This window comes from Camelus ferus, chromosome 4 (genome assembly GCF_009834535.1).
Source record: "Camelus ferus isolate YT-003-E chromosome 4, BCGSAC_Cfer_1.0, whole genome shotgun sequence".
NCBI lineage: Eukaryota > Metazoa > Chordata > Mammalia > Artiodactyla > Camelidae > Camelus > Camelus ferus.
In genome coordinates, this window is record NC_045699.1 from 72,248,570 (window position 1) to 72,458,990 (window position 210,421).

General features: G+C 57.2%; 5 protein-coding genes and 1 long non-coding RNA gene across 10 annotated transcripts; 2 read left to right on the plus strand and 4 right to left on the minus strand.

Moving 5' to 3' along the window:
* Window positions 1-3,226: 3,226 nt before the first annotated feature.
* Window positions 3,227-7,141, plus strand: LOC102510635 (uterocalin). Of its 3 annotated transcripts, XM_006172779.2 has the most exons (7): window positions 3,227-3,514; window positions 3,622-3,755; window positions 4,039-4,112; window positions 4,426-4,536; window positions 6,318-6,419; window positions 6,508-6,549; window positions 7,003-7,141. In XM_006172779.2, exons 1-6 carry the CDS (start codon window positions 3,419-3,421, stop codon window positions 6,531-6,533), a joined length of 543 nt encoding a protein of 180 aa, XP_006172841.1. In that variant the 5' UTR covers window positions 3,227-3,418; the 3' UTR covers window positions 6,534-6,549; window positions 7,003-7,141. The 3 variants fall into 3 exon arrangements, with proteins under 3 accessions (XP_006172841.1, XP_032333258.1, XP_032333259.1); XM_032477367.1 differs by lacking the exons at window positions 6,318-6,419; window positions 6,508-6,549; window positions 7,003-7,141 and having other exon boundaries at window positions 4,426-4,948; XM_032477368.1 differs by lacking the exons at window positions 6,318-6,419; window positions 6,508-6,549; window positions 7,003-7,141 and having other exon boundaries at window positions 3,622-3,717; window positions 4,426-4,948.
* A 5,418-nt stretch (window positions 7,142-12,559) lies between these two features.
* Window positions 12,560-16,788, minus strand: SOHLH1 (spermatogenesis and oogenesis specific basic helix-loop-helix 1). The gene is made up of 8 exons (XM_032477369.1): window positions 16,660-16,788; window positions 16,206-16,340; window positions 15,547-15,694; window positions 14,988-15,091; window positions 14,812-14,894; window positions 14,049-14,235; window positions 13,531-13,601; window positions 12,560-12,917 (listed from the first exon to the last, which is right to left on the minus strand). The coding sequence occupies exons 1-8, from the start codon at window positions 16,722-16,724 to the stop codon at window positions 12,700-12,702; spliced, it is 1,011 nt and encodes a 336-aa protein (XP_032333260.1). The 5' UTR covers window positions 16,725-16,788; the 3' UTR covers window positions 12,560-12,699.
* A 4,465-nt stretch (window positions 16,789-21,253) lies between these two features.
* KCNT1 (potassium sodium-activated channel subfamily T member 1) lies at window positions 21,254-84,081 on the plus strand. Its single transcript, XM_032478751.1, is given in 32 exon segments — window positions 21,254-21,343; window positions 29,837-29,995; window positions 57,633-57,712; window positions 58,211-58,310; window positions 60,877-60,933; window positions 62,284-62,332; window positions 62,417-62,476; window positions 62,630-62,704; window positions 62,772-62,855; window positions 63,496-63,590; window positions 64,761-64,941; window positions 66,519-66,683; window positions 66,931-67,067; window positions 68,000-68,063; window positions 68,142-68,250; window positions 68,505-68,613; window positions 69,401-69,550; window positions 69,840-70,078; window positions 70,376-70,610; window positions 71,829-71,934; window positions 73,308-73,480; window positions 73,848-73,919; window positions 74,037-74,171; window positions 74,396-74,507; window positions 76,070-76,171; window positions 76,569-76,652; window positions 76,750-76,878; window positions 77,170-77,190; window positions 77,980-78,185; window positions 78,187-78,305; window positions 82,803-82,887; window positions 82,981-84,081. Coding segments are annotated over 31 exon segments (3,549 nt in total). The 5' UTR covers window positions 21,254-21,343; window positions 29,837-29,900; the 3' UTR covers window positions 83,102-84,081.
* Window positions 84,082-92,239: 8,158 nt separating this feature from the next.
* CAMSAP1 (calmodulin regulated spectrin associated protein 1) lies at window positions 92,240-145,019 on the minus strand. The gene is given in 19 exon segments (XM_032478752.1): window positions 92,240-94,188; window positions 96,974-97,092; window positions 97,510-97,625; window positions 99,092-99,194; window positions 99,477-99,685; window positions 99,793-99,929; window positions 100,759-101,277; window positions 101,279-103,118; window positions 103,666-103,750; window positions 104,283-104,374; window positions 104,809-104,983; window positions 108,352-108,448; window positions 108,536-108,675; window positions 116,438-116,579; window positions 120,054-120,134; window positions 129,259-129,420; window positions 130,276-130,538; window positions 144,562-144,721; window positions 144,885-145,019. Coding segments are annotated over 18 exon segments (4,743 nt in total). The 5' UTR covers window positions 144,885-145,019; the 3' UTR covers window positions 92,240-93,885.
* Window positions 145,020-165,255: 20,236 nt separating this feature from the next.
* On the minus strand, window positions 165,256-167,610 carry LOC116663302. Its single transcript, XR_004319541.1, has 2 exons — window positions 167,158-167,610; window positions 165,256-166,876 (listed from the first exon to the last, which is right to left on the minus strand). It is a non-coding gene; the product is annotated as an uncharacterized LOC116663302 (long non-coding RNA).
* Window positions 167,611-167,962: 352 nt separating this feature from the next.
* Window positions 167,963-187,721, minus strand: UBAC1 (UBA domain containing 1). Of its 3 annotated transcripts, XM_032478754.1 has the most exons (11): window positions 187,398-187,522; window positions 186,044-186,156; window positions 183,377-183,497; window positions 182,453-182,526; window positions 178,516-178,623; window positions 177,448-177,550; window positions 177,045-177,153; window positions 176,239-176,452; window positions 173,168-173,254; window positions 172,312-172,450; window positions 167,963-168,545 (listed from the first exon to the last, which is right to left on the minus strand). In XM_032478754.1, the coding sequence occupies exons 2-11, from the start codon at window positions 186,110-186,112 to the stop codon at window positions 168,430-168,432; spliced, it is 1,140 nt and encodes a 379-aa protein (XP_032334645.1). In that variant the 5' UTR covers window positions 186,113-186,156; window positions 187,398-187,522; the 3' UTR covers window positions 167,963-168,429. The 3 variants fall into 3 exon arrangements, with proteins under 3 accessions (XP_032334645.1, XP_032334644.1, XP_032334646.1); XM_032478753.1 differs by lacking the exon at window positions 186,044-186,156 and having other exon boundaries at window positions 187,398-187,719; XM_032478755.1 differs by lacking the exons at window positions 182,453-182,526; window positions 183,377-183,497; window positions 186,044-186,156 and having other exon boundaries at window positions 187,398-187,721.
* Between the last annotated feature and the right edge of the window lie 22,700 nt (window positions 187,722-210,421).

Genomic DNA, 210,421 nt, shown 5'->3' on the forward strand with positions numbered 1-210,421 from the left:
CTTCAGACTCTTCCTCCTGTCTCCTCCGGGGCCTCTCCAAGCATCCCACACTCACACTGCTTCCCAGGGACTGTTTAATTCAGACTGAAGGTAAGACAGCACCCCATGACAGGGGGCTGCTGGGGCACCCCCTTCTCTGGGGCACGGGTTTGGGGGCCCTCCCTCCTGCCAGACGGCCAGTGGGGCTCCTGGCCCTCCCGGGGCTCCAGGCCCATGGCCGGGCGGCCGCTCTGTGCCATGCGGACCAGACTACGGTGTGTCAGTACCACAGACCCCCTCCTGCTGCCCACGTCCTCAGAATGGGTGGCCGCCACCCCAACCCTGGTTCCAAGGTGGAGCCAGCATTCAGCTCAATTCAACAAAACGGCCGCGTGCCGCTCAGAGAATCATCCCAGCAAACCCGCATGTACCCACCACCCAGAGGGCCCTGAGGAGCCATCGTGTGAACACCCTACACTCCTTCACCTGGTTTTCTGTGGGTGGCACTAGGCCTGCCTCCAGCTCGGGCTCCGGGGCCCTGGGCGCACACCTCCGCGGGGATGAACCTAGGAGAGCCTCAGGCACATCCAGGGGCCTGGCAGGCCCTGCAGCCAGCTCTCCCACACCTTCGGACCAACTGACATCCCTCCCCAGAGCATTCACTTGTCCCCCCACATCCTCGTCACTGCTGGTGTGGTCGGGCACTTCGCTTGCAGCCGCTGCAGTGACCCCCCCTTGTCAGTTCCTCCTACCTTTCCTAGGTCTTCACCGGGAGCCCCTTCCCAAAGTGGCCCTCTGTCACCCCTCTGGGCATCAGCACGACTGTTCTACCAAGGCTTCAAGCGACATCCTGCTGTGTGTGCGCCCTGTGGTTGCTGTAACAAAGGACCACAGGCTGGGGCTGAAACAGCAGAGTTACGTTGAGGTGTCGGTGGGGCTGCACTCCCTCCAGAGGCCCGAGGGGAGGGGGGACTGTGGCTGCATCCTCCAACCCCCACCGTGTCTTCACGTCATCTTCCCTCAACGTGTCTTGTGTGCAAACTTCCCCTCTTTACAAGGTCACCCTGTGACCTCACAATAACCTGGTTAATTCTGCAAAGACCCTACCTCCAAATAGGGTCCTATTCGGGGGTCCTGGGATTAGGACTTCAGCCTCTCTCTGGGTGGGACACATCCAGCTTAACGCAGCTGGAATTCATCTTTACGTCGGATGTGAGGTGAATGTCAAGGTTCATCTCTGTCCTCGTGGGCAACCAGGTGACCCAGCACCATGTATGAGTAAGACTATCTTTTAGCCCATTTCTCTGCAGAACCATCTTTACCATCAGAAGTGCCCGGATGCAGACGCGACAGTCCGCTTCTTTTCAAGCTTCACACAGATTACATGCTGGCTTCATCACGGAAGCTTATAACAAGGAAAGGATCTGCAGAGCAAATCCTACCAAGCTGACCGTCGGGGTGCCTTGGCTGCTTTTAACTCTCGGCGTTTTCATACACCTTAGAATCAGCTTGCAAAGTTCCAGAGAACACACCCCCTGTTGGAACTTTGACTGGGATCTTATCGATCTTAGGGAGAGAACTGACATCTCTATGGAGCTGAGGCTTCTCATCCATGTACATGTTGTATGAATGCATTTCGTTTGTCTTAATTTCTCAACACTGGCTTGTAGATTTCTGTGCGAAAGCCTTGCACAATTTTTTCTTGGATTTGTTCCTTGTTAACTGGTTTTATTTTTTGCTGAATTGTAAATAAAGTCTCTCTAAATTTCATTCTCTAATTATGCACTGCTCACATAGAGAAACAGTTCCCTTGCGTACAGGTCCCGCAGCCAGCCGCCTTGCGAAACTCACGTATTGATGTGAGTGAGTTGTCTGAGGGTTGTTTAGATTCCCTCCACGCACAGCCTGTCACCAATGACCATCTCAGGCTTGTCACTTCCTTGCAAATCCTCTGCCTTTTCCTTCCTGTCCTCCCCTTGCTGGAAGGGCCAGGGCCCGATCAGCAGCGGTGACAACGGTGCATGAACATTCTAGAAGGGAGTTTCTGAAGCCTCCCCATGAGGTGGTAAGTTTGCTCTCGTAGTTTGTAAACCCCCTTAGTCAGATTAAGAAGCTCCTTTTAATTTCTAGAGCGGTATGAGTGTTTAGCATGAATGCTTGTTGAGTTTTATCAACTGCCTTTCCTGCAGCTGGCACCTCGATCCTAGGATTTTTCCTTCATTCTATTAACGTGATGAAGTCCACGGATTGGTTCACAATCGCTAAACCAACCTCGCGTTTCTGGATGAAACCCCACAGGTTGTAACACAGCATCCTTCTCACAGACGGCTGGATTCACTGTATAACGTTCATCTGCGGGTCTTGAACCGACATTCGTGGGTGTGACCTGCAACTTTTCCTTCCCTGTAGTTTCCTTGTTGGGTTTTAATATCAAGCTGTGGCACTGAGACATCAAAGGAGGGACTGGACCTGGGGACACAGCCATCAGCACGAGGCCACCGCGTTGGTGGGGGGTGGGAGGCGGGAGATGGAAGACCTCACAGGAGCACCTTCAAGGGGTCTTGCAGCCAAGGAACAGGGTGGCGGCCGGCAGGCAGGGAGAGCCCTCCCTTCAAAGATGAGGAGACAAGGCCTGGAGGACTAAGGACACGGCCCACGCGGGGCCCTGGCACCTGCGCTCGGGCTGCTCTGCTCTGTGCCCCGCGGCCCTGGGTGGCTCTGAGCAGCCCACGGGGCTCAGAACTCAGCCAAGCTCCAGTCAGCAGCTGGGGAGGGGCTCCGGAAACCAGAGTTGAGGTGGGGGCACACCTGGCTCCTGCCCGTGGCCTCCCCACTCCTGCCCTGTCTGGCTCGGTCCAGAAGGGCGGTTCCAGGGTAGGCGCCTGGCAGTGAGGCCCAAGCTGTGACATAGAGCCACCACGGTCCCCCAGCCAGGGTGGGTGAGTCCCTGCTGAGGAAGGGCACCCAGCGCTCCAGCTCCCTGAGGCCAACAAGTCCCCGGACTCCACAACCACGCCACGCAAGCGTCCGGGCGGCCTCTGGGAGGGAGCCCCCAGGGCCGCCAGGTCTGCCACGTCACAGGCAGCTCTGCGGGCTTGGTCGGAGGCGGGAACACGAGGCCCCCGGATGCCAGCCCAGGAGGACACACCCGCTGTTCTTGGAAAAGGCATGACTGCAACCTCGCATGAAATGCGAGGCTGGTTTAGCAATTGTTGTTGCAGATAGGCAGGCCGGGGTGGGGGTGGATGAGGGCAAAGTGGCCGTTGTTGGCTGCAGACTCAACAAATAGAGGGCAGTTGAGGTGAATGGGAGGGGACTGGTGACAGCCCCCACGTGGCCAGGAGCCCTCACCCGAAAGGAGACAAAAGGGCCAGCCCCGCGGGCTCTGGACGCTGGTCAGAGGTGCTGCTGGTTACTGCTCAGCCGCTGCTGCCCCACCATGAGCCTCCTGCTGCTGGCCACAGGGCTGACCCTGCTCGGCAGCCCCCAGACCCTGCACCAGGGGCCACAGGACTCCAACTTCAATGAGACTCTGGTAGTCAGCCGCAGGCATCAGGCGAGGGATGGTGGCCATGGGGACGGGATGGGCCAGCCCCTGCTGTGCCCCTGCCTGCGTCCAGCGCCCCCACCTCTGCCTCTCAGGTCAGCGGAGACTGGTTCTCAGCAGCGCTGGCCTCCAACAGACCAAGACTCCTGCAGGAGGGCGCGGACGCACAGCTTTTCATCCACAGCATCCAGGTGACCCCCAGGGCCCTGCAGCTCCACCTGCACAGGAAGTAAGTGTGGGAGGAGGTGCTGGGCCGGCGGGCAGGGCCAAGGTGAGCCCCAGGATCCTGTCCCCTGCCCACCTCACAGCCTTCTTCCCAGGCTCAGAGGTGAGGGGGTCACCAAGGCCAGAGGTGATGTTGTTGGGGGGCCTTGCCACCTGGAGACAGACACAAGGGTCTGAGATCCAGTGTGGCTGAGCCCTGCCCAGTCCCACCAAGGGGCTCCATGGAGAAGGCCAAGCCACATTTTCCAGACACCTGGTTCCAAAGCCACCTGTCACCCCCCTCCCAGGGTAAATGGTACATGTGTCCCAGTCATGACGGTGGCAAATAAAACGAAGAGGAAATTTCAGTACCTGATGGAATGTAAGTATAGACACACTGACATCCGGCCTGGGAGCTCGGGCGGAGCACAGCCTGGAGCGCACTGCCAGGACACCTGCCCCACGGCAGTGTCCCCTGGCTAGACACCGCCCCCCATGGTGCTCTCTGCGGTGGGGGGGGGGGGGGCACGAGCTGGCGGAGGTGTCTGAGAAGGGCGGGAGACCCACACCCCGTCCTGCCCAGCCTGGGGCCTGGCTGGTCCGGAGGAACAAGTCATCACCCCTGTGTAGGGACAGGAAGGGTCCCAGGGTGCAGTTCCAGCCCCCGCCTCCTGCCCCGCCCTCCACGTTCACAGATGGTGGCCAGAAAAGGATCTTCCTGGAGGAAGTGGACCCCAAGAGCTACGTCATATTCTGCACCCACCACAAAGAACACGGGAAGGAAACGGTGGTGGTGACCCTCTTCAGTAAGTGCCGGAGACCCCACCCGCCTGGACACCACCCACACCCACCTGACAGGGCAGGGCAAGCCCCACGCCAGGGACACCCAGCCCGCTGCGGGTCCCCAGGGAAGACCCCGGGCCACAGCCAGCAGGACCCAGGAGGCACCCCGGGCACCTGGAGGCCACTTGGGAGCAGAAGAGCTCTAAACACGAGATAAACACGCAGGATATACGTGCACCGGCAGTCAGCAGCTCAGTAAAGCCCCTGGACTGTCCCCTCTTCCTAAGTGTCAAAAATACACAGCATTAGGGGAAGTTTTGCGGAAGACACGTTTGCACCAACTCCCACATAAAAGCAAAGGTTTCTCCGTCCCTGGCGGTCCTGCTGGCGGCTGCATGTGGCCACGGATTCACAAAGCCGGCGTCTGGGATGCCCCCGGGCCTGCTGCCCTCCCGCCACGAGGGCCTCTGGTCTCCAGCAAACAAGAAAGGCCGTGACCAGGCCGTGTGTGTCACATGTGATGGCTTCCTCTTTCTCATTGGGATTCAGGGTTCTGGGTTTGGGGCTGTGTCTTTTCCCTGTGAAGTGGCAGAGTTAGGACATGGTGGCTTGTTAACTGCATCTGGGAAACGCACAGGCTGGTGAGCTCACATTGGGGCCACAGAGCCTGAGGGATGTGGTTGGCTTTCCCTGGACAGGGGGCTCCCCAGGCTAGAATCCAGTACTGCTGGTGGGGTCAGCTCCCTCTGGGGGCTCCAGGAAGGTCCTTCCTGCCTCTCTTGGCTCCTGGGGCCCAGGGCCCTTGGGCTGTGGCCAAATCACTCTCAGCTCTGCCTCTGTCTGTGTCTCAAATCTCCCTCCCTCTTTTCTCAAAGGGATACTTGTCACTAGACGCAGGGCCCACCCCAAATCCACGATGACCTCCCCATCCCAAGGCCCCTAACTTCATCACGCCTGCAGAGACCTTGTTCCCAAACAAGGTCCATTCCCAGTTAGGGGTCAGGATGTGGGCACGTTTTGGGGGGAACTTGACTCAACCTGCTGCAGGTAGCACTGAAATGACCTTGTTAGAAACATGAGGGTCAGCCCCATGCCGGGTCTCCAAACCTGCAGGGCCGGGGGCATGGTCTGTACTCGCCCACGAGGGGCCAACATCCAGGAACTGCTGGCCACACCCAGGCCTCAAGTTCTGGCCGGACACTGAGTGTGCAGGGACCACTTCCCATGTCACCCCAGCACGTGACCGATGCCTGCGGCGCGGCCATCCAGGCGCTGGCGGCTTGCCTGTGGGGGCGGAGCCGCGCTCGTCGGGGTGGAGAGCTGCCGGCCCGCGGGCAGTCACAGCAGCACGGCTGCCTCTTGGCTTCTGCTCCGTGGTGGGGGTCACAGGACGTCCACGCCCAGTGCATCCTCGTGTGTGTGCCTGTGTGCAGCCTTGGTGCTTCCCAAAACGTTGTGTTGGTTTGTCTGCCTTTAGACAAGACTGCTGAGGGCCCAGACATCCCCAGATGTTCCCAGGGCCCCAGCTCTTTATCCCAAAGTGGAATAAACAAAGGAATAAATGCAGGGGACAGTGATGACCGGGACCCAGAGGAGAGGCCGGACCCCACCCGAATGCTGATGGCTCTGTGGGGCCCTTGCCTCCTCTCTGACCCTACCTGGGGCCACCTGGGTCACGGCAGCTCCTGCCCCCACAACTATGCCTGCTCCCCAAAAATCCAGGGCCGTCTCCCAGCCCCCAGAACCCCACAGTCTGCTGTCCCAAATGACCAAAGAGAACGACAGCCCGACCCTCTGTCCACAGGCCGGACCCCTAAGGTGACTCAGGACACCCTGCTGATCTTTAAGAACTACTGCAAAAGCCACGGCATTCACAAGACCAACATCATCAACGTGACCAAAGCTGGTGGGTGCCCACCCCCGCCCCAGCCTCGGGGGGTAGAAGTGCCCGGCCCAGATCTCCACTCAGCACACCCACGCCCCTCTCTCCACAGATCACTGCCTCCACGCCCGACAGTAGGGGCCGCCGCGCCCAGGTGGGTGACTTCTGACCCTGCGGGGGCTGCAGCAGGGGCTGCTCAGCACTCACAGGAGCCCCTACCCCATGCAGGGCCCTGACGGCTGGGAGATTCAGGATGTGGAGCCAGGACGGGGCCCAAGGCGGGGTTGCCCAGGGAGTCAGTGATGGGCTGATGCTGGCACAGCCTGGGGCAGGGGGCCTTGAGAAAACTCAAAGTGGGTCTGTGGGCAGAGGGCTGTGGAGAGCAGATGAGGGCCAGGGCCCTGCATGCTGCAGCCCGTGGTGAGCCCCTCCCATCTGCTCCTCTGTCCCTTGACAGACATCCCCAGTCCCGAGCCTAGGGGAAGCCCTGGCACAGTGCAGGGAGCTGGACCCCTGGCTCTCCAGGTGGTGCCCCACGCCTCCCGCAGATCGGCCCCATCTGCCCCCATCCCCATCCCCGTCCCACCAAGCCCCCTCTCGCTCACAGGGGTGTCTCCCAGGCACTCTGCCACCTTCCCAGAAGGACCAGAAGATCTTGGTCAACCCGAGGAGCCCTTCAGCCTCCCTGACCCTCTAGGAGCAGCCACCACCCTCCTGGAGGCCTTTCTTGGTGTGTCCAATAAACGACTGCCCCGGACCCAGTGTGCTCTGGGGGCTTCACCTGTTCACGAGCCTGGCTGGTGATGGCACGCTGGCCAGGACCTGCCCACTGGCACCCCAGCCCGGGCCAGGGACACTGGAGGCAGGGGCCCTCCTGATGAGACCGAGCCTGTCAGGGACTTGAGTCCACACCGTCAGGGGTTCACCAAGACACCCTTCAGAGAGAGCGATGATGGGAGATGTGCAGGGAGGGGGCAAGGCTGGGCCCACAGCCAACCTGCAATTTCGGGGCCACAGGCAGTGGTGGTCTCAGGGCCTGTCACACAGTGGTGATGGCAAGGGGGTCTCAGGGCAGAGCCCACCAGCTTCTCCAGCTCAGAGGCCCTTCTGGCCACACACTCGTCTCCCCTAAATGACAGTGGCTGAGGCCCTGGGGGCAGGGACAGTCACTGGGCAGGCAGCAGGGGACGTCTTACCCTCCCTGAGTCACCAGAGCCTGGTGGGTGCCTGCCTGCACCGCTGCTTCAATGCCCAGCCAGGGCGCCCACCATCCTACGCCGGAGCCCAGGAAGCCTGCCTGATCCCCCAGCCAGGATCCCGCCACCGACCCCAGCCTCAGGGAAGGTCCCTGCTCCACAGTCAGCAAGCCCCTTCGCTCCCCCAAGGGCTACACCTTTGGGCCATGCATAAGCTCACTCCTGCCCCAGGCCAGGTGGCTCTCTCTGGTGGCCCAGGATCCCCCAAGGCTATCTCTCAGGCCAGGCTGTGCCATGTGGCTCTAAGGCCTGCATCAGCCCTGGACAGCAGCTGGCGGGGAGGTGGGGGGGAGCTGGCTGCACTGTCCCTCAGTCAGAGGATCACCCACCCCGACGCTGGGACGAGGCCCCTAGCCCCCAGGACCCACCCCCAGACCACAGCCCAGCACCCTGGGTGGCTGAGCCCACCCTCTCTGACTGCTCCCCTCTGTGCTCCCCGGGTGCCCCCACCTCTGCCTCCTCCATCACAAGCCTGTGACCCAACTTGTGTCTGCTTCCCTTCCCCCACACACGCCCTCATCCTCAGGCAGCACCCACCCCCTCCACTCCAAGGACACCCTAGTCCCAACAGTCTGGGCCACGGTCTGACAATACCATTTCCTCACCGGCTCCCGCTTCTCCTCAGCACAAGCCGCCCTCCCCCCTGAATCCCGGGCCCTGACTGCTCCTCTGGGAAAGGCCCAGCACTGCTCGCCCCAGCCCCAGCACATGGGGGCGGGGGCACTTGGGAGAAGGGAAAAGGGACCCCACCCCATCATCAGCGCGAAACCAGCTCAAAAGGAGGTCTCAGGAGTCCTGGGCCCCAGAGACAACTGCACTGGAGGGCACTCCTGCTGAGCCCGAGGTACCCCCCCCCCACCCCTCTTCTGCAAGGAAGCAGAAACAACAGGAGTGACTGAAGCAGGTCACTCAGCACCCTCCCATCCCACCCCTGGGGGGCACTGCCCATCTGCTTCACGGACAGACAGGCAGGGGGCTCCGGAGGACATGGCTTCCTGTGGTAGCCCGGCGGCGGACGGGAGCCTCCTGCCCACTGTCACCAGTGCCCACCACACCCAAGACCCCAACACCCCGGGGCATGTGTCACAGGCAGGGGTACCAGCCAGCCAGCCAGCCCCCCGCCCCCGACCCAGCTGAGCCCCCCCCCCCATCAGGCGTGGGAAAGTCAGGTGAAGTTGGAAAGAGCCCAAGGGTCCATCGGTGCAAAAACCGACACACTGGACACTGAGGGTTCACTCCTCCCCGCCTGCTGGGGTCCCAGGCACCTCACCCCACCATGTGCGCACATGCACACACACGTGCACATGCTCACAGCAGCCAGGCCAAAGGCACCTGGAGAAGAAATCGTGGCCCCGCTTTGGGCGTCCCCAGTGGACGAAGGTGGGGAAGGGGACCCTCCTAGTGCTGCTCTTTGTCCCCTGGGGTCGAGATGCTCTGACGGCAACAGCCTGGTGCGGGCTGGGCCCTGCCGCCAGGGAGCAAGAAGCACCCTGGCCCCCGCCAGCCGGACCCGCCCACCCTCCCACTCAGGCCCAGGAACAGCGCCACAGTCGTGCGGGGGCGGTTTCAGCCTGCATTCTCCAAAAGGCCCTGGAGGGTCAGGCTGTGGCTGTGAAGCTGCTGCCATGCCCCGGGCTGCCCTCCACGACGGCGGGGACCCCGTAGTCCGGACACCTTCTCCTAAGTGCCCCTCTGTGTTGCTTAGAACTCTCTCCACCCCCACCCCCGGGCACCCAGTGAAGGAGCCTCCTGCCCCGGCAGAGGCCGTGTGCCCCGTGGACCTCCTGACCCTTCACTCCTCACTCACAGACTGAGAGGCTGCGTTCTGAGTAAGCAGCACCCCCCCCACCACCACCACCACTTAAAGGAAGCACAGAGAACCGTGCCCCCGGGAGCAGCAGCAGCAGGACACCGCATCCCTGGGGTCACCAGAAGGGCAGCCTGGACAAGGACTTCTAAGGGACAGGCACTTCCCAACCACCTGGGACTGGGCTGCCCAGACACGCTTGGCCACGTGTGACCCCGGGAAGCAGCCTCGGGGTCCAGGGCTCATCCTCCTCTTGCTGAAGGTTCTGCGTCCTGGTGGCCACTGTCCATCACCTGGCCTCTGATGTCCATTCCCAAACCCAAGAACAGGGCACTTTTGGGACAGTCCCCAAGCAGGTCCAGAACAGGCTGGGGGGCAAGAACTCCCCGAGGAACGATGACCTGGGAGGGCCCCACCTGGAGAAACCCAGCACCAGGAAACAAGCCCCCACGGGCCATCCCAGGCAGCTCCACGGCCACTGAGGTCAGCCCAGGGACCAGCCCTGAAGCCCCTGAGCCTGCAGGTCCCTCTTCCTGCCACCCTACACTTGGGCAACAACTTTCCCTTTTAGGTTAGAGCCCAAGAATTTCAAACGAGGTGAGCATAACCAACCTTCACGCTCGTAAGAATAAAACCCAGCTTTTCAGAGGTGTAACATGGCCATTTTCTGCCCTGAGGAGGCAACACAGAGCATCCATCCGTCCAGGTAATCTCCTGGTCTGACTCTCCAGAAGAAAAGGGAATGCCAGCTCCACCCCGTTGACAGAGCGTTGGGGGAAATTTCAGTATCTAGAAGCTTCTCTCCCATCATCCCGGAGAGGCACAGACACCCATATCCAGGGGGCTCGGGGAGGACCCAGCACCCACGTTCCTCAGAACTAGCGCCACCAAGGGCACTCCCTGCGAATAGGGCTGGCTGGGCCCTGGACAAAACCAGACACCAACCTGGCCAGGCTGGGTGCTCCCTCCCCTAGCGCCCAGGCCCCATCCAACGCCAGGGGCTTCAGAGGGCATGGGAGGCCGGCCCCCTCCTCCCCTCCTCCACATGGCTCTGCACCTCCACTGCCCCCACAGTCTGCCGGTCTGGGAGGCCAGGCGGGGAGCGGAGGGGTGAGGGGGGACCTGCAGCGGCGCCTTCTCTGGGCACAGCAGCTCCATGTGCACCGTCCCAGGACCTGCAGGAGGGGACCCAGGACCCTGGGGCAGTGTAGGGCTGAACGCTGCAGTTCCAGGCCGCTCTCCTCCCGCTATCAGACTGAGACTGGTCACCAACCACTGCTCTTGCCCCACGAGCCTGCCTGGGCCTCAGGATCACTCCCAACACCGGCTCCAGGTGCCCCCTCTGTGGGCTCGAGTTGGCACAGACAAGCCCTGCCTGCCACCTGGGGCAGGGTCCTATCCTTCGCCTTCAGTGAGGGGATTCAGGGTCATGGTGGGTCCCACCCACCTGCCCCTTTGGGACCTGGGTCAGGCTTCTGAACAAGCTGAGTCCTGGCTCCCAGGCCTCCCTCCCAGGGTGCAGGGTGAGGCTGTCCAGAGCCCAGACAGGGTCAGTGTGGCCAGAGACACAGGGGCTTTCACAGCTGTGCCCAAGCCCAGAGAAGGGGGGCTGGGCAGAGCTGGTCTGCTCCGAGGTGAGGAGGGGGCTCTGCTCAGCGACTCTGCCCCAGGTCCCCTCCCGCTTGTAGAACCTGACACTCCCAGCAGCAGGGCTGGCGCCTGCCTCAGCCACATCCCACTGGGCTCTGGGCCCTGGGTCAGCGTCAGAGGACAGGGGACAAGCTCACCGTCTCCAGTCCAAGGGGCGCTGGGCACAGAGCAGAGGGGCGCGTGCACGTGGAAGCCGGTGAACCAGAACCTGAAGACCTGCTGAGTCCACACCCACCAAGAGAGGCATCAGCCTGCACACACGCATACACGCATCGGTCCACAGGTGTGCAAATGCAGCACACAGCACACGTGTACACACACAACGTGAACACACATGCACACAGTCTCTGAGGGGACACTCTTGAAAGCAGGCTGCAAGGAGTGCCTGGTCAGATGACAGAGTCAGGCCCAGCACCCTCATGCTCTCAGAGCCTAGAACGTTTCTGGAACATGGGCAGCCAGGTGGTGGAGGCCCTTCCATGGAACAGGCTCCTGGGATAGGGGCTGTGGCCACTGACCGTGGCTCTGCCGGATGAGAGGGCAGGACACCCCCAGACGTGCCCCATGCCCCGGTCAGGGACTTCAGGAAGCCCACGGGGGAACAGGGATGCTGGCCCAGGCGTGGCACCACCCCACAAGCCCACCTGGGCCTCCCCGGGGCCCCTCGTCCGTGGTGAGGGCTGCTCTGCACCACCTGCCCCCACCACACACACACCGGCCACCCTTCACCTTTGTGGGCAGTGACTCAGAGACTAATGGAACCTCCTAGCTACAGGTACGGGGGGTGGGCACAGGGATGGCAGCCTGGGCAGGGGTCTCTACACGCACACTGGGTGGGGCTCTGCCCCGCTGTGGCCCCTGCACCACTCTGGCCTGGGAGGTCACGTGGGGCCCAGTGTCTCGGAAGGGGACAAGGTAGGGTGAGCAGCCCGGTCAGAGACCGGCACCCTCATCACTTGGCTGAAAGGTGGAGAGACTCAGGCAGGGTCACTCCTCACAGGAACCCAGGCCCTCCCCCGCTGCCAGGGCAGGAGCAGCTGGGATTAGGGCTGGGACCACCAGGGTAGACAGAGTCCAGGCGCTCAAGCCTCTGCCCCAGGCCACACAACAGGCCCCGCCTCGAAGGCAGAGGGCTGCCCCTTCCCCCGCACATCCTGGGCTGGAGAGAGGCCTCCCCTGATGGACTCTCCAGGGACCCCCCAGGCCAGCCTCGCAGGCAGGAGAAGTTGGGTCGCACGCCCACCTCTCAGGGAACAGACCCAGAAAACACGGGTCTCAGTCTGTGGACCCCTCCCCACCTCAGCCCCAGGGCCGGGTTATTTAGGGACCCCACAGGACGGGAACATCACAGAAACAAAACCGCAGGCGAGGGCCAGTGCTCTGAATGGAGATGATACCATCTGCACAGTGAATCGCATTAATTACACAAATGCTACACAAGTTTTGCTTCCTCTAGGAAAATCGCTTTTCCTCTTTAACACTCAGCCTTCCCTCCCCGCAGCCACCCCCTCCAGCCCCGCTCGAATTAGAGTGCAGCTGCAGCTGAAGCCCAAAATCAAATGCCCAAGTGTGCGGCCGGCACCAGTGGCCCTCAGCAGGCAAAGAAGTCCGGGAAGATGCTCTCCACCTCGTCCCGCAGGGCCAGGCTGGGGCAGCTCACGTCCGAGCCCCACGGCTCCAGAGGACCATCTGGGGGCTCCTGGGACCCGGGCTCAGGGTCTGCCAGGAAGCCTGGCTCTGCCCTGCCCAGTGGGCTGCTCCTGGTGGGGACCTGAGAAGGGGCACTGCCGCCTCGGCCCTCCAGAGACCCTGGAAGCAGATGGGACACGTCAGCAGAGCAGGCAGGTACCCTGGGAACCCAGGGTGCACAGAGTGGGGTCAAGTGTGCAGAATAGGGCCCACCTCCACCCACCCGTCCCGCCTGACCAGGAAGCCTTCTGCTCATCCGTGAGATGGGAATGGGAGGCAGTGTGACCAGGTGGGTGGGCCCGCTCCTGTCGGCCCTGCTCCAGACCCAGAAGGTCCAGAACCAAGAAGGTGCTTCTCCCAACACCCAGTCCTGCAGGGACGCCCCTCACTGCACATCCAGACGCCTTTGCAGGAACCTCGGGAAAAGCCTGAAGGGACCTTGCAGCTGACACACGACCAGCCCCACACGCCGTGCACTCACACACTCCCACCCAGATACAGCCCCTCTGCACACGCATCCCATCCTTCCCCAGTGGTCCTGAAGACCACCAGCAAAGAAGGAAACGGGAGCTCAGAGACAGACAGAGACTTGGTGTCACACAGCAAACTGGATGCTGTCACATCTCCCCAACAGTCCCAGTGCCTGCCTGGGTCTGCATCAGCACCAACTAAGGCCCCAAATCAGGGGCGGAGGGGGAAGAAGGTGGCCCAGGCTGAGCACTCCCCCGCTTACCCGGCCACCAGTCAGGACTGGCAGTCAGCAGAAAGGATGCCCCGTCTTCTACATCACATCCCGACACAGACCTGGATGGAACAAGAATACCTCGCTCCTGAGTGGTCCCAGGTACCCCGGACCTTGCAGTTGGAGTGAAGAGCACGGGCTCCGAAGGGCAGCTTCAGGTTCCAGGACAGAACGGGGTGCCCCCTCCCTGTGGACCCTGAGTCCGTCCTGCTGCTGGTTCCCCTCCAGCACCCTCCCCTCCCACGCCCCAGCTGGTGTGTGCTCACAAAATGCAAACTCCCTTACTATCAGCCAAAACAGAACACGATTAAAAAGACAACAGTGTTTTCAGAAACACACTAGAAAGCCACGTGGCACAGGCTGGCAGCCTCGGCCTCAGGCAGGCACTGTGGGCTGAAGGACACAAACCCCCCGGCGCGCAGATACAAGACCACAGACGTGGCCGGAAGGAGGCGCGCGCCTGCTTGGGGCATCAGGCACACACGTGCACACACCCCTGGGGCACCCACCTGGCGTCCAGCGTTGGGGCCAGGTGGGTCCCCCGAGCTGAGGGCCCAGCCTGACCCAGGCAGCTCAGAGGCTCTTCGCTCACCAGGGGGGAGGGTGGCTGCCGTGAGTGGGGAGGCCACAGTGGGGACTTTCTTGGGGCCTTGGAGGGACTCGGGCCTCGGGACCCAGGGACCAGGCTGGGAGGCTCTATGAGGGAAGCAAGGTGTGGGTCAGCCTTCCCCACCTGGAGCACAGCCCTCCCATGAAGACTTCGGCCCTCCGCACAGCGCATGGGGCCACATAAAGCTCAGAAACAGAAGATTAACAGGCAACCACGAGAAAGTAAATGTCCAGAGATGAGGCACCTGGGGCCAGGGAGGCTTCCTGGAGGAGGCACCCACTCGGCCTCCGGTCAACCATGTGGGGCTCAGACCTAGGAATCCTCGTGCCATTACCCCCCCCATCTGCTCATAATTCATGACCTCGGGTTCCATCTTCAAACCACCCTGCTGTGAACCCTGCACCCTCACGCCTTGCCTGTGGGTCCCAACCTTCCCCGGAGGCCCAGCTGGGCTGCCAACCCTGTGACAGCAAGACCCCTCCCCTCCTCTGTGGGCATACCAGGGAAGGTGGAAGGCATGGTCTCGCCTCCTGTGACACTCAGGGACGGGCAGTGATGGTCCCGGGGCAGGGGTCCAGCATGAGGGGGACACAGTCGTCATGGGTGTGTCTTATGGGCTGGGCAGGGGTAGCAGGGGAGGACAAGATGGTGCTCACACTTACCAGACAGGACGGGCAGCCTGTCTGGCACCTTGGCCACCCCCTCGTCCACACCCGCAGCCACACAGCTTGGGGGTGTCTGTGGCCTAAATGGTGTGAAGACAAAGAGAGCTCTGAGCAGTCCGTGCCCACCATCCGCCCCCTTCCCGTGGGTCCCTTGGCCCCACAGGGACACTAACATGGTTACACTGGGTGCTCCCCTGCCAGGGTCTGGGGCACCTGCTGGGGTCTGTGTCGCCAGGGCCAGCTGCAAAACATCCTTCTGCCACTTGTGCCGCGTCTCCTGGGAGGAAACAAGGGTGTGAAACGTAAGTAACCTTGGAAAACGCAACAGAGGCATCAACCAGAAAGCCCGCAGGAAAAGCCAGCGATGGTCCGTCCCTGGCTGCCCTGCCTGGGGTCCTGGAGGTCACTATGAGTGTAGACCCTGTCCTCAGGACTCGGAGGAGGGAGGCAGAGGGCCATGCCAGCCCAGGGGGCTCACAGGAACAGGACTGCTACCCCTATCAGCCTTGGCACCATGGGGGAGTGCCAGGAACAGAAGAGGAGGCCACAGCTCATCCTCAAAGCTTCTGCAGGGCTCCTGGACCAGCTGCAACACACTTTTGGAGAGCCGTCTGCCAAAAACGCAGCCTGCCCAAAGGTGCAGGGCAGAGAGCAGAGGTAAGCCAGTGGGTGGGGGCGGGGGTGCCACGGCTCCCCCACAGAGGGCTGACCCGGAGCCAGAGAACAACTCACAGCGTGCTGCTCCCAGCCGGGCACCAAGGTGCCAGCCAGCCGGAGGAACTGCACCGACATCTCCAGGACAGAGGCCATGTCCTCCCGCCGGCCATCGAACCGGGGCAGCAGGGCCCGCAGGCGCTCACAGCTCACCGAGATCCGCTTCCTGCTCCCAGGGAGTAACAACCGTCTATGGGACAGTCTTGGCCAGGAGAAAAGACTGCAGCCGCTGGAACCACCCCTGGGGCCACCCCCAGGGGCTTCTCAGGTGCAAAGACTACAGGCCAAGGCCACTGGTTAGCTCTGCAAATGGTCTGGGCCCTTCAGGGACTATGTCAGGCTATAGACTCACGCGGGCCCTGGACCCCAGTTGCAGGCTATCCAGCAATCTGCCTCGGGCCATAGCCAAGACTAAACCATCAGTGCTTGGGGGTGTGAGTCCCCGCCAGGGTCTGGGGTCTATTGGTCCCATATGTACAGGACTTCAGATCAAAGAAGGGGCCACAGTGGTAGCCCCTGCCCGCGCCCCTCAGATTTTGTTTATGTTCGGGCATACTAAGTGTCTCCTTACCAAAGACCACAAGCCGGTCCCAGCCGCCTGAAACCAGGTTGCGGGCACACTGACCTCCTCTCCCCGCCCCGCCCCCACCACGTGGCCCCCACCACGTGGCCCCCACCTGCGCTCCCTCTCGCTGAGCACGTTCCGCGGGAGGCGGGAGCCTGGACCCTCCACCAGTGCAGGGGCCTTAGCCAGACCCGAACCCTGGTGAGGGTCTTCGCAGCAGACCTGGGTGCCACACGAGGAGGGAGCACTGTTGAGAAGAGATAAGCGAGCCCGCTCCGTGACCCCAGAAAACGCCCCAGGAGCCCAGAGCCGGTGATGGACGGGGCGGGTGCAGTACAGGGCCTGGGCTGCCCAGGAACAGGGCCCGTGCCTTCCTTCTTGCGCCCCTCTCTCCCTCCTTCCCCCTAAGGGCCAGGGGTCGGAGTCCGCCCCAGGTGGGCCAAGCTGGCTGGGGACGCCAACTCGGTCCATTTGAACTGGACAGAAATGCCAGGCCTGGACACTCCGAGCACCCCTGGCAGGAAGCCTTCCAAATGACCCCCTCTGGTGCCCTCCTCAATTCTCACCTGCATACCCCAGAGCCGGGGACTTGGGGAGGCCCAGCGGCGGTCTTAGAACGCCTGGACGCCATGAGCGCGCAGCCGCGGGAAGCTGCCACAAGGCCCCAGCCCCTGACGCATGCCCCGCCCCACGCCACGTGCGCCGTCCTGCCAGCCACGCCCCCTCACGTGTGCGCAGCCCGCCCCCACGTGCTCCCCTCCCAGGCGGCACCTGGCCCGCCCTCACCATGCGCACCCGCACCCATGCAAGCTCCCCGTCCCACCCACGCCCACATGCAGCTCCTATCCTGGAGAAGTTGCCAGAAAGCGGCGCACCCAGGTAGGGGCCCAAGCTAGGCGGTCCTCCCCACCCGGTCCCCCATCAGCCAGGGTGCCACCAAAGCGTCAAGTGTGGTCTCCCCTCAAATACCCACCGTGGGCAAGCAGGAAACCTGTCTCCATCCGAGGAGGGGCTCCGGGCTGCGGGCAGGCGTCCTGGCGTGGGACTTTGGGCGAAAGGCGGCAGGCCAGCACCGAGGGCAGTCCTGTCGTCAGACGGCTTGGCCCCATCTCTCCGGCACTGCTGGGCTCCACAGCCTGAAGGAAGCGTGGAGGAGGGGCCGGCCGGCGCAGGCCATGGCTGCAGGTCAGACTCTGGAAGGACTGGCAGGGGCAGTGACGTGGCGCGCATTGTGTTAAGCCACACAGGAGAGGAGGCAGAAACCCCAGGAGGCTGTGGTCAGGGGTTAAAAGGAGGCTGGGACAGGGGACAGAAGTCACACTGCAGTCGAGGGCGATGCTGTCAGTGAGGGTGAGTCAGGGAGCAAGAAGGCCAGGACCCGTGCGCCAGGCCAGCACTCCCGCCAGAAGAGAAGAGCGGGTTCTGGGGCCCGCGCTCGCCCTCCCGGGCACGCGCCGCCCGCGGTCGCGGTCCTGTATTTGCGAGGGGAGAGAAGTGAAGCGTTGAGGCCAAGAACGGCTGGGGACTGTCAGCCCTATCAGTGCGTCCGGGCGGGGCATTGACGGCAGACGGGAGGAAAGGCCAGGACTTTTGCCCTTAGAGGGTGACAGCGGCCAGGAGATGGAAGTGGCGGAGCAGACCCTACAGAGCACACTGACCTCGGGAGCACAGCGGGAGGGGCCTCAGCCGCAGTCCCACCTGCGCGGCTGCCTGGCTGGAGGAGCAGGTGGGCTGGAAGTCTCACCTGAGCTAGGGTGGGCGTATGAGCCTGTGGCTGGCTGTGGCTGGGCACGGGGACCGCTAGGAGTCCCCTCTGCCCCCTGGAGGCCTTCCCTTCGGTTATTGGGCTGCAGCAGGGTGCGGCCCCTCCTCACTGCCTGTCTGTAGGGTGCCCTATGTGGGGCGAGGGCAGAGCAGGGCGGCAGCGCACAGCAGAGGCGCCGAGCGGGCGGCAGGGGGCAGCCTCCCGGGGTCCAGGCCACCTTTCGCCCTCCAGGCCCAGTGGCGCCTCCCAGGTGTGACGCGCGGACCTACGGTGTCTAGGTGCAGGTCTCCGCAGGAGTGACCATTGCCGGGGAGGGGCGGGGGGCTGTCAGGTGCTGATGGGCTGCTCCTCCCAGGAGCTCAGAGCGGGGCAGGACCAAGCAGCGCAGGCGCCCTCACCGCCTGCGCGCTTTAAACACTTCCGACCCCTCAGAGGCCCCTGTGGGACTGCGCTCCTCCCACCTGGGAGCCCTCCCCCGGTGGGCGGCGATCTTAGGATTTTCAAGCCTTTAAGGAGCTTCTCTCTTGCTTTTTCGGGATTTGGGGGCTCCGAGCGTCGCGATGGAGGCGGTTCCCCAGGGGGAATGCGGGCCGACCTCCGCCCGGTCCCCAGCTCGGTTCCCCGCGCAGCCGGCAGGGGGCGCGCCACACCAGCGCCGGAACGCGACTCAAACGATTTTTTTCGTCTTCTTAATCGGAGAAAAGTGATGTGTTTTAGGGCGAAGTCGGAAAAGAAATCGTTTGTCTCTCCGTACTCGCTTGTCCTTCGGCTTCAGGTTTGACCTACCGCCAACCCAATGCCGCTCCCCGACGGGGCGTGCAGCCGGGGGGACGTCTACCGGGGTACGCGGGTTGGGGCGCGCGGCGGGGGCCACACCAACCGGACCTTCTTGTTCGACGACGGCCGATGCTCCCCCAGGTATAGTCTGCTGCGCCCTGCCGCACGCGGAGGGACCCCGGATGGGTTAGCGCCATCCCCCAGGACGCCCAGCCCCCAGGACCCCTCATCCTCACATCCTTATTTCCCAGCCCCCACCCTCAGGACCCGTGAGCATGGGGAGCGTAGGGAACAGGGATACTTCTCAAGACCAGGGCGCAGTGAGGCGGGCACTTAACTCAACTGACCAGCAGGTGCCCTAGTTGGTGTCCGTTTGCACCCTTAGTAGAAGGTGGCTACAGTGTAGGAATCTGAGTACTTCCCAGGCACTAGGAGACGCAGACCCAACCTATTATAAGGGGGATGGGGGGATTGGGGTTGGGGGGTTGGTTGCATGCCAGAGGGGTCAGGTGCTATGCGAGCCTCCCAGATCCCTCTCTTGCCAAGCCTTGGGGGAGGGCCCATAGGGACGGCAGCACTGTGCCCAGTGGGGCACAGGGGCGAGGGTACCCTGCATAGAAGTGGGTTTTCAAGGGCAGCTCTTCCTAGGAGGAACCCTGTTGGGGTGTGGGGTGCAGGTAGGCTCTTGGATGAAGGGCAGAAGTGCTGTGTCCTCATTGCTTGGTGGCTTTCCATGGGTGGCTTCTTTTTCGGGATCCCTGCTTGTCCACGTGCATGTGTGAGAGGTTCAATGGACAGAGGCTTCCAGGTGCCCTGGGAGCCAACCTTCCCTTGTAGTGTCCCAGGATGCCACAGGGCTCCTGCTTGTCCAGGTGATCAGCACAGAAGGCACGGTGCTGGGAGGAGGGGCAGGAGGGGTGACAGTTCCAATGCAAATTTGCTCCAGGGTCCTGTCCTTGGGGCCCTCTCTGTACCCCACCAGCCCCGGAGGACAGGTGAACATGTCTGCCCCTCACCCTGTGCCAGACTCCAGGTCACCCACGGCCACTGCCCTATGTGACCCCCACCCTGGCTGGGCAGAACCCTGGCTTCTGAGTCCCTCTCGATCAGCTGTTCTAAGGCTGAAGAAAGGGTGGACGCCAGGATTCAAGGCCAGGTGCTACGGCCATTTCCTTTTGGGATGAGGTTTTCTCAGTTGTCAAATGAGGAGTGGAACGAATGGTCTTTAGGGGTTGTTTCTGGGGAGGGACTGAGATCAGGAGGGGAAGCTTCCAGCCACACATCAAGGGTCAAGGTGGTCCCCCTGCAGGGACAGCAGCAGCCTGGCACCTGTGGGTCCTGGGGGCCCAGCTGGGGGTGAGGAGCAGGTGCTGGAGAGCAGCAAAAGTGGGGTCCTTGGGAGGCAGAGTTAACAGTGGGAAGTGGGCGCAGCCTGGACCTCCCCCAGGCCACTCGGAGGGATCAGCAGGTGACATCCTGTCAGGCACAGAGTGAGTGACCCCAAGAGGGCTCTTGTGATTTCTGACATTTGCACAGTCTGGCTGTCCGTCTGCCCATCTCCTTGCTCTGCCAGTGGTCGCTGGTTTTCCAGGTGACCCATCTCTAAGTTCTCCTTGTCCGCTTGCTCCAGACCAAGTGGGAGCTTTGTGACCTCAGGTCTGTGACCCTGGTGGGCTCAGTCCCCTAGACACCTCCATCTCTGTGGAGGACAGCTGCTTCTCCCCCCTGGTCAGAGCTGGCCTCTGTCCCTGCAGGGATTTGCTGTCACACTGCAGACACATCTGGAGTGGCAGCCGGGGCCGAGGGCACGTCTGGGTGGGGCTGGGTGGGGACCCCCTCCCCGGCCAGATCAAGGGAGACTGGGTGAGGGAGAAACCTGGCCGGGCTGGGGTGAGGGCAGCTGAGGTTAAGGCCGGCAACTCAGGGAGTTGGGCTTCAGCTCAGGGAAGGAAGACCATTGGAAGGCGAGTGAGGGTCTGGGTGGGGGGCATTCTGCAGGGCAGGTTCCGCAGCAGGCTTCACAGCAGGGGCGGCCCTGGAGTCCAGAAGCCTGGCTCTGCTCCTTCTCAGGCTTTGGATGGGTTTCTGTCCTATGCTGTGGCTGAGGACAGGCAGTGGGGGTCCTGGGAGAACTCCTGGCTCTCTAGGCTGCAGGAATCTTTGCCCTGGTGCCTGGTCCCCTGTGTGGCCCCCCTGCCTCCCTCTGTGCTATGGGGTCCCAGGCCTCACATGTCCCTGTGGTCGCCAGGCCCTGATCCTTCCCCAGGTATAGACATCTCCACACTGGAGGTGCCAACTGTTCAGGAAGGGAGGGGCTGGGGAGTCCACAGCTGCCCCAGTGCTGGCCCATGCGCACGTCCTGCCCAGAGGCCTTCCTGTCAGAACATCCTGGTTGCCCAAAAGCCCTGCTTCCCAGGGCAGCACGGGACCCTCTGGGTCCTGATGGCAGAGGGCACACATCCAGGGCTGGCCTCCTGCCAGCGTATATTCCCAGCCCGCGGTCCCAGCCAGCCCTCCAGGCCCATATTAGGGAGCGGTGCCTGCAGGGCAACAGGAAGTGGCCTGGGCCCCGTGGGAAAAAGTTCACAGGGCTTGAGGTACAGGCTAGCCTGGCCAGAGGGACGGCTTCCTGGTCTGAGGGGCTGGAGGGAACTCAGGGGTCTGCCTTGGGCTGAGGGTGGCTACAGCAGCAGCTCAGGGGGACAGAGGTGAGTGAGAAGGGGCTGGGGTGAGAGGACCCACTCAGAGCTGTGCTTGTGTCCGAGAGCGGGTCCGTGGGTGTCACCTGTGTGCTCTGCTGCAGCCTGTCTGCTGTCCGTGTGGGTGTCCCGGCCTGTCTGTGTGTCTGGGTCTTGCTTGAGCCCGAGTTAACCTGGGAGCCCCAGGGGTCGTGCTGCATTAGGACGGTTTCTCCTTTCAGAGAGTTTCCTGACTGAATCGTGAGCTCCCCTGAGGTTTTCCTTCAACCCCCAAGGACGTGGAGGTTTGCAGGCTGTGTCCAGCTGCTGCCCGCCCCAGGGAGGCTGTGCTTCTGTGCCCCCCTCCAAAGTAGCCAGGAGTTCTCCAAAAGGGGAAAGTCCACCTGAGCACGTCCAGACCCTCGAGGCGGGTAGGTGTGCACCACGGCCTCAGACACGTAGAGCTGAGTGTGTGTGCGTGTGTACATGTGTGCTTTCCCAGGGAGAGCCGGGCCTACCAGCCAGGCTGTGTGTCTTGTGGTGCCCCCTGAGTCTGGGTGCTGGGGTGGGGAGCCCTGGAGTTCGTGGAGCCACGGGCTGGGTGCTGGCCCAGGGCCAGCCCCTGATGACAAGGGCATGTTTAAAGGAGTCGTGGAAACTTTCCAGGCTGCTTGTGGATGGACCACCCACGTTCACCAAAACTTCCTCCTCCTACGGAATGTGGGAATGGGGGGCCTGGCCTGTGGGCGAGACCCAAACTCGATGCTGCCAAGCTGGAAACGTTTGCAGAGGACGAGGCAGGGCCAGCAGGCCAGCTCTGGGCTGGGATTCCTGGAAAGGCCTTTCCTGCTCTGTGGTTTGGACTTTCCTTGAGGGGCTTGTTCAGGGGTCTCTTGCACAGTGTCTCTGGCAGTGGCCAGCTTGTCCTGCATGGGGCAGAGGCCCGGAGGCCACCCTGCAGTGCCGGCCCTGTGGGCCTGGGGTGCCACCCCGCTCACTGACAGTGATATGACTGGAAGCCCCTCTTCTGCCCATAGGTTGGCTCCACCCATTCCGGCTCTTGCCCGTGGGCCACCCCACCAGCCCCACCATGGGACGGGCCCCACCTGAGGCTTCAGTGATCTTCACAGAGACCCTGGATGCGGGGCCAGAGGCCGCTGCTGGACGCCTCTCGGCAGGGGTCTGACCTTGGGAGGAGCTCAGAGTCTCAAACCAGGGGCAGAGGCCCCGGGTGCCAGCCAAGCATAGAATGCCACAGCAGCTGGCCTCCATAGGAGCCCTTAGAGTGCTGGGGGAGAGGTGAACCTGGAAGTGTGGACAGGGAAGCCAGCCAGGTTGGATTCTCCAGGACACGAGTCTGTAAGGGAGAGAGATCTGCCGGGTATAAGGTGTCATGCGTGGACAGGGTGGCGTCGCCAACTGGGCCTCAACTTCCACATAAGGCCCAGAGCGTCTCTGCAGGCCCTGCCAGCCTTTGGAGCCTGGGGACTGAGCACTAGCACCACCTGAAGCCGTGGGAATGGGGTGGACAGGGCATCTTTCCACCTCCAGGCACACCCCCCACAGCCCCGCCCAGGCCTGTGTGCAGTCCCCCCACCCTTGGCACCTCCCAGCAGCCACCATGCGTCCAGCCAAGGCGTAGGCACCCAGGAGATGAGTTCTGGGCCTGCAGTCTGGATGTGGACCCACCGCCTGGCACTGGGGGACCTGGATATGCTGCGTCTCACTCGTGCACAGCAGACGGGCTCTCCCCGGAGGCTGGCCCAGCCCAGGTGGGCGGCCAGGCAGGGTGGGAACTGCAGTCTTGTGGCTTCTGCCTCCCACTGCATCCTGAGGGGGCTGCCTGCGCTCAGGGAAGGCCAGGGTGGTGGCGGGGCCCCCACGGCCACGCCCAAGGCCCTGTGTCCACGCCGCTTTCAGGCCCCTCCTCCCTGCCCTCTGGGACTGCTTCACGCATGCAGGAAACTGCTGTGAAGTGTCCGTCTTGATGACTCTCCAGCTTGAATTTGGCGCAAGAATATGCTCTGAGCTTTCACTTTGGAACTTGATGCATCTCAGAGGTGGGGGTGAGCGACCATCCATGGTGTTGACTCAAAGCCCCTTCCCCTGGGGAGAGGGTGGACATTCCCCAGAGATGCTCTTCCACCAGCTGCTGGACAGCTTGAACAGCTCCAGCTTTGTAATTGCTGATGCAGAGGCAGCACTTAGCTTTTCCGTCGTGGTCAGCAGAGAAATTCAGCAGTTCTCTGCTTCCCTGGGCACCGAGCCCAGTGCCTGACTGACCCCCACCTTGGCAATGCTGCAGTGTCTGCGAGACTCTCCTGGGTGCTGGGCAGGAGCATGCAAACGTGCACAGCACACACGTGCGTACGTACGGGCACACTGTGTGTACATACATACACGTGTGTACACGTCTATGCACACAGGTCCCTGCACACCCACACACAAGCCCACACATGTGCACACAGCCCCCACCTCCTGTCAGTTGTGGCTCTCCAGTTTCCTTGGAAATTTTGAACCGAGTGTGAGCGATTGAAGAATGTATCTTAGGAGAGGGACCACGTCCTTCAGTTACACTCCAGGCCCCGGGATGATTAGCTTGAGCGTTACAAGCAAGCTGGACTCCTCAAGTAGCCCTCAGGGAGAAGGGACATTTTCCCAGGAAGTCATGAGCCCACCCAGGGTTGGGGCCTAGGACAAGGGCTGGGGCTGAGGCTCCAGCCTGGTGATGCTTGGAGGAGGCAGGTAGCCCCAGGCCCTTGTCACATCCAGTAATGCCCGTCCTGCTTGATATGAGATGCAGCCTTTAACCCCCACGGCCACCCCCGACCTGTCGCTGTGCGGTGGGGACAGCCTGCTCACCTGCTACGAGCTGAGCACCAGAGAGCCCTGTCTGCTGGGGCTCTCTCGGAATGAGGGTGTTTAGTGTTGAACCTAAATGGGACCCTTAGAAAGAGTCGTTCTTTGTTTGTAGAGCTGCTTCTGCTTGAGTCTCTGTCCTGCACCAGCGGACAGTCCAGCGTCTGCGGCGTCATCACCAACCTGGAGTAGGGAGGATCTGTGCCCAGGTCCTCGGCCTAGGTGAGGGTGTCCCGGGCAGAGGCTCAGATCAGAGGGTCCTGCCAGGGACCAGTTCGGTACTTGCTGGGCTGTTTCCCTCCCACTGGGTGGGGGGGAAGCTTACACATGTGTCAGTTAGTTTATTTTCTCTCCTTGAGTCGCCTCTCGTCTGTCCTCTGCCTCCTCTCCTGCTGGTCTGTCTGTTCTGTGTGGCTTGCGGACACTCTTGCGCTGACCTGATAGTAACTTTTGCCACTATTCTTCCCTATCCTTGGTGTGTCTTTAAACAGAAGTGTCTTGTTCCGACATGGAAGCATTTGTAAGTCTGTTCCACTATGCCTTGTGGGTTTGTGTATTAAATAAGAGGCCTTCTTGACCCCAAACGTCTTTCGCCCGCATTCTCTGTGGTCTCCGGCTCCTCCTTGCTTTGGGCTGTGAGGTGGGGTTTGCCTTTAGTGCAGGGAAGGCACACGGCTGGACGGCGCAGCCGCCTAAAGGCCCTGGGCCCCAGCGCTGACCCTGCCGGGTCTCCGTTTCCACATCAGCAAAGTAGGGGGGACCCATCCCCACTGCAGAGGGTGTCGTGAGCATGGCGTGAGCGGCCCTCAGGACGGGCCATTTCCATTCCAGCACCAACACTGTCTTAGTGATGTCCCTTCCAGGGCCTCCTTCTCACGTCCGAAAGTCCCCTGTGTGTGTCCTTCTTACGCCAAACCCTCGAGTCCCCTTGGCTGTGGCTGTGAATTAGCCCTGACAGCCGGCCAGGACCGTCCCTCCTCCCTGGTGTTCTCACACCTGTCCAGGCTGTTCTGGCATGTTTATTCTCCAGTGTGAATTTCAGAAACAGTTTGTCAGGTTCTGAGAAAATGACCCCGTGTGCGTTGATGGGCTCTAATTAACTCTCCCCCTTCATCTGGAGTTGGTGACAGTGGGCGGGGAACAGTGGGCGGTGTCCCCGGATGGTCCTGTAGGTTTGTGGCAGGTGAGTGGGCTCCTGCTCTGGAGTCTGCGCGGCTGCCGGGAGCAGGTCCTTCTGCCCTGGGATGCCGCCGCCTCTGCCGCTGGAGCTCCTGCTCCCGGTTTGTACGAGGCTCTCGTCTGTTCTCATCTGTATTCAGTGGATTCTCCTGGGTTTTCTAGGTAAACGGTCAGGCCGGCTGCAGACATCTGAGCCCCATTTCTTCCTCCTCAGCGTTCTTTGCTGTTAACTCCTCCTTTCGTCCCGCTGGGCACCCAGGACTCCATCACAGCCAGCTGCCTTGTGTTCCCAGCTGGAGCGGGAATGCCTCCAGGGTTTCACCACTGCCTGGGTTTCTGGTAGACTCCTTTTGTGGGTGTTAAGCGAATTAAAAAGTCTCGCTCTACATCTAATTTATTCGTGTATTTGGGGTGTTAAATCTTTTTACTGTGTCTGCTCATAAGATAACATGGATTTGCTCCTTGAATTTCTTAGCATGGTGAAGTATGTTGCAGTTTTTTGGTAAATCCTGTTCGGTGTTGGCAGTTCAGTGTTGTTATGACACACTGCTGGGTTCCATCACTGACGCTTCTTTTAGGATTTTCGCACTTTGTGTCTGAAGGGCCATTGTCTCAGGTGTGCACAGGAGTTGTCTGCCTCTGGTTTTGGTGGTGGGATTAGGCCAGCTTTGGAAAAGGAGCTAAGTAGCTTCCTTTGCTTTCTGAGCTTTGGGACATTTGATGAGGTGGCAGAACTCAACTGCACAACCACCAGGGCCTGATGTCTTTGGCAGGAGAAGTAGATTTTTGACCACTTTACCTTCCTGCGTCCTCCTTGACTCCTCAACCACCAAGGGCGTGGATGTGGGAGGGACAGGAAAGCAGAAGTCTCTGGTTCTTGGAGGGGTTCCCCTCGGGTGCCCTAAGGCGGCACAGCTGGTGGTAAACAGGATGGCTCCCTACAGGTGCACCTGCCTCCCCCACCCCATGGGCCTCTTCCCAGGCTGCGTGCACTGGGGGTCCCCAGCCCTCATCGGAGGGACAGGGAGTCCTGGCTGTGTGCACTGTTCAGAGGATTCCATCCACCACCCTGCAGTCACAATGCTGGGCTCGCAGCTGGTACTTGGCACTGCCACCCTGGCTTCACTTCCCCAGGGCTGGAGGGTCCGGGTGCACGAGCAGGTAACCTCCTGCGTGTGTGCTGGGTGCGGTCATCCTCCCAAGCTGAACACCCCAAGGAGCCCCCAGCTGACCTGGAGAGGGTGTGATGAGGAGCTGGCCAGCCCAGGAACAGGACACTTCAGGTCAGAGCCTTTGTCCACAAGAACTTGGCCGAACTGTGGCTAACCAGCCCCAAATTTAAAACCGTCATGGATTGCACACTCACGAGCCATGTAGTACTTCGAACACTTCAGACACACTCTCTCATTACATCTTTATAGTCACCTCGTAAAGGCAGTGGGTATCAGATGTTTGTTTACAGATGAGGAAACAGGCTCAGAGAGGTGAAGTGACTTCCCTGGGGTGGCCCAGCATGGACTGATGGAGCAAGACTGGGCCACACCTGAGTCTTCAGGACCCTTCGTGGCTCCCTGGGCCTGGCGGGTTTATGCTGACAGGGCCCTGAGAGTCCCCAAGGCCTTGCATGGGAGGGGGCTGCCCTGCCTTGGTTCCAGGGGATGGTGAGTCCCACAGATGAAACTCCATGCCTTGTCCTGAGGGCGAGCGAGGGCCTGGGAGGTGGGTATCTTCCTTATGCCACCAAAGCACTGAGTTCTTGTAGAAATTATCAGGTCTTCAGTGTGACCATCACACAGAAAAGATGGTGTGGTATTAGGGGTCCCCGATTGCCTCCTTGGCCCCCTTGGGCCACACAGGGAGGAAGGAGTGGCAAGGGGAGATGAGAAGTTGAAGACTGCGAGGTGGCCTCCGTGTCCAGGCAGCTGAGCCAGGGCTGTGCTCTTGCCCCACTTGGACTATCTCAGCTCTGTGGGAACGAGACCCCCACTCCGTCCTGCCCCACACCTCTCAGTGACACAAGGCTTCGGACTTGGGGAGACGCCTCAAGCAGACCCTACCGCCATGCTCAGCCATGTCCCTCCTAGAACAGGCAGCTTTCCAGGAGCCCCCGGGGCCCTGGCCCTCGGCCTGCACAACAAACAGTCAGGTTTGTGTAGGCTCTCAGCTCTGCCGGGGAGATGAGGCAGGGTTCCGGGAGGGCTGCGGGGTGTCTGTTCTCCACCCTGTGCTCACTCCAGTGTCTGGTGTCACAGCAGCACTGCGATGGAGGAGGGTCGGCATACCCCGTCACCCTCCCCAGGCCATGTCTTGGGGCAAGGACCCAGCCTCTCACCTCCTGGCACATTTCCTTCCCCCCGGTGTCCCCCCTAAACCAAACAGAGGCCCTACCCTCCGAGCACTTCCATGGGCCCTGCTTTGTCTGGGCCTTGAGGCCAGGAGAGAATACCCAAAGCAGGTCAAAGTGCGGAGGAGGGCAGAGGCAGGCACGTCCAGGGAGCCGGTAGTCTCCTGGGGTTCTGCCATTGAAGGAGGCTTTCAGCAAGAAAGGGGCAAAACCAGGAAGCTGCAGCCCCCAGCCTCCAGCCACGTGGTTCCCTGCCTGCCCACACCTCCCCACAGCCCAGCCAGCTTGTGACTAAGGAAAAACATGCAACCACGCTTATGCAATTAGGAAAATGTTATTTTTCAAATGGTGCCAGATCCTGGGGGTTGACCCCGTGACCTGGGATGACAGCACGCAGGCGTGTTGGGTCCATGCTACCCCTCATGGCTTTACTGAGACGGTCCTTGAGCAACTCCTGATGGCCGTCGGATAGGGTGCTGGCACCTGCCTGCTGCTCGTGCGGGGTTCAGGGAGCCTGGGCCAGGCTCTCGGTGGGGCTTGGGGAATGTGCCTTCCTTTGCCGCTTGAGGACAGAGAGGAGGGATCCATAGTGCCCACCTGAGTGGACCTCATGTTCCAGGTTAGTGGCGATTGCTCCCGGCCTCGATTTTTCAACACAGGCTCTCAGTGTGGTCAGCAGACCCCTGCACAGGCCTGGAGGTGGAGCCGGGCTCCTCTATCACCTGTCCCTTACGGGGACAGGCCTGACCGTGTGAAGAATCCCCCTGCCCCAGCTCACGTGCCCTCCCTGGAGTGACTTAGAAGGGGTCCAGGGGGCCCATTCCCAGGTCTACCACCACAGCTGACGTGTTGCCCCCCAGGGGTCTTGGCTCCTAGAGGAGCCGGGTGAGAGCAATACTCAGCCCCACAGGTAGAGACTGCAGGAAGAGAATTCTTGCCTCCCTACAGGCACCCCACCGTGGGCTGTCTGAGGGGCAGGACTCACCCGGAGGGTCAGATGGATGCCAGAGGACCAGGAGTCCAGGTGCTGGCTGGGGCCGGGAGCCACGGGGTCTGAGCTGAGTCTCCCAGCTGTGCTGACGGCCCAGGCCTGCATTCTGTCCATCTGTGCCGTGGAAGTGAGTCCCCGCTCATTCAGTTGGTTGTGCAGCTGCTTTGCTGGGTCAAGTACCACCATGCTGTGACGGGGCTCCAGGGGCGGCCAGCGAGCTCTGATTTGGAGGGCAGAGAGGTCCTGGTGCTGATGTCCCGAGGGCTCTGAGGGCTGCTGTCCCAGGAGGCTGGGAATCGGGAGCCTTGCTGCATGTGGATAACTGCTGGAAAAACTCACTTTGGCTTAGAGATAGGGGCAGGAAAGGTAGAGGAGTGGCGGAAGACAAACATTTGGGCCCCAAAAGGCTGCAGACCACCAAAGACCCTCTCCGTTTACCTGGTCTGACCCTGTTCCCCTGCTCCACCACTGCCAGGTCTCCTAAACTCAGGTGATTGCATTAGGGGTCTCTGTGGCCCCAGAGTAATGGTGATATTGGCAAAAGGGCAGCTGGGGTCTCAGGGGGATCCTGCCCTCCCCCGCGGGCACCACCTCCCAGGTTCTGATCTGACCTGAGCTGCTTGGCCTCAGGTCAGGCTGGACCTTGGCCTTGGGAGGCTACAGATGAGGGCCTCTTCTTAAGTTCCTGGTCACTCACTTCCCTCTTCCCATGCCCAGCAACCTGAGGTTCTGAGAGGGGGTCTTTGAGGCAGAGGTGGGTGTTCTGGACCCTGAGGAAGGCTGAACAGCCAGTGTTGGCAAAGTCTGTGTTGGGGTAGCTGCATAGCCCTGGTGAGGGTCTTGAGTGGTGTGAGCGCCTACCCCTGGTGTCGGCAGTGGCCAGCCTCCCCGTGCCCTGGAGGCACTTGGGAGTGGGCCTTCTCAGGCCAAGCAGCTGGGCAGGAGCTCGTATGGTGCAGTAGCCTGGGGCTGCGCTGGACTTCTAAGCTGGCCCGGGGCTGTGGGGGTGGTGGGGTGGGGGAGGGGCCGAAGGGAGGGCTGCTCGGGCGGGGACCGGGCCAGGAGGGCGGGGGGTTGCAGGGCGGTCGGGCGGCTCTGCGGCGCGGCGGGCGCGGGCGCGGGCTGAGGGGGCGGTGGCGTGTGCCCGCAGGCAGCCCAGCGCCGGGGACGGCGGCCACGGAGACGGTGCGCTCCTGGACACCGCCAGCCTCAAGATGAGTGACCTGGACTCAGAGGTGCTGCCATTGCCGCCGAGGTACCGCTTCCGGGACCTGCTGCTGGGCGACCAGTCCTTCCAGAACGACGACAGGTAGGGCAAGGGGCGGCGCGCGGAGCTGTCCGTGGTGCTGAAGGCCGCCGCTGCGCCCGCAGCCCACGCCCTTCAACTTTCTCGGCGCATCCGGACAGGAGAAGTTTGAGAGGGTGGGGAGCATTTTCCCGGGAGGGGCCTGGAGGTTGGGACGGGATGCTCTTGTCCTGGGGAGTCACCCCAGTGACCGATTCCCGGGCCGGCTTCCCCAGGTCTGCCCACAGGCCCCCCGCACCGCTCGCAGGTCTGCTGATTTTGGGGACAAGCCAGGGCCGGAAGCGCTCTGTGGCGGAGTCCTGGAGTCTGGCTGAGGGCTGGCGTCCTCCAGACGCTGGCTGTGGTCATTTATTATTAATTCAGTGATGGTGTCCTTCAAGCTTATGCCATGGTCACTTACAGAGAGTGATAGCATCCCCTCACCTCAAATTCTCCTGGCCAGAAAAAAAAAAAAAGGCAGAATAAACTTGAGTCTCTCAGTTTTTCAGTAAAGGACCAGCAAAATGAGCCCTTGGGAATAATTCATATGCTGAGGGGGCTGGCAGGAAGCTGGGAGAATGTTGCTTTTCTTTGCCTTTTCCCCAAATAGCTGTCTCGGTAAACACCCAGCACTTTAGCTCCGTCAGCCTCCGGGGAGGTGCTTTTATGCTTGCAAGTGAAGGCGAGTGCCAAGGACTCACACTGGAGCCTGTGGGCCTTCGGACCCAGTCCTCTTCCCTTGCAGTGTGGTGGGTGACGGGGGCCCTGGTATCTGCAGGTCTCCTTCCCCACCAGTGCTGAACTGGGTTCGTGAATCTGCAGCACCCCCAACGGTGCAATTATTCAAGTTAGTACATAAAGTCCATGAGGTTGAAAATTGCCAGGACCCGGAGGAGCTCTGAGAATAATCTGCCGCTGAGGCTGCAGCTGAGGAAGGAGTCGTGCTCGTGAATAAGGTCAATGTGTAAAGACTGTGTGAGGCTGGTGGAACAAGATGATAAAATCACTCTGCCTGCTGGAAATGGAATATCTTTCCTGCCAGACCTCACAGACATTCGGTTTCATCCTCCAAGTAGAACTGGGAGGGGATATTGAACCCAAGGGCTTCACCCACGTGGAATCAAGGGTGCAAGCCCAGCAGAGGGGCTTATTTCACCCTGTAGTTCTATGTTGTTGGACTGAGTGCTGTGGTAACAGGTAAACCCATGCAGGAACACGTGCCCTGGTGAAAAGCTCATTTAATCCCTGCGTGGGGAGAGGCGGAAAAGGGTAAGTGGTCTCGGCCCAGCATGTGCGGCTGGGATGCAGGGCAGGGCTAGACGCTTCCCTAAGCCAAATGCGAGCTCAGCTTCTTCCTGAGTCGTCACCAGACCCTCAGCACCTGCTCCGTGGGGACTTGGTTAATTCTTGAGAACAGCAGCCCTCGAGGTCCTTCCACTGTTGGACAGGAAAGCGTCCCTCTCCCCGAGTGGGCCTGGGGCCTCCGAATGCTCCAGAAGTGCCAGTGACTACAGCTGATGTAATTGCAGTGGCACATCCCTCGGTGTCAGGCCTTTGCCATCAGCCGTAGGGTGGCATGTGTCTGCCTGGGGGGAACTGTCCTTGTCTCTTGGGAAACAGGAGGCTGGCACTGAATCCTCCACCAGTGTTCTGGGTCCTGTGGTTCGGAGTTTTTTATTGTGGTAAAAGATACAAAACATAAAGTATAAAGTGAGCTTGGGTACATTCAGATCAGATCACCACCACTTAGTTTCAGGCATTCTGTCATCCCAGAAGAAAACCTCATACCCATCAGCAGTCACTTCCCAGTCCCCCTCATCGCCTGGCAACCCCCCAGTCTCCATCCTGCTTGACCTTATTTTGAGGGGAAATGACTTCTGTATGCTGAGCCCAGGGATCTCATGCTTGTGTGCTGATGGTGTTCGGTGGTGAGCTATATGTGTGTGGGTGTGTGTTTGTGTGTGTGTGTGTTTGTGTTTGAGAGAGAGCGAATCCTCCAGAAGAAAGACCCCCGTGGTCCTCAGGCATGGGGACACTGTGCTGGCATCTATAGGACTGGCTGGCCCTGGGGAATTTCAGTGAAAGGGAAGGAAGTTTGGCTACTGCAGCCGCCGCAGGCCGTTTGGGGGAGGGTCCCCCTTCTCACCCCAGAGAGAAGGTGCAGGGCCTGGGTGGAGGTGGCCTGGGTGGAGGTGGCCTGGACGAATCAGCATTGCAAAGGGGGCATCGAAGCTGTGGTTGCCCTCCCTCTGCATCACAGAGGTGGGGGGTGCAGGGAGACCCCCCCACACTGGCACAGGGTGGTCTCAGCACAGTGATGGCCCCCACAGCACCCCTCTCCAGCATGCTCCTGGGTCCCTGCTGCCTGGAATCCTCTCCCAGTCCCACTCACGCCCCAGGGTAGGCTCTGTGGGTCGAGTGGAGGTGCTGCTGCCTGACTGCCAATGGGCTGTGTGTGGGTGGGCAGGGATGTGGGCCTGCTTCCCTCCAGGGAAATAAAGCCACAGCCATGAGTCACCACAGCCTCTGTGGCCTTGAGGGGAAGGAGGCTCGGCTGACGTGGGCAAAGGAGGCAGCCCTGCTGCTGGCCAGCCTCTCCTGAGAGGGAAGGAGGGGAACAGTGGAGGAGGCGGGCAGAGCCAGAGTGGGCATGCCGTCCAGGCAGCTACGGTCCTGGGGGGCTGTCACTGCTGCCTGCCAGCCAGGTCTTGGGGATTCTGGGGAGCAGGACTCCTGGCAGAAGGGCACCTGGACCCTCCAAGGCCTGAGGCTCAGGGCTCCCTGCCCTGTTCTGGGACAGCTCACTGCCCCCTCACCCCAGGAACCAAGGGGCAGCTCTAGGAGACCCCTCCCTGTCCTAGAGTGGACCCTCCAGTGGGTCTGGAAGCTGAGCAGTGGCACCTGGTCCTGGGACGGACTCGGCATCTGAGGGCCTCCTGCACTGCTCAGGGGCTATAGGCCTGGCCAGGCTGTGAGCCCCTACGTCTGGACCTCTCCCTATAGAGGGCCAGTGACCACCGGCCCCCTGAAGGGCGGCCATAAGGAGAGCAGGAAAGGGCTGTGGCAATGGGGCTTTGGTGATTGTCAATGTTTCTCTGCTGCCTAGTCTGGAATGTGGACATGAGGCTTCAGCCCCTCCCTGTGCCCCCGGCTTAGGAAGATGGGGGACAGGGGCACTCTATGCACAGTAGTGGGGGAGGACACAGGGGCTGTCACACCACTGGCTGGTCTTCCACAAGGGGCAGAATCACCAGAAGGCTGGGAGGGTGGATGCAGAGCCACAGGTGAGGAGAAGGGGCCAGCCAGGTGGCCTCCTGGCCTGCATGCCGGGGGAACAGCTGCCTGCCAGGCCAGGACCCGGCCCAGCAGGGACCCTGAGCCTCAGCTGGAGGTGGCGTCAGGGTCTGTGCCCTCCCCGCACTCCCAGGCGTCTGAGTGGAGGATGGGTGGGTGGTGAGGTCCTCTCTGGGGGCTCTGGTGAGGGCATGCCTGGAAGGCGGGGTGGCCAGGCCTCCAGAGGTCAGAAGGCCGCCCAGAAGGGCCCCATTCGGCTGTTTCCCTAAGTGTTTCTGACAACAGAGGATGGAACTTGAATAACACCAAATATTGTTTCACATAACAAGCCGAGAAGTGGGGGGACAGGCCTGCACTGGCAGGAGCGTGGGGGAGCCGTGAGGACAGACCCCTGCCTAGCCCTGCAGGACCTTCCACCATTGGCAGCCATGGTCCCTGGTCCCCTGGACTGGGTGCAGGAAGGAGCAGACAGGGCTTGGGGAGGTGGGATCTCTGCTGGAGGTGTTTCCCGTCCCACCACCCCGCCCCCTTGGCTGAGCAGAAGTGGATGAGGCTGCCCCTAGGGTGGGGGACAAAGCAGGCTACCCCTTGGAGCGAAAGCCCACCAGGCCTATGCGCCGGAAGTCACGGTGGGGGCAGAGATCCCAAGGAAAGGCTCCACCCTTAGTGTCCTCATCTGTAATTGCTAAAACTGAACAATTTCTGAGCTGGACTGACGAGAGCGCTCCCAGCCGGGGCATAACTGGCTGGCGAGGGTCATAAGCATCCCAGGTGCTGAACTGATTTAAATTACCCATGCCTGCACCACTCAGGGCCCTGCCTGGGTCTGTCCTCCACGTCCTGGCCACCCTCCATGTCTGTCCCCCTGCCACTCTCTCCCATCACCGTGCCTGCCCCACCGCAACCTGCCTGCATGCCCCGCTGACTCAGACTGAGCCCCGCCCAGATCAGCCTCCCCCACACCCTCCCTTGGGAGGGAGCTTTGCTCAGTGCTCTGCTTCTCCTGGGCGCCCCTTCCAGCACCCCCACCCCACCCCCGCTCTCTGAAGCTCCCCACTCCAGGACAGTTAGCCAGGTGTCTGGGCCAGAGTTGGCCTCAGGATCCTTGAAGGTACCCAGGCCCATGATGGCCTTAGCAGCTTTGGAGGGGTCGCTGGTGGGCCCATCAGCTGTCCTTTGGGGGTGCTCGGGGGACACTGGGGTAGGCTGGGCTGCCCCTGCACCACCTGCTTCTATCTTGAGGGCCTAGACAGGACCCCACCAGATCCCAGGTTCCCCATGAGAGGTGCAGGTGTTGGGGTGGCCGGGGCTTTGAAACAGGATCCAGTAGGGCTGAGGACCCCTCCCCCTGTGCTTCCCATCATCCCAGATCCATGAGGTCCACTGTGGGTCCCGGGGTCCCTGGGCCTGGATGACCCCTAAGGCCCTTCTCAGCAGGCCGTCTGTGTCAGACCCAGGGGCCTTTCTGGGAGTGCACTCCCGGGAGCAGGTGCCTGGGGTAGTCCAGGGAGTCAGGAGCAGGCCCAGTGGTTAGGACACCAGGTGGACAGGCTGGGCTCCACCCAGGAGGCCAGGGACGTGAGGCCAGGGAGCTCACAGGTGGTGCGCTTGCGACCCGCCCGCCTCCCCCAACAGCAACTGCTAGAGCTAGTTTGGCCTGGTGTCCCAAGAGAACACCTCTGTCCAGAGAGGCATGACCCCAACTCGGGGGCTCCCTGGAGATGGCTGGGCAGAGGGTGGGGACAAGATTCAGAGGGTGAGGACTTGGTTCTCTGCTCACCGGTGCAGGGCCTAGGGCCTTCCCGCAGGCCAGCACTTGCGGGGGTCTCTCAGCTTGGGGGAGTGGTTGAGGGGGCTGTGGGGATGATGTTGACCTCTGAGAATCCTGTGACCTTCTGCCTGTGCAGTCTTCTCCCTTCTGGCGGAAGGCCCCTGGGATGGAGAATTCGGGTGCATGGAGAGGAAGGGGAGGAGGCAGTTCGTGGCCAGACTTGAGGGAAACGGGATGGGGTGAGTCTGAGAACAGGGACACCCACCGCCGAGAGTGGGGGGTGGTGCTGTTTTAGGGGCAGAAGAGGGCAGAGGAGAGGGCAGAGCACTGCTGGAGGGAGGGGAGAGCCACAGGCAGGTGGGGCCAGGGTGAGGACTAGGGGCTGGGGGACCCCACAGTTGCCCTGGACCTGAGCCTCTCGGCCCACCTGAGCCTTGTACGTGCAGATCACAGGGATGGATGGGACATGAGAGGGTGCTGTCACAGTGGAGAGTGGCCGCAGGGAGTCAGGATGGGACCCCACCTGTGCCAGCCAGGCTGAAGCAAGCTGATTCTGGAGCAGGCCGAGGCCCCCGGCGGTCCTCTGGGTTCTTCCTGTGCAGGGCTGAGCTCGGGCCACAGGGTTATGTTTAAACTTCCCGGGTCTTCCTTCCACTCAGCCACAGTCAGGATGGGGCGAGGTGGGATCCTAGCTCCACCCTGGCCAGGAGCCTGTGTCTTTTGCAAACCCGAAGTCCTCAGAGGACACAGGCGGCCATGGAAATGGCTGCGGCCCTGGCTGGTGGGGCCTAGGCAGGTTGGGGGTCTCCTGCCACCGTCAGCTCCATGTAGAGTAGGACTGGACAGTGTGCGGGGAACGTGCCTGGCGGTGGCTGTCATGCCAGGAAGGGACGGCTGGCATCACAGCAGGGCCCCCACCCCAGCATGCTGGCCCTTCTGCACCCACTGGGTTCTCCGGCAGGACTGGGGACACAGGGAGCACAGGGCTACCCAGGAGCTGTCAGGATCCATCCCAGGCTGGGGACAGCCAGGCAGGGCCTGGGACTCTTCCCGGGTCGGCTCAGCAGTGGCCCTGAAGAGATGCCCACGCCCTGACCCCTGGAACCTGTGATGTGGCCTTACACGGCAAAGGCTTCGCAGCGTGAGCAAGCTAAGGGTTTCAAGGTGGGGACAGAGACCATTCTGGCGAGTGTTAGATGCGGCCAGCGGTGTCCTTATAGCAGAGTGATTAAAACAAGTGACTAAAATATTTTGTTAAGTGTCTCTTACTACAATTAAAAAAAAAAAAGGAAGCAGAGGGAGATTTAACACAGAGAAGTCCATGTAAGGATGGAGGACAGGGGTGATGCGGCCACAAGCCAGGGAGGCCAGGGGTCACCAGCAGCTGGAGGAGGCAGGAAGGACCCTCCCCTAGAGCCGTGGGGTGGGGTGGGCATAGCTCTGTGACACCTCGATTTCAGTCCAGAGATAACTGATTTTGGACCTCTGGCCTCCAGAAGTTTAAGTCCCCTAGTCGTGGTCGCTTGTAATGGCTGCCTAGGACACTCACAGCGAGAAATCTCAGTGGTTTGGGGGTTAGTGAACACTAGCGAGAAATCACCTCACTTCTCTCTGGGGCAGGTAAGGACGAGCGGACAAGCACCTGGTGACTCTTGAGGTGGGGGTACCTCTCCCACCCCCAGCCCAGGGGGGCCGGGCCAGTCCCTGGGAAGCACAGACTTCATGTGGCATTTATGGGGCATCTCCTGAGACTCACGTCTGCAATGGGGAGGGGCAGGATAGGAGGAGGCATCTACCCTGAAAACTTGGGAAGCCTAGGGTGATGCCCAGGAGGTGACCAGAGAGCCTGGGGTGAGTGGTGGGGGCTCTTGGGGAGAGGGGCAGCACACACCTGGCTTGGGGAGGATGCTTCCCCCGGGGGCCCCCAGCCTATCCTGGGTTGGTTTGTTCAGTCTGGGAATATTATGTCATGTCTGGTTATTTGGGCTTACAAACTCCTTTTAACCCAGACCGGCGCCTACCCGGTGTGGCCCTCCCGGGTCTCCCACCCTCATCGCCAAGCCCAAGAAGGGGTGTGATGTCACACCAGGATTTCCTTGCTTGGAAGTAGGATCCTTGCAGGTGATTACGTAAACGTAACATCATTAGGGTGGGCCGAATCCTAATCCAACGTGACTGTGTCCTTTTAAAGAGGGGAATTTTGGAGACAAGCCTGGAGCGGGTCCTACCTCAGAGCCTCGGAGGAGCCAGCCCTGCGACACCTTGATCTCAGACTCCTGGCTCCAGAACTGGGGAAGGGCCAGCCTGTTTCTTACCCCGTCGGGGCTGTGGTGCTTGGTCACGTCGGCCCCAGGACCTGCATACCCATGGCAGTTTTGCATTATAGTTAAGGTTACTAGTCAGTTGGTTGAGTTAATCAACAGAGGTTGGACCCAGTCTAGTTGCGGTGAGCAGAGCGTCTTCTCCAGCTCTGGGAGCACAGGGGAATCTGACACACGATGGCTGGCTTTAAAGATGGAGGGGCCAGGGGGAGGCAGCCTGTAGGGGCTGAGCAGCCCACAGCCAGCAAGAAAGGGGGACCTCAGTTGGGCAGCCGCCAGGAGCTGGATCCTGCCAACTGAGCCTGGAAGCAGATTTTCCCCAGGGCTCCAGGCAGAAGCCCAGCCCTGCCAATGCTGATTTCAGCCTTGCGGGGCCTAAGCAAACACCAAGCTAAGCCGTGCCTGGCCTGCTGACCTAGGCACTGCGAGATAATAAACCTGGTGCTTTAAGCTGCAGAATCGGGGGTGATTCATCATACAGCATAAGTAGCTGATACACCCGGCCTCTTGTCCCACAGAAAGTTCCGCATCTGCGTGTCGGGTTTCCTCTTGGTGGATGGTTCAGCTTGTTGGTGTACCTCCAGTATTCCTTGTAACCTGCATGTTGGGTCCATTTCCGGTGAACGGAACTGGAATGTTTCATGCAAGAGAGCATTTTTAAGTGTCATTGTAGTCCCGTGTTGCCCTGCATCTTGGTTGTCCCTCCATTAGAGGTGGCCAGATGGGCCTGTGGTACACCAGTGACAGCCCCACCCTTGCACGGGGTAGTTCCACTCCGCTCCTCGCTGCAAGGTGACCCATCACCATGGGAACATGAGCCCTGTGCATCTGAGGTGGCAGCCCCATGGGACGCCCTCCCTGAGCCCCACGCTCCACGGCGGCTTGGACAAGCCCCTTTCCTGTTATGCTCCTCCCTCCTTGAGCGTTTGCCACGTTCTTCTTTAACTGGTGGTTTTCCTTCATCACTGGGAGCTCATTGTCCGCCCTGAAATATAATTCCTGCTGAAAAGGCAGGAAAACACATTCAGTCCTTTCCCCTTAATTACCGGTTTTCCAAGTGCATTGCAGCTGCCTCGAAGGGTGGCAGCCGAGGGTGTTTTCTCCGGACTCCTCTCTCTGGGTGTCCTGTACTGACGGATGCTGTTACACACATTCACCCTGTGTGATGGCCTGAGTGGTGCCCCCCCGCCCCAGGTGTCCGCGTCCTAACCCCTCAGACCTGCAAGCATCTCAGGTGGCAAGAGAGGCTTTGCAGGTGTGTTGAGCTTAAGGCTCTTGAGATGGGGGTGGTCCTGGGCCATATGGGTGGGCCAGAGCCACGTGAGGAAGGGCCACAAGGAGGAATGCAGACGCCTCCAGGAGTTGGAAGAGGCCGGGAAGCACTTCCCCCAGAGCCCCCAGAAGGCAGCAGCCCTGCCCACATGTAGATTTTAGGACTCGGAACCCCAGAGCTGCAAGAGAGTAAACCCGTTGTCTTAAGCCGCTGTGTCTGTAGTAACTTGTTACGGAGGTAGGAGGTAGGAGGTAGGAGGTACACCGTGTCTCCATCTTCTTCGGCCGGTGGGAGCCCTTCCGGCTGGATTTTGTACTCTTCTTTTTTTTTTTTTTCCGAGTTTTAAAAAATTATGTAAAAATACACATGACATAAAATTCACCACCTTAATCATTTTTGAGTGTACAGTTCAGTGAAATTAGTATATTCTTTTTAAAAATGTTTTATTAAAGTATAGTTGATTGATAATATTATGTTAGTTTCAGGCGTACAACATAGTGATTCAAACTTTTTATAGATTATACTCCATTCAAAGTTATTATAAAATATTGGCTGTATTCCCTGTGCTGTCCAATTACCCTTGCGGCGTATTTATTTTACACATAGTAGTTTGTAGCTCTTAAACCTCTACCCCTATTTTGCCCCTCCCCCTATTTTGCCCCTCCCCATCCCCCTCTCCCACTAGTAACCACTAGTTTGTTCTCTGTATCTGTGAGTCTTTTTCTGTTGTTATATTTATTCATTTTATTTTTAGATTCTGCATATAACTGATAACATACAGAATTTGTCTTTCTCTGACTTAATTCACTAAGTATAATACCTACAGGTCCATCCACATTGTTGCAAAAGATAATACTTCATCCTTTTTATGGCTGAGTGGTATTCCACTGTATGCATTTATTACATCTTTCACCAGTCCTCTGTTGATGGACACTTAGGTTGCTTCTGTAGCTTGTTTGCTGTAAGTGATGCTGCTGTGAACACTGGGGTGCATTGATCTTTTTGAGTTAGTGTTTTCTTTTTCCTGGATACATACCCAGGAGTGGAATTGCTAGGGCACACAGGCATTCAATTTTCAGTTTTTCGAAGACCCTCCATTCTTTCCTTTACAGTGGCTGCACCAGTTCACATTCCCACAGTGTACGAGGGTTCCCTTTTCACCACGTGCTCACCAACATTGGTTATTTGTGGTCTTTTTGATAATAGCCATTCTGACAGGTGTGAAGTGATCTCTCATTGTGGTTTCGATCTGCATTTCTTTGATGATTAGCAATGTTGAACATCTTTCCATGTGCCTGTTGGCCATCTGGATGTCTTCTTTGGAAAAATGTCTGTTCAGACCTTCTACCCACTTCTTAATCCAGTTGTTTGTTTCTTTCATATTGAGTTGTATGAGCTGTTTATATATTTTAGATAGTTTGGATATTAATCCTTTATTGGTCATATCACTTGCAAATCTTTTCTCCCATTCAGTGGGTTGCCTTTCCATTTTGTCAATGGTTTCTTTTGCTGTGCAAAAGCTCTTAAGTTTAACTAGGTCTCATTTGTCTGTTTTTGTTTTTATTTACTTTGCCTTGGGAGATAGATCAAAAATACATTGCTGCGACTTATGCCAAAGAATGTTCTGCCTATGTTTTCTTCTAGGTTTTGTGTTTTTAGGTCTTACATTTAGGGCTTCGATCCATTTTCAGTTTATTTTTGTATATGGTGTTAGAGAATGTTCTAATTTCATTCTTTTACGTGTAGCTGTCCAGTTTTCCCAGCACCACTTATTGAAGAGACTTTCTCTTCTCCATTGTGTATTCTTGTATCCTTTGTTGTGGACTATTTGACCATGTGTGCGTGGGTTTACTTCTGGGCACTCTAATCTGTTCCATTGATCTGTGTGTGTGCGTGTCAGAATTGGTTTGTAGTAAAGTCTGAAGTTAGGGAGCGCGATACCTCCAGCACTGTTCTTCCTTCTCAGGATTGCTTTGGCCAGTCAGGGTCTGTTTTGTTTTCATACAGATTTTAGAATTATTTGTTCTAGTTCTGTGAAAAATGCCATTGGTATTTTGATAGTGATTGCATTGAATCTGTAGACTGCCTTGGGGAGTATGGTCATTTTAGCAATCTTAATTCTTCCAGTCCAAGAACACAGTATATCTTTCTGTCTGTCTGTGTCATCTTCAGTTTCTTTCATCAGTGTCTTATAGTTTTCTAAGTACAAGTCTTTTGTTTTCTTAGTTAAATTTAGTCCTTTTTATTTTATTATTTTGATGTGATGGTAAATGGGATTTTTTAAAACTTCTCTTTCTGGTAGTTCATTTTCAGTTTATAGAAATGTAACAAATTTCTGTATATCAGTTTTGTCTCCTGCAACATTATGGAATTCACTGGTGAGCTCTAGTAGTTTTCTGGTGGCATCTTTAGGATTTTCTGTGTATAGTTTCATGTCATCTGCAAACAATGGACCGTTTCTTCCTTTCCAATTTGGGTTTCTTTTATTTCTTGTCTGATTGCTGTGGCTAGGACTTCCAATACTATGTTGAATAAGAGTGGCGAGAGTGGACATCCTTGTCTTGTTCCTGATCTTAAAGGAAATGATTTCAGCTTTTCACCATTGTGATGTTAGCTGTAGGCTTATATATATAGCCTTTATTATTTTGAAGTATGTTCCCTCTATACCTGCTTTGTTGAGAACTTTCATTATAAATGGATGTTGAATTTTGCCAAGAGCATCTTCTGCAACTATTGAGATGATCGTATGTTTTCCATTTTTCAATTTGCTGATGTGGTGTATCATATTGATTGATTTGTGGATATTGAACCATCCTTGCATCCCTGGGATAAATCCCATTTGTTCATTATGTATGATCTTTTTACTGTTGAGTTTAGTTTGCTATTATTTTGTTGAGGATTTTTGCATCATTGATTGTTCATCAGTGATATTAACCTGTAATTTTCTTTTTTTGTGATATCTTTGTCTGGTTGTGATATCAGGGTGATGCTGGCCTCAGATTGAGTTTGGAAGCATTCCTTCCTCTCCAGTTTTTTAGATTTGTTTGAGGATAGATGTGTACTCTTCTCTCACTGTTTAGTAGAATTCACCTGTGAGGCCATCTGGTGCTAGACTTTTGTTTGTGGGATTTTCTTTTTAATAACTGATTCAATTTCATTACTGGTAATTGGTCTGTTCATATTTTCTATTTCTTCTGGATTCAGTCTTAGAAGATTGTTCATTTCTAGAAATTTGTCTGTTTCTTCTAGGTTGTCATTTTATTTTTCCTTTTATGTCTGTTAATATTTGTTTTATGTATTTAGGTATGCATGCCTATGTTAGGTGCTTATGTATTTACAGTTGTTCTGTCTTCTTGGAGTGGTCCCTTGATCGTTATGTGATGTCATTCTTTGTCTCTTGTGACAGTCTTTGTTTTAAATTTCCACTAAGCATATCCCTGATGTGCAACAATCATCACCATCCATCTCTTCCATCTTCCCAAACTGAAACTCAGTCCCCATTAAATACTCATTCCCCCTCCCCTCCCCCAGCTCCTAAGGCCGGCTTGCTCTACCCCTCACTTGATTTGCTTTTCCTGTCTTATTTATTTAATTAATTTGGGGGGGGGCAATTAGGTTTATTTTACTTATTTATTTATTTAATGGAGGTACTAGGGATCAAACCCAGGGTCTTATGCATGCTAAGCACGTGCTCTACCACTAAGCTACATCCTCTTCCCGCCCCAACCCCGTCTTATTGCCTAAAGAATTCTTTCTTCATCCTTTAAGCCCAGTAGATTAATGGGATCAATATCTGGGCGTGGTGTATCCTGTATCTTATTTTCCTGGAACTCAGTGTGTAGTGATTTCATCATGATATTTCCCAATACTTTCTAAATATGTTTTAAATACTTAACCCAGGGTGGGGCCTCTGCTCAGGGGCATGAGCAGTTCTTTGGGTGAGCATGCCCCACAGCTCTTACCTCCTGGATCCTCTCCTCTGCCTCTGTGCCAGTGGGGCTGTCCCTCTGTCAGTAACTCCATTTTCAGTCATGTCTTTTCTGGTTTGGGTTCACTAGTGACCCCATGTGATTTAGTGTTTGGGCTCTCAGCTTGTTTCCAGAGCTCTGCAGTCTCTGTTTTTTCTCACTCTATTGATATACCAGACTTATGTCATCTTTGAGCTGGTCCCTGTCAAGCTGGTTTAGTGCTTGAAGCCTTTGTGGGGAATTCCTTCTGCTCTGGGTCATGTTTTATTGTCAGCTGGGTTCCTTATCTTATGAAATCCGACCTGTTTCTCCCCCTTTTTCCTTCTATCTCTCACTTCCTTCCTCCCTTCTTCCTTCCTTTTAAAATTTTTATTTATTTATTTTAATTGTGGTAAAATATACATGAAATTTACCACCTTAACCACTTTTAAGTACACAGCTCAGCGGCACTAAACACATTCACTTTGTTGTGCAACCATCACCACATCCGTCTCCAGGACTTTCATCTTCCCAAACTGAAGCTCTGTGCCCAGTAGCCCCCTCCCCTCCCCCAGCCCCACCATCCACTTCCTGTCTCTGTGGATTTGACTCCTCTAGGGCCCTCAGATAAGTGGCTCCTAGGATTTTTCCTTTGTGTCTGATTTATTTCACTGAACACAGTGTCTTCAAGATTCATCCATGCTGTAGCCTATATCGAGATTTCCTTCCTTTTTATGGCTGGGTGATATTCTGCTGTGTCCACTATGGTTGTCTGGTTGTCCTTTGAGACTGTCCAGAGAGGGTCTGGGAAGCCCCCCGCCGCCTGCTCCTCTGTCTCCCCCTCTCAGGTGTTACCACCCCTCTAGCTCACCCCTGACTGAGCCCCCCTTACCCAGTCCTCCGGGGAGCCTGGCTGGTTCCATCTTCAGACACAGCTTGGATGCCGCCTGGTTGTGCCTCTCTCCCACCCCTACCCCTGCTCCCACCCTGCCAGTAGTCCCCATGCACAGGATGACCCCCCAGCCCCCGCAGGGCAGCCGTGCGGCTGGGTGCAAATGCTCGAGCAAGGAAGATTATTCTTTGTCTGTGCCCGCCCCACCCCACCTCGCAGCCATGGGGCCTGAGGCCATCTGAGCCCCATGGGAGTGGGCAGTGCTGGGATGACACCTCAGGGCCCGGGGGCCTGGGCCTGCCCTCCCTGCCCTGCGGGTATCCAGCTGGACACTCCTCACAGTGCCCCAGGGCCAGGGGATGCAGGGCCTTAGGCCACTAGTCCAGACAGGAGGGGTGTCTGTCCTCCCCACACTGGAAAATACCTCTAGACTCTGTATGACTAAAGCAGACCATCGCTTTCCAGGTAAGTCAAACCTTACACAAGTGATGCGGCAGCCCCCAGCCCACTCCCAGCTCTAACTACCACCCAGCGGCCTGTGTCTGTCTTTAGATCCCACCACACAAAAGGCCGGACATGCTGCCCTTGTCCCCTGGCTCTGACCCCTGACCTCAGACACCGCTGGTCCGTGCTGACCGACTGCGGTCTCAAAACCCAGGCCAGGAAAGACAAGACTCTGCACTGCTGGGCCACGCGCTGCGCCCTCCGCGCAGCTGGGCGTGAAGCCCTGTGCTCTTGCAGATGGGGCTTCTGTGAGCATCCCAAGACAGGCTGCCACTTGATGATGCTGCTCCAGGAAATTGCGTGCTGGTCTCTTTGTGGAACCGAGAGTCCCAGGGACCTGCTTTCGCCGCTTGCCGAGCGCACAAGTGAGTGTCCCTGACGGCAGCGGGCCCTCTGTGCATGGACACAGATGCGGAGGCCTAAGGTCGGTCCTGCCAGCTGTTTTACACACATCACAGTGTGTCTCACAGACCACCTGGCCTGAGACCCTTGCAGCCCTCACTTTCTGCAGCCCCTCGGTGTCACCCTACAGGAAGGACGAGGAGTGGCCGACATCGGCTGCCCCTCTCCCCAGGGGCCGGCAGGTGTCTCCTCGAGCTCTGCTGGTGTAAGGCAGACGACGACGGATGTGGTTCGCCATCGAGAGGGACGCACATGTGAGCGTTTGCTGAGACCATCAAATGGCTTTACATGCTTTACCCTGACTCAGCACACCTCCCTCCCACAAACCTCCTGTAAGCGCCAGACGCTGGTGGTCTGCGGGGGTCACAGTGGGGTAGAAGAAGGAGGCAGGCCGGCCGAGATGGAGCCTCCGGTCTGACGTGAGGGTTGGGGCAGCCTGAGTCCCTGCAGCCTGAGACAGCTGTGCCTCTCCAAGCCTCCTGCTCCCAGCTGGGCTCTGGGGCTGCCAGACCCTGAGCCTTGGTTCCCCAGGGCCAATACCAGCCGCTGTGTCCCAGGTGAGTCACCTCAGCACCCCAACCTCCCAAATCTGAAAATGCAAGGAATTAGGCAGAAAAGCCACATAATGTGGCAACAGGGCGCAGAGGCGCAGTGGGCCGGTCCTGGGGTCCTGGCAGGAGGCCTTGCTCAACTCCTTCCTGTCTGGGTCTCCTGGAGAAGCCACTTCCTCCCTCAGCGCCTCGGTTTCCCACTTTGCAAACGGACAGAAATCTGCACTCTCCCTCAGCTGTGTGTAATCAGACAGTCGGCGCTCACCCGCAGCAGGGCCTCCGGGGGAGACAGCTCTCCACGAAGTAGCTGCTTTATCCACGTCTGGGATCTCATGTCCGGCATCGAGCCGAGCCTGGCACGTGGGCACCGGTAAACCAGTACTCCATGGACTGACTCCCGGACCACTCTGGGGGGAAGGAAACAGGAAGAGGGCAGACCCTGAGTTCCTACCAGAGAGGGGGCAGGCAGCGACTTCCCACCTGGCCAGCGGGCTGGACCCACCTAACCTGGGCAGCAGGGGTGGGGGCTGCGAGGTGCCCATGGCTCTGGGCCGGCCATCTGGAGCCCCACCTGGGTCCCCAGGACCACTGCCGGCTGTGACTTGGCACGTGGCCGAGCACCAGTGGCGCTCTCCCCTCTCCAGCTGCCCTGCCTGTGGTGGTGAGCGGCCAAGAGCCACCAGCTGTCACTGCGCTACTATTCCTCCCTTCCCCCGGCGCCGTGACTGTCCTTAAGACTATTACTACGACTTCCCTTGTGAGGCAGCCCCTGGCAGCTGCGGGAGGGCGCTGAGACCCCTTCCCATGTGGGGCGTCCTCTTTGCCCAGGGCCTGCCAGGGCGGGGGAGGGACCAAGCCTGGGCGCCCCCGGGCTGCCCCCACGGCTTCCCAGCCCCCCTCGGCCGTTCCACTGCAGCGGCGGCGCGGGGAGCGCGCGGGGCGGCGCGCGGAGTTGGTAGCGCCCGCTCCGCCCCCGCCCCCGCCGCCGCCGCCGCCGCCGCCGTGCGCTCCCGCAGGATGGCGCGGGCCAAGCTGCCGCGTTCGCCGTCCGAGGGCAAGGCGGGTCCCAGGGGAGCCCCGGCCGGCGCCTCAGCCCCCGAGGAGCCGCATGGGCTGAGCCCGCTGCTGCCGGCCCGTGGGAGGGGCTCCATGGGCAGCGACGTGGGCCAGAGGTAGGGGCGAGGGCGCGGGGTGCCGCCGGGAGGGGCTTTGCATCTCTGCCGCTCGCATCCTGCACGGTCTGCGCTGGGCTGCACTCGGCTGCACCTGCCGCGTTGCCTGCAGCCCCGGGAAGGGAGGGAAGGAAGGGACCCCAACCCAGGCGCCCTACCCACCTTCTGTGTCTCCAGTCTGCCTTAGGGAGCTTGTGGGACCCCTGTTCCCTACTGCTTTTATAGGCTGAGCGCAGTGGGCCTGCAGGTAAGATCAGAAGGGAGAAAGGAAGTGGGGACCTGGGCGCTGTGCCAGGTGGCTTGGTGACCACTGCCTGAGCCCTGTCCCACTGGAGGCTGCACTCATATTGGTTCCAGCAGCCACCTGGAGGGAGGCAGGGCCAGCATTTGTGTCCCTCACTTCAGAGGTGAATTGTGTGAGGCCCAGGGTGGTCCGGGGGCTAGTGGAAGGCTGCACAGCAGATTGGGGCATGGATGCATCAGGGCTTAGGCTCCCTGGGGCTGGTGCCCAGAGCCAGTGACAGCTGGGGTGCAGGAGGCTGGTTCCCTGGCCAGGCAGGGGCAGGGCTGACCCCTCTCCAACCCCTCCTTGACCATGGATGCAGCGCAACACCCCCATTTCATGGATGAGGACACTGAGGCTCAATGTCTGCAGCGCTGATACTTAGCCAGCACCTTCCCTGTGCCAGGAGCCCTTCTAGATGCTGCGGGGGAAACGGAGATGAATCAGACCCACTCTGATGTGGGCACACATCGTGGGCAGGAAACCTGTGCCTGCTAGAGGTGCAGACTTGGCCGGGCAAGGAGAGTGAGGGCTTCCTGGGGCTCTGGCCCTTCAGGGGGAGCACGGAGAGGTGGGCAGGGCCGAAGCCTGGAAGGGGGTGCCATGCCTCTTCAGGGTCGGGGCAAGGAATTGGCAGGGACTCAGCCTGGCAGATGGTAGGACAAGGATGCCTGGGGGGCCTCCTCCTGCCCCTCCCTGCTGCCCACAGGCCATCCAGGCCCCTCCCTGTTCTCACATCCCATTTCCTGCTCCTCGACAGGGCAGTGAGGGGCAGCTGCCTGATGGTCATTCCCATTTGCTGGAGGAGACCGCTAAGGCTGGAGGTTAAGTGTCTCTAACAGGCACTCCTGGTGGGTTCAAGCAGCTCGTGGGCAGCCCCTGGGCAGGGAGAAGGCAAGTGCTGGCTGGGCCCTGGGGACCAGATACCTCTCCTCCCCATTCTCTTCCTGGACGCTATGCGGGCCAGTGAGTCCAGAGCCTCTGGTTACAGCCAGCCTGGCCCTTGCAAAGAATTGGCTCCCTTCTGTCCCTGTTCCTGCAGGGATACAGGGATGGCAGGTCCTGCCCAGGCTGCATCTGAGCCCACAGTGCAGCATGGGAGCTGTGGTGGCAGGGCCACCTCCTCCAGGAAGTCCTCCCCCCCCCCCACACCCACCTGTGCCATCCCCAGTCCTGTGCTGACTCTGCATGGGGCAGCGTCACTCAGTCCCCGTGCAGCACCTGCGGTGCAGGGTCCTAATCAGCCTCCTTCTGCAGAGTAGAGGAAAGGGGGCTGTCTGCAGCTGCACAGCAGGCCTAGCAGCATGGGGGTCTGCAGCCACCTCTTCCCCCTCAAGCATTAGATGTGGAGTTTGCTCTGATGGGAGCAGCAGGGAGCCATGGCAGGTTCCTGAGCAGAGGAGAACTTGCAGGGTTTCAGGGTTTGTTCCTTAAGACTTCAAGTCTGATGGAGATTTCAGCAAGACCAGAGCAGGGAGGTAGGTGCCCCCTGCCTAAGGGAGCCGGCGGCCATAGCTCCTGCAGCTACCCCATTCTACATGCTTGGCCATCTTTGGGAGCCAGCAGGGTCAGGGCTCACAGGGCCATGAGGCCTCAGCCCTCTCCAGGGTGGCCCAGAGCCGCCTGAAGGCCTCATTATTGCTGGGAAGGTAGCGAGGCAGGGGGAGGAATCTCTACTGCCCCCAAGGGACTGAGCCACAGGAAGGTGCTTGCTCCCGACACCCTGCCCAGAGCAACTCACCTCCGCCCAAGCACCACGCCCCCATCTCCTGGATGCTGTGGGCCAGTGTTCATCCCTCCTCCCCCCAGCCCCTGCCTGGGCTCATATCTCAGGGGTCTGCCCCTCCTTCTCTGTCTGCGCCTCCAGCATGGGGTGGGGTGTGAGGGGAGGGGTGGTTAGGCCTGGGGCAGGGGTGATGGGAACCATCACTTAAGAGGTTTTGAGCTAAAGAACCAGTGAAGGAGAGGCTGGCCATGTAATGAACTCTCCTGGTGGATCAGGAGTTTGCGCCCCCAGCAACCCCAGGGCTGAGTGGCCTTGCCGCTCACAGGTGCCACCGCACAGCTCACACCCAACTGGGCCCCAGTGCAGCCTCTGCCTCCTGCCGCCTTCTCCCTGGGGGCTTCCTCAACCACGATCTTTTTCCTGGGTCTGCGCAGAGTGGTAAGCGATGCCCACACTGGGTGGTGGACAGGCCCGCAGGCCTGCTGGCGCAGTCGACACTCCTGCAGGCAGAGCCGTTCCCATGTGTGTTCATCAGGAGCCCTTCCTCCAGTCAGGGCCAGGGAAGGCGAAGCTGCCTACATGGACTGGGGCTCCAGTTTGGGGACCTGCTGGTGGTGGGGGGGGGTGGTTCAGCCCTGGCCTTGGAGCCCCAATAGTTGTGAGCAGGAGGGGCTCCGAGAGCCAGGATGGGGTGGGGGTGCTAAGGCCCAGCACTGTCCCCCAGGGCCGGGAGGGGCGGCAGGCAGGGGCCCACAGGAGAGCAGGGCAGGCCAGTGTGCTGGCTCCTGGGGACTCTTGCAGAGAACATGGGGATAGGGGCATTTCCCGGGCCCCCCAGGCTGGTAGGGATAGAGTCACTGGATGGTGTAGGCAGGAGGCTTCCAGGTAGGTCCCAGCTAGGTGCACTGACCTGGAAGGAAGGAGGTGGAGGGACAGGGCGGGGCTGGAGGGAAGGGCCTGGTTACTCAGCCACTCTGCCCCAAGTGAGGGGCTCACTGGTGTACTGTTGGAGAGCACTTGCAGGGGTAGCCTGGAAGACATGGTGGGGCCCCGGTGACAAGGAGCAGGCTGAAAAAAGATCTAGCAGGTAGAATCCTGGGGTCTGAGAGTTGCAGGGAGTCGTGGCAGGGTGTAGGGCACACTGTGGACAGCTGAGTTTGGGGGACCTAGAAGCATGCCCGGGGTAGAACTCTAGGAGGCAGAGCCCAGGCTGGGGAGTAGGGACCATTGTGTGGGTGTGGGTGGGGCCACAGGGGCAGGGGGAGGAGTGGGAGGCTGAGGGCAGAAAGAGAGGAAGAGGGTCCCGGGGAGGGGGGAGCAGGAGGACCTGGGCAGAGAAGTAGAAGCCAACAGGAGGTGAGGCCTGCAAGCTGGGCCATGGGGCTGTCTGCACTCCCTCCCTCTCCACCTCCACCCCCCAGCCCATAGGTTTAGGAGCGGGGCTCACCAATCCAGGACCCTCACCAGGAACGGACATCCAAGGAGGGACTTGCTCAGAGCTGGTCTGATGGGAGGGCGTGGGTAGGAGAAGGGAGCTCCCAGAGGTGGGATGGAGGGTGGAGTCAGGAGCGGGGCCTGGGGGGGATTGAAATCAGCAAGAGACCCAGGTGGTGGCTGCAGTGGCCCCTAGAGGCAGCTGGTACCCCCAGGGCCCTGACTCGGGGTGGCCCCTCTGAGCCTGGCTGCCCAGCAAGGACCGGCCTGGGGGGTCAGGGCCCACCTCTGCATGCAGGGCCCTGGGGGCTTCTGTGAATTATGGGGGCTGGGAGGTCAGGGGAGCAAAGACTGCGGGAAGCAGCAACTCAGCCAGCCCAGGACCAATCCGGAACTCTGCGTCCGAGTCTGCACACCCGCCCTCGCCCTCCCCGCGTGCTCAGAGCCCACCGTGTACCCACCACGTCTCACCCTCGGGCAGGCTGCAGTGTGGCCCTCCCTCCTGCTATTCTCAGAACCCCTCAGGGCTGTCTGAGTTCACCTGCTGCAGGCAGAGCCCCACCCCTTACCCCGGGCCTAACTCTGCTGGCCTGCTACCCCTGAGCCCGGAAGCCGCCATGCTGGGGCCCCTCTTCCCCCACAGATCCACACCTTCATGCGGCCCCCTCCCCTCCAGGAACCTGGTCTCTCTCTGCTCTCCGTGTCTCCTAGTCTTCTCTCGCCAGCAGCCCCTTACCCACTCTCCTGCTGTGACGGGCTATGGTCCTGCCAGGCTCCTGCCACTCCAGTGCAGCTGTCGCCCCAACTCAGCACTGGGGCAGCGCCCAGGCCAGAGGGAACCTGAACCAGATGAACATGCAGAATCGGCTGGAAGCTCCCAGCAACCCCAGGCTCAGGCCCATTTAAGCCCGGGCTTCCCCTGCTCTCTTCGGCGCCCAGCCCCCACCATGCCCTGCCAGGAGCTCTAGGCTGGGGGCCCTGGCGGGGCAGCCTGCCCACCCAGAGGGCCCTACACAGGCAGGCAGGCAAGTGTCTATGACCCCACCCTGCTGGCCAGCTCCCTCCTCCCCGCCTGTGGCCTTGGGAAGGCGGTGGTCCTCTCTGAACCTTGGTTTCCTCTTCTGGGAAATGGTTGCTTTAAGAATTAAAAAAAGAGGCCCCCTGAAGTCCTCTGCAGAGGAGCTGGCCTTAGATGGGCGCATCACCAGCAAAAAGCAGACCCTCTGCACCTCCCACCCTACCCAGCCCCAACACAGGCCAGTCCTGGGAGCCAGGAAGCTCAGCTCCTAGCAGCCTCTCTCTCCCTCCCAGTCTCCAGTCTCCCATAGGCACAGGCTATGTCCACCTTGGTGTCAGCGGGCTGCGGCCAGTCTGGGAGAGCCCTAGGCCAGGCCACCCAAAGGGCAGCAGATGTGTGTTGCTGACTCAGTAGAGGGGGTGCCCTGGGAATCCCTAAGAAGGGTTAGCTCCCAGCATGGGCCTGTTCTGTTGCCAGGAAGCCGAGGGGCAGGGTGGGGGGCGCCATGGCCTGTGGAGTGCAGGGGAGTCAAGGGGAGGCCAGCAGGCTTGAAGACAAGGAGCCCTGAGCATCATGTCCAGCTGGTGGCCCTGTGTGGGGCCATCCTTCACTGCCATCAGCCTCCTGGGTGTCACGGGGGCTGACAGTGCCACTTCCTGGACACTGGGGTCACCCAGGGCTTGCAGCAGGCTCAGTGTGGAGCAGGAGCTGTGAGGACTCGCCACACCTGCTGCCCTAACCTGTTCACTGGGCTGCAGGTGGGGTCCTGCGTGGTTTCCTGATCTGGCCTGGGCAGAGTTGAGGTGCATGTGCTGGCACTGCCACATGCGCCGCGCTGCTTTCTTGGGCACCAAGGGGCCAGGCCCAGTCAGGGGTGTGTGCGCGTGGGCGCGCCTCTGCTGCCCTTGGACCCTGCCCAGATCCTCTGTGCGCCTGTGCCTACGCCTGGTCTGGGAGTCCAGACCCTCCATCTGTCTGTCCACCCCGCTGTCCACGTTGATGTGTCCACTCCGTTCTGTCCCCAGGCTTCATGTGGAAGATTTCAGTCTGGACTCCTCTCTGTCTCAGTAAGTGCTTTGCTTACAGGTGTCCTCCAGCCCCTTGGCAGACCCTAGGGGAGGGCGTCTCGGCCCGTGCCAGCCCTGGTGGGAGAGTCCACTCTGCCCAGCAGCCCCTGTCCTGCAGCCGGACCTTGGGCGGGGCTGAGGCTTGGGATGGGATGATGTGCGGTTCCCTGGGGAGGAGACAGGGAGGAGGAAAGGAGGGTGTCCAGAGGCGAGTACCCCCTTAGTCCCACAGTGATGGCTACAGCCCTGGAGAGGGAATGGGGACCCCTGCCGTGGTGCCTGTGTGGAAACAGGCCTTTAGGTCCCACTGAGGCCCTGGCTTCTGCCCACCGCAGCCACCAGTGCAGGTCCTGGCCCCTGGGCGGCTGGCTGGGCTGCACCGCTGTGAACCCCACCAGGCTTTACCAGCTTCAGTTAAGATTTACGTCAAGTTGAAAGTGCTTTGAGGCTGGGGGACCTGATCCCCGCTCAGCAGCCATGTCAAGTGCATTCCTGGGAAAGAGCCCCTTGCCCGCTCAGACCCACGGCGTTCAGTGCGGCCTCCGAGGGGGGCTGGGTTATTCCATTAATCAGCATCAGTGGTGGCGACAGCCACGCCCACTCGGTACTTCCCGTGATGCCCTCCACGTTGCCACGTACAACCCGGGACTCGGTGTCATCACCCCCCAGCAGGAGCCTGGGAGCTGGAGGCTGGACCAACTTTGGGCTGCAGTCTCCCAGCCGGTCCCCTGTTGGGTAACGGGTGACTGGGAAGGCACCTCCACGGTCACAGGGCTCTCCAGGCCCCACTGGCTCCCCAGGAGCAGGGCTGAGACTGTGGGAGGAAACAGAAGGTTACAGCCACCCAAGGGGCTGAGGCTGCAGTTCCACTGCCCCAGAGTGGAGTTGTCACTGGTGCAGCAAATGTCCCCAGGCCCTTGGAGGCCCAAGGAGGCTCCCCAGGACCCCTGGCTCAGCCAAGGTGCCAGACCCTCTTGGATGTGTGTGCAGTGGGCCGCAGGTGGGGCTACCCTACTGGGGAGGACCAGCCAGGCCCATCTGTCAGTCTGAGAGGCCACTGTCCACCCTGCCGGCCCCTTGGAGCCCTCCCTTTCCTCAGTGTCCCAGGTACCCACTGCAAGACAACCTGGGAAGTCGGGTGTCCTGTGGCCCAGCCTGAGGCCCCGTCCCCTTCCACCCTGCCTTGGAAGTGGAGCCAGAGCCACCCTGGTGAGAGTCCAGGCGGGGTGAGAGGGATGTCCCCGCCAGAATGTTTTTTGACGCCCATAGGCAAGTCTGCAGGCTCAGGGCTGGCTGTGCTGGGGGGCAAAACAGCCCCTTCCTCCCCCTCCAGCCCAGTGACCTTCCCCAGCGGCCCCCCTGCCAGTCTTCTGTGCCTCCAACCCCAGACCAGCCCCAGGCACCTGCCTCCCTGGCCGGCTCCTTACCCGCCCACCCCAGGACGTGGCGTTGCTTGGGGAGCGGAGCGGGCCACGTGTCTGCCCTTGCCCGGGCCCTGGGCTGGTCACAGGCTCTGCCCATTCTCAGAATAGCTGGCCTCAGGGGTCAGTAGTTGGGCCTGGGCTCTGCTTTTCCTTCTTGCCCACGGCTCCGTGGCCTCCTGTGTGGAGCTCCCAGGCACCTGCTGCAGAGCCACCCGCAAGCAGTGGCAGACAAGGGAAAGAGGCAGCCGGACCTCAGCCCCATGTGAGTGTGTGGCTGTCATGGCTGGGCGGGTGGGCCTGCCTGCGGTCGTGTGCCTGGTGTCTGGCCACCCTCCCGCCAGGGCCGGCCGCCCGGCCCTGCATTTGCAGCTTCCCAGCCCAGGCCATCTGCCAGCACCGCCTGCCAGGAATCCCGGGAAGACCCGCCCCCCGAGCCTGCCAGTCAGCAGGGAACGCTGCGGCCCCCGCCCTCCACCTGCCCTCGCCTGGCAGGTCCCAACCTGATGTGGGGTAGGTGGGGTTCAGGCCACTTGGCTGGAACAAGGGGACCTCCTCAGGTCCACCCCAGTGTGGGCAAGACTCTGGTCACAGGGAGGCAGCAGGCCCGGGCCGCACACCGGGTCTGAGCTCGCTCTAACACAAGCTGTGTGGGGATGGGGCAGAGCTACCTGCTGGGACCTGACCCTGCACCCCCCAAACTCGGGAGGCCCAGGCCCAATGGAGAGCCCAGAGCCCCAGTGCCTCTGACCCCCTGGGTGACTGGTGTGGTCTGCCTTACCATGCATGCAGGGACGGGGCTGGCGGGAGTCCTCTGAGGTGCAGGGCTCAGGGAGATGGCTCTCCAGCCACCTGGCCTGAATCCCTGTCCTCACCAGCCCAAAAGCTGCTCACTCTGAGAAGGACAGGAGGGACCAGGGCTGCAGGACTGTCCCAGGACAGGGTGTGGGTTTGGCTTGTCCAGTCCTTGTGGCTCATGGCCTGACCCCAGGGGGCATCCCAGGGGCCGTCTGAGGCCCAGATTCCCTGAAGCCTCAGGGCCAGGTGACCAGGCCTGCCCAGTACGTGCCGGTGAGTCACCCCTGCTGTAGGCCCTCCCGCACCCCTGGCAGCGGGCAGCAGTGGCCAGCCCTCCCCAGCGGGCATCTTGCCGAAGGAGTAAGTAAAGAAATGTGAATGAACCCCCAGTAGGAGGACCCTCTTTTCTGCCCTTGCCCGAGGCTCTTGAGCTGTGTTTGCAGGCAGCTTGCCACCTGGCTTCAGGACCCGTCACCGTGGGAGCTCTCGCAGCCCACAGTCCCCTGCCCAGCTCCTCCCTGCTCCTCAGAGCATCTTCCTGTGAGCTTGGTCACCAGCTCCACCATGGGGCTTGAGCCACAGCTGGACAGACCACAGTCCTCACCCAAATTCAGGCCTCTGCCCACTGCCCATGGTAGGCGTCAGCCACAGGCCCGCTGCAGGTGCACACGGGGGTTTGGGGTATGGGGCCGTCCTTTTCCGGTGGCGTGAGCGATAGGTGTGGCCACAGTCGGACACACGGAGCAAGGCCAGCCCTGAGCTCCCAGACTGTCTGAGCCCCTGGGTGCCAGGGCCCGCCCCTCACTCACTTCTCCCCTTTGAAAAGCACTGTTTAGCTGGACTGTACAGGGAAGGACCCTGAGACGCCTACAGGACCATTTTAATTTCTCCATGGTCTAAGCACCCCCTGCCAGGCACCCTTGGGACACCCATGGCGGGGGTGGGGGGGTGCTCCTGTCACTGCCTGGTCAGCCAGTCTGTCTGTCCATGACCTCAGGCCGGCTCACTTCCTCCCATGAGCTTGCTGAGCCAGGACCAGCCCATGGAGAGTGTCAGCGGGTGGGCCAGCACCCTCCCCAGCACCACTCTGGGCCGAATTGCACTGCAGCCTTAGCCGTACTGCAGCAGGGTAAAGGAGAAGCTCGGAATTGATTTTTGTGGTGGTGGGAGGAGCAGGCATCTTAGCTCGTGAAAAATAAAAGTGGAGGGGGCTTCCGTGGGTTCCCAGCGCCAGGCTGGACCTCCCGGGGTTGGTCTGCCTCAGGGCATCTCCCCTCACCACTCTTCCTCTCCTCTCATGCGAGAGACTGGGGCACAGGGGTCTGTCCAGGGGGACGTCCACAGCCGCCTGAGGGGGCAGGCTGACGAGTGATGGAGGTTCCACATCTGGGGGCTGGAGAGGGTCTAGGATCTAGAAATGAAGGTGTCCGAGGCATGACCAGTGTCAGGCCCGTGGTCCTGATCCACGAGCCCCGGTGCGACTGTGAGAGGCACGTGGGCCGGGAGCCGGGGCAGGGAGGGCGCCAGCAGGTGTCAGGGTGCAGGAGCTGAGGAGGATGGAGGAGACTCAGCCACCAGCCATATGGGCCGAGCACGGCCTTGCTGGCCCAATGAGGGTGCTGTGGGGCTGCTGGAATGGAGGGGCCCAGAGGTGAGGACCCCTCTTTAAGGGCTTCGCTGTGCAGGGGCAAGAGGGTGGGGGGGCATGTTTGTGAGCTGGTGCTCTGGGCCACGTGGTCCCTCAAGACATGTGGGTGCTGCTGAGGGGCATCTGTCCCTTGATCCGGCCCCAGCCCAGCCGGGCTTGTCTGAGTCCCTCCTCCAGAGAGAAGGGACCCTTGGGAGCTCCCCGACCCCACTCCAGGTGGCACCTACAGAGCTTGGGGCTCCAATGCAACGGGCTGTGCTGGGGTGCTGTGTACAGTGGGGTATGCTGGGGTGCAGTGTACAATGGATTGCTAGGGTACAGTGGGGTGTATTGGGGTGTTCTGGGGTGCAGTGGGGTGTGCTGGGATGCAGTATACAGTGGGGTGCGTTGAAGCACAGTGGAGTACACAAATGTCCTGTAGGACAGTAGGGTGTGCTGGGGTGCAGTGGGGTACACTGACCACTGGCTTTGTGCATCTTCTCCCCTGGGCCTTTCTTGAGCCCTGAGACTAGTGGAGGCCACTGTGGTCAGGCCTGGGCCCCCAGCAAGTGGCAGGTCGGGGAGGTGCTGGGGCTCTGCCCAAGGCCCCTCCCTCAGGCCCAGCCCCAGGGTAGGTCCAGATGGCTGAGGCCAAAACATCAAGTCTGTGTCAGGTACTTTACCTCGAGCAGACTTCGGGGAGTGATGAATATTTTAAACACTTCTTGGGGATGTTGGGGCAGCCAGCCCCTAGCAGAGCAGCACATTTAACTTTCAAGGTGAGAGTGGCATTCACTTCTGCTTTGACAGGAGCCAGAGTCTGGTCAGAGGAGGAGGACGCTCACAGCCCACCCGCCTGGGTGTCAGAGCCCCTTGCCCTGGGAGGAGATGACAGGGAGGTGGGGGTGGGGAGCAGGGACCTGCGAGAGCCAGCACCTCACCTCTGCCTGTGGGCCACTGTCCTGCATCCCCTCTGCTCAACAGCCACCTCCTCCATGCAGCCCTCCAGGATTCCCCTGGGCAGCTGGAGTCTGCCTTCAGGGTGCTCAGCTCCTCTGCCTCCCACTGTCATGACCATTGTATGGAGCTGTGGGTAAGCAGTTGCCTCACCTAGGGGGGTCTCGTCCCACCCTGACAACATCCCTGAGTGTCACGGGCTGCCTCCACCTGACATTTGGGTAAGGTGGGGCACAGGACATGGCATCTGGACCAGGCCTTTCTGGCCAAAAGCCTCACCCCAAATCCCTGGGCTGCTGGTGCCTATGCCTGGTCATGGGGTGAAGCCTGGCCACAGTGATGCCTGTGGGCTGCTCGTGGGATTCCTAAGACTCTCTCGCCGATGAGGGCAGATGCAGCCTGTGATGGAGGCTGTAAGAGGCTTGGGAGACAGCAGGTGCAAACCCAGAGCAAGGGGGCCCCACTTCCACGAGGAAGTGGTGTGAGCCGACCGTTCCTGCCCTGGGAACCTGGCTGCGGGGTCATCCGTGGTCCTGCCTGCTGTCAACACTGGTGTTTTCATTCTGGTGGAACATTAAGCCCTCGCCCACCCATCCAGCATGTGGGTCACAGCAGGCCTGTTGCCTGCAGGCCTCACACTACCCTGGGTGACCAGATAGCTTGTTCTAGCTCCCCTATTCAATGGGGCTCCAGCAATGTCTGTGGGTTCTGGGAGCCTAGACAGGGGCTCCCAGCATCTGAGGATTGGCCAGGTACAGTGAGCTCAAGGGAGGGGAGTGGCTGGAGGGGCCCCACTGCTGGCCGTCTGCCCCAACTGTCCTGCAGCCTGCATGAGCCCCCAGGCATAACCACCAGGGGATGCCAGACAGATCACCTGCCCACCAGCTTCTGGAACATTCTATACAGGTGATATGGCCTTGGAGCCCCAGGCCAGGGGCCACACAGGCCCCATTGAATCCTGGCAGCTGCTGGTGACAGCGAGGCTGGGGGCCCGTGAGTGTGCACCTCTGCAGGGCCCTGGGCGTTGAGACGGTGTCGGCCGGTGGGCAGGTCTGCTGGGGGCCTGGGAATGTCGGACACGGGGCCTCCCATCCGAGGTGGAGGCACTGACCTTGGCTCGGGCAGTGGGGAGGAGCAGCCTGGTGCGGGGGTTTGGGCTTGAGCCCCTGCTGGCCCAGAGCCCACGCCCGTGCTGGCCCCCAGGGTCCAGGTGGAGTTCTACGTCAACGAGAACACCTTCAAGGAGCGGCTCAAGCTGTTCTTCATCAAAAACCAAAGATCCAGTGAGTGGGGCCTGCAGGGGTGGGGGGGGGGGTTTGCAGAGGAGGGGCTGTGTCGGTGGGGGGTGGGGCACAGGGGCGGTGGGAGTGCCCCCATCTCAGCTCCGCACCACCTTCCGTGGTGGGAGCTGGAGGGAGCCTGTGGGGACCCGGCCCCCTCCCAGGCCCCTGCATGTGCCCCCCCCACCCTTCCCAGCAGGAGCTCGGCTACCTGGGATGCGGGATGGGGCCCGGAAGTGGTTCCCGTGGGTCCTAGTCCATTGGTCTGTCGGTTGCTCCCCAAACCCCTCCAGTCTGCCCCGGGGGCCAGAAGCTTGGGGAATCCTCTGCATGCCCACCTTAGGATGTCCTGCATTAGGACGGGGTGGAGCCTTTCAGAGTCTGGCCCAACAGCACCCCCTCAATGCAGAGCACCCCGTCAGTGCTGGCAGGGCCAGTCAGGGTACCCGAGGCCCAGTAGGGAGGGGGAGTGTGGCCTGACCACCGTCCCCGCCCCCACAGGCCTGAGGATCCGACTGTTCAACTTCTCCCTGAAGCTGCTCACCTGCCTGCTCTACATCGTCCGAGTGCTGCTTGACGACCCAGCCCTGGGGATCGGATGGTGGGTGACCACGGCCCAGGGCTGAGCCTTCCTGCCGGGCCTGCCGCTGTTACAGAGGCCCACGGGGTCTGCATGGGGGTCCATGCCCGGGGCCTTGGGGAGTCCTTCCTTCCCCCACGTGACCCCACCTGACATCTGTCCCCAAAAGAGTCCGCGGCCAGCACACTGCCCACAGGATCCCGCTGACCGGAAAGTTGCGCATGAGCAGATGGTGTCAGTGTCTGTGGACAACGGCTGCGTTTGCAGCTGTGCGCGGACCTGGACAGGTCTCTCCTTGGGGGTCTGGGATGCCGCCCCCCTCCCCCCGGCCCTGGTGTGCGGGAGGCTCTCAGCTACTGCTGGGTGGGGGTTGGGGGTGTCGCCAGGCCCCTGGGTGGAGTGGGTGTGAGCCCTGCAGGGTCTCTGCCCCTTTCTTGGAGCTCCACCTGGTTCCACTGTGCCTCCCGGGCCCCTGGTGTCCTCTTCCTCACCTCTCCGTTTACCCGGAACACGGGCCATGTGACTTCCTGGCAAAGCGCTGGGAACAGCTGCCTGGGCCCACGGCCGGAGGCAGGGTGGGGCGCGCGGGCTCCTGCTGCGGTCGAGGTGGCCTGGCCGTTTCCACTCGTGATCCTTGTGGGGAGCCCAGCCTTCCTCCCTGGAAGCTGGGGTCCTTCTCTCTGTGCCTGTGTCTGGCGAGTCTCTGTGACACCTGGCGTGGCCCCTTCTCTTCACCACGTTGGTCCCCGTGGACACTGAGCTGGGTCCACGCCGGGCTGGGCTCCTCTAGAGTTGGGTCTTTGGAGGTTGCCTCTCCCGTCTGCTCCGAGAGCCCTCCCTGGCCTCCCTCGTACCTGGATGTGGGATTCTGGAATGTTCTGGAATGATTGTCTCCCTCCTGTTTCCCTCTTGTTCTTTCTGGCGGCTCTCCTTGGCCTTCTCTCCAGCTCTCTAGTTGAGATTTTCACTTCTGCTCTCGTATTTTCTAATTCCCAAGAACTCTTCATCTCCGAGTGTCCATCCCTGCTGCAGGCAGCACTGTCTTCCATGCCTCTGGGGCTTGTCTGAAACCCTTTTTCTTGCTTATGTGTTCCTCTCTCGCTCCATCTCTGCTCTCCTGGGCTTCTGTTGAGGGGACTTCCTCAGAAGTCCGGCCACCCTGGCACGGCTCACAGTAAGGGTGGGCACTCAGAGGCTGCGAGCCCTGCGGTCAGGGGGTGCGGCCTGGTCACCACCGTCCTCTGGGTGGCCGGGGCCACTTGTCTGCCCAGCTCCTCAGAGTAGATCTTTCCTAGAGGGGAAGGCCTGGTACTGGGCTCCTGTAGATGGAGGAGGAAGGAAGAAGGGTGAAAGTTTGCTGTGCAGGCTTATACTTACCCACCCCCGCCCCCAAGTGCAGCAAGATGGATTCCCCAGGCCAGACTCTAACACTCTCTCCTGAGAACGGACCTCTTGTCTTCATCCCGAGTGCAGGAGGACGGACAGATCCCACCATGGTGGTTTGAGAAGGAAAACTGGGGCTCTAATTGACTCTCATACTGACTTTTGTGGGTGCATCCCAGCTTCTCACACTCCCAGAGGCATCTGGGTCATCTGGCTCCACATCCCCATGGGGACCAGGTCTGCTGTGTTCATTGCACAGATGGGAGAGCGAATGGATGGATGAGGGGGCTGGTAGAGGCATGGGTAGGATGGATGGGTGGGTGGGTGGGTGGATTGGATAGATGATGGATAAATGAATGGATGAGTGGATAAACAGAGGATGGAAGGATGGATAAATCAGTGGATGGATGGAGGGATGGTGGATGGATGGACAGTGCACGGATGGACAGTGGGTGAGTAGATGGATGGATGGGTAGGTGCATAGATAGATGCATGGAGGGTGAGAGGGTGGCCAGCCCCTTCTATGGGCGGTGAGTTTGCAACAACAGCCTCAGTAAGACTGAGGAGGAAGCAAGTCAGTTGAGAAAAACCGGAGGGATCTCCCATCACCATGTGGCTCTGAGAGTGAGGGCCCATTGATCAGCGACACTGGCCTTGGTTATAATCTGGGGCAGAACTAATGTGTCCATCAGACCCTTGCCACCTTCCCAGTGACAGGTATCCAGGTGGCTTAGGGGACTGGTCCTCAGGAGTGACTTGGTCTTGGAGTCACCCCAGTGGGTAGGAGCTCTGCTTTCTCTCCATGCCTCCCTCCCACTGTCCAGCCTTGTGTGCAGCAGCTCTGGCGCTCAGGAGCCCCTGAGTGCTCTGTGGTCCTTCTCTGGCCGTGTCCAGCCCTTCCCGGCAAGCTGCTTCCTCTGGCTGGCCTCTCACACCTCAGAGGGTTGTACCCTCACCAAGCCTGGCCTCCTTCATTAGAGACCCTCCGGGCATGTCTGCAGGGTGGGAGCAGGCTGCCTGGTCCCTCCACCCCATCTCTGCTAGAACACAGATGCCTGAGATGTGTGGGCTGGGCCCTGGGAGGGGAAGAGAGTGCCCCCCACACTCCCTGAGCCTGTGGCAGCTCTGGGAGGGGTCTGGTCCCTTCAGGGCTGGTACTGGGAGGGGGAGGGGCTGCAGTTGGGCCAGCTCTGTCTCTCCACAGCTGGGGCTGCCCCAAGCAGAACTACACCTACAATGAGTCGTCCTCCGAGATCAATTGGTGAGTTCAGTGCCCAGCTCCCACTCAGAGGCCGAGGGTGGGGTGCGGTGGACAGAGGTTGACACTGCCTGGCCCCCAGGTCAGATGCCCAGCCTCAGCCTGTGAGCCTCTTGAGGTCCCTGGGGACATAGCCAACCAGATCCCCCAGGCCCTGGTGGAGCAGTGGGCAGCGCTGGGGCACGGCCCTGCGGAGAACCCTGAGGGCCCAGGAGCAATCTGTGAGTTACAACTAGTGTCACCACAAGCAGGCCTGGCCCAGGCCCCATCACGGATGATGGGTGGGGAGGAGAGAAGCTGGGAGGACCTGCCAGAGTGTCAGTCACTGCGACTCCATGTCATGATACTTTAGCCCAGGAGAGCAAGTGCCCCCTGTCAGGCAGTGGGAAGTGACCCCAGAGACATAGGATGCCTGGTCCAGAGGTTAGGACGTGTCCCAGGGGCTTGGCTACCTCCCTATTAGGGCCTTCTCCCTTCCAGTCTCTCACCGTCTGTCCCCAAAACCCAGAGCAACCCCCTCGGCCTTATTCTTGCACCCACAACCCTCCCCTGGTACCCCCAGCCCAGCCTTGCAGAGCAGACCTGGTTCTTCACAGCAGCAAGACCGAATTTGCAGGAGCCCTGACCCCTGGTTCCAGCTCCTCAGCTGTTCCTACTCCAGCCCGTCGCCCATCTCTGGGGGACACAGAGGGTTGAGGAAGAAGGGACATGCCAGCCCTTCCCGGCACACCAGGCCCTTGGAAGTCCCTCCTTTCTGGGGCTTTGGCTTGGAGTAGGGGTGGGGTGGCAGGTGCTCACAATAGGCCCAACACCCCCCACCAGATAGGGGGCCCTCCCACCCCAGGGGGGGGCCCTCGGGGGTCAGGGCCTTGGACACCTGGGGTCTGGCCTCTGCCTGGGGAAGCAGGCTCAGCGCTGAGCTGGCCTGGCCCCATCCCTCTGTTCTCACCCAACCTTTGTCCGGAGGCTACGTCTGGGCAGGAAGACCCCCTCCCCATGTCGCTCCCCTCACAATAGCTCTGCCAGGTTATGGACAAGGAACTGAGGTCAGGAAACCTGAGAGGGTGGCTGGTCAGCGCCTCCCCTGCTGGGACATGTGTAGGAGCCCATCCCCAGGAGCCCAGGCAAGAAAGGGTGGCACCTGGGCCAGCTGGAGCCTCTGAGCCCGCAGCCCAGCCCCCAGGCAGGCAGTTTAGGCCCTGAGTTCACAGGCACCTCCCTGGAGGCCTCCGGGGAACCTCCGCTCCATCCTGTTCTCGTCCCCTCTGAGGGCAAGGCTGGTGCCCTCTGTCTGGCTGGAGACCCCGGCAGCTGGGGTCTCCCAGTCCGGGGCTCACCTCCCTCTCTCCCCAGGGCCCCCATCCTGTGGGTGGAGAGAAAGATGCCTCTGTGGGCCATTCAGGTGAGTGGGTGGGGTGGGTGCGGCTCTGGGTGGGCCCTGCCTCCCCCAGCCCCGCTCAAAGGCTCCTGACCCACCCCACCCCAGGTCATCGTGGCCATAATCAGCTTTCTGGAGACCATGCTCCTCATTTACCTCAGCTACAAAGTGAGTGCCCCCCAGGCCTGGCCTTGCCCCTGGACCCCCTCCCCCACCCACTTCCCTGACCTCCTGCTTGGTTTGTCTTTCTCCTCAGCCCCCGCCCCACTCCTGTGCCCCCTCCCCACCCCACCTCACCTGAAGGCCCCCTTGGCTCCCCAGGGCAACATCTGGGAGCAGATCTTCCGCGTGTCCTTCATCCTGGAGATGATCAACACACTGCCCTTCATCATCACGGTGGGTGAGCCGCCGGCTGAGCGGGGGGCTGCTGGGCCCCCAGCCCCCTGACCCATCTCCTCTGCAGATATTCTGGGCCCCACTGCGGAATTTGTTCATCCCCGTGTTTCTCAACTGCTGGCTGGCCAAACACGCCCTGGAAAACATGATCGTAAGCCGGGGGCCAGGCAGCTCCGTACAGGGGGGTGGGCACCCCAGGACCCTGGGCAGCAGCTTGGCCCTGGCCCTGGCCTGGCAGAGAGCTGGCCAGCTTCCCACGCTCCTGGTCTCCATTACTGAGATGCCCTCATGTCTCCTTCCCGACCAGCTGGAGCCCCAGCCCTGATGTCCGAGGGGGTCACCATGGGCTGTTCCTGACCCCAGAACCTTGGCTGGGGGAAAGGGCAGGGAGACTTGCAAGTGACAGCCAATGGGGCCATGTGACCCAGGGCTCCACACAAACTCAGGCCACACAACGAGGACCACGTGACCCAGGGCCACAGGCAGGTCCCCGTGCTGAGGTCTGAGCAAGGCCCACGGCAGCAGGCAGCACCGTTTCCTCCCAGGGTGCCACCCCAAGCCTAGGCCCCATTGCTCTCCCTCCCTCCTAACTGTGAAGTGAGGAGACGGTGCTGAGGTCACAGCCTCTGGTCACCCCCCACCCCATGGTGGAAGCCTCTCAGGGTGCTGAGAATGAGAGCTGAGGTCGAGTCCACCTGCTGTACCCAGGGGCCTTCAACCTCCCTCTATTCTCTCTTGTGTATCTGGGCTCCATCCGGGTCCGGGCTCTGCTGCTGACGGCACCCCCGCAGAACGACTTCCACCGCGCCATCCTGCGCACCCAGTCAGCCATGTTCAACCAGGTCCTCATCCTCTTCTGCACCCTGCTGTGCCTGGTCTTCACGGGGTGAGTGTGCTGCCAAGAGGCCCCCGCACGCCCAGAGGTCCCACCGCGTGGCAGGGCTCCCCATTCCCTGGGCAGAGCCAGGCCCTTGTGTCCAGAAGGCCAGGAAGGCCTCCAGGTGGCGGGTGGCAGCCCAGCAGTGACCGAGGACCTCAAGTCAGCTTGGAGCCCATGTTCCCTGGCCAGAGCATCCCACGTCCAGCTCCTCTGGTGCCGAGAAGCCCCAGGTCTGGCTTCCTGGACGGTCCCTCAGGAGGCAGCTTGGAGGAGGGAACTGGCCTCAAACCCTGGCCAGATGGGGACCCTTTACTTAAGGTCCAGCTGAGAATAAGGTCTGGGAGCAGCCTGGGTGAGAGGTGGGGCCCCTGGAGCTGAGAGCCCCACCCCCACCACAGCCCCACCCCTGCTGAGCAAGGCCCACGCCCCAGGCCTGCTTGTGCCCCAGACCAGGATGTGGGCAGGCACTGGGGCCCAGGAGGGAGGGTCATGTGTCTCCTTCCCCCCCCTCCACTCACCCCCAACACACACAGACCTCAACGAGCTGATGGGGTGTCCTTGGGGTAGAAAGCTCCAGGGTGATTCAGCCTGCTCCCTCCCAGCAGACACCGTGTCCATCTGTCATCCCAAGGGGAGGGTCCCACACACCACAGTCCACCGTCAGCACCTTCCAGTCTGGGGACAGGGACATGAGGCCACGGGCATGGGAAGGATTGTCCAGCTCAGCCCCAGCTGGCAGGGGGCTGAGTGTGCCCCATGCCCTGTCTGTCCTCCCAGGCGAGGATGAGGCTCTGAGGTGGGGTGGCACATAGGGGCCCACAGGCTGGGCGGCCATGCCCACCCCCACTGACCACTCCCCCCAGGCCCAGGCTGAACCCACACAGCTCTGTGTCCACACTCCGGGTCAATTTTTTAGGGGCCTCAAAAGAGCCAGGGGGTGGGAAAGGAAGGTCTGGGGGGATCCGAGGTGCTGGGTGTGCTGGCTCTCACTGGTTGGGGTCCGGAAGCACTGGGAGTCCCAGTCGGTGAGCTGGGCTGAGGGCCAGCTGGGGGACCATGTCAGTGATGGGGCAACCCTTGGGCTCTGGGTGACGAGGTACTGCAGGCAGGCAGCACTTTGCCCCAGGAGCTCAGGGTATCTGAGGCCCCACGCAGCCCCTGTCACCCGGCCCCCAGGACCTGTGGCATCCAGCACCTGGAGCGTGCGGGTGACAACCTGTCGCTCCTGACTTCCTTCTACTTCTGCATCGTCACCTTCTCCACCGTGGGCTACGGAGATGTGACGCCCAAGATCTGGCCATCCCAGCTGCTGGTGGTTGTCATGATCTGCGTGGCCCTTGTGGTCCTCCCACTGCAGGTGAGCCCCGCCCAGCAGGAGTCGTCCCTCCTCCAGACAGGGGTGTGAAAGCAGAGGAGGGGTGATGCTCACTGGAGGGTCCACGGGGCCGAGATCCCAAGAGGCAGGGAACAACACTACACGGAGTGGGGGTGCCTGCCAGGGGCCCACTGGGGGTCTGGTAAGTAGTGAGGCCTGAGGCAGTCAGGACTGTGGATGAGGACAGTGTTCTCAGACGTGGAGAGGTGGTCTCCAGGTGCCACAGGCCGGCTCTCCCAGGACCTGTGCGGAGTGTGGAGCTGGAAGAGCTGCCAGTCTTCCGCGGGCTGGGTGTCAGGAGTCCTCAGCTGGCGTAGCTGTCAGGACCACATGTCACCTGTCAGCAAGGCCAGTCTGACAGCTGAGTCACACTGCGGGAAGAGAGACCCCACCTCTGTTTATGTATGAAAGGTGGAGGCCTGGAGAGGGGGCCAGCCAGCTGCAGACACCCCTGACCCTTCAGAGGGCAGGAAAAGGCCTGGGGAGGGATCAGGACAGATTAGGGGAAGCCAGACCCCAAGGTAGACACTCGGGATGTGGAGGGACAGGGGTGAGGGAGGCACCTAACTGTGGCTATAACAGGGGCCAGTCCACCCAGGGGGTCCTCTGCTGCCCCTGAGCTCAGCCCCCCAGCCCCTGCCCCCACCCCAACCTTGCAGCTCAGAGCCCCTAGCCCCAGCCGACACCCCCTGTTCCCTGCTTCCCTCTGGGCCAGAGAACAGCCCCCCAGGAAGGCCTACTTACTAGCACATTGCCCAGGGCAGGTGAGCACTGTGGGGGCAACCGCTGCCATTCATTTTAAACTGTGTTGAATAAATGACCTGAGTGCTTGAGATGGAAACCTGAGAACTTTCATGGGGAGAAACTTCACAGGTCAGACTGCAGCGGGAGGCCCTGGGCGGGTCAGCACCCCGGACAGCTCCCTGGAGCCCTCACACACTCTCACCTCCAGCTGACTTTTATGTATCTGTCAATGTCGTATTTAAAAAGGGCTCCCAACACCCAAAGTTCACGGCCAGGAAGAGTGGGCCAGAGTGGACGGCACCCCAAACAGCAGCCTTGAGTCGGCACACCCTTGGTGTGGGCTCATAACCACAGTGGTGTTCCTTCCACGCTAGGAGTCTGGGTCCCTAATTCTGTGGCCGAGAATTTCCTGACACTTCGAGGTTTCTCCAAAATGTGTCTCAGGTGCTGATGGAGACCCAAAGGTCTCATAGTTATCTGGATGTCCAGACCGCAGACTGGCAGCCACGATGGTCACCTTGGCCTCTAGGGGCTGGGAGCTGGACCAACGTGTCTCTCACTGTCCTACACACTGGCCAGGATGTCCACTCTGCGTCCACCCGTCCCACTGAGTGACCTGTGCTGCAAACACCTAGTCTTCCAAGACATAGTCGGGACGCAGCTTCGTCCTTGCCCCACACCCACCTCCTCCGTCCTGCTCTGCTCTCTGCCCTCCCTGCCCTGCACGTGCTGCCAGCCGTCTGTCTGTCCTGCTCTGTGCTGTCGCAGGTCCTGGAGCCCCAGGCCACCTGGCACTCACCTGCTCTTACCTGCAGTTTGAGGAGCTCGTCTACCTGTGGATGGAGCGGCAGAAATCAGGAGGCAACTACAGCCGCCACCGAGCCCAGACAGAGAAGCACGTGATCCTGTGCGTCAGCTCCCTCAAGATCGACCTGCTCATGGACTTCCTGAACGAGTTCTATGCCCATCCCCGGCTGCAGGTGAGGCCGCACCCACGGCCCCACCCCTCCCCAGGATCTTGGTTCCCCTGGCTGTGTGGTGGAGCCCAGGTGGTCTCCCACACTCTGGGGATGGATTTGTGGGGTCCTGCGTTTCCCTCCTGCGAGATACTCCATCACAGAGAGGGCTGGGGATCTCAAGAAGCAACAGGTGTGAAAACACTAGGAAAGCAGGGTGGGCAGAGGGTGGGGTGAGCTTGCTAGATGGCTGAACCTGCCCTACCTGCAGGACTATTACGTTGTCATCCTGTGTCCCACTGAGATGGACATCCAGGTTCGCAGGGTCCTGCAGATACCCCTGTGGTCCCAGCGGGTCATCTACCTCCAGGGCTCCGCACTCAAGGACCAAGACCTCATGCGGGCCAAGTGAGTGCCAGCTGGGGGTGAGGGTGTGGTCCTGCATCACCTGAGCAATGGCCCTGAGCGTGGGCCGGTGGGGATGGGCCATCAGGCAGGCAGCACCTCCAGCTCCATGCCTGCTGCCCGCCCAGGAGAGCCAGGCCCCCCACTGAGCCCGCAGAGCAACCCAGGCAAAGCTCTCCCACCTGCCCAATGTGCACCAGGTTCTGGGAGAGGCTCAAAGTGGGAGTGAGGGTGGGCTGGTGGGAAGCTAAGGCTGTGGGCGGGTTTTCTCTTAAAGACGAGGTGACAGAGTGACTTGAGGTGAGAAGACTGAGTTGTGAACAGAACTTTTCAGAATGTGATGCAGCACATTCTGAGACACTGCAGGAGCCCCACACCCCCATCATGACTTTATTCCAGAGCCCGATGCAACCTTCCTGCTGAAATGTGGGTTGTATGGGGGCCAAGGGGGTAGGAGACCAGGCAGCCAAGTCCTCCACCTGCCCAATTCCTGAGCCCTGGACCCCACAGTCTCGCACATAAACTGGGGGCAGGAATCAAGTCCCCAGGCAGGGACATGTTGGGGGTGCATGGTGATGGGGTGGGAGGCTCCAGGCCTCCCTGCCCTGGGGTGTGAGTGACAGTTTCTTAGATGCTCTTTCTGTAGCCAGGGGCTCTGGGAGGTGTGAGGGGAGCAGAACTGGTCATCCCAGACCTCAGGCAGCCTGCCCCAAGACGGGACAGGCCAGCAGGCGGGGTCCAGCATCTCTGCTCTGCCACCAAGTGTGTCCTCTGTTCTGTGCCCCGGCCCTATCCCCAGTTAGCCGGGGCCCATCCTCAGCCCATCCAGGGCTGGTGAGAGTGAGATGGGGTCTTGACAAGGTCCACCCCTTCCCCTGATGGCCAAGACAGGAACACAGACAGTCCTGAGGGTGCTCAGACCTGGTGCTTTGCAGGATGGACAACGGGGAGGCCTGCTTTATCCTCAGCAGCCGGAACGAGGTGGATCGCACAGCAGCGGTGAGCAACCCCCACACACCGCCCACCTGCCCACAGGCCGGGGGGCGCCTGCACTAACTGCCGCCCCCCCACCCCCAGGACCACCAGACCATCCTGCGCGCCTGGGCCGTGAAGGACTTTGCCCCCAACTGCCCCCTGTACGTCCAGATCCTCAAGCCCGAGAACAAGTTTCACGTCAAGTTTGCAGGTACATTTGGCCAGGATAGGGAAGAGGGTGCTGGGGTGGAGAGGTGGCAGAGCTCATGCAGGCTGTACACCTGGGGGCCTGGGGGTCAGTGAGGGCAGGAGCCCTGTCTGACAAGCACCGTTATGGGCACCTGGGGGACAGGTGAGTGCCCTGGGTGGGCTGAGCAGAGGAGGGGTTCTGGGAGGGCACCTGGCAAGGGGGCGGCTGCCGTTGGGGCAGGGAGGCCTGCGCAGTGACCTGCCCTCCTCCCGAAGACCACGTGGTGTGTGAGGAGGAATGCAAGTACGCCATGCTGGCACTAAACTGCATCTGCCCGGCCACATCCACCCTCATCACGCTGCTGGTGCACACGTCCCGCGGCCAGTGAGTGCCCCCTCCCTGTGACCACCACCCAGCTGTGCAGTGCCCACAGGGCACCCCAGGGAGACAAGGCAGGGGTGCTAGGGGCACGGGAGGGGTGTGGGGCTGCGGAGATGGGGGAATGCCCCAGAGGGCAACCACGGGAGGACTCAGCTGAGGATGTCGGGCTCATGTGGGAAGCAGTAGGCAGCTCACCAAGGGAGGGGTTGGAGCTGAGGGGCAGCCAGGGGGCTGCTGGGAATTGCAAGCAGCGCGCGCCATGGAGCAGAGGGAAGGGTGGGGGCCGGGGAGAGCCCTGAGTTTTAGGCACAGTGACGGGGGCTAGTGCATCTTGGTTTAAGGGAGAAAGTGCGTTTGGTTCTCAGCACCTGGGCTGCCCTGGGACAGAGGAGGGGCATTATCTTCTTCCTGGGAAGACCAGGTTGGGGCTGGCACCCCCTCCCCAAGACACTGGGCCTCCGCTGGCTCCCTATGGGGCCTGGGTGGCCCCAGGGGAGGGACCAAGCAGGGGAGGAGGACCCACAGGTCACAGAGGCTGGTCTTGACCCTAAAACATTCTGACACCCCCTAAAGTCAGACCATTGTGTTTACAGATTTTGAAAAATGGCCAAGTGACCCATGAGGTCACCCATGTCTAGTCTCAGCCAGATAAGAAGGGGTCAGGGGCCAAGCTGGCTTCCACCCATGCCATCAGAAGCCAAACTAGGGGGGCACCGGCATCCCGGCCAGGCTAGAGAGTGGGGGACAGGGGGCAGCCGTGGAGGTGACCTCCCACCCGCCTCCCACCCAGAGAAGGCCAGGAGTCGCCGGAGCAGTGGCAGCGCATGTACGGTCGCTGCTCAGGCAACGAGGTCTACCACATCCGCATGGGGGACAGCAAGTTCTTCCGCGAGTACCAGGGCAAGAGCTTCACCTACGCTGCCTTCCACGCCCACAAGAAGTACGGTCCCCACCCCGGCCCCCTAGACCTGGACCACGGCAGGGCAGGGCAGGGGAGTGCTGGGCAGGGCTCTGGAGGCTAGAATGGGCGGGCCATGCCCGGTGGGCACGTGGGGACCCGGGGGTTGGACATCACATCCACACCAGCACCAGACCCGCCATGGGGCGTCTCCCCTCCGAGGCTCGGACCTGGGTGGGTCTTGGGTCGAGTGGGAAGGGGTCCCGATGCCCAGGCGGGGTGCCAGGAGGAGTAGCTCTGGGCCCCACCGAGCCCCCGCCCGCCCGCCCAGGTATGGCGTGTGCCTCATTGGCCTGAAGCGGGAGGAGAACAAGAGCATCCTGCTGAACCCGGGGCCGCGGCACATCCTGGCCGCCTCCGACACCTGCTTCTATATCAACATCACCAAGGAGGAGAACTCCGCCTTCATCTTCAAGCAGGAGGAAAAGCAGAAGAAGAAGGGCTTCTCGGGGCCGGGGTTGTACCACGGGCCGCCCCACCTGCCCGTGCGCAGCGTCCTCGCCTCCATGGGTGAGGCGGGGCGGGGCGGGCGGGGCCGGCGGGGCGGGCAGGGCGGGCCAGGGCCCGCCCCCTCCTCCTGGCCTGCGCTGTAGCCGTGGGGAGTCCCGTGTCTGGGCCTGTTTTCGCTTCTGGCCAGAGGGCTATCCCTGCCTTCCTGTGGGGACTGTTGTCGGCATCGGTGTCCAAGTGCCTGTGGGGTGAGACCGCCCTGCATCATGGGAGCCTCTGTCCACCTCCGCTCTGGGAACACCTGCCCGCAGGAGGTCTGGGAGGGGCTGTCAGCCAAGTTCAGCCTCTCTGTTCCAGGGACCGTGGCCATGGACCTCCAAAGCACGGAGTGCCGGCCTGCACAGAGCGGCGGGGGCGGCGGGGGCAGCAAGCTGGCACTCCCCACGGAGAACGGCTCCGGCAGCCGGCGGCCCAGCATCGCGCCTGTCCTGGAGTTGGCCGACAGCTCCGCCCTGCTGCCCTGCGACCTGCTGAGTGACCAGTCCGAGGATGAGATGACGCCGTCGGACGACGAGGGGCTGTCTGTGGTGGAGTGAGTGCCACCTGGGGGATGAGAGCTGGCACCCCGAAAGAGGCAGGGTCACTGGCGAAGGTCCTGGGTCCCCTCCATGCTCTCAATCCCAGCTTCCAAACAGCTTCCCCCAGAGACCTTGTTTGTACAGGGAATCTTCTGAGGACACAACAGGTGGACAGGAAAGTGTCTGTGCCTGCCCTCACCCCTCATCCTCCCTGCCTCGCGCCCTGGGTGGCCACTCCTCAGTGCCGTGGCCTGCTTGGCAGGGGCGGCTATCCTCTGAGCATAGTCTGCAGAGGTCACCTCTAGGGGAGCCCTGGTCGAGGAGCTGGCCAGGCCTGGAGGCCACTGGCCCACCCTGAGCTGTCATCCCAGGGTTTGGGGCCAGGGCTTCCTCTAGATTATGAGATGGGAGAGACCCCACTGTGACCTCAGCAACTCTTAGTCACTTGGCCTCAGCCAGAACAGGCGGCTCCTGACCACAGGGCCATGGCCAGCCACCATCCCATTCCTCCCAGCTGGGCCGTCACTGCAGCTACTCTCTGCTCCTGCCTTTGCCTCTGGGTAGGGGAGACGTGCTTTAAGGGTAGAGCGCCTGCCAGGGATGAGCTCTGAGAGGGAGGGGGCCAGCAGGGCTCTGACACACCTGGGGCAGAGGAAGGGCTAACCTCTGATGCCACGTCCCTGAAGCCAAGTGGAGGCAAAGCAGGAGGCCAGCCCCTCCCCAGGCTGCTTGGGGGTCTCGACCATGGCAGGGTGACCACTCCAGGTGCTGCTGGGGACGGCAGGGGGATCCGCCTGGCTGTGGGAGCCAGTAGAGAAGGGCCAAGGGCCAGCACTGGCCTAGTCACTGGGACGCTGGGGGCACGGGGGGTCGGGGTGAGGGGCCGTCAGAGCCCCTTACAGTTTTGCTGCGGTCTCCAGGCCTGTGTAAGCTCGTGCAGGTGTGCGTGTGCATGTGACTTCCGTGTGCATGTTCTCTGTGTGTGTGTGTTTCGTGGAATCTCCCCCAGACCCCCAGGGAATAGATGGTGGTCCCCGGTACAGCCCTCCTTCCTGCCCCACCCTGGAGTGGCCAAGGCTGACTGTGGGGGTCCTGGGGCTTCCTGGGGGCAGGGAGCAGCAGCAGGGGCCGCTTCACACACGGGAGGTGGAACAGGTCTGTGGGATCTGGCGCCCCCAAGTGGCCACCTGTGCTGAGACTTCTGTCTCCCCACACCCTCCCCTCCCCCCCAGGTACGTGAAGGGCTACCCCCCCAACTCGCCCTACATCGGCAGCTCCCCCACCCTGTGCCACCTTCTGCCTGTGAAGGCCCCCTTCTGCTGCCTGCGACTAGACAAGGTAGGTTGCAGCAAACATCAGGGAAGCTGCAGGGCCACTCTGAGGAGATCCTGGGCCTGATCCCAAGTCCACAACTTGCCCCTTGGCTCCCTGCCTTCCTGGGCAGCTGTTCTGTCATAGGGACATCCTTTCTCACGTTTCCCTCCTGTGTTCGCGTGCATCTCCTGAAGCCAGGGCAGCCCTCCGGTAACCACAGTCCACACACCAAGGCCAGGACACGGTATCAGACCTGCAGCCCACACTCAAGTGCCCTGTTGTCCCAGGAGCCCTCACCACCCTTTGTGGCCGGAGCCAGTCCCAACCCCATGCTGCATCTGGCTGTTGCGACTGCCTCCCTCCATCCTTAATGCTCCTCGTCCCAACCTGGTCCTCAGTGTCTCTGGGCCTCGGCATCTGGGGATCCCAGCCATCAGTTCAGTGGAGTGTCCCCGGAGGGGCACCTGGGCCTGTATGTGTGTTTAGGGCCGGGTCCCTCCTAGGGGCCCTTGTGATGCCGCCTTAGGTCACGTGGTTCAGGTGGCTCCCCTGGGTCCCTCCGCTGGAGAAATGGGTTTTGCCTTTGCAGTCAGGACGTCATTTGGAGGGAGACATTTGGGGGCCAGGTACATAAGCCGCTCTTCACCGAGCTTCCCCCATGCGTTTCAGCTGCATCCGATGTTTTGCTGATTGCATTCCCTTCCATATTTATGTCAGCTTTCCACAGCAAGGATGTGCCTCCCCTTTTCCCAAATGCGTGTTCTTAGCCGTTTACGTACATCAGTGTGGATCTGCTGTTTTATGCAGATGGTTGCTCATTACGGCAGGATCACTGCAGTGCCGTCATTTGCTACAGATCATGCTGGGTTTGATGCGCAGACTTTCCTAGTTTTGCTGGCGGGGCCTTCGGTCGAGCTGGCTTCTGGGTCCTTCCGACACGTCCCCGTTGTCCGTTGAGCACTTGCGTGCTTTTGAGTCCCCGGAGTCCCCGCCCCATCTTGTACTTGCCCAGCCCCAGTCCTGGAACCTACCACTTCTCCAAGAATCCTGACTCCCTTTAGTGGAAACGATGTTTAAAAATGACACCTGGGTCCTGGGTGTGTGCACTGCAGCTGTGCGTCTGGGCCTCTCCATGCAGAGCTGGAAAGTGTGAACACACACGCACCCAGGACAGAACGTGTGTACAGACACGCACACCCGAGACCTCTGTCCATTTCTGCATCTACTGAGACCACGTGCTTGCACAGACACCTCCCTTCCCTCCCGGACGCGAGCTCCCCCGCCGCGGCCCCAGCTCTCTCTGGCGGGCTGGTGGCCTGTGGCCGTGGTGGGCCCGGGTCGCTGAAGACCCCGTCCCTCCCCTGCCCCTCCCTCACTGACTCGACGTCTTCCCCCAGGGCTGCAAGCACAACAGCTACGAAGATGCCAAGGCCTATGGCTTCAAGAACAAGCTGATCATCGTCTCGGCGGAGATGGCGGGCAACGGACTGTACAACTTCATCGTGCCACTCCGGGCCTACTACCGGCCCCGCAGGGAGCTCAACCCCATCGTGCTGCTGCTGGACAACAAGTGAGGCCAGCTGGGCTGGGGGGGCTGGGGGGGAGGCCGGCAGGGCCCGGGGTGCGGGTGGGCCCCTGGCCCTTTCCCACGCTCTCAGGCCCTCAGGGATGCTGCATCGTCCTCCCTCAGAGTCTCCCCGACCCAGCTGGGGCCCCACAACCATGAGCCCCTGGGCACCTACCCAGCACCACTACCCCCAGTCCTGGCAGCCCGGAGCCCAGAGTCCAGCTTTGGCCATCCTGCCCCCTGGGGCCTTGGTTTCCCCTGGGATGAAAAAGATCCTCCCCATTGGCCTCTCATCCAGGTCAGGGCCGGGCTGGACATGGGTGGCGGGAGCGGGTCAGGTGGGTGGCTCCAGGACCGGCTGTCCCCACAGGCCCGACCACCACTTCCTGGAGGCCATCTGCTGCTTCCCCATGGTCTACTACATGGAGGGCTCCGTGGACAAGTAAGGCGCTGGGCCCAGGGCGGTGGGCCACTCCCATTCTCAGAGGGAAGACCCCTGCTCTCCCCTCTGCCTCTGGGCGGTGGCTGGACCAGGCACCCAAAGGGAGTCTCCCTGCAGCCTGGACAGCCTGCTGCAGTGTGGCATCATCTACGCCGACAACCTGGTGGTGGTGGACAAGGAGAGCACCATGAGCGCCGAGGAGGACTACATGGCCGACGCCAAGACCATCGTCAACGTGCAGACCATGTTCCGGTGGGCGCCGCGGGCTCCTGTGCAGGGCAGATGCACCGAGCCCCCCTCTCCCCCACTGTGACCAGGGACCCTCTCTGAGCACCCCCACCAAGTCTGTGACCAAGGGACCCTCCCTGAGCCCCTCCACCAAGTCTGTGACCAGGGACCCTGAGCTCTCCCCATGTCTGTGACCAGGGACCCTCAGCCCCCTCCCCGTCGTGACCAGGGACCCTCCCCCTACCCAGGCTCTTCCCCAGCCTCAGCATCACCACAGAGCTCACCCACCCGTCCAACATGCGCTTCATGCAGTTCCGCGCCAAGGACAGCTACTCTCTGGCTCTTTCCAAACTGGAAAAGGTGAGTGGCCCCCTGCCCGACCTCCCCTGCCCGACCTGTGGAGCTGATGGGGTTCAGAGCCTGTACCAGAGCCTGGAGGGAGTGAATGAAGGGGCTGAGGGGCCCTGGGGGTTGGGGGCCACGGGAGGCCTGGGTGCCTGCCCTCCTCCAGCCAGAGGGCTTCAGAGATGGGGGCTCAGATGTAGCCAAGAGACGGTACGGTCATTGTCCAGGAGCAGCATCATCCCCTAAGGCAGGGTCCAGGCCTGGCCATGTGGGGGGCCGAGGCTGCCTGTCAAGTCAGAAACTTCTAACCCAGGTGACACCACCCTCAAACCTGAACCGTGTCCATTCTATGAACTGCCCAGAAGGGATGTGCCCGTCCCAGCACAGACGAGGGACTGGGAATCAGAGAGGGGAGTAATGTGCCTTAGGTCACACAGCGGAGCAGTGACAGAGCTGGAATCAGTTTTCTGCCCCTGGGGACCCCATGAGGCGCATCAGCCAGGATCAGGTGTGGAGCCCAGGGCAGAAAGACACCTTCAGGGACACCAGCAGTGCTGCCAGAGTGCCCTCAGCTCCCTGCTGACAGTTGCCCAGACGTCTGTCGGTCCCACCATCAGTGCTTGCAGCAAGGGAGCTGCAGGGCAGGAAGCAGCGCCAGCGAGAAGGGCCACGAGCGGGCTCCTGGGTGGCCTGGGCATCTCGCCTTCTTTCTGTCTGAATTGCATTCTGGTCCAGCAGGAAGGGTAGGCCTCTTGGGCTCTGAGCCCACCCCTCCGTGGTAGGCCTGCCTCATGCAGGGGGGGCAGCAGCCCCAAGATGTCCAAGTCCCAACCCCAGAACCTGCACAGAGTATGGGACACAAACAACTCAGTTAAGGATCCTGAGGTGGGAGATGACCCTGGACACCAGGGGGGGCCCACGCCATCACCCAGGCCCTTGTAAGATGGAGGCCAGAGGTCAGAGTCACAGAGGGGACAGTGCTGCACTGCCGGCCGTGAAGATGGAGGAGGGGGCCGCAAGCAGAGGGACATCCACTTCCAGAAACCAGGGAAGGTGGTGAAGAGATTCCCCTCGAGGGCCGCCTGAGGGACTCGGTCTTGATTCCAGGCCTGAAATCCACTTGGACCTGCCACTTCCAGACCGTGAGCGCGAATGTGTGATGTTTTAAGCTGTTGGGTTTTCGGTAACTTGTTCCAGCAGCCGAAGCAGGAATCACACATGGGGGGCCTTCAGAATCTGGGCCGTGGAGCCTCGTGAATGCCGTGTATGCAGGGAGGCAGGAACCACGAGACACACGTCTCTGCCTGCGCACCCCACCTTCCCCGATTTCACTTACAGAACACGAATTCCAGGATCAAATTACTAAGGGTGTTAGGAGTGCCAGAGTGGCAACAGTAGGGCATTAAACCAAGCACAGTCCCCATTTCTTCCCATCAGAGCCCCGAACCCTTACTCCTGACTCTGGCCCCTGAGTGTCTGGGGGGACACGTAGCTGGGCACTTGGCCTGTGGTCAGCTATCTGCTGGTGCTTGCCCCGCGACCATGGGCACCAGCCAGCCTGAGCCCCTGTCCTGCAGAGGGAGCGGGAGAACGGCTCCAACCTGGCCTTCATGTTCCGCCTGCCGTTCGCCGCCGGCCGCGTCTTCAGCATCAGCATGCTGGACACATTACTGTATCAGGTCAGAGGGAGGCAGGCAGGGAGGCGCCCGCGGTGCCGGGCCGGGGCCCAGCCACTCTTGGTCTCTGGCCGATGTCCAGTCCAAGTTCTGAGCGCCCACCCCTGGGCCCCGGGAGCAGCAGGGGCTCACCTCTAAACGTCCCCCGTCCTCTTCCTCCCAGAAGGTGCTGCGCTGGGGTCACCTCCCAGCAGCCTTCGGTTTCTGATCCCTTTTGACCAAGTGAATCACCACGGCCAGGGAAGGCTGCCCAGCTCTGTCTGCTGGGCACGCTGTGCTGGGGGCCCAGCAAGCAGGTGGCATGGGAGGCTGGGGTCATGTCCGGGGAACCAGTGGAGCCCTGGGATTGGGGGGCGGTCTGGGCCCCCATCCCGGCCTCACCAGCCACCCCTCCTTCCAGTCATTTGTGAAAGACTACATGATCCCCATCACCAGGCTGCTGCTGGGCCTGGACACCACGCCGGGCTCCGGCTACCTCTGTGCCGTAAGTGCCCTGGGCCGGCCGGGCGGGCGGCAGGCTGTGCCCGGGGGGAGCCCAGGGGAGGGAGGCCAGCCCAGCCCAGGGCTCCTACGCGTTCCAGATGAAGATCACCGAGGATGACCTGTGGATCCGCACCTATGGCCGCCTCTTCCAGAAGCTGTGCTCCTCCAGCGCCGAGATCCCCATCGGTATCTACAGGACCCAGTGCCACGTCTTCTCCACCTCAGAGGTTTGCAGGGAGGGGGCTCCCACTGGGGCAGCCCCCTCTTTCTAGCTTTGGGGATCTGGGCCTTTGCTGTCAGGTCCTGTCACGGTCAGGTCCACGTGCGGCACCCTTTGGGTGGCTGTAACCCCCAATGGGGCAGGGGAGGCTCCAGAGCACCGAGGGGCCGCAGACTACCAGCTAGAACCACGGAAATCGGCCTGCCCACTGTCCTGAGCCCACGAGGGCTTGGGCAGCATTGGGGGCTGGGGACAGAAGCACCCACAGGTACCCAGGCTGCCCTGGTTTCCTTTGCAGCCCCACAACCTCAGGGCCCAGGTGAGTGGCCCCTTTGGGCCCACGTGGGTTCACTTAACTCACAAGAGTCCTGCCTGAGCCCACACTCACCCCAGGCCTGGGAGGGGGTGAGGGAACAGGTCCCCAGGATGTGCTGGCCGAGGTGCAGCTCAGAGGCCTCCTCACCCCCCACCCCGCCGCGTACAGGTGGGGACAAGGCCCGATGGGAAGACCGGGATCCCCCCATCACGTGCCACCTGCACCTCAGGCCACGGCCCCTATCTTGGCGGGTGCACCTTCCTCCCCACTGTCTGTCCCAACCTCCATGCCCCCAGGCCCCCACATCACCCCCAGAGCCCCACACCCCCACCGAGCCACCCAAGGCCCTGGTGCTTCAGAGCCCACCATGCACCCGCCCCAGCTCTCCCCACCCACCCCCCTGCCAAGATGAAGGCAACTGAGTGGCACAGAGGAGGTGGCCCTCTTGTGGCAAAGTCAGGACATGCATGGCCCAGAGGCTGAGGGAGGTGCCCTCTCTCACCAGCAAATCAGGGACAGACCTGGAACCAGGGCTACTGAGTGGACAGTTTGGGGCTCAGGAGAAAGGCTCTGGCCTGGCACCCCCTCCCCAGCTGGAGAGGAAGGCACTCACGCCCTTGGGCTGGGGACCCTCCGGAGGCTGTGACTGTCCTCCCCACACCCCTTCCGTGGGTCCCGTCCCATGCTCTGTTCAGCACCCCTCCCCGTCCCGCTCCCTCCCCTTCCATCTCTGCCCCGGCCAGTCCTCTGTTTGCATGCCCTCCCCTGGCCCTCACTCCTCCTGCCTGCCAGTCCCAGGTCTCTGTGAGCGTGGAGGACTGCGAGGACACGCGGGAAGTGAAGGGGCCCTGGGGCTCGCGGGTGGGCGGCGGCGGCGGCAGCGCCCACGGCCGGCAGACAGCAGGCGCCGACCCGGCTGAGCATCCGCTCCTGCGGCGCAAGAGCCTGCCGTGGGCACGGAGACTGAGCCGCAAGGGCCCCCGGCACTCGGGGAAGGCAGGCGGCCGAGTGGATCAGCCAGCAGCGGCTCAGCCTGTACCAGCGCTCCGAGCGGCAGGAGCTCTCCGAGCTGGTTAAAAACCGCATGAAGCACCTGGGGCTGCCCACCACTGGCTATGGTAAGGCCGCCCCGCCTGCCGGCCTGGCCCAGCCCACGGGGTGCCCACCCCATGTCTGTCGGAGCTCCGCTGCTGGGGCGGGTGCAGGAGCCCCGAGAGGAAAGGGCTCACCCCCTCTGCTCTGCAGATACTGGGCGCAGAGCTGGCCGAGCCGGCACGCAGCAGCCCCCGAGGAGGCCACCGTGGGGCTCCCCAAAAGCCAAGGGCACAAGCCTTGGTGGGGACTGATGAGCCATTCCTGGCCAGTCCTGCTGGGATCAGGGGTGCAGGGGCCCTGCAACAGGAACAGGAACAGGAGACCCCAGAGACCCAGGCCCCCCTCCCCTTCCCCTCCCAGCAGCCAGAGGTCCGGTGGGGGCAGGTCAGGGGCAGCTGGTCGAATGGCCCAGCACCAAGGCACGCTTCCTGGCTGCCCCTGGGGCATTGCCGCCCTGTTCCTGCTACCCCGGGGCAGGGCCACCCAGGCATTCATAATTGGCAGATTCACCCTGTAGCTCATTTTGGGGAAAAGCTGGTGACCTTGACCATGAACAGACCTGGGGTGCCCTGGCTGGGCCAGAGGAGAGACGTTCACCTCCTCCTTCACTCCAGAGATGCTGCCTCTGTTGATGGGGCCAAGAGGCCACGCTCCCACTGCTGGCCGGCCTTGTCCACGCCCTGGGCTGAGTGGAGGCTCTGGCCTCCTTTGGGTTCCATCTCGGGGACTCTGCCCACCGCCCAGGCCTGGCTCTGTCCCCCAGAGGTGCCCAGCCTCCCCACCTTCTGGGTCAGGGGCCCGTGAGCCCCCTCCCAGTGGGACCAGGCAGCTCAGGCTTCACTCAGAAGCTGCCAAAGGGTCACTCCAGCCAGGCTGTCTGCTGGCTGTGCACACCTGGCCCCGAGGGGGACGGGTGGCCCACGAGAGCCGCCCCAGCCCCTCCCCGCCACACAATTTACCTTTGTCCCCTCTCAGTGACTCTTCCCCAGGTGGGTGCTGTCACCCCTTCTGGGTAGAACACTGACCACTGAGGTTCCAAGTGGGGTTCCCAGTGTTCACTGCCCCAGGTTGCATGCTGGCAGACTGAGACTCCAGCCGGGCTGACCCCTAGGGCAGGGACCCGCCTCCGCAGCCTTCCCCTCAGCTGCTGAGACCCCCCGCCAGCCCCCACCCGAGCTTGGTAGCCGACTTCTGTCAGGGACAGACAGGCCTCTCAGCTGGTGGTCGCTGGTCCCATGTGCAGCTGGCTGCCCCCACCCTGCTGTGCCGGCTGCCACCTCCGCACTGCTTGCTGACCTCTCTCTCTCTGTTTCTGTCTGTCCTTCTTTTTGTGTGTTCCGTAGAGGATGTAGCAAATTTAACAGCCAGTGATGTCATGAATCGGGTAAACCTGGGATATTTGCAAGGTAATTCTGCTCCGGCGGCCGGAGTCTGGCCTAGAGGGCTTGCCAGCGCCATGCTGACAGTCAGCCTGGTGGCCTGCCTGCCCTGGCCAGGGAGGCAGATAGGACAAGGCACGAGAGAGGGTCCCGCAGGCAGGAAGTCACGTGCTCCCAGGCCGCCCCACTGCAGGGACCTTGACCTCCCCTCTGGGCCTGTTGCCAACGGGACGGACCCCAGGGGGCCTGTGGTTTGTGCCGGTGCCCGGACTGTGGAGCTCACCCCAGTACCCCAGTCTCCTTAGCCCGACTGTCGTCTAAGCCCTGACCTGACCACACAGGCAGGCGTCTGCCTGCAGTCAGGCCCTGGGGATGCCCGAGGACCCTAAGCCCACCCAGCTCTCGGAAAGCACCCAGATGGCTCCAGCCCAGGGTGCCCACGCCCCTGCACGGTGGGGTGTGGTGAGGCCTGGGCTGGCGCCTGGGGCCTTGGGGTCTGCTCCACCCTGAGACGTCGAGGGCCCCCCAAGCCAGGTAGACTGCTGACGTCCATGCCCCACCTGGGGCTTCAAGAAGGGTATTCCCTCTTCAGTTAAAGCAGAGTCTGTCTGCACCCCATTTCTCATAGTCTACAGGCTCAGGTGCTGCCTGGACTCCGTTTTTTCCAAGAAGACACCCTGTAGACCCCAGACCTGCCCCAAGACCCCAGCAGAGGTCAGAGCAGAGCCTGGGCCACAGGCCCCATTGCTGGGACCCTTTCCTACCCTGGGCTCCTCATGCCCCAGGGGGAGCTCGGAGCCCACATGCCCAGGTCCCTGGGGTTGGGGTGAGCCCAGAGCTGCCCTGAGTCCAGGGAGGCGTTAGCTCAGGTGGGCCTGTTTCTTGCGATGACCTGGCGACATCTAGGGGCAGGCCCAGGAGTGAGCTCTGTGCTTCACTTCACAGACGGGGGTGCTGCCGGGAGCTGGCCTGCTTGCCCTGCGCTCCTCCTCACCCCGCGCCCCATGACTCCGCTCATGAAGACCCACCAGGCCAGCACGGGTCCGAGCCTGGGGCTTCTATGAATGGATGGCTGTAGCCCCCTTCCGACACCCGGCTGCGCCCCTGCTTCCTGCCATGGCTCCTGGGCAGGGACGGCCTCCCCTATGGGGTCACCAGGACTCACTGGGTGGTGTTTACTGAGCACCCCTGCCACCACCATGTGGACTCCAAGAGGTGCCTGGGCCAGGACCTAAAACCAGAGGGGAGGCTAATAGGTGTCCAGTGGGGCACCATCCATGAGGGCCCCCAGCTGCATGCAGATGAGGGAGGAAACACCACCAGCCCCAACACACAGACACAACCCCTTCCTCACAGCCACCCTGGGGGGCACTACAGTACCTTCAATTCATGGAGGAGGAGAGCAAGGCTGGGGTCGGAGCAGGGGCTCCAGAGGAGTGAAGTGGACGCCAGAGCTGGGCGGGAGCCTGTGTGCAAGTGCCCAGAGCACAGCGGCCATGGTGAAGCCCACCCATCCCAGGGAATCAGGGTCTGTGCCTCATGACTGACCATGCTCAGCCTGGCCCCCCGTTCCCCGCCCCCGGCTCTCAGCCCTGTGCCCTAGAAGCACAAAGCTGGCCTCACTCGGGCCAGCCACAGGCCCATCAGTCCCAGAAACGCCCATGGTCCGTCCACCCCGGGGGAGGAGCAGAGTCTAGGCCAGGTGGGGAGGGCCAGCAAGGCAGGCGTGGCTTCTCGCCCTTGTCCAGCAGAGGGGCCCAGACATGCCCTTTCCTTTTTCACTTGTTCTGACTACGCGTCTGTCACCAAGTGGCTGCCCAGCTAATGGCTGTGCTCAGGGTTGCGGGGTCCCCAGGGGCCTTCAGAAGCCGCCTCCCTCTCCCACCTGCGTCTTGCTGCTACCGGCTCCATGCTGCCCACCCCGGAAATGCTTAGCCTCCAGCAGGAGCCACCCCCTCAGAACACACAGCTGCCATCAAAGGGTCCCAGCCCCGGCCCTGGCCATCAGGCAGGGTGACTCACCTGTGTGGTGGGGGGGCCGAGTAGGCAGGCGTCCCATCCCTGGGTACAGACGTGAAGGCTGGCACAGATGACCATCAGAGTCTCCACGTATCTGTTGGCCCCCCAAGTCCCAGCCCATGCCCCTGCCTGCTCCCCTGGAAGCACACTGTGCTCCACCTGTCCCTGAGGGGACCCCGAATCCACCACCAGATTCGGCTCTGAACTCAGTAGTTCAGAGAAGCAAGACCCAGACAAGCCAACAGCAGCCGCTCCCGCTCCCCGGAGAACTCCGTCCCTCAGTGGCTGTGGCCAGGTGCACTCCCGGTGGGGGGGCGGCGCAGAGGCCACCCAGGGCTGGAGCCCTCTGGAGGGCGGCCCCTTGAGGCCCAGTCCTGGGTCAGGAGGTGCCTTTAGACATCACCAGATGATAAATTAAGGCCACAAGCTTTAATTGAGGGTCACTGCTGAATGGTGGCCAGCGAGACACCTGGGAGGTGATCAGTTTCTCCTGAACCCATTTGCACCCCTGTGGGTCACACCCCGTGAGCCAGATGCCGGGCTATCCCCAGGACAGGCAGCAGCCCGGGCTCCGAGTGCACCCAAGGGCCCCCTCCAGGAGGGTAAGCTGGTAGACACTCTGGGCTGGGCCACAGAACAGGTTTCAGGAAATGGAGGACAAGTCCAGAGTGGAAGGCTGAGGAGGGACGGGGGTGGCCTGTGTGGGGCAGAGACGAGCCTGAGGGCTGGGCCAGGGGTGTGTGCAGGTGATGGGGGTGTGTGGTGGTGCCAGTGTGTGCATACGTGTAGGTGTGGGCGGGTATGGGCAGCTGTGCTGGATGCCTCTGCTCAGGGCCACCACGTCTTGAGGTGCTGGTGACTCAGCTGAGCAAGCTGCCTAGGTAGGGGGTGGGTCAGAACTGGTGCCCCCGCCCCTCATGGCTGACCCAACCTGTGCAGGGTCGGGGTGTGGCAGCTGTCTGCCAGGGAGGGCGGCCCCAGCTGGGTTCAACAGGACCAGGGCTCAGGCAGGATGGCTGGAGAGGCCGGGAGGAAGCTGCCGCCACTGCTCCGAGCCCCACAGAGCGGAGGTGGGCAGGGGCAGAGTGGTGACCACCCGCCGGGGCCCTGTCTCCTCTGCAGATGAGATGAATGACCACCAGAACACCCTCTCCTACGTCCTCATCAACCCCCCGCCTGACACGAGGCTGGAGCCCAACGACATCGTGTAAGTACCTTGTACCCGAGCAAGTGTGGACAGCTGCCTGTCTGCCACCTGTGTGACGGCCCTGCGCACCCACACCTCCTGCCCTCCCCGCAGGTATCTCATCCGCTCCGACCCCCTGGCCCACGTGGCCAGCGGCCCCAAGAGCCGGAAGAGCAGCTGTAGCAACAAGCTGGCCTCCTGCAACCCGGAGACGCGGGATGAGACGCAGCTTTGAGCTGCCTAGAGCCCCTCCGCCACCCTGTCCCCTCCCGACTCTGCAAGCCGCGTGATGCATGAGCCTGCAAGGGCCTGTCACTTGGCCCAGCCAACCGGCCAGAGCTGCCCCGGGACTGGCCCAGGGGGAGCAGACCTCACCTAGGTGGGGGCGAGGCTGCCCCGGGCACCACAAGAAAGCTGGTGGAAGTCTTTTTTAACCTGTTTTTACAGATCCATACAACTCACATGTCTACACAAACGCACCGCAACTCGTGACTGGGTCTGACTGAGGTGACAGGCGGGGAGCCTGGCTGGAGCCTGGCTGGATCCTGGATGCAGGGCGGGCAGGAGCCTGGGCCGAGCCCCAGCCCCACACTGGGCTCACATGGAGCGCACTCCAGACCAGGAGAGCCACGCCCACCTCAACCCGCCCGTGTTCATGGCCACGCACCCGGGCCAGTTCGTGGGCCTGCCCTCGGCTCTAGGCCAGGCTGCAGGTGGTGGGCTGCTCTCCCTGGCCCTGTGGGTCCCAGCTGGTCTCAGCTGTGAGGTCTGACCCGGAGTCAGGCCACACGGGGCTCCAGAACCAGGCACAGGCGAGCAAGGGAGCCCCTTCCAGAAGGAGATGGAAAGCAAGGGGGTCTCCATCTTGGCCAAGCCCCTGGCTGAGGCTGGGCGGGCTCTGGACATATGAGGGGGGAGGTGGGGCTGCCTGAGACCCCCAGAAGGGGCCCACAGACCATGACTCTGTGGAAGAAAATCAGACAATGTCCTTTTTCTGTCTCTACGTGGAACTTGCGCAGCCGCGCCGTCTGACACCCTTTTAACGCCAGACCTGAAGCACAACTCAGCCCCCCGGGGCTGCTGGCCCGTATCTCCCGGGTGGAGGATTTCTCACTGAAGAAGGGGCTCTGGTTGCCACCACGGTTCCTTTGTGACTGTTTGACGGGTTTTGCACGGTCAGTGCTGGAAACTTCTATTAAATGGATGCATTCTGCAGACACGAGGATCCTTGTAAGGCAGACCCCGTGGCCCCCCGCTCCGGCCTGTGTAGGCCCCTCCCAGGCGCCCAATTTCAAGGGTTAGGAACACCTGCTCTGGTCCCCAACCCACCTGGACCCCACAGGGAAGACCCCAACCCCAAGGAAATGCTGGTGGCCTGGGTCCTCCCCAAAAAGTGGGAAGCAAGTCAGGTGATGGGGAGGGGGGTCCCAGTGTCCAGGAGGACTCCCTGGTGAGCTGCCCAGTCCTGGAGCCCGGCTGAGTCCTGGTGAGGGTGACAGAGACCCAGGCTCTGTCCAGCTGTGGCACTTGTGCACAACCCCCGAGGCCCACAGCTGGGCACCTCGCCAGCACAAAGGCACCTGTTTGTTTGGGGTGGGAGCTCTTGCTCAGAGTACCCCAAGAGACTGGCAGGCGAAGGACCCACACAGCCCCCAGGGTGGGACATGACCCAATGCCAGCCTCTTCTCCCTGTGCCCTGGCCACAGGGCCAGCTCTCACCCCACATTGCCCTCCTGGGACCCTCCTGCCCAGAAAGTGTCTACAAGCCCAACAGGGGGCGGTGCTGGGGACAGTGCTGGCTGTGAGCTGTCAGGAAGGTGCTGCTGATCAGGGAAGGGAAACCTGGGGCTCTTAACAGAGTGACAGGCTGTCGACATGGGCTGGGGTGGCCTCTGGGGGCCAGGGCCTGTCCCAGAGGGTGTCAGTGGCTTCCAGGGTTCTGCCAGCAAGTGTCCCCTCCTGGCCAGCCACCCCTCCTGGCACTCACGCTCCAGCTCCCTGAGAGAATGGGGGCAGAGGGGACCCTACCTAGCCACTGGACGGGGGGCTCCATCCTGGCAGGGCTGCAGCCCCTCAAACCCCACACCGGGAAGACAGCATCTGGGAGGCAGCCCTGGAAGCTGCCCGAGTTGAGTTCGGGGTTCAGAGAGCAGGGACTGAGGAGAGGGTTCTGCCCCAGACCAGGACGCAGGCTCACGTCCACTGCTCCCTGAGGACAGAGGGCCCAGCAAAGGCCGGAGACCTGAACCTAGGAACCGTTCCTGCCCAGAACCGGCAAGTAGAGGGACGTGTAAAGTTAGACGACGAGAGGGAGGTGAGAGGAGCTGGAGCCACGTAGAACACTCACTAGAACCACAGGAGTGGGACAGGGAGACGGAGACGAAAGACAGGGTGGGAACACGTGCACCTGTCAGCAGACAGACCCCCGGGGGCGCGGAGGAAGGAGGCCCGGCCTCGGGGAGGGGCCATGGCCCAGCCTGTCCTCCTCCCCTCCCGGCAGATGCATGCTGGCACAGGGTCCCAGCCCTTGATGGCACGAGGCCACAGCAAGGCCTCCATTTGGTCTCCACAGAAGCACGAAGCAGGCGCCCCCACAACACTCAGACCCCGGCCACACCCAGCCATCTCAAAGGTGACTTTTCTTTACGGGGACTCAACCTCGGGTGGACTCCTGCGCGCACTGACTGGTGGACTTCTCAGAAGAGAGCTGCAGAGTCTTCTTTGAAACTGGCAAGCTACAGCTTCTCACAGGCTGGGCGGGGCTGCGTCTGGAGGGCCGGGGCCCAGGGCCCGACAGTAGTGCAGGCTGGCCGCACGCTGCGGTCTACGGTCCAGGACCTCAGCCTGCCCACCCCGCAGCAGCCCCGCCCACCTGGGGCTTGCGGGGCTCAGCTGGGATCTCCGCGGGCAGGGGCTGGCAGAGCACCTCCCAGAACTCCAGGTCTCCAGGGCGGCCAGCTGGCCAGGGCCACCTTCATCCCCAGTGATTACAGCAGGAGCTTGGGGGCACCCAGAGCAGGGCCTCCAGCTGGGACCGTCCCAGATTGGGGGGGGGGGGCCTCCCTGCAGCATGTCCCACCTCACCCTGGTCACAGAGCGTTGCGGTGGGAGTGACCGGCAGGTCCTCTGTGGCCGTGGCACCCTGCGTGGGCACCTGCCTGAGGGCAGCACTCCGCACTGCCTCCCTCACCAAACAGGCAGGCCCAAACCCTCTGCAGCCATTCCGCAGTGGGGGCACCGCCTGGCTCCCACTCCGGCACGTCACTGTAGGCTCAGAGAGGCCCGCTGGACCAGGAGATGTGGGCCAGGCTTGGGGGCGTCTTCCTCTCCCCCGGAAGACACCCTTCCTGCCAGGCCTGCTCTGTCAGGGACGCAGCTGTGGCTGTGAGGGCCCCACAGGCCCATCTGCCCAAGGCCAGGATGGTTTCCCTTCATGGTCCTGGCCTCAGGGCCCTGCTCCGCCCTCCTGCTGGGCACCTGGGCAGTGTAACTGGGAGCCTGGAGGGGCTGGCGACCAGGAGGACGTCCAGGGACACGAGGTTTCCACTGGGGGTGCGACATGAGTGTGTGGACAAGGGGGTGGCAGCTCAGGAGGCCTGCGTCCCGCGTCCCCCTCCGGGGCCCTTATCACAGCACTCTGAGCCCCCTGCCGGGGGTGGCTGCCGGATCCCTGCCACCCCAGGGCCTGTCCCTCTCGGGCACTTGGGCGTGAAGTGCAGCATCACGCTTGTGGACTGAGCTGCACCCTCCTGCCATCCTCAGGAGCGCCTGGGGCTCTGAGGCTGCAGACCACACCTTGGTCCCTGCTCCACCTGGAAGGTGCCCTCTGAGGCCTGAGTTTCATCCTTTAGAAGACTGGTGCAGGGGGCGACGGGCATACGATGTGTTTTTGATAGAAAAAGCATCTTTACCCAGGACTGTTCCACACCAGCCCCCCCCCCCCCCCAGTTCTAGGTGACTTAGGCCCAAGTTAACAACTTGGGGTCACAGTGGACCTCCACTCCGGCCCTGGTCACCTCCAGGGAGGTCACTGGCTCCTACAGATCTCTTCTCTGGCTGGCACCTCCACTACCTCAGAGGGACTCTTTGTCAGGGGGAGGGTCCCCGAAGGTCTACAGGGAACCTGGCCCCCAGGCCGGGGTCCTGGAAGCCGCAAGACCCAGGCCTCCAGGGTCTCTCTGGGGTTGTGTTGTGAGGGCGGCTCACCAGTGCCGCCTTTCTGCTGCCCCAAACCGTCCCAGTGCCTGAGCCACAGCTCCCTCTAGACATCGGGGGCTCAGATTGGCTCTGGGCATCTGCCCTGCCACAGCTCCTCTGGACCAACCTTGGAGCCCTGTGCCTTCAGGCTAGCAGCTCCCAGAGTCCCTGATGGAGGAGGTCATGGGGGGACATCGGTTCCCGCTGTCCTGCTGCACAGGTGGGCTTGGGGGTCTTCCAAGGGAAACCCCTCCCCAACCCCGGGCCTCCCCAAGAGCTGGTGCTGAGCCTGCGTCCTGCGCGAGGGGCTGAGGTGGACGGGGAGCCGCAGGCCGCGTGGAAGCGCATGGCCCTGCTTGCTCCCTGGGGCCTCAGAGCCCATCACCAAGCCCAGGAGACAGGGAAACCACAGTCAATACACTCGGGGCACCCTTCAGGGTGCCATGGGGACAGGGCATGTGACGTGACTGTGGGCCTGGGGCCCAGGGGACGCCCGCGCACGCCACACGCCCTGCGTGTGACGCGGAGTGTGCAGAGGCCGGAGGCAGGGGCCCTCTGCGCGGGCTCTGGGTGGGGGAGGCGGCCTTCGGCCTTCCCTGACGCACTTCTCAACCTTTTACTGCGCTTAATATTCTTAGTGAATGCGTCATTTTTTAAATAAACAAAAATAACATAATGCTCGTCCGGGAAGCAGGGCCTCCTTGTTCAGCTGATCCATTTCCAGTCCCAAGGAAGGAAAGCGGCTCCAAGTAGGAGGCACCACCCAGCGTCCCCTCAAGGGACACCCGCCTGCCCACCCGCCCTCAGGGGCCACACTGAGGGCTGCTAGCCCGTGTGCGAAACCACTGTCGAGTCCTTCCATCTGTGTGGCTGAGGCACTGCCTGACAGGGCTCCTAAGTGTTGTCCGTGCTTATGTGACGGCGTCGGCCTGGCACTCAGGAGGCCAGACCATTCAGACATCCAGCCCGGCTCCCAGACGGCCTGCAGGTCTAACAGACGGCCCTACCCAGCTTCAGGGTGGCCGTCCGCCCCCACCCTGAAGACAAGGAGCCCTTCCTGTGGGACCACACCTGACACCTGACGAGTTAGGACTCGGGTGAGAAGGGCCCCCACCAAGCACATGCGGTGCCCCAGAGCCACCCCAGCCAGCCCACGCCCCCCCACCCCAGTGCCCATGTCTGACATCTGTTCCCACACTGACATCAGCCATCACCCCAGCTGTGCTGGCCGTCTACTTCCACGGCGCCGCTCTCCAGTCCCCACTCAATGCTTAGTGGGTCCCCGGGATTTCTGATGCAAACTTCCATCACCAACGTTTTACAACCAGGTGCAGGAGCAAGGACTAGGTGCCCCCCTGGCCTCAACCCAACAGGAAGTTTAACCAGCTTTTACTGAATGCCAGTCGGTGCCAGCCACACAGTCGGAGGGCCAGGAACAAAGAAAGGAAGACCCCCCCCCCTCCAGCCTGCCCCATGTGCCCCCACCTGGCTGTTCACTCCCTGCCCTCGTCCCCGACCCTCTGCTAGCACCGGGCCCCCCGTGTACCCTACAAACCACAGCGCGGTCATCCTCAGGAAGGCGCCACAATGCCCAAACCCCATCCGCCTTGTCCAGCGGCGCCCCTCCAGTGCGCATCCGGCTTGGGTGAGGAATCGCACCACCCACCAAGCACGGCACCTGCGAGCTGAACGCGAGCCTGATGTGAAGAAACACACGCAAAACACCCCTGGTGCCTGAGAAACAGGGCTGCGACACAGCCCACCGGCCAGCAGTCCGCACGCTCGGCCCTCCCGTCAACCTCCGCACAGCAGCAACGGCCCCGCTGATGCCACCAACACCGGACAGGGTCATCACTACTAAACACAACTCTGGAGCAAAAAACTCCAGGGAGAACTTCGGTGACAGATAACGAAGAACCGCTCATTTAAAAATCAGAATAAACACTCAAAATTTATCAAAACGTATCACTTCTGATCCATTTACTTTTCTCTAGGTGTGTTCTACTTCAATTTTTAGAAAAGAACAAAGATTATAATGAAAACAACAGTATCACCTCACACCAGTCAGAATGGGCATCATTCAAACGTCCACAAATGACAAATGCTGGAGAGGCCGTGGAGAAAAGGGAGCCCTCCCGCACTGCTGGTGGGAATGCAGGCTGGTGCAGCCACTGTGGAAAACAGTACGGAGATTCCTCAAAAGACTAGGAATAGACTTCCCATATGACCCAGGAATCCCGCTTCTGGGCATATATCCAGAAGGAACCCTACTTCAAAAAGACACCTGCACCCCAGTGTTCATAGCCGCACTATTTACAATAGCCAAGACATGGAGACAGCCTAAATGTCCAACAGATGACTGGATAAAGAAGATGTGGTATATTTATACGAATGGAATACTACTCAGCCATAAAACCCTGACAACATAACGCCATTTGCAGCAACATGGATGTTCCTGGAGAAGGTCATTCTAACTGAAGTAAGCCAAAAGGAGAAAGAAAAATACCTTATGAGATCACTTATATGTGGACTCTTAAAACAAACAAACAAACAAAAGAACATAAATACAAAACAAAAACAGACTCATAGACATAGAATACAAACTTGTGGTTGCCAAGAGGGGAGGGTGGGAAGGGACAGACTGGGAGTTCAAAATTTGTAGATACTGACAGGCATATGCAGAGCAGATAAACAAGATTATACTGTATAGCATAGGGAAATACATACAAGATCTTGTGGTAGCTCACAGCAAAAAAAAAAGTGACAATGAATATATGTGTGTTCATGTGTAACTGAAAAATTGTGCTCTACACTGAAATTTGACACAACATTGTGAAATGACTGTAACTCAATAAAAAAAAAGTTTTTAAAAAAATCAAGTTTGCTCTTATAAAAAAAAAAGACAAAAACTTACCACTTGGAATAAAAAGAGCAAAAAAAAAAATGTTTCTTGCAAAAATGGAGACTAGAGAGGTTTTATCAGTTCAACTGAAAAGAACAGCTTTAAATCCCAGTCCTGCACTTCAGCCTGCCTCACGGTGCTGCTAACGCCTTCTGAAGGCTCACAAAACCCCATCCTGGGACCTGACCTGGGTGAGCAAAGAGCACGCTTTGTCTGGGGCCGCCTGAGCCCCCTGTCTCAGTGCCTGGTCCTTAGAGCAGCAGGCCCAGTGCTCGGGATCCTCTGTTTGTCAATTTAACCATCATTCGGAAGAGCATTTCAAACTACCAACAAGGAGAGCACGTGGGCACCCTGATACCACACCTCAGTAACCCCAATGCTGGACGGAGTGCTCGGGCCGGAACTCGTCCCCACCCAGGCTGGCCGTGTGCACAGGCTGAGCCCCAGAGTTTCCAGTTCCAGACAGTCACCCAGAGAAAAAACAGGCCCAGGAAAGTGCCTCCAAGGCCAAGTCTGTCAGCTTCCGACCTTCACGAATAATTAGCCCAGATGTCACTTTTATGGGAAACGTGGTTATCATGCTGTTGCTATTTCTCTGCACCAGAAGCAACTCCAAATTTTCATTGCCAAGAAGGGTTTCCCCCAAAACAAAACTTTCATAAATCACATCTGGGCTGGACTACGTGGATTTCAGACTAGTAATTTTTACCACATTTCTTTGTTCTGTTACTCATTCCCATTGTAAGTGGCTTTTCCTCGCCATTTAGGAACTAATTCTCATCAAAAGACGAGTGCCAGGGGAGGTGGTGGTGGGGCCCTCCCAGGTGAACACAGGAAGGGGGAAGGGACGGGGAGCCTGCATGCTCACCAGGGCAACTCCTGCCCCCTGGGACCTCAACCAGTGTCCACAGCTCCTGCCTCGAGCCTGGTAAGTCACGGCACCGGAGACCACGGGAGGGAGAGCATCCGACAGCTCTGCTCTGACTCCAGGCCTGTGGGGCGCTGCCCAGCAGCAGCCCGGGTAAGGGCTCCAGACCACAGTGAGGTCCTCCCTGAATCCCAGAGATGCCCCCTGGACGGACCTGGCTGTGGCCGTGACGCAGAAGCACAGCCCCGCCCTCTCCACCGCAGACCCCTCCAGAAACGAGGGAAACCACCTATGTGGGAAGCTGTGTAAGGACGCTGGCTCCCACTTCTCCAAAGTCAAACCCCAGTTCACAAAACACGTCAGCATCAATTGTAAAAGGTTATCCAAGCTACTCTTACCAGGGAATTTTATTTCAGGTACTCTCCGCCCCAACACAACTACAGTTTCAAGGAATCAAAGTATAACCCAGAGGCAACTTGGAACGATTACACCTCTCCATTAGCCTGCGTGAAGAGCGTGGCTGGGGCCCGGACGCCACCATCAGAGGCCGCTCTGCAGAGACATGCAAAGTCCAGGCAGAGGACATGAGGGGACAGTGCACCTCCCACACCTACGCTCGCTCGTGCACACGTGTGGGAACAGGACAAACATGTCCGCACGTGCACCTGTGCAGCGACAGGGCTCCCGGAACCCTAAGTCGTTGTCAAGGACACACACGAACCTCATCACAGACTCAGTCATCTGGTTAATGCTTTCTTGACCAAGTTAAATTTTAAATGGGTAGACAAGGTGGCCTGTCCTACGTGACACAGAAATCTAGGAGGTGAGGCAAGAACTCCCTTCTGCCATAAAAACAGGACACAAACCCGCAGGGGCTCTGGAAAACGTGGGACACTTACAGAGAGAGCCATGACCACCAAAGCCATTGAGGACTAAAATCTCCACCCGAGAAGTGACTCCTGGGATGGGAACTGTCTGTGACAAACAGAACCGGCGGCCGTGCCTGCTGGCCTGGTAAAGGGTGAGACCCTCGCACGTGAACGAGCAAGTCCCAGGACACGCCGCACGCTAAGTGCACCAAGAAAGACCCAAGTTTACCCAGGAGCTCGGCAGGAACATGGTTTTCCAGCACCGTGCCGGGAGGGCCGCGCAGTCTATGCGGAATATGGTCAAAGTCCACTGACTTCAACAGCACTGCGCCCTGAAGTGAGAGAGAAGCTGTCACATGTTGCAACTTCATGAAGGGCGGGCTCAGAGAGCCTCACTTCTCCAGAAGAAAAACGTGGCTTCCTGATAAAGAGACACCGGTTAACTCAAACCACCGACGGCTCTCGGCAGCACAGAGCTGGGACACAGACCAACAAAATGAGCCGTGACCGCCTCACACACACGTGGTAATAAAAGCGTATTAGTTAATTACTTTATTACAGTTTAGTGCTTTCTTTAAAATAAATATAACAATATAATATCAAACATACAGTGAGAAATAAAGCACACGTGTGAGCAGCGTGGGAACAGGAGCGTTCACTCAGGACCGGTCCACACTCTGCACTTGGGGGACCGGAAGCCCCGCCTGGATTCACAGTGCGGAGCTGCGGGCCGATGGCAGGCACCCCCCCACACGAGGGGGGAAGCCCGCCACCCCCCAGGCCCTCCTGCACCGCGCCCCTCCTTCCTTGTGTACACAGCTTATCCCCCTCACCTACCTAAAATTTCCGAACAGTTTACTTCACTAACTTTTTCTCTCTACTGATGTTGAGTTTCTTCTGCAGTCTGAGATGGATTCAAGTAACACTCCCAAGAAAACATGTGCAAAACTAACGTTAAGCGGCTCCAGAATCTTCCAGCGGTCGGGTCAAGTCCAGACTCACAGCAGCTGGTCAGTTGCCGGGTGGCGGCAGCCACGCACAGCCAGGAGGGCAGGGGCCCCATCCCAGGGGACATCTGGTCTGGAGAAGCGCTAACGACCGTCAGGGCAACACGGAGGAGCCCGGAGCATCCCACTTTACGTGGAGTTCACAGACGGCTGCAAACAACCACTGTTTCTAAGCAGGTGGCAGAACGAAGTGACCAGTCTCAGGCAGGAGCTGCACACTCCACTCCGGGCACGCTGCTCTTCCGGAAGCAAGGATCAAGACAGGACAAGTGACGACATAATAAAGACACTAAACGAACCATCAGCTCAAGTGCATCACCTTTTAAGAGAAACATGCTCAGAGTGAAAAATATTCTACTTTACCAAAATCTGTCTTTATTAAAGTGAACAAGTCACGAGCGCAATCCGAAACTGGATGAACGAGCCTGTAATCTGCTCAGCCCGCCTGTCGTCCACCGGGCAGATGCCAGCAGAGAGCAGGCCCACGTCCTCACGACTGCGTGTCAGCGAGGCCACCTCCGTCCTTGTAAACGTCGTTTTAGCAGAAGACAGACTTTGCAGATTTCAGTGCTTTTAGTGAACTGGTATTTTCAGTAAACTTTTTCTGAGCAGCAAGGAACAAGAATTTTTTTCAGAAATCTTAGAATTGGATATAAACGTTGGCAGTAGACATAATCAATAAATATGATACAATTTCTCAAATGAAAAAGATTTCCCCAAATCAAATTCCTTTCCTAAAGACATTCGAACACCCTGACCTGAGAGCGAGCCTCAGTCCTATAAACTCACGAGATGACAGCTGGCCAACGAGGGGGTTGGGTCATGTGCAAAGGGGGCGAGGTGACCGGCGAGGAAGCAAAGCAAATCATGTCCCACTGATGCTGCAGGAGAACTTCAAGTAAAAGGAACCTGCTGCCCGCAGCTCCGCACACACCGGCCCTCGTCCGAAGCCTTGTGTGAGGGGGGCCCACGGCGGCCGAGCCGCGGGGGACGCACCACCTCCCCGCTCCCGCTGCACCCGCCAGCCTGCGTGCTGGGAGCCCGGGGAGGGCTTTCTCCTGTTGTCCAGAAGCCTCTTGTAAAAGGTCTGTGATTCTGCACACTTCGTACCCAAAAGGATGAAAATAATAAACACGGGCCCGGCCAGGCATGCCGCAGACCCCCGCCCGCACGGGGTCATTTACGAGGCTGGGTCTTCTTTGGCACCGAGGGCCGCCTGGGCTGCCACAAGTGGTTGTGGATGGTGAGCGCGTCCACGCTGACAGACATGGTTTTGGCCGGGATCAGGTTAAACTGTTTTCGGTCTGAGCTGTATTTATACAGTTTGTCGATCATTTTCTTGGTGATACTCTTTGGCCCCGTGCCAGTTAGTTTGTAGATTTCTTCAGTGTCAGGATAGTAGCAATAAAGTGCCCTGAACTGGCAGCCAGCGTCGCGAAACAGTATGATGTAGTGATTGGCGTCACACTTCTCCAGCTCCTGTATGGAGGGAGTGAAGGAACAGAGACAGGGACTGAGTGTCTCCAGGAGGCACGGCACCACAGTGCTGTGGGCCTGACCGAGAGGCCGGCGGCCAGCTGACCCCCCACTCCTGGGGCAGGCTCACTAGTGCCCACCACAGGTGCCGACTCCGAAATCAGGGGCTATCTCTTGGGTGAAGCATTGTCTTCCCCTGAGAGCTTACTTAAGAGTCTAGGCATCCAAAGGGAAAAATGCTTTTAAAATTATGTGAAAAATCACATGAAAAGACGCTCAGTGTCATTAGCCATCAGAGACATGCAGATCAGGGCAAGAGAGAAGCCTGCTCCACCGCCAGCCTCGGTCAGACAGACAGACAGGAACGAGCGCTGCTGGGAGGCACTGTCGGGGACAGTGGCAGTGCAGCCGCCGTGGAAACCAGAACGGCAGACACAGTCACGTGACGCAGCTGCTCTTCCCTTAGTTACACACGTGAGAGAAACGAACACACGCATCCACATAAAACCTGTACATGAACGTCCACAGCAGCGTTACTCACAAGTCAAAAAGTAGAAGCGACCCACACGTCCATCAGCAGATGGATGGGAACACAAAACGCGGTGTGGACGGACAACAGAATGTTACTCAGCCACAGAAAGGAATGAAGCCCCCACACTGGCTACCACACGGTGAGCCTTGGAAACATCATGCTGAGTGAAGGAAGTGGCCCCAAAAGAGCGCACAGCGTAGGGGCCCCTTCCCAGGAAACGTGCAGGGAGGCAAACACACAGAGAGGGCCAGCAGGTGTGTGGCGGCCGGGGCCAGAGGGGCTGTGCGAAGTGGTCATCGGCACAGGGCTCCTGTTTGGGGCAATGAAGGTTCTGGAATTAGACAGTGGTGACGGTGGGGCTCATCTGTGAACAGGCTGCACTCTAACAGGGTGGCGCTCACGGCGGGTGAGTGACCTGTCGACAACACCAGCACAAGGAGCCTGCAGACCGGGTCCTGACCTCTGAAATGTTTCTGTGTCGACAGTTTCTTAAAAGCAGATCCTCCTCACGCTTGAAAATACCTGCTTTAATTGTCTACCCCAGCAGTTTTCAAAGCATGGCCCTGGGGTTCCTGAAACCCTCTCCCCAGTGTCTGCAGGACGTCCTCTGCCTCTTCAGGCTCCCCTCAGTGTGCAGCAGGTTTCCAGGGGCCACGGGCCAGGCGGCCAGGTAACAGACCGGACGCGGAAGTGGGGAAGAGCCAGCTATCTTTAACAATACCGAGAACTAGAAAGACTTGTAAAAATGTAAAACAACGCCGCTCTTCTATTTATTTTGCTTTCAGAAAACTGTAGTTTTTTCACAAACATATACTGTCCCTTTCAACCTATAACAGGCTTATAATTTTAAATAGATTAAGAAATAAATATACATTTCTTAAATTAAGTGGAAAAAGCAGAATCCAAACCTGCATCTGTAATACAGACTTCTAATTCCATAAAAGTTGTCTGAACGTAAACAGAATGAGATGTGAGGAAGCATCCTGGCCCAGGTCCCGTCACTGACTCCCACGCCCACCCCCACATCTGTACTGGGGTCACGGTCCTCCTCTGCCCACAACTGCAGCTACCCTCTCCCACAATGCAAAGCCAAGTCCCTTTGGCCAACAGAAGGCATGTAGGAGCTGCCCTGTGAGCCCCAACTTCCCAGCTCCATGCTTCAGCCCAAACTGGGGGCTCAGTCCCGCCTCGTGCCCGGACGCCTCCCTCCACGAGGCTCTGCTCCAGCATCACTTTCCTGAAGACCCTCCCTGATCCCACCCTGGGCCCCACCCTGCTCCGTTACTCTTCGAGGTTCCCCCTCACGTGTAACCTACGGCCGCAGCCCAACCGGCCACCACTGCCCCTGGACACGGCCCTGTGGGGACCAAGCCACACCGTCGGTCCTGTGACGTCACCACCAAGCGGACATGGTAGCCGAGCCGGCGTCGCTTCCTGTGTGACTCCTCTTTCAGGGCTATCTCACACCCTGGATCGTAAGCCCCCTGGCGAGGCCTTCAGGCCAGCTCCCTGACCGACCCAGGGGCTAGACCAGCCAAGGACAGTGGAGGGGGCCCTGCTGTCCCCTCAAGACTGAGCCTCAGTTGGGTGATGGGCATGACCCTGACTACCAGTGCCTCCCAGATCTGCCACGCCCCGCAGCCTCCACAACTCACCGATGACGTGACCGAGGCCCAGTGGTGCAGCTGCGCAGTCGTGGGCAGTGTGGCCCGCAGGGGGGCAACGGCCAACATGACAGGACAGACACCACCACCAGCATTCTGCCCCCAAACTTCCGTTCTCCAGGGGTCCCCGCTCAGAGCTGGAATCCCTCCTGGAGCCTCCTCCTCCTCCTCCTCCCCTGGGAGCCCACAACCCCGCCCGTGAACCCCTCCAGTCTCCATCCCTTACATCCACCCCGTTGGGACTCTCCAATCTCAGCACCTTCCGCCTCGTCCACCTGCAGTCACCCGCACTCAGCTACCAAACCATGTCTGCTGTGGAAACCTCACCACCTCCGGTCCCCTACCCGGACCCAGGCGGCTTCCCACTGGGCCCCTCCCTGGACTCCCAGCTCTGTCCCCTCTGGGTCCACTGGTCTAAATTCTGCTCTTCCACAGAGCCCTCCCCACCACGAGGGCCCAGGAATGCTGGTTGGCATGCCCCGAGCCACTCTCACACGTTGACAACCAGGGTGCTGCTCCCTTCCAGAGGGAGCCCTTATTTACAGACACTGCCATTCTGTACAGAGACTTAGAGGTAAAGCTCAGTACTTGCCTCCAACACTGAATTCTTGTGAGGCTCGTTCACTTTCCCCGCCAGACAGCAATGGGACACGGCGTTATGAATAATCGACTTGTTCGACTTGCTGCTGGGCTCCTTAAAGAGCTTGGGACCTGCGAAAGCCAGGCCGAGACTTGCAAACTCGCTACTTAAGGCATAAACACACACACAAAAGAAAACGAACAATTTCGTAGAACCAACCAACAGGTAGGCTGAATTAAGGATGTTTGTAATTTTTTGAAGTAACAGCCACTTCCAATCTATGGGGGAATTTTAAACTACAGATTTAAATAAGAAAAAATTAAACTAAGTAATTACTTAGTCTTTTTCTAACAGTTTCTTTGATATAAAAAAGACAAAACCAAGGAACAATAATTTATAAAAGTCTAAGGTTCCAAAGCACCCGGGGCACCCTACTGAGCTGCAGGGCTGTGCACACACAAAGGCATGGCCCCCCCGGAGGCAGCTGGAGAGCCAGTGTCCACCTGACAACACAGCCGCACCCGCGACCTAGGAAGAGCGAGGGTCACCTGTGTACTCGGCCACCGAGGCGAGGGAGGACGCTGCGGACGCCGTCTCCCAGTCTCTGTCCGTGCTCCTGCTGGGGTTGCGGCTCAGGATGGGCAAGGCTTCCAGGGACTCCACTCTGTGAAGAGAAGGACAGAGGTGGGGTTGGTGATAGCGGACACACCCCTCACCCACAACTGCCATAGCGTGGGGGGTTCCACCCTGAAACGGCCAAGCTGCACCATCAGCACAGAGGGACCAGCCACTGCGGCAGGAGCCCCGAGGTTATGGTGGGGGCAGCGCGGTGGTCTACTCCCCCAGAACACGACGGCGAGGTCTGGGCAAGGTACAACCCAAGCCCTGGGCACTGCGGAGTATAGGAAACACACGGCCGGGAGGAGTGCCTGCCAGGGAAGTTCACCGTCAGGCAGCCCCGTGGAGCAGGACGGCAGTGCTCAGCCGTGCTGGCTCGGGCACCAAGGGGCAAGCGTGGTCCACCTGTGCTGCTGCCCAGCAAGGGGCAGGTCCCCGCGAAGGAGGGAGGGCACAGCGGGCTGTCTGGGCCCCAGTCTCAACGGCTCTCCCATCCCCAGCAGGCCTGAGCTGCGTCCCTGCAGGGCAGTCCCCGCTGAGCGCAACAGATGCTGCCATGCATGGGAGGCAGGCACCGCTGAAGTTCAAATCCAGCCCTGGTAACTGACCACCTGAACAAAGATCCAACCGGAGTTCAGAGTCCCCGGGAGGTGTCCTCCACAGAGCCCAGGCGATGAGAAGCCACCAGACGTGCGAAGGGGCAGGACAATGCGGCCACAGGGTGCACGCACATGACAAAGGACCGGGGTGGGGGCGCCTACCAGAGGCCAACCCCACCCACAGAGGAGGTCACCGAGGCCAGATGGGCAGACGTTCAGTGGTGCTGACGAGGACCCCAGCACCTCCGCCCAAGTGATTCTTTAATCACAGAGGGAGACTTTTCACTGCTGGGGAAAACCACACCTCAAACAGCCCAAGTCAAGGGACAGGCCTGACAGGCTGCCCCGAGAACCAAACACCCTCCTCCCCTTGGCGCCGTCTCCAGGTGTTCCCGCCAAGTGCACAACCCGAACCGGACCCCAGGGAGAGCACACCGAGAGGCAGGTGACAAAATAACCAGCCAGCCTGTGCTCAGCAGGTGTCAGGGCCCAGGACGCTAAGGGCTGCAGACGTGCCCCAGGCGGACAGACAGGGACTCAGCTCGACCTGGGCGCCCCGGTCCCCCCACACAAGGGCACTCCCGGACACCCAGCCACAGCGAAACAAGGACCGAGGGCCCCGTGAGAGTGCCAGGCCCGACGACCAGCTGCGTAAGACAACACCCCCGCTTGTAGGAAGTATTCAAGGACGCAGAGCAGGCTGTCACCAACTCCCTCCTGAACAATCAACACACAAGTGTGTGTGCGGCTGGGAGGGGGCGAAGGGACAGAAGATAGAGCAAACGTGGCGAATCTGGTGAACCCAGGGGAAGGGTGCTCTGTTTTCGAGAAATCACAGCAACTGCCCTGGACGCCTGAAGTCACACCACAGAAGTTAGAGCCATCAGCCCGCACATCCTCCCAGCCCCCTTACCGCTGGGCGGGTGTGCCCCCCGAATGTACACTCTCGGGCTCTGTGGTCGCCGCAGAGGCCAAGGACAGGCTGGAGCCCGACTGGGCCCGGCTCAGGTTATCAGCTGCCAGGGAAGAGAAGAGCTTTCATGAGACACGCATCTGTTCCCCCAACCGCCTGCACAGCCCCTCATGGCCCGGGGGCACGGTAAGAGGCGGACACCCAAGGGAGGGGGTGTCTCTGCTCTGCCTCTGGAGGGGCACCTGCGAGGCCTGCGCTCCACCACCTGAGGACTCCAGCACTCGGCCCACCTCTCCCTCCTGAGAACCAGAGAGCCCGTCCGCCCCCAGACGCTGCAGGGAGCGGGGAGCAGGGAGCTGAGGGCAGGGCCACGGCGCCCCTTACAGGGTGGAGGCGCTCTTGGGTCCCGAGTCACTGTTCGGCTCCTCGCGATGGACGGACTTCGGCCGCGGCTTCTTGGGTCTGGCCTTGGGTTTGCCCAGGCCCTGCTCCTCTAGGATCTGCTGCTGCTTCCGCCGCAGGTACTCCTGCTTGATGAGCTCCCGCCGCGCCTTCTCCTCCTCCTTGCGGATCCGGTCTTCCTCCGCCTTACGCCTGACAGAGGATACGGCCGTCCTGCTCAGAGGCTGGGGGCCAGGGCCGGCGCTCACAGCCCGCCCAGGTGGCAGCAGCTCCCCCGCCCGTCCCGGGGGTGGACCTACCGGGCCTCGTCCCGCTTGAGCTCCACCTCAGCCTCCAGCTGCTGCCTCCGCACGCGCGCCTCCTCAGCCTTGCGCTGCTGCTTCAGGAGGAAGGCCGCCCGCTTCTTGGCGAGCTCGTCATCTGCCTTCTGCTCATCCTGCAAGCAGACGTCACCTACAGCCCAGCCACCTTGCTCCCCAGCAGAGCCACGCCCCGGCAGCCGAGCTGAACACACCCTGAGAAAACACCACGTGGGGCCCAGCACTCACCCTGCTGATGACGAATGAGCATGTCCTCGTGGACAGCAGAACGCAAACCGAAGAGAAACAGGCCACTCAAAAAGCATTCAGTTTGTCATCCTGAACTCAGCCTGAACCTGAACTCACCTGCCTTACAAACCACGTCTAGAGCCCCAGGCAGGAGCCACCACCAGGCTGGTTACTTGTCTGTTCCCCGCGTACGAGCAGATGCCACCCAGCACCCGCGTCTCATGACAGGGCGGCTCACACCGCTCCACAGTGTGTCCCCACCTCACAACTGCCCGGGGAGGGGAGACCCCGTCCAGACAGAAGAGAGCCTCACAGTTCACCGCTCTCTTCTCTCGAAGAAAAAATTACAAGGAACAGACAGGAACAAAACCGTTTCCTAAAGCTTCTGCATCTGCCCAGACCCTGTAACAGGGTTCAGCAAACCTTAGCCCGAAGGCCCAACACCTGTTTTCTGGAGCCTGCGAGCCAGGAATAGTTTTTCATTCTCACACGGTTGGAAAACCATGGGAAGAAAAACTTTCATGTTTCGGGGCCTTGAGGACAGCTCTGCTAGCGCAGCCAGACTCCCGCCACTGGGTGGGGTCCTCGCAGGGACTGGCGGCCAAGGAGTCGCGTGCGCTGGGCCCTCAGCAGAAGAGGCTCAGTTGTCTGTGCTGCCCTCACGAGCATGGCGAAGTGAGGACACCTGCCTGCCGTGTGACACAGACGCCACCTTACCTTGAAGAAGAAGCCGACACCCGGCTTCTGGTCGCCATCGCTACCAAGGTCCACGGCACTCTCTTGGCCCCCCGTCTCCCCGTCCTCGTCAGGGGCCTTCAGGTCGGAGAGGTCCACCTCGATGAGGCTCGCCTTGCTCCGCGGGGGCTCATCCAGGGCCATACTCTCCTTCACCGAGATGCTGAGGGCGCTGAGCCCTGCCTCCTTCACGCCCTCCAGCGCCTCCTTGAAGCCCCCCTGCTCCGATATGATGTTCGCGTCCCTGGGCGACCTCTGGTTGTTCTCATCATGAAGCCTGTAACTGTCCAGGAAGCCCTTCTCGTGGGCATCCCTTCCAGGGTCAGTGATGCCGTCCCAGCTCGGGTCGGAGGGCGTCCGCGGAGGGAAGGGCCGTAGGTGCGGGAGGGTCTCGACACTGGGCGTGGGGGTCTTGCTTCGGGAGGAACCTTGAGGTCGCTCTTTCGGAACCTTCAGCTCAGCTGGCCTCCCCGAGCGGGAATTCCGACCCTGGCCGAGCCGCAGGGGGTTTGCGGTGACCGGCTGTTCCCGTCGGAGACAGCGGCTCAATGAAGTGGATGGGCGCCTTGACCTTCGGGTCCTGGGAGCCGTTTTTTGGGCCGGGGGCGGGTGCGGTGGGGGGCTCCATGAGCAGCTGCTCCTGCTGCTGGGAGATGCGGAGGATGGCCTGCTGGAGCGCGCTGATGGTCTCGCTGAGCTTCTCGATGGAGAGCTCACACTCGCCCGTGCCCACCCCATCACCGGCGCCGCCCTCCAGGAGGGCCGCAGACAGCGCTGTGCTCCTCTCCAGCTCATGCAGGACGGCGGGGTCCTTCGGGCTGTGCTGCTGGATGAGAGCCTCCGTGCCCAGGTCCTGTGGCTCCAGGAGGCCCACCCTCCCCTCCTCGACGAGGAGGTCCTCCGTCCTGGACCCACCGCTGGCGAAATCGTCCCCGTTGTGCTGTGAATACTCTCCAGCCAAAGCTTCTGCTTTGAGTGGCTGCGGAGCCACATCGGGCCTGCCCTTCTTGACCACGTGCAGGAAGGCCGCCTTCCCCAGCGTCAGGCGCTGCCGCGCGGACAGCGCCTCCATCTTCCTCTTCTGCGCCTCGATGGCCCTGCGCTTCTCCTCCAGCTGCATGTGCAGCTGCACCAGCTCGGAGGCCAGGAGGCTGGCGTGGTCCCTGCTCTGCCTGCTCGGGCTCTGCTCCCGCCTCTGTTTCCACGTCGTCAGGGGAGCCGGGCAGCTCTCCGAGGCATCGGGCGTGGTCTTCTGGGAGCTGCTCGTGCTCGACTTGGTTTCACAGCTGTTGAGCCTCTGCAGCTTCCTCTCGGCGAAGCTGGTCATCTTCACGCTCCCACTGGCCATGGAGACGCTGCTGACCTGGGAGACGGTGCTCAAGCACGGGCTGGAGCGGCCGCTGGCATCGTCCTTGTCTTCGTGCTCCTTCACCTTCATGTCCTCCTGCAGCTTCGCTGACTCCTCCTCGCCGCCGTGCAGAGCTGTCCCCAGGGGGTGGTCCTCGCCAGCGAAGTCCTGCTCGGCCTCATCCAGGTCAGCCAGGTCGGAGTCCGAGTCCTGCCTTGGGACGCGCCAGGGCTCTGGGCCGTGGGCACCAGGGCTCCGTGTGCAGCCCCCATAGAACCTGCCCTCCGAGTCCTCATCAGCTCTGGCTACGTGAAGAAAGAAGCCATCGGCAGACTGTCCCTGAGATGTTGGATCGAAACTGCTGCTGGACAGGGGCCCACTGCGGGCCTCCCCCGCCACCTGCGGCCCTGCCTCAGTGGGTGCGGGGTCGAAGCCCACAGGAAGTTCTGAACAGGAGACTGGGGTGAAAGTCCTGTTCAAGTCACGGCTGACGTGACAGCCAGGCGCCTTCTTCCGCACCAGAGGCTGGTGGCCCTCGCCGGGCCTGCGGGACGAGAAGCCCCTCGGCCGCCCCTCCCCGCACTCATCCTCCTTGGTGATCGCCTGCTTCTCCTTGGCCGGCCTGAGCACGGCCGGCATCAACGGCTCCAGGAAGAAACTGTCAGGCTTGCTCTCTAAGGGGTCCGCCTGCTGCTGGGGAGACCTGGCACTTGCCATCAGGCCTGGGTCACCACTCTGGTGGGTGACATCCGTCCTAATGATGGCTACGAGTTCCTCATCCTCGTCCTCGATGTCTACATTGTTCAACAGGCCCTTCCCATCAGCCTTGGTGCCTGCGGGGTGTGGCTGGTTCTGCGGGGTCAGATGAACAATATTGGATGCCAAGCTGTCCTTGCTGATGGAGCGCGCCAGGCTGACGCTGTCGCCAGAGCCAGGGTCCATGTCGCAGCTTGCTGCATGATGGACAGCGAAGGGCGCCGGCTGAGACACAGGCCTGCAATGCGGGGGAAAGAAGCCCACGGGTTACGAGTCATGAGAAGAGGATCCGCATCTCAAACACAGGAGACTGACAAACCCTCCCCCAGGGAGAAAACTGGAGTCCTCTCCATTCTGGGACTGGCAGACACCCTGGCCCAGGGCCCCTTAAACTCGCCGAGGGGCCCCCAAAGCTTTTATTTGTTCATCCACATTAATCAGTATTTATCATACTAGAAATTAAAGCTGGAACATTTTCAAAAGGACTAAAAATTACAGTAAGAAATCTGTTACACGAACAATGACCATATTTTCTAAAATAGGGAAGTTTAATAGAGTGCAAAGCATGGCCTCATTTGACACCTGTGCAGACCTCCCAGACATCCGACGGGATTCCCAGGTCTGGCTCTGACTCAATCTGCTGTGACACCACACCGCCCCGTGCCCTTGGAATTGGAAAAGCAGGTTACGGAAGTAAGTCTGACCTCTGAAGGTCTCAGTGGGCCCCAGGGCTTGCACTAAAGGGCGCTGCATGGAGATACTTATTAGAAAGGCAGGTAGTTCACCTGTGTTTTTTTTCCATCCACGCTACCGCTGCACCTCGGGGCTGACCATCGACTCGGGTTAAAGAATTAGATCGGTGTCGCTGATCTGTAGTGCGGAGGAAACGGTAAGTGCGTTCAGCATTAAGTAACCTGTTTTACAATGCTTGAAGTGCTTTCAGTATAATAGCCATTTCTCAAGGAAATGCATCATAACTCAGCACACCGAAACTGCTCAGGGAAAGCAGATAATCACAAAGACACAATTTTCAACAGTTTCAGTAACAAGTAGTGCGTAATTCAACAGCAATCAGCCCAGGTCATAATCAGAACGTCAGTTATAGGTCAATATCAATTAAATGATGTCACCATCAATTAAAACAATCAGTGAAGAGCAACGCGTTTAAGTTCTTCCTCAGGCACTACAGTAACTTTCTGTATACATCGTATAACTTACTAGATTTTCATAATATTTTCACAACAAAGACCATAATTTCTAAGGCACAGCAATAAAAATTACAATGCATTCTGCCACGGTCTTCTTAACTAGAAATGCGACGTCACGATGAGAGCATCTTTCTGAGAACTATCACTTTCACGAGCGACACTGAGAGGGACGAGGAACAGGGGAGGCTTCTCACCGGGGGGGTCCTCTCCCTGCACCGTCTTTTGCTGTTTCTGTCTCAGGGGCAACAAAGGATGCGATGGGCTAAAGGCAGAAGCCCCTTTCCCCCTAAACGGAAGAAGGATGGCAGAGAAAATCACTACTTCATCAATCTTTAAGATCAAAGACAAATGCATAAGAAGCTACAGAGAACACCATGAATTCACCCCCAAAGAAGGAACCAAAATTATAATTCTCCCCAAAAAATGAATCAAAAAGGTACCAAGAACATCAAACCTGGGATAAATATCCAAACTGCAGCCAGGAGACATAGTGACTTCTGGCTGGAGCCTGTAATACAAGTCTCAACTTTTAACAACTATGCAATTAATTAATTAAGGTTATCCTCCTTGCCTCCGGGCAGCTGGGGCCAGAGAGAGGCCTCTGGCTACCTACTCGGTACTTCTCCTATTGCCCCATGAGAAAAGGCAACTCCAATCAGAGCTGTAAACCAGCGAGAGAAGGGGCAGGACGGCGACTTAACCCTGAGCAGACAGGCTTACAGGTGCTCGGGCTCCTCGAGGTGCAGGTGGTGCCTGTGGCCCTCGGCCTGCAGCTGGGCGGAGGGCTGGAGGTCGGCCGGGCTCGCCACAGCAGGGCTGCCCAGGAAGCTGCGTTTGGTGGCGTTGGAGATGGGGACAGGAGGCCGGCTGCTTTTCTGGTGTGACACTGCTTTAGCTGCAGAAACAATAGTTTTATAGAAATAGTTGCATTATTATTTACAGTTACTTGAAACACTAGCAAGAAATCCTTTTTTTTTTTTAATCCCAGTTTTTGTAAGCACTAAAAATAACGCAACTTTTACTTGAAACCAAAGTTCTCCTCCCCAAAGCTGGTTTCAACTTCAACAAGTGTATTCTGTATTGAATATTACAAATGTGATACCAGAATCAAAAGCCACAACACAGCCTAGAACAGCAGGAACTGGAACTGGACATGCAAGTCTGACAACGAGCAAGCTGCCTCGTCCTGGGCCCCGCCCCGGGGAGCCGCCCTGCAGCTCCAGGAGACCCACAGGAACAGCAGCAACAAGCCACAGCAGGGTGAGGGCCGAGGACAGAGTAGCTCTTCTGCAGCTGGGCCAAGTCAGGGATCTGGGCCTTGAAAATCTCAAATTCCCAGATCTCCTGCAACTCTGTGAGCCTGCAGAAGGTGCCCTCCCCAGGCCCCTGTGGGACTTGCCCTGCCTCCCGTCCCGGCCACCAGCCTCCAAGCACAGGCTGGACCCGACAGGGTGTGTAGCCAGCAGCCGGGGCAGGCCTGGGTCAGGGAGAGCGTGCTGACATGGGAAGACTCCTGGACCCACGGTTCAGCAGGGACCCCGGCACGCACAGCACACAGACTAACAGCACAGCCCTCACTATGCGAGGGCCACCACGGCTACCTTCAGACAGCTGATCCACTACAGAGGGATGAGGAGCCCGGGGCAGACACCCCAGCTCAGAGGCGTGAGGGGCTGCCCCCAGTGACTGCCTGAGCCGGCAGAATCCACATGGATGAGATCACCCAGAAGCAGGAGGGGCAGCCAAGGGGACTGGTAACAGCGGGTGGGGATGGGAAGGGCACACAGCCTCCCCAGGGGCCAACAGCCAGCAGCTGGCTGGTCCCACGAGAAGAAACCAAGGATGGGTGACTGGACGCTGAGGAAAGCCCCTATCAGGGCCTGAGCCTGGAACCACCTACCCATGAAAAGCTTCCCAGGAGCCAGACCCACCCGCTAAGGCTGGAGCGCACGGCACTGACCCGAGCCCCTCCCCACAGGACAGACGCCACTTCCTCAGGTGCCCTGTGCTGGGGGTCAGGGACACCCAGCACGTCCCAGACAGGGGACACAGAGCAGGACAGAGCTTCTCCTTGGGCCCAGGCTGTGCAGTCCAGTGGGCCCCATGCTCTGCAGGCATCGGGGCAGGTGAGAGCCACAGGGGCTCCGGCAGGTCCCAGTGGGAGAAGCAGAGGGTAGGATCCTGGGGTTCTGGGGCAGGGCCACACCACCTGCCACAAAGAACCACACACATTAAAGATACAAGGCCTGGCATGCACTGGGCATGGCTGAGACCACATGCCTTGCTCACAAGACACCCAGGGACCAGGCACTGGCACTCAGAACTGTCCCTCGGGAGCACAGTTCTGTCAGACACCCCCAGTCTCCAGGGTGAGCTCACCGTCAGCAATTCGCCCCAAGATTGATGTGACACATTGGGATTGAGCCTGTGCAGGACCAGGCCCACCAGCCATGTTCCATCCACCCCTACAACACCAGCACCCCCTCGGCTCCAACTGCAGCCACACGGGGACCCCTGACGGTCGCTGACAGAAAAAGGAAAGCCTGAGTCTGGTAAACAGATGGGTGGATTGAAAACGTGAACAGACGCCACTGGCCGCTCTTCAGCCAGCCTGTCATCAGCCAGCACCAGGCAGGCACCACGGGCACACGCAGGAAGTGGCCAGAGGCAGGGATGGACCTGTGCCCGGGAGGCCACGGGCACGGACTCCCACTGACCAGCTCCACGGGGCCAACGCTGAGCCCCGAGCATGGCACCAGTGCGGGGGGGGGGGGGACAGTCTCACTGGGAGGGCTGGCAGTCCCTTCTGGGAAGACAGGTGCACCATGTGCTCATCCACAGGACCCAGCCCACCTCTAGCCAGCAACAGAGAGCAGGACCTGGCTACACAGGCCCCAAAGAGCGCGCGTCAGACAGGAGGTGGGTGGGGACCACGGCCCTGCCGGAGCCCAGAGCGAGCGCCCCTACAGCTGCTGCTGGGGGTGCGACCCTTGCTCCCAAGGCCGGGCTTTAGGGAGAGAGAGGAGAGGTCGCCTCAAGCCACAGCTGGCACCATGGCACTGGCGGCACTGGCGGCACTGGCAGCCCCACGCACGCCCGCCCTTCTCCCCAGCGGCTCCTCCAGGCCCCTGCCCCCTGGTCTCCCGGAGGCCAGCATGGCCGCTGAGCCACGGCACATCCTCATGTCGGGGCCCCACACCAGCTGTCCTCGCTCGAGTGAATGAGCACCGGGCAGGGAGCTGCGGCTCCTGGGCAAGCGGGCTGAGGTCCGGGGTCCTGAGAGGCACGCGGGGGATGCAGCCCCGCCGACACCACGGGAGGACAGCGCGAGCAGCAGGCACCAGGCCGGGGCCAGCGGAAGGGGCCCCTGGGGGAGGGGGACGCCGAGGTTCCGGAGCTGAAGAGGCATGAGGTGGGCAGGGCAGGCCTCCGCCACGGCCCCGAGCACATGCCGGCACGGCGGGGGTGGGGCTGTCGTCACTTGTTTTAGCTCCTGATGGGGCTAAGCACCTTCTCTTAACCTTCCTGGGCAGCTGGAGCCCTGCCTCCACAAAGCACCTGTTCAAGTCTTCTGCTCAGCCTCCTATGGGCGGGCCTTCTCCTCACTGGCCAGGCTGAGCTCTTCCACGCCCTGGACACTTGTGGAATACTGACAGTACATAAACAGTATCTCCTACCCCAGTAGCTACTTGATTTCTTTCTTTTTTTACTCTTTACATCATCTTTTAATGAAAAAAGGTCTTAATTTTAATGTGGTTAATTATCAATCCTTTCTTGCATGGCTACTTTTTTTTAATCTTTTCCAAAAAATTCCAAGGACATGAAGACATCCTCCCACATCATCTTAAAGTTTTACAGATTCCCAAGGCTGGCAGGTTATTTCACTCTGGTAAAAAAAAAAAAAAAAAAAAAAAAAGCATTTTCTGCCTTGTTTTAGGGCAGAAAGTCAGATCTGTGGAGGATGAGGACGGGTGTCACAGACTAGAGGCCCTCCTACCCACGGAGGTTCACCAGCGTCACCTGGAGCCTTCTCTCCAATGACCGCTGCTCAGCCTGGACCCTGACACTGCAGGACAAGGTCGCAGCCTGCAGAGCCCGGGGAGCAGCTCGGCCCCGTCAGCTCTCCGCCCCCCAGAAGAGACGACCACATTCAGACACCACTGCTGTACAGAACACGGGAAGCAGCCAAGGACACCCTCTATGCACTCTGCCCACACTCTTTCCGGGGACACGGCTGTAACCTACAGGAAGTGGCTCACTCACCGTCTTTCAGCTCTTGGACATCCCTGGGCTGAACAAAGTCTGGTTTGACGTTCTCAAACCACCAGAAGAGCTCGGCAATGAAAACCATGACGTTTGGCTGAAAGGAACACAAAGACCCAAGGACACCGTAAGTAGCTCATTCACACGTGGCTTTAAAAACGTATCTTTAATAACTCATTATTACCTTCAGCACTAAGGGGGCATACAGCATATCTTCTAGCGTGAGATAAAAGCATCTGTTAAGATACTCATTTGAGAATTCTCTCAGAAGCCGAATATTATACAGACTGTCAGCCATCGATGTTACCTCCTTCAAGCAAATATCTAACAGATAAAAAGAAAACTACATTATAAAGATATTCTGCTTCATATGTTTGTGTGCACATATATGTGCAAATATATAATTTTAAACTGAAAAACATTTTAAACGAAGGAAGTGGTGATAGTTTAAAAAAAAGGTATTAACGTTAAGAAATCTAAACATTACAACCAGCATTATAAGGCATGCTAAATACAGAAACAAAACACTCAAGAAAAAGATAGTAGAAATCTTCAGGACCTGAATTTAATTGTTAACATCTAAAAAGCCTACAGAGGGGGGAGGGTATAGCTCAGTGATCGAACACATGCTCAGCATGCATGAGGTCCTGGGTTCAATCCCCAGTACCTCCATTAAAAACTAAATAAATAAACAAACCTCATTACCCCACCCCAAATAGATAAACAAAAATAAATTATAAAAAGCATCCAGAAATCACTGAAAACGTTGACACTTCCAGCATGGACAGCAACAATCAACTTTCAGTTTACACAAAGGCCTTGCTGCACAAAGCTAGCTCACGTTTAACCAAGCTTCGCTCTCCAGTCCTCCGCATGGGGTTATCTCCACGCTGCGGAGAGCGGGGCATGAAACAGGACGCGTCAGACTTCCCCAGAGAAGAGTGCAGGAAAACCATGCATCACGAGGGGCGGGGGCTCTGTGCAGCACGTCTCCGCTGCGGGCCATGCGCCCCGTAGCAGGACAAGTGTCCACCCAGCTGCCCTGCAGGACGCCAGGCCCTCCACCAGTACCCTCAGCACAGGAGTCCCACAAGTCTGAGCGCTCCGTGGGGGAGGCGGGCAGCCCCCAGACAAGACCCACGACAAGACCCAATACAGCTCAGGACTGAATGAGGAGGAGCCACACTGACAACACACGTTAACCTTGCCTGTAAATCAATAAATAGGATTTGAGAAACGTAAGTTATTTCAAAACAGCTTTACTGCTAAGAAGAAATCATTTTCAAGGATTTAGAAAGCTCGTGCATAGATGAGATTCACGGCACCCAGGACTCAAGCGTGAACTCCGCCCTACGCGGTGTCCTAGCACTGCGGATTCCCGAGAGAAACCCGTTAGAAGCTGAGTAACTGCCCGTGTTTATACTGCTAAGACACGTTTCTTTTTAAAAATTCTGATTATGAAATACTACAAACAGAAAGATCAGACTCCCATGTACCCCCTACCCAGATGAAACACGTCAACATCAGACCTTCTCTGATTCAGACCTTGTTCCCTTTTGGTAACAAAGCATCACAGTGCTGAAGCCCCCGCCCTCGGAGACAACGGCCCTCCCGGAGCCACGTGACCCTGACCCCTGCAGGTGTCTTTACCACATGAGGTCGGTGCCCGTAAATCACGTAAACACTGCGCTGCTGACTTGGCTGTTAAAAATCTACATTCACAACCACAAACGACGCCTGTCATTGTGATGCCTGCCATTCTCCCCAAACTCAGTATTATGATTTCCAAGAGCTTCACGCAGCTGGGGGTAGATTTCAGCCAGTCATTCTAGCAGCTACATAGGATTCCACAATTTTCACTCTCATGGAAAAAAGTGTCACAAAATCCAAACTTGTGTGCGCTCTGCACCTGCACGCCCCAAAGGGGCCAAGCGAGCTCCCACTCTGGCCACGTCCCGTCCGTGGCTGCTGGACGGTGGGAGCGGCCGCCACGTGTCCCTCCCGTCCCCCGTGCTCCGACCTCCTCTCCTGGGAAAAGCCTGCTCTGTTTTGCCTCCAGCTTGCTCATCTTTTTCTCCCTGATTTGTAGGAATTCTTTGTGCACTATGGTTACAAGCAGTGGAGTGACCATCCTTTGTCAATTTATATTTGTTACTGGTATTTTTTCACAGATACAGTTTATCACTTAATTTTGTTTATGACGTTCCTCTGTCATCATACTGCATTTTAATATGATTATAAACATGGGACTCTTTCCTATTATTTGTGCTTCTTTTTGTAATTTAAATACTCTACCCCAACATCAATGTTATAAAAGTATGTCCCACCTCTTCTCCACGTTCTTAGACACTGCTCTGCAGGGTTAGGCCTCTTGCCCAAGGACGGTGCTCACCTCATAGGGGGTAAGATCTCACTGCGTTTCCCCCCGCAGTCTGCACTGGCCAGTCCCCCTCCCCCTATGAGCTGCGCCCCCACAGGCACTGGGTCCCACAGAACAGCACTGGTCAGGCTCCTCCCTGCAGCTCCCTGGGGCCCCACGACCACTCCTGGACCCAAACACACCGGTTTAGCAGATGTGACACTGAACAGAACTTGGTCTTCACAGAGAAAGGACCCCATGCTCTTGTTCCTCAAAATCAACCTGCCTGAAATCTGGGACAACCAAAGAACAGAACAATGAACGTAATGAATTACAACTGGTTGAACTAAATGAAGAGCCCACGAGGCCACCCTCGTATGATCACCACGTGGCTAAGGGGGGCAGAAAAGGAGCGGCCCTCGCACGGAGCCCGGCTCACGAGCCAGCAAGCAGGGCTGGGAGCCCCAGCGCGGCGACGAGGCCGGGCGGCCAGTGTCCGTGTGGTCGCAGAGCCTCCCCCAGACTGCTGACCAATCCACCATAAAGCCAGAAACGTGATCTCAGAGCGGGCAAGGCCAGCGTGTGCCACCTGACCAAGGGTCACAGCTGTGTCACCTACACTGGGCGCAGCGACAGCGCATCCAGGCACTCCTGCCTCCAGCACAGGCCCCGTGCGTAGTCAGGAGGGACACCGGACCAGGACACACCAGGGCGGTCAACACATTAAACGGCCTGCACTCCTGGAAGACCAAGGAGGCTGGGATGTGGCTCCAGGTCCAGGAAAGCAGACATGGCCGCTAAGCGTGGCAGGGATGCTGGACCAGAACCCGAGGGGGAGTGACGGCTGCGACAGGCAGAACCCAAACGGGCTGTCAGCCGCAGATGCACCGGCCTCCCCGATGTGAGTGTGAGGGTGCCTGCCTTATCATCACTCCCCATCACCCCAGAGAGAGGCACAGATGTGGCCAGATGTAACCGCTGGGCGGCCTGGGGAGCAGTGTGCTGGACGTCCTGGGCCTTCTTGGTAAATGTAAACTTACACCAAAATAAAGGGCTCCAAACATCCTCTGTCCCTTTGGCCTTCAGTCTCCCACGAGAATTTTTACATTCTGTGTCAATCTCTGTAAGAAGGAAATTAATTATTTCTTGGACTGGTGATAAACACATGAATAACTGGGGAGATCACAACGTGCACACTGACTCTCGGGGTCTAAGGACCAAAGCCTTCCTCCCCGGCTACAGGAGAGCGTGCCACTTTCCCGCAGGCTTGTCTCTTTGTGGATTTATTCCCTGAATCACAGGCAGGTCCTCTGTGGGTCACCACACTCACGGGAGCTGGCACCCATGTAGGGCAGGTGGACAGCGCAGCCCCTAGACCCCAGGGCTGCGGCTACGGCGCCCCCTCCTGTCCTCCTGCCCACAACAGTCTGGGGTCAAGAGCCCCCGTGGGGTCAGATCACGTCACCAGGAGGCCGAGAGCATTCATCACAAGTGGGCAGTGGTCCCTAGGACAACTCTGTGCCCCTCCTAGGTGGCCTGGCCATACAGAACACATCCAGCTGCCCCATTCTTTTTTCTAGGGCTTCACGCAGGATTTTCGATCCAGGTTAGGAAGGAAAGAGCCCTTCCCCTCAACTCTGCTCCAGGTATCGGAATGAGCCTGACGAAGGTGACCACACAGAGCAGGGGCACCCGCCTCCCTCTTCTCTGGAACAGTCTTGTGACACAGGGGTAGTCAATTCTTGGAAAGCCAGTGGGACACCCGTCCACATGGACGTATTTCTGACAACTGAGCCCTCTTATTTGTAGTTTTGGTCTATTGGTTCAACAGGAAATCGTCCATTTCATCTAACATTTCAAACACACCTGGCGGACAGACACTCTCAGCATCTCCCTCGTTACCCACTTCAAGTTCACTGCATCTGCGTTCGTGCCCTCTAACTACTCTGCTCTTTACTTTGCTCTCCTTAACCAGTCTTTCCAAAGGATTATCCATTTTATTAATCCTTTATAAGAACAAGCTTTTAGTTTCATACATTCCCTAAAACTTCAACATTTTCTATTGTTATTAAGTTTACCTAAAATTTTTAAATTAACTTTTATTTTAACAAAGTCTTTAAAAAGCCAGGGGAAAAAAAAAGCTTAAGAGAAGCAGCAATCTTTGCCCATCCCTCACCTCCGTAAGAGCCACTGGCCCACCCCCAGCCAGCCCACACGCCCACCCCCGGGGTCTCACGCTGCCACGGCTACGGAGCCGCCTCTGAGCTGAGCTACAGTGCCTCTGCTTACACTTCTTACACGCTTTCTTTTTTCCCGACCTAACCCTCCCCTCAGTTTTCCACGTCCCTGTTACTCTGAACGCCCCTCCCTAGGCCTGTGTCTCATCAGGGGGTGTCTCTGTAGCACACCCACACCCCTGACACTGATGCCGAGCTTGGAGAGGCTGCAGCATGCACTTCCTGGTCAGTATCTCTAGATGCTCCGGTATTGATCAGGCACACCGGGGACAAGATCGCTGGGGCCAAGATCGCAGGGGGCAAGATCGCCGGGGACAAGATCACTGAGGGACAAGATCGCTGGGGGCAGACGAGCGGGACAAGTCGCGTGGGACACGCAGGGAAAGTCGGTCAAGCCTACGATCGCGGGGACAAGATCGCAGGGGACAAACGACTCGCCGGCCAGCCCGTACAAGGTCACTGAGGGACAAGCTCGCTGCGGGGACAAGATCACGGGACAAGGGACAGATCGTGGGGCAGATCGCAGGGACAAGACGCGGTACAAGGTCACTGAGGGACAAGATCGCGGGGGACAAGATCACTGAAGGACAAGATCGCGGGGGACAAGATCACTGAGGGACAAGATCGCTGGGGGCAAGACTGCCGGGTACAAGGTCACTGAGGGGCAAGATCGCTGGGGGCAAGATCGCAGGGGACAAGACTGCCGGGTACAAGGTCACTGAGGGACAAGATCGCGGGGGACAAGATCACTGAAGGACAAGATCGCGGGGGACAAGATCACTGAGGGACAAGATCGCTGGGGGCAAGACTGCCGGGTACAAGGTCACTGAGGGACAAGATCGCGGGGGACAAGATCACTGAGGGACAAGATCGCTGGGGGCAAGATCGCTGGGGGCAAGATCGCAGGGGACAAGACTGCCGGGTACAAGGTCACTGAGGGACAAGATCGCAGGGGACAAGATCACCGGGGACAAGATCGTTGGGGACAAGATCGCAGGGGGCAAGATCACAGAGGGGCAAGATCGCGTGGGACAAGTTCGCGCGGGACGAGATCACTGGGGACAAGATCGCGCAGGACAAGATCGCGGGGGACAAGACTGCCAGCGGCAAGATTGCTGAGGGACCAGATCACTGAGGGACAAGACTGCTGGGGGTCCGGACTGGAGCCTGTCTGCTCAGGTCCAGAGAGCACCCCCGTCTCCCTGGACTTGGGCTCTCGAAGACTTTTAAAGGACCCCCGCCCAGTGGCCACCGTCTCCTGCCAGCCCAGCACGTCCATTCTGGCACCTTCCCGGGTTGTGTGGGTGGGCGCCGGCTCGCCCCTCGGTTTGGCCCCCTCTCCTCTGCTCTTGATCAGGCGGCTGCTCAGAGTCCAGACATCTTATCTCCTCCAGGATGGAACCTGGATTCAGCCTGTCTCCTCCTGGAGCTGGAGTGATGTCTGCCCAGATAGGCAACCCCTCTTTGTTTCCTTTTCCTTCCTTCACTTCCTTTGGGTTTATTTCCATGTTCCTTTCTAATGCGCTGACATCAGCCTGATTCATTAATTTTTAAATTCCTTGGTGTCCAGAATATGCACTGAGGCTACAAGTTTCCCTTTACCCACCACTCTGAGATGCGTCCCGTGAGTTCTGGCCTGCATGTCATTCATTGATTTATTCAGCAGATACCCACTAAACACCAACTTGTCCCAGACACTATTTAGATGGTTGGGATGAATCAGTGAACAGAACAGGCAAAAAGGCCTGCCCTACAAAGCTCCCACTAGAAAATTCCACCATGATTTCTACTTTAACCCATGAAATATTTTAGTATCTTCTTTGGTTTCCAAGCACTGAAGAGTTTAGAGGTTTGGAAAAAGAGGCTGCATCTTTTTGTTGATCCTCACTTTACTGTGCTGTGGGGAACCTGTCAGCTCTGTGTGATCTATCAGGGTTTCTTTTGTGGCCTGAATCGGGTCCATTTTGGTAAAGGCCTCCATGCTTACACAACTTCACAGGGCACATTCCCCACAAGCTGGGGCCCTGGGGCTGTCTGTTGCCCGTGTGTTCAGTCTCCTCTGGCCTCACTCTGCTCGCACCTGCCCCATCAGCCCGGTTCTGCAAGTCAAGTGAGAGTGTGGCTCTGCTCGTGTCACCTGTAATTCCGGCAATTTTAAAACCCACTTGGATGTTCTGCTTTGTGAGGCAATGAGCTTCAGCAACTGTCCTGTGGGTTTTCACATCATCGTTAACAATGACTCTGACCCCCAGGATTTCTTTCTGTCTCCAGACCCCTCAGCAGACAGGGTGGAAGCAGTCTACACAGCCAGAGCCAGAACCGAGAACCGCTGGCGTCAGTGAGCCGCGAGGCCGACTGGAGAAAACACCCAGGGTGTGGAGGGGGAAGGCGGACGGGACGGCCCGCGCACAGGCGCGCCGCTCCAAGTGCCCCCTGCGTCCTCGTCACTTCAAATGTCCCCCGTTCACACTCCAGTGTCCCTCCCCGCGTCTTGGCCGAGCCAGCCGCGTGGGGCTCTGTGCTCCCCTCCGCGCGTCCCGGGCCCCCGCTCCGCCTCACTCCTGCCCAGACCCACGAGTCTCACAGTCCCAGGCTCGACTACATACCAACTCGCCGCCCGCTTCAACCCCCTTCCCACCTCCTCCCACCCCCCGAAATGCCTCCGCGCCGCCCCTCCCCAGGCCTCCAGGTCTCCCCACAGCCAGGCCACTGGAGCACAAAGGCCCAACAGGCCCGGGAAACCAGGTGACAGTCCAGCAGTTTTCACTCAAAATAGAGACCCCTCTTGGAGCCTGAGACCTGCCCCCACCCCGGTTCTTTCAAGTTCAGCAGTGTGTCTCAGGAAAAACTCTGTCTAAAGAAACTATAAAACCCAGCACTTCCGCACTTGGATTAGGAGCAGGACAACGTCAGCTCAGCGAGTCTAACAGACACTCCCCATGTGGCCAGCAGTCGGGCCCTCTGTCTGCCTCGCGCCTCCCTCCTCAGACAGAAGGGCGCTCAGCAGAACCTACACCCGACTCCTGGCCCCTGGCCCCGGCCCCCGGCAGGTGCCCGTCTGCCGCTCACGGCATCCTCGTGCTCTCCCCACCACCCAGTGTGAGCGCCCGGAGACGCACCGCGTAGTGAGGCCCCAGCACTGAGAGCAGAGGAGAGCTCAGGAGGGCAGACAGACGGGCTGGACTCTGCACTCCTGCCATCCCCAAACCACACTCCAGATGTTTCCAATCAGCTGGAGCAGGCTGACAAAATCTTAACCATGCTGAGACTTAGGTAAAGTCACAAATGTTTAACACACTACCCAAACACTTCAAGGTCCGATTTCCCCACCAGACAGGATGCAGGCTGAGTACAGCACCTCATCCTCAGACCTGCTCCTCTGTTCGCGACCACGGTGGTGCTGAGGACTCGCTGTGTCCGTCCCCGATGCCTTAGTGCTTGGGTCGCTGAGCAGCCTCAGGTCTGCTCAAGAGGAGCGCCCTCCACTCACCATCCAGCTTCATCTGCTCTGGGCAGTAGTAGTGGACCACGGCCAGTAGGGCGGCCCCATCACTGCCATCCCTCAGCAGGTCCTCCAACAACGGGAAGTAGGGCGGCTGCCTGGCGGACAGGTGCTCTCGGCGATAGCGCACCTGCAGTTGAGAAAAGGAAAACGGTCTCTACGTGCGATGCGCCTCGCCGCTGCCTCCGTTACAGGCGGACCGCTAAACATGGAGCTGACCACGCGGCTGGACAACGTTCAGAACAACGGCACCCACGTGGGAAAAGCCCAAGGTGTCCGGATTACACAGTCCACCTGGAACACACATGTCAAGATCCAGGGAACGGGCTTCAAGGCCACACTGGGCGACAGCATTTAGCTGCTCGTGACACCAGGGCCATCTCTCTCAAGTGCTGTGGCACAGCCTGGGGAGGCGGCAGGGTGACCGTCTACACTACCAAAGGCTGGAATTCTATAAACAGACGAGAAACGATTAAATGGTGAACATCCTCATGCCTGGAAGACCCCCGTTACTGTTCCTTTGCTCAGAATTGTCAGCATTAAGCTTGGCCGTTATGAAAGACACAAAACAGCATTAACATACAGTTTGAGAAGGTTCCCAAACCAGGTGAGGCAAAATGCCATCTAGCACGTCAACCAGGCCTTCAACAACTGCATGGAAGCGCCAGGAGCCTGAACACGGGCAAAGTGCGACATAAAATAAGCATCTTTTCCAGGTTTCTGTGCTTCTGCCTTTCCAGGAAGCCCCAGGCATGGTGCTCTGAGCCTCCTGGGCCCCCAGCGCCACCCCATAACCAGGTCTCGCTCAGCAGTGCGGACCCACGGCGCCCGCCCCACGTCCGCAGCACAGGTGAGCGCAGCATCGCCTGCAGCCGCGTGTCACCCCAGGGGAGAATACCTGCCGTCCCCCTAGGCTGGACCTCCACGGGCCGTGGGAGGGTTCACGCAAAGGGACTCCCTCCGCGCGTGGAGGAGTTCAAGTCGCCCTGCAGCACAGACAGCGCTGGCGTCTGGGTGCTGCACCTTCCCCCTCTGTTATGACTAGGAGTGCAGCTCATTCCCTACCACTTAATCGGTCCCGGTGGAGACCTGACTTGTCTCTGGGCCCGCACAGCCCGGCCAGGCCCCCGGCCCCAGCATGCAGGCACGAGGCATGCGCCAGGCCGGGCCCACACACAGCAGGCCGGATGAGCACAGCATGCGGTGAAGCAATGGATGGTGCACGGCAGGTGAGGACAGCGCTGGGCGGCGGGGCGCGGCTGGCAGGGCCCCAAAGGCAGCCCTGCCCGAGCCGGCCTGGCTGGACACTCACACTCGCCCCGCCGTGCGGTCGGACAGCCACAGTGACAAACAACCACGAGGAAGCGCGAAGGGTCTCTGCTCTTGGGCGCACTTTCTGGTCTCTGCAAAGCTCTCACCCGAAACCCTGGTCCCTGCAGACCCCCGCGTTTCTGACCACATCCTCACTAAACCTCGTAACTGTCTTAATGGTTCGCTCTCTGGCCTTCAGGATTCTCGAAGTTAAAAGATACGCAGTGGGGAGGGTGTAGCTCAGTGGTAGAGCACATGTCTAGCATGTACGAGGTCCTGGGTTCAATCCCCAGTATCTCTATTTAAAAAAAGATACGTAAATATCATAAAAACGCTTCCCCCCTCTGGGTGACTCCAGAAGCCAGAGAGCAGAACATCACTGCTCAAGGGGGTCCCGTTCACGGTCTATATCCACGGCCTCTGCTTTATGAGAGAATTCTAAGGGTAATTTGATCCAAATAACTAAACTTAAGGAAGAGGCAATTAAAGGAGTTTGCAAAGAGACTTGTTTTCCAAAACTTCATTTTACAATGCACCACTTCGGAGCACCAAGAAGTTTGCCATGGGAACAGCATAACAACCGGTTCCACTTTCGGGACGGGTCGCTGAGTGGAGCTTGGGGAGAACTGCAGAACCAAATCACTACTTTTCAACTTTCTTTCTAGGGGAAAACTCACATTTAACATTAGCGTGGATTCCAGAAATCAGGGCCCCCACGCTGACCTACCATCAGACCCTCGCCACCCCACGGAGGCAAGGCACAGAGCAGCTCCGAAACCCAGGGGAAGGTCCGGGAGAGAGAAGTCCGTCTCTGCCACCCACGAGCACCCTCCCCAAGGGTCAGGGCAGCATCCTGGTCACTGGATGACCCATCTTACAGTCACTAAGGGACACCAGGTTAAACAGCACCGTCAGGGATGGTGACATCAGTAAGAACTAATTATGAAGAATAATTCGGGAAATCAGGTGATCTGTGGCTCCTTCTGGGCTCCATTAGCAAGGAGAACGGATCCCGTCATTGATGTTTAAGTTCATCACATAAAAAAGTAACTAAGTGTCTGTAAGAAGAGACAAACTATCTATAAAATTACCTAAGAAATCAGGCAAAACCAAACTCTGTGTTGGCTGTAAAAAGCAAGAGAGAACTCCAAAGTGCCAAATTACAGTCTATTCAGCCCAGAGTCAGGTCACCACTGCACCGCAGGGAGCGCGCACCACCACCAAGGACATATGAACAGAGAAACAGTCGCGAGCAGTTGTTAATGGAAGCGAGTGATTGCGACAGGACGGCTGTCTGGATGGCAGCTGGTGCGCAGAGTTCACTTACAGGCACTAACTTCCAGTACCACTTGGAAGGAGACTGCTCGGGCAGCAAGGGAAGGAAGGCAGGAGAGGAGGTCAGCAGGGCAGGCCCACGTGTGGAAGGACGTGACACACACTTTCTCACAGTGCTGACAGGGGAGGAGGGATGTCCTGAGAAGTGAGGCCTGTCCCATGCACGTGACCCGGGACATCCTGTACCGTCAGGTGCCTCAAGTGGAAGGTCACAGGCACCTCTACAACACTAGCCTCTGCAGGAGCAAAGAACACTCCAGAGACTGGCCAGGCAGGGCACCAAAAGGGACAGGAGCCAACTGCCACTCAGAGAGGGGCTCAGCAGAGCCATCTGTGCCCAACCAATGAGTAGGGAGGCTAACGAAAGCATGGCCCGGGGTCAGGTGCCCACAGACAGGCATCCCCAGAGTCTAGGGCAAGAGAGGGCGGCTAGGGGACACTCGCTGACGCCGCAGCCCAGGGACTGCAGATGAGTCCGGGCCACGCACTGCATGCATTTGAGGAACATGGATTCAGTCACAGATGTGCTTGACAGAAAAATTGGGAAGAATGGGACAGAAGTGCATCATTTCACTGGACAGGTGACATTTATCCACCTGAATCCCACGCTGGACTTGACAAATGAGGGGCAGAGGGGACTCCGGCTCCAGGCAACCACGCCTCCTCTGCTGGCTTCCTCGAGGCTAAACCCCGGTGACCCTTACATCCCTTACCCTTGAGCTTCAGATACCTCCCACCTCTCCCTCACCCTCCCAAGTTCAACACCAGGCCACCCCTGTCTGGGAAAAAGCAGGGCAGGCGGAGGCGCCCTCGCCACCAGGACAGGGGTCCAGGGCACTCGCTCCCGGCCTGGTGAGTAAAAACAAAGAACACGCAGGGAGCACATACGGATACAACTCTTCAAGACAGGGAGTAACATTAACTCAGTGGTTCCAGAAAAGTTAAGTTTACCCTTTACCTTTTGATGAGCTGGACTTTCCAGTAACTGCTGTTTTAACTTAACTTCTTTCTCTGTTATCTCTCTCATTTTAAGATTTACCTAAAGTAGAAGAAATCAAATGCATTAAAAAGACAATTGAAGTTGACCTCTGACACTGGAACGCACATCTTTCCTTCACCACCCAGAGCCCAGCTCGCCTGTCTGACTCTGACCCTCAGACGCAGCTGACCCTCAGACGCAGGTGATAACTTGGGACAGTTACACACACGCAGAGACATGCAGATTCCCCGTGAGCAGCAACTCCACGTGGAGCACAAAGCTGGCTCGGCCCACGACTCTGGGAATGCCTCTGTACCTCCAAACGCCAGTGCGACGCTTCCCACCCCAGGATGGGACCGACGGCCTCGTCCCTGATGTCCCCGGTGCGCGAGCAGCACCAGTCCTCCAGTACCACTTCAAATGCTGCCGATGGCATAGCCTGGGGCTCCCCACTGCTGCCCAGCAGATGCTCGCAACTGCCTGACCAAGACGACACTCATGACCTTCCACACGCACCCGGGGGGCAATCCCTACAGCTCAGGAAGGCCCTTTTACAGAGCACACGCATGATGCTACAAAACCACGGTGAGGAGTGGGGCCAGGAAAAATACACGAAAGACTTTACTACAACAGAATATGAGACATCCAACGGTCTAGGATCAAGATTATTATAAAAGAATCCTTTCAACAATAAAAAGACAATCCAACTTTAAAATGGGCAAAGGCTATAAAACAGACACTTCTCCAAAAAAGATCTACAAATGGTCAGTGAGCACAGAGGCTCCCCAACGTCACTGCCAGGAAAGTGTGAGCCCCACCACGACAAGCCGCCACCTCACACCGTCCACCACAGCTCGAGTCAGATTCTGCTGGTGGGGGTGCAGGCGGTGCAGCTGCTGTGGAGAACAGCCGGCCAGTTCTTCCCAAAGGCAAACAGTTTCTATGCAACCCGGCAATTCCACCCCCAGATAAATACGCCCCCAAATGAAAGTACATCCAGACAAAACCATGCACGTGCATGTTCACAGCGGTCTTCACAACAGCCAGAAAGCAGCTGGTGCACGTGCGTGCTCACAGCTGGTCTTCACAACAGCCGGAGAGCAGCTGGTGCACGTGCATGTTCACAGCGGTCTTCACAACAGCCGGAAAGCAGCTGAGGAAGGATGGGGTCAGCAAGGCTGGGGCATCTCTACAGGAAGTATTACTCAACCCCAAGAAGGAATGCGGCACTGGTAAACGCTACCCCGTGGATGGCAGGTGAGAACAGTCAGACACAGAAGAGCACAGCGCTGCAGCTTTCGTCTACAGCCACGTCTGAGGATCCAGAGACAGAGCGCGACCCGTGGCTGGCAGGGGCGGGGCAACAGGGACCAGCATCTCTTCCGGGTGTGATAAATTCATTTGGTGGTGATAGCAGCACAACTGGTGAATACATTAAAAACCACCACACTGTACACTTTAAAATAGTGAATTTCACAGCACATGAATTATATCTCAACTTCTAAAAAAAGTTAATTGACAGTGGTTTCAAATTCCACATTCTGGTTAACCTTCAAGAAATTACCACTTGTCAAGTTTTAGCGTAGAATCAAAAAAAGATGTACGTGTAATGGAAATAAAAGCAAAAATAAACAAATGGGATCTAATTAAACTTAAAAGCTTCTGCACAGCTAAGGATGCCACCAACAAAACAAAAAGACAACCTACAGAATAGGAGAAAATATTTGCAAATGATGCTACCGACAAGGAACTAACTTCCAAAATACACAAACAGCTCATATACCTTAGTATCAAAAAAATGAGCAACCCAATCAAAAAATGACCAGATCACCTAAATAGACATCTCTCCAACAAGCACATGAAAAGATGCTCAATATGACTAACTGTTAGAGAAATGCAAATCAGAACTACACTGAGATACCACCTCACACCAGGCAGAATGGCCGTCATTAAAAGTCCCCAAATGATAAATGCTGGAGAGGGTGTGGAGAAAGGGAACTTTCTACATTGTTGGTGGGAATATAAATTAGTGCAGCCACTATGGAGAACGGTATGGAGATTCCTCAAAAAACTAAAAACAGACTTACCACGTGATCCAGCAAACTTCCAGGCATATATCCAGAGAAAAATATAATTCAAAAAGACACATGCACCCCCAAGTTCACAGCAGCACTATTTACAACAGCCAAGGCATGGAAACAACCTAAATGTTCATCAACAGATGACTGCATAAAGATGTAGTGTGTGTGTGTGTGTGTGTGTGTGTGTGTGTGTGTGTGTGTGTAATGGAATACTACTTAACTATAAAAAGAATTAAATAATACCATTTGCAGCAACATGGATGGACCTGGAGATTATCATTCTAACTGAAGTAAGTCAGAAAGAGAAAGAAAAATACCACATGAGATCGCTTACATGTGGAATCTAAAAAAATGACACAAATAAACTTATCTACAAAACGGAAACAGACTCACAGACATAGAGAACAAACTCATGGTTACCAGAGGGTAAAGCGGGTAGGAAGGAATAAACTGGGAATTCAAAATTGCACCTCCTGGGGAGAGATGGAAGTGTTAGCTCTCTTGATTGTGGTGGTGGCTTCACGGGCGTGCACATCTGTCAGAATTCATCAAACTGTACATCTGAAATCTGTGTAGTCTACTGTACAGGAGCCCTACCACAATAAAGGAGTTAAAAAAAAAAAAGAAAAAGATGTACATAATTACCTGAAGAGACCATAAAAATATTCCCCCTCTTCAACTACATATCCTTGTGAAACCAGATTTTCCTCATGTGCTTCAATAGACATACTGTAACAGATGAGAGCAGAAGCAGCTAAGAGAGCCCAGCCACCTGCCAATAAGCCAGCATCACAAAGCGTGAAATATCACCACTTTTGTTTCAGAAGAGTGATTTTTCATTTAAAAAATTACTATATTGACATGCAATGAGTTTACTGTTACTTTTAGGTGGATTAACAAATATTTTTAGATTTTCCCGTTTTTGATTTCTAATCTGGTAAATACTGATAGATTTTTAAAAAGTCTTTGAGGTCCACAGTATGTAATAGTGTAAACAGGCTCTGAAACCAGAAAGCTTTGAGAACTCTATCTGCACAAAGGAATGAGGAGCAACAAGGGTGGAAAATATGTGGGAAAATATTATTCTCCATTTTTAATCACCTTGAAAGATCAGGGGCTACTGAAGGCAACAATGACATCTCTGGCTGCAATGACGTGAAAGACGACAGCAGCACGAAGGCCAGAGGGGAAAGGACACTTATGGTGCTACTCGTGAAAAGGTGTCACTTTGTTTGCAGGCAGACTATGAAAACCTAAAGATGCTTGCTGCAGATCCTAAAAGGGGCCCTAAACGATACTGGAGATAAAATGGAGCCTGAAAAGGGAAGAAAAGTAAAGACGAGAAGAACGGAAAGCAGACAAGATGTTAGGCTCAGACATCTCAATAACCACATTAAACACAATCAGTCTAAACACTCCAATGATGCGGCACAGGTTACCAGAGTGAATAAAAAGCAAAGCCATCCATATGGTATCCATGAGGAACTCTCTTTAAATAGAAAGACAACAGGAGGTTACACGTCAGAGGAGGGAGAGAGAAGCCACGCACACGCTCATCAGGAGAAGGCGGAGGCAAGGACGGACACCTGCAGTACAGACAGACATTGCACGACAACAAAAGGACAGAAAAACCCTGTACGTGTATAAACGCAGTAGCAGACCAAAAACACACAAAGCAAAAACTGACACAACCAGAAGGTGAAACAGACACAATTACCACTGGACATTTCAACTCTCCTCTCCGAGTAACAGACTGACGGGGCCCGAAGACTCCGGAGATGCAAACACCCCCACAGCCAAGCTGGACTGACTGACACTGACAAAGTACCCCACCAACAACATCAGGACACACGAAACACCCCGCAAGACTGTGCGGTGGATGACACGTCTCAATAAATCTAGAAGGACTGAAATCACACAGAGTATGTTCTCTGACCACAACAGAATAGAAACCAGAGCACTGACAGATATCTCGAACCACCCCCAAAACATGAGGAAACTAAACTACAAGCTTCTAGATAACCCACTGATAAAAACAAGAATCAACAAGTGAAACTGGAAATATTTTAAAAAGAATGATGAAAACCACAACATATAAAAAAGTGTACGGTGCAGCTAAAGCCCTACTTAAAGAGGAAGTAACAACTTTAAATGTTTAGAGTAGAATGAAGAAAGATGAAAAGGACTAACTTTGTACTTAAAACTACAAAGGAGGGCAAATTCAATTCAAAATAAATAGAAAAAAAGCAAGAGAAGAAATTATATTGAAAATAACAGAAGAAATCAATACAAACCAAAAGTAGGTTTTTCATAAGATTAATGAAGTTGATAAACCAGACCAACTAAGGGAAAGAAAAAAAGACAGAAACTACCAAGAACTGGAAGCAAGAGGGGCATCACTACAGATCATACATACATTTTTATAAATCAATATAGATAATAGAGAAATAAGAATACGCCAATAAATTTAATAATCTGAATGAAACTGACAAATTCATTAAAAGTCACAAGTTATCAAAGCTGACACAAAGTTAAACAGAAACCCTAAGTACTTTACATGTATACTAAAGAAATTAAATCCATAATTAAAATCTTCCCACCAAGAAAACACCAGGCCCAGAAGACTTCACCAGTGATTCCGTCAAAGATACAAGGACAAAATAATACTTATACAAAAACTGTTTCACAAAATAAAGGAGAAAATACTTCCCAAGTCATTTTTTGACACCAGCGTTTATCCTGACACGAAAACAATTAAAAAAAAAAATTACAAGAACACACACTTAACAAAGCGCTGGATCCCTATGTATGTAAATGTGTGTGTGTACGAATGAAAAGTCCTGAAACTCATTAGACAAACAACTTCATTAAAAATTGAGCAAAGTATCTGAACAAACACCTAAAAAAATACATAAAAACATCTTCAGTCATTAGGGAACTGCAAACTAAAATCCTGAGATACCTCTGCACACCCACGCAGCTGGCTAAAATAGAAAGACTGACTACACCCAGTGTCGACAGAACGTGCAACCACTGGGATTCTGTCTTGCTAGTGGGAGTTTAAAATGGCTCACTTTGGAAAATACTTTGGCAGTTTCATCTAAAGTTAAATATATACTTATCATGTGACCCGGCAATTCCACTCCTAAGTGTTTACTCCAAGAAATGAAAATATATCTGCACATAAAGACTTGTGCACAAAGGTTCCCAGCTTTGTCCATAATAGGCAAAAACTAGAAACAACACAAGCGTCCATGAGCAGGTAAACGGATAAACAAACTGCAGTGCATCTGTCCAGCGGGATCCTACCGAGTAGCAAAGAACAGAACTACTGGTGGGTGTGATGACGGGATCAGTTTCAAAAACGTTCTGTCCAGAGAAAGACACAAAACGAGTACATACCACATGATTCCATTTTTACAGAACCTAGGAGAGGCAAAACGAATCTCTAGTGAAGAAAGCAGATCAGCAGGTATCTGGGCCTCGTGGGGGACTAACAGCAAAGGAGCAAAAGGGAACATGTTTAGGGTGATGGAAGTGTTACCCTGATGGTGAATGTTGAACAGATGGAGCCGCCTGCCAAAACTCCAGGAACTGGGTCCTTTTACTGCATGTAAATCATGTATCAATAAACCTGGGCATTTTGTAAGAGGCTCAAGCTACTGGCCAGGCACCAACGAAAAATAAGAAGAGCCACAGCAAGAGGGTTCATGGTAAAACTCCAGACCTGGGACAAAGAGGGGACCAATCCAGTCACACACAGAGCAGGAAATCCAGAGGACAGCCGGGCGGTGCTCCACCCCCAGGGAGAGATTTTGCCCCCAGGGTACCCACCCGATTATCCAGGGAGGGGAGAGGCTTGCTCAGAACCACATCTGGGAAGTGTAAGCTGTGGGCGAGGAGGGGAGCAGGGACGGTCCCCACATAGGCACAGCTGGGAGGCAGCAGGGCTGGCCTGGCGGAAAGCGAGGCGGTCTCTAAACGGTGATGAAGGCAAGTCCCAGACGACGGGCAGGAGACCCAAGCAGCAACCAGCTAGCCTGCGGCAGGATGGTCTCCAAACTGATGCCACAGGGAAAGGGACACTCCCAGAGGCCGCCTCACAGGCCACCCTGTGATTCCAGAGATGCTGATGGGACGAGAGCACCTGGACGCAGAGTCAACCAGAGAAGGAAGTGACCCCACAGGGAGGCCCCACAGGACGGGTGAGGGACACGCCACCGGCTCCCAGTGTGCTCACACAGCAGCAATCCTGGGGACACGGAACCTACGAGCAGAGCGGCAAAGAGACTTCAGATCTTACTACACATCAAAGGACGACGCTGAAAGGAAAACTCATCAAGGTCAGGCCTCTCCAGGGCCCAAACCTTGCTAAATTTAGGTGCAGCAATTTTCAGGAGAGAAAAGCCACTGGGGGAAGATGGGAAAGCTCCCAGGCCCGGCTCAGGGCTTCTCAGCCATCAGAGCCCCGTGGAGTGCAGAGCAGGTGGGAAAGGTCCGGGGAGCTCAGACGACACCACAGTTGAGGGAAGGTGCACTGAGTAGAGACCTCCATGCGCAGACCGCAGGGGCGCATCTCACCTGTACCTGAGCCTCTGCCCGAGAGGAGCCAGGAAGGCAGTGACTGCGGGAACCCCCATCCCCACAGGACCTGAGAATCTGGCTCAGAGAACCTGCCGGACAGCAGGGTGCAGGCGGGCCCCCATCAGAGACTCCACCCTGGGGACAACCTACTAACGCAAGACGCTGAAACGCATGTGGGAATGCTAAAGGAAGAGCAGAATGTGGAACGTGTGGGACACAAATGAAAAAACTGGGCAAGGGCAAAAAGGTCACGAAAAACCGAGGCATGTATTAACCCGGGGAAACGTGGCGTGGCCAGGAGGCTGCTGGGCCATCGCCACAACGCTGGGTCAGACCGCAGCTCAGAGGAGGGCAGGCCAGGTGGCCACGCAGAACAGGGGCCCCAGGGGCCGCCCGTGAGCTACAGCTGTCACAGTCACAGCCGGCAGTGGGGAGGCAGCGTCTAGCGTAGACAGAGCCAGAGCTGGGGGTACAGTGCCGGGGGACAGCCGGATGCAGTGAGGGGACAGTGGAGCTGTGGCACTGATACGCAGCCACGTCCACAGGCAGGGGGGCGCCGAGCACCTGGGGAAGCACCCGCCAGCACAGGGCAAACAGGCGACTCCCCGCAGATGTGGGAAACCCCTCAGGGAAAAGGAACACCCCGTCCCCGCAAAGAAACACGGCCACGGGGAACAAGCCGCAACCTCCCAAAGGGAGAGATAAGCACTCAAACATACACTCTCTTCTTTAAACTTCAACTTCACCAGTGAATGAAGAAACAAAAGATGCTGTTTTTCACCTTTCAAATTGGCAAGTATTTTTTAATAACATCCAATATACAAGAAAACATGGGGAAAAAACACCAACTAGACTAACAGTACGAGAAAATGGTACAATCTTTATGGTCAGAAATGTGGCAAAACTAATCAAAAGCCTTTAAAAAATGAACCTCAGTTTCTTCACAAGCACTGCTCACCAGGAACGCGTGGAGGGAAATCCTCGTGACGCACGGGAACCGGCTGCTCGAGGCAGGAGGCCGCTCAGCCCCCGCGCCGCGCTCCCCGCATCTCGTCACGCAAACCTTGGCTCGCGGTCAAACGTCTGGGAACACCTCAACCCTGCCTTTCAGTCTAAGCATCACACCCAAATGAGCACAAACCATGAGAACTGACATCAAAACATGACATTTACAGGTGGTCAGGTTGTAGAATTTCCAGTGTGTTCTGTTTGCTCATCTGTGTTTTCTAAATTTTCTATAATAACTATATCATTTATTTGATAAGGGGGGAAATCAATAAAAGCTGTTAAGAGAAAAAGATAAAGAAAATGTGAACTTTCAGCCACAGGAAGGAAACTCATGCTAGGATTACACAACTCTCACCCAACGGCCAGTCTCCCAGGGAAGCGTGCACCACTCCCTCCCAAGCATCGTCTCCCGGCCAAGTTCGCACGGGGTGCTTTCCACGGCACTACCATGTGAAGCCAGGGGACGAGAAAGACGAGGTGCCCACCACCAAGAGGCGACCTCATGGGCACTGGCCAGCTCACCAGTCCAAACCAGGACCCAGAGGCTCCGCAGTGAGTCCTAGAAAAGCCCTTTGCCTCCCTGCAGGAGCAAGGACTGGAGGTGGTCTGCACACCCACTTGATGTCCCAAAGCCGTACCCAGGGGGGAAACCAAGTCAGGGCAGGGCAACCGTCTGAGACAGACATCACAGCATGTGATGAAGGAGGCCCCTCAAGGGAGCAGCACACACTCTGCCTGGCTTTGCCATATTCTGCAACTAATCCCACCTCACCTCTTACAAAGCCCTGACGTGGTAAGGAATCCATGCAGGGCAGGAGGTACAGCGCAGTGGTAGAGAGCGTGCTTAGCACGTACAAGGTCCTGGGTTCAACACCCAGCAGTTTCACCAGAAGTAAATACAGAAATAAACCTAATTACACCCTCCTACAAAAATAAAAAATAGGAATATACGTACTAACTGTGCGAGATCATTTTCAATTCTTGCATGCTAATACAGCTCTGCAAGGAGCTGCTCTATTCCTTTATTAACAAAGTGTCCCTCACTAAACACCTTTCTGCAAATTAGGAGGCTTAATAACCAAAAGGCTTTGCTAAGGAAATCTTACAACACCCACTATGAGAAATGAACATTCTTTATATACAATGTACAGAAGAGCCTGCTGTAAACTTCTAAACGTAAGGGGAGAACAGGCATTTAGGAAGACACTTTTCTCTTAATGATCAAAATGCCTTCCAAAACTGGGGTCCCCTTTAACGCACGCAGGCGCCTGGGGTGAAAATGGAGAACCACCAACACGCCTCACCTTTCAGACTCGCTCCTCCCTCTGCACATCCAGGAGGGTCACCTGTCTGCTGGAACTGCAGCGGACACGCTCCTGAGGCCTCTGCTGTGCCTGGTCTCAGCCGGACACTTGGGGACGGTGCTGCTCTCAGGGAAGAGGACCGGCCCCGAGGAGCACCGGCCGTCCACGCTGCGGCTCCTGCTTGCGCTCCAGGCGGCCCACACTCACCTTGTTGATCCAGAACACCATGGCGTCCTCCAGGTCGTACGGAAGCTCTTTGGAGGCGCTGAACGTGGAGAAGCGCTTGACGCTGGCCACCACCTTCTCGATGCTGATCATCTCCACGGTGTAGGCCATCATGAGGGCGTCCACCATCGCCATGTGGGCGCTCTGGGGGCAGAGGCAGCAGGGAGTCGCCCAGCCCGCCTTCCCTCCCCACTTCCACGCAGACTTGCTCAGACTCCAACCTGAATGAACCCATTGTTTCTCCTCCTCTCCCCCAAAGGAGGCAGGCAGCCCCCCCCCCCACCCCACCCCCACCGGCCCAGGGAGAGCACGCCGCCGGGAGAGACGCGCCAAGGCCCCACGACTAAACTCCCCAGCACCGAGTAACATCCTCTCAACCCACAACACGTTGTCCACAGAGGCCAAGAGTGAAACCACAGAACAAAAAGCGAGGATGGCCTGAGCCAGCGCACTGTGGGACTTCAACCTGGAGTGGCCTGGAGCAGTCACACCAGCAGCACGGCTTTCAGAGAAAGAAGGGAAGGGAGATGCTCGGGGGAGGAAAGGCATATTTATTCCTTTATTTTGGCACAAAATGCCTACAAGATATACATGAAACAACCTAAGAGAACAGGCGTGACAATCACATATCACAACACCTGCAGAAGGCTGGCCTCCAAACAGACGCTCCTGGGAACACAACGCCACCTCGCTCTCACGGACGCCCAGTGAGGAAAGGCCGCGCGGAAGCCGCTGGGCCCCCTTTCCCCAAAGCACCCCGGCCCGTGCGACTAAGCCCCACGCAGGCGGCCCCGCACGGGCCCAAACCTCGCCGGCCGTCTTGCTGGACACTTGTGCTCACACCGTCCCAACCCCTGAAGTTTCGGGGCTGACTCTGCCTCACCCGAGCGGCCGAGCTGCAGAGGGACAGCTGACAAAGTGCAGGCTGAGGGGCCACCCGCAGTGGGACAGACCTGCCCCGCAAACCACACGACGCACAAGGCTGGAGGGGGCACTCACCATCTTAATGGGCGCATGGCTGAGGTCAGGGTCCGTCACAGGGGTGTCATCGCTCTCCATCACGTAAATCCCTTTCCGGGACAGGGCCTGGATGACGGACTGGTGTCCCTGCAGGGTGGCCGCCTGGTCCCCCTTCAGGATGAGGCTGCAGACACGGCGGTACAGCTCGCTGGACAGCAGGAGCTTGATGACGGGAGGTTTGATGTGCTCCTGCTCGTACTGGTCGACGTAGAACGGGTCCCTGAGGTCCTCGGGGATGTTATCTGCCCCGGGGAGAGATCACCAGTGAGGACCACGCAGAGGACAGGCGTGCCATTAACCACAAAGGCAATGGACCGACGCAAAGACACCCAGCTACTCGGTAACCCTCGGCCTCTCTATCGGCGGAGGCAAGCGGGCTACTCACCCTACCTGGGGCCATGGGCCACGCACATCACTGAGCAACATCACCACCTCAACCCCCAGGGACAACTCTGCCGACACGGGAGAGTGAGAAGCAGGTGTGTGAGCCTGAGGGGCTCGTGGCTGAAGGGAAACCAGGACAAGTCAGGCTAGGACCACGCAGGGCCTGGTCGCGTCAAGTGCCAGCCCGGGGCAGGGAGCCAGGTGCGTCCTTTTTCTGATGTCAAATCAGAGGTGACTACGAGGCCAAGCACCATGTCTTAGAAGGGAGCACCAGGCCTGCCACCACCATGGTGCAGCCGGGACAGCGTCAATGAGTATTTACCTATCTTTGGGCCGAGTGGCACGGAACTACATGAGCCATGCCACCAAGCACCACCACAATCCTATCACATCAAGACTTTTGTCCTTACTTGATAAGGAGGAAACTGAAGCCCAGAGGAAGCAAGCGATGTGCCCAAGGTCAGGAGAGTCAGAAACCAACTATGAGCCCAGCGCAAGCCACAGGGTCTACGCCGCCTCCCACAGACGTACTCCAGCCGCACGTGCACAGCTGGGGACGCTCCCTCTCCAGGCGGCCACATGGTCTTCGCATCTGGTGTCCCTCGTGCTTGCTCTGCAAGTGGGACCGCTGTGCCCCAAAGTGGGGGCGCTGGAGTCAAGCACAGACGTGCCTCGTTTCACCGCGCTTTGCAAATGCTGTGTTTTTCACAAACTGGAGGTCTGTTCCGACCCCACGTGGAGCAGCCCTGTCGGCTCCATTTTTCCAACAGCATTTGCTCCCCTGTGTCCCTGTGTCACACTTTAGTAACTCTAGCAATTTTCGAACTTCTTCATTATTATTATATTTGTTACAGCGATCTGTGGTCAGTGATCTTTGATGTCACAACTGTAATTATTTTGGCACTTTTCAGCAATAGAGTATTTTTTAATTAGGTGTGTGCACTGCTTTTCAGACACAACGCCACTGCATGTCTAACAGACTACAATCTAGGCTAAAGCACCCTCCACACGCCCTGGGAAACCAAAGCCTTCGTGCCACTCGCTTCACTGGGACACTTGCTCTATTGCGCAGCCCGGAACTGGTCAGGGAGGGTCCAGTAACAGAGTCCCCGTGCAGGGACCCCAGACCTCTCTGGCCATAGAGACAAGCACTCATAGAGGTCTTCTAGTTCTGGACCCCTACCCACACCAGGGTAGGAAGACAGAAGAGAAAGAAAACAGCTGACGGCTGTCCCCACCGGGCAGAGCCCACTGACTCCCTCCCCTACACCAGTGAGCACCAGCAATAAAACCACACCCCTGCACTGAGGGCAGGTGGGCGCCACGGGCTCTTTCCTCACCCCCTTGGCTGAGGCAGCCTCAGCTGCGGGACACACACAGGCTCAGCTTCCAGTCAAACAGCCAGGGACGGAGACCCCCAGGGGGCCCAGAGCCCTGGGGTGCGGCGATCAGAGAGAAGAGCGGGTAAACAAGGAATCCTAAATCTGTGTAGACCCCCCCTGGACAGCCCCAAGCGGCCCACGTGTGACACCGACTGGGATCAGCACAGCGACAGCACTGAGAACTGAACTCAGGTGGACAGACGGGAACGCGCCACGAAGGCTTGGGAGAGTCCAGCACTGAGCCGCGGCTGCAGAAGGCAGGCTGTCAGGGCCTGCAGTCTCAACCCAGCGGGGTGGCCTCCCTGGTTAAAAAGAAATCAACATTCTCTAGATTTTAACAGGACCCAGAGTCTCACACGTAAGAGTCAGAATGTCCAAGGCACAATCCAAATTTAGTCAACAAAGGAAACAAGGAGTAAAACCTACAACCACCGAGAAAGACAACCAACAGACCCCAACCCCGTGATGACCCCAAAGTCAAAATTATCTGATGAAGACGTCAGCAGTGTATACAGCCATGCTCTAAAAAGGAAGGGCAAACATGCCTGCAGTGAACAAAAAACGAACCCAGAGCTCTAAGCAACCCCAGGGAGAGAGGTCCCAGGCTGGAGGGAAACCAAAGAGGGGAGGAGAAGGGGGTCAGGCACTGCTGAGAAGGGCCTGCAGAAAGTCTCACGGTGCTGCCCGTGTCCCCCATGGGACCCCTCACCACCCAGAGGCAAAGAGCAGCAGCACTGGCCCAACACAGCCTGGTGGCAGGTACCATCAGGGCACCAGGCAACCCAGTGGGGGAGGGAAGGGGACCCACCAACCCTCAACACCCCCTCCTCCCATCACTTCCATTTCAAGGTGATCCCCAAGGACAGTACCTGGGGAGGGACAGACTCCCAGAGGGCAAGACAGCTGAGTGGGCAGGGGATAAATGACAATGGCCGGGCATGAACTCTGCTGCCAGGGTCTCCTCACCCTGAGGCAAGACCCGCCTCACTCACCCCTCAAAGACTCCCCAGGCAGGCACTAACCCTAGGTCCCCTCCTAGACAAGGAACACCGCACCCAGCTAACAAGCATCCAGGGATCCCGACACAGGTGCACAGGAGCATAACCAGTGCAAAGGAGACGCAAATTGGAGACCTCACACCTGGCAAGACTAACGAGCAGACAGATGACCAAGGAAACAGAGCACGTATCTTTACAGACCTACGTGGAGAGGAGCCCCTCCAGCAGCAGGGGGACTGCAGAATTCAGGTCAACTGGCCAGCAAAGACAACCACGGAGGCCATACAGATGTAAGGAACATTCGAGAGGCTGGGACCAGTGAACTAGAGGGAGGGGGGTCACTTGGGCACCAAAGAACATCAAAGTAATAACTGACAAAATCCAAAGACAAAGGAAAAACTTTTAAAGCAGCCAGAAGGACCACACAGGGTGGCACCTGTGTCTCCAGCTCCTCTCCACAAGGTGCAAGTATAAACCCCAAAATCACTCGAAGGAGAACCAAAGGAGAAGTCTGAAAGGTGGAAGAAGGCAAACCGGTTTGGGATCCCAGGACTGGAAGAGCACAGCAACAGGGTGCTTTACAACCTCCCACCCACCAGAAAGTGTCCCAGGTCTCGTGTTTTCTGAGCCCCTAGAAACAGAAGGCGAGCCAAGCAGGCTCATTCCTGACCCAGATGGACGAGGAGTCCCACCTACGACCCCAGGCCAGCCTGGCAGGACCAGCAGGGGACTGACAGGAAGCCCCACTAACAAACAGCCTAGACACCTACCTCAGCAAGCCCCCAGCCTGGAAGCTCCCTGTCCTGTGGGTGGAGAACCCCATCCACCCGGAGGCAGCACGCAATCCGACCCCAGGGAGATCCTCCTGCCTCCTAAAGCATCACCAGCAGGGACAGTGGGGGCCCCAGCGGCACCAGACACGCCAGGCACAACAAAATGGCACCACAAGGGCTCTCAACACTAGACTGTCACTTGGAACCACATCCACAAGAGGAGGCCAGGATCTGCATGCTGAATCTAAACAGGGAGACTGCCTACTGCAATAAAAAATTTAAATAGTACCCAAAGTCTCCTAACATAACAGCCAAAATGACCAGAAAGCAATCGAAAATCACCCGTCATACCTGGAACCAAAAAAACCATGACTTTAATGAGAAAAGACAATCAACTGACACCAGCACCAAGATGAGTCAGATGTTGGAATTACCTGACAAAGGACTTTAAAACAAGTATCATAAAAATGACTCCACAAACAATTACATATTCTCTTGAAACAAATGAAAAATGAAAAAAAAAATTCAGTAAAGAAGATACAAAAAGAATGAAATATAGAACTAAAAAATGTAGAGCAACAAATTTTAAAAGTCACTGGATGGCCTCAATAGTAAAATGGAGACGACAGAGGACAGTATCAGTGAACTTGAGGACAAGTAAACAGAATTTACCCAATCTGAACAGCAGATGGAAGATATACTGAAAAAATATATCAGGGACCTGTGGGAGAATGACAAAAGATCTAACATTTGTACGACTACAGCCCCTGGAAAAGAAAAAGTAAGTGGGGCTAAAACAGTATTTAAGGAAATAATGGTTGAAAGCTTCCCAAATATGGCAAAAGATATAAAACCACAGACTTCAAGAAACTGAGTGAACCCTAAAAGGACAAATCCAAAGAAATCCATGCTAAGACACATCATGATCAAGCTTCTGAACACTAAAGACAAAGAAAACGTTTTGGAGCAGCCAGAGAGAAACAACACTTCAGGGATAACGGAGCACGAACTTGACTGACGGTGAACTTCTCACCTGAGCCAGGGAGGCCAGAGGGAAGCAGCACCCATTTCTCAAGGGCTTGAGGAAGAGAACTACCAACCAGATTCCATACCTGGTGAGACTATCCTTAGGAATGAAGGAGAAATAAAGACTTTCTCAGGCAAAAGAAAACTGAAAACTAAAAAGAAAAAAATAGTCTCTGGCAAATCTTAGAAGGATGGCTAAAGAAAATTCTCCAAAAAGAAAGACAATGGTATTAAAAAAAAAAAAAAAAAAAAGGAATCCTGGAGCATCAGGAAAAAATAATGTAAAGAAATGGGTAATGTATGTAAATATATATAAATAGACAAAAGACTATCCTTCTCCTCATGAGTTTTCTAAATTATATCTGATGACAAAACCTGCAACACCTTGAGTTACTCAAGTAGTACTTAAAAGCAGGGAGAGCAAAGAGACCTAAATGGAAAAACAGTCTTCACACCTCACTCAAAATAGTAAAACAATACCTGTCAAGTGTTTTAAGTCACATGTATATATCATAATACCCAGAGCAACCACTAAGATAACATACAAAGAAACATACCCAAAATGATACAAATAAATCACAGACGGAATCCTAAAAAATTGTCAAGTAATCCACAGGAAGGCAAAAAAAAAAAAAAAAAAAAAAAAAAAGAAGGTAACAAGAAACAGAGAAAACAAAAACAAGTAATAAAATGTCAGGCATAAGCCATAACAAAGCAACAATTACATTAAATGTAAATACTTTAATACACCAAGTAAAAGGCAGACTGGCAGAATGGATTTAAAAAATGACACAACTATACCCTGTTTACAAAAACTCACTTCAAATTCAACAACTTAGGTTGAAAGTAAAGGGACAGAAAAGGCTACACCAGGCAAATACTGTTTTTATGTTTTAAAAAGGCAGGAGCAGCTATATTAATATCTGATAAAGTAGACAGAAAATTACTAGTGACAGATAGAGATGTTACAATAATAGCAAAAGAGTCAGTCCACCAAGAAGACCTCACAATCCTAAATGTGTATGCACCAAATCCAGAGCCTCAGAGCTTGTTTAAAAAAAAAAAAAGAAGAAAGACAGAGCTGAAAAGAGAAACAGACACTACAAGTACAGTTAGGGACCTCAACACCCCCTGTCACCTGACATGTGCAGAACACTCCCCCAGCAACAAGAGAAAGCACTTCTCTTCAAATGCCCACAGAACACTCACCACAACAGACCTTACCCCGGGCCACACAGCAAACCTTAACAAGCTCTAAAGAACAGAAATCATACACAATATGTTATTTTACCAAGATAGAATCATACTAGAAGTAACAAAAAGACAAAATAGGAAAATTTCAACAACTGGAAACCACGTTTCAAAATAATTCATGAATCAAGCAGGAAGGATCAAAGGAAATAAAGAAAAATACATAAAACTAAACAAAAATACAACATATCAACATATATGAGATGCAGCCAAGGCAATACCAAGAGGAAAATTTATACCACTAAATGCTTGTACTAGGAAAGAGGAGAGGTCTCAAATCAATGATCTAAGCCCCTACCTCAAGGCACTAGAAAAAGAGCAAAATAAACCCAGAGCAAGCAGAAGGGAGGGAGGAAGGTGGTTATAAAAAGGCAACAGAACAGGAGAGGTCTTTGCAGGCATGGAATGCCTAGTTACACAATGTCAGTACCCTAGTTGTGATATTATGTTATGATTGTGCAAGAAGTTACCATCTGGGAAGGGTGCCCAGGACCTTCTCTGTGTGATATCTTACAACTGCACATTAGCATACAATTCTCAAAATAAAAGTTTTTTTAATTGGCCAATGATCTGAAAGGACACTTCACAGAAAAAAAGATCCAACTGGCCAATAAGCACATTAAAAAAAAATGCTCATCATCACCAGTTATCAGGGAAATGCAGACCAAAACCACGGCGAGATATCACAACCCATCCTCTTGACTGGCTAAAATTAAAAAGACTGACAACGCCATGTGCTGACAAGGACACAGAGCACTTTGCTGGTGAAAATAAAAAATGACACAGCCACTTTGGAAGACAACTGAGCAGTTAAATACACTTATATATGACCCAGTAATTCCATGCGCAGATATTTACCCAAGACAAATGAAAACGTACGCCCACACAAAGACTTGTAGATGAATGGTCACAGCAGCTTTATTCAGAGCAGACAAAACTCGAACCAATCCAAGTGTCCCTCAATGAGTGAATGAGTAAGTAAAATGTGGGCAGCCCAACAAGGAACACTGCTACCAGTGCTCAGCAAAAAAGACCTACACACATGGATGAGTCTCCGAAATACCACATTGAGTCAAGGAAGCCGGACAGAAATTACCTGGTGTAGGACTAGAGGCATATGAAACTCTAGAGACCAACCTGACCTACGCTGACAGGAGCAGATCAGTGAGCCTCGGGTGGGGGTGGGGGTGACTGGAGGGGGCGCAAGGGAACCCTTGGAGGTGATGAAAATGTCTTACCCTGATTGTGGTCCTGTCCACAGAGGCATCTACATTTGTTTAAACTCATCAAACTATACTTTAAAAAATGTATGCATTCTACTGTGTGTAAAGTATGCCTCACGAAAGCTGGTTTTCTCAAAGGTCCAAAACAAAGCTCTTCACTGTACACTCAACAGCAACCACTACCCTGCCCTACAGAGACCTCCCTGAAACCCAAGGTTTAACACATCTCCTCCCTCCTGAGAAAACTTCAGTGGCTCCCCAGCTCACACACAGCGAAATCCCAGCTTATCAGCTGTTCAAGGTGTTCCAAGATCCGACCCTCTGCATTCTTTCCAATATACGTTCATCTCCGCAGCACCTTAATTCACAGTTCAACACAACTAGAGCACCAGCCTCCCCTCAGTGTGAAGGAGGCCACACCCCTCCTCCCTGCCTTGCCCTGCCCCTTCCCTTACTCTTACCTAGTTCTCACCCACCAAAGTCACCGGCTCAGCTGTTAACCAGTCCATGTTCCCTCCCTCTCCCTCTCCTGCTCTGCAGGGCACCTGCTCCCCTCTCGGGCACTGTCTCCGTGACCCTGCATTGCAGGTCTGTGGTCATGGCCACAGCCAGTGCCACGTGAGCCCTGAGAAGCAAGCCCAGCGCACATCGGAACACTCAACTGAACTGGTACAAGTTTAATTTTGACTCCGTGAGTTTGAAGTAACTGGAAGACAGTGACTGATGGATTTATAAGTGAACTAGTTGGCATGAACAAGAAGATAGCGCCAGGCAAGGGTGCAGGAAATAAATCAGAAATAGAAAGAAAAACTCAGAGATGATCTCTCTCTGTGGCAACAAAGCCATGAAAGAAGAAAGTTCTATGGAATAGAGACTATAAATATTCCCGTCAGGAGTACCCCCAGCTGACATTCCTCCTTCCTGCCCACTTCCCACCCCCACCCACCAGTCAACCCAGTCTCCAGGACTCTGCTTTGCCAAGATCTGCTGGCTCAATCTACTTTCTCATTCCCACCACAGACAAACTAGGCAAGGCCTTGGCACTTCAGGCCAAAACGACATCAGCTATGCTATAGATTCAAGGTGTGCGTCCCCTAAAATTCACATACGGAAACCTAGCCCCCAAGGTGAAGGTATCAGGAGGTGGGGATTGGGGGAAGCGACTAGGTCATGAGGGTTCAGCCTCCATGAATGGGATGTGAGCCCATATAAGGAAGTCCCTCACCCCTTCTGCCCACGAGGGCACAGCAAGACGACAGCCGTCTACGAATCAGGAAGCGGGCCCTCACCAGACATTGAATCTACTGGCACCTCGGTCTTCAACTTCCAGGCTCCAGCACCGTAGAAATAAACGTCTGCTGTTCGTAAGCCACCCCGTCTACAGCATCTTGTTTCAGCAGCCGGAACGGACTAGGACAAGCTCCTGGATATTCCACTGACTACAGCTTCTACCCGCTCCAACCTGCTAGAAGAATCTGCCAGGCTGTCTCTCATCACATCACCCCCCTGTACAAAAACCTTCCCAGGCACATATCATGAAAGAAATCCCTAGCCAGCTTGGACAATCTGGCCCACACTATTTTCCAAACTAATCACCTACTATTTCGGTCCACAAATCCTCTGTCACAACAAGGTTAATCGACTCAGTGCCCACAAACACTTCTTCCTCTGCACGGAACTTGGCCAGATGCCGTCCCTCTACTCTTGGGGGGACTACCCCAAAACCAGCTACTCTCCCCACAAAGCCCCGCCACACACCCCTTCCACAGCGACCACTGCTCCCTGCAGTGTAGGCACTCTGGTCTCCATCTGCCCACCTGACAGCTCCACTTTCTACCTTAAGACAGCTCCCGTGCTAATGCCATGCTGCCATGTTTCAGTTCTTGCATTATTTCATTTTCCTTTGTCTAGGTCGATAGTTCACGTGGATTCTAAGCAACTAAAGAGACTGCATCATATAACTTTCCCCCTTGTATTTCCTGTAGTGCAGAACACAATTACACACACAACAGTTATGAGACTATGAATGTAATATTGGCTCCGTCCTGGTCACCTTCAGATTAGATGAAAAAAATGATAGCAATCTGAGTTTTTCAACAGTTCGACTAGGAAGTAAAAAAGGACACTGGTACATATAATGGTGACATAGCCACAAAAAAATCATTAGCAAGATGAAAACTCTAATTCAAAAAGATACATGCACCCCAGTGTACAGAGCAGCATTATTTACAATAGCCAAGTCATGGAAGCAACCTAATGTCCATCAACATGATCACATAAAGATGATGTCACATATATATACAATGGAATGAATAGTATTCAGCCATAAAAAAAGAATGAAATATTGCCATTTGCAGCAATGTGGACGGATCCAGAGATTATTATACTAAGTGAAGTAAGTCAGGCAGAGAAAGACAAATATTATACATCACTTACATGTGGAATCTAAAAAAATAACACATATAAACTTATTTACAAAACAGACTGACAGACATAGAAAACAAAATTATGGTTACCCAAGAGGAAGAGGGGGATAAATTAGGAGTATGAAGTTAACATATACACACTACTATGTATAAAATAGATAAACAACAAGGACCTACTGTATAGCACAGTGAGCTATATTCAATACCTTGTAATAACCTACACAAAAGAATCTGAAAAAGTATAAATGTATACCTGAATCACTTTGCTGTATACCAGAGACTAACACAATATTGTAAACAGACTATACTTCAATAAAAAATAAATAAATATAGTAAAAATAGCAGAAGAAGCCTCTGAGCTATTAGGAGGATAAATATAATACAAAGAAGAAAACACTTCAGGCTTCCTGGAAGATCACGTGCACAGATTTAACGCCCTAAAGCACAACAGTGGCCAAGCCTTTTGAGGGTCACTCAGATTTAAAGGATTGGGGCAGTTTGAACTTAAAGATGGATTTACCTTTTATTAAACTATATAATTAAAACTCTAATGAGACAAATTAACTAAAATTTATTAATATTAATTTGTGGTATCAGGACAGGAAAGAGAACACGCACCAACTGGTGCATCTTTAAAAATACAAACCCATCCAGGCATGGCCTCCCGGACAAAATGATAAAGCACATCTTTCTATTCCACCTGTTTCAAAGGTGCTTCTAACTCTTTTATCCACCTGACCAGTATTTGAGCACTGACTCTGACCTGCAGACATGGCATGAAATGAGACAACCTGGGTCAGTAACCCCTGACCTCGGACACCAGGCGGTTCTCAGCCCGCCCACGCAGAGGGAAGGTGATGCTACAAAACCAGCCAGCAACCTGACCCCACGGTCTCCAGCACCGCTGAGCAGGGCACCTAGGTTTTCTGTAACCTCCCAGCTCAGCAGCACCCAATTCCTTTGCTAAGAACAGAAGACTACTAAAATATAAAACCTAAACTCAAAAATCAATACCCTGAGTGAATCATCATGTTAAAAAAAACTCTACATGTTTCTGAATGAGGGCTTCCCCGCTGAGACTCGGCAACTGTCCTCCCAGAGCTCAGGGATGAGGGCCTGGCAGGCCTTCACTTCCAGTCCCGAGGCCTGGAGAGGAGCTCTGAGCACGCGTTTCATCTTAACCAGAGGTCACGACAGCACAGGTAGGTGGTGGCCCCCGGAGCTGACAAAGAAGGGTTTCTGCTCCTAATACCGACAAAGCAAACAGAGTCCAAGCTGCTCTTGCGGTCTGTGCAAGAGACAGCTGGCAGCCGCTGTGCCCACAGACACCCTGTCAGTGGCTGCACAGGGCAAACCATCCACACGTAGAACTCCTGTCCCACAGCACGGTTTCCAAATCAGCAGTTTAACTGACGAGAGGGCAAGAGGACAAGAGTGTCGACCCCTTACTAGCAGTTGGCTCCAACTGTGGCCTCTCTCCGTTCCAGTCTGTGGCTGGTGACAAGAGAAGGTTGACCCTGGATGCTCCCACGGTTGGGCCTGGTTCAGGGCAGCTGACCAGGCTGTGAGTTGCAACTTGGTTTCCAGGGCTCCTCAGAGGGCGAAATCACCCCCACTGAGCGACACAGCAACACACTAGCAAAGGGCTGAGTGCCTTCTAGTACTTTCAAAATTGTCCTTGGGCGATAACAAAAGCTATTACCGAAACCAAGGCCTAAATACTTTTAAGGTTCCTAAGTTCAGGGAGTAAAAGCAAGAGCCAGGCCAGGAATGTAGTAGCCCCAGTCCAGTGCTCTATTCTGTAAAATAAATAGTATCAAGTCACTCCCTTAAACTTAACCAATTTATTATAACTTTCACCCCAATGGACGTAACAAAAATATTCCAGTGAAACAGGTTCTCCTCCTTCTTACAGACACTTTTAAGTGAATAACTTTCAACCTATCCAATATATTATTTCTAAAGAGATAATTAAAGCACTGTCGATGAAACAAGAGTTACCCCAAAACAGGAGGAGAAGAATCTAAAAATAAAAGCACAAGCCAGCCCACAGTTCTTGGCTGTGACACCAGAGATGAAGAAAACTGGAGAAGACGTTTCTGCACAACCAGACGCCACCTCAAGGCCTGGCCAAGGGCGAGCGCTCCTGAGCCTCCCCCCGTTACTACAAATGGCAGACGGTGACCCCGGGGACACCGAGAGTCCCAAAAGGCAAACGCAAAACAAGGTGGCCTCAGAGCACCTTGCTCCAGAGTGTCTGCATGCTTTCAATTCCTATACAAACGGAAAGACTGTTTGTTCGGCTTCATCTGGCTACTTGATGAGCAATTGTACAACAAGTAAAGATTCGAGCCCCTGTCACCATCACCCCCCCCGCCGCCCCTCCCGTAAAAGCTGACTGGCAAGGAAATGCAGGCTAAAAGAACCAGCTCTCCTTAACTGCAAGCTAAGCTGGAGAGACACATGGAGATGTCCAAAAGATGGTGGAAATAACAGACCCCCAGATCAGGAAAAGAGTTTTGGGGAGAAAGATCTACACTACCCTACCAAAATCCCTTCCCCACCCTGCCTCCTCAAAGCCAAGCCCCGACGCTGGGTAAGTGGCGAAGCTCCCACTCAGGCTGAGCACCCCCCCATGCCAACTACACCCATTAAATCACTTCGGCTGAGCCAAGCTGAGTCTTCTTGGTCATCTGAATTGGGGGTCACCCAAATTTGTCAATTTAAAGAGCAATTCTCAAAAAGAAAAAAGATACATGTTTGCCTTCCTGAAGCAAGGTATAGAATGGAAAATCATTCTCATTTAGCAAAACTTAGTGAAGAGCAGACCTCCTACAGCCAGCAGTTGACGAGCTCCCCGCAGCCCAGGGATGCTGGTGACATGTAGCCCAGCCTCGGAGCCCCAGGCGCCCCAGGCTCCTTCAGCTCCTGCTCTATAACCACACGCCTTTCATATTTCAAAACTTCAAAGTTAATTTTAATATCAGCTTTTGAACTAATTATCTGAAGAATCATCAAGTATTAAAGAGTGATTTGGTACTGGAAATAAAACTAGATTCACCCAACACTGACCCTGAGAAAGACACATTTTTTTCAATGTATTTGTTTGTTTGTCTTTTGGGGGAGAAGGTAATTAAGTTTTCACTTACTCATTTATTTTTAAAGGAGGTGCTGGGGACTGAACCCAGGACCTCATGCATGCTAGGCACGCACTCTACCACTGAGACATTTATTGCCAGATAGCTAACAAATCCCACGCTGAATGCCAAAGCTAAAGGCAAGGAGATAAAAACGAATTCACTCTGCTTAAGAAACTGGAAAGCAAATGACGAGAGGGCTTTTTAAAGGTATTTGTGTCTCTGTAGCTTTCATTACCAGAATCTTGCCACCTCCATATGTAAAATCTTAAAAATACAAACAGGAACGAATCTTTGCACATGCGCCACAAGAGCCAAGCCCAAGAATGCACAGTGTTTCCGAGCAGAGACCCACAACCCAGCCAGTGCCCATGAGCAGTGAACAGGCTCCCGATGAAATACTACACAGTGGTAGAAAAGCAAGGAGAGGAAGCTAAGAAGAACCTAAGACCGTGATGTGAATAAAGCAGTCACTCTGACAGGAGCAAAAATGCGGAAAAGTAAATAATACAGCTTAGTGATGCAAATGTAAATGGTGAAATATAAAGAAAAGCAAACCAACAGCCAACACAAGACACGAGGTGGGCGTAACAGGAGGCCACGGCATTGGACAGCCGCACATTGCTCTGCAAAGCTCCACGGTCACGTCCTTTTCCTTAAACTGACCACTAGATACCTGAATGGTCACTCTGGTTACTAATTACACCTTACTCGAAAACTTTACATATGCTTTTTATCAATTTCGTATTTTCCCCAAAGCAGTGTTTCTCCATCATACCATACGGACACTGAACGAAGTTCAGCGCAACCATAAAAAAGAACTGCAAAACCGAAAACTACAAAATGAAGGGGAAAATGCTCCTTGTACGCTACAAAACCAACTTAAAATAAGGCACTGCATTTAATCCCTGTGACTTGCAGAGCGTGTCTGTCCTCATGACTGAGTCCACCTACCGCACAGGCCACTCCAACTGGTGAGATCCAGTCTCAGGGAAACGCCTGCTCAGCGAGTTTTTCAAAACTGGTCAACCCAACTCTTTTCTGAACGGGTTACCTCTCCACTTCAGTCTCAATCTAGAAACACGAGTGTTTTCGCCAGAACAAAGGTAATTTTTTTAAAATGCTTCAAATTAAAAGAAAGCAGAGTAAGAGCACTCAATCTTGTAGCTGAAACAAAGCACCTGAAGTTAATAAAGAAAACCTTTAGAGCCCAGCAATTAGGAGAGTCACTGGGTCTGCAAAATTCCGAGAGCTGGAAATAGGAGCGTCTTAATCCACTAAGCATATTACGGCCTAACAAACTGGACTCAGTAACAAGGTTACCCAGTTCTTCAAAACAGGAATTAACCGAAGGCAGGGATTCTGAGCAAGCACTGCCCATTCAAAGCATGGTCTCGTTAGGGAAAGCCCAACACCTGACACTCGGTCAGAACCAAGACAGGCCCCGGTCAAGCGTTCCTGGGCTGGACTCACGCCCGACCCGCACGGACAGGAGAGGCTCCGCCAGGAGCGCCGACCCCTCGCTGCACCTGCAGGACCAGGCGCCCCCGGACGCCGGAACACCGGACCGACCCGCGACCCCGCGAACCGCGGCCCGCACGCTGCGGGCGGTCACCGCACAAAGGCCCGGCCCTCGCCGCCCCTCCCCTGGCGCCCCCGGCCCACCTATGCCGTAGGCCTTGGCGCAGATCCACTGCAGGTTGGCGGCGATCTTGGCCCGCGCCGGGTCGTAGCGGTCCAGCGGCACGATGTCCACGGCGCCGTCGGGCGCGGCCTCCATCCTCCTCCAGCCCTCCCCGGCCGGGCAGCCGCCCGCGTCCACCATCTGCACACAAAAGGGTGCTGTAGCGCGGGCGGCGCCGGGCCGCGGCCGCAACAAAGGCGCCGCGCCCCTCGCCGCGCCCGGGACCCGCGTGGGGCCGCTGGGCACCGACCGCCCGCGCCCCCCGCTGCCCGCGCCCCGCGCCCGCGCAACCGCCCGGCCTCACCTCAGAGCCGCCGCCGTCGCCGCCGCCGCGGGTGCTGCTGCTGCATACTGCGCGGCCGAGCCGGGGCCCGCGGGCCGAGGGCTGCGAGCCGGGGGGCGCGGGCCGGGGCCTCAGGCACGGGCGGGGGGCGCGTGCGCGGATCCGGGGGCGGCGGCGGTGGCTGAGGAGGCGGCCAACCGGCGGGAGCGCGCGCACCGCCGAAGCCGGCGCAGGCGCAGTGGGTGCGGCCACAGGCCCGCGCCCTCCCCGCCCCTTCCCGCAGGCGCAGTGGGGTCCGGCCCGCGCTCGCCCCGCCCCTTCCCGCAGGCGCAATGGGCACCACCCAAGGCCCCGCCCCCTTCCGCGGGCACGGGCGCGGGGTCGCGCGGCGCGGGCGGCGTGGGCGGACAGGCCCTGGCGGGTCCCGCAGCATCTCTTTGTCTGGGCGGCGCCTCCCTCTCCCTGGCACTGGGTCGTCTGGACCACCGGCGCTCAGCCGCCGCCCGACGAGGGCCGAGTCCTTCGCGGAGCCCCCTGTGCGTGCCGACTGCAACCTCGGGAAGCGCTCGGAGCCGGCGACCCCACACCCCGGAGCAGCCCGGGGGTTCACCCTCCCCGAGCAACGCCAGGAGCCCTGGGGACGCCTCCGTCCACATTGGTCCTCGGTGCCTAGGACTTCCCCCCAACCCAAAGTAGCCTGGGGGGGGTGGGTCCCACCGTATTGGGGCCCGGAGCGCGGGGACCCCACCCAGAAAGCAACCTCTGGAGTACCCTTTTACCCCCAACCCAGCGCAGCACTGGTGGCCAGGGAAACCCCTTCCTCCTGCAGCATGTAGAGCCTCAGGGACCCCCAGAGCCTGCCAGAGACACTTGTGACCAGGAGTGCGCCAAGTGGGCACATGGTCTCCAGGGAAGGTGGGTATTGGACACCTGAGACAAAATGAAGCGTCCTCACCCGCCTCCCCGCCGACCCCGTGCAACCGTAGGGACAGTCCTTAGGCACATCCCCCAAAAAGGGGATGGCTTCGTCCTAAGTCGGCATCAGAGAGCCCTTATTGGGCTTATAATTCTAGTAACACTGTGTAACCTCGTGTCTAAGTGATGTTTATGTGAGGACCTCACAGACAAACTAAGAAAGGACTACAACTGTGCCAAACGCAGGGGTCAAGGAACCCAAGGCCTGGAGAACGGCAAGAAGAAACGGCCCTTCCTATGACTAAGGTGCCCTGGGGGTGAGGGCAAGAGGGCTTCCAGCCTCCAGGGGTTTATAAAGTGCCACCCACCTCCACTTCACCCAGCATCCTTAAGCTGGAAAGAAGATGCAGGTTATCAAGTGATGTAAACTCAGACGACCCAGCCGGTCATCCACAAACACTTCCTGGTGTGCAAGCATGGGCCTTACTCTGGCTCACAGCAGAGAACAGAACACAAATCCCTGCCCACCCCACCACCCCAGGGGGCTGAGATCTAGTAAACAGAGAATGTGACTGCAGGAGTAGGAGGTAAGGCAGTGAGCAGCACCATGGAAAGGTAGACGGGTCTGAGGCAGACAGGGAAGGAAAACTAAGGGGACATTGAGCTGAGGGCTGCAGGAGCACAGCTGGGTTCTGGGCAGGGGGTACAGCAGGCACAGAGACCCTGAGACAGGAGTGCCTGATATTTAAGAAGCCAGGAGGCTGCCCAGTCCAGAACCCAGGATGCAGAGACACTGGTAGGAAAGGGCGTGGGGGATGGAGAGGTGGTGGCAGATGGTGCACAGTAAGAACCTTGACCTGTTCTGTGAGTGAGACAGGAAGCAATAGAAGGACTTTCAAGCACAGGGAGGAAGGATGTGACTGACCCTATAGAGGGGTCACATGGGTTCCTGGGTGAAGAATAGGTGTAGGAAGGAAGCAGAAAGACCATTCCCTGATGGGTGTGTGGAGGAGTGTAAGGTGTGGAGATCAGGAGAAAGAGAAGGGGTGGGGGGGCCACTGACCCTTGTTTGACCTTGTTTCCTACAACCTTGCTGAACCTATTCATTACTTCTTTTTATTTTTTCAAACTTCTTATTTTTTGGAGGATTCCTTAGGATTTTCTATGATATGAGATCAGGACATCTGTGAATAGAGAGAGCTGTACCTCTTCCTTTTCAGTCTGGATGTCTTTTATTTCTTCTCACCTCATTCCCTAGCCAGAACCTCCAGCACAACGTTGAATAGAAGTAACAGAGCAGATATTCTTGTCTTGTTTCTGCTCTTAGGAGAAAAACATGCAGTCTTTCACTACGGAGTATGTACGATATTAACTGTGGTTTTTTTGTTTTTTTTAAATCAGGTTGAGGAAGTCTCCTATTCCTATTTTCTTGAGTGTTTTTATCACAAAAGGGTGTCAGATTTAAGCAAATGCTTTTTGTGTGTGTAACCATTGAGACGATCATGTGTGGTATTTTTAGTCATTCTGTTAATGTAGTACACTACATTGATTTTTTTCAGTTATTGAACCAACCTTGCATTCCTGGATAAATCCCTCTAGGTATTAGCATATTATTTTTTTTTCGAGTTTGGCAAATCTTTTTTTTTTTTTTTTAGAGCTTTACTAAAATACAATAAATAACATCTAACATTGTCTAAGTTTAAGGTGTACAATGTGGTAATTTGCTCTAAAGTATATATTGTGAAATGATTACCACAATAAGGTTAAACACATCCATCACTTCATCTAGTGTGCGGGTGTGGGTGTGGTGAGAACATTTAAGATTTGCCCTCCTAAGACCTTTCAGGTATACAATAAGTATTGTCAACTATAGTTAGCATGCTGTACGTTACATCCCCAGAATATATTCACCTTATGAGTTTCTGTCTTTTGATCAAAATCTCCCCCATTTCCCCCACTCTCCCAGCTCCAGCCAACCACCAATCAACTCTTTGTCTCTATGAGTTTGTTTTTTTAGATCCCACATATAAGTGAGTTCATACAGTATTTGTCTTTCTCTGTCTGGTTTATTTCATTTAGCATAATTCCCCCACAGTTCATCAAAGTTGTCATATGTGGCAGGGTTTCCTTCATTTTAAAGACTATACTAATATGTTTCATTATATATACATTTCCTCTGTTCATCCACTGAGGGACCCTTATGTGGTTTCCATGCCTTAGCTATTGTGAATAATGCTGCAGTAAACACAGGGGTACAGATACCTCTTTGAGATAGTGGTTCCATGTCCTTCAGATATCTATTCAAAAGTGGGACTGCTGGATCATATGGTAGTTCTATTTTTAATTTTTTAAAGACACTTCATACTGTTCTCCATAGAGGTTGTACCAATTTCCATTCCTTACCAGAGTGCACAAGGATTCCCTTCTCCACATCCTCACCAAAACTTGTCATCTTTTATCTTTTTGATGACAGCCATTCTCACCAGTGTGAGGTGGTATCTCCTTGGTTTTGATTTGCATTTCCCTGATGAGTACTGATGTTGAGCACCTTTTACTGTACACATTGGCCCTTTGTATGCCTTCTTTGGAAAAATCTGTCCAGATGCTTTTCCCATTTTTAAATTGGATTATTTGGTTTTGGCTGTTGAATTCTATGAGTTTCTTATATATTTTGGATATTAACCCTTTAGCAGAAATATTGCAAATATTTTCTCCCACTCCAGCAGTTGCCTTCTCATTTTGTTGTTTCTTTTGCTGTGCTGAAGCTTTTTAGTTTGATCTAGTCCCATTTGTTTATTTTTGCTTTTGTTTTCTGCTTTTGGTGTCATATCCAGAAAAATCATTGCGAAGACCCACATCAAGAATCTTCTCCCTTATGCTTTCATCTATGAATTTCATGGTTTGGGATTCTTACATTTAAGTCTTTAGCCTGTTTTGAGTTAATTTTTGTGAGTGGTGTATGATAAGGGTCCATGTTTTGCATGTGAATATCCACTTCTCCCACCACCATTGATTGAAGAGACTGTCATTTCCCTGAGTATTAGTTGGCCATCTGTGTGTGAGGTGGGCATATTTTGGGGCTCTCAATTCGTTTCCCTTGGTCTGTGTGTCTGTTTTTATGCCAGTACCATACTGTTTTGATTGTTCAAGCTTTGGAATACAGTTTGAAATCAGGAAGTGTGATGACAGCTTTGTTCTTCTATCTCAAGATTGCTTTGGCTATTTGCGGTCTTTTATGGTTCCATATAAATTTTAGGATTTTTTTTCTCTTTCTGAGAAAAATGTCATTGGAATTTTGACAGGGGTTGCATTGAATCTATAGATGGCTCTGAGTAGGATGGACATTTTAACAAGTATGAATTCTTCTTATCCATGATCACAAGCTATCTTTCATTTATTTGTGTCATCTTCAATTTCTGTCATCAATCAATGTTTTATAGTTTTCAGTGTACACATTTTTAACTGCCTTAGTTAAATTTATTCCTAAGTATTTTGTTGGTTTTGGTGCTATTGTAAATGGGATTGATTTCCTCATTTCCTTTTCAGATAGTTCGCTGTTACCGAAATGCAACTACTTTTTGAATGTTGATTTTGTATCCTGCAGCTTTACTGAATTTGTTTATTAGTTTTAACAGTTTTTTAGTGGAGTCATTAGAGTTTTCTATATATGAGGTCTTGGCATGTGCAAACAGAGAGTTTTACTTCTTTCTTTCTAATTTGTATGCCTTTATTTCTATTTCTTGCCTAATGGTTCTGGCTAGGACTTCCAGGACTATGCTGAATAAGATTGTTGAGAGTGGGCACCTTTGTCTTGTTTCTGATCTTGAGAGAAAAGCTTTCAATCCTTTCATCGCTGAGTCTGTTAGCTATGATCATCATATGTACACTTTATGATGTTGAGATACATTCCTTGCATATGCAATTTGTAGGGAGTTTCTAACATGAAAGGATGTTGAATTTTGTCAGATGCTTTTTCTGCATCTGTTGAGATAATCGTGTGATTTTTATCTTTCATTCTATTAATGTGGTGTATCACATTGATTTACATATGTGAACCATCCTTGCATCCCAGCGACGAATCCCACTTGATTATGATGTACGATCCTTCAATATGCCATTGAATTCAGTTTGTCAGCCTTTTGTTGAGAATTTTTGCATCTATACTCTTTAATGATATTGGCCTGTAGCTTTATTTTCTCATAGTGTCCTTATTTGGCTTTGTTATTGGGGTGATGCTGACCTTGTAAAAGGAGTTTTGGAGTACTCACCGCTCTAAAAATTTTTTGATGAATTTGAAAAGGGTTGGCATTAATTCTTCTTTAAATATCTAGTAGAACTCACCAGTGAAACCATCTGGTCCTGGGCTTTTCTTGGTTGGAAGATTTTTAATGTTTCTTTCAATCTCTTTAGTCATTATTGGTCTTTTTAGGTTTTCTGTTTCTTCATGATTCAGTCTTGGTACGAATTTATTCATTTTTTCTAGGCTATAGACTATCCAGTTTGTTGTTTGTTGGAGTATTACTATCTATAGTAGTCTCTTATACTCCTTTGTATTTCTCTGGTATATGTTGTAATATCTCTTCTTTTATTTACACTCTTGTTGATTTGAGGCCTCTCTTTCCTTGGTTGGTCTAGCAAAACTTGTCAATTTTGTTTATTTTCAAAAAACCAACCCCTAGCTTTGTTGATTTTTTTCCTGCTTTCTTTTTTTCTAGTCTCTATTTCATTTATTTCTGCTCTAATCTTTATTACTTCCTTTCTTCTGCTAATTTTGGGCTTACTTTGTTCTTCTTTTTCTATTTTCTTGAAGTGGAAAGTTAGGATGCTTATAACTTAGGAAGCACGCGTATGACTCTCCCACAATATAAAAAATGTTTTGATAGTAACATCTCAGGACAGTTGACTTCCACGTTCATCTTACTGTATGGACCAGAAGGGGTTATCTGAGATGGAGTCTGTGGGCTTCACTAGATCACCCACAGGGTCCGTGGCGCAGGAATGATTAGTGGTGGGTCTGCTGCAGCCGGTGGGGAACAGGGAGCCTGGAGAGGCGTCTCAGCCTCAGAGCCGCAGGGTACCACACGCCATGTACACACCTGCTCAGAGCAGCTGTGTTCATAGTAGCTGACAGGCAGAAACAGCCCAGATGCCCCTCAACGGGTGCATGGATGAATAAAATGTGGTGTAGCATGCAATGGAATATTATTCAGCCTTAAAAAGGAAGCCCCGACAGACACTACCATACAGACCTCCCCTGCCCTGGGACCGTGAGTGGGTGTGGTGTTTATTTTGGGGGTGGTGAAAATGTTCTGGAACTAGATGGTGGTGATGTTCCCCCAGCTCTGGGATATGCTCTAATCCACTGAACTGTACACTTTGAAAGAGTGAGTCTTAAGATGTGGGAATTAGCTCTCAGTAGAAAAATTATTTGAAAACAGGCAAGACTGACCTTGGTGTCAGTCAGGGAGGGGAAGTGGCTGGGGGTACTCGAGGGACTTCCAGGGACAACCGTGTCCTGTGTCATGGCCTGGATGGCAGGCACCCAGCTGCGCTCACTCTGGGATGACCCAGTGATGTCTGTATGTAGGTTAGTATTTCAGTCAAAAATTTAGAAGTCAAAAATGCCGCCACAGAACCGATTCTGTCTTCACTGTAATGCACTTGAGGTCAGAGGTGCAGTTTTTTCCCATGCTTTTTTTTTCCCATGCTTTTTTTTTTTTTTTTTTGCAGGTTTTGCTTTTTGTTTCCTGACACCCCTCCCAAACCAGGGTGGACCCCCAAGTTTGTTCCTGGGACACTTGGGACTTTCACAAACTTTGCCTCTCATTGCTGGTTCTCTGTCTCTTTCTCCCGGGGCGGGGGCTCAAGGGTGGGGGCAGTTCTGTCCTACTGGGCCCGCTGCCTACCCAGCACTGGGACGATGGATGACTTGGGTAAAAGGAGGCCACAGTCCTTCAGCTCAGTGCACACGTGTGCCGTGTGCCACTTCCTGGATGTTAGTTTCACCTCAATAAAAAGGGGAAGAGGAACGGAATTTTAAATATCCTTAAATGTTAAGAAAATCATCTCCTCAACACAAGCCTAAAACATGAAACAAAAATGAGAAAATTAACACCAGCACTAGAGCCCAGCCAGTCCGCGGGGTGGCCGGGAGACCCGGAGCCCTGCGAGAAGGGCGCCAATGGACTTGGCCCCGGGTCCCGGGGGGCCGATCCAGGCCGGTGTTCAGGCTCCTGCTTCCAAAGAGGCAGAATTTGGACTTTGGAGCTGCTGCGGAGGACATCCTATCTCACCCGGAGTCTGTAACTCACCGGAAAACGGCTTCGGCAGAAAGAATCGCCCTTGCTCCTGGGAACAGAGGGAGTAGCAGCCCATCCCCCATAGAATCCTCCGCGCTGCAGTGACAGCGCATGCGCATTGTCCTATTGTCTAAACATAAGATGCAATGAAAGCTGATTGACTGGGAGGAAAATTATAGATCAAGTCACGTGCCCAGCTGCAGCTGGTCCCCACAGCCCATGAGGACACTTGGGCCAGAGGAGGTCCCGCCCCCCACCCCCCACCCCCCCCTCGAGCTGGGCGCTGTAACAGTGGTGGCTACAGGGCCATCAGAGACCCCCTCCGTCCCCTCTGGACAAATGTAATGATGTAATTAAATATCGAAAACCGTTCCCACTCCCATCCCGAGATGCGGTGACAGGTGCAGGGAAGTCCTGCTGACGCAGGCAGAATGCATCTGGAATGTTCTCAGCTGGATACAATGGGGGCCTCCAAGGGGGAACCCCCTTGTCTGCCCATGTGATGGACGCCACCTGCACTGGGACCCTTCTGACAGAGAGACCTGGACTCGTTTGCACCTGAGCCCCTGACACTCCCATAGAAGGCATGTGTACAGCACTTGGGGCTTCCTGGCCCAGGCTGGTGACAGCACCCTGTACCTGAGCAGCTGAGGGCCAGTGGAGCTGGGAGAGGTCAGGAGGAGAGAATGGGGTGCTCCCTGTGGGCACAAGCTCCCCTGGGTCTCGGGAGACCCCATGAGGACCCATGCATACCCTGCTTCTCAGGGATGCGGCAAGGACAGGGTCCTGGGCAGACTGCCTGCAGTAGGTCTGGACCCCAGGGAGGTGGCTGGACACTTTGTCAAGGAGCAGCAGGGAGAGCAGACTGGACATCAGTTTGGATGGGGGCCATGCACCAGCAAAGGAGTCAGAACCGGGGAGGCAGATGTGCCACCAGAGCTCCCAGACCAGGACGCCCAGGGAAGGGTGGCTTGGAGGTGGCCTGCCCCTCCTGTCTCCATCAAACACCCACACGATGCCCCCACCCAATTAATGAAAATGGGACAGACCCAGCAGTCGTGCTCCCTGCTATTTACCCAGATGAGCTGAACACTTCCATCCACACAAACCAGCACATGGACGTTCATAGCAGCTTCATTCGTAATTGACAAGACTTGGAAGCACCCAGATGTCCTTCAGCGGGTGAATGAATGAACAATGGAATATTATTCAGCACTGAAAAGCAATAAGCCATCAAGCCATGAAAAGACACAAATGTGTGTGACCACGTGACAGAAGCCCACGTGAAAAGGCTGCACTCTATGTGATTCCAGCTCTATGACGTTCCAGAAAAGGCAAAACTGTGGAGATGGTAAAAAATCAATGGTGGCCAGGAAGAGGGAGGGAGGGATGAACAGGTGGAGCACGGAGGATTTTTAGGGCAGTGAAACTACTTTGTGTATTACAACGGTGGGTGCGTGTCCTCATGCATCTGACCAAACCCATGGAATATACACCACTACATACACCACCCTACAGCAGAGTGAATGGGAATGCAAACTGTAGGCGTTAGTCAGTAACAGTGTATCAAGATGTGTTCTATTGTAACCAATGCCCCACATTAAGGAGAAATGCTAATAAGAGGGGAAGCTGGTTTGGGGGAGGACGTGGGAACTCTCTGTACTTTCTACTCAATTTTCTGTGAACCGGAAACTACTCTAAAAAATAAAATCTATTAATTAAAACAACAAAGCAAAACCAGGGCCCAGCTATGCAGCTACAGTTTCAAGACCAGGCCCCAGCCCCAGTCAAGCCTTTGGGAGCTCCACTGCTCCCAGGAGAACCCACTGAGCCAGGTCTACCCGCCCCTCTGGTCCAGCCCCCAGGGGACTGGGTCCTATCCCCACCTCCTGCTGGCCCAGAGCATGCTGTTCCCTGCCCAGACACCATTCCATGTGCTGTTCCCTCTCCAGCCGACGGCCTAGGTCCCACAGGCCACCTGCCCCAGTGCTTCACTACCAGACCTTCTGTCAAACGCTCATGAGAACCTCTGGGGAGGCCTGGTGGGACGGCCCGTTCACCATGGCCAGTGGGCAGCTGGGCACAAACTAGCACTGCAGGCGGACCCTCAGATGGCAGCAGGAGAGGGGGCACAACCCGGCGTGGGGAGGCCCGGCAATGCGGCTCCCACCCCTGTGGTAACTGGACCTGACGATCCCACAGCTAACCAACCACTGGGAGAACCTGGGGGCAGTGACAACGTGGCTCTCCGTTAGTGCCAGGGGCCTGACCGTTCCGAACTTGGGCACCCACTAAGCACCACGCACCCGAAGTTCAGCCTAAAATGCTGGCTTCCCGGCCCTCCCATCGTCGCCGCTCCCCCAGGGAGAAATGCTAATTCAATTTAAGCTTAATTAATTGAATTAATTAATTAAAATGTAATATGCCCCTTGTGAGAGCGACTAGGAGAGTCTGTCGGGGCGGGCTGGGCTGTGAAGGACCACAACCACCGTTACATGCTGCCTCCCTGCACCTCCGTCTGCCTTCTTCTGGAATAGCCCTGTCCCCAACACTCTGGCCCCTCGGGCCCTCTTTCTGCAGCCTACTCTTTGCTGTCTCCTTGCCCACCTCCAGCTCCTGGGGACAGGTGCACTCAGGACACACTCCAGGCTTCCACACGTGCCTGAGCTCCTCTCTTGACACCCCCCGGGCTGCCCCGTCCTTTCGCTACGCTGACCTTCCCGTCCTGCACCAGCATCAGGCTCCTAGCAACCTGGCCACGATGTGAGTGGTCGTGGCTTCCTCACGGGTCAGCAGATTGTGGACCATGGAGCCCCCACGCTGGCCCAGGGTCCCAGCCCTCGTGGCAGGACAGGGCAGCGGGGATACCTCAGAGTGGCCTGCAGCCTGTGCATCAAATCCCCAGCACCCCAAGCCCAACACTGGGGTCTCCTGGTCCTGAGGCCCACGGTCAGGGCCAGGACTTTCTGGAATGCTGGCTTTTGGCCGCACCCTCTCCCCATGACCCCTAAGTCATTGCACAAGGGACTTGGGCAGAACTGCTTGCCACGTGTCCTGTGGAGCCTTCTGAGCTTTGGGGGCACAATGTCCTGAGAAGGACGATTCCTCAGGCACTCTGGGACCACACCTGTTGACCCGAGCAGATGCTCACCTCTTCTTAGGGGCCCACGATGGCCCTAAAATAGCCCCTCAGTTCCCGAAGGGACAGAGTGTGCAGGGAGGGCCACTCTGGAGGACAATCCGACGTCCGCTGGGCCCCAAGCCCCCACCTCCCCCCCTGCCACTTTGGAGGGAGGGCAGACAGCACTGAGGAGGCCACAGGAAGGAGATCTGGGTCTGAGCAGGGCACCAATGAGCAGCCCCAAGTTCCTGGCCCAGGCAAAGGATGGAAATTCTGGGGCACATCCTCGTGGTGGGAGCTGTCCAGCTTCTGCCCAGGGTGGGTGGCAGAGGCCTCCTGGGGGGACAGTCCCCACTGCAGCCCCTCCACCAACCAGAGAGATGGGGTCCCTCAGTGGAGATCTGAGGGGCAGCAGTCCCCTCTCTGCGCTGTGGGAGGAGACACCTGCCAGAGGAGAGGGCCTCGGGCTGTCTGGGGGGCAGACCCTTGCCGCGGTGCTGAGGGGTCTGGGGTGTCCGGGTGGTGGCTCCTCGCAGCCCAACTGCCCCGAGAAGCAGCCTGGAATGTCTGTGGCCATCACACACCCCCATGCCCAGACAAAGAGAGGAGGGTGGTGTCAGCCTGCAGGCCACCCTGACTGTTGCCTGGGAGAGAGCTGCAGTCAGGGGCCTGCCCTCTCCCTGGGGCAAGCCGAGGGCCTCTGCGCAGAGCTGGCAGGAGGCCAGACACAGCGCAGAGCAGGTCACTCTGCAAAACGGCCTTGCCCAAAGGAGTGAGGAAGGGGTCCAGCTATGGGCGTCGGGGCAGGCGGGACTCCCCGCCACCAGGCATCCCCTGTGTGACTGGAGGCTCTGCCGGGGCACCAAACACACAGCCATGTATCCGGTCTCCCAGGCCTCACCGCTCCTTCTCTCTGCCAAGTGTCACCAAGAGGATGGGGCACCGATTCCTTCTACCCTTCCCTTAGGAGTTTTCAGGGTACAGACAGCAACATCCCCCTTCTTATTGTGGTAAAACGCACATCACAGAAATTTACCATCTTAACCGTTTTTTGAAACTGAAGTATAGTCGATTTACAATGTTGTGTTCATTTCTGGTGAACAGCATAGTGATTCAGTTATACACAAGTATATATATTCCTTTTCATATTCTTTTCCACTATCGGCCGTTACAAGCATTAAATATAGTTCCCTGTGCTGTTAACCACTTTTAAGAGCACAGCCCAGTGGCACTCAGCACATTCGTGCTGTTGAGCAACCACCCCCACCATCCATCTCCAGAACTTTCTCGTCTTCCCAAACGGAACCTCTGTCCCCATCAGACACTCCCCACCACCCCCTCCCCGCCCCCAGCCCCACCACCTACTTTCTTTCTCTGTAGGTTTGACTCCTCTGCACCTCGTGTGAGTGGAATCACACGATAGTTGTCCTTTTGTGACTGGCCTGTTTCACTCACATAATGTCCTCGTGTCCTTCAATCATGCTGCCGCCTGTGTTGGGATTTCCTTCCTTTTAAGAATGAGTAACGTTCCAGCGTGCGGATGGACCACACTTGTTTATGCCGCCGTCCGTCGGTGGGCACCTGGGCTGCTTCCAGCTCGGGCTGAAGTGAACACACATCTCTTCGGGATGCTGCCGTCAGTTCTTCTGGAGACACACCCAGGAGCGGGATTGCTGGGTCATATGGGGATTCCACTTGTAATTTCTGAGGACCCTCCGTACCACTTTCCATGCTGGTGGCTCCACCCTACACTCCTGACAAGGGTCCCAGTGTCTCCACATCCTCACCAACACTTCTTTTCTGGTTTTCTGATCCACTTCCTTTCTTGACAACACTGAGTTTTGAGTTGACGATAGCTCCGCTGACAAAGCTGTCTCCAGGAAGCAGGCAGGGCCCGGGGCCCCCCACCCCCCCGGCTCCTCCCTAGGGAGCCTTTCCTCCTGGCTGGCGCGAACAGAGCCTTGGGTCTTGGAAAAAGAGCTCTTTACTCCTGTCCTCCTTCTCCATCTTGGCTGGAGACCCCAGTGGCCCCTGTGCAGCCCCCGCCAGCCCCCCACCTGGCGTGGGCACTGCACACCGGGCCCTCCTTCTGTCCCCTGCCCCTGGTCTCCACCTCCAGCCTGCACACATGTGTTCAAAGGTGTCTCCCACCGTCTGGCCTCCCTCCGTCCCTCCTGTCCTGTCCCCTTGGTCCTGCAGCCCTCACCCACCTGGGCAGCACCCAGCTCTTGGACGGACAGAAGCCGGCAGCCGGGCTGCGGCAGGAAAGGGCTATGAACTGAGGCTGGGACTCGGGGCAGAGCTGGTGCAGGGCCTCCAGTGGTGCTGGGGGCACACGCTCACCCTCCAGTCCCCGTCTCTGCTCCAGGACCCGCTCCCGGGGGAACAAACCCAGGTTGCTCTCAGATCAGCTCGCTTGGGTCCCACGCCCACCCCTGGGGACAGTGCAGGAGTGGGGGCTTATAAATACCCACAGCGGGGGCAGGTTGTGGGAGCAGGAGGAGAGCTCGGCAGTCCGACTGTGGACCCTATGGGCCTGCCAGAGACAGAGGCAAAGCTAACCGGCCACCCACTGCCCCCCTCACAGCGTCCCAGGGTGGACGCGGGTCCCTCCGCCCCCTCCAGGTGGACCCCTGCTCCCCAACCCGGCCCTGCCCTCCTTGCACCGGTGAGGTTGACCATCCTGCTGCCCTCCTTCCAGCTTGTGCAGCTCTAGGTGAAAGGACTTCCCATCTGCTGAATGCCCTGACCCCTCCCCACCCCCCTTCATCCTTGGACTCCCAGCCCATCCCTCCAGGATCCCTTCTCCTTGCATCCTCCCCCGCACCCTGGGCTCATCTGCTCAGCAGGGCAGCCCCGGTGGAAGTGCCTGTTCACCTGTCTGTCGGGCCCCGGAGCCCCTGGGCACCCCAGACCGAGCCCGGCAGGCTGCCCCCAGGCATGAGCAGGGTGAGCAGCAAGGACCCCGCTGGCCACGGTCGGGCCGGAGCTCCCTGACTCTGGCCTGGCTGGCGTCTTCACGGCCACGCCTTCTCTGCGGCCCCAGGATGGCCGGGCAGGCAGGACCGGGCCCCTCAGAAGGGAAGGCACCTCATCGCAAGGAAGTGATTTCAACACATCACCGTTTTTCCTGATAAAGTTCTAACAGCATTCGGCACGTGTAGTTTCCCTCCGAGGGGAGCTTTTTAAAGAACGGCGTTCGGTCGTCGGAGATGAAACACATCACCATGGAGCAGGTGCCACCACCCCCCGCCCAGGCCAAGTCGGGGAAGCGGGTCCCAGACACCCAGCCTGCTGAGGACCTTGGGTCTGGTGCCACGTCCCACAGGTGCACCAGGGACAGAGGGCCGGTCACCCGACCCCACTCCCCTCGCATGGACACCGCAGGCTCATTCCCCCACAGCTGCCGAGCCGGGTCCCAGGAGCCAAGGTGGGGTCCCGGGTTGGGGGGGTGAGCTCCTGCACCCCAGAGGCCCCTTCTGGTCCAGGCTGCATTCTGCCCACGACAAATGCTTTCAGTCCCATGATGTCCACATCCAAACGTGCAAAACCCAAACCACAACATGCTCCCCTGACAGTATTAAAATACCGCTCTGAGAAACGTGTCAGTAGTGAGAAATTACTCTTCTGTGAAGAAACATGCAGACTGGGTTTAACAAGCCATCTGATCATCATCCCAGGCACAGGTGGGAAATCTGAAGACCACAGACAAACATGAAGGAAAGGCGAGCGTAGCCCACGGTCTGTCCCCGGGGAGACCCGCTGCCTTCCTTCCAGCCTTTCTGCTCCGCCATTTCCCACTGTGGAGGGAAGGAGGGGAGACGCAGCTTAGGGCTTCACCTTCTCACCGTGAGCCTGGCCTGCGGCCTCTCAGGGGCGGCACCCTGCCCTAACCGGCTGGACGTTCTCACTGCGGACGTGGCTGTTGCCCACCTCCCACCGCCGCCGAGAAGAGGCTCCCAGACGCCGCACTGCGGCCAGGGCTCCTCCCTGGGCTCAGCTCTGGAGCTTTCCCCTCTTGTCATTTTTTTCAAGAACCTTCTAGAAAATGGAATGTATTCGTTTGGTGGTTAGGAAGGACAAATTACAGGTGGAATGGGCTTGAAATCATAAAAGTTGTAACTGGAAAGAAAATTGGAGGAAATTTAGGGTTTTTTCCCTCTTTTTGGTATTGAGGTGAAATTCATACAACATAAAATTAACCACTTTAAAGTGCACAGTTCAGGGTGTTGGACATGCTCACGGTTCTCTGCCTTCACCACTGTCTAGTTTCAGAACATCTACATTGTCTCCAAAGGAGACCCAGTCCTGTCCGCAGCCCCTCCCCAGCCCCGAAAACCACGGATCCACTTTCTGTCCGTGGGTCTGCCTGTTCTGGGCATTTCCTGTGAGTGGAATCGTATCCTGTGTGGCGTTTGTGTCTGGCTTCTTCCACGTGGACTCCAAGGCCGTCTGCCTGCAGCCTGTCAGAAGAAACCATGAAACCACGCACCAGGCAGCCAGGCGGCTGTAGGTCCCCCGCCCCAAAGGTGGCCCGTGGGTCACAAGCACGACGCCCCCTGCAGCCAGGCAGGGTCAGCACAGCACCCCAGGCACAGAGCATCGCCACCCAGGACGTGGTCCCCACTCCCCAGACACGACGTGTGCAGAGGTTTCCCCGTGCCGCACCTCAGCCTCAAACCCGGAGGTCACATCCGGGGGCCACGTCCCTGCCAGCTCCCCAGAAGCCCCAGGGTGGGGTTCGGGAGCTGCTGGACTTGTAGAATTGTGCCCCTCGCAAGGTGTGCAGGGAGAGAATGAGCAGGTCCCAGCTCGGCAACCACCAGAGTGAACTGCTGGCACCCAGACTGTGTAGACGCAGCTTGAAAGAGTGATGCACAGCTGACTCCGGCTCTGGGGATGTCTGTGACTGCATGCAAACACACCCCGTGTAACAGGGCACAGATGGGCTGGGGGCTGCCTGGAAAGGGACAGGGAGGGGCTCTCAAAGGGGCACCAGGAGACGGAGACAGGCGCGTGCAAACCTTGCAGGTGTGCACACGTCACACACGTGAGTTACCATGTGTCAGGCACACCCACAGTGCGGCTCTCACGAAAGCTGGCCTGGCACCTCCCCCTCCCTGATACCGTGGCCGGAAGATGTGCAGGAGGAGGAGAGACGGGAATAGCAGGGTGCTTGGACCCCCAGAGAGACAGTGTCTGTGGTCAGCAAAGACATGGGCGCACTGCTGACGGGGCTGGGGTTCCGGGGCCCTTTTCTGGGGTCTCAGGGCTGAAGGGGCTCTCTGGGAGGAGATGCTGCCAAGAACACCACCCCCCACAGCCTCTGCACGAAACGGCATGCCCCGCCCAGCGCCTTCTGGGGGAGAAAGCCCAGCCAAGTCCTCCTGGGTAAGCAGCCCAGGGCAGGACGGAGCCCCCAGCCTCACCCCGTGGGGAGGGGATGGGGGAAACGCCTGTCCTTGTGCTGACAGGGGGTCCCCTACAGAGGAGACGCTGTGCGACCCCGAAAGTCATGTCCACCCAGAACCTGTGCACATGACCCCAGTTGGAAAAAGTACCTTTGCAGATGTAATGAAGGGTCTCGAGATGAGACCACCAGGGATTGGAAAGGGGCTGACAGCTGGGGCCCCAGGTCTGGTTCAGCTGAGTGTCCCTGAGGGTCGGAGTCTACCGTAGTGACATGTGGGCAGGACGCCAGCCCAGGTGGGCACCACAGGTGTCAGTGCCTCTCTTTGGGGAACAAGGCCGGGCCAGGGATCAAGGGCTACCCTTTGGGGTGAGTGACAGAACCCCCTCTCCCCTGCCACCAAGTAAAGGCCTCTAAAAGGCTGTTGCGCACTTACGAAAAAGTTAAAAGATTTCAGAGGGGTCCCCAGAGGTAAGATTTGACATGTTGAGGCATCTCTGCCCCGCCCTCCACCCTGCCCAGGCCCCACATCCCCCTGCACCTGCCCTGGAGCCCTCTGGCCCTGCCCAGACCTGCTGGCCTGGCGGGCCACTGCCCCTCCCTGGGCTATGAACAGGGTCGCAGCCCCACCCCCACCCCCACCCCGGGTCCGCTTCCCCTGCCTCTGAGTGAATACCCAGGACAGGCAAGGGCGTGGGAGGGTGGCTCTGTGGCGAGGCGTGGCCAGCCCGGGCAGGGAGTGACCAGAACGCCCTGTTGTCCTGAGGGTCACCCCAGTGGGGTCCTGCAGAATCAGCCCCTCTGGTGGGGAGCCCCAGGGACAATGAAGGGCCTCAGCCTTCTCTGAAAGCTGCCATTTCCAGCCTTGGACCAATATGAGCAGCCTCAGTACAAGAGCCGTCAGTCAGAAAGTGAGATGATCATGATGTCATGATGCAGGGTGTGGGCGTGGCCGGATGAGTGCGGAAGGTTCAGAGTTTGGGGGCGGGAGGGAGAGCAGCTCATTCTTTTCCCAAAGAGAGGCTCTCAGGAACCAAGTTCTGCAGGTCCTCTCCGGGGCGGCCTCGGTGGTCCAGGTGGGCCAGGATGCGAGGGAAGCCAGTGCAGCCCAGGCTCAGCCCAGGCTCAGCCCAGGCTCCGCCCCCGGGCACAGACAGCAGAGTGGGCTTCTCCAGGTCCCCTGCACCCAGGGCAGCAGGTGGCAGACCAGCCTCTAGGCCAGACCTGCAGTTCCGGGGTAACTGCTGGGGCCAGTGACCAGGCAACAGCTTCGGCTCCTCAGCACTCTCGCCGATTGGGTCAGGACAGGTGGTCCCCACTCCAGAGCCTGGGCCTTGGGAATGACGGGTGAGCCCTGGGACTAGAATCACACACGTGCAGTGGGGGATTCTGGCTAACACCCCAAGCGCCCAGCATGGCCCCTGCATGGCCTCCATGGGGAGTGGAGCCTTACGAGGCCCTAAGGGCAAGAAGAGTGAGTCTTGGCTAGAGGGCAGGCCCCTCTGACAGGCCTGGGGGGCTGATAGTCACCTTGCTGACCCCTCTTGGGCTGACCCACAATTGATGGCCATGGGATTCCCAGGATTTGGAGAAACCATCGGGGCCACATGGTATCCCCTACTCTCGTGATGCAGGGAGGAGGGGCTCACTCCAGGCCTCAGAACGCAGGGACAGAGCTGGCTGGGATGCCCACTGCTTCCCGAGTCCATCCCGCCGTTCCTGGCTCCAGCGTCCCCGTGGCAGCCCAGGGAGTGGGACCGACCCCAAAGTGCCTCACGGGGCTTCTGAGACCCTGAAACAGACCTCCCCCCCCCAGGGTTCTTCTTTGAAAGGAAGCCAAGTGGAGGAAGATGCTCTGTCCTTGCCTGTCTGGGGTCCAGGGGTTCTGCCCACATGGCCTGCCCAGCCTCAGCCCGTCTTCCCAGTGGCACCAAATCCCCAGCTCAGGGCCACCCCTCCCGCATCTGACCTCAGCAGGGCCGGCACCACCCCGACCTGGGGTCCAGAGCTGCCAGCCCTGCTCAGAGGCCTTTGTCTTGGGGGACTCATGGGGGAGCCCAGAGTTTGGGAACACACCTGGCACTCAGCCCTGAGGCTCCCCCTGGGCACCCCAACACACACACGCAAGTGTGCATACGGTCTGGGCAAGTCCCCTTTGGAGCTCACTTCAGCCAGACTGGGGAGAAAGAACTTTCTGGTAAAACGGAGCCACGTTCTGGGCAGGACAGGCCGGAGAACCTAGCATTGGTTTTGTTAAATGTTGTCGGGAAGGCGGTGCCTGGGTCAGGGTGCGGCAGCCAGGAGCGGGCGGGCCTGACAGCAGCTCCTCCACCCCAGCTGGTTGTTCCTCTTGATTCTGAGACCGGCCAGGGCTGGACTCGCCAAAACATGATGCGGTAGTCGCTCTTCTGTGATTATCCTGTCTCTTCTTGAGGGCGAGGAAGCAGAGGCCATGGAGGTGACGCCACATGTCACCCAGCTGGTGGAGCTGTAATGCATCCCAGCGCACGGCCAGGCCAGCCCTGGCCTGCGGCCCAGGAGCATGTGGTTCAAACTGGGGCGCACCTGCTTGCCTGCTCACAGTCAGAGGACCTGGCCTGGGCTGTGCCACCCCGTCCTTGGGTGAAGCAGGAAGATGCTGGATTCCACTTCTCAGAGCCTCGGAGGGGCCCCCTGCCCCCAGGGAGAGCTGTGGGTGGGTGTGCTGAGCACCAGCACTAGCGCCATCCAGCTACCTTGCCCACCTCCCCAGGCGCTGACACAGAAAGCCAGTTTGCAGTTGCCACACCCAACCCAGCCTCTAATCCCGGGAGAGGCTGGGGTGGGTAAGGCGCCCTGGGCACTCCACACCCTGGGAGGCACCCTCTGAAGAGTTAGGACTGCTCAGGGTCACCTCGGGGTCCTGTTTGCAATGCAGTTTCCTTCAAACTAGCAACCTCCCAGACCCCCGCCACTGGCCTGATGCTGGGCCCGGGGAGCTCTGCATCCGTCCCTGGGCCGAGACCCGGGCTGGTACACTGACATACACTCACGTCAGAATGCACAGCCTGCTGGGGATCGTGGGGTGTGGAGTGGAGAATGAGCACCTCGCACAACGCAGTGTGAGGCGCAGGCCCTGGGAGCAGAGCCTGCAGCTGAGGCCTGACGCTGATCTCAGGCAGCAGCCCGGCTTCCACAGCCGCTGGGACAGACCGTAATCCAGCGACGTGCCGGCAGACACGAGACTCTCCGTGCCCTGTCCAGGGGAGTCCCTACATGCTGCCCAGCCAGGCTGTCTCATCAAGTGTTTCCGGAGTGACACCAGGCCAGCTGATCCTAGAATGGGGATCCAGCAGAGGTCCACCCTGGTGGACACCCCCACCCACCTGCTGAGAGTGAGCCTGGCCTCTCCTGCCCTGGGAGTCCTGCTGCAGCGGTGGGTGCAGGGGCAGAGGTCACGCTCGCCGCACCGATCAGCCCATGACAAAGCAGAGCTGCCCCCCTAAATCCCACGTACGTGCCACCACCAGCAACTGCGAGCTTCGATGGGGGGACGTTCACTCCCCGCGGCAGCTCCTTCCTCGACTGACTCTACAGCCAAGGCAAAGCCATTCAGGTGAAAACCCGGACCTACCTTAGGAGGACAGGCCTGGGGAAGAGGACACCCGGCTGGGCGTGGCCCAGCGGGGGCGCGGCCAGAACAGGCCCTCGGGGCCAGACACGCAAACTCACTATCTCCAGGGAGGAAAGGGGAAGCACACGGAACTCCCCACATCACAAAATCGGGGTGGACGTCTGCTCGGTCGCCCATCAGGCTGGGGCACTGACATCACAGCGAGAAGGCCTCACGGGTGCCAGCCGGGGCCTGGAAAGCCCACGGCCCGGCCCGCGGGGCTCTGAGGCACGGGAAACTGCCCCTGCAAGAAAGTTCTCCAAGGGCTCGCCTGTCCAGACCCCAGTCAGTTCCCTGACTTCAACCTCCAAAGAGAAAGTCCTCTCCCAGCCCAGAGCCTAAGGGTGGAGGGGGCGGGGGTGGGCAGGGCCGTTGCCCAGCACCGGAGTCTGGGAGCAGCAGCGTGGCCTCAGGCCGGGTGGGGCCCTGCACAGGGTGGTGCTCTGCAGGATGACCGCCCAGGTCTTGGGGCCTCTCCACCTGCCTGGCCTTCTCCACACTCCTCACACCACTGCTTTGGTGGGTCTCCACGCTGACCATGTGGCCATAAGCATGGCACTCTGAGGAATCTTCTGGGGCACATTCGTTAATGACCATCAACCTTCATGACCTGGAAGAGTAGAGAATCCGATGGGCCCCAAAGAGCAGTCACACAGCTGCCTCCTTCTGGCAAGCCTGAGCAGTGCGGGGACGAATGGAAGGGACCCCAAGGAAGCGCACTGTGTGCAGGACGTTGAAGGTGAACCCCCTACCCTCGTCCATTCCTGTTTCTTCTAACGCTGGCTCCTCTGCTTGCCTGGCCCTGACCTTGGGTGTCCCAAACCCTTAGCAGTGGCGTGTCCACTCACTGAAGGAGCTTCCTTGTCCCACGTGGCTTCCTCGGGCTGCCGGGCAGCATGTGGCTGAGGCCCTGAACAGCATTACCTGTGCCTAGAAACTGGCTGCTTCAAGCTCAGTACTATGTGTGTGGACAGAAATAACCAGTCAACTGTCCGTAACAGGATAGAAAAGAGCTTTACTCAAGCCAAACAGAAGACCATAGGTTGGGAGACAGATTCAGGAATTAGGATCGGAGTTGGAAAAAGTAAAGGTGCTTGTTAAGCAAGAATTGGTTGGGGTCCAAATGCAGTTACAAGGGGAGACCCCGAGACCATAAGGTTGCAGGTGGCAGATGCTGACAGATACTGTTTTGAGAACGGCTGGTGGTGTCCTCGAGTCTGATACAGTTCAGAAAAGTCAAGTTCTCATTGATGCAGGAATCGTCTGAAACCACATGCACAGTGGCCACCCGGCTCCATCCTTTTCTTTAAGGTTAAAGCAGATGTGTGATGCCTGTTTGGCAGGCCAGGGAACAGTCTGTTCTGGTTAGCACGAAGTTCAAGCCAAACCACGTACAGTCCAGAATGACCTCCCCACTCCTCAGCACGTGAACATTTTCTCCATCTCTTGCACGCACTCTTCATTCTAGGAATTTTCTAGGAGCGCCCCTACCTTGTGAGCCAGGGAGAAAAGCACTTGGCAGTACTTGTAACTCCGTCAAGAACAGACGCCCCTTCTGAGTCGGGGCTCCAGCGGCAGTGCTCCCCAGCATCTGCGCCAGAAGCCCAGGCCTGTCTGTCTGAATGTGGTAACTGCCAAGGGCGAGGGACCCGACTCTGTGAGCAACAGACAACTTCCCTTCTCCTTCTACGACAGTTGTGCAGTTATGCCTGAGAATCTTGACTCAGACGTACGTTTTATGAAAACTGCAACCTTTAGTACACGTTCCTGTGACGGCATTGAATTGACTTTTTAAATTAGGCACGTAACTAGGTTTTATTTTCTGGGAATTTCATTGCAGACAGTAAGGGAGGCACTGCAGATCTGTCACAGAGCGGGTGGGAGTCCACAGGGCTGAGAAGCCCTGGCCGCGCCCAGACCCCGCGCCCACCCTGGCACAGCCTGGAGGCAAGTGGACCCATGGCAGCACCAGCAGCGTGGCCGCCTGTGGGCAGGCCCGCGGCATAAATAGTACCCCACCTCCTACCCAGGACGGAAACCTCCAACACCCAGCGCCCTGTACCGCGGGGCCCGGCTGCCAAGGCCTCCCCTCAGCCTTCCTTCCAACGCCGCCAGGTGCCCCCTGAGACCCACATCCTCCGGGAACCACAGTGAAGGGCCTCACACCGCACAGCCACTCTGCTGGGCCAGCCCCGTGTGTGCGGAAAACCACACGGAGCACACACGCGCACCAGCAGAGCACACCACGGACGTCCCCCGCAGGTGGGAGCAGCGGGCCACGACACCGGCTCTGTGGCAGGTGACTGACTGCATGGGGTGCAGCCGCCCAGGGCCCCAGACGGGGAAGGAAGCCAAGCAGGAGCAAGAGCGCAGGTGGGGCCGCCGGCCACCGGGAAACGGCACCCAACACCCAGCTGCCACGGCCCCCTCCCTCCAACCTGGAGCAGGCAACATGGGAATTGTGTCTGACGGAGGGCTGGCCGTCAGGAGGTCTCAAAGGTAAGGGATTTCTTCAACCAAAGTGAATGGCCGGGCCGCGCTGGCAGTGCACAGGCATCTGAGAAGTGGGCTGACTCGTGCACTGATCTTTTCTTACTGAGGGATCTCCTTAAACGTCTGCCAGGAAGGAAGGTGCCCTCGGTGAGTCCAAGGACCACCCACACCCACACTGGGTCCGCGCTGGCCCACCCCCCACACAGGCCAGCCCCTGGAGGCGCAGCCGGTCCGTCTCAGGTCAGGGACTTGGCTTGCCTAGGGTTTGAAACCCGCAAAGCCCCTCAAGCCTCATCCTGGGGCTGTGCTCAAGTTTAATGGGGGGCGGGCGGCACCACCTGGCAGCACCACGAAGAAGAAAAACAAGACATAAGTCCAAGAAGCACCTCTGCTGGGCGTCTTACCAACAAACACGGGATCAAATAACAGTAAGACGCAGAGCCGGTCGCTGAGGCTTCACACCCACGGCCCAGGAACGCATGTCACTGTCTCAGCGCGAGGTCCACCACCTTGAAAAATGATTTTTAACAGTTTCTGTCCAGAAGTTTTCAATCTGAATCTAAAGAACAATGAAAAAACCTAGGGCTCCGAGCCGGTGGGGGCTTCCCCGTGGCGGGCGGCCCGCCGGGCACCGGCTCGGCTGAGGCCAGCAGCCGGCAGACCAGGTGCGGGCTCGGGCGGTGGAGCTGCTGCAGAAGACAATTAACCGCTTTAAGCAATATATAATGAGCAGAGTGAAAAAGAAAGGAACCCATCTTCTCATTTAAAAACACAGACAACAGTGGGGTGGGTGGGTATAGCTCAGTGGTAGAGAACGCACTTAGGCACGCATGAGGTCCTGGGTTCAATCCCCAGTACCTCCATTAAAACAAGTAGATAAATAAACCTATTACCCTCCCCCCACCAAAACACACACATACGCACCCACAAGAAACCAAAAAATAAAATAAAGACAACAGATAACGTTTTAAAAAAAGGTGGCCGGAGGCGGGCAGGGGAGTCCCTGCTGGTGCCCAGCTTCTGCCCGCGGAGCCGCGAGGGTGCACGCCAGCTCCAGTGCCCGCACAGACCCTCAACTCCAGTTAAAACATGAGACTTTGCTGAGAAAATGCAGACGAGACAGCAGCAACTGCCCTTTCTCGAGAACGCACTCACTCACCAGCACACCCACGACCCCCTCTTCGGTGCTGAAATAGGACCAAGACAGAAGATTGGAAAAGGGGAGTTTATTAAAGAAAAGTCGCCTGTGTGTCTTCTACTTAAGTTAGTGCCTTTGACGTTAACACTTTGGATGGAAACATGCCTTCTTTCGTAACAAGCGGACTCTACAAGCAGCGCCTATGGGTCAATTCAAGTAGCCTTTCAAGAGCCCGAAAGGACACTTGGAGGGAGGTGACCCCTGGCGGGTGTGACGACCGCGCGTCTGTAAACACTGTCGGAGGCTGGAGCCGCGCCGAGCACGCGGCCACCAGGGGTTTCAGCAGGAAGATCAAAGCATGAGAACCGGCACCTGACAACCTGGGGGGGGGGGGTCCCCTCTGGCCCGGCCGTCCTCAGCCCCACAGACCTGGGGTCCGCCCGCTCCTCCCGCGGCTTGGCTGGGAGGAAGAAGAGGGCCTGGTGGACCCTGGCCCACCCCCAGGCGGGCTGCGGGAGCGGCAGCGGGGCAGAACGGCCTACGTGCGGTTCAGGGTCTGGAAGATGCGCGAGATCTGCAGCATGACCGGCCCCGTCTCCGGGTCGTTCATCCACTGGGTGCTGTTGAGCGGGTTCTCCAGCATGTCTTCAAACGCTGTGGGGAGACAGCAGAGCCGCTGAGGGACCCCCCTCCACATGCAGACGAGCCGAGGCAGACTTCCCGCGCCAGCAGCTGCTCAGTGAGAGAGCACGCCTCCAACAGCCCGGGCCCACGCGGAGACCCCTCCTAAACCCCCACCCCCAGCAAGGTCTCATCTGCTTATCGAACTGGCTGAGAACAGAAGCCAGCGTCCTCCATTCTGGCAGGTGGGGGATGTGCCCGTGTATTCACTGGCACAGAGAGTCTGGAGAGCAATGTGGCAGCAGCACCAGGAACCTTAAAATAGTGACAGCCTGTGACTCAGTAATTCCACTGCCAATCCCACCCTGACCAAACGATCAGAGGCAGAAAAGGCTCACATAAAGATATCGTAGCAAATTTAACAATACCTAATTGGAAAAACCAAAATGTCTAACCTTAAGGAAATGACTTTAAAGAAACTAACACATTAAAATTAACTGAGCAGTTCTCTAGAGTGAAAACTGAATTTATAAACAGTTTTACAAAATTTCTCCCCCAAACAGAGGTGCCTTCTGGCCCAAGACACACACTGGCTACTTCGGTGGACAGCACAGTGACGTAGGGCGGGTGGCTGCGCTCATGTCTGGGCAGGACGGCTTTACACCAGACCGTCAGGCAGCCAATGGCAGGCAAACCACGGCAGTGAGAGTGGCCCCAAGCTTACAGGCTTCATGGGAAGCATTTATTCAAGGAGCCACGGGGGCCCTTGGCCCAAGGGCTCAGTGTTTAAGACCTGAGGACCCTCGCAGACCTCAAAACAATCACCAGGTCCTCCTGATCAAAATCCTCTGAAAACCAGTTAAAAGTACCAGAAAGGAACCCAGAAAGATGACTTGGCGTCTGGAAGAAGGAAACAGGAAGCAGATTTAGTGAGGCGGGGACAGGCTGCTCTGTTACCCAACCCTTCCTCCCAGCAAGCGGCAGAACAAATCCCAGGAGAAGAAAACTGTGTAAAGAGATGAAAAAAGTGGTAAACATGAAAAACCACACAGATGAAGATTTATCTGAGGAAGGGCTTTCTCTGCGCATCTTAACTTGTGCATTAAGAATTAAAAGGGGGGAAGGGTACAGCTCAGTGATAGAGTGCATGCCTAGCATGCACGAGGTCCTGGGTTCAACCCCCAGTCCCTCCATTAAATAAACAAACAAACAAACAAACAAATAAAAGAATTAAAAGTGCAGCACACGACAAGGGACGTTCTTAATGTATAAGAAGCTGTCAACAAGCTCGAGCATGAACACAGCGGCTGAAAGACCAGAGATGTGCACAGACAACCCGTGAAAGGACGTGACTGGCCAGACCGTGCTCCATGCAGGTGGTCACGGAGGGGCACAGCCAAGGCCGAGGGTCTCTGTCCAAGGGGTGGGGGGGGGCACCTCACCCAGATGGAGGCCCTGTCGGCTGCCAAGATATGGCCAAGAGCTTAAAATGCTCTTATTCTTTGACTTGTCATTTGAGTTCCAGCTACGTATCCTCAGGAAATAGCTGCACCCAAGAAGCCCGTCCACAAAGGGTTTCTTGAAGCAGTAGGTTCAAAAGCAACAAAATGAAAGACAATTTAAATGGCCAATAATAGGGGAACAGTATTTGTTAAATAATTTGTGACATAGCTATAGAATGAAATACCTGTACCCACTAAAAGCTACTGCTGGAAAGGGTACACGCACCAAGACGTGATGAGAAAGGCAGCGTGAACGCCGCACAGCAGTGCAGCTGCACCCGCTCTAGACCCCAGGGAACCACAGAAGGAAAACCAACAACGGGCGACGGGGTGACTTCGACTTCTTCGTGCTTTTCTGCGTCTTCCAGATTTTCTATAATGAACACATTACTTCATCTAAAAAGATGCAGTTCATTAAAAACCTGATCAGAAATTTCTCGAGAGAAGTGAGCAGGTGCAGAGGCGCCTGCAGCCCGGCAACTGCACACAGGCAGGCCATTCCCTCCAGGTGGGGACCTGGCGACCGCAGGAGGCCTGGGACTTTGGGCTTGAGGAGGCAGGACCCTAGGCCAGTGCGAGTCCTGTGGTGCTGTCCAGATCACCAACTTAGAGCCTGCAGACCGAGTGCACTCACTCCGTGTGGCTTGTTTCAGAAATGTGAGAAATGTCCGAGACAGCAGATGTAAAACCACGTAGTAACAATAGGTAGGGAAAAGCCTTCAGTAAAACTGACCACCCTTCCGTGAATAAATACCTGTAGCCTCTAAACTGGAGGAAAAGGGGAACTGCCTTAATCTGACCAATTATATCTTCAAAAATTAAAAAAAAAAAAAGCCCACAGCAAGCCACAAACTCAACGGCCAAGCGCTGAAGGAAACGTGTCAGAAAAGGCTACTCTCCCGAGGTCTGAGGGGCAGGAGGGCGAGGAGACACCTTCGGTGTGGAAGGGACAGCTGAGTGCCCGGCGCAAACGATGAAAATCAGCTCACGTAAGACACATCATCAAAGCACAGCACTTGGGTGGAGAGAGGAAACTTCCCTACTTCACCCCGCACACTTCCAGTAGGCAGGGACTTAAGTAAGAAAAGCGAAACTTCAAAACCACTAGAAACAGATAAAGGTGAATGTCCTCCTGACCTTGGGATCAGAGGGCCTTCTTTAAGATTCGCATCACAAATGAAACAGATACATTCAAAATTCAGACGTCTGCTCATCAAAGTGATAAAGAAACCAGAAACTGATAAACGGTATCCACAATATAAACATCTGACACGGATCAGCGCTCGGCACACAGGCAGAAGCTGATGAACGACGAGGCAGTCCTGCAGGGAAAGGGGCTCAGCCCTAGAAGGCAGGGAAATGGCCAAGAGCGGAAAGCACTGGTGCCTGCCTGGGACGCTGCTCCTGGGGGCCGGCGACTGAGCTGCCACAGACGGGGGCGCCCTGGCTGGAAAACGGGCTCCGCACACACACGCGGGGCCCCCGCAAGCCCAGCCCAAAGCACACGGCCCGGAGAGACCCTCCTGCATGCCGGGCAGCACCGGTGTGCAGAGCAGAACCACAGGCAAGTAAACCATGATGTGCCACCGGGCAGCAGAACAGAGAAGTCAGCTGTGGTATCGTGTTCGGTGAAGTCCTTCCCGGCACTTAAGAAAAGAAGGCAGAAGTCAGTCACAGAAGGAGCCTGCCTAGAACACAGAGGTAGCACCTGAGCCGCAGCCGTGCGAGGACAGACATACGGCGACACTGCCGAGGAACCCAGGAAGGACAAAGGCTCGCGAGGTCACTGCAGCAGGGGAGGGGTGCCCGGGGGGCTCGAGGGGGCCTGGGCTGCGCCAGGTTTTCTAAAAGCCTACTTTTTTAAGCTGAATGGTGGTACGTGGTTATATATTTTGTCATTACTCTTTAAAGTTACAAGAATTACATACACTCTTGTCCCTATATTATATTTCACAGTCCAACCAAGTGCCAAAGAATCCTTTACAAACAGTGAGAGCTACAGTCAACCAACAGGTCCTCACGCATGGCCCTGACCTGCTGGGCACTGTCTACACTCCCCCTAGACTGGATGATCCACTTGAACTGGATTTTCAAAGCTTGAGTGGAGTCACCGAACAGGAAGCTGTCACATCACGAGGAGTACCTGATTTTCGGGCCTCAAAGTGAGTCAGGCTGGAGCCGCATGGGACCCTGCCGCGCTCTCAGGGAGATACTGGGCGTGGCGACTGCAGTATCGCCCTGTGACATCTGTGCCGTGGGTGGGCCCACCCCTGAGCAAGCACAGAGAAGGCACACACCTAGTAACGTTTTCGGGTTGGTCAGGCCCAGCTGCACAACTGGGTTATCCAGGATGGCCTGGAAGAGAGGGCTCTCGGGGTCGATGCCCTTGTCCAGCTCCTCGGGAGAGGGCTTCCGGTCTCCCAGCAGCCACTCGCACTGCGAACACAAGAGCGACAGCCGTTAATGCTTCTGGCCCCCGTCAGCTTCAGGCACGGCAGCAGGGACTCCTGGCCGGCTCCCAGAGCTGCTCTGACCGTGAGGGACCTTGACATTGAGACGAGCCTGGCCCAGACTCAGGTACCATGCACGTCCGGACAGGCCAGCAGAGGGAGAGAAACACCACCTGGTTTCCTTAGCAGATCCTGGTGCCGCAGCTCAGCGTAACGGCTGCAGCTTCTCCAGTCACTGAACGGGGTCCCTGCATGACCCATCCGAGTGCCGGAAGAATTAAGAAACGCACCCAACACCTGAGCGCTGCTGTGTGCTGGACCCCTGGGTGCGACCAAGGGCCTCTGGGAGCTCATCAGTGAGCCCAGAGTTTGGCGTGTAAGCACAGACACACTGGCTCTGGCTCCCGCGGCCACAGGAGGACTCATCACCCCAGACGGACGCTGCTGTCAGCCCCCAGCCCCGGCCGGCAGCTCTGCACCAGCAGCCGTGCGTCCACTGGGCGGGAATCGAGCTCAGAGTTAGTGTAACGGGGCCAGGGAACACGTTACACACTCCCCACCAAACAGGGGCCAAGCCCAGGTTCTCTCAGCCTTGGACCCACCGACCCTGCTGTTCCCCTCCAGAAGCAGAGTGCCCGACCCGACCGCGCTGGGAGGTGACTGAGCACATGGACCCGGGCGGCGCGCGGGAGCCCATACTCACGGCCGCGTTCTGCTGGTTGTTGTTCACTCTCAGGGCGTCCATCACCTCCTGTTCATCGAATCCCATTTCCATCAGGGAGATGACGGCCTAGGGGAGACGAGAGGAGGGCCCGCGGGCGCTTCAGTGCTGCACTCCCCCAGGCCCCGGCCGCAGCCCTGTCCCACGAACGGCATCTGAGCAGAGGGTGTTTTAAATCATGCCATGGGGTTCCCTGCTCCAGACTCTGTTTTGCTATAGCTTTACAAAAACATTTGTTGGTTTTCTGAACAACCTCGGGACGGAGCCAGGGGGTGGGGAGCCGGAGGGTGGAGGGCACGCCCATGGCCCGACCACGGAAGTGGCCAGACTGACTCAAGGTCCTTCCAAGTTCGCCCAACGACCGTCTGGGGAGAACTGTCTCCACAACCATGCACCGCTCATTCCAGAGGGTCTTGTCACCCAGAAGGACTGTGTTACGGAAAAGTCACATGAGCAAGTCCCATTTAAGTGGAGACAAAAAAATCACAGTAATTTTTGGAAAAAAGGAGTGATTTCCCTCATATTTTATCTTTTAAAAAATGAAACTAAAATTAATTCTATACATATTTAAAAAAACTTAAGCTACAAGTATAAACGTATGGCAGTCTCTGGAGGGGCTGATGACCCTGTGTTCAGTGTTTTGGGGGGGTGCACATTTTCAGGACAAAAACCGTAAGACGATATATCCTTCACTTTGCTCTTGACTTTTACCATACAGTCTCTGAAAAGGTCAACTCTGCACAAAAAAGTAAAGCTTTCATTCCCAAAGTTTCAAGGGGTGCTCTTAATTCTCTGAAGGTTAAACAGTGCTCCTGTGACCTTGATGTCGCCTCCCTGACTTTCCGCCTGGAGCTGGCTGGCCTCAGGCTGCCCGCCCCTCGGAGTCAGCATGCGTGGACGCGCACAGCCTGGCACCCTGATTTCCCGGGCACACCCCTTCTGTGGACGTGTGCTCTCACGCTGTGGTCAGTCCGGACTGTTTCCAAGAGACCCGACAGAAGCAGCAGCAGCCGGGGGTGCTCATCAGGAGAGACGCTTAAGTGGAACCCGACAGAGCAGTGTGTTCAGAGCCCAGCGTTTTCTGCCTGCACTCCATCTTGTCTGCTTTCCTGGGCCGCTTTCAGCCCTAGGGCCCCCGGGCGAACGCTGGGAGAAGGCCCCACCATGTAGCAGTATTTGATATCAACGTCATATAAATCACCAGGAACGTGCTCCTAACTCCAAGGAGAGGAGGATCTTTTTCATTAACTTAAAAAGAAACCCATCCTCTCTCCTCATTTCTGTCTCGGCCCAGGAAATGATGTCCCAGGACTTCCGGGGGTGGTGATACCAGAGCCCCCGCCCTGCCCCCCCGACTTCCAGGAAGGGCCTCCCGGTGGCGGCGCTGGGGGGCCCTGCTCCGCAGGCTCTGCACACTGCATGCCCACGTCCCGTCCACAGCGGAGTCTCAAGGCCAAGACCTGCTCTCCAATCCGGCCTTCCCAGGATCTACACTAATGTCTCGATCCTTATTGGACCACCCTCCTGTCTCCTGGCCCCTCGAGCCCTTTTACGACGCCCGCTGCAGGAGAAGTCGCCCACAGAGCGTCCCCAGCACACAGTGACGCTGAGGGGAGGAGCGGCAGCAGAGCCGCACCCTGGGGCAAATGTGCACGTTTAACACCGTTAGGAAGGGCACCAGGCGGGGAAGGTCTTTGAGACGGCAACCAAGATCATGAGCTACCTGGCAGCAGGCCTGATGGGGACCATGGTGGACCCCCACAGGGGAAAGCATGGGGCCTGGCAGCAGGGCACAAAGTACCCACCAGAGAGCAGCTGCCTTTCCCAACAGGGCAGCTCCAGACCCTGGCTTGGCTCCCAAGAGTCCGAGACAGTGAGATACCCTTCCTTCTGGACCTAGTAATTTGGGACTAAAACACAACACGTACTTTGAAGGCATGGCTGAACTCACAAAAGGAAAATCTCAAAGTAACAGAAACAAAGGAACACACCAGTGTCACAGAGGGTGTGTGTGCCCCAGGAAGGGCACAGGTCTTACCAGGGTGGGGCTGGGGGCCAACGTCACACGCAGGACATGGACCTTGGGCCCATGTGAGATGCAGAGTTATAGCTTAAAACCAGGACCCTGAATGGGGTCTGCATCCCCAAGGAGAGGGGCAGGGGAAGACTCCACCCCAGAGAGTGGGTTGTACTCTGCACACAGCCCAGGAGCCCTGCCTGGGTGATTAACATGAAAACCCACCCCTGGCCGGAGGTCCTGCTCAACCCGCAAAAGCAGGCTCTAAACCACCCACGGTGGGCATCCCACGGCCTGGCCACGGAAGATTTCCACAGAAACACAGCCCACAGGTGGGCCCACGAGGAAGCATCACACCAAGAAAACTGAGCTACAAGTGGAATCAGGACACAAAGACTCAGAGCCCTGACCCCTGGAGTCGGCAGACCTATGATCTGAAAGAAATCAGAACATGCTCAAAAGTATGCAAAATATCCAAGAAGGTGAAATCAAATTAAAACCCTAAAAAAGTACAGAACGGTGAAAAAGAATACGGAGATGCCAAGGCATCAGAAGCAAGCCCACAGTGACAAGAGGCCATGAAACTGCACGCGGCTGTCCACTCGCCAAGCACAGCCAGAGGCGGCCGGGCCTCAGCTTCCTGAATCCCACAGACGCCGTGGCTACCAGAGGGCCAGCAGCCTGGCCAGCCTCCCCGGATCACAGGGTGACCCACTCGGTGCCTGACCCTCTGGTCTCGGGGCAGACTCTGCCCGACCCCACGGCTCGCGGACACTTGTAACTCAGACAAGATGACTTTTTCGGATGTCAGATGTGTCAACTAGTGGTTCAGAGGAAAATAAAGCCGCCTGGAGGCAAGTGAGGAGAACTTAGAACCGAACCCAGGAACCCAAGTGGCCCCAGGCCCGTCTGCAAAGCCTCCCCCAGCCTCACTCAGCACAGGGCCGGGAGGCCGGGCTCCCGTTCCTGTGCACAGCACGGCCGCAAGGGAGAGATAGTCATGCCACCTGCTGGATCCAGGTCTGTCAACACATACCCGAGCGTCAGGGCGAAACTCCCTTTTCCTCCGGATCTTCTTAAAGATTTCTGTCAGCTCGTCTCTGGCTTCCTCATCCTCCGTGCTAGTCCCAGCAGCAGCTGAGGCCTCGGCGCCCGCCTCTCCCTGTTCGGCTGGGCCTGGAAGAGGTGTGTCAATGGTGGGGTCTTCTGCATGCTCGATTAACCACTCCATGGCCTGAGGCACCGACATGCTGAAAGGGAAGGGAGACTCTGCAGCACCCTGAGCCAGGAAGCCAGGCCTTCTGTCTCCCCGAGAAAAGCCTCTCTGAGCTGCTGACCCTGATAACAAGACTCTGATGCAGCACGTTGGAAGCCCCAGCCCCGCCCTAAACTGCCCCAGGCCCTGGCCAAACGCAGAAACCCACCCGCAAAGCAAAGGGAGCCAAACAAGAGTTTGGGTCCAAAGACAAAAGAACACAGCCTGCTGACCATCCTTTGGTTACACGTTTATTTCAGACCTGAACATAAACACAAGAAACCACAGGTGATGACTGAGGACACCACTGCATGTATTCTTGGGGTTGTCCACGTCCCTGCTATAAACCGGCTTTGATCTGAGTTCCCAGTAAGAACTCACAGAACGATCATCACGTTCAATGTCTTAAAACACTTGGAGATGCACAAGCAGGTTACTCCCAGGACATGCACTGCAGGTCCTGTTTTAAAACTTACATATACTAGAAACAATTCAATCAAAGCCTCTGGGATGGAAGGTGTCACCCACGGGTGATCCCAAGAGACCGAGCCCCGACGCGCCCAGGGAGGGAGGTGGCCCGGACGTACTGGTTCAGCCGCAGGGCCTTGGCAGCTCTGCTCTCGGGAAAGCCCATCTCCGTGAGCTGCCGCAGAGCCGCCTCGTCCACGCGCTCGTCCTCGTCCTCGTCCAGCATGGCTGCGGGCAGGAGACGCGGCTGTCAGGCCTCGGGCTGTGCCCAGTGCTTCCTCACCCCCTGGAGGGCCGGGGCCTCGTCTGAGCACCAGGCATCCATGGCAGTTCTCTTAAACCCCAAAAAGTCTGAGCAGTGACCATCAGCTCCCACTCGTGTAAACCCAGGACAGTGTGGACGGCTGACCCAGCCCCATCCACCGACTCTCCCATTTCCAGGCTGGGGGCCATGGCAAGTGCCCATGGGGAAGGGCTGAGTCCAGGCACAGGACCTCACATCTACCTGGGGCTTGCTCCTACCATTGGCCTTCTTAAATAACTCAACCGCGTCCGGGTTCAGCGCCAGCAGCTTCTGAGCCACCTCGATGAGAGACACCAGGATCTTTCGGAGCTCTGTCTGGAACTGCAGTGAGAAGGAAAGAGCAGCTCGCGTCTCCATGCCCACTAATCCACTGGGACCTGAACCGACACTCCCTGTCCTTGAACCCCACATCTGTGAGTCAAAGCACGTCAAGATACCCAAGGATAAGAGGGGGAGACCGGAGGAGAAACAAGGCATCTCAGGGCCGAGAAGGAGAGAGGCTCTCGTTGGCACAGCCAGGCCGGCAACACGAGAACCAAACATCCGGTGGTGTCACTCGGCCCTTTAGCCCCTGAGGAAGGTGTCTGGCCCGCTGGGGGCTAGGTGAGCTGAGAGCCCTCTGTGGCCTCGCTGAAGAGAACGGGGCTCCTACGGGACCCACAGACATGGGTCTCTCATTTTCGACTGGTCAGAAGAACGATCTGCAGCCAATTCAACTTCTCAACTAGGGGGTCTGTGTCACCAGAAGCCCCCCCACCCCAACGAGCCTCAGCCAAAATGCCAGAGACACCACGTGGGGCAGACACACACACGGGCATGCCAGGGCCCCCATGCCCTGGTCCACACAGAACTCTCCGGAAGAGACCCTGGAGAGGTGTGCTCGGGAATGAAGTGGCTTGTGGTTGAGCCCTCAGACTAAACACCAACGCGTGGGGGCGGCCACCCCAACTCTTGGACGGCACAGGCACCGGGCTCTGGCCGCCCCCTCCCACGGGGGCCCTGGGAACATGCTGATTTTTCAACTGAGGACTTTCCAAGCCAAAATAACCAAGAGTCCAGATTTCTATATAAACATTTTTGCCAAACTCAGGACAAAACTAACATTTTTCCAACAGTATCTATCCTTTCAGTCCTGCCCTTAGATATTTTTTAAACTTTTTATTTTGAATTAATTTTAGGTTTACAAAAAAGCTCCAAAGTAGTATCTGCTTCCCCCGGCTTCCCAAATGCTTTCAAGAACTTCCCGTGGCCCCACGCAGTGGCCAGCAGCCCCCGTGAGCACTCACATCTCGCATGTTGGTCTGGACCACAGCCCGGTCCATGTTGTAGGAGGGCAGGTTGGCAGTGGCGCGAAATATAGCATCTCTGTCCGGGGCTTTCTGCTCTTGTTTTTTCTAAGACAGAAAAGTAATTAGAAATTCAGAAGTCGGGGAAGGGTACCGCTCAGTGGTAGAGGGTGTGCTCAGCAGCACGAGGTCCTGGGTTCTATCCCTAGTACCTCCATCAAAGTAAGTAAATAAACCAAATCACCTTCCCCCCAAAATTAAATATTACAAAAAAGAAAGTCAGAAGTGAATATAAGAGCAACAAAAGGCAAGGTTCTGTGCACTGAATACACAGCTCTAACCAGGGAGAGAACCAGTTTCCCTGGGAGCTAGAGCTGTGCACTCCTTGACGAGAGGGGAGGCTTCTGGAGGGTTCTGTGCAAGGCCTCAGGGACAGAACACCACACACAAGGCTGGCGGGCGGCCCTGGAGTGCGGCAGCGCAGGACGTGGGATAAGACAGACTCTGTCTCTCGTGGCCACAGAACGACCATCACATGGCGCCTGGCTGGCTGGGAACACGCACTTACCTTTTGCTCCTTCTGGAACCCCTGGCTGGACAGTAAAAGAGCAAAGGAGAAACACACCAGAACAAAAGGTGAGAAAAGAAATAAAATCGGGAGAGATGGCACCAAACGCTCCACAGTCAGCAAACAGCTGGTGGAGTTGGCAGAGCTACGAACGCGGAGGCCAAGGGCATGGGGAGAGGCAAGGCCAGGCTAGTCCCGGAGCCCGAAGGCAGTGCACCAGGTGTGGGGTGAGCTCCAGGAGCTCCTCCCCCAGCCTGCTCGGCCTGCGACTACCCAGGCCGCGAGTGGCCTGGGGAAGCCAGGGAGCCCAGGGGAGAAAGGCACCACCCTAACCCCAACGACAAGACGCAGCCCCGGGGCAGGAGGGCACGGTGGCTCGGCCCCTGCCCCACTGTGAAGCCCACTGCCAGCACCAGCTGCCAGGCACACAGAGCAGCCTGGTGGCTGCCAGGGCCTCTGACAGGGACGGCCAGCCAAGGAGCGCAAGGGATGGGAGGAGAGCCTCCGATGGGAAAGACAGAGACCGAGATAAAAGCTGGGAAAGCAAAAAAGCATGAAGGGAAGAGACAACACAGGGAAGAGAAGACCTTGAAAAGCAGAAAGCACTGTTGTACGACACTCAGAGAAACAGGAACACAACAGGACGCTACAAAAGATAACGTGAGAACAAGAATCTAATTGGAAAACTTAAGAATACCACAGCCAGATGAAAGCGGCTACAGGGCGGCTGGAAGACAAAGCCAAGGATGTGCCTCAGAAAGCAGGTCCCGCGTCCAGCCAGCAGGAGGTCCAGAAAGAGAAAAGCGAGCAAGGGGACGAAATGGCCCAGAACAACCCGGAAAAACTTCCACAACGGCAGCACGTGAGTCTGCAGTCAACGTGCCAAGTGCAGTGCAGGGGGAAGAGCGCCCGATGCAAAGCAAACCTTCACATTTCAGTACTCTAACGAGCATCAGGAGACCCTACAAATTCCAGACAGAGTCAGGGAAGAGGAAAAGAACCGCACACAGCAAAACGGGCATCAGAGCTGATGAGCTCCCACCCGCCACCTGGACACCCTGGAGACCGGAGCCAAAGCCATCATCACGCTCGCAGCTGGCGCCCACTCAACAGCCATGGAACGCTGGAACGCAGGGCCTCCAGACCTCCTCCTCCTCTGGGATGCTAGAGGGAGTCTGGCCCTCGGGACCAAGGAACAAGGCGAGAGCAAGACACCGGACTCTGCAGGAGGCACACGCAAGTCGAAGACCGCCCCCAGACCCGCTCCTGGCTGTCACACCTGCAAGCCCTGGGTCTGCGAGCAGGTGGGTCTCACTCTGGTCAGGTCACATCACCTGGCACGGCAACTTGAGGAACGTGACCCTCGGTGGGCCTGGGCTAGTCAGGTGAGCCCTTACAAAGGACAGGGCTATTTCTGGGAATCAAGATTCAAAGCAACAGGGATTGGACACATGAGGTCTCCTGGGCTGGCTCTGAAGATGCAATGGCCTCCAGAAGATGAGGGTGGCCTCGGCTCACAGTGAGCAGGAAAACGCGACTTCAGCCCTTCTAACTGCGGGAGTGGCATTGTGCCAGCTGAGAGAGCGTCAAGCAGAGCCTCCCTGGAGCCTCCAGAGAGGAAGGCGGGCCTGACCTCAACTCCCGAGCCCACCCAGCGCGGACCTGGAGGCCTGACCATGGACGCTGTCAGGAAACGCCGACGTGGGAGAGCCAGAGGGAGGTGGGCAAGCCCAGCTGCACAACAGGCAATGATGCAGATGGACGCAGCCTGGAGGAGCAGGAGGGGTGTCTCCAGGGAAGGGGGAGCTGGTAGATGGCCTCACACTTGGAGCCCCATTCTCAGAAGGGTTTATCAGTTTTGGTGAACAATCTGAAAAAATCAGCAATAAGCCACACAGAAAAATAAATGATGCAACAATTACTGACTCCAAGAAAAACAAAATCGTATTAAAAAAAGGATAACTAACCTTCGCACACTTTGTTCACAGCAGAAAGCAACACTCACATAACAACAACAACAGAGGTTCTGAGTCTTCAACCAACATTATGATCTAACAATCGTAGGGGGCGAGGGTCCACGCCCAGATCACCAAGAAGCCAGTAGTCTAAAGCTGATAGTCCAAGACATTACAAGACTGCACAGTGTGGGAAGTCAGGAAGAGAACTACTGGAGAAACAGGTGGGAGAAGCCTGCGTGGCGGCCTTCTAGGTGCAGGACTCAGCGGGGACAGGAAGCTACTTGACTTTTATTAAAAGATGTGTCTCATTCTCTGACTTTTTAAATACATGTGCTGCTTTGACTTTAAAAATTAGTAATAATTCAGGGGGAGGGTAGAGCTAAATGTTAGAGTGCTTGTTTAGCATGCACGAGGTCCTGGGTTCAATCCCCACTATACCTCCATTAAAATAAACAGATCAATCAATCAATCAACCTAAATACCCCCCCCCAAAATTAATAATAATTCACAAAACTAGGCATTAGCATTTTACAATGTTTCATTTTGCAAATATGCCCAGAGAAAAGGTGAAGACCACAGCACCCTGCAAGCTACCGAGAGCATTCACAGAGTCACCAAGGCTCACCTAGTCACCAACGATCAAAACTGTAACCAGAGAACTGGGTCCGCCCTAGCACTTCTGGGAAGCAGGCCTGAGTCAGGGATGGCTGGAGGTGGAGCGAGTGGCCTGCCCACGTGCCTGCCTGCACCGTGGCAGGTGCAGCTGCAGATAAGAAGGGCCCCCTCCTGTGCCGCCTGCCCCAGAGGAGACCCTAAAATAGCTCGCTCTGCTATCAGGCCCAGGCCCAGGCCCAGGCCCAACGCGTGTGGCCTGCTTTCTCTGGGGTGAATGGCCTCCCAGCATTTCAAAGCGCAAGTAAGAAACTCCGCATCCTGAGCTCAGCAAAGACCGTGGCGTTGCCGTGCTGTGCTGCAGAGCGCGCCACTCTGCAGGCCACCCTGGCCTCTCCAGGAAGTGACTCCCTGGAGTGGGTCAGTGCTCCTGGGGAGGGCCTCAGTGCTCCTTTGCCACCCCCGCTGCGTTCGTATTCCTTGTCTCGTGGGTGATCTTGAATGACTTTCTGACCTTTTTCTATTGGGACCCACTTGAGGAGAGGAAGGACAGGACTTGAGAGGTAAACCCAACCTCAAGAATGGGCTGCACTCTTCTCTGTGGCCCCGAAGGTGGAGCCGGTTTTCCTGGGAGCCGGCATCAGTGAGCAGGCTGGCCACGACACAGGGCCCACACCTCCTGTGACTCTGGGACCAGCAGGGTCCGCAGACACTAGCACACAGACATTTCTTGTCCACAGTCTTCACTGAAGGGAGCTTCCACTAACAAAGCCCTCCAACTCCCAACTCTGAAACTCACCTTTTCCTCTGCTGAGACATCAGCCATCTTAGGGGGCGGAGCTGGAGCACGCCTCTTTATCAACAGCAAGACATCTGGGGAGAAGCCCACCACACTGGTTATCATTCTGTACTCATACCGCAGGGTAACGGTGCCTGATGACCCAAGGACGCAGAAACAGGGGTCCCCGGCGCCCCCTCCCCGGAGCAACCCCACAAGCCCCCATCCCCTGGCTCCCACGTCTGTACACCCCACTCACCCACAGGCTCAGGCCGGGCAGGAGCCTGGCTGTGGGTCACCAGAGCTGACCGGTGTTCTCATTTTAAGGGCTCTGTCTGGAAAGTCTGGGAGGTTGGAGTGTTTGGACTTAACTCTCAGAGCTAAACACCTGGGGTGCAGTCAGGCCACAGTCCACAGTGTGGTGGCCACAGTCCACAGTGTGGTCAGCTCCCAGCTAGTTCTGGCCTGTCAACCAGACTTGAGGCAGGTCTGCACACAACACGCCAGTAATTCCAGAACAGATTACTTAAGGGAGTCCCAGAATTAAAATTATGCTTTGAATGACATCCAGAAAACCAAAGTTTTCTTCCCAAGCACCTCCACACACAAAGCTCTCAGGGACTAGACAGACACGTGTACATTAAGAACACCTTCCTAGAAGTTTGAGACGAATGCCACAACTGTATGTTCTAGCTCCAAAGTAAAGCCTGCAGCAGCTCTGGAGACCACGGACAAAATTAATGATGAAGCTCACAGTGGGTTTCTCAGACGCATGCCGCTTGTTCAAATTCAGGTCTGCTTTTCCCACAAACACTCTGTTCTCTGATGAGTCTCCCAGTTCAGCTCCAACTCGGGGCAGCAACCTCCATGCAGAGAGCGCCTGTGCCCACGGGTCCCCTGCCCCAGGTGGCGCCCTGCTCACTGCTGTCCCTGGGGCAGCCTTACCTTCGTCCTGGATGTTCTCTTCCAAGATTGTTTTGGTATCACTCAGCACTCTCTCTGAAGCAGCATGGATTAATTTGTGATGGGTGACACTTTTGGGGTCTTCTAAGCTCCCATGAGCACACTGGGGGGGGGGGAATCATAGAATATATTTCAAAATAGCAGATAAATCACAATACTAATAACATAGGACCTGTCATCCCAAGTCATGCCAGGAATTTACTGGGTTTTTTTACTAGGTAAGGAATTAAAGCATAGATGAAATCAAAGAACTCCTGTCACTGGTGGAAGCCAGACCAAATGCCACAACACCTGGTCCCCAAGGGCAGTGATCTGTACACCAACCTGCTAAGCACCTCTATAAACACACTCACAGCTCTGACATAAGATACTCTGTTGGTAAACTAGTCTAGGAAGTGATTTAAAAATGAAAATAGCAAGTCCATCGTTCCTCGAAAATCTAAAGATCTTAGTGTGATCTGTGCACTTGTTTTCCTTCTTCCACAGATAAATGGAAGGGAACCAAGAGACAGCAAAGAAAGAAGGCTGGTCCAGAGAGCAAGAACTAGGGGCCTGACCATTTAAATACCCACAAAACCCCAAGGAAACACGACCGGCCCCAGCTCAGCCCCTAGCTCAGCCAGCGCGAGCCACAGAGACCCTAAAACAAGTAACAGATGTAGCTGGCGAGGCCCCTCCTGGGAGTTGGAAGGGGGTCAGTTGGTACATGGCTGTCTCCCTGATCAGGGACCCAGAAACCCCAGAACCCACCAGGGGCGAGTACTGAAGTCCAGGCTGGAAGGCCGTGCCATAACCCTGGGGGCCTGCCTGCCCCAGAGCCCTGGTGCCACGGTCCTCCTGGCCTCCCTCAGGTTAAGCAGGGCCATCTGGTCACCTCCCTCTGCCACCCAGAGGCTCAAAGAAGCCCACCACACACACATGCTCACTAAAAGAGAGGAAAAGCTAAAGGTGTATTTCACCTCTTGACACTGGCAATTTACAAGCAACCAGAATTCTCGCTATTCTGACACTGAAATCAGGAATAAAGGATCATAAAAGGCTTCAAGGGCTGTCCCACATGCACACAGAACTGGGAAGCCTGGAGTTGGAGGAATGGGGGGACAAAGGTGGAATCCAGCCAACAGTAAGATATACTTTGACCATTTATGACAGAGAACGCCCCCTTCCCTTGAATCCCACAATGGCTCTGCTCCCAGAAATACTGGGTGTGCTTCTTCTAATTCTAAAATTTGCAGGGTAGCTGATTTGCCAAGTTCAGAATCTAGTCTATGAATCACAATTTTCCAAAACAATCCTCATACTGGTTCCTGAAAAACTGTACTCTGCCATGTGTCAATAGGAACAAAACATAAGTGTGAGTCACCCACAGTGTAGCAGTTATTTCGTTCTGCGTCTTTGTTCTCAGCAGGAACACTGGGACCAAGCTGCGATAAGGCAGCAAAGAAGCCCCAACAAAGCCCTTCGCCAGGGCAGGGGCTCTGACACACACCGACCTGCCTCCTCCCCAGAAGGGCAGAGGCTGGGTTCCCTCACGCACATCTTCACTTGAAGGCACATCTTCATGTGATCTAAAACATGTTAACCGCCACACTAGCAAGTTATGTCCTGCCAACTTCACGCAAGTGTACCACACACAGAAACACACCATCACATCACAGGTGTGATTTTCTTAAAAGCATTAACCCCCGGTACACAGGAGGCTTTACTTTGCCCCTTTCTGCAAGCCCGGCCTAGAGACCATCATGGTGATCCCAAGCTATATAAAACCAAGAAGGGAAAGGCCACAATAGCAACCCCTTTCTGAAAGAGTTAGGACAATAAACCCTCACTAATAAAGCAATTTTATTGATTAAAAGTTTATGTATAATAAAAATACATAAAAAAATAATCAACTCCCAGGAATACTGTGAGGGGAAGAAACCAGTGCCCCCATCAGCTACTCTGGGAAAGAGGAAGGAAAAAAGAATTCCCTACGTGTGCATACGGAAAACTGGGAAGGAGGAGCAGAAGGGCAGGCACACACTCGGCCTCACTGCCGGCAGCAACATGACGTTCAGGGATTGGTTTCCAGGAGACGTTCCAGTACATAACTTGAGAATTCCTTCTCCTGACTAACTCATCCTGCCTGGCTCACAAGGCAGCGGGCTCACAGAACAGGGTGGGCATGGAGGGAGTATGTTCTGAAGCCTCAGCTCTGAGTCCCATAATTTATGGCGGCTCTTTGGGTGTGATACTCCCCTGCTGATTGGACCCCCACACTTGGAGAGACTGCAGAGTGGAATAAAATCTCACTTCAAAGTGGGGTAATGTCAGAAAAAGATCCCAAATGACACATCTCAATACTGACTGGAAAAATAAATACCAGGATTGTAACAATTACCATCATATCAAACTTAGCTGCCTAATTAACGCCAAGTGATCCTGAAATTCACTAGCAAGCCTCATTTCACTGCAGGATTGTGGCCACCCTGCATCCAGCAAGCCTACTGGTGCCATTTTTCCAATGGCGTTATTTTTAAATTAAGGTATGTGCATTGTGTTTTGTTTTGCTTTGTTTTAGATATAACGCTACTACACACGTAACAGACTATACTGTAAACATAACTTTTACATGCACTGGGAAACCAACACGTTCGTGTAACTCCGTACCGTGATATTCATTTGTTTCAGTGTCTGGAACTGAACCCGCAGTGTCTCAGAGGTGTGTCTGTATTCCATTAATCCACACGTTTGTTTGGGGCCCACCAAGAGCCTGGCCCTGGCTGTGTAAATACAAATCCAGCTTGTGAGGACCTCCCATCCTGAGTGGGTGAGACACAGCATCTCAGGGAGGTTTATTAAAAGTGCACACGACTAGACAAGCACCATGCCTAACTCTAATAGCCCAGATGCTCATGGAGCCCCCAGCCTTCCAGCTTAGTGCCGCCCTGATGGTTTTCTAGATGATGACATCATTCAGCCATGTCAGAAGTAAAAGAAGGAAGTGGCCAAAACATACCTGCCCTGAACATGAGAGCCCGGATCCCCCTCCTGTTTGATGTGAGACCAAGATGGTTATTCACATCTAGCATGTTCCAGAAGGGGGCTCTGGCAACCAGAATACTCTTTGCCCTGCCCCTGACAACTCCACAGAACCATACTCACAAAAGTGACCCAAAAGCATCTTTGTGGGTAGTCAGTATAACAGTAAGAAGTTTGTTCTTGGAGACCACACTGATAGATACATAATTTATCACATGGAGTGCACACTAAGAGGCTGTGGCCTTCTTTGTCCTAAGTTCTGACATGGAGACACGGCATCATGCCAAGGACAGAGTTTCCTTAGGCAGTCAGACAGGCAAATAGATGTCTTAGCGCGACTCATGGAGACAAGAAGTTTACAGAAATAAACCCATCAAGAACTAGTTCCAAAAGTTAGTTACCTAAGGACATAACTGTGCAAGGAGTATTTCAGGTGAACAAACTTTAAAAAGTGGTCCTCTCAGCGCAAAGCTCCTTCTCCTGGACCTACCCATGTAATCAATTTAAAGGCCGCAGGGACGGCTCCCGCAGCCGCACTATTTTAAGTTATTCGAGGCACAAATAGCCAGAGCCAGGCCCCAGCCCACACGCCAGCCAGCAGGAAACAGCTCCAAGCAGCCGGCTCTGCAGGCCAGGGGAAGGCGCCTCTCCACTGCGGGTCTCTACTTCCTCGGACACTAATTCCCAGCTCCTGGGGGAGCTGCTGACAAATGAGGAACCTTATTCCAGCGACAAGCACGAATGCTGGAAACGCGTGAGGCACCGCTCTGGCGACGACTTCGCCTCTCAGAGCTTGCGTTCCCGACCAGCCCCCGCCTCCCGGGTTGCTGTCGAAGTTAAACCAGAGGGTGGAGGGTAAAGTACCCAGCCCGGTGCCCGGCTCGCGGAGGCGCGTCTAGTGGGTGTCCAGGGCCTGGAAGAGGGGCGGCTGCGAAAAGGGGCGGAGGGAGTGGGGAAGGCCTGGAACCACGGCCAGACTTACGTGCTTGAGGCAGCGCTCCTTGAGCTTCTCCACCAAGGTGTCCTCGGTCGCCTCCTCCAGCCACTCGGAGCCGTCGGACACGCAGATGTGCAGCCGCAGCACCTTGCCCGCGAAGATCTTCTCCTCCTGCACGAACATCGCGCCGCCGCCGCCGCCAACGCCGGGGCCTGCGCCCGTCGCCCGGGCCCTGAAGGTCACCGGGGCGGGCGGGCCGGGGGCGGGGCCAGGCCGCCCGCGCGCTCCCTCGCTGGCCGCCGCCGCCCCGCCCCGGCTCCCGTCGGCCGGCCGCCCGCCACTCGCCGCGGCCGGAGATGTAGCCTCGCTCCGCCGCCGAGCCGCCGGGGGCGCGCTGTCGCCGCCGCGCAGGAAGTACGTCACAGGGCGTGCCCGGAGCACGCCGGGAAATGTGGTTCTCCGGCAGCCGCTTCGCCGCCGTCGCCGCGCCGGATGTGCGTCACGGGAGCGCGCGGAGCGTGCCGGGAGGTGTAGTTCTCGGGCTGCTTCCCTCGACCCGCACCTGGCTGCGCTTTTCGGGCGCGGCGTTAGCCACGCGGGAGCAGTGAGTCCGTTTTGAGACGGGCTTTCAGTGTAAAATATACACTAGAACTTCGAGAGTTGGTAGGGAAAAGACATGAAAAATACCTCAATAATGTTTATATATTGACTTCATATTGAAATAATAGTTTGGATGTGTTGGGTTAAATAAAATACATAGAAATTAATTTCACCGGTTTCCTTTCACTTTTTAAAGATGTGGCTACCAGAAGATTTTAGATTGTATGTGTGGCTGCTGTTGTGTTTCTTTTGGGCTGCACTGCCCTAGAGCAGAGTCTCTGAGTGGTCCCCGTTCAAGCAGCAGCAGCAACAGCACCTGGAAGCTTGTTAGAAATGCATACTTGGTCCACGAACGATAAATGCTGGAGAGACTGTGGAAAAGGGAGAAAAGGGAATCTTTTTCTAGGCTAATGGGAATGTAGTTTGGTGCAGCCATTATTGAAAACAGTATGGAGGTTCCTCAAAAAACTAAAAATAGACTTACACATATGATCCAGCAGTCCTTCTCCTGGGCATATATCCAGAGGGAACTCTAATTCGGAAAGATACATGCACCCCAATGTTCATAGCTGCAGTTTTACAATAGCCAAGACAAGGAAACAACCTAAATGTCCCTCAACAGATGTCTAGAGAAAAAAGTTGTATATTGATACAATGGAATACTACTTAGCCATAAAAAGAATAAAATAATGCCATTTGCAGCAAGATGGATGGACCTGGAGTTTGTCATTCTAAGTGAAGTAAACCAGAAAGAGAAAGAATAATACCATATGCTGTCATTCATAAGTGGAATCTAAGAAAAAAAAATAAGTCATTAATGAACTCATCTACAAAACAGAAACAGATGCACAGAGATAGTAAACAATCTTATGGTTATTGAGGGAAAGGGGGTGGGAAGAGATAAATTTGGGAGTTCAAGATTTGGAAATATTAACTACTATATATAAAAATAGATTAAAACCAGATTTTTTTCTGTTTAGCACAGGGCATTATATTTAATATCTTGTAATAACCTTTAGTGAAAAAGAATATGAAAATGAATATATGTATATATATGCATGACTGGGACATTATGCTGTAGTGCCAGGAACTGACACGTTGTAATTGACTATACTTCAATAAAAACAGAAAGAAAGAAATGCGGGTTCTCCCACTGCACCCCATCCTCCCCTATCAGGGACTCCAGGGTGGGGCCCAGGACTCTGCAGTTCCTTCACTCAGGCTGCAGACCTGCAGAGGTGCACTCACATGGACTTGTGAGCTCCCACAGCTGCCCCGTGGAACTCAGTGCACTCGTTTTCAGGGAGGCAACAAGTGTGAAGGCTGCAGCTGGGACAAACCTAGACCAGGTGACTGACCTGCACTCACTCATCTCATTCATCCAAGAACCTTTACTGGGCAGAGATGAATGCAACACAATTCCCTGTCCTTGGATGCTGGTGGTCTAAATGCAGAGGTGGTCCCAGCATCTCTTGCCATTTTATCCACACCTCATTCTCCCCTACGATTATTCCAACCATTCCAAATTCCTTTTGTCCAGTCTAGCATTTCCTGCTTGCCTCCATGAGCCAGACCGTCTGCTGGTCACTGAAAATATAGTAATGATTAAGATTGGAGACTTGGATACAGTCCTGGGAAATAGAAAGTCGGGAAGATGCTGAGTGCTGGCAGAGGAGTGACGCGGGGCTGAACTGAGGCAGTGAAGACAGTGGCACCAGCAGGTGAGCTGAACCTTTGATGGAGGGTGGCTGTAAATAAGAACAGAATTGAGAATGACAGGGAAGCTTCCAGCTTAGGTGACACCACCATCGTCGCCATGGTGATGCCACTACCCAACGGAGGAGGAGGGGGAGTGGGAAGTGTGTCAAGCTCAGCTCTGTGAAAACTGACCTGGCTGTGTAGGGGGACCTCCAAGTGGACATGGCCGGGGGGCAGCTGAATGCACAGGGCTGAAGTCCAGGAGAGAGGGTGGGGTCAAAGACTGAGCAGCTGTCAACACGTGGGTGGTGGCTGAGACAATGATGCTGCCCCCCCCCTGCCCCCACTTTACATAGAGGAGCCCTTGGAGAAAACAGAGGGAAAAGGGTACCTACCATAAAGTTCTAAGAGTGGGGCCCCATGGAATCCACAAGGGGATCTCAAAGAGAAAATGAAGGCCTGTGAGGGAACTGCAGATGTCACTCATGGTCTCAGAGAGACTGTCTTACGGGCTGGATGTAGCTCTGCCTACTGAGGCTCTGGGGGCTCCTTGGCAGAGAGGTGTCCCAGCTCTTGACAGTGTCACTGGCCCCTTTTGTCCCAATGTTGTCCCTGGTGTGTGGGACCAGGGCCCTCTTCCTTTCACTATGTCGCTAATAAAGTGTCTGGATCTAAAAGCCTTGTGTGCCTGGTGTCCTCCAACCACTGAGTCTCCCCACGGACTTCCCGATTCCATGGCCTCACTGCCTGTGCAAACTCAGCCCGTTCCCCAGAACTCAGGACCTCCTCCTTCAGGAAGACTGCCCTGGTTGCACCTCCTCTGGGTCACTCAGCACACTGTGAATTGCCTGCCCCTCTCCTGGCTGACCCCATCGCCAGGGCTGAGCCCTGCAGGCTGGACGCCCTTATTTCCAAGGAACCTGGATGGAAGTATGTGGTCTCCTTTTGGTGGCAGCTCCTCCTCAGAGCAGAGGCAGTCGGTGATAATTGTCTCCCCACTCCGCCCACCCTGGGAATGCAGGAGGCTACAGAGGGCCTGGGACGGGGCTCCCTCTCGGCCTGCACTCCCCATCTGTCCACTGGGAGCAGTGTCGAGGCGCTGTCCGAGGATTCCTGGGGCGTCCTCGGTGGGTTCCTCCCTTTCTGAGCCCTGTTTCCTCTTCTCCAGGAGGATTAGGTTTCCATGTGGTCTCGAGAGCGCCCCCTTCAAGGGACGACCAGTTGCCCACCTTTGGGGAGCGGTCAGCAGATGCTGGGCTGTCATCCACTCCAAGTCAGCCTAAGCTGCAGAGAGCAGCCTTGTGAGGTCACGCTTCTCCCGGTGCTGACCCAGTGGGGTGTAAAAAGCCAGACATTTTCTGTGAAGGGGAGGACCCACTCCCAGCTGGCCAAACCTTGCTGCCTCACCTTCCCCCAAAACAGCTGCTGGTCCCAAAGCCCATCTTCCACCCAAACTTGGCCTTGTTTCCCAAGAACCTGCACTGGCACACCCACCTGGCTGTCCAGCATGTGTTTTTTAGTACCTGCTACGTGCTGGGTGCTGCTTTATGGGCTGGAGGTGCAGCAAGGGTCAGGTGGAGAGAGAGCCCACACCATCACCCTTCTGGGAGGTTTCCAAGATCACTGTCGCTCTTAGGAGTGAGAAGGGCCCGGCTGGTAAGTGTTCCGCCCAGGGCCCAGCCAGGAGTCAGTGAGCATCGAGGGTTTCCCTGCGTGGGGCAGAGCCAGCCCTGGCCGCCAGGCCTGGTTTGGTTAGCAGGGTCCAGCGCATCGCTCCAGCACTGCCAGTCCCCGGGAATGGCCCCATATGTCCCGGGTGCTGGAGACCAAGGAGATGACCATCCCTCTGTGGTCTTCCTACCCCTCCAACCCCTCCCTGGACTCAGCCCCTGGATCCTTAGCAGGCACGGCTGGGCCACGAAGGCTGGGGAGGGTCTCTTTGCCAAGAGGGCTCCAAGTCTGAACAAGGAGGTGTCCACTCTGGCCTTTGTCACCCCCAGGGCTGCCCACCCTTCCCTGAAAGTCACCAAACTTGCCAACAGGGCTGCCTGGTGGTTCCCCCAGGTGGCCACTAGAGGGCGGGGGCGAGCCATGGTCCTGCGGGCACTAGGTCTGCGGGTTCTTCCTGTCTCCCCAAGGCCCATGCTGAGAGCCTGGTGGAGGGGGGCCGAGCGGGTGAACTCTGGGAACACAGGGGCTTGGCCACCATCCTCTCCTCACCCACTGGGAGGGTTATGGGAATGGGAAATGGTGGTAGGGCAGAGGGACTGAGGCACTCCAACAAGAGGAAACAGCCCCCACCACCCCTGTAGGGTGCATGGGGACCACAGTTGGAAAAGCGGGCTCTGGTCCAACCCCCTGCAGGGAGACCCCAGGCCCAGAGAGAGGAGGGGCCAGCAACTGTCACCCATCCTATTTGCTGCAAAAGCCACCCCCAGCACCACCTCCCAACCAAGTGCCACTGTGTCTCTAGGGCTGCTGTGGCAAAGTTCCGAAAGTGGGCAGGGTGGCGGGTAAGGCTGAGGACGTGCTGCTTTCCTGCTCTGGAAGCCACAGTGTGAGCCCAAGTTGCCAGCAGGGCTGGCTTCCTCCGGGGCTGTGGGGAGGGTCTGTTCCAGGCCTGTCTTCAGCTTCCGTTGTTGCCAGAAATCCTCGGGGTTCCTTGGCTGGGAGACGCAGCCCTCCAATTGCACCCCTGCCTGCACATGTCCCCTCATCCCCAATCTCCCTCTTCTCTTTATGTCTCTGCGCCTCTCCTCTTTGGAGAGGACACCAGTCCCTGGACTGAGGGGCCACCCTAATTCCAGGTTGATCTCATCTCGAGATCCTTAACTGATTACATCCGCAAAGACCCGATTTCCAGATAAAGTCTTTCTGAGCTTCTGGGTGGATGTGAGCTTTGGGGGACCCTACTCAAGCCGCAACTCAGAGGTCATGGGCATTTACTAGTGTGTGTGGGGATGTCCCGAGCCTGCAGCTTCCCCCACCGCCTTCAGGAGATTCGGCTCCGAGTGGAGGTCAGTTCCTAGTGGCTGTGATGTGCGGAGCTGGGCAGAGGCCTCGGGGGCAGGATAGGCGAGTTGTGGTCCTTAGGTTAATTAATTAGGGCATTAAAAATGTGTCTGTTAAGGGGCCCCACAAACAGGAAAGTATTAATCACCGTTTCCTCAGAGTGACAAGTGCATTTCCCTAAATTCCTCCGCTGCTGACTTAACCCAATGATCATCTCTTGGCTGCTGCCGGTCCCCATGAAGTCACAGCTCATGAATATTCCAGAGTCGCAATTTGCTTTTCAAAAGGACAGACTTATTATTTCATTTTTAAGTTGACTGTCATGGATAGCCATTTTCCAGGCCTTAAAATGATGAAATGGTGGTGACTACTCTGGTCAGCCAGACAGTTCCCTGGAGCCGGTTCCCTGGTCCCTGCCCTGTAAGGGATGGGGTTGGGGGTGCCAGGCCTCCCTGCCTGTGGCTGCAGACATGCAGTCAGCCTGTGGGAACATCACCAAATGGTGTTAAGGTGCCGTACCCTCCGCCCCTCTGCTTGGCACATTAGTTCATAGCGGCATGTCCCCTCTTCCCCTCTGGGCACTTCACAGTTTATAAGTAGGTCCACCTTCAGCTCCCATGTCTCTGCGGCCACACTGTGTGCTGGGCTGCAGCAGAACCACCGTCTGTGAGCCAAGTGAAGCCGTGGGAAGCTTTGCCACAGAGTCTGGCACACTCCAGTTCAAACCTTGACACTGTGTGATCTTCGGCAAGTTACTTAACCTCTCTGAGCCTCAATTTCCTCATCTGTGAGACGAGAGTCTTGAGCTGGGATTTGACACCGGCGCCAGTGTTCTCGTGCCCTGGTCTATTGCCTCAGGTCTGGAGAGACGGAGACCAGGGTGTGCTGGCCTGAAGGCTGGAGCTTCTGTTTGGCATGTAGCAGAGCCAATGGCACCCGGAGAGGACAGGGGTCAGTGCTGCCCCACAGCTTCCCCAGGAGCGTCTTCCCAACGCAATTTCTATCACTCGATGCAACTATAGGCCATTCAAGTGCCCAATAAAGCATAGCCGTTCACTAAATGCGTGGTTAAGTGGAAAGTCAGACGTCATGACTCCTCCAGCTGTTCATGCGGGAAGGGGCACCTTTCCAGAGATGGGGTGATGGTGGCTGGGAAGGGCTCTCCCCAGACGCAGCCCTCCTCCTGAGACTCAGTGCCTCTCCATTGCTGGCCTCCCTGCTCCTGGCCTATTGCTGGAGGGACCCCCAAAGGCCCCCACCACAGCCGCCCCTGCAGATTGAGGGGCACCTCCTCAGCATGGCCTCCAGGGCGGCTACCAAGGAGGCCCAGCCCCACACACCCCAGGCCCATCTCCTCACCACCCTGGGCTTTCTACCCTCTGCCCCCGCAGTGCCCCTGCTCTTGGGTTCTATTTCCTGCCTCTCCCCCACCCCTACCCAGCCCTGGAGACTCACCTTGAGCATCTCTGGCTGCCCCATGGGGCTGGGGACCGGGGCCTGTTCATGCTCCCCCAACTCAGGTCCTCTAGGATCGGAGCTCAGGTCTCCCAGTGTCCCTGCGTTTACTCCTGCCCCTCCCCCCATGACACGTCTTATTTCCTGGACCCCAGCCCGTAACACAGTGCTCCTGTGAGAGGAGACAGTCTCCAAGTTTCCATTTGCTTTGAATGAATGAATGAATGAACAAGCTCATGTTGGAGACTTTGCCCTGACAGTTTACTCTGGAAATACCGTGTTTACAAAGTGTGATCCACCGAGAAAACACTTTCCAGTGAACTGCACAACAATCACTTTCCAGAACAGTGATACAAACAGTGGGCAAGGAAGTGGATTTGGCCTCCAGGGACCCATGGTGCCTTCTGCTGGCCACCAAGGTACTGACACGCAGGCCCAGGGGTGGGACCGACAGATAAGGCCAACACCTTGTGGGGCTGGACGCTTCTGAGGGGCTCAGATGGTGGGCCTCTCCACCTCCCCATTGGAAGCACAGCCTGCGCTGGGCAAGCCCGAGCCCATCAGTGGACAGCTGTGCACACGTACCGCGTCAGTGGTGCCCCTGGGAAAACTACTGAATCAGGACCAGGGGATTTTCCTGTAACTGGACGTCTTTAGCCGTCCCTGGGAATCTTGTCGCAGAGACTCTGAGTGGCTGGGCCCCTGAGGCTCCGTTTCCAGAAGGCTGTGTACTCTTTGCTGAAAAGGCATTTGTGGGACTCGCTGCTGATTTTTCACATGGACGCCATCAGCCCTGTCGGGGAGGGAGGGTCCTAGGGGCAGAGCTGGCTCACACACAAGGAGCCTTTGGAGTCCTGGCCCCCGCACACTGAATGCCAGTAGCACGCCCCTGTGCCCTGCTGTGATGAGGGCAATGAGCTCCCAGAGGGGTCGGGGGGCCACACCACCCCAGGAGAGACTGTTGGTGTAAAGGAGGTCTCAGGCCAGGTGCGCGCGGGTAAAGAAACCAGACCTTCCCTCCTCTCTGTCCTACCTTTGGTGCAGATGGGCACCCTGGTTCCAGGAAGCCCCTGTGGCTGTGGTTGGGGTCAGGAGGCACAGAGAGGGGCAGGGGCCTTCCCAAGGTCACAGGGCAGGTGGAACCCAGCACCTGAGGACCCTCGCACATCCCTTTCCCCACAAGGAGCTGGAGTGGCCCTCAAGAGCGAAGCCTCTAGAAGGAACGCCCCGCCCTTCCCAGGGGAGCCCTGTGGAGCCAGAGGAGCAAAGTCCCGAGAAGTGTCACCAAGCATCTGCCTGCTTCTGCCAGAGCAAGGAGCAGGCTGTCTTCAGAAAGGGCCCAGCGCCTCCTGGACCAGGTCCCCGAGTCCCCTGGGCAATCCAGGTGCGGTGTCTCTCTCTGAGGTGCTGAGACACTCCCGTTGCCCCTGGCTGCCCGCCTCACCGTCACGCCTGGACACACGCAGCCCCTTCCCCCACACCCCCTCCGCCATCCTCCTCTTCTTTGCATTCATTTTTTTCATTGTGATAAAATACACATAACATAAAATTTGGCATTTTAACCATTTTTAAGGTGCACAGTTTAGTGGCATTAAGTACATTCACCTTCTGTCTCCAGAACTTTCTCATCTTCCCAAACTGAAACTCTGTCCTATGAAACACTAACTCCCCTCCGCTCCCCCAGCCCCTGACCCCGCCGTCTCCTTCCTGTCTCTGGGGTTTGCTTTCTCTGGGGCCTCATGTGGGCGGAATCATACAGTATTAGTCCTTCTGGGTTGGGCTCATTTCACTGAACATCTTGTCCTCAGGGTTCATCCGCATGGCAGCCTGTGTAAGAACGTCCTTGGTTTTTAAGGCTGAATCATCTCCGTGGTATGGATGGGCCACTTTTTGCTTGTCCATTCCTCTGTCAGTGGACACTCGGGTTGTTTCCACTTGGGGCTGTTGTGAATAGCGCTGCCCTGGACATTGGTGTACAAATGTCTCTTCAAGACCTGCTTTTAAGTCTCTTCGGGACACACCCAGATGTGGGGTTGCTGGGTCATCTGGGGATTCTCCGTTCAATTTTTTGAGGAATCTCCAGACTGCTGCCTGCAGCCACCCTGTTCCCACTCCTACCCGCAGTTCGCGAGGGCTCTGGTTCTCCGCCTCTTCACCAGCACTTGCTGTTTTGTTTGACAGTGGCCATCCCAGAGGCCCCATCTTCATCTTCATTCCCACCCAGCTTTTCCTGTTTTGCTTCGTCTTGGGTTTTTGCAGCAGGGAGCTGTTCAGAGACAGGCAGGATGATGGTTGAAGGCACAGTTTTGGAGCCAAGCAGATCTGGATCCAAATCCTCGCCTCGACGCTCACCTGCTGTGAGCTCTGAGACGGCAGTCGGGGTGAAAGCAGAGAATGTCTGCGAGGAGCACAGCACTGCGGCTCCTCTGCAGTCTGCATGGCTGGAGGCAGGACTGCGTGTCTCGGGCCGAGGTGAATGCCGAGGGCTGCTCACCCCGGAGGCTGAGAGCCAGGAACCCTTGGGAGCAGCCGGGCCACCAGAGATCGGCAGTGCTGGTGGCTCTACCGTCTGCCCTAGTCCTCCGAGGACAGCACACGGGGCCCGGGAGCTGGCCCCTCTGTGTGAGTGGGGGTCCCGGGGGGAGCTGGTGGGAGCCCTGAGAGTGAGGGCCCTGAGAGTGGCTGTATGGGAGGACGTGGACATGGCTGTATGGGAGGTGGACCGTGGCCGATGCCCTGCCCCAGGAGTGCCTCTTGTCCCAACCCTGGTGTCCACCCCCCACGAGGCAATGGTCTAACGCTTCTCAGTCCTGAGGTAACAGCCTCTGAAGGTGCACAGAAGACTTGATGTTCGGGCGCTGCTGATGCAGGAAGTCTCCGGCACCGTTTCTGGGAACATGAGACATTTAAGTGACTTCCTTGCTGAATATTTCATGATTTACATTAATGGCTTTCTGGTGTTTTTTTTTTATAACAAAACTGTCCACATTATGACGGGTTAAAATGTGGTTATTCCGGCTACTCGCTCGCTGAACGCCCTCCCCAAGCACCAGGCTCACTCATTCCTCTGTCCACCTGACTCTTCTCCCTGGGGGCCCTCAAGTTCCACGTGTCCTAAACGAGGCTCGCCCCATTCTGGACAGATGCTACCCACCCGTCTACAGTCCTGAGGTCCTCTGCCAGGCCTCAGATGCAGAGATGGAGGCACGTGTGATGGCTGTGTGACACCAGAAGGGTGGGGACAGGCCCTGCCCCATCTGCCACCTGCACAGTGGCCTGGGGTCTGTGGCTGGAGGGACCTACACAGGGTCCAGCCTCAGAGGCCACGATTCACCCAAGGTCACATCTACCTGAGAGCTGCCTGGCACCCCCCAGGAATACATTTTTTCTTAATTAACTGAAGTCCATACTTTATCAGATTTCCTTCACTCTTCCTGAAGCCCCTCTCCTGTCCCAGGACCCCCCATGACAGCGGGTCATCACATCTCCTTGGGGTCCTCTGGGCCTCGAGTTTCTCAGACTTTCCCGGCTTTTGATGACCTTGACTGCTGGGAAGAAGACAGGGCAGGGATCTCATAGAATGTTGCTCTGTTGGGGTTTCTCTCATGTTTTCCTTGGGACTAGACTGGGGTGGGGGACTTGCGGGAGACCCCAGAGGTGAGGTGCCTTCTCCCCCTGTCCCATGGGGTGCAGGATGTCACTGTGACCGTCACTACCAATGGTGACCTCGGTTTGTCAGGTTTCTCCCTGTAAGTGGCTCCTCCCCTCCTTCCACATGTTTAGCCCTCTGGAAGGAAGTCGCTGTGTGCAGCCCATGCTGAACGGGCAGCCCTGCTCCCCGGGGCGTGTGCACATGTTATTCGGGGTTCTGCACTGAGAATCGTCTCTGCTGTCCCCTTTCTTGATCTACTCAGCTGTCATCCACGTCAGTGTGGTTGCCTGGGTATTTATTTTGTGCTTTGGGTCACAATCCAATACTGCGTTACTTTTTGCTCAACTGTCCCAGCTTTTGTCCCTGGGGCTTTCAGGGCTCCTGTGTCCCTTTAATTTATTCCGTCAGTTTGGGTCTGTTTTCTCCCCCTCCACAGGGACTTTTAAAATATGTATTTAAAGATTTTTTAAATTGTAGTAAAGCACACGTAAGATTTACTGTCTTCACCACTTTAAAGTTCACAGCTCAGGGGCACTAAGCACATTCACGTGGTTGTGCGATCATCACCACATCCGTCTCCAGAACTGTCTCATCTTCCCAAACTGAAACACTGTCCCCATTAAACGCTCACACCCCGTCCCTTCCCCCAGCCCTGGCCCCACCGTCTACTTCCTGTCTCTGTGGGTTTGAGGCCTCTGAGTCCTCGCATGGGTGGAATCACACGGGACCTGTCATTCCACGCCGGGCTCATTTCCTTGAGCACGATGTCCTCCAGGTTCGTCAGGGCTGTGTGTTTCAGGGTTCCCTTCCTTTTCAATGCTGAGCTCCCCCTTCTAGGAACTTTTTGCCACTACCTTCCCTGGCCACAGAGTCTGTCACTTCCCAGAAAGGCTCCCTACCCTTGAGGGAGACGGGCAAGCCCCAGATGCAGGCAGAGGGGGCTGTCCGGGCCCTCTGATCCCCTGGTGAACCCTGGCTGACCTGTCTCTACACAGCTGTCATCAGCTCAGCACAGGTATCACTGAGAGGGGTTGAGCCTTTGGCTGGGGGCCACCGAGGAGAGTCCTGCCCCCTCACGCTGGGGCTGGGTGGGGTGCCCAGCACAGGTAGGCAAATCCGGCTGGCCAGTCCCCAGCTCCCAGGCTCCAGGGGCCCCCACCCTGTGCACCCTAGGCGCAGCTCCCACCCCCTCAACCCCATGGTGCCTTAGAGAGTCCGGGAAGTTTCCAAACTCCTCCTAAAATCCCAGAAACCAGAGCTGTTGAGAGCCCGTTAGATGTGCCGTTCAAATACGCTGCTGGCATGATTTGAATGAAACAAAATTAATTTCTTTCAAGGAATGAATGGCCTCTTCCAGAGGGGTGTTCCCGCAGGGGCTTGCCTGCATGAGAGCGGCCCGGGGCGCCTCAGCGTCTGAACTTCAGGGACCCCAGCCTGGCTCTGCGGCATCCTCTCCACAACCCCACTCCCGGGAGAAACTCAAGCCCTGGGGGTCCAGCCTGAGGACCTGAGGGTGGCCGAGAAGAGCCAGCACTCTGCGGTCACACGCCCCCACTGAGACCTACCACAGCGGCCCTGGTTTCTGGGGAGGGAGCCGAGCCCAGAGGCTGGTATGCTTTGCCCAAAGTCCTGAGGCAAGTCGGCACAGGTGCCGGGACTGGACACCTGGTCTCTCCCCTGTCCACCTCCGGACCCCCTGGGACCTGGCACTCAGGCAAACAGGTAGCAGCCATGGAACACTCCTCAAGAGTCAGGGTGGAGGGAGGGGAAGTGGTCTGCACTGGGCTGGCCCTGGCCGCAGCCCCATCTTGTCCCCTGTGTGGCCTGGTCCAGGCCCTGCCTCTGCCCCACAGCTCAAGGCCAAGGTCCAGCTTAACTTTGGACTCATTTACCCTCGGCTGTGGCTCGATTCGACCCACTGTTCCCAAAACTGTGTCTGACGCCCCACATTTAAGCCACCCGCACGCCTGAAAGGGCCAGAAGCCCCTTGTCACCTTGGCTGACACACACGCAGTCCTCAGGCCAAGCTGGGGGTCCCCAGGGGCTCTCAGACTTGAGAGAAGACCTGGGGCCGGGTCTCCCCGGCTCAGGCTCACTGTTTTAAATGCATATTCAAGGGTAGCCCTCCAGGGGTCTAGCCTCCGCAGGGGGCTCACCTCTGACAAGGGCGACAGTGGGGCCTGGACTGGAGGCAGATGCTGAGCCCCACCAGGTGACCATCCTCCCTACCCAGACTCGACTTCCCACCTCTCAGCTGAAGTGCGGCCTGGCCCCGCCTCCCCAGCAGCCTGTCTGGGGATCCCATGAGAAGAAGAGCGCAGGTGCACCTTATAAAGGGCAGACCACCTCACAAGGTAAGGCCCAGGTCCCAGCCCTCGTGCTGCGCCAGAGCCTTTGGGTGGCCCAGCACCCAGCCTGGCGTTGGGGCTTGAGAAGAGACCCCCTTGCAGGCGAGTGCTGCTGGGGGAGGGAAGGGCGGGGGCCCCCAGTGCCGTGGGGTGTGTGTGAGACCAGAGTGAGTCTGTTGGAGAGCAAGGATCCTCTGACTACAGGCGAGGAGTGAGCTGGAGATGTGGGGGCACTAAGTGCTGTGACCTGGTCCCCACCTGCTGCGGCCAGCACCCACCTGGCTAGTGCAGTATCCGCCACATGTGATCGCCACTCCTGCCCTCGGGGCCAAGGCTGACTAAGAGGAGGGGAAACTGAAGCCCAGAGAGGGATAGCTTCTTAAAATTAATTGGCTTCCCCTCCCATCCCCACTCCACCCCCCATTCCTCCAGCAAGTCCAGAACTTTCGGAAGGGGCAGGATTCTGAGAGACCCCACCTCAGTCAGCTGATTCTGCCATAGGGGGCGCCCCCTGCCCTTCTGGACAGTCCCGGAGGAGCCCACGCCCCCCCTCCCCTCCCCCAGCTCAGCGTCACTGGACTCGGGCGGCCGCTGGTGCACTCGCTGCATGCAGAGCGGGTCCCTGCCGAGGGGGTGGCGGGAACGCGGCGTTCCCTTGGTGCCCAGCCAGGTGGCCCGTCCGCCCTGCCCCCTCCGTGGGGCCACTTCCAGCAGCAGCAGCTGAGCTCTCAGGCGCTGCCCAACTCCACACACACACTGTCCACTGCCCAGGCCCTGAGGACGCCCGGCTTGCCTGTAAGCCAAGGAGGAGATGGACGGTGGGGCACCAGGAGCCCCACAGGAGTTAAGCCTGGCCACTGTTGACCCGCCTGGGCTGGACTCCTTCCTCTGGGTGTCGCCAGGCTTGGGTCTCAGGCCTGACCTGGGTTTGGTGCCAGCTCTATCTCCTTCTGTACTTGACAGGTTCTCGTGGGGACATTCATCATTTTGGATGTCCAGTGCTGGACACCCGCGTGGAGCCATCCCCACGCGGTTCTCAGTAAGAGTCATGTGGTTGTTCCTCCCCACGCGGCGTCACTTGGGCAGCTACAGGCATGGCGCCCTCCCTGAGCAGTCGTGCAGGCTCCATAGCTTGGCGTTTGAGGGCCTCTCCCATCTGCCCCATCCAGCACTGCCCTCCACCTTGCTCCCATCCAACCCCTGTCCTTGTACTGCCCCCTCCCCAGGCTGGTTCCTCCTCTGGCCCTGGCTCACACTGGACACAGGACCTTCTCCACAGCACCTCCTCCATGAAGCCGCCCAGACTGCTCCTCCAGCATCACCTGGCTGAGGTGGACCTGGGGTGTCCTCCAGGGCATGGGGGACACAGCTCCTTCCCACAGGCTCACTCCTCCACTCACCAGAACCCCCAGCAGCCCTGCCAGGACAGAAGTTAGGTGTGGAGGTTGTAGGGTGGGCTTGTCTAAGGCCACAGATCCTGGGTGACAGAATCAGGACTTGACTCAAGCCTCACATGGGCCCCGAATGTGAGGTCAGTGGGCCTGGCCTCTATAGGGAGGATGCAGGAGCCGGAGACTGGAGAGGCCCCAGCTGGAGCTGGCCAAGGGGCCTGGAGAAGAGGGGCTGCCGGGCCTTGTCATTCTCAGGACAGGCTGGGGGTGAGGGTGGGGTGGCTGGACAGGAGGGGGTCCAGGCATTGGGGAGAATGGCTGTGGCTGCATCTTGGCCTGTGAGTAGCAGACGTCACCACCGTCTCAGCATTAGTCCACGTGCCACCCACACCCTGGCCATTGATTGGCCACCCTGCAATGTCCCCAGAGCCATTTAAACCCCTTTCCAGCCTGGGGGACCCTTGGAGCCTCCAAGGCCCAGGACCCAGCCACCATCCCTCACAGACACGTCCCCAAGCTGGGCCAGGCTGAGATCAGTATCCCACCCGAGAGCAGACACCCTGAGGACCCCAGGAAGGGCCCTACTATTGTGATGTCCTCGGAGCCTGAGCAGCTGGCGACACACTTGACCCTCCCCCAGGGAGCAGACGAGTCTGGAGGTGGGGGGAGGGAGGACACACGGGGCTGGGGTGGGTTGCATCTGGGGGACCACCAGCTCCTACAGCGTCCCAAGGAGGGGATCCCCCCGGCTCTGGTGGGTCCACACAGGGAAAACTTTCCAGCAAGAGACTGTCTCCACTGGTGATCCTAGGCTGTCCCCTCTCACCCAGGTCCCTCAATATGGCAAGAGGACAGGCAAGCTCACCCCAGGCCACCCAAGAAGGTGGATTGGGCCAGAGCTGGCCCCTGTTCTTTGTTGCCCTCTGCCCCCAAGAGGGCCCCACCCCCAGGACCAGGGCCCTCGCATGACCCAGGTGGCCTCCATGGTCTCTTGGGTCCCAAATGCTTGCTGGGTGCTGCAGGGGCCAACGCCTTTCCCAGAGCCCCTGAGACCCCATCAGCCTCCAGCCCAGGCAGAAAAGCTCTCCTGGGCCAGCGGGCGCGTGTGAGCGATCCCAGAGCAGTAATGCCCAATTAAACAGGACACAGCACTGAGGACGGTGGGGTGATTGCCCAAACCGGTTGGACTTTGAAGAACAAATATCCCGTTAGCGCCACTTCTGCCGAGTACACGCGGCCATAAAACAGGGACAGAGGGGAGCCTGGCAATGAATATGAAAACCTGCCTCTCTGAGGCGGCGCACTCATGACTGGGGCTGCTTCTCGGAGAGCTGGCAGAGGAGGGGTGACGGCTCCCAGCCTGATTTATCGGCGAGAACGCTTTGTAGTCCTTCAGATTAATAAAAATATTTAATAAAGAATCAAGATGGTTTATCTGTAATGCAAAGAGAATCACATTGCCTATATTTTTATTACCGAAGAATTGGAAGCAGGAAGAAATGATGATATAAGCTACTGTATAAATGACACAAACGCCCATTCTGGTTATGTGCTCTGCTCGACAGCCTCACTCCACCCCATAAACATAATCTATCCATGTGCGTCTTTCGGCTGATCCTGGAGTCTCTCCGTGTTGTGGAGTTTAATATCACCCTGCTCTCAGCAGCACAGGGAAGTGATTAAATACGAAATAAATTTGGCTGTCATTGCATTTAAAATCAAATCAAGGATCATTTGTTACCCCAAATGAACCAGCTCCCCTTCCCTGCCGTAAGCAGGCTGCTGTTTGCCGAGCCATTTAGAAATGTGTATATAGTAAACTCGGCGCAGAATGGCTTGTACTATAATCTGATCTTTATGGGGCTGCCTGGCTGAGCTGCCGGGAGAACCCATAAACAGCACATGGCTTTTTTAATTTAAAGTTATAGGTATGGGACTCCGCAGGCTCGTCTCAGATCCATCTGAGTCTCGTTGGCGGAGGCCCACGGCAAGAGGTGGGGGCTGCTGCCCGGCAGCCCCGCCCTCTCCACCCCCATCTCCTGCCTTGGGAGGAAGGTGGGGCCCAAGCAGGTCCCGACTGTGCACAGCCCAACCTGACCCCACCCTAGAGGGCGGGGGTGGGGGGCCCGGTGCTGCTTCCAGGAGCAGAACCTGGAATGGGGAGCTTCCTCAGTGACAAAGGGCCGGCCCACACCTGCCAGACCTCCTCACCCTGAGTTGGGTCTCTGGCTCAGGCGCCCACCCCATGGCTAAGGAGCAGGGGGGCTGGGGGACACAGATGGAGGGACGGAAGAGCTGGACTCGGCCCCACCTGCCCACGGTGGACCGTCCACAGCAGCTGTGAGAAGGCAGGCCGTCAGGAGGTGGCTTTTTAGAAGAGCTCCAACACAAATGGCCTAATGGGGTCTAGCATTCAAGTGGGTCAGCTTTAAGGAAATGCACTGACCCATAACTCCAGCCCCCTCCAGCCCGAGGAAGCCAGATCAGAACCATGTGAGGGCAACAGCAATGCTCACCTTGGGGGGTGTCAGAGGGAGCACCCCTCCCTCCCAGGCCAGAGAACCTGTCCAAAGGCCATGAGGCCCCATTCCGTCCCTGACCCCAGACCACAAGGCCGGGCTGCCCTCTTTGTCAGTCTGTGCCTGACCCTTGACTCAACGCCGCCTCCCGCTCAGGTGTCAGGGTCTGAGATGCCAGTGCACGTGGCGTCCTCTGCATTCACGCAGCCACTGGACGCTCACTCGTGCCCCTTCTCCACCGCAGACCCCTCCGAGGGGAAAGCCGGCCACGAAGCCTGCAGAGGGAGAGCCAGGGGTCCGTCGACGGGGGCCAGGCTGCAGAAAGGCCCAAGTGGCCCCCACCTCCAGCCCCTAGGGCCCTCCGAGCTGCGGTTAGAGCCATGTCCCTGCCCTAGCTGACGCTGGCAGTAGGTGAAGTTGGGAGAGAACCCCCAGGTGGGGAGACCGAGGTCCAGGGAGAGGCAGGAGTGCTGACTTCAGGGTCAGGCCAGACCTGGGAGGGAGCATGCAAAGTGTCCCCCACCCCCAGGCACCCGGGCTGTCAGCTGAGCAGGTCCTGGGGCCCCCAGCCCTCCAGTAGTCCGGGCTCTCAGAGCTCTGGGGCAGCAGGTCAGTGGCAGGACGCTGATAGAGGCCCCAGCCCCGTCTCTGACCTCCTACCAGGCTCCCGACAGCCCTGACTTCTGAGGCCAGCCCAGACTGAGCCCCACGTCCCCCTGGACCCTCCCCTGTGGCCGTCGAGCTGCTGGACGTGTGGTCACAGGAGGGTCTGGGCAGCCCACACCCACCCTGTCCCTCTCGGGGCAGACACCATCCTCCACCAGCCAGGCTCGGGGACCCACATCCCAGACTGGGCGCCGGGTGGAGCCCTCTGCTGTGGCGGTCAGTGAGGGGCCGTCCTGCGAGTGTCCTGCAAGTGTCCACAGCTGTTTGCCAAGTACAGGAAGCTTAAAGCCACCACCTCATTAATGGCTCACTGTGCTATAATGTTCAGCATAAACTTAAAAATTAATTGCCTCACCTTCCAAAGCAACTTTAACTGCTCCTGAAAGGAAATATGGCTAATAACCATAATTTTAAAGTCAACTCTTGTTAGATTATGTTTGACCAAATTTCTTCCGTTAGCTCATTATTTCACATTTTCTCCTCCCTCACAAAAACCTCTTTTATGTGTGTTTTGGCCTAATTTTTTAAATGCTCAAAAGATAATGGCCAAGCCCGGTGCCCGGGGCTGTGTCTGCTGGTGTGGGACGGGCTGCACTGGGCCAGGCCCCTGCCAGCCCTGGGCCAGGCGATACCCTAGGGGGTGAAGGGACTCATTAGTCCCAGGAGCCCTCCTCCATCCTGGTGCCCCTGGAGTCTGTGGGGACCGTGAGGCATGACACCTAGGCAACCTCTGTGACAAACAGCCCTATCTTCTGTCCTTGGTGCCCACCTTCCCCAGGACCTGAGCACTGTGCCCAGCTCTTCTGGGCCCCTCTGTCCCCTCCCACACCTGCAAAAACTAAACAGCTCACCCCTTCTTGGTTGGGAGTGGGTGGCTTGGACACTGTCTTGTGCCAGACCCCCAGGAGGTGTGGGCCCCAGTGGACCCCGAGGGGTGGGTGGTTTCCAGGTGACCTGGCTCACAAACCAGGGGTCCCAGGAGTCAGGCACCCAGACACAACTGGGGAGGGACTGCAGGGGCAGCGAGGTGGCTCTGGCTCTGAGGGCCTGGCCAGCCCGCTAGGGAGCACGTTGCTGGCTCTCCTCAGCCACTGGGCAGAAGCTCCTCTGTCCGGCGGCCCCAGGAGATGGGAGCGAGTGGAGACTGTCACCCTCTCTCTGATGGAGAAACTGAGGCACAAGTGGGACTCCTGACAGAAGAACCGAGACCAACTAGACCCAAACCCCCGTCTGCAGCCCACCTGCAGGTCCTCCCCCAGCCCCAAAGAGATGCCCTTTAGTCTCACTGTGCCTGGGTCCCACGTGTGTGCACCCACACTCTCTCATTGAACCCTGAGACCCCAGCAGCTCCCCCGTCCCTTGCTCTGCCTGGCAGCCCCCAAAGGCCACCTCAGAGCCCGGGCCAAGGGCCCCCAGCCGGAAGAGCTGGCCCCTCCTCGGGGATCCTGACTGCAGGTGGGGGCATGAGCCGCTCCAGGCTCCCGCTTAAGCAAACTGATTTTTATTGCCCAGAGAACAACAAATCACTCTCTGACAATAATCGGGATGCACAGACACTTAATTATGAGGCCATGAGACAGCACCATTATTAATTTTAAATTGTGCAACTCAGTCCTAAAGACTTAGCTTGAGAGCTGCCGGGCATGGGGGCTCTTGGGAACCTGGGAGCAGCTCGGGGGTGGGGGCTCCAGGAGGCACCAAACTTCTCCCTCCCGCCAGCGGAGGGCCTGGGGAGGTGAGGTCTGCGGAGCCGGGGCCAGTATGGGTAGCAGGGGAACCAGGGGGCCCCAGGGGTCCTACAGGACACGACAGAGCCAGCCCCTCTCCCCCAGCCCCTTTCTGAAGGGACAGAGGAGGGCCCTTCGCCATGGGAATGGCCGGCCTGGGCTCAGGCTGAGAAGGGGCCTAGGCCTGCAGCCCGCCTCTGGCCAGAGTGGGCGCTGCTATCAGTGTCTGCACGAGGGAAAGGGTTGCCCCAGGGAACCACAGGTGCTTGTGACCCTGATCAGCCACCAGGGGCCAGTGGAGCAGACGTGAGGGCAATGACAGGGCTGGTGGAGGGATTGGGGCCCCAGCGCAGGGCTGTCCTCCAGAGGGAGCCTGTCCCCAAGGCTCAGTGACACATACTCTCTCCCAGGGCTCCTCAATCCTTCCCAAGTTGACCGTCTCCCCAGAGTTCTTCCTGAGGTGGCTCTGAGCACGGGGGTCCTGATGCCCCCTGGGCTGGTGGGGCCTTAGGGACCAAGAGGCCACGGGGGCACAAGGCTGGGAACTGCACAGTAGGGCTGCAAGGCCCAGAGCTCAGCGGGGACAGCCCTCCCTGGCCAGCCCCCGAGGGAGCCCGGCGAGGAGCCCGTGCCAGGCTGACTGTGAGCCCAGCTGGCGGCTGGCGGAGCTTGGCAGGCGGCATAGCAGAGCGGGAAGGGATGTTTGCAGACTGCAGGCGACAGTTTCCCAGCTGAAACCTCGCTGGTTAAACAGAAGAAAGGAGCAGCGCCCACGACAGAGCCCGAGCAGGCGGAGGTGGGGGGGCTCCCCTCCTGCCCACCTCTTGGCCCGGCATCACGGTGGGCACCTGGGAAGATGAGGGGCCTTGGACCCCTCTGATGGGGTCCCCACAGGTGGGCTGCCAGGCTGGGCTGGAAAGGATTTGGAGGAGACCTTTCTGGGTTCCTAGTGTCTGCCCTTCACTGCTCCCCACAGAGGCCTCTCCATTGCTCTGCCTGGTGGATGGTGGGTGGGTGCCCCTTGCCTGCCTGCCTCCCATGCTGGGGGAGGGCCGGAGGGGCCTCGATCTTCCTGAGTGTTTGGGCCAATTGTGTGTGTGTGTGTGTCCAGCCGTAAAGAGGCTCTGCCGCCCCCAGATCACCTGGGACCCGAGGAGCCCATCTGGGCACTGGCCTTGGGATGGGACCCCCGGGAGGATCCCTGGGCAGCCTGGAGGGTCGGGGGACTCCAGCACAGGGCGGGGATGAAGTGGCACAGAGCAGGAGGGAGAGAAAGAAGAGGGGGGTCTAGGCTCCAGCCTGCCTTCCCCTCCTGGCCTGCTTCCTAACCTGCAGTAGGTCAGCAGCGCCCCCTCCCCTGGCAGGTGTCCTTGTTCTCAAAAGACAGGCTGCAGCTTCTCAGTCCTTTAGAGGACTGGGCCCCACCCCCTGCCCCAGATCCCCATGGACCCGGAGGAAACCTGAACCCCCACAGGAGACACCAGGGAAGTGGGGAGGCGGCCCCTTCAGGGAGAACTCGGAGGGTGCGGGGGGTCCCCAGCACTGGTGTATGGGAGGCCTGGGGGTTGGGGAGCCCCTATAAGCAAAGACAGGTGGCTGTGGGTGACTGGGAGGATTTACTGGGTCAGAGCCCCGGCTCCCCTCCCGGCACAGAGAGAGCACTCAGAAAATGATCGCTGCTCTTCCTGTGGTCATTATTATTATTTCTTTAATTAGAAAAAAAAGAAATCATAGACACAGGCAGTTGCTGCGTGACTAGTGCTGCTGTGCACACGTTGGGAGGGGGTCAGGGTGGAGTCCGAAGAGCCCAGCACTGCATCTCCATCTCCGCCTCCACTGAGGAGGTGGATGGGCAGCCCCCTCCCCTCCCCTCCCCTCCCCTCCCCTTCCTTTCCCCCTCCCCCTCCCCTCCCCTCTTTTCCCCACTCCCCCTCCCCTCCCTGCCCGAAGGTCAGGCCATCAGGTCCCTGTCCTGTTGGATGCTCCCCTACAACTGCAGGACAGAACCCTGTATAACCTCTTCCTTTGGCTTCCCAGTTTCGGGGTGCCCCCTGTATGCTGGGGACCCCTCTGTGGTGTGCTTCTAGCTGGACAGAGACCCCCCTTCATCTTGCACTTTCAAGTGGGGGGTCGGGGGGGCAGGGGACCAGCATCTGTGCAGGTGCCTCCTTTCCCACTGGCCTCTGCTGGGTCCCATCACCCTTGTGACTTTGTCGGTCCCCGTACCCCAAAAAAAGCAGGCAAGATGACTTCGGCTTTTGTCACCAGGAACCGGACTTCCCAGGCAGGCAGCAGCATCCCCACCTTTACAAAGGAGAGGAGCCTCTGAAGGGCTAGTCCTGGGCCTGCGGGGGGCAGGGTGCCCCGGAACAGCGCTGTGCCCGGCCCAGGGCTGGACAGCCGCAGACAGGTCCAAATCACGAGTTCATGTAAACCATGCTGAGAGCCGTCAAGGAGAGATCCTCCATCCCACCTGGGGATGTGACCAATCGGGGATGGGACGCCTGCCTGGCCTGCAGGTGGAGCAGGGCAGCCAGGGCAGAGGGTCTAGCGTGGGCAAAGGCCCTACAGCAGAGAAGAAGAGGGGCCAGAGCATGAGAGCAAGGGGCTGGGACAGCACAGAGCCAGGGGGTTGCCAGATAAAATACAGAATACCTGGTTAAAGTTGAATTTTGAACAATGACTTTTTTTAAGTGTAAGTACGTCCCCAAATTGCATGGGACACACTTATTTCTTGTGAGTGTGAAATTCAGTTTTAATAAGGTGTTATGTTTTGTTTGATAAATCTGGCCACCTAGCCAGGGAAGACAGACACTCAGGGCGCCCACCTGGCTGCAGGGCAGATCCCCGGTGCACACCGTGCCCCTGCCCTGGGGGTAGACACCAAGGGCAGCCGCCTCTCTCCCGGCTCTCCCACACCCTCACCCCACGGTCCTTTCCTGGAGGTGACTGTGCGGTGAGAGGCAAAGGCTGAGCCAACCGGCCCCTTTCGCGGAGGAAACACAGGGCCTCCCTCCCTGTCCCTGGAGGCCCTGTTCCAGGTACCAGGAGGCCAGGTGGGTCCTATGCCCTCGGCCTCTCGCCCAGCCCTGCTGGGCACCTGCTGGACAATGGGCCGCACACAGGTTCCCACCTCACCAGCCCACCCGCGGAGGCCACTCTGCTCCCCCTGAATGCGGGTGAAAAACGTTTGCTTTTAGGGCCAATGGACTGATTATTAATAGCGCAGCTGCCAGTTACAGGAACTGCAGCGAGGGGTGTTAATCTGCCCGAGGTTGGGAGAGCTGGTTTCCTGCAGTCTGGAGACCAGAGGGCCCCTCCCTTCTGTCTCAGGAGGGACAAAGTGACCAGATTTATTGCGGCCACGAGAGATCATCATGCACTTAGCAGTTTCCAGCCCCTGATTTGAGGGGAAGTGGGGGGCTCTGGGGGCTGAGGGGGCAGTGAGGGACCCACATACTCCCAGAATCGCCCCTGGGTGGGCAGGATTCAGGAGGAGGAGGAGGAGCGGGGAGCCTGGGAGGCCAGAGCTGGGGGGTGCACAGCACCCCTCCCCCAACTATCCTGGCTCAGAGAGCTTTTTTCACCAGGCTCTGGCGTCCACCTCCAGTCCCCTGCAGGTCCCCTCCCAGGCCCATCTCCTCCCTGGCACTGCGTGTCCCTCTCTCCCTTTCCCTCCCCTCTTTCCCTCCCCCTCACCTCCCCCTGGCCCCAGGCAGCCATGCAGAGTGGCCTCTCCTCTCTGAGCCTCAGTTTCCTCTCCTGCAGCGTGAACACAGTAGGAACACCGTCTGGAGGATTCTGTGACATCCGCCAGGCCGGCGAAGGTAGCTCCTGGCCCCGACGGGCTAGAGCATGGGGGCTGTGGTCAGCTCTGGAGGAAGGCAGGGGGACAGGGCTTTGGAAACTGAGGTCCGTGCAGGGAGGCAGGTGGGCACGGGAGGCTGGGACGGGAGAGCCATGCCTGCCCGCAGCGCACACCCCGAGCCATCCCTGCAATT

Coding starts and splice junctions, on each gene's coding strand:
- UBAC1 (XM_032478753.1), bottom strand. CDS start 187,535: ATGTTCGTGCAGGAGGAGAAGATCTTCGCGGGCAAGGTGCTGCGGCTG. Junction 177,154..177,447: donor GTTATTTAAGAAGGCCAATG/GTAGGAGCAAGC, acceptor TCCTGCCCGCAG/CCATGCTGGACGAGGACGAG. Junction 176,453..177,044: donor AAGGCCCTGCGGCTGAACCA/GTACGTCCGGGC, acceptor CTTCCCTTTCAG/CATGTCGGTGCCTCAGGCCA.
- LOC102510635 (XM_032477367.1), top strand. CDS start 3,419: ATGAGCCTCCTGCTGCTGGCCACAGGGCTGACCCTGCTCGGCAGCCCC. Junction 3,756..4,038: donor CAGCTCCACCTGCACAGGAA/GTAAGTGTGGGA, acceptor CCCCCCTCCCAG/GGTAAATGGTACATGTGTCC. Junction 4,113..4,425: donor ATTTCAGTACCTGATGGAAT/GTAAGTATAGAC, acceptor CCACGTTCACAG/ATGGTGGCCAGAAAAGGATC.
- SOHLH1 (XM_032477369.1), bottom strand. CDS start 16,724: ATGGCGTCCAGGCGTTCTAAGACCGCCGCTGGGCCTCCCCAAGTCCCC. Junction 16,341..16,659: donor CCCGGCTCTGGGGTATGCAG/GTGAGAATTGAG, acceptor TCTTCTCAACAG/TGCTCCCTCCTCGTGTGGCA. Junction 15,092..15,546: donor CCGGCTGGGAGCAGCACGCT/GTGAGTTGTTCT, acceptor GTTTCCTCCCAG/GAGACGCGGCACAAGTGGCA.